The following is a 241,088-nucleotide window of genomic DNA, read 5'->3' as shown; positions in this document are numbered from 1 at the left end:
AATGGATTTGCGTGATCATTGAAAATTAGAACATCAGCAATGTATACAAGCCCCTATCCTCACGCCTGAACTTATCACCCAGTATCTACGCTGGCGACTTCAACTGCTGGTACACCGATTGGGGTTAAAATAACACCAGAAGAGGCGGACAATGCCTGGGTGCTTGGGCTGCGAATAATAACCTTGCCTTCTTTACAACTCAATAAATCCAGCCAGCTTTTGGTCCTGACGCTGGGAAACGGATACAAACCCCGATCTGATCTTTGCAAGCATGAACACAGACAGTTCTCTTCCTGACAGACGTTTGCTGGAGAAGTACCTCTCCTATCTTCCTGCCTCACCAGGTGCTGCCTCTAACTCAGCCGCAACATAGACTGCTCAATTGGATGGATCCACGGAGGCTAAAGCGATGGAAAGACACTGTCAACATTATCGACATCACACACTCTAGTTGGATATCATGAAATACCGTCAACAATTTTACAGGCAATTCAGCATGCTTTTCCAGCCAATGCCCGGTTAATCCCAATAGCAACGCATCACAACTAGGCGACTGCAAGTTCTCCAAACTTGTAAAGAGGAAAACGTCTGATCTCTGAAAAATTCTAACATGAGACGAGGAAAGCATCGATGAATTCACATTGGATGAGTTAACCGCTGCCCTCCACTCAACCAACCCCAGTAAGGCCCGTGGCCCCGATAACATCTGCTCCGAACTTGTAGCCTACTCCATTCTGGCACCGCCATGAAGCCTTGGCAAATTCCTGTCTTTTTGCTTGTGCCTACCTAAAATCCCCAAAATCTGAAGACGAGTCAAAGTAGTCTCAATCTCTAAGCATCATAAACCACAAGAGGACCCGAAGAGTTATCGACCTATATATCTTCTCTGCATTCATTTTAAAATCTTCGAACGTTTCGAACGAATCTTCGAAAGTCATCTACACTTGAGTAGAACCAATTGTAAGTCCACTTTTGCCCCGGGAGCAAGCTGGTTTCTGACGTGGAAGATCTACTGTGGACCAAGTCACTCTCATGACTCAAGACATCAAATACTGCTTTGAGGCAAAGAAGAAGGTCAGTGCTGTGTTTCTTGACCTCACAGCCGCCTACGACACTGTATGGCACCAAGGCCTCACCTGTAATTTGCTCCACCTGCTCCCGGACAGGCATATGGTCCGCATGATCATGGAGCTCGTTTGCAACAGAAGCTTTATCCTCATTACAGGAAGTGGTAAACTAAGCAGGTTGTGATGCCTTAAAAATGGCGTCCCTCAGGGGTCTGACCTGGCTCCCTTTCTGTTTAACATCTACACTAGGGTGGGCCGTTTTTGACTTTTTTTTTTAATTCAAAAACGGCTAGTCATAAAAAGTGGCACATGCATGAAAAAATTACGTGTGCAAAACTTCATCAGTTTGGGGGTGCATCTTCTGCCCCCGCAGGGGGGTCAAAATTTCAATTTTTAGAAAAAAAATGAGAAATTTTACTTTCTCTTTTAACATAATTTTTTTTATAATTTTTCTACTGGCTAGTTATAAATTGTAAGTGGGATGTACACAAAACTTTCCTATGTAAAGACATGTTCGAAGCTTAAGGTTTACTGCCCCCGCATCGACGACCAAAATGCTGAATTTTTACTCATTTGAAATGCTATTTTGTCATTGCTCAATAAACAAACTTGTCGCAAATGGGCGAGATGGTGTTAACGCTGTGCGCTCATTTATGTTCTGTCGACTAACTTTGCAGGATGATACGAACTGACAAACTATAAGACGTAGTCTTGCTTAAATTAAAAGCAATAGTAGCCTACGTTTGATCAGTTGCAGCTATAAAACGCAACCTATAATTTACTTCAGAATAAAAGCAATATGATCTGCAGGTTCCGTAAATGGAATGCACTGTACAGTTCCACGTGAATTGTTATCATGATTTTGTTTACACAAATTTGTCATTTACAAACCATTAAACGTTCACTTGATAGGCTACTAGAGAACCACATACAAGAGTAAACTTTGTTTGACAGCAATGTAACGATAAAAAAAAACTTGTGTTAACAAAACAAAAACGAAATTGTGTCAAAAATACAACAAACAACAAGGTCTTTTAGCCAGTTCCCCAGATTATTGCTCAAATTTAGTTCTGGCTGAAGTCTAATGAATCATAAAATCTTGTTTCGACTGGAACCTAGAAATTTTTTTTCCTTGATTGTAATATTACTTTAATGTAGGCTACCCATCTCTTTCAACGCTGTCCACCCCATGTGATGAGCATCTGTTGTGTATGGCAGAGAAAACGTAGAAAACAACTGTTGTGAAGGCACCTTTGTTTTGATGTGCTCTTTTATCACATTGCTGTCAACACCACGCATCGCTGGGGGTTCCGTAACTGGAATATTTTGCCAGTCTATCATCTCAAAGTAACGTTCGGAACTGAACTGCAATATTGACAGGGTGAATTTTTGCTGACGAGTGCTGTGAGATGATAACATTCTTGAATTGAAAATTCTTCTCCATCCTAGTTCCCTTACATACTCTTTGGTATAAAATATGATTGCAATCATAATGTTTTCAGGATAGGCATAAAACGCATTCCTCTATATTACTTTGTTGAGGATATTGCGAGCTTTATTCGATAGCTTCTGAACAGAGTGTAGAATTTTAAAAAAGTGTTTTTGGCCATTAGTGAAATTGCTTTCCTTTATAATGGCAAACCATACTGGAATATAAACATTCATAATATAGTCCACACGTTCCACCAATACAGCTGACGCGTTAGATGCAACATATCAACGAAGAATTCTAGAATTCTATTGGCTGTGTTCAACCATCTTGAGTGGTTCATCATACCTGGACTCCTATATGTGAAATGAATTGATATATCTCCACTTTTCACTGCTCTGTACATGTGTAGAAGATATTTTTGGTCAGTGCTGAGGTCATTTTCATCAATTTCCATCTCTGGTGCCGGAACTGCTTTATATTTTACAACATCTAGTTGTGTGACAGTGGCTAGCTGTTTTATAATTGGCCCAGTGAAGCTATCAGGCCTGCTAGTGTTGCCATATCTTTTATAAGATGCCTAAGAGGCAATTCATTACTATGGAGTAGGCATATTAACCATTGAAGTGGCTTTTGAAAATGATCTTCCAGGAGCTTTATCACGACGCCTTTTTGACCTGTGTTTATTGCGGTTCCATCGCATCCAATTGCCATTACATTATCGTAGCTAATTTTATTGGATCCAAGATATTCAAGAATCCCGGTAGCTATTGACACATTAGATCAGTTGGCTGCAGTAAAATGACCAATGAAATGATAACTTGGCTCCTCAAGTAAAGTAATGTGTTCTTCAACTGCGAAATGTTTTCGAAGTCGCCCAGCAATTTCATTTTGTTTGATGGTTTAATCTTTTCGGCCATCAAAATATATGCTTTGCAAGTTTATGCACATGATAGGCCTACTTTCCATTTGAGTTGTAAACCTCATTCCTTGCTCTTCTCACTTTGCTTTTATCTATGACTGATTGAGATTCGTTATCCGTTACAACTCCCGCATCTTGTAGAAATGATGAAGCAATAAGTGCTGCAGACCTATCTGAAATACCAGTACGATCGCATGATTCAGCAAATACTACTAAACTGGAAGTAACCTTCCTTTTTCTGGGGTTTTCCGAGGCAAAACTGAGTTGATAATCAAAATCTTCGCAGCGTTCTTTATTGGATGACAAAGTTTCTGATCTTAAATAAGAAGTTAAAGGTGTTTTAACCAAAGCGCTACTTGTGCCTGCTCCTGGGTCTTCACGTAAAGAACGGATTGTTCTGATCTTGCGAGTCTCCTCGGAAAACGTTTAAAATTAGATTTTGTGGCTGATTTATTATGTTTATCAATCACCATTATGCGAGTTGTTCTTTGATCAATAAGGAACTGTTGTGCTGTAACAGGGACACGATTTTCCTACGGGCAAGTACATGGCAGAAAATTGGAACACTTAGACTACAACAACCGATTTCAAATATTTTTGCTTTGCAGATTCTTTCATTTGGTCCAAATTTTTCTGAAATTTAGGCCTACCTCTAGAATTTGACTTCAAAAGGTTATTCATTTTTTTTTTGTAATTCTTTATCATGATTATGTATTGATATTTGTACCTCATTCGTATCATCCTGCAAAGTTAATGGACAGAACATAAATGAGCGTATACGCTACAGCGTTAACACCATCTCGCCCTTTTGCGACAAGTTTGTTTATTGAGCAATGACAAAATAGCATCTCGAATTGGTAAAAATTCAGCATTTTGGTCGTCGATGCGGGGGCAGTAAACCTAAAGCTTCGAACATGTCTTTACATAGGAAAGTTCTGTGTACATCCCACTTACAATTTATAACTAGCCAGTAGAAAAATTATAAAAAAAATTATGTTAAAACGGAAAGTGAAATTTCTCATTTTTTTTCAAAAAATTGAAAGTTTGACACCCCTGCGGGGGAAGAAGATGCACCCCCAAACTGATGAAATGTTGCACACGTAATTTTTTCATGCATGTGCCACTTTTTATGACTAGCCGTTTATGAATTTCGAAAAAAAGTCAAAAACGGCCCACCCTAATCTACACCCACGAACTGCCAAACACGGTGTCAGCAAAGTACGCCTATGCTGATGACTTAGCCATTCCACATCTGTCGAAAGATTGGGACACACTGGAAGGGATTCTAAACCAGGACATGTCGACACTTTTGGCATACCTCCAGAGATTAGACCGAGTCGCTGCCACTGCTCAAGGGTGGTAAAAGGCAGAGCCCCTATAGATCCTGGAGTGGCAAAGAAAGTTCACACGAAGAAGAAGACCGTTATTCTAAAACTATGCAAGATTTATGAAAATTCTTGAATTCATGCTAATTGAGTATCTACTGCATTATTGAAGGTTCAATGTTTCTATTGATGCTTTCAAGAATGGGTAAACAAAATAATGGTGTTTTTATTTTTGCTAATTGAAGGTAAACTTCGATTATAGATTTTTGGCGTATGTATTTAAGATAACACATGTTCAAAATCAACATATGTTTTAGTATTTCGTAATGTCATTGTCGCAGTGCAGATGTCATTGTCGCAGAGCAGATGTCATTGTCTGTTTCTGGTTGGGTAATTTCCAGCTGGGGAAATCATTAACTGAACAATAATTTGAAACAATAGAGCTACGAATACAGTTAATTAAACGTTTTTTTAATTTAAAATTTACTATAAAAAACAGGTTTTGCTATATATCTTTTCAGTTGTAATTAAAAAACACGGTATCAGCAGTAACTTGGCTACTGATGGCTTGGCTTAGTTTTCACGTATCATATCATTGAACTAAATGCTTAGTTAACTGCCTCATTCAGGTTTTAACTAATTACTGAGTCTTATAATTTCTAAATCGTGAACTTGAATATCGCAGGAATGTCTTCTGAGCAACAGAGCACGAGATTTACTCAAATTTATAAGCATAAGAAAATAGACGTCTAGACAATAGTAGGCTATATGTAATGGCCATATGCTGGCTATGCTATAACATACACAAACCTGTTTTTTAATCTTTCCTCTTTATTCTAAATGCAACAGAAGCTTGCAACAAGATCAAAGCGCAACGTTCACGATTCGTAAGTGTATTTTTCTAATGATGCATCAATTCTAGAAGATTCAATTATTTTTTAATGATTCATCAATTTTTGCAGTTTTAAAAAATAAACAATTAAAAATAATTTTATTGCACTGCTGAGTAAAATGAACACTGGAAACATACCAAAATTTGTGGGTTCGGCGTCAAAAATGACAGAACAATACAAAATCCTTGATGCATCTGAAAACTACCAGACAGACGTTCAAACAGCGTTTTTGCAGCCCAATACTTCTACGGAAACTAATTTCAAAGTTCATATTCCAACAGAGCAAGCACAACTGATGACGCTTAACCCAACATCAGCAGTCTTAGTCCATGGGATAGTGGTTACAGCACAACCCGAAGTTGTTTCCTTCACAAAGTTTTCAGCCAATCAAGTGTTTTGTTCCAAGTGTAACGATGTTGTTTCCACAGTGACAAAAAGTAGTTATAAACCAGATGCTTATTATTGGTGTTGTTTGTTGTGCTGTTTCAGCCTAATTTGTTGTTGGCTACCGTTTCTGTTTGACAGTATGAAAAAAATGGGGCACTATTGTCCACGCTGCAAGAAAAGGCTGGGAACATTTCGACCCAAAATTTTGTCACAAAGTTCTGGTGTCCTTAGTTTTTTTCTTATTATTTGGATGGTGTCAAGCGCTGTAGGTATATACTTTAAATTTATAAAGTATAATAGTAGATACCACTAAAATAAAGATTCAAAACACAGCTTGCTGACATGTGAATAATAAAAATTAATGCATATACTGCCGTTTGTTTGCAGCAATTTTACAACTACACTTTTCCGCATCTTGGCAATTGGTCAGTTTTTGGGACTTTTACATAGCTGAAAAGTTTAAGTTCTGCAGGGTAGGTGGTTTAGGGTCAGGAGTTGGCTTAGATTTCAGTTGTTGATCCATCACTGCCTGGTAAGATAGGAAAAAAATGCAGGAGAAGAATTGGCTTAAACCAAGTGATTTATATGAATCAAAAGTATGTGTTCTGAGTTGCCTATACCCTATTGATGTTTTACTGCCCTACTGGCCTGTTTCAACGTCTTGTTCATTTCTTGCTTTGCTATTCAAACGCCGGTTCGTACTTAGACATTCGGACAAAGTTCGATCAAGTTTTGTGGGCACTGCGTTTGCAGTGACTTTTAAAAATTTAAAACACCAAAGATAGAAGGAACAGCTTTAGGGTTGGGCAGGTGTTTGGGTTTAATACTCTGTAGCTCTGCTTGTAGATCACATTGGTAATCGCTGGCCAGAAAATAACCGTTGCACATACGGCAGTGCTTGTTAATAGGTGAGTCTTTGAATTTCATCGCCGAAATTCATTTCTTTAGCTTGTCTTCATTATTCAGAGATAAACCGTCAAACTATACCTCTTTGACGATTCTCTGGTTACTGCAACCGGAAGCCATACAAGAAATTACTATCTCAACCGCTTAAAAACTACTCAAGCAAAAAGTGGTTTTCTGTAAACGTAAGCTGCGCTACTTGTGTAGTGTGTTTGTATGCATAATAGTGGACCCAAATCCAGCGCTACCATCTAAATTAGCCATTGAAATCTTTGACCAATCAAAACCATTTGAATCAAAATATAAAAGCCCGTCACCTTAACAAGGGGCCCGAGCACTTGAAGATAATGCTATCGCGTATGCTTTGATTATAGTGTATTTTTCTTAGAAATGTCTAGATTTGAGGACCTGAAATATAATGAAATATAATTCAACGAGTAATGCAAACAAAAAAAATTATGAAAAAAACGAAATAAAATTTATATGATTTTTCTCGGTTTTGTGGCGTGCCCTCCCTGGATCCGCTATTGTGCGCAGGAATTATCACTCTTAGTAAATTATGTAAGCGTTAATGCACGCGTCTTCTTTTATTGAAATGCTTAAATTTGATTGATACTTCTCAAATTGAAGCATCTTTTGTGACATAGTTGTGCTGTATGCTGAAAGATCCCACTTGTTGTATTGACTAGTAGGCTAAGTTGAAGGCACACAAGAAAACAGTCCACTGTTTGGGGCTTGTTGCCACAAAAGCATGCAATTGAATCTGTCTTGTAACCCCACAACACCATTGCAAATTTGGTACGGCCAGCATTAGTTTGGAGTCGATTTAATGTTTTCCACTTTTTCCTTTTGCCAATACAAAGCACTTCTGAGCAGCGGAGATGAACTTAACTCGCGGCAAAGGTGATAAATTTGGATACACCGACCTCATTACCTCAAACATAGCAATCATATTCCACACTTGGCTGTCTCTAGGCAAAGAAAGTTTTTAAAGATATGGGTGAGTTCACACCACCTCAAACGGGTCTGGACACGTCAAGGAGAGCAATAATTTTGGTTTGTTTAGCTGTGAGTAGATGGAGCAATGAAATCTAAAAACGGTACGCTCATTTACGAAATGATATTTTTCTATATAAGTGAACTTAAGAACGATGACGAATTTTAAAATTGTTTACAAAAAACCTGATTGTTGTCGATTATATTTATTTCAGTTGATCAGCATTTGCTTCTACTGTTCGTTATAAAACATCGTAATATTTGTGACAGCCATATTCTATCACTGCGTATGCGTAGGGCCTACAGTACAGAGCAGTGGCCCTTAAAAGTTTTAAGTCTCATCCCCTAGAAACCAAAAAAGCAGTAATCACAAATCTACAGCGTGATAATCACCTGCAAAAGATTCGAAATGCAAACAATAGTAAGTTGGTCAATATTGCTAAACCTTTCTTTCCGTGATGGACTTTTATCATGTTTAATAACCCTAGAATTTCCATTAAAGTAGTGAAAACGTTTGCCTTTGCAGTAGTGTTCACACTCAGCATGGTATCTCCCTCAACTTCCGTGTTGTACCCTGTAATTCAGATAAGACTAATATCGGTAGGGAACAGCAAGTAAGTTAAAATAAAGCTTTTGTAGAGAGTTCGCTTTGTTGAACCATCGACAAACAAACAAAGTAACTTCAACGGGTTTAACATAATTTATTGTACAAAGGAATATGACAAAATTAAAATAAGTTAAATAAACTCAAACGTTTTTGGCATGTAACAAAAATGTTTAAATTTATTTTAATTATGTTATATTACTTTGTGTAATAAAAAAAATTAAACTTAAGTTACTTTGTTTTATCTATTTTAAGTCAAAATAGCAGAAGGAAATAAATAAGCAAATTGATTTCATGAGCTGATACAGAGACTTATTGTTGGAAAACAAATAATGTACAAATGCAACCTACTGTGAGCACTGTAGGTTACTAGTTTATAAATTCAACAACCAAAATAAGAAATATTTTAAAACTTCCCAACACTACAGTATAGGCAGATGTGATTTGCTGTCATAACATTATGCTTACAGGGCGCAGCTAATACATTGAACTTGTTAAATGCCAGTTGCGTTTGGACATGTTTTTTTTAAAGTTTTTTTAATCTTTTGATTACTTATTGTTGAATAACAAATCAGATAGAATTACTAGACAAAGTATCCGTTTCTAACGAATTACTAACTTTGTTTTGTTTTTGGTTCCGTCATACAGTATAACCAAAATATATATCTTCTAGAATAAAAGTTACCTAAGGCTAATTGTGTTCCGTTCGTTCTGCAATAGCAAAATAATTAAAAGATTTCTTTCGTTTCTACAACAAGCCTGAAAATAGACGATTAGATATTAATGCAATGGGAGAACCTCCAGCAAAGAAAAAAGTAAGACGGACTATTTGTCAGAGTGATAAGCAAAGATTTATCAGACTTGTTTTCATAGTTATTGGTTCGTGGTAGCTGTTAACTGTAATTACCACGCCAAACATGAACTTAAAGATATTGAATTATTTATCATCTAAATTACTTTGATATGAAGTATAATGTGAAATGTAATGTGATATGACATACATGAAAAAGAATGTTATTTTTGCTCCAGTGCTTCAACGACCCGATTCATAAACACATAGAGCTCCATCCTTTGTTGGTGCAGTTCATCAACACTCCTCAATTTCAAAGACTCAAAAACATCAAACAACTTGGAGGAAATTACTTTCTTTACCCAGGAGCCTCTCATAACAGATTTGAACATTCCATTGGGTAACTAGTTTACTGTGATATTATTTACTCTGTGGTATATTATATTTTTTTGCGATTACAAAAGTAGTTTTTGCAATCACACTTCTTGGAGTGTATATATAAGATACACCATTATGAGAGCCTTTGTCGGTTTTAAGTTTTATCGCTTACAATCAGTGATTCTCAACGTGGTCCAGGTGGACCACTGGTGGTCCACCTGGAATTTCTATTGGTCCACAGAGAGTTTTATAAATCCTTGATAAACTTTCTTCAAAATTGTATCATCTACTTCAGTAAATTATGTAAGGACTGCATACAGGTGTAAGAAAATTATGTAGCATATGATTGTATTTTTAATCGATTTTTCTGGAAGTGTTAGATAACTATAAGCATAAGCTCATCAGTTTTTGAACTTATTTTACTAGTTGACGAGTAGGTTATTGAACTGTTTAAGGCATAAGTAAAGTGCTGGCAGGCCTAATCAATTAATCATATGGTGCTGTAATTGTTGGGGTGTTGTCGGTGCACGAAGATTGCGCTTCTTTACGGTACAAAGTTTCTTTAGGGAGAGTAGAGCTATTTGATGTTTCACTGAATGTTAATTAAATTATTTTATGAATGTTACATGGTATATTTTTTCAGACGCTAAATTAATTCTGCAGTGCTTTCAAACTAACAAAATTTCAGAAGCTCCTGTTGCTAAGAGGGCAAAACTGAGACATTGCCATTCTATTGAAACAATATGTGCATAATGCTTTGTTAGAATAAAATTTGACATTAAATTTATATGTATTCAAGTAGTTAAGGTTGAGTGTGCAAATTAAGAGGGTTTGCTTAATTAGTTAATTACGTAATACTTTCTTAAAGACTAAGATTAAATACGCCCCCCTTGAGTTTTCTGACATGTGTGCAATTAGGTTTCGACTAGTGGCGTTCATGAGGAGTCAACCTAGCAAAGTGGTCCATCGGATATTTTAAAAAAAATATGGTCCATGGGCCAAAAAAGGTTGAGAATCACTGGGTTACATCAATACAGTGTTTTTCAGGATGCATTATCTTGAATCGTTACAATAAATTTGCATGAAGAGACTACATAGCTTATATTAGGAAGATTTTCATAATCCTGTACAGTAGTTTCAGCAAAATATTGGTCAACCTAAACTCTGCAAATTTGCTGCACTGGAACATCGTGTTCAAGTGATTTTCTTAACTTTAAACGGTAAAGTTAAGATGCTTCAAAATTGTTACAATTTTCTTTTAAAGGGTTTGTCATCTAGCTGGAGAGCTCGTTCGACACTTACAGTCCACACAGCCAGAGTTGAATATCGATGAAAAAGATGTTTTATGCGTTGAGTTAGCTGGACTGTGTCATGATTTAGGTTTGTTTGTACTTCAAGGGGATTTCCAACTATAGTTGTTATGACAACATCCAAAGACAGTAAGAAATGTCTTAGACTAGATAACTACAATAAATCAAATCAAAAACGTTGAAAGCAAAGTGTCTTTTGAGTTACCTTATGGACGTTTCCCAATTAATGTCAAAATTTTGTTTTCAGGACACGGACCTTTTTCTCACATGTTTGACCACCGTTTCTTGAGAGAGGTAGGAAATAAAAACAAGAAAAAATACTTGGAGGTAAGTATCCTACGCTGAATGCCTTTATATTGCTAGATTGACATTCAGTAGTTAATAGTTACTTTGCAACTCAAAAGTTTAGGCTATGTTTATTATTTTGCAAAGTTCCCAGCATTAATTTGAACAACCATTTGCCTCAAGCTAACAAATTGCGTTTGGATCTTTGTGTTCAGGTTCTAGGCTAGAATTGACCTGAACTTTAAAAAAACAAATCAAGGCCATGTTTGGGCTTTAATAGTAATGGGCTACTTTGTTTCTGTATACGTTTGCTAATATGATTTCCTCAGGAAATTTTGGCTTAACTCTTAGAAGGTTGGGCTCCTGGAGTCTTGCTCAGCTTGGGGGGGGGGGGGGGGCTGTCGATTCTTCTTATGCTTTAGGAGAGATATCTCTGTTATTTGTCAAGGCACGGTTTCAAAATTTGGGATTCACTTTGTAAAATCATTCACGCTGAGCATATCCGAAAATTAAAACCATGTGAATTTTAGAACTGCTCATATAGCCTACGTTGAAATGTTGAGGTGACTTATGACTTTGCGATTAAAGCAGCAATTGTAGCGTGAGTTTACACATTATTTTTTCGTAGAGTAATGAAGAACATGCATTGCAATGTTGTGATTAAATTTTTTTTTACATAATTTTACATACAGCCAATTCCCTTCACGCTGTGAAACAGTAGGATTAACGAGACATGGGCCAAATTAAGTACTTTCATCCAGCTGGTGGGAAAATTTTGAACAATAGAATATGAAATATTTCAGAGGATGTACTGAAAAATGCCTTATATCTCTCAATTCATAACCTATATTCGCTCAAAATTTCAGCTCAATAGAGGTGAATAAAAGTTAGAAAAAGTCAAGAAATCTCGTAGTCGCAGCCTCAGTGGTTTTAGAGATACAACTGTTGATACAAAAAAGTTGAATTGACAGCCCCCCCTCCAACCTTCAAAGGGTTGAAGTATATGTCATATGTGATAACACAACCGATTAAGGCTAAAATTGTGGAAAAAGCAGAAGCACTAATAAATACTTTTCTATATGTTTTCATTTCTATTCGGAATACGTACATACCCATCTATCTAGTAATATCCCCAAGAAGGGTTACACCAATGATAGGTTACAAAGGACTACGCAATGTAGCCTAGTTTGCTTAGATTATTTTTACATCAAAGCAATATAACCCACAACTAACTTTACACTACTGTAGTTTAAATTTACTTCTTTTATCAACCAATATCTTTTCATATGCTTAAAAATACGACTGTTCTTGTAATATTAACTTACTTTATGACAAGCTGCATTAGACAACACCCTCGTTTTGGGCATTTCAATGATTTGAATCTTTTTATATTAAATTGCGTTTCGTTTAGCATGAAGAGAGATCTTGTCTTATGTTTGATCGCCTTCTCCAAGACGAAAGAAACGATGATGTTAAAGACGAATTCGAGAAACGTTTGGGATGTGACGAAGACGGATCTTACGTCAGTAGGTGGCGCAATGTAATTTTCATAAAAGAAATGATCAATGGAAAGCAAAAACCGAGTCCTGAAGTAAGTCGTTTTTACTATTAGGGTTTAGCTTAGGAGAATCAGGTTTGCAAAATTGTTTTTTCAATTGACTGTACAGCAAACGAATATTTTCTTAAAGTTGGCTTATTAGTCAAAAACTTTATGTGATGAACTGAAATGACGGTATTTTATTTTTGCTTTTTGCCAAACAAAATAACATAAAATCGCTTATGACAAATTTAAAGTGTAGTTTCATGCTGATTGGAAACTGTGAAGTGGTACGGATAGAAATTGATTCTTCAAAACTCATACTGGTCATTTTTCTCTCGTTCTCTTGTTAAGTTTCTTTTTGATGGTTGATTAATAAAAATATTTTTTTTTTATACAGTATAGCTTCCATTTTGCGTGCCAATTTTTTTGGCATTTCAATCTTATTTTTACCGTTTAGTTATATCACAATACAATGGTTTCGTGTTCTGCAGTATTAGACAAGTGGTCATTCCTTGTTGTAGTCTCCTAAATAAGTCGGTTGTCGTAAGAATAAATGTGAGTTATCACTTGCAACATTATGTAATAGTTTAACTTCTTTTTTAACAAAAGCTTGCTATGTTTTTGAATTAAATGTACGGTGCACGTTGAGTTAGATGCATTACGTAAACTTTTTCAGTGTCAGTCAAAATACATCTTCGAAATCTAATACTGCTCAATTGTTAACAATTTTATGTCTAACCTTCTCTCACAACTGAGTTTATGTCTATTTAAAACTGATTTTCCTGTGAAGCTATTGCTATAAATATCATCCAGTTCGTCCTTCAAAGTCATTACAGTCTTCAGTTTTACCACTTCTATTTACTTTTACGCAGAGTTTGTTTACAACAATTTGAAATAGGCTACCCCCATAAACAACTTACAAACTTCATAGAGCTATGTTATTTTTAGAATTGGACGTACGAGGGAAGATCAAGAGATAAAAGTTTTTTATATGAGGTAATCCTAGTTGAAAGAAATCGAAAAATGTAGGCTAATGTAAAGTTATTTCGGCACATAGTTTTAATAGTTAGTTCACTGGTCATTCAAAATATAGTTAAAAGTTTTGCACATGCAATGCAAACTAGTTGGAAATTGTTCTTACATAAGCGAGTGTCTAAATTGGAACATTTGTGATCAAATTCTTAACATTTTCAACTATTTTATCAGCACTGTTGAATTATATGTCATTTAAATTTTTCAAACGTTTACCTTTAAACTATTTTATTTTGGATGTCCCAAATGCCTTTGTAATCATGGTCTTTCAAGCTTCTTAAATGTACAAACACGGCTTCAAAGACCATTATGAACCAACCTTTGTATCACACCAGGCACATGATGATGATTATTATTCTTAATGCTGTTTTAACTGGTGACAGGTTTTCAAACAACTTAACATTTATTCAATACATTGTTATGTAACAATAATACTGACTTTGGTGACCTTTTGGTCTTACGTTGCCATCCTTGCTGTACGAATTATTTGTGTTGATTGTGTTTATATATTTTTGTTTATTCGCCATCAACAAAAAAAAAATGAACTGAACTATAACAGATCGTTGCAAACAAACGGAATGAAGTGGATGTTGACAAGTGGGATTACTTTGCCCGCGACTGCCACCAACTGGGCATATCAAACAGCTTCGATCACATACGATTTATGAAGAACATGAAAGTGCTCAAAAGATGTACCCGACAACAGGAATGTGACAGCGGCAGTAATGAAAGCAATAACAACGATGCAGGTGATAAAAAGGACATAGACCTGCAGATTTGCGTGAGGGACAAGGTAAGACAAATTATTTTGTACTATTCTATCACCTACTTTATGTTTCTATATTCACAATTGGTGAAACCTGTGGCCGACCACGTAGCTTTTGCAGGGCGGAAAAGTTAACTCTTGTATCATTATTAAAAAGAAACTTTATGTAGCTATTATAGAAGGTATAGCAAGAATTATCAACTCAACTTGGGGCTTGCACAAGCCCTTTAATGACATGATCATTGATCATACGTAAACAAACAAGCTTTTTTTTTACGTTGCAAAGCGCAAACCTTCAAACGTTTTAATATTTATAAATTCAGAATTATGTCTCTATGTTTTCATATCAGAATTGAATTGATTGATTGAATTACACTAAGAGGTTAGATTGTTGTGCAAATGCCAGCATTTGATGAATGCGAAGTAGCAGTACCATCAGAATTGATAATAAGCTATATCTTTCCTAAAGCAGTTTCATTTTTGTTACGTTACACGATGTTGGACAGGAATGCAAAAACCTGTACGAGATGTTTCACACCAGAGATGCCTTGCACCGACGAGCATGCCAACATAGAATCAGTACTGCAGTAGAGGCCATGTAAGTATACACGCAAGAAATTATTTTAGCTATACAGAGAAAAATTTTACGCTAAAAGGAACTGCAAAAGCAAATCTTTAAAGTGACAATAAGTTTTGGTGTTGATAAATAAAACTTTCGTGTATAGCGGTTATGTAATTTTATATAACAATAACAATACATCATTAGACAAGTGGAGGGTGAGTATTGCTAGACACCTTTTAAATTTTTAGAAAAAATTAAAATTCATTTTCGTTATGCAGAAAAAATTTTACGCTAAAAGGAGCTGGAAAAGCAAATCTTTAAAGTGACGATAGGTTTTGGTGTTGATTAAACAGAAATTTCGTGAATAGCGGTTATGTATATTTTTATATCAATAACAATACGTTATTAGACAAGTGGAGGGTAAAGTATTGCTAGATATCTTTTAAATTTTTAGAAAAAATTAAAAAAATATTTCTTTAACATTTTTAAAGCAATGGTCACTCAAAGCTTGCCTGATTAAAACTAACCCGAAGTTTAAAGTTGCACAAAATAGGTGTATTTTAAGTTTATAGAGTCTTTTTTAGTCTTTAAATGCTTTGTAATATATTTTATAAACCAGTAAGTTTTATTCAATTTAAGTTTTCTACGTTAATTCCATTTCTTAATGCAAGGCAACACAACTAAAAGTTGCTTTATCCTAATTGCGTGCAATTTTAATTTTCGGGTTAGTTTTAAACAAGCAAGCTTTGGGTGACCAGTGCTTTAAGTATCTCAATAAAACATTTTTTAATGTTTTTCTAAAAGTTTAAAAAATATCTGGCAGTACTTTACCCTCCACTTGTCAGATAACGTAGCCCAGTTGGTCATCCCGTTATCTTATGAATTTCCGGACAAAACAACAATTTCCCAACAATTGACATTTAAAATCTGCATTGCCGAGTGGTGAGAGCCCTCGTTCGACGTTTGATAGGACGATAGGACGCCTGTTCAACACCAATCAAGAGCATGTGATTGTGTATTTGGCAAAACACTTAAAGGCATGCGTCGATTGCGGAGTGGCGTCCCTTCGACCATCGGCCTTGATTTCTCTCAAAATTATGAATAGTACGCTGCTGTATAGAAAAATGCCTATGGCTCTTTTTGGGCTATGGATGATCGTCATGGTGCCAACATCTTTGTAGCCTAATAATTTCAAACAAGATTTTCTAGCGTTGAGGATTGACATTGGTCTTATAATCTGTAATCAAAACATTTGCCATAAAACACGTTTTCATGATTTAAAATCATGTTTATAGCTTAGTTTTAAGAATGTAATTTTGCACTTTTATTTCATAGCAAATTTTATGTGATTGATTTGATTGATAGTAAAACTCTAAAACAAAAGTAATGGACGTTGATGCTCTTATGCTCTTCAATCTTTGTCTGGTTGCTTCATATTATTGAAGATGCAAAGTTACACAAGGATCCTTAAAATATAATTTTCTTGTGCAGATTTGTTTTAAAAGAAACACCTTGTTATAATCTAACAATTTCAAAAACAGTAAAACGTCAACCAAAAAGCTGTTAAGCTTTCACGATTATTAGATTAATAATAATGATGATAATATTGGTTGCTTTTATTATAATTATCGTGACGTCACACGTGTTGCAAAGAGAATTTAGGTTTACAGCCTCCTCTGAAAGTCCTTTCTATAGTTTCATTTATTATCATCAAAAATATTTGATTGATTTCATTACAGGATATGCGATGCAATGGTGTTGGCAAACGACTACATCACATTTAAGGGAAGGGACGGACAAGACAAAACAATGGCTCAGTCTGTTGATGACATGGTGGCCTTTGAAAAGATCACTGACAATGTAATCTTAGAGACTTAGACTGATGTTTGTATGCGGTAGCCTGCCTGCGTGCTTATACAAATAATTTAGTAACAGCTGCTGTTTGTATAACAATTATTTTCCTATAATGCCAAGAATCCAACATGCGAAGTGAAAATGTTTATAATTTTGTATATAAAATGATGTTGATTTTAATTATTCTTGGAGAAGAAAAAATATACCTGTATGTCATACTGCTCATACTTTTGTTAAGGTTGCAGATCAAACGTAATATTGAATTTTGATTTTTACAATATATTGAAATCGGAAAAAAATAATATTGTACTGCAAAGTTTTTTTTTGCAAAGGCAAATGTAATAAAAAACAAGTTTCCTTTTGATAAGTGCTTACTGTGAAGCATATGTTTGTTACTTTACGCAAAGTATTACCTTGAGCAACTTTTTATGATGATTACACTGGTCTACAAAAAAAGAATTTTTTTTTGCTGCATCAACTTTGAAGACTGATTTAGAGTAATTTTGGGGCGCTGAATCCGAATCTGACCTCAAATTTATCCTATCACGTCAGGTTTGTGAGATATGTAAACAACAAATTGTTACTTTTGTCAAAAGTGGAAGATTTGGCGTTGCGTTTACCACCAACATATAGAGTGCTATAATGAAAGGTTAGTGTTAGACAGGCCAAAACAGCCTAAATAAGGTTACTGGACAAACATTGCCATAGGCCTGCATAAATTTTTGTGGTTTCATGCAAAAGAGTGACAGGGGAGGGGGTCAATTATACATTTATCCTCCCTTTCAGCTTGTTGTTACTGCCTTATTAATAATTTTTCTTAGAAAACAAATTGGTGTCAAAATTATAGTTGGTGAGTGTATTTCAGTTACGTATGCACCACATAGCCTGGATTTATGGATATAGCTCGATGTTTTTTACTTCTATCATATCTCACAAACCTGACGTGATAGAATAAATCTGAGGTCAGATTCAGATTCAGCACCCCAAAATTACTCTAAGTCAGTCTTCAAAGTTCGTACAGCAAAAATCGTGTAGACCAGTGTTATCAAATAACGTTTTTTGATTTTTGCCTTCAAACAAAAGGACGCGAAAAAAACAGAAGTTGGTTAAAATTATTTTTTGACTATTGAATTTGTTGGCGGAACCTGATAAACAATAGAAAGATAAAGTGAGGTTAGCTTTAAATCTGTTGCATTAGTAATTTATTTTATTATTAGTATTATTACTTATATGATTATTATCATGATTATCATCATTTCATTATTATTACAGATAATTGAACAGATTTGTAATTCAAATGACTCTGACAATGCGACTGAAAGAGAAAGGGGAAACATGAAAAAGGCTCGAGAAATCCTGCATCGAGTTTCCAAGCACGACTACTACATCTACCTTGGAAACAAAATTGTTCCACAAGACGTGGCTACTCTTCACAGATGTGTTGAAATTGAATACGCTGGCAAAAAAATTCCCAAAGCTAAAACTGTACAAGAAAAAATAAAAAAATGGAAAGTAAGTTTAAATTTTTTTCCTGTTATAAACCGGCTCGCTGACTTAGTGGTTATTGCATTCGCCTCTGAATCGGTAGGCATGGGATCGATACCCTGCGGGTCATACCAAAGTCTTTTTAAAAATGGTATTGAATCTAATTCCTGCTTGGCACTGAACAATGGAATAGATTCGGGTGATAATGTAGTCAGTTGCGCCTCCATAAGGCTGCATTGACACTGTCTGCTTTATAAAAACAAGCATTATTATTATAGTATAAACAACGGATTTACAATGTACAGTATGTAATTCAAGCGTTGTAAGTTGGTGAGTTGGGTTATTATGAAGTAACAGTACTGCTTACCTGGATTGAGCGATGCTATCAAAGCTCTTCTTACGTCCTCATCTATAAATGGCGATTGGCTGTCAAATGTGATTTTCTTATTGGGTGATTGTTGAACGGCGTTACTTGCTGGCAACATGCAAATTTACTCGTCTAACGCAGAGGTTCGCAAACACTTGTTGGCGCTACCCAAAAACAATCGTTCGAAATCTTCGCGACTCAAACGTTTCAGATGCATATAATTTTGTGAAAAATCCTGTGCAATTTAATATCAATTCCAATACGGTCGTCCCCGCTTATGAAGCCCACATCAAGACCGGACGATTTTGGACTGATTAAGCGGGGGACAATTTTCTATCATTCCTATACCTTCAGTAATTCCGGAATGGACCAAATTTTTCTTAATAAGTGGGTGAACCTATTAACCGTGCGCTTCCTCGTCGTGTAAGCCTCTGGGGCCGAAGGTCTATTATCTACCACCCCAGACTCACGATGTTCCCGGACTACACTGGAAGGCTACTAGATAGCAGCCTGTCTTTGATTTCATCATCCATGATGCGCAGACCTTCCCCTCCGTTAGGTAGCTTGAAGATGGTACAGTCATTAATGATGTGGTCTGCGGTCTGTTCCTCGGAACCACATTTACAGGAGGAGGAAGAGGACATTCCCCATAGGTGCATGGTTGAAAGCGGAAAAGCCAAACGGCTGTAGGAAGACGGTTAAGGCGCACCAATGCCTGTTTTTGTAGTGTCAAGCTGATGGGGTATGTGTCGGCGTCGGAGATGGATGAATGGAGTCTGGTGGTACTTGACTTCCATTCAGAATTGAATTTATGGTCCGCCAAAGTAACCGCAAAGATGTCTTGTACATCAGCTTCGTTGATCAGAAGCTGGCTGGCACGAATGGGTGTCTTGATTTCAGTCGGGGTGCTCGTTTGGGGCAGCAGAGATCTTGTGGTGGAGAAGATGATTAAGCTCCAGTGCCCGTCGACTGAGGGACAGAGTGGCTTCTTCGCGACGAAGCTCAGCAGGTTGGATGCCAGCTAGAATGGGAAAATTGCCCAACGGTGTGGGACGCAGGCATCCGGTCACTGTGCGCAGGGTGCTGTTTATGGCAGTGTTGATGTTGTGGCAGTGAGCACTGCAGCACCAAACAGATGTACAGTACTCTGCTGAAGAGTAGACACGGGCTAAGTCTGCTATACGCAGTGTCAGCTCTCGCCCCCAGCTGGAGCCTGCTGCAGTCGCTTGAGTAGCGCAGCGCGGGATGTGAGTTTCTTGCGCAGTGACACCAAATGGTGGCAGTATATGAGCAATCTGTCTGGTGTCACCACAAGATATTTTGGTTCGGGACAGAAGGACAGAGGTTTTCCATTATTCTGAAGTAGCTCACGCTCAGCTTCTCGATTGTGCAGTTGGAAAGCTGCTGCCACAGTTTTGGTTTTGCTGAGTTTCAGCCGCCAGTTCTGGAGATAAGCTGAGATAGTTTTCATGTCCTGGATCATGAAAACTCTCTCAGTAAGTTTAAACCGTTTTGAGACCCACTGTGGATGGTCTCGCGACCCAAATTCCCAAATTTGCGTCGCGACCCACTATTTGCAGATACCTGGTCTAACGTAACGAACGAGCAATTTTGAATTAATTTCTTCACATCTACAGCGCGCTACCAGTTAGGCTACATATCAACTCTTACAACCATCTAGTTGTCAACAATAATTCCAACTACGTTGCTCGATTTTATATTTTTCTATGATAATATTTCGAAAAAAAGCAGATTTTTTTTGTCAACTTTTAAGTTATATGGCGCGTTGATTGAGATTTTTACAAATGAATTGTTACAAATGAAAAGATAATAACAAACACTCTAATTAGTAAACATATCGATTTTCGATTGGGTGTTGAAGTTCAGGTTTTCAATTAATTTCGATTAAAAAGATATTGAAACAATAACCACAATTAGTTTTAAAAATGTTTTGCTGAAATGTATTTAGTTTGTATGCTACAATAAATTTGAAATTATATTTGTATGTGTACTGTAGGTAGGCAGTGGCGTAGCCAGAAAAAATTTTTGGGTGGGGCCAAATATTTGATGAATTGAAGAGAACGACGAAATGTTTGATTTAAGACATCGCCATCTGATGTGCAGTGGCGCATCCTGGTTGGTTAAGCAAGGAAAGCAAAAGGCACGCGTATTCTAGGGGGGTCCGGGGGCATGCTCCCCCGGAAAATTTTTGCAAAATTACACTTAAATAATGGATTATAACGCTTTCTGGAAACACTTTCAGGGTAATATTTGTATGAAACTTATTAGCAGATAAACAGCTATTAACTTATTAAAGGTAGCTCTTATCTACACACAAACGGGCAAAAACTGCGGCTAAAATTACAGAACACAAAAAACTCAGCTACACAAAAACTCTACAGAGTAAGCGATTCTGAAATTGCTTCCACAGATTAGTTAAAAGAAGCGTAAATCGCGTAAACTTTGCGCGATGTACGATTTGCAAAATTTATTGGTGTCTTTCTGTGTGTCTAAAACAAGTCCTGGGGGGTGTTAATAGCCAAATGTCTTGAAAAACAATATAAATTTATACAAATTATATTATATTTTCAACAAAGGGTTCAACTTTGGAATCCAAACTTTGAAAATTTGGGGGGGGCCATGGCCCCGTTCGCCCCCCCCTGGCTACGCCTATGTAGGTAGGCTACACTAACTGTACAATATAACACCGTTTTTGAAAAACTTTATTCAATCTAAAAAGCCTTATAGCTAAGTCTAAGCCGATGATCATATCGTTGAAGACCGTATCGAAATCAAAAGGTTATGTTTAAAGCAACTATTTTAGTTTGTAAATATTTGCTGATGATGAACATGTATTGCATTTTTAGACCAAATAAGAATATTATTACATATATGGAAATCTCAACTTTTCTGAATCATTAAAATTATAGCTTGACTTTATGCATATAATCTGCATGCGGTTCTTTAAAGTAAAATTAAGTAGCGAAGGCAGGATAAGTGACTGAAATAAGTTAAAAATAGGTTTATATACAGTATGTAAGTTGTTGCTATCTAGGCTAACCAGAAAGTAATGTGAATTTTTCTTCGATGTCTTTAATTGCTTTAATGCTAATCGTTGTTATTTGGATATACTTAGGATGAAGAAAGAAAGAGCTTTGAAGAGATTTTTGGACAATTGGCTCAAGACAATTGCATTTTGCGAGTGAGTAATTTAAAAAGTAGCACAAACTAACTTAACGGCTACATAGCCAAGTGGTGAGAGCCTTGTGTCGACGTTCAACAGAGCACAGGTTCGACACCGCTCAAGAGCATGTGGGTGAGTCTTTCGCAAGGCACTGAAAGTCGTGGAGTGGCACCCCTTTGACTATTGTCCTTGATTTCTCTTTTGATTATGAACAGCAGGCTACCCTGCTCTAAAGAGAAACACTTACGGCCCTTCTTAGGACTATGGCCTGTTAGATTAAACTTTTAAAAAGTCGGTTGACCTGCAGTTCTAACATTGAATTAAACAAAATTGTGAATTACGATAATGCGTTTGTTAGTGATGAACGATTTTTATGAAAACAACCAGCACATGAGAGTAGTCATTGTCATAAAATAAGTTTCATTTGTCAAACCGACGATTTATTTTATACAAAACCACATAAGGCTTACATATCAATATTTTGGTTGAAATTGAAATATGTGTTTCAGCTAGGGATGTAGGCATTGGAGGAGTGTGGGAAGGAAATCTCCTCTTCAAAAAACAAGTTTTAATATTTTTTAATCCCATTGTAATTCATGTTGAATGATGTTTGTCTCCAAAAGTTGCTTTTGCTCTCATCAAATTTTCTTTTTAGATACGTCACTGGTCTTAACTTGTATGTTGTTGCAAGATTAGATAACCAAGCATTCTTAAGCTGGAAGACATTGATCATTGAACAATTTTTAATACGTTTCAACGGCAGAGATTCCTAAAATTATGTTACTTCTAAAAATTCATGGTTACCGATTAGCTACACAAACCATGCTATACTTCTACTGAATTGTGTTTAGTTAGGCCTACTGCTATATCTCTATGAAGTAATAAGCTTGCCGATTCATTGATCTTTGTATTATATTTGACCGTTCGTTACTGAGGTACATCCAGTGGGGTAGGCTATCTTGTGATCAGAGGAGATTAGGCCTCCAGTCCGGCAAAAACATAAAAAAATTACTTTATTTAACCCATATCCTCCTACCGTCAGTTTAAACTGACAGCACATTTAGATGGTTTGTAGATTACAAACCGTTTTTTCGAAACCCAGTTAGTATGTTATGAGGTTCGTAAGGTCTGTACCTAACACTATAGTACATTTAGTGAAATTCCGTTTATTCTTCGACTGGATATAACGGATCAAATTTCCAAAATGGATATTTTTTGTTGTTCGTAATTATAGCGGTGTCAACTTTTACTGGATTGCGTTATAATGACATAAACCACGAAATTAGTTAGAACTAACATTGTTGTATCCATATTTTGCATACTTACAAGAAATTAATTTTTTGTTTAAGTTTTGTACCATTTCCGCTTCCGTCAGTTTAAACTGACGCTAGGGGCAGAAGGGAGCATGTAAATTGTAAATGATTTTACAAATTACGTGCAGAATAGTTGAGTTTAGGGGTTATTTTGCAAATATTTTGATTCTCAAGCAAAACGTTGATATATTAGCAAACGAAAACTTAATCTAGGTCAATTGGTGAACATAATATGGTATAACTGTTTCATTTTGAAGTTAAAAGTAGTGATATATCATACATCTTTTGATTTCATACAGCATAGCAATGGCAAAACATATGCATGATAGCAACAAATGGACAGTTTTTGAAGCATTGGAAGCTCTTGAAAGGTTAGAAACTGATGAAGAATCAATATCAGAAGTCGTGTCTAAAGCAAATTTAGTTATATTTCCTCCTGAAGATGATGGCATGGATACAGATGAAGATGATGGTGGTGAAATGGATTGTATTCCAGACAATCTATGTGGTAGACAGTTGTTGGCTAATGCTAAATTTGGATATCGTTGGGAATGGGGGCATTCCCAACAATCTTTCTGACAACCAGCAATTAGACAAAAGTGACAAATTTTCCAAACTCCGGCCACACTTTGCTGCAGTGAACAAACAATGCCTTGCAAACTACAAACCTGAACAACATGTGAGTGTGGATGAAAGCATAGTACCATACTTTGGAAAACATGGCGCAAAACAATACATTCATGGGAAGCCTATAAAGTTTGGCTATAAGCTGTGGGTGCTAGCGAAGCCGTCAGGCTACTGCGTACAATTCCGCCCTTATGCATGAAAAGACTCACAGCTGGAAGAGTACGAGGATATTGGGCTTGGGATGGGTGCTGCAGTAGTAGCTCATTTGATGCAATGCAACATCTACCTCCACAAAGCGAGTCCAGTTCCAACTATCATGTGGTTATGGACAACTTTTTCACAAGTCCGGGACTTCTGCGATACCTTCGTGAAAAGTCTATTGCAGCTACAGGAACAGCCAGAGTTAACCACATGGAAAATCCTCCCCTCAAACGAGTTAATAAAGTTGACAAGTTACACAGAGGTGCCTCGGATGTTGCTGTGGAGACATCACATAACATTGCTGCTATCCGATGGAAAGACAGAAAAGTAGTAAATGTTCTATCAACCTTTGCAGGAAAAGACCCACTGCAAAAAGCGAAGCGATGTAGTAAGCAAGAGAGAAAAAAGATTGATATTCAGCAGCCAAATGTAATACACGTTTACAACCAACACATGGGTGGTGTTGACTGTTTGGATGAAAATGTTTCAAAGTATATGATCAACTTGAGAAGCAAAAAATGGTGGTGGCCATTATTTCGTTTTTGTATTGATATGGCAGTCAACAATGCTTTTCAAATATATCGCCATCGCAAGACCGATGCTGGTGAAATTCGTTTAGATGCTCTGGGCTTCAGAAGAGCAGTTGTTGAAAGTTACCACCAGCTTTATCGAAAAGATGTTCCGGATATACTGTTTCCGGGACCCAGGGCATCTCCGCAACCCCATATAAAATACAGCACTGCCCAACACTGGATCATAAAAGAGAAACAACGCCGCTGCGCCAAACCAGGATGTTCTGGATCATCCCTTTATTTTTGTGAAACCTGCAATGTTGGCCTACATCTTCAGTGTTTTAAGGAGTACCACATGAAATAGATGATGTCAGAATTGGGCTCTTTCAGCTGAACTCAAGCCGGGTGAACATGTGAGACGAAATGGTTTCAAGCCAATATAAAGTACATTTTTACGATAAACCAATATCGCCAGACGTTGAATCAACCAAGAACATTCCTATCTTTTGATACTGTGACATTTATTTGATTCGTTAACATGTAGTGATTTCTTGACTTTTTTGTCCTTTTCCATTATTGCTTTGGTTGAATACGTATTTAGACTAAACACTGACCGAGACAACTTTTTCGTATTTATTTTACATGCCCCCTCCTGCTCCTAACGTCAGTTTAAACTGACAGGCCAAAAATAGTTGATAATTGTCCCCACCAAATTTTTTTTTCAAAAATATTGTTTAATTTGGTTAAGATACCTTAAAAATAATATACATACAAAAAATTGCAAAAAAATTTTGATTCAGGAGGATATGGGTTAATGCTGTCATATCTAGTTGCGTGATGTGGCCTGATGTAATGTATAAGATGGTTATAGTTGTCTTTGCTACATTACTTTTGCTTCATTACACTCTCCGCCCTGATGTTGCTGATCTTATCTCGCTATAAACATATCCCAACAAATAAATAAACTCATAAAACACATCGCTAAGTCTAAACCGTATGGAAGTAGGCTTAATAGCCCATTCAATAGTTTTTTTTCCATTATACAATTCATTCCAAAAACTAGTCAATGCAATAGCAATCAGTCAAATTTTGATGGTAACGCTTGGTAATATTGGTAATGATAACGGTGACGAAAAACACAACTGAAAAACTCAGAACAGTTGTATTTCCAAAAATTTGATAGGGCCATTAGTTGATAAAGGCGGTCAACTTTGTATTTACTTCAGACAGTTTTTATGTATATACGTTTGTAGAAAAATACTTTCGACTACGGAAGAAAAGACGAGGATCCAGTTGACAAGTTCTTGTTTTATTCCAAAGAACAACCAGATTGTGCTCGGCCGATGAATAAGGAGGAAAGATTTCATATGCTCCCTAGGCTGTTTATGGTATGTAAATGTATCTAATAAAATTATTTTAACATCATGAAAGTATGAAATGAAAGTATTTCATTATCGTTTAACGATTTTATTCAAGTCGGTTTGGGCTACTTATGCAACGAGGATTAGATGAAACTTGTGGTGTGTTATACAAAGCAAAAATTTTGTATGCCATTTTTATTGCTTCCCGTTACTTTTTTTATTTTAAGACTAAATGATGTAATTTATGATCACAGGATGTAGTGTTGGAGATTTACTGCAAGAAAAAGGAGTTAAAAGATGATTGTAAGGCGAAGTTCGATGAGTGGAAGAAACTAAAGCATTGATCAATATCGACTTTCGAAAATATGTCTATTATCCTATTAATTAATAACATAAATCAATACTAGTAGTAACATTCTATTAATAATTGCAATTTTACAAACACTTGTACTATACTATTTGTAATCAGTTACACAATTTAGTAGCCTATAGACTTTTAGTTTGGTGTTGTTCTAGGGGGGAAGGGAAGGAAATTTGATACGGAAGGTAATTTGATACACCCCACTTACAGAAATGTACAAAAAATATTAGTCAAAATCACTTCCATCAAGTGGAAGATCTTTGAAAATAATGCCTACAAAAATGACGCCATGCAGCTAACTCGTGCTTTTGTGGCATAAAATTGGAAAAGTGTGTTTTCAGAGTATTTTCGTAAAGTTTTTAAGTCTTGATTATTTTCGTCTGAAAAATTGAAGAAAAGTTCCAGAAAGATGAAACCAAGCTCATTTGACAGTTGATTGATAAGGCTTCAAGGGCATGTCATATTTTTTTGCAATGTGCATCCAAGCATACAAAAATCAGAATTTTATAATTTTTTTGAAAAAGGTAAATTGATACATGTGCAGAAGGTAAATTGATACAGTATATTAAATTCTCTTCTATGACTGTAATAAATGTTGTAATTGCAACAGAAGCTTTGCCGCACACATGGGCCTCAACAGTAATCCTTGCACCCAAGCACGCCAACCACATATAAAATTTTCATTTATTGCTTTGTTGTCAAAGGGGATTTCTGTATTAGTTTTACTGTATCAAATTCCCTTCCATTTAAGTGATATTTTTAAAATTTCCATTAAAAAACAGTAGCAAAAATAAAAATGTAAAAATGTTTCTAAAAACTGTGTAAGGGATCAGACTTTCATTTCAGACTAAAATCAATAGTTTGTGTCACGTAATTTTCAGTTAACAGCCAAAAATGTTAAAAATGTATCAAATAACCTTCCCCGAACTGTCATTATTTTGTTGCGTTTAGTTAGACAATAAAGTATGAACTGCATTAATGATTCTCATCGTAAAACTTAAAAAAAAATTGAAATAGATTGGTTTTATGCTTGTGGAAATCAAAAGCGTGAGTAAAATCAGCACTTTAATTTAAGGTATTAAATATATTTGCCTGTGGATGAGTACATTTGTATAACCTTGCTTTGCTTGATTCTTTTTAAGTTTTAATATATGTTATTATTACACTTTTACCAATATGTAAAATCTATGTACTTAGTTTTTGTGTACTTTAATTGTGTATGAATAGGTTTTTAATTCTGTGTAAAATATAAAAGCTAGTATAATCTTACGCGAAATGTCTTACTATGTATTGTACTCACTCCTGAATTGTCATGGAGATTTATTTCAGTATTAAGGAAAAGATGTTGGTGCTCATTGCACTATAAGGACCAAAAACCCTTAAAATTCTTTAAACAATTTTTGTGGTAATGTAAGTTTCATTTTGTTTGACTGCTAAATTATAGAATCTATGTGAGGGATGTTTTATTAATTTCTTTTTTTTATTGACCAACATTAGCATTTTTCTATGATATTTATTATTGTCATATAGACAAATAAAACCTAACAAACAGACGGCATTTAACATACTGTAATATAATAACATGAAAATAAGCTAAAATTACAAACGTTTTCGGCCATAATCATGTTATCCCTTCAATTATTGTCATGGTTGTAGTTATGATTTATAAAGCTTTGGTAGAGAGTTTGCTTTATTGAACCATAGACAAACAAAACAAAGTAACCTTAGCGAGTTTAACATGTTTTGTTACACAGAGATATAGGCCTAGCATAAATCAAAAAAAACATCAACTCAAACGTTTGCGACACGTAGGCTACTTATGTCCTCATCAGGAATTACTTAAAACTGTAATATACATAAAATGAAAATTATAAGATAAATCTGACTATATGCACTATAACTGTAACGACACTCCGGGCGGACTGAAAAGCACAAACTGAACAAGTGATACAAGAATGATTACGAGTAAAGTATACGGCGGGAAACAGATTAGATGAGGTGTAAAGTACAAGCATGTGTTAAACAATTATAATACACTAAAGGAACGATGAACCACAGGCGAATAACTGCCGGTTCACAGACGGATTATTACGTTTGATTCTTGAGGCTTCCATGATCTTAGTCTGTAATTCAAATCTGCCTGGAGAGAAGATTTTAAATTGGTCGATCAAGACGTTGTCAGTGCACGTTTCACAAGAAGACGACGATGACGACGACAAGAGGCGATGTGCTCTTTAATTGCACTTTTGGTTGTTAAGTTTGGGTTTAAGTGCTCCCCGGCCCTTGTCAACAAACGTCTGATTGACATACCAATGTATGTCTGGTTTGCGTCACGCAAACAACTAAATTTATACACAACATTCGAAGAAAGAGCAAAGGGGGTAGGCGACTTCAGTTGAAAGTTGAGTTGATTTTTTTTTATTTATGTTATACTGTATATCTGTGTAATAAAACATGTTAAACCCGCTAAAGTTACTTTGTTTTGTTTGTCTATAGTTATGATTTATTGACTATTAAAAAGTGTAATCCAATAAAATTCACAAATGATTTGATAATAAAATGTTCACAGACATTGTGTTGACTATAGTTCACTTTATAGATTTGTTTCTTGCCTCGCGAAGAAAGCTGCTGGCCTATATTGCGCAATTAATATTTGCAACTCGCGTTACTGTGCGCATTTGACAATTCTCGATATTTTTCCTTTTTTTCCTCGCATTATTACTTCGTAGAGTGTTGTGGAGTCCGCAGGGCAACCAGCTTTTCTTGTAATCCTGCTTGCTTCCTTTGTGGTCTTGACTGTTTCTGATAATTCAATATTGGACTATTCTTTACTTACAGTGAAAGCGATTGGGTCGAAAACCAATGGCCGTAATACGCACTTAACAGGTTAAAACGAAAAATAGACGGTTGCAATGATGTGGTTTGGCCTCGGTAAATCCAAAGGGAAATTGTATTTTGCCTTTGTGCATGTTATGTTGGACTTCTATTATTTCATTTATAGGAGTAGGGAGAGTTTAGTTTTTTGGGGTGCAAAAAATCCTTGCCCAAATAGCCTATAGCCTAATTAATTGCTCCCAAATATTTTAGCAACAAAGCATAGACCACCGGATTAAAAATTCTAAACTGCTACGGATAGTCTGATAATACTGCAAATGTAATTAATCAACTACCAGTATCGCCCAAACAATGAAAACACCATAACAAGACTAACAACTCAATCAAGGAAAACATTTCACATCAATAAGATAATAATAAGCTTACATCTACTTCAAAATACAAATTGTCGTAATGAACTAAAATCTTAACAAGTTAAAAAGTTTCTTCTAAAATGTTATGAACTAAACTTGTAGACTACATTTTCAGTTGAGTATTTTGATATTGCAAGTTATGTGTTCAAAGCATCACTTTTAATTTCAATATTGGGGCACATTTGGATGAAGAAAAATTTTTCATAAAATTTGCAAGCATCTGGATATTTTTAGAAGGTGAAAATAAGTTGAAAAGTTGTTTCAAATCTTAAGAACTAAACTTGCAGGCTACAATTTCAGCGGAGCATGGCGTTATTGTAAGTTATGCGTTTGAAACATCACTTTCAAATTCAATATTAGGGCACACTTCGATTAAGATATACTTTTCATATAATTTGTAAACATTTGGATATTTTTTGCCCAAATTTTTCAAGTTTTCAACAAATTACACACGATGTCATGCATAACTTTGACTTTCTACTTGACCTAGCGGATGTAGTGATAATAAAAAACATAAAAACGTAAAGTCAATTACAGTCACACTCAATACTTTTGTGTGTATCGTAATGCCATACATAGAGCTAGCATTTGTTGCAAATAAATTTTATCTAAAAGCGCCTGCTAGCGTGTGTGTTTGCAAAGCCTTCTGGAAACAATTATGGCAAAAGCAAAAAGACTATAATGTTGTTTGTCCATGCAAATCACCTGCAACCAAAGCTGATAAAAACCAAAACAATGTATATTCTTTTGGTTTTCAAAGATGAAGAATATACGCATCATTCCTGCTTCAACCAATTTTTGAACGTTTTATCAACTTCATTGTACAGTTCCGTCGTTTCGGAACGTTCATCAATCATGAAAACCTTTCCTTTGAAGTAAACCTCCAACTCATATTCCTGTATCAAGCAATCAGGAAATTAAATGTACGATTCAGTTGTTGTACAACAGAATATTTTTTTTATTCATTACCACAATCTATACAGCGTATTCGTTGCTATATAACAGAAAGTCGTAAAAAGGTAGCAATAACATAAGTCAACAATTTTTTTTATGCAAATCCCTTCGGTCGTAGTGAGTCTCTCGCCTCCCTGGTAGGTATCCTCCATGTAAGTATGGTGTGCCTGCTGAGTGTTTGGGTGTGTGGACGGCTCCCGGAGCGGACGCACTAATGATGAAACAGGAAACAAATCCATTCCATATGGACAATTTGTAAACCTGCAAGATGTAGTGGTATCCATCTTGAACTCTGAGCGTTGCGCGAAAGAAAAGAAAGAGCAAAAAAAATATGCATAATGAAAAAAAAAAATGCATAATAAAGATGTCATATCTCATTGTGGGTCGCACAATAAAACTTGCATTAAAAGTGGGTCACGAACTGAAAAAAGGTTGGGAAGCACTACTATAGATCATAGTCAGGAAATTTCTTGACGTAATCCAATATTAAAATATTGCTGTTTATTTTAACTTTCAGGATGTTGAATTGGAAGTATATTGCAAGGCAAAAGAAAAGGCGAAAGAATTCAAGATGAGAGCGCCTGAAACAACAATACTCTGACCTGACCAACAAAGACATGAAAATAACAAAGGACATGATCCTCTACAATCAACTCCCTGGAGGACAAAAGAACAACCTGATTCCTTTGACCAAGGTGAATGTCGCCAAGCACACCATCATCCAAAAGAAGATATCTCTGGACATAGGCGACACATACATACAGGACACAAAACGGTCCACCATTCAAGCCCTGTGGGTGATCATGACAAAAACAAAAGACATAACACAAAAGCACAACATACCTTTGTCATCTGACATTTCTCCTCCTTCCAAACCTCCTCCTACGGTCAGAAGAACCAGTCGAGATTCTCTCTTCAACCGCCCTCTCAGCCGTCCTTGGTGGTAGGGACGACTGATTGCAGCGGTGAGTCTCACTAGCACAGTACGGTCGTAGAACATCTTTGAAGACACTCATCCGAAACGGCCCGATGCCGGAAGGACGATTGCAGCGGGAGATCTTTAACCGTCCCTTTCCGTTGTCCCACTCGCCCTGGGAAGACAGGATTGCAGCGGCCCATTCCAAGATGACTCTGGGGTCAGCGAAAGCTACCCTTCCTCTGGCCGCCCTTCTCTGGCATCTCCGCCAAATGAGATGTCAGACTGCAGTGGCCCGTTTCCCACAAGCAGGTGCCCTTCTTCAAGCGGGCAACAAGAAGAAACACACACACACAAACAAACTCAAATAAAATTAAAATCAACTTTCTACCAAAACGCCTTAGTTCTCGAGCTTGACCCGCCATCTCCTAGACTGCTCCAAGATCAGCAAGAGGAAAGTCGAGACAGGCAGATCAGCTCGAGGCAGCCAATAAAAAAAAAAAAAAAAAGATATGCATAATAAAGATGTCATATCTCATTGTGGGTCGCACAATAAAACTTGCATTAAAAGTGGGTCACGAACTGAAAAAAGGTTGGGAAGCACTACTATAGATCATAGTCAGGAAATTTCTTGGCGTATTCCAATATTAAAATATTGTTGTTTATTTTAACGTTCAGGATGTTAAATTGGAAGTATATTGCAAGTCAAAAGAAAAGGCGAAAGAATTCAAGATGAGATTCAGTGAATGGAAAAAGAAGTAACGATACATGTTACTATGTGTCACAATGGTCTTCTCGGTGGATGATTGAAACAATGAACAAACAATATTCAAACGCTGTAATATTTCCAAGGAAAGATACCTTTTTTCTTTTCTGTTTATTACGACTTGATGAAAAAATAAAACTGTATTAAGCCTAGTTGTTGCAGCTGCTCCTTCAGAGTTTCCTTTTTTTGTTACGCGTACTATCGAATAGAATAGATTCATATTCTATATTATACCTTTGATATAGCACCTTTATAGCATCGAAAATAAAAATAATTTAATCTTCGAAACGTTTGCTGAACTTGAGTTTAATATCTAAACTTTGGGCTCTTTATTTTTTGATTAGATTAACCAGGCGTTCCAACCATTTTGCTCCTTAATTTTTTACTCATTTTCACAATCTATATAGTAGATTTGTTGTTATTAGTAAAATTAGTAAAAACGTAAATACGTAACAATAATATTTGTCGATCAACATGAAGAACACCACAACAAATTAAAAATTTATATTTTAAAATCTCATTGCTAGTTAGAGTTGCCCTCTTGAATGCGGAAACTGATAAGCCTCCAACATTCACCCTGCTAATAGCCATAGAGATTAATGTATCAAACAACCATTGATGCCAATTTTGTAAACTCCTAAACGGCCTGTTTTTAAAATTAAAATAAACAAACAAAAATGTTAAACAAATGTTAAAATAATCAAAACAACAGCAACAGGCAATCCTTTCCAGGAACTGAATTGTTCCGCTAACTTGACAGGTATTGAGTTTTGTCTCACTTGGTGATATATACAGTAGAGCACACAAACGAGCAAATGTAATAGAACAGCACAACTGCTTTGTTTGTAATTGGTAGCGCTCTTCTTTGACTCATTTGTATGTAGGTAGGCTACTTCACCGGATATCCTCTTTGCAGACAGAGTTGTTGTTTTCTATCGCCTACGCTTTGTTTTGCTATCTTTGAATGCGTAGGTTTGAACGTGAAGATGCAACTTAGTCTTCTGTAATGTAACCATACCGTGGTGTTATGAATACACTGTAATACAGGACATGACAAACCAACTCAAGTTTTGAAACTAAACTGATTCTTAATTCTTGATAGCAGAAAACCAACTTTAGTTTGGTATCTTCTTCGCTTTACCATTTTTTCTTTGCCACCTCAAGGGTAGAGAGGCTCAGCTTTTCTACGACCTTTGAGTTTGAGCAGTGGTGGTGATTTGACCTAGATGCTTAGGGGAAGGTGTTGAGCAGACATTGAATTGATTCGTCATCCAGTTTGCGTAGACCACGCACACTCTTTAGTGCATGATAGATAGCATCGTCGAAGATAATGGTGTAATCTGCAATATGTTCTTCATTGTTGCACACACAGATTGCCGATGGTGCCACCTTTTTGTGAACGCTGGAACGGAGTAATCAGAAGCCAGCACGGAAGCAATTGAGCAGCGCCCATTCCATTGGCAAAATTATTTCGATGGGGTATAGGGTCTTTGGGGTGATTGTCTGACGTTGTTGAACAGAAGAGGTTTTTCACGTTGTAATTGTTTTTCAACGACAACCTTCTAGCTCGATCCTATTTTCAAAAAAACATATCTTTCGAATAAAAAATCATCCGAAAAATGGTAAAGCTTTGTTTGAAAAACTGGCGTTGTAAAAAAAGATTCAAATCAATTTAAAATCAGAGTGGAAGAACAGTCACCTTCACGCGGCATCCTATGTAAGTAGCATGAAAATGCGAAACGAAGACTGTCAAAACCGAACCTCGACCCGGAACGTTCACAAGACTTTACGGGAAACGCTCTTTTCAGAGCGCGGCTGTTCCACTGACGACAAGTAACGTCGTCCCACCCTCCTACAGCTAAACGCCGAGGTCATCACATTGAGCAAGATCGATGGGATTGAGCAGCTCGTTCAAAAAAACTGAGTTCTTGTCATCTTCTTCCAGGAAACCCACTGCACTTCTGCAGAAAAGCTAGTAACTCCACACTCTTCACTAGTTGGGTCTACTCAAAGCAGAAAGCATGGCCTTTCCACGTTTGTCCATGAGAGTTTGAATTGGACGCTTGCAAACTCCTCCACCAATGAGGGAAAAGTGGATTTGCGTGAGCATTGAAAATTATAACATCAGCAATGTAGGCTATACAAGCCCCCTTCCTCATGCCTGAACTTATTTCCCAGTATCTACACTGGCGACTTCAACTGCCAGTACACCGACTGGGGTTACAATAACACCAGAAGAGGCGGCCTGGGTGCTTGGGTTGCGAATAACAACCTCGCCTTCTTTGCAACTCAATAGATCCAGCCAGCTTCTGGTCCGGACGTTGGGAAATGAGTACAAACCCCGATCTGATCTTTGCAAACATTGACACAGACAGCTCCCTTCCGAACGTCTTCAAACGAATCTTCGAACGTCATCTACACTTGAATCGAACCCAATTGTAGATCCACTTTAGCTGGTCTCCGACGTGGAAGATCTACTGTGGACTAAGTCACTCTCATGACTCAAGACATCAAAGACGTCTTTGAGGCAAAGAAGAAGGCTGGTGCTGTGTTTCTTGACCTCACACCCGCATACGACACCGTATGGCATCAAGACCACACCTGCAAACTCCTCCGCCTGCTCCCGGACGCGAAATTTTTTCCCCACGAGATTTTTGTCTCATTTGCATATTTTGGTAAAAGTTTGTATTAAAACCGTGTGAATGCAGCATTTTCTCGTTGGCACGGTTGGTTCAGTGGTTTCATCCTCTGCCTAGTGTTCGTGAGAACGAGGGTTCGACGTCCGTCGCAGTCAAACTTTTTTCTTTCTTTAAATTAATTTTTGCGGTGCACAAGAGCCATAGCCGTACGAGCCAGGGGGCAGGGGGGGCAGCCGCTCCCCCTGTTGTTTCAAAACGTCGCGAATTCGGGCAAAATCTTGAAATTATTAGGGCAAAAATTGCTATATGAAAAGCTACAAAATTGCATGAATTAAGAAAAACTATAAATTAATATCTTTTACCTATCAAACTAAGTACAGCCTCTTATTTGCACAAGAAATGTGTTGCAAAATTTTCATTTGGCACACCCGTATTGATGTATTGTATTGCATGGTGATCAAACTGTAGTACGAAATACATTTAACCAACTGCATCATTCCAATTTGGGCAGCCACCAAAATATGTCTCTAATACTTTTGTGAAACTGCCCAAATCAAAACGCAAAATTTGCTATATAGCTAATTTTATTAATTTTCACAAGTGCATCTTGTTGATTTGGGCAGCTGAAAACATGAAATTATCTGATGAAACTGATTAGTCTGTTTATGCAACTGCCCAAATTAGCGTGAGGTAGTTTCCCCAAAATGAACAAATTCATTAATTTTTCCCATTTACATAACTGTATCGTTTAGATTTGGGCAACAAAAAATATGAATTATCTGATCATAGTCTATTTATAAAACTGCCCAAATTGGCATGATGCAGTTGCCTCGGCATCAAAATTTACAAAGTCTTTAATTTCTTTCATAATATCCATACATGCATCATCTTGATTTGGGCAACTACTAAATATGAATTTATATAAATCTGGTGAATACTTTTATAAAACAATTCGGGTGGAGAGGTTACAGTACTTTTTCAACCATAAACGGACATAGCTAAGCAACACTACAACATTTAACAAAAAAATGTTATACCTGTTAAATGTAATGTTAATGTTGTGGTGTTGCTTAGCTTTGTTTAGTTACTTTCATAAAACTACCCAAATTAAAATGATGCAGTTGAACCCAAAAAAAAATATATATATATATTTAGTTTGTTTATGCAACTGTGTCATGTTAATTTCACCAACATTTAAAATGCTACTGCTGAAATATATAATCTCAAACCAATCATAATATATTCATTTATTTCAAAGCTTTCCAACTCAAAACCTGCCATGCAAGCTGGTAAAATATTTGCTTTGCAAGATCTTGTGTGAAACATGGCAGCTCCACTTTTTTCATTAAATATCTTCACTTCTGTTCTGTGGAGGCAGATCCGAAGTGAAGATATTAGGTGCTTAGATAAACTATTGTGCAGTACAGATGTAGCCACAGCACATACTCCAAGTGTGTACTAGGTTCACAACTGCTGACTTGTAGGAGACTCATGTAGGAATGGCCAGGCAATGAGGTTAAGCATTACTTGATGATCCACTGTATTTTGAAGTGTTTATGCTACTTTCAGTTTTTTTACATTATCCATAGACACCTTAAATAGAAGGACTAGTATCTGCTATGCTCGGTATTTGGAACTTGGGTGTTAAATCCAAACTTGGGTGTATCCAAAATGTGGTATAAATTATTCATAAAACTTTGTTTTCGGTGTCTGTTATAGGGTTTTGAGGGGCAAGGATTCCATTTTTCACACTTGTTTTTCTCTAAAATGTCAATGAAAGGTCTTTTGAAGCTTATTTGTTGCAAAAATATCACAATTTTGGCAAAAATGGGTGTTTTTTTTACTTAAGTCAATGGAACAAGAAATAAATTAAATTAAATTTTACACGCCTATTTACTATCTTATATGATGAACACCTGCAAAATTTGAGTGAAATTTATTGAGAAACACGAGAGTTATAAAACATTTAGTTTGGGGGGGTCTGTCGAGGGGGCACAATTTTTTTACTTTTGGCCATGTTTGAGGTCCTATTACTGCTTAAGTAAATAAGGTAAGAACCTAATTTTTTTACAGGTGATAGTACTTCTGCCAAATATTGAAAAAATAACATCGTTCATATTGTCACTCTAAAAGGTCAAAGGTCATAGACATCTAAATGTGGCCATTTCCAGCTCTCGGTTAAAATTTTCCAAACTCAACCTTGCCAAGACCCTATTTTTGATTGGTTTTGGCTGACATTTAGTAGAAATGTTGTTTACAGGATTCTCTATGAACTGAGAAAATTTCAGGATCTCAAACATGGCCAAAAGTAAAAAAAAATGTGCCCCCTCGACAGACCCCCCCAAACTTAATGCTTTATAACTCTCGTGTTTCTCAATAAATTGCACTCAAATTTTGCAGGTGTTCATCATATAAGATAGTGAAAAGGTGTGTAAAATTTAATTTAATTTAATTCTTGTTCCATTGACTTAAGTAAAAAAAAACACCCATTTTGGCCAAAATTGTAATATTTTTGCGACTAATAAGCTTCAAAAGACCTTTCATTGATATTTTAGAACAAAACAAGTGTGAAAAATGGAATCCTTGCCTCCCAAAACCCTGTAAAAGACATCAAAAGCAAAGTTTTATGAATAATTTATACCACATTTTAGATGGACCCAAGTTTGGATTTGGGACCCAAGTTTAAAAACCCGAGATTGCGAGTTACGAGTCCTTCTATTTAAGGTGTCTATGACATTATCAATACAAAGATAATTACATATACTTTTAAACTAACGATGTAGTTCTTAAAACCGAGCTGGAGATTTGCATTATTTTTCTGTACAGTACAGTAAAGTGGTAAATTTCAGTGCATAATTCTTTTGATCAATGTTTAATAATTTCATGGCCACACCTTATGTTCTTGCATTGCTGTCTGAGGTCCATCACACCAGTTGGAGGATTATTTATGTGTGTACTGTGTAGCGGTCTATAAAATATATTCAAAAGTTGTATAATTAATCATCAGCAAGATAGTCAGTCTCTTTGTGTGTCTCAAGGCCGTTGCCTTAAGTATCACGCAAGGGTTGCTCTGTTGTTGAACTTGGCCAAGTCTCAAGCCGAGCACTCTGCTTTCACACCTGCTTAATTAGCGTGAGACATCCTACAATCTAAAGTAAAATGTGCAAACTTGGGTTTTATTATATTATCATTAGTGGATTTATATTGTCCAATTACAAATATACTCAATTTCAAAATTTCCTTTCAGAGAATACTGGGTGTAATATTAGAAAAGTAGGTGGGTATATTTTCTTGCCTGTAATTCTCATTAAAGGATTCTTGTATGTATTCCTGCAGTAAATACAAACAACAATACAGTACATTTTGGTAAGTACTAATATATTTCCTGTTGCTGATTTTCCTGATATGATTTGTGCAATCATATAACTGCAGACAGGCTCCATTGTTTCAACTTCAAGGTCTATTAATCAGTGCACTTGGTCTAGTATATAGGTCTAATTTTAACCAGTAGCCTACCTTATACTTTTTATACAGAATATTTAAGTGGGGTTGTTTTTTATTTGTGGTGTCTAAAACAATATTTGTTACTTCTACCTACCATACCAAAGTGCAGAAGCATCGAGCAATGCACAAGCACGGTATCTTCAAAGATGAATTCAGTTGTTCTATCTTGATTACTTTGGTAAGAAATTCTAGCTAGCTGGTGATCTTGTTATGTTAGTTCTTCACTGTTATCATGCACCGCATACATCAGGCCCGTAGTTAAGGGGGGGGCAGAGGGGGCAGGTGCCCCGGGACCCCGACTTTTGAAGGCCCCCCTACGTGGAAAAAATGTGATTTTGTGTTATTTTTTCTTCCTTTCAGCCTTTGAAGTTTCTGCAAAATGCTGTGCAGTGCTGGACTGATGCTACTGTAGACGCAGAGGTGGTTTTTCGCGCCGTAGGCTTGAAAAAATTTTTTGCAGGGAGGCCCCCCGATCTAAAAGTGCCCGGGCCCCCCATCAGCTAAATCCGGCCCTGGCATACATTATATTTGGGCAATTTCTATAAAAGCGTGCAGATTTGGGCAAATTTATGTTCTGCCCCCCCGAAATGGTTTGGTCTCGCGTACGGCTATGACAAGAGCTTTTCAAAAAAAGTAGGGTTAGGGAAAGCTTATATTTTATTATCATTGCAGAATTTCATTGGCAAATAGTTATTTCGCAATCTGAATCAACCAATCTCTCAAAACACTTTCGGAAAATCTTACTTTTAGAGTGACTAGAATCAATGAGACAGAAGTCTCGTGGGAAAAAAAATTTCGCCTCCGGACAGGCACATGATGGATTGGTCAGCATAAGCATGGAGCTCGTTTGCAACAGAAGCTTTATCCTCACTACCGGAAGTGGTAAACTAAGCAAGTCATGACGTCTTAAAAATGGCGTCCCCCAGGGATCTGTCCTGGCTCCCTTTCTGTTTAACATCTACACCCACAAACTGCCAAACACGGTGTCAGCAAAGTACGCCTATGCTGATGACTTGGCCATTCTACATCTGTCGAATGATTGGGACACACTAGAAGGGATTCTAAAACAGGACATGTCGACACTTTTGGCATACCTCCAGAGATTAGACCGAGTCGCTTCCACTGCTCAAGGGTGGTGAAAGGCAGAGCCCCTAGCCTAGACCCTTAGAGTGGCGAAGAATGTTCACACAAAGAAGAAGACCGTTATGTTTAAAACTACGAGTAAAATTTATGCAAATTCTTGAATTCATGCTAATTGAGTATATACTGCATAATTGAAGGTTCAATGTTTCCATTGATGCTTTCAAGAATGGGTAAACACAATAATGGTGTTTTTATTTTTGCTAATTGAAGGTAAACTTCGATTATAGATTTTTGGCGTATGTATTTAAGATAAGGCATGTTCAAAATCAACATATGTTTTAGTATTTCGTAATGTCATTGTCGCAGTGCAGATGTCCGTTTCGGGTTGGGTTATTTCCAGCTGGGTAATCATTAACTGAACAATAATTTGAGACTATTGAGCTACGAATACAATTAAATAAACGTTTTTTTAATTTAAAATTTACTATAAAAAACAAGTTTTGCTATATATCTTTTCAGTTGTAATTAAAAAAACACGGTATCAGCAATAATTTGGCTACTGATGGCTTAGCTTAGTTTTCACGTATCATTTTATTGAACTAAATGCTTAGTTAACTGCCTCATTCAAGTTTTAACTGATTAATGAGTCTCATATTTTCTAAATCGTGAACTTGAATATCGTAGGAATGTACTCTAAGCAACAGAGCAAGAGATTTACTCAAATTTATAAGCATAAGAAAATAGACCTCTAGACATGCCACAGTAGGCTATCTGTAATGATATAGGGCTAGGCTATGCTATAACATACACAAACCTGTTTTTTAATCTTTCCTCTTTATTCTAAATGCAACAGAAGCTTGCAACAAGATTAAAGCGCAACGTTTACGATTTGTAAGTGTATTTTTTTTTAATGATGCATCAATTCTAGAAGCGTTTTTTGCAGTTTCAAAAAATAAACAATCAAAAATAATTTTATTGCACTGCTGAGTAAAATGAACACTGGAAACATACCAAAACTTGTGGATTCGGCGTCAAAAATGACAGAACAATACAAAATCCATGATGCATCCAAAAACTACCAGACAGACGTTCAAACAGCGTTTTTGCAGCGCAAAACTTCTACGGAAACTAATTTCAAAGTTCATATTCCAACAGAGCAAGCACAACTGATGACGCTTAACCCAACATCAGCAGTCTTAGTTCATGGTGTCGTGGTTACAGCACAACCCGAAGTTGTCCCCTTCACAAACTTTTCAGCCAATCGAGTGTTTTGTTTCAAGTGTAACGATGTTGTTTCCACAGTGACAAAAAGTAGTTATAAACCAGATGCTTATTATTGATGTTGCTTGTTGTGTTGTTTCAGCCTAATTTGTTTTTGGCTACCGTTTCTGTTTGACAGCATGAAAGAAGTGGGGCACTATTGTCCACGCTGCAAGAAAACGCTGGGAACATTTCGACCCAAAACTTCGTCACAAAGTTCAGGTGTCCTTATTTTTTGTCTTATTATTTGGATGGTGTCAAGTGCTGTAGGTATATACTTTAAATTTATAAAGTATAATAGTAGATACCGGTACCACTAAAATAAAGATTGAAACCACAGCTTACTGACATGTAAATAATAGAAATTAATGCATATACTGCCGTTTGTTTGCAGCAATTTTACAACTATACTTTTCCGCATCTTTGCAATTTATTTTTTCTTTTTATGGAACTGGTAAATAAAACTTGTAAGGTTTTAATTTTTCAAATGCTCCGTTTCATGTCTAACTGTTTTGTAGCTCCGTCTCATCTGATCTTGGCACAGTAGCTTTGTTGGTTGATTGGTTTTGAATCTTTATCCTCGGACTGACAAAGCCTTGATAGGTTATTTCTGGTAGTTTCGCATACTTGTAGAGGCTCTTTTGACTCAGGGCCGGTTAGTGCGTTTGTCTTAGAATTGTCTTGATTTTGAACCTGGGGCTCTCATGAGTAACCGGCCAAAATTATTATTTCAAAAGTCCCTGATATGGCATATAACATTTCAGTCAAATCACACACAACTGTTCATTACTACGCGTGACTGCCCAACCATTATAGACCTTAATCACTTTTCATCCTCCACCAGATCCCGTAACCTGTTTTGACATGGTCAGCTTTACAAAATGACATTGTTTCATTCCATGCCATTGTCAGATGATTCTGCTTTCCAAGCGAATACGCAGAACTTCATTGCAGGGAAGTAGCCACGGTGGGTCTTGAGGGCCATCGTCCACCAAGTTTTTATCTTGCCCCCAAAAAATTTTTAATACTATTATACGTTTTAATATCATCACAATACAACTCATGTTGAATGACGTCTGATGCCTCAATAGTTGCTTTTCCCCCTACAAAATTTTCTTTCTAGCTACGTCACTGCTTTATTGTATCTCTTATTGGATCGAATGTTGTATATATTGTCTGAATGTTAATAATAAACTTTCAACCTTTTATTGTCACACCGAATAGTTTTCTAGCTCAGCTTTACTTCGAAACTAATTATGAACTAGTTGTACGTTGCTAAATTAAAGATGTAAACAGACGACCAGATTAATTGTAGCAAGTTGTTTTTTGAGTTCAAATTACATATTCCTGACATGCGAGGTGTTTCAAAGAGTTTTTCATACAGTAAAATATGTCAAAATATCATGATCACGAAGGTTAAAATGGTTTATATAATTTAATTTTGGTAGAGAGGTGATTATTTTTAACCATAAACAAATAAAATCTAACAACCAGACGGCATTTAACATAATACATGAAAATAAACTAAAAATTACGAACGTTTTTGGCCATACTCATGTTAGCCCTTTTCAAGTAACCAACTGACTGATGTTTTTCATAAATTGAAATAACAGATCTGATCTACATACACAAAAATCGAAAAAAGGGCAGAGGAAAGGCAAAATCACTTGACGCTTAATTGCCTAGGCTAGTACCTTAATTCCGTATTACACAAGATTATCTAAACGTATGTTTCTGCAATTTTTTTGCTGTTTTTTGCAAAATCAGAAAAAGATTGATTGAGTTCATCTAACTTGTAATTAGCCTAATAGGTAGCCTGAAACAGAAGATAAGTATATGCATAGATTTGTCTTGGAAGTCATATCGCTCTTTAGACGGCATTGACGATTGTGAAACAAAGTAACTGCGTTCAAATTACAAAAGCTATTTTCTTCATTAGCTCACTGGTCAATATCGCTGACGTAGCTTAAAAATAGCAGTTTACTTTTATTTTCGTCCTGGGTACGTATGTGACGGAATCGCATGATCGTACGGTGTGAAAGTGCAGTGTTTTGTTGAATGTGTTCACACAGTAGGCGCCTGTGTTTTTGTTTGCCGATGTTAGACTTTAGCTAAAACGTATTTATTTGAAATGTGATTCCTAAAAAAAGCAACATATAAATTAGCATTGATTGATATGCTGGATAGCGAAGTTCGAATGCGCATTTCAGACTGGGCAGTTTACAGAACAAAAAGCAAAAGCTAAAAAATCACTTGTGCCACTTCAGGTAGGCTATTTTGCATGACGTTTTACATTTCATATCCTTATGAACAACCCAACTTTAAACTCAACTTTATTCAATAATTGACAGCAAGTTCATTAAAAACAGCATGTCATCCAACAAAGCCTACTTTGTTACTGGAGCCCGCTGAAATGTGTAAAATTAAATATTTATTAAATAGACCTTTATATGTTTTACTCTCGAATAAAATATATCTTGCTTGATAGGCCGCAGAATTGCTGAGCGTCTAGTTTTGTTGGAAAAGTTTCCGCGTTTCATTGCTTTCTCCAACAATGAAGTCTGGGTAGAGATTTTTGTTCTATATATCCAGACCTATTACTATTAATTGGTTGTTCTGGTTTATAAGGCAGTAAATTTGTGACTCCTCTTTTCGATTCTTTTTACGAAATTGCTACTTTGCTACTTTATTGCTGCGTCGCGAATTATTTGTGTTTATTGTGTTTTGTAGCTTTTTGTATATTTGCCAACTGAATCAAAATAAACAGAACTGAACTTCATCACTGGAGTCTGCAAGATTTGCATTTCCGGTATGCAGTACCTGATCTAAAACCAAATAATTGAGAGATGTCATCAAAGTTTCAACAAAGCAAAATTTCTAACAAAAACTGGACATTCAGACAATGTTAAATTTGAAGACCAAAGAAGCAAATAGTATGGCAGAAGGTTTATGGAGCTTGCTCCGGAGAGCAATTTTACAAGTTTAATTAAATTTTAGTCGTTTTATTTAGTCTTTATAGGGTCAATGGTAGTTTGATGTACTTTTTGTATTTGACCAAACGCATCAATTTAAATGTAGATTTTTTGTTGAGGTTGACAAGACAAGGTATCTTTGAAATTGAATTTAAGCTTCAAATCCATTTTTTATGGCTATAAAAAGATTTCTATAAAAAGTTTTTGACAAAGTGTGTTATAATCTTGTATAGTGTTACATAGTCTTTCACTACAAGATTGAAAATTCGTCTTAGGTATATCCACCTTCTCCTACATCGTGACGAGGCATTTTATGCATTTCGTTTTTCAATTCAGTGTTTAGATCAGTTATTCATTTTCATTGTAGATATGATAAGCAGTTATTTTTTTGTTACTTGATAAGGGCTAACGTGTGTATGGCCGAAAACGTTTGTAGCTTATAGTTTATGTTCAATTTTAATGGATTATGTTAAATGCCGTGTGGTTGCTTGGTTGTATATGTCTGTGGTAACAATGTCAATACAACTTTTCTTTTTGGTACTTTTCAGTTTCTGCAACATTACAACCAAAACTGCTTTATAAACTGCAAAACCTTCAATCATATTAACAATCATGTTTTATTTTGAGCCCATTGCGACAACATATAGTAGACTGCCATCACAGATACACATAGCCGTACGAGACCAAACCATTTTTTGGGAGGGGGGGGGCAGAACGTAAATTTGCCCAAATCTGCACGCTTTTATAGAAATTGCCCAAATATAATGTATGCGGTGCATGATAACAGTGAAAAACTAACATAACAAGATCACCAGCTAGCTAGAATTTCTTACCAAAGTAATCAAGATAGTTGATAAAACTACCATTCAACGTTTTATAGGCAGAGAAAACTTTTTCTCAAACCGTTGAAAATTTCATGATCAGATCACCGCTACAATGCGTGATGGAAATCTACAGGAAAATCTGCATCAGGCATTGCAGAGTGCAAAAAACAGTGTTGCAGAACGCGTTTTCGAATATTAAATTCTCATTAGTGCAACTACGTTTATGAACGCAATAACAACGGTTAAATTTAAACTCAATACAATACATTACAAACATTATAAGGACATATTCTCAGTGTTCAATTGAATATGAATAAATTAGTATACTTCGGTAGATGCTCACTGTGATGGCTATTTTTTGCTTTGCAATGCCTGATGCAGATTTTCCTGTAGATTTCCATCACGCATTGTAGCGGTGATCTGATCATGAAATTTTCAACGGTTTGAGAAAAAGTTTTCTCTGCCTATAAAACGTTGAATGGTAGTTTTATCCAATATTTCTGGAAACTTCCTTGGTTTCGTATTATCTGAATAATCAAGATAGGCTAGAACAACTGAATTCATCTTTGAAGATACCTTGTTTGTGCATTGCTCGATGCTTCTGCACTTTGGCATGGTAGGTAGGACTGTAAGAGTAACATTTAGGAGAATTAGGCCTATATATTTCAGCAGTAACATTTTAAATGTTGGTGAAATTAACATGACACAGTTGCATAAACAAACTAAATATTTTATTTTTATTTTGGGGCGCAACTGCATCATTTTAATTTGGGTAGTTTTATAAAAGTAACAAACAAAGCTAAGCAACACCACAACATTAACAATACATTTAACAGGTATAACATTTTTTTGTTAAATGTTGTGGTGTTGCTTAGCTATGTCCGTTTATGGTTGAAAAAGTACTGTAACCTCTCCACCCGAATTGTTTTATAGAAGTATTCACCAGATTTATATAAATTCATATTTTGTAGTTGCCCAAATCAAGATATGGATATTATGAAAAAAATTGAAGACTTTGTAAATTTTGATGCCGAGGCAACTGCATCATGCCAATTTGGGCAGTTTTATAAATAGACTATGATTAGATAATTTCATATTTTTTGTTGCCAAATCTAAACGATACAGTTATGTAAATGGGAAAAATTAATGAATTTGTTCATTTTGGAGAAACTGCCTCACGCTAATTTGGGCAGTTGCATAAACAGACTAATCAGTTTCATCAGATAATTTCATGTTTTCAGCTGCCCAAATCAACACGATGCACTTGTGAAAATTAATAAAATTAGCTATAAGCTTATAGCAAATTTTGCGTTTTGATTTGGGCAGTTTCACAAAAGTATTAGAGACATACTTTGGTGGCTGCCCAAATTGGCATGATGCAGTTGGTTAAATGCATTTCGTACTATAGTTTGATCACCATGCAATACAATACATCAATACGGGTGTGCCAAATGAAAATTTTGCAGCACATTTCTTGTGCAAATAAGAGGCTGTACTTAGTTTGATAGGTAAAAGGTATTAATTTATAGTTTTTCTTAATTCATGCAATTTTGTAGCTTTTCATATAGCAATTTTTGCCCTAATAATTTCAAGATTTTTCCCGAATTCGCGACGTTTTGAAACAACAGAGGGGGCGGCTGCCCCCCTGCCCCCCTGGCTCGTACGGCTATGCAGATACAATACAACAGGAAACAGCGAAGTGACTATTAGTCTACTCAGCTGCTCCTCTTGTTTTAACATGCCATTAAGTCTTTGCCAAGACACAGCCGCATGCTCTGGAGTGGTTTCGAACCTACGTCCTTTAGAATCCACGTCCTATAGAACTTTGAAACGTTGCGCAGACGTTCTCACCACTCGGCCACGCAGCCGACAAGCAACTACTGTGGAAAAATCATTGGATGAAAAAATGGCTTTAGTTTTGATTGATTGATTGATTGAATCTTTATCCTCGGACTGGGAAAGCTTCTTGCAGAGCTTAATCCTGGCAGTTTCGCATACTTGTAGAGGCTTTGAATCACTGACGTAGGCCCGGTCACCGAGATTGACAGAGTGAAGTTTCCGATTGTTGAAGTCTTGTTGCCGGGGAACTATTCCATCTATTAGATGCCGCTGAATGGAGAGCAGTCCTTAACGTGCGTTGCTCAAGCGCACACCCCGAGAGTCGAACCAGCGCCGCTTGATCTTGAAGTTTCTTCGTTCCAGAAGTGACGCGCTAACCAATTGAGCTATCTTGGCAACAATCTGCAACAACATTTGGTGGTAGGCACTTTAACGTAGTACACTCTTCGAAAATACGTAGCCTACAGCGAAACAGAAAATACGTACATGTGACAACAAGTGATATTCTGATCGTCTTTATCGAAAGATTTTGATACAAGGAAGTTTAACTGAATGCATCACCACAACCAGCGTTTCCTAATGGGTTAGGGCAAAGTAGTAGTAATTTCGATTGCGTAGGTTCGATTCCCACCCTCTGCAAATACTATTTTTTCTTCTGCAACTGAACTGAGTGCAAGAAGGATCGTAGTGACTGCAATCAATGGAGTTTATGAGAACAATTGTGACTAAAACACCAGTAATGTCATATACGTTACACATGGATTGCGTTATGAATTCGAAGAGTGTAGTACGTTAAAGTGCCTACCACATTTGGCTTGTTGTTTGGCAATTAGGCCTATATGTAAAGCATTTAAAGTTTAAATAAGCGTATGCTTGCAAATAGAATCAGCAGTTTTGTGTTGAACTTTCGTCTTGTTTAACTAAGCACAGAATTCCCCTAACAGCAGCAACTGCTTAAATAAGAAAATTCACAATCATTGGTGTGCAGTCTTTTGCATAAACATTTAAGCAGCGATGTGAATTAGAGCTGACAAGTTGAAATATTGTGCAGATCACACTGTGCTATTTCCCATGCTGATATCAGAGCAATCTGGAGACTGTTATTTTTTCTTTCAGTGACGATAATTCACTATTTTGTTTCCTCTGTAATTCGGGTTACGCAATATAGATCTAGAAAAGAATTGCCCCTCAAGCGTACATACACACGTTTATTTATACATATACAATTTTATTATACGTGCAGTAGTTATCAAGTAGGCTACTGTACAGTATGAACATTGGGCACATACAGCAAGTACAGTATACCCACGTATCAAAAAGTATTGTAGCCTATATGTAGACTAGTGTTTTCAAACCATTAAAAATTATCTTAAAGGGAACCTGAAGTGTTAAATTTAATTTTTTTTTATTGATTATTTAGTAATAAAGAGGACCACAGCTTTGAGATTTTTTGCTCAGTTTTTGGAACTTTTACATGGTTGAAAAGTTTAGGTTCTGCAGGGGTAGGTGGTTTAGAATGAGAAGTTGGCTTAGATTTCAGTTGTTGAGCCACTGCCTGGTGAAATAGGAAAAAAATGCAGGAAAAGAATTGGCTTGAACCAAGTGGTTTATATAAATCAAAAGTATGTGTTCTGAATTGCCTATACCCTACCGATGTTTTACTGTCCTACTGGCCTGTTTCAACGTCTCGTTCATTTCTTGCTTTGCTATTCAAACGCCCGTTCGTACTTAGAAATACGGACCAAGGTCGATCATGTTTTGTGGGCACTGCGTTCGCAGTGGCTTTTACAAATTTAAAAAACCAAAGGTAGAAGGAACAGCTTCAAGGCTGGGCAGGTGTTTGGGTTTGGTATCTGTAGATCTGCTTGTACATAGATCACATTAGTAATCGCTGACCAGAAAATAATCGTTGCACACAGTGGCGGCTGATGCTGTTTGTGAGCAGTGTGGCTGCAATTAATAATACGGGAGACGAAGCCCGTCTCTGAGTTCGGCAAAGGCAAACGATTTCGCGGGGAGGTCTGGGGGCCACCAAATCACATTAAATTTGGTGCGTTCTGAGCCTGTTTTTACCCCAAATTTTGAAAAAAAATGCATTCAAACTTTGTTGAAAACTTGATGTATTTCAGCTTAGTCTTGACTAGCCTAGCCGTTGCATACAAGGCTCAAGTGATTTTGAGATGCCCTAGGCTGGACTAGCACTTCCTATAACCTGTTGAATACCCTAACTCTACAGCTAACACTTCTACATTCATGGCTAACCGCTACTCTGCAAAATAAAAACTAACTATAAAACGTCTGTAAAGTTATTCGGTCAGGGGGCTGTTTTCCATGCAGCCCCAAAAGATTCAAAAATTGCTGTTCTGTGTGCTGTAAAATACCAAAAGAGGTGGAGCTTCAAGGATATTTTTTAGCCAATCAGTGCGCTTGAAATCCAGAATCTTGGGCTGCAAAGAAGTTTGCCCAAAATCCGTGTTGCCAAACGAAACTTTTAATATTTCAATTTTCGATCCGCAATCCTTAAGTAAAAAAAGTAACCGGGTCGGACAAACACAGCGGAAAACATATTTTCCCTCTTCTCTTTCTTTCAGGTGGGGCTGCAGCCCTGCAGCCCCATGGCACGAGCCGGTACTGGTTGCACACACGGCAGTGCTTGTTAATAGGTGAGTCTTTGAATTTCATTGCCGAAATCCATTTCTTCAGCTTGTCTTCATTATTCAGAGATAATAATCAAACTATACCTCTTTGACGATTCTCTGGTTACTACAACCGGAAGTCATACAAGAAATTACTATCTCAGTGGCTTAAAAACTACTCAAGCAAACAGTGGTTTTCTGTAAACGTAAGCTGCGCTACTTGTGTAGTGTGTTTGTACGCATAATAGTGAACCCAAATCCAGCGCTACCACCTAAACTATCCATTGAAATCTTTGACCAATCAAAACCATTTGAATCAAAATGTAAAAGCCCGTATCTCAAGGGGCCCAAGCACTTAAACATAATGCTATCGCGTATGCTTTGAATATTGTGTATTTTTCTTAGTAATGTCTAGATTTGGGGACCGAACATCATGAAATATAATTCAACGAAGAATGCAAACAAAAAAATTATGAAAAATTTACATGATTTTTCTCGGTTTTGTGGCGTGCCCTCCCTGGATCCGCTCTTGTGTGCAAGTTAGAAAGCATTTCAATGATAGATACTTTATTCAGTTGTTTCAAATTTCCCATATATGCTGACTGATAAGTCACACAAACCTTCGTGAAATATGTTGTTTTTAAAAAAACTAATACCGGTTAGCCACGAAGACACGTCAGAGTCACTGTTGCTTGTAATTGCGGATGTTGAAATTTTTGACAAAAAATTTGTTGCTGAATTATCACTCTTGGTAAATTGTGTAAGCGTATAAGCAGGCGTCTTCTTTTATTGAAATGTTTAAATTTGATTGATACTTCTCAAATTGAAGCATCTTTTGTGACATAGTTGTGCTGTATGCTGAAAGGTCCCACTTGATGTATTGACTAGTAGGCTAAGTTGAAGGCACACAAGAAGATAGTCTACTGTGTGGGGCTTGTTGCCACAAAAGCATGCAATTGAATCTGTCTTGTAACCCCACAACACCATTGCAAATTTGGTACGACCAACATTAGTTTGGAGTCGATTTAATGTTTTCCACTTTTTCTTTTTGCCAATACAAAGCACTTCTGAGCAGCGGAGATGAACTTAACTCGCTGCAACGATGATAAATTTGGATACACCGACCTCGTTACGTCATACATAGCAACCATATTCCACACTTGGCTGTCTCTAAGCAAAGAAAGTTTTTAAAGATATGGGTGAGTTCACACCACCTCAAACGTTAAGGTCTGGACACGTCAAGGAGAGCAATAATTTTGGTTTGTTTAGCTGTGAGTAGATGGAGCAGTGAAATCTAAAAACAGAACGTTCATTTACGAAATGTTATTTTTCTAAATAAATAAACTTAAGAACGATGACTAAATCTTAAAATTGTTTACAAAAACCTGATTGTTGTCGCTTATATTTATTTCACTTGATCAGCCTTTGCTTCTACTTTTCGTTATAAAACAGCGTAATATTTGTGACAGCCATATTCCATCACTGCGTATGCGTACATACTGCCCTTGCGTACGGCCCTTAAAAGTTTTAAGTTACATTACTTATGTTACGGCCAATCTCTGTACAAATCAAACGTCATATAAAACCGTTCAAGTCTACTGAATATTACGTCATGGAAGTTGCTAGAAAATGTGCCAAAATTGCACCATCGTTCATAGACTTGTGTCAAACTTGTTTGGACTTGCTTGGGCCTGTTTAAACAGGAAATATTACATCAGCTTGAACACCTGTTGGAATGACTTCATAATTGTCTTTCATTTATTGCGTCACAGTTACTTTCTACGTGAATTTGAGATATTGATATCTATTCTGGTCATTCGTAAAATGATTGTTTGAAAGTTGGCCGCACATTTAACTGTTGGCTTAGTGCTTGCTAGCTGGACAAAGGTTCCGTCTTTTATCCAAGTAATCTGTTGTGTAGTGACAGTTTAAGTGGTGTAGGCGTTGCACCCCCTCGTTTTCGGTAGCCGTGGGCTAATTTTTACAGAAATACACTTTTTGAAAAGAAGTTCAAGTGTGTGTTTCTTCGGTCATTATATGCAGACGAAAGGATCCGGGAACTTTAAGTTACAATTTTCCCACGAAGAAATTATGGTTTACCGCTGTGACCATAAAAAATAAAAGACGATTCTCTGTCTAGTGTTTGGCACAGAAGCACTTAGAAGCAAAAAATAAAAGACGAAGTTGGTTAGTTGGTAGGCTAAGAAGCACTTAGAAGCAAAGAAATAATAAAAGAAGATCTTATTGGTTGGTAGTCTAAAGAAGTAAAGAAAAGTAAAGACATTTCTTCTCGGTTTGGTACAGAAGAAAAATAACTTTGACATTTATTGGCAAGAAAGAAGATTAAAGGCAATCCATCTGTGCTTGAAGATTCAAGTGGAAGAATCCAAGCAAGTTTTGTGGACGTTTGGACTTCACATACTCGTACAGCTACGGTATCGTGCATTTAAATTCTTTTTTGTATTTTTACGGTCTTTGCAGTTAAGTTTTTTATAACTACTGTAATTTTGTGTGTTTGTGTAACTTAATTTTTTAATTGTTAAATTTAGCCCTAACATTTAATATGTCTACACTCGGTGGTGACAGGGACTCGACCGCCGTCGACTCGACTGAGTTTAAGCCTGATGATGTTCTTTGCGGTCGGGCAGGCCATTCTGGGGAGGGACCCATTAACGATGAGGCTAAGTCAGTTCGAGAGGCCCGGCATCTTAGACGGGATATTTTGACTCAAATTGGGAAACTTTCTGTGGCCCTAGGTTCTTTGAGTGATAAGCAGGAACTGTTAATTTTTAGATCTAAGTTATCTACTTTAGAAGAGGAATTACGGCATTTCCATGCTCTTTTGAGTAAAATTGTTAACTCTGCAATCTTGGCAGAACTTCGTGATAGGGTAGATCCCGAATTTAACTCGTTAAAAAATAACTTCGAACAAAAAGAAAGTGAGTTGTCAGATAGGTTGGATGCTGACATACATCCTGAGGATAGCGCCTCAAATGTAAGCACTAGGATGTCTGAGAGCTCGTCACGGATAGTTGCACAAATTAACCTACAGTTAAGACGAGAGGAGCTCCAGATCCAAGCTGAGGCCGAAGCAAGAGCTGCTGAGGCCATCGCAAGAGCTGAAGCCATACGAGCTGAGGCTGCCGCACGAGCAGAGGCTGCCGCAAGAGCTGAGGCCATACGAGCTGAGGCCATACGAGCTGAGGCTGCCGCGAGAGCTGAGGCCGACGCGAGAGCTGCTGAGGCCGAAGCGAGAGCTGCTGAGGCCGCCGCGAGAGCCGAAGCTAGAGCTGCTGAGTTCGAACTAGGATGTCTGAGAGCTCGTCACGGATAGTTGCACAAATTAACCTACAGTTAAGACGAGAGGAGCTCCAGATCCAAGCTGAGGCCGAAGCAAGAGCTGCTGAGGCCATCGCAAGAGCTGAAGCCATACGAGCTGAGGCTGCCGCACGAGCAGAGGCTGCCGCAAGAGCTGAGGCCATACGAGCTGAGGCCATACGAGCTGAGGCTGCCGCGAGAGCTGAGGCCGACGCGAGAGCTGCTGAGGCCGAAGCGAGAGCTGCTGAGGCCGCCGCGAGAGCCGAAGCTAGAGCTGCTGAGTTCGCACTCAAAGACGCTCAGTTGAGGGCCGAACAACGTAAAGAGGTAGTTTTAGCTGAATATCGTTCTGAGTTGGGCTCCCGGCGTAGCTCTAGGAAGGGCTCTTCTAGGCATTCCAGAAGTGAACATCAATCACAGTTTAATTTACCTAACCTTTTCCACACGCCTGTTCAATCCGTAAGTGGACCTGTACAATCCACATGTTTTCCAGCTGTTTCAGGAGGTCTCGGGGCCGCGGCTAAGGGTCTTCCGAAGGCTGTAGAGCCAAGGTCTGCAAATTACAACCGAACTCCTCCCCCAGAGCGTACAGGTCACGGGGCCGCCATTAGCAGTAATGCTTTGCCCCCTTCAAAGTTTTCTGCGCCGCTAGTTGCTGATCGCCCAGCTACACGTAATTTGGGTGGTTGTGAGAGGCGTATCGTGTCTCCTGATTTTAACGTGTTTGAGGATCGTGATCGGGCTGTGCATGTGACTGAGCCCACTCAGCCCCTTAAGGGATATAGCTTGTCTTCTCCCGCTAAATCGAGTTCTCAACAGCAGGATTGCTTTTTTGAATACCAAAATAGTAGGACGTTCTTCGATAAGGCGGCCTTGATTGGTTACGATGGTAATAATATGCCATTTGTCTTCTTTAAAAATCGTGTTATGGCCTTGATGGCAGCTTCGCCCTTTAAGGGAACTCGTTTGACTTTGTTGCAAGCAGCTTGTGTTAGAACAGCTGCACAAACGATTGCTAATTTGGTTTCTGACACTCCTGGCTTGTCAGAGGAAGACAGGATAGAAATGTCGTTAGCTCGCTTGTCCCAACGTTTTGGGGTTCGTGGAGGTCTTTTCGCAGAACCAGAAATTAGAAAGTATCGCTATGGTAGCAAATTGACTTCTATCTCTTCCAGTGATTTGAAAGAGTTTAAAGATGAATTGTCGCAGTGTTTGCTTTACGCGAAAGCTTATGGTCAGCGTGATAAATTAGAAGGACGTTTTGTTTTGGATTTGGCTAAGCGACTCCCGTTTGACGCTAAGCAGCGTTATCTTGACTTTTTAGGTGATCAGTATGGTAGCACTGAGGAACCTACCTTTCAGAGTTTGTTTGATTTTGTAGTACGGGAGGAAACGCGCAAGTCGACTGATTTTAGCATTATGCTAATGGGCGATTCTGGTGAGTCGCAGCATTTTAAAAAGTTTGGCAAAGGAAAATTGCCTTCATGTCCGGTTAGGCAGACGTCGGTAAAACCCCATGATAATGTGATTTCAGGGAGTTCGCAGTACTCGACTGCTGTTGGCACACCGCGCGGCGGTGTGGCCAGACGTAGTGACATACCGGCGTGTTTTTGTTGTTCGTCACGTGGTCAAGTTGAATATCATTTTTTGTCTAATTGTAAAGAATTTTTGCGCTTGACACCTAAAGATCGGAGAGATGTCATTGTGAAAGCTGGCAAATGCTTGAATTGTTTGCGCCAGCATATGGTTAGAGACTGTAATCATGCAAATAACTGTCGTAAGTGTGGACCTACCAACGATAGGAAACACTATTTTCTTCTGCATGATTTTTATGTGACGTCACGTGATTCTCTGGATTTGGTCGGTAAAGATGAGGCTGGTGCCAGAGTTCCTGTGCGTAATGTTAAGATTGGAAATGTTAAAGCAGCCTTTAACCGCGTTACTGCTGCTCGTGTTTTGAATCCAATGACTGGCAAATCGAAATTGGTGTATTGTCAGCATGATCCTGGTTCGCAGTTGACTTTTGTTTCGAGTGACTTGGTGTGCGAACTTGGTCTTAAACCGTATGATAAAGCGTCGTTTAAAATGGATACTCTGGCTGGTCAGAAACCTACTTGTGCTGACCTTGTTAAACTCAACATCCAGTCGTTAGAGACTGATGAACTGTTTTGTGATATAACCTCGGTGGTTAACCCAGCTTGGGCTGACGATGTTAAAACTTTACCCCATAAACAAGATTTAAGTGGTTTCCGTCATTTTCATGACGTGAATATGTTTCATTTGAATGATTGTAGTACTGTAGATGTACTGATTGGCAACGACAACGCTTATTTGATGTGTGCAAAAGAAGAGCGTGTTGGTGACAATCGTAGTGAACCGCATGCTTTGCTCACTCCTCTCGGTTGGTTGGCTTGTGGTGGTAAGTCATCCTTAGTTGAAAGCGTTGCTAAAGTGTGCAGAGTGCAGACGTCTTCAGAGTCGGATGTCATCTCTGGCTTTCAGCGTAAAATTGAGTCTCGCGATATGGAAATAGCAGACCTGAATAAAGTCATTCAGGATTTGACTTTGCAAAATGAAACCTGTGAATTGTCTCGCAATGATATTTTGGCTAGAGAACTTGTCGAACCGAATATTGAGTTGAAAGATGGTCGATTTGAGATACCTGTTCCGTTGAAGGAAGATATTGATTTACCTAACAATTTTGTTTTGGCGTCAGATAGAGCTGCTGCTTTAAGGAAGAAGGCTTTAAAACAATCTGAGTTTCGAGGAACTTGTGTTAATGATTTAATGTCTTCTTGTCTTGACTTGTCTGACTTGTTAAACCCTCTGGCAGATGTCTTGGCTAGATTTCGGCTTGGCAGATTTGGTTTCGTGGCCGATATGACCAAGTACTTTTTTCACATTTTGGACTCTTCAATACGTAAGCCCAATTTCATTGAACTGCTTACGTACACAAGCAGTGCTGTTCGGATCGTGAACGAACGCCCTTTGGTACCTTTGAGTGACGACCCTAGGGATTTTACTGTCATCACCCCTGCCTCACTTTTGACCCCATACTTAGACCCATACTGTGCTGTTGGGCAACCACATGATCGTGACCAATTAAGAAGGGATTATCGGTTCAATTTGTCACTTTCTCAGCAGTTTTGGAATAAATGGATCGATTTTTACTTGCCAGGTCTTCAGGGCCGGAAAAAATGGCTAAAAATGGCCGAGAATTTGGAGCCTGGTCAACTTGTAGTGGTAGGTTCTCTCCAAGACATTGGTAAACGTGGGAAGTATCAACTTGGGAGGGTGCATGAGGTAGTTCCACAAATTAGGAAAGGGAAGCCTGTGGTTCGTAGAGCCAAAGTTGCCGTCTGCAACTATGATGAGAGTACGGGGAAAGTGAAAGTAGACTACTTGTTGAGGGATATTTCGTGCCTCGCCCCCGTAAAGAACACCTAAGTGTTAGGGTTTGAGCCTGGTTTTGTCTGCGGTGGCCGACACTTGTCTGAGCCCAGAACAGTCGGTTATTATCGCAACAATTGTATATAGCGTCATTTAGCGTGTACCTATGGTACCAATTTCATGTATCATCGTGTTTATTCTTATTGCTGTTCATTCTTTGCATGCCCTTTGTATTTGCGTATTAACTTAAACGTGAGTGATTCAAAAAATTTGTGTATCGTGTGTTTTATTCATTGGCTCACGATTGTCCTTCAATTCTTTTTTAGTTATGCCATGTTAGACTGTCATAACTAGGGGCCGCTATGTTACGGCCAATCTCTGTACAAATCAAACGTCATATAAAACCGTTCAAGTCTACTGAATATTACGTCATGGAAGTTGCTAGAAAATGTGCCAAAATTGCACCATCGTTCATAGACTTGTGTCAAACTTGTTTGGACTTGTTTGGGCCTGTTTAAACAGGAAATATTACATCAGCTTGAACACCTGTTGGAATGACTTCATAATTGTCTTTCATTTATTGCGTCACAGTTACTTTCTACGTGAATTTGAGATATTGATATCTATTCTGGTCATTCGTAAAATGATTGTTTGAAAGTTGGCCGCACATTTAACTGTTGGCTTAGTGCTTGCTAGCTGGACAAAGGTTCCGTCTTTTATCCAAGTAATCTGTTGTGTAGTGACAGTTTAAGTGGTGTAGGCGTTGCACCCCCTCGTTTTCGGTAGCCGTGGGCTAATTTTTACAGAAATACACTGTTTGAAAAGAAGTTCAAGTGTGTGTTTCTTCGGTCATTATATGCAGACGAAAGGATCCGGGAACTTTAAGTTACAATTTTCCCACGAAGAAATTATGGTTTACCGCTGTGACCAACTTAGAAACCAAACTAGCACAAATCACAAATCTACCTCGTGATAATCACCTGCAAAGGATTCAAAATGCAAACAATAGCAAGTTAGTCAATAATGCTAAACCTTTTTTCCGTGATGGACTTTTATCATATTTAATAACCTTAGATTTTCCATTAAAGTAGTGAAAACGTTTGCCTTTGCAGCAATGTTCACACTCAGCATGGTGTCTCGCTCAACTTCCGTGTAGTATCCTGTAATTTAGATAAGACTTATGTCGGTATAGGGAACAGCAAGCAAGTTATAATAAAGCTTTGGTAGAGGTTTCGCTCTGTTGAACCGTAGACAGACAAACAAAGTAACTTCAACGGGTTTAACATATTTTATCACACAAAGGAATATAATATAATTAAACTAAATTAAATAAACTCGAACCCTTTCGGCATGTAGCAAAAATGTTTAAATTTATTTTAATTATGTTATATTCCTTTGTGTAATAAAATAAGACTTTAAAAGTTACTTTGTTTTATCTATTGTACAGTAAATAAAAATAGCAGAAGGAAATAAATAAGCAAATTGATTTCACAGGCTGATACAGAGACTTATTGTTGGATGACAAATATATGTATGAACGCAACCTACTGTGAGCACTGTAGTTTACTAGTTTCTAAATCCAATAACCAAAATTGGAAATATTTAAAAACTGCCCAACACTACAGGAAAGGCAGATATGATTTACTGTCATAACATTACACTTGCAAGGCGAAACTAATAGCTTGAACTAGTTACTGCCACTAGTTGCAACGTTCATCTGATGAAAGTGAAAGTAAAAACAACAATAAACAGGATGGTTTATTGCTTGACGTTTCGCGCACCATGACAATGCGCATCCTCAGAGCGAATAACATACAAAACAATTTTACACACAATACAAATTTTGTATGTTATTGGCTCTGAGGATGCGCATTGTCAAGGTGCGCGAAACGTCAGTGAAGCAATAAACCATCCTGTTTATTGTTGTTTTTATTTTCAATTTCATCAGATGAACGTTGCAACTAGTGTTAGAAACGATAATTGTCCTGATAAACACCCAAACTTTTCAGTATTTATTTAATGCCAGTTGCGTTTGGACATATTTTTTTTAAGTAATAAAGAGTTAAATTTGGTTGAAGCAAAGTTTTTTCATCGACATTTTGTTTCAAATATACAGTAGGTTCACGCAATCAGTAGGTTCACGCGATCAGGTTCACGCAATCAAGTTAGATTCACGCAATCAGTGACGTAAAAACGTCAATATTTTCTAATTTAAAACACTGAGTATGTTCTGAATGCAGACGTGGAGGGTTGCAAGAAAAAATGTGGGATGTGTAAAACAGAGATTGCTTGTATTTAGTTTTTTCATTCAGGCTACTAAAGACTGTTGCAAAACAGAAGAAAGTTTGTTTCATGATATAGAATTCACATTTTTTTCATTTCGGCACAGTAAAAACAAACAAAAAAACCGGTATGAATAAAGAACTCTCAATAAATGCTTCATTCTAAATGTCTAGACGCGTTAATTTATCATTCAATAAAGCAACAAGCAGATATTCGGCTGTGGCTCATCGTGCTTTTGTGTGTGTTCTAATTGTTTGTCACATGCCTGTATCCTACACCTCATGTGGTCTGTTTCCGCCATATAAGTTACTCGTCATCATTCTTGTATCACTTATTCAGGTTGTACTTTTCATCCGAAGTGTCGTTACAGTGATAGTGCATAGTCTGATTTATCTTATAATTTTCATGTTTTGTATATTGCAAATTTAAGTAATTCCTGATGAGGACACATGTACGTGTCGAAAGCGTTTGAGTTGATTTTATAATTATGTTATTTTTGCAATAAAACGTGTTAAACCCGCTAAAGTTACTATGTTTTGTCTGTCTATCTTTCAATAATCTTTGCAATTTTAGACCAAGGTCAATCAAGAATCAATTTGATCCAAAAATATTTCAAAATATCACAAATGTATTTTTACTAAAAAAGATTAGAAGCCCATCTGATTACAAATCATTGATGCAACTACCAACACAAACATGAAATGAAAATTACGAAGTTGTTACTATCGCAGCGGAGTCGCAGTGCGATGAAAATGAAAGAAACCATAATATTGTATTTGGTTTGAAGATTTTTATCCTCGGACTGACAAAAGCTTCTTTGAGAGCCTGATCCTGGCAGTTTCACATACTTGTAGAGGCTTTGAACCACTGACGCACATCCGATCACTGCGATTGACAGAGTGAAGTTTCCGATTGTTGAGGTGTTATTGTCAACTGTTCTGAACTGTGAACTTTTCTTATCACTGGGTGCAGCGGAATATACAGTAGAGCAGTCCTTGATATGCGTTGCCCAAGCGCATTGCACAAGAGTCGAACCGTCGCCGCTTGATCTTGCCCTTTCTTTGTTTACAAATTAGACGTTTCATGACCTGAACTATATTGGAGCGGGTATGATGAACTATAACTGGTATGATTAATAAACACGAATATGATAAATAAAATGTGAACATAGGAACAGCCAAGATAGGAAGTGAAGCGCGGCAAGAAGTGGACGGATTTTTAATCTTTTGATTACTTGTTGATCAGATAGAATTACCAAACAAAAGTTTCCTTTTCTAACGCATTACTAGCGTGGTTTTGTTTTTGATTCGGAAGGCCGAAACGGTGTGCCACTGTCTGCAGTTATGGACGCTATTGGCTTATTGAGCAAATTGACGATTGAGATTGAGCACTTTACTGGAGGCACCTTGCTGTGCATTGAGCAAAGCTCACTGCTTGCAATTTGAGCACTTTAGCAAGGTTGATGGTAGTACTATTTTTGGAACTTAGGTTCCGAAATGGGAAATCGTCACACGGAAGTATAAATCTCGGTGGCCAATGTACCCAATGTACCTATTGCACTGAGGAGGCCAAAAAGCCGTAAAACCAAAAAGCCGAAAAGGTGTGATCACACATGCAGGTATAACCAAAATATATATTTTCCAGAAGGAAAAAAAGGTTAACTGTTTTCCGTTCGTTCTGCAATTGCAAAATAATTAAAAAGATTTTTTTCGTTTTTACCACAAGCCTGAAAACAAACGATTGGAAATTGATGCAATGGGAGAACCTCTAGCAAAGAAAAAAGTAAGACGGATTATTTGTCAGTGAGATAAGCAAACTTTATCACACTTGTTTTCATACATATTGGTTCATTGTAGCTGTTGACTATAATTACCACATCAAACTTGAACTTAACGACATTGAATTATTTATCATCTAAATTACTTTGATATGACGTATAATGTGAAATATAATGTGATATGACATACATGAAAAATAATGTTACTTTTGCTTCAGTGCTTCAACGACCCGATTCATAAACACATAGAGCTCCATCCTTTGTTGTCGAAGTTCATCAACACTCCTCAATTTCAAAGACTTAAAAACATCAAACAACTTGGAGGGAATTACTTTCTTTACCCAGGAGCCTCTCATAACAGATTTGAACATTCCATTGGGTAGCTAGTTTAAATTATTTATTTACTCTGTGGTATATTGTTTTTTGCCATTAAAAAAGTAGTTTTTGCAATCACACATCTCAGAGTGGATATATAGTTTACACCATGATGAATTGATGATAGCCATCGTCGGTTTTAAGTTTTGTCGGTTACATCAATGCAGTGTTTTTTTTATTAAGGATGCATTACCTTGAATCGTTACAATAAATTTGCATAAAAAGCCTATATAGCCTATACCAGGAAGATTTTCATAATCCTGTACACTGTACAGTAGTTTCAGCAAAATATTGGTCAATCTAAACTCTGCAAATTAGGTTGTAAAACATCGTGTTTTTTTTACCTTTAAACGTTCAAAGCTGAGATGTTTCGAAATTGTTCCAATTGTCTTTTAAAGGGCTAGTCATCTAGCTGGAGAGCTCGTTCGACACTTACAGTCCACACAGCCAGAGTTGAATATCGATGAAAAAGATGTTTTATGCGTTGAGTTAGCTGGACTGTGTCATGATTTAGGTTTGTTGTAACATGATTTAGGTTTGCTTTTATTTAAGGAAATTTTCAACTATAGTTGTTGTGACAAAATCCAAAGTCAGTAAGAAATGTCTTAAACTAGATAGCTACAATGGATCAAATCAAAAACGGTGAAAGCAAAGTGGCTTTTGAGTTACCTTATGGACTTTACCACATTTTAATGTCAAAATTTTGTTTTCAGGACACGGACCTTTTTCTCACATGTTTGACCATCATTTCTTGAAAGAGGTAGGAAATACAAGCATGAAAAAATACTGGGAGGTAAGTACGATGAATGCCTTTATATTGATAGATTGACATTCAGCAGTTAACAGTTACTTTGCAACTCAAAAGTTCAGGCTATGTTTATTATTTTGCAAAGTTGCCAGCATTAACTTGAACAGCCATTTGCCTCATGTCAATAAATTAATTGCGTTTGGACCTTTGTGTTCAGGGTCTAGGCCAGAATTGACCCTAATGTTTAAAATAAAACGGGCCATGTTTAAGCCTTAATAGTAATAGGCTATTTTGTTTCTGTATACGTTTGCTATACTGTACTATGATTTCCTCAGAAAATTTTCGCTTACGATGTATAGGTTTATTGATTTAAAATGTAAGCTATACAATATAAATATTAATCTATCCAGAAAATAATGCAGTGAGTATAAATCATGGTAAGGCAAAGAATAAAATTAAGTGACGATATATATTTGATAACATAACCGCTTAAAGCTATAATTTTGGAAAAAGCAGCGGCACTAATAAATACTTTTCTATATGTTTTCATTTCTATTCGGAATAGGCACACACCCATCAATTTAGTAGTATAGCCTATCCCCAAGCAGTTTTACACTCATGGTAGGTTACAAAGGACTAAGCAAAGTAGCCTACTTTGCGTAGATTATTTTTACATCAAAACAATATAACCCACAACCAGTGCCGGTCTTTGGGGTGTGCAAACCGTGCGATCGCACAGGGACCACAAATTAGGGGGCCCGCAATTTACTCAGGAAATGCAGTAATTTTTGTCATTTCCAATGGAAAAAATTCAATTCGATTCACAAGCAAGTACCGTTATCCTTGAAGTCAGTTGCGGCTTTAGGAATTAGCAACAAGAAAACATGGAGACTCAGCTTTATTTCCGAAAAATGCCAGAGAAAACATGATCTTATCCTTTTGCTATGCAACCGGACAGCACCATTTTACAGTTAATATTCATACTCAAATTTTTGTTGAACATGCGCTCAGAATGCACCAAATTCAAAGTAATTTTTCAAAATTTTCTGGGGGAGGGCCCCCAGACCCCACACCGCTGGGTGTCGCCTTCGGCAAACACGCCGGCCGTCAAAACCCCCCTCCCCTTTCAAAATACTTAGCTACGCTGCTGAATTGGATCATTGTCATTGGGGCCCGCAAAGCACATTCCGCACAGGGCCCGAAATACCCTAAGACCACTGCCCACAACTAACTTTCCACTACTGTAATTTGAATTTACATCTCTTTTCAACCATTGTCTTTTCATAAGCTTAAAAATACGACTATCCTTGAGATATTCACTTACTTTGATGACAAGCTGCATAAGACAACACCTCATTTTGGGCATTTCGATGATTTGATTCTTTTTATATTAAATTGTGTTTCTTTTAGCATGAAGAGAGATCTTGTCTTATGTTTGATCGCATTTTCCAAGACGATAGAAACGATAATGTTAAAGTGGAATTCAAGAAACGTTTGGGATGTGATGAAGACGGATCTGACGTCACTGAGTGGCGCAATGTAGTTTTCATAAAAGAAATGATCAATGGAAAGCAAAAACCGAGTCCTGAAGTAAGTCGTTGTTATTAATATGGTTTAGCTTGGGATAATCAGGTTTGCAAAATTATTTTTTCAATTAACTACAGCAAACGAATATTTTCTTAGATTAATCAAAAACTTTATGTGAAGAACTGAAATGGTGGTATTTTATTTTGGTCTTTGCCAAACAAAATAACATAAAATCGCTTATGACAAATTTAAAGTATAGTTTCATGCTGATTGTAAACTGTGAAGTGGTAGGCTACGGATAGAATTTGATTCTTCGAACTCATACTGGTCATTTTTCTGACGCTTTCTTATTAAGTTTTTTTTTTTGATGTTTGATTGATAAAATTTAATTTTTTTTATAGGCTACAGTAGCTTCCACTTTGCGTGCCAAGTTTTTTTGGCACTTAAATTTAATTTTCACCGTTTAGTTATATCACAACACGATGGTTTCGCATTCTGCAAAATTAGACAGGTCGTCATTGATTGTTGTACTCTCCTAAATAAGTCGGTGGTCATCAGAATAAATGTGGGTTATCGCTTGCAACATTATGTAATAGTTTAACTTATTTTTACAACAAAAGCTTGCTATGTTTTTGAATTAGATGCACAGTGGACAGTGAGTTAAATGCATTAAACTTTTTAAATGTATTGAACTTTTTCCAGTGTCAGCCAAAATACATCCTTGAAACCTAATACTGCTCAATTGTTAACAATTCTATGTCTAACCTTCTCTCACAACTAAGTCTATTTAAAACTGATTTTCCTGTGAAGCTATAACTGTAAATTTCATCCAGTTCGTCCTTCAAAGCCTTTACAGTTTTCAGTTCTACTGCTTTTATTTACTTTTATTTGTCAGCAGAGTTTGTTTACAACAAATTGAAATAGGCTGCTCCCATAAACAACTTACAAACTTCATAAAGCTATGTTATTTCTAGATGTGGAAGTACAAGGGAAGATCAAGAGATAAAAGTTTTTTATATGAGGTAATCCTAGTTGAAAGAAATCGAAAAATGTAGGCTAATGTAAGCTTATTTCAGTGCATAGTTTAATAGTTAGTTTAGTGGTCACTCAAAACATAGTCAAACGTTTTGCACATGCAATCTAAACTAGACGGAAATTGTTCTTGCATAATCATATATTCAAACGTTTACCTTTAAACTGTTTTATTTTGAATGCCTCAAATGCCTTTGCAATCATGGTCTTCCAAACTTCTAAAATGTCCAACACGGCTTCAAAGACCATTATGAACCAACCTTTGTACCACACCAGGCACATGATCATGATTATTCTTATCGCTTTTTTAACTGGTACCAGGTTTTCAAACAACTTTATTCAACACGTCAATCAATTTGTTATGTAACAGTAATAGTGACTTTGGTGACTTTTTGGTCTCATCCTTGCTGTGCGAAGTATTTGTGTTGATTGTGTTTTGTATATTTTTGTTCATTTGCCAGCAGAAAAAATAAATAAACTAAACTAACAGATCGTTGCAAACAAACGCAATGAAGTGGATGTCGACAAGTGGGATTACTTTGCCCGCGACTGCCACCAGCTGGGCATATCAAACAGCTTCGATCACATTCGGTTCATGAAGAACATGAAAGTGCTCAAAAGATGTACCCGACAACAGGAAAGTGACAGCGGCAGTAATGAAAGCAATAACAACGATGCAGGTGATAAAAAGGACATAGACCTGCAGATTTGCGTGAGGGACAAGGTAAGACAAATTATTTTGTACTATTGTATCACCTACTTTATGTTTCTATATTCAAAATTGATGAAACCTGTGGCCCACTACGTAGCTTTTGCAGGCGGAAAGATTAACTCTTGTATCATTATTAAAAGAAACTTTATTTAGCTATTATAGAAGGTATAGTAAGAACTATCAACTCAACTTGTTGCATGCACATATCCTTTAATGACATGACCATACGTAAACAAAACAAGCATTTCGTTTACGTTGCAAAGCGCAAACCTTCAAACGTTTTAATCTTTACAAATTCAGAATTATGTCTCTATGTTTTTATGTCAGAATTGAATTGATTGATTGAATTAAAACTAAGAGGTTAGATCGGTGTGCAATTGCCAGCATTTGATGAATGCAAAATAGCAGTAGGCTACCATCAGAATTGATAATATCTCTTTCCTAAAGCAGGTTCATTGTTGTTTCGTTAAACGATGTTGTACAGGAATGCAAAAACCTGTACGAGATGTTTCACACCAGAGATGCCTTGCACCGGCGAGCATACCAACATAAAATCAGTACTGCCGTAGAGGCCATGTAAGTATACACGCAAGAAATTATTTTACTTACACAGAGAAAAATTTTACGCTGAAAGGAGCTGCAAAAGCAAATCTTTAAAGTGACGATAAGTTTTGGTGTTGATAAATAAAAGTTTCGTATATAGCGGTTATGTAATTTTATATAACAACACATCATTAGACAAGTGGAGGGTAAAGTATTGCTAGATACCTTTTAAATTTTTAGAAAAAATTAAAAAAAACTTTTTTGACATTTTTAAAGCAATGGTCAGCCAAAGCTTGCCTGATTAAAACTAACCCGACGTTTAAAGTTGCACAAAATAGGTGTATTTAAGTTTATAAAGTCATTTTTGTCTTTAAATGCTTAGTAATATATTTCTTAAACGTCTAAGTTTTATTCAATTTCAGTTTTGTACGTAAATTCCATTTTAATGAAACAAAAATTGTTAGTTTTAAACAAGAAAGCTTTGGGTAACCAGTACTTTAAATATGTCAATAAAACATTTTTTAATTTTTTTCTAAAAGTTTATAAAATATCTGGCAGTACTTTACCCTCCACCTGTCAGATAACGTAGCCCAGTTGGTCATCCCGTTATTTTATGAATCTCCGGTCAAAACAACAATTTACCAACATTTGACATTTTAAAGCTGCGTAGCCGAGTGGTGAGAGCCCTCGTTCGACGTTTAATAGGACGATAGGACGCCGGTTTTACACCGCTCAAGAGCATGTGATTGTGTATTTGGCAAGACACTTAAAGGCATGCGTCGATTGCGGAGTGGCGCCCCTTCGACTATCGGCCTTGATTTCTCTCAAAATTATTAATAGTACGCTGCTGTATAAAAAAATGCCTATGGCTCATTTTGGGCTATGGATGATCGTCATGGTGCCAACATGTTTGTGATAATTTTAAACAGGATTTTCTAGCGCCGCGCGTTGACATTGGTGTTATAAATATAATCTGTAATCAAAATATTTGCCATAAAATACATTTTCATGAATTGAAATTATGTTGATAGCTTAGTTTTAAGAATGTAATTTTGCACTTTTAATTCATGGCAAATTTTATGTCGGATATATACACTCATTAGTTGGTATTAAGACTAATAGTTGGTATTAAGACTAGGTGGTATTAAGACAACTACTAGAAGGAAAAATGAACGGCTAACGAAATAGGGGAAGACCACCAAGAATTTGGACTAATGATATTTAAGGCTGGTCAGGACTTAATTACAAAACAGCAGTAGAAAAATCTCACAACAGAGAAACTTGGCGCCTCATTGCCTCCAACCCTCGACGAGAGGAAGGAACTTAATGATGATGATGAGTTGGTATTAAAACGCTAAAACAAAAGTAATGGACGTTGGTGCTTTTCAACCTTTGTCTGGTTGCTTCATATTATTGAAGATGCAAAGTTACACAAGGATCCTTAAAATATAATTTTCTTGTGCAGATTTGTTTTAAAAGAAACACCTTGTTATAATCTAACAATTTCAAAAACACTAAAATCGCACCCAAAAAGCTGCTGAGCTTTCACGATTATTAGATCAATAATAATGATGATAATATTGGCGGTTTTATTATAATTATTGTAATTATCTTGAGGTCACACGTGTTGCAAAGAGAATTTAAGTTTTCAGCCTCCTCTGAAAGTCCTTTCTATAGTTTCATTTATTATCATCAAAAATATTTGATTGATTTCATTACAGGATATGTGATGCAATGGTGTTGGCAAACGACTACATCACATTGAAGGGAAGGGACGGACAAGACAAAACAATGGCTCAGTCTGTTGATGACATGGTGGCCTTTGAAAAGATCACTGACAATGTAATCTTAGAGACTTAGACTAACGTTTGTATGCGATAGCCTGCGTGCGAGCTTATACAAACTAACCAAATGCATTGCTTGAATCTATAAAATAATTTAGTAATAGCAGATGTTTGTATAACAATCATTTTTCTTTAATGCCAAAAATCAAACATGCAAAGTGAAAATGTTTATAATTTTGTAAAAGAAATGATGTTAATTTTAATCATCCCTAGAGAAGAAATAATATACCTGTATGCCATAGCCTACTGCTTATGCTTTTATTAATATTGTAAATCAAGCGTGATATTGAATTTTGACTTTGACAATATATTGAAATCGGAAAAAATCATATTGTACTGCAAAGTTTTTTCAAAAAGACAAATGTGATAAAAAACAAGTTTTCTTTTCAAAAGTGCTTACTGTGAAGCAAATGTTCGTTACTTTACGCAAAGTATTACCTTGAGCAACTTTTATGATGAATTTCAAATAACGTTTTTGTTTTCTAACTTCAAACAAAAGAACGAGAAAAAAACAGAAGTTGTTTAAAATTATTTTTTGATTATTGAGTTTGATGGCGGAATCTGATAAACAATGGAAAGATAAAGTGAGGTTAGCTTTAAATCTGTTGTATTAGTAATTTATTTTATTATTAGTATTATTACTTCTATGATTATTATCATGATTATCATCATTTTATTATTATTATAGATAATTGAACAGATTTGTCATTCAAATGACTCTGACAATGCGACTGAAACAGAAATGGGAAACATGAAAAAGGCTCGAGAAATCCTGAATCGAGTTTCCAAGCACGACTACTACATCTGGCTTGGAAACAAAATTGTTCCACAAGACGTGGCTACTCTTCACAGATGTGTTGAAATTAAATACGCTGGCAAAAATATTCCCAAAGCTAAAACTGTACAAGAAAAAATAAAAAAATGGAAAGTAAGTTTAAATTTTCTTGCTTTTCTAAACCGGCTCAGTGGCTTAATGGTTAGTGCCTCCGCCTCTGAATCAGTAGGCATGGATTCGATACCCTGTCGGTTTATACTAAAGACTTTTTAAAAATGGTACTGAATCTAATCCTGCTTAACACTGAACAATGGAATGGATTCGGGTGATAATGTACTCAGTTGCGCTTCCATACGGCTGCATTGACACTGTCTGCTTTTCCAAGAGCTGAGGAGCAACACATTCTGCGATAGATTAAGCGCTATATAAAAACAAACATTATTTTTATTATATTACAGTATAGCCTAAACAACGGGTTTATAATGTACCGTATGTAATTTAAGCTTTGTAAGTTGGTGACTTGGACTGTCATGAAGTAACAGTACTGTTTACCTGGATTGAGCGATGCCATCAGAAGTCTTCTTGCGTTCTCAACTGTAAATGGCGGTTGGCTGTCAAATATGATTTTCTTATTCGGTGATTGTTGAACGGCGTTACTTGCTGGAAACATGCAAAATTAGTCGTCTAACGTAACGAGCAATTTTTGAATTAATTTCTTCACATCTACAGCGCGCTACCAGTTAGGGCAGTGATTCTCAACCTTTTTTGCCCCATGGACCATATTTTAAAAAAAATATCCGATGGACCACTTTGCTATGTTGACGCCTCATGAACGCCACTAGTCGAAACTGTACTGCACGTAGGTCAGAAAACTCAAGGGCGTGTTCAATCTTAGTCCTTAATAAAATAATACGTAATTAATTAAGAAAACCTCTTTCATAATTGATTTTAATTTTAGCTTTGCATTGTTGCCATCTCTTATAACTGCTCTCCAAACACCAGGATTGTGATGGTGTGGGAACATTGATTCCATCGTCAGCTAGACTAGTACAGACAACTGCTGCTTTGTTGGTTGAAAGAGAATTCCGTATAACCAATTTTGATGTATGCGATGTAGAAAAATGCAACATTGGTTTTGACTGGGTAATACTGTCACTGTATTCTGCCATAGTACTGTCTGCATCACTTGTACAACTCTCGACATCACTTGATGTCGTCTTATCTTCTTCATTTGGTGCGACATGATGTGAAGCCACATTGGTACTGGTATGTGAAGCACTTGATGTTCGCACTCTCTTTGAAGGGTGGATTGACGATTTTGGAGTAGTTTTGTTGGTTGTATAGCCAATTTTTTCTTTAGATTCAATTTGTAGGTTATATAGTTTTTTTGTTTTCTTGGCACAGCCACTCTCCTTCTATCTTGGTAATGTCAAACAGGTTTTCTGTTTCATCTTTAAATGAATCCATTTTTCTTTTTCTATGTTTCTCCTGTTTCTCCATCAATTTTCGTAGCTTTGACATTATTGTTTGCTTTGTCACCGCTGGAAAGTTCAATTTTGCCCAGAGAATAATTAATTCATCAGCTATTAGAATCGTTCTTGTAGTCTTGTCCTTAGCTTGGTCTAAAAGTGAGTGGTATCGCCCTATAATGTCTTTCTTTTTGGGAATACGAACATAATTACTCTGGGTTTCAATCATTGGCATGTTTCTTCTTCTTGTTGGCTTTACAGCAAGATTTTTTGTCCAGGATACCACATTCTTCTCAACAGATTCACTTAACTTGTGGTAATTCATGATATGAATAATTTAATCTGTGCAATCACAATTTATCAAAATAAAATTTCCAATCTTCGCAATTGAAATTGTGTCAGTCAAATTCAAATTAGTCGATATATATATTATATATAGTCTATAAATATCGACAAAAGAAAGCCCATCCTTCATAAATTGAAAACTGGAAAAATTTGGTGCGGGAGATTTTTGTTTAAACAGTCTTAACTTTTGTGAGTTTTCAAATCAGGACGTAAAAGTTCATCATTTGTGACTACAGGACACACAAAATTTTGAATTTTTTGTTCAAGTCATAACCCTAGTATGCAGTCCTTACGTAATTTACTGTAGTAATTGATACAATTTTGAAGAACGTTTTATCAAGGATTTGTAGAACTCTCTGTGGACCAACATAAATTCTAGGTGGACCACGTTGAGAATCATTGAGTTAGGCTACACATCTACTCTCATAACGATCTAGTTGTCAACAATAATCCCAACTACACTACTCGAATTTATATTTTTCTACGATAATATTTTGAAAAACACAATTTTTTTGTCAACTCTTAAGTTGTTTGTCGCGTTGATTGAAAGAATTGTTACAAATGAAAAAATACAAGCACTCTAATTAGCAAACAGATCGATTTTCGATTGGGCGTAAAAGTTCAGATTTTCAATTAATTTCAGTTAAAAAGATGTTGAAACAATAACCACAGTTAGTTTTAAAAATGCTTTTGCTGAAATGTATTTAGATTGTATGCTACAATATATTTGAAAAGTATATTTGTAGGTAGGCTACTGTACAATATAACACCGTTTGTGAAAAACTTTATTCAATCTAAAAAGCCTAGCTAAGTCTAAAACCAAAGCCGATGATCATATCGTTGAATACCGTATCGAAATCAAAAGGTTATGTTTAAGGCAACTATTTTAGTTTGTACATATTCGCTGATGATGAACGTGCATCGCATTTTTAGACCAAATAAGAATATTATTACATTATATGACAATCTCAACTTTTCTGAATCATTAAAATTATAGCTTGAGTTTATGCATATTATCTGCATGCGGTTCTTTACAGTAAAACTAAGTAGCAAACGCGAGATAAGTGACTGAAAAAAAGCTAAAAATGGGTTTAGATACGATATGTAAGTTGTTGCTATCTAGGCTAATCACAAAACAATGCTAATCTTTCTTCGATGTCTTTAATTGCTTTAATGTTAATCGTTGTTACTTGGATATACTTAGGATGAAGAAAGAAAGAGCTTTGAAGAGATTTTTGGACAATTGGCTCAAGACAATTGCATTTTGCGAGTACGTAATTTAAAAAGTAGCACAACCTAACTTAACGGCTACATAGCCTAGTGGTGAGAGCCCTGGGTCGACACTCAACAGAGCGCAGGTTCGACACCGCTATAGAGCATGTGGGTGAGTAGCACAACCTAACTTAACGGCTACATAGCCTAGTGGTGAGAGCCCTGGGTCGACGAACAGAGCGCAGGTTACAATTGCATTTTGCGAGTACGTAATTTAAAAAGTAGCACAACCTAACTTAACGGCTACATAGCCTAGTGGTGAGAGCCCTGGGTCGACGCTCAACAGAGCGCAGGTTCGACACCGCTATAGAGCATGTGGGTGAGTCTTTCGCAAGGCACTGAAAGGCGTGGAGTGGAGCCCCTTTGACTAAATTGTCCTTGTTTTCTCTTTTGATTATGAACAAGCTACCCTGCTCTAAAGAGAAACATTTACGATCCTTCTTAGGACTATGGCCTGTTGGATTAAACTTTTAAAAAGTCGGTTGATCTGCAGTTCTAACATTGAATTAAACAAAATTGTGATTACGATAATGCGTTTGTTAGCGATGAACAACCAGCACATGAGAGTACGCATTGTCATAAAAAAAACTTTCATTTGTCAAACCGACGGTTTATATTTTACCACATAAGGCTTACATATCAATGTTCTGGTTGGAATTGAAATATGTCTTTCAGCTGGGGATGTAGCCATTGGAGGAGTGTGGGAAGGAAATCTCCTCTTCAAAAAATAAATTTTAATATTTTTTAATCCCATTGCAATTCAAGTTGAATGACATTTGACCCACAAAAGTTTCTTTTGTTTTCCTCAAATTTTCTTTCTAGATACGTCACTGGTTTCAACTTGTATGTTGTTGCAAGATTAGATAACCAAGCATTCTTAAGCTGGAAGACATTGATCATTGAACAATTTTTAATACTTTTCAACGGCAGAGATTCCTAAAATTATGTTACTTCTAAAAATTCATGGTTACCGATTGGCTACACAAACTATGTTATACTTCTACTGAATTGTTTTTAGTTACCGCTATATCTCTATGAAGTAATAAGCCTGCCGATTCATTGATCTTTTGATTATATTTGACCGTTTGTTACTGAGGTACATCCAATGGGGTATAGGCAGTGATGTACGCGCATACAAAAAATATTGACGCCATCAGAGTAAACGCAAACGTTCGAAAAAACATACGCCGTATGCGTCAACGCAACTTGTAAAAAAAGTTGGCGGCGTCAACGTCAGCGCATACACTAGTGTAAACTAATTTTGTTTGCTAGGTGCCAAACATTCACACGGTATAAACCACTCGAAACAAACAAGTTTTATTTTGAATTTCCACAAAGAAACACAAGCATCTGAAAGTGTTCATCTGACATTTTGCTGTGTTTTGGTTCCAATATGTCTTTGCCCATTGAAAATATTCTTTCAACTGCAGCGCTGGAAGGTATTGGAGTGTTGCAGAGAAAAAAAGACATTAAAAAGTATGCGTTGACGCTATGCGCTAAAAAAACGCGAAAACTTTACGGCGCAGCCTCAAGCGCAAACTATCCAAAAAAATGTGGCCGCAAGCGTTAGCGCAAACAAAAAGTCCACGCCGCAAGTATGCGGCGTAGAGTTTGCGGCCACAGTCCGGCAAAAACATAAAAAAATCACTTTATTTAATGCTGTCATATTTAGTTGTGTGATGTGACCTGATGTGATGGATAAGATGGTTAAAGTTGTCTTTGCTACATTACTTTTGCTTCATTACACTCTCCGCCCTGATGTTGCTGATAGGATTCGACCCTGGCTTTATCAAATCTATCTTCTCGCTATAGACATTTCCTAACAAATAAATAAAACACATCGCTAAGTTTAAACCGGATTGAAGTAGGTTAAATAGCCCATTCAATAGGTTTTTTTCCGTGACTCAATTCATTCAAAAAGACTAGTCAATGCGATCAGTCAAATTTTGAAGGTAATATTAGTAATGATGGTAAATATTAGTAATAATGACGGTGACGAAAAACACAACTGATAACTCTGAACAGTTGTATTTCCAAATACTTGATAAGGCCATTAGTTGATAAAAGCAGTCAACTTTGTATTTACTTCAGACAATTGTAATGTATTTACGTTCATAGGAAAAGAAATTCGACTACGGAAGAAAAGACGAGGATCCAGTTGACAAGTTCTTATTTTATTCCAAAGAACAACCAAGTTGTGCTAGGCCGATGAATAAAGAGGAAAGATTTCATATGCTCCCTAGGCTGTTTATAGTGTTTATGGTATGTAAATCGTCGCTAATAAGCTGAACTATCGTAACTCTATAGTTCATCGTTCTGTATCATCAAAACTAAAATAGATTGAGTTATGATTCTTTAACAAAATAAACTGTTGTCTATAAAGATTCCAAATCAATCAAAAACGCAATTTTGAAAAATTTGGACTTACGATAGTTCAGCTTATTAACGACGATATGTATCTAATCAAATTATTTCATCATCATGAAAGTAGGAAATGAAAGTATTTCATTACCGTTTAACGATCTTATTCAAGTCAGATAGGGCTACTTTAATAATAATAATCATGCTTTTATTTGCGCCCATTGCGATAACACACAGTACACTGCGATCACAGATGCGATACAACAGATTACAGGAAGCAGCGAAGTGACATACAGTCTTCGAGTCAGCTGCTCTTATTTCAGCTTGCCATTAAGTGCCTTTGCCGAGACACAGCCGCGTGCTCTGGAGCGGTGTCGAACCCACGTCCTTTCGAACATCGCGCAGACGTTATCACACACAAACACATACTTATGCAACGTAGATTGGACGAAAGTTGTGGTGTGTTATACAAAGCAAAATTTGTTTATTCCATTTTTATTGCTTTCTGTCACTTTTTTATTTTAGGACTAAATTATGTAATTTATGATCACAGGATGTAGTGTTGGAGGTTTACTGCAAAAAAAAGGAGTTGAAAGATGACTGTGAGGCGAAGTTCAAAGAGTGGAAGGAACTAATACATTGACCAATATCAACTTTCTAAAATATATCTATTATTCTCCACTATCTATATTATCCTACATTCCAACTATATCTATTATCCTATTAATTAATAACATAAATCAATACTAGAAGTAAAATTCCATTAATAATTGCTATTATACAAACACTTAATTATACTAAATTAGTTGTAATCAGTTACACACTGACAGCATAGTAGCCTAGACTTTTAGTTTGTTGTTATTCTAAGTAACTGTTATTATTTTGTTGTGTTTAGTTAGACCATGGCCACCTAAAGATACGGCCTGATTTGTCACATTTTGAAGAAATTTCCAGGTTTTTCTAACTTTGGGCGAACGTTTAAATAATTTTTTCTAAAATTTACATTTTTACGCTTTCTTTAATCTTTTCCCCAGATGACACAATAGGTTTTAACATCCTCACATGTTGAAAAACAAAGAAAATTTGATTTCGAAGATTTTAGTCAGACTGTTAATTTTCAATAACAGTCTGATTTTGTGTTTTTCAACTTACTTTTTCGCGTTTGCTACTGCTTCCCCAAGGCAACAAAAAAGTTTTATGTCATGAGGAAACCGCAAAAAGTAAAAACATCTCAAAAAATGTCAGTCAAGCACTAGCAGTAGCTGTAACCAAAATCTGCAAAATGTGACAAATCAGGCCGCATCTCCAGGTGGCCATGGTTAGACAATAAAGTAGCAACTGCTTTAATGATTTTCATCGTAAAAATTAAAAAAATTTGAATCTTTTTGGTTTTATGCTGATGGAAATCAAAAGCGTGAATAAAATCAACCATCTAATTTAATTGATTGAATCTATTTTTCTGTGGGTCAATAGATTTGTGCAACATTGCTATTGCTTGACGCTTTTTAAGTTTCCATAAGTTATGTGTTATTACTACACTTTTACTAATATGTAAAAATTTTGTATTTAGTTTTTGTCTACTTTAATTGCATATGAATAAATTTTTAATTCTGTGTAAAATATAAAAGCCAGCATATTCTTACGCGAAATGTCTTACTATGTATTGTACTCACTTCTGAATTTTCATCAAGATTTATTTCAGTATTAACGAAAAAGATGTAGATGCTCATTGCACTATAAGAACCAAACACCCTTAAATTTCTTTAAACAATTTTTGTGGTAATGCAATTTTCATTTTGTTTGACTGTTAAGTTATAGAATCGATATGTGAAGGATGTTTCAATAAACTTGTTTTTTTTATTTACCAACATTAGCACTTATTTATGATAATTGTTGTCATCGTTGTAGTTATGTTTGATTGACTATTAAAAACTATAATCCAATAAAATTCACAAATGATTTGAAAATAACATGTTTATAGACATTGTCTTGATTATTATAGTTCACTTTATAGATTTGTTTCTTGCTGCGCACGAAGAAGAACGCTGCTGGCCTATATACAGCTTTAAAGTGCAACTGAACTGCACGATCGAATTAACATTGGCTAGAATCCATTGCCAAGACATCCGGTACCTGTTGAAAAACTCACTTCCTTACAATTGAGGCCCACAGCCGAGAAACCGACCCTTTTCTCACGCTCTCTAGCGTTTCTCTCTCACGCTACCTGGAAGTGACAAACTCGTCAACGCCACCTAGTGATATGACGTCAGTTGGAGTCGAGTTTAATGGAGACCAAACTACTGAAACTAGCCAAGATAGGCTTGGTTGCTAGTGAATGCGCAAATTTATAAGGCATGCATAATGAAGACGCATCTTTCAGCCAGCATTATAGGCTACAAATTTAGTTGTTCATGGTTGTGTGCCAGGAGTGGTTTGCGAAGCCCATCGCCGAAGGCTAGTTTCGTAGATTACAACAGCCAAACTTGGTTATATCGAAAACATTTTGTATTGTATTGTAGGACATAGTACAGTCGACTATCATGCGATAACGCTTTAGCATTCATTGGGACTGTCTTCGGCAGTGTTGACATCTAGGTTATTTTAAAATAATGCAGATAAGGCTAAAAAAAGACCAGAATAAACCAAATTGAAGCAGAAATAAACTAAAAAATAAACCAACATACAATACTGATGACAAATCGCATTACGACACACAAATCGAAAACAAACCAAAAAAAAACACTCCAAATCGAAAAAAAATAAACCAAACAGTTGCAAATAAACCAGATTTGGTTTTAAAAAGACTAAAATGGTAACACTGGTCTTCGGAACCCAGCATAATCTCCATCGTCGCTGGGGTACTTTCTGCGGATGAAAGAGACAATGCAGGATGCCAGCACGACTCTGTTCGACTAGCCCAGAACTTCTCCATCCAACAGCCACTCCAGCACGTGCCTATAAGCGACCAGCCTGAATTGCCTGAGAGATATAACAGCTTCGTTTAAATATGAATGGAACAATTAAGCAACCAGCTCTTGAAAGGGATGCAACCTAATTCGTACCATGAACAATACGTACCGTCAGATCGTACCTTGAAAAGATCGAGAGAAACAATTAAAAAAAGCCGAAGTCGCTGATCGGAGTTTCCGCAAACAAACAAAAAGACATTTTATCAGTATGTTTTTGTGTTGTGCCATCGTTGCTGAACAGGTTGTGTTAACCTGTCTTAGCCACCTTGAAAAAGTCAGTCGTGCTGATTGACGAAACGTCGGAAATAAAAAAGCTAGTTATCATCTTTAACATCAGGAGGTAACCTAGTAAATATTCACCAGAAGAACGCAAATTAATTTTATTAAACAAAAACTCTTAGGATCATTACCGGAAATTTTAAAATGTTTGCGAAAACTCCGATTAACCCTAACCCTTTTAAAATGTTTGCGGAAACTGCGATCAGCAACTTCGGCAAACTCTTAGTCTTAGAATCATTACCAGAAATTTTAAAATATTTGCGGAAAAACGGAAACTGCGATCAGCGACTTCAGCAAACTCTTAGGATCATTCAAAAATCTTTGGATCATTACTGGAAATTTTAAAATGTTTGCGGAAACTGCGAAAAAACGGAAACTGCGATCAGCGACTTCGCTTCGTTCTATTTTTTTCTCTCGATCTTTTTCAGTTTGTTTGTTTGAAGAAACTCTGATCACAACCTAACCTAATCCTATCTAACCCTAACCCCGATCTAACCCTAACCCTTTTAAAATGTTTGCGGAAACTGCCATCAGCGACTTCGGCAAACTCTTAGGATCATTACCGGAAAAAATGTTTGCGGAAACTGCGATCAGCGACTTCGGCAAACTCTTAGGATCATTACCGGAAATTCCAAACTGTTTGAGGAAACTGCAGAAAAACGGAATCCCCGTTTCAATTTTCAGTTTGTTTGTTTGCGAAAGCTGCGATCAGCGACTTCGCCTTTTTAGTAGCTTAATTTTTTCTCTTGATCTTTTCAAGGTAGCCTACGAACTGACGGTACGAATTGTTCAATGTTCATGGTACGAATTAGGTTGCACCCTCTTGAAAGGCTGTTGAACAGTAAACAAGCTCAAGTAAACTCACTCATTTGACAACTTTCCCTCGCGTCCTCTGGGCTTGCCATCTTCTTCCCAATTCTTTCTATCAACCCTGAAGAAGGTTTGTAGGACTGCTGGATTGACCAATTCATGGAAGTCGTCCAACACAGTGATGCAAGAGGTGCTCTCCGCCATGCCGTTAAGCACCCTTACAGCTTACACACCGCTCGATTTCGTGGTTTGAATGTCACATAACATTAGTTAAGACGTACCGTACCTTACCTCGCATGGGCCTATGACAGCTTTGGTCTGTCCCTTAACCAACAATTTCAATGGATAAATCAGCAGACCTGGCTTATTTTTTTCAAACTCGAGATTGCAAATAGCCTATAGGCTACCACCTGCCTTCACATAAAAAGCACGTGCAACAAGATCGAAGCAGTGAAAAGAAAACCTCCTTCCTCTGGGACAGTAGACGGCAACCTGCGGCTCCGGAGCCGCATGCGGCTCTTTAGCTCCTCTGAAGCGGCTCCCTCTAGATTTGACATGATTTGGTATAGCCTATGCGTTCGACTGTGATAATGAAACAAAAAAACGGCATCAAAACGTTGTTTACTAGTTGTGCAAGATGATGCAGCAATGAGCTAACTCTGATCGAGTGATAGGCTACTCTATCAGAAAATAATAGACTTTTTTTACAAGTTTTGTTATTCAAGTTTTGACTTTATCAGGTCAGTTTACAGCTTTTGGCGTGAACACTGAACAGCATACCCTTTTTATCAGTAGCCATGCACAAATAAAAATAGAAAAGTTTTAGGCGAAAACAGAGATGTTACTCAGCATGGACAATTGGACATAAACATGAACTTTGCATTCAATGCAAATGATGTTGGCATTTCTGCATGCTTAATAGCCAATGTGGGGAAAAATCCCAAAATAAATGACTTCAAAAGGCACTGTCAGAACAGCTATAGAGCATTAATTTTGCTGCACATTATCCCCTTTTGGAGATTAGATAAATTAGGCAGTAGGCTATTGGAAGTTATGCAAAGATCGGAGCAGAGTAAGGAAGCTTTCAATAAATGAAAAACAGCCCCATGCCACACCAATGCTGCTGGCTGTGTGGCAGTTCAATGGATTGTAAGCGAGGAAAGCCGTAGGCTACACAAATAGAGATGACGGCATAAAAAAGAATTGTTCGGTAGCAAAGAAACTGTGGTCTGATCTACTTGAAACACATATATTACGTTTTGTGGCTCTCAGCTGGTCATTTCTGCCAAAATATGTAACAGAATCGCTCTTTTGTTAAAAAAAGGTTGCTGACCACTGCTCTAGAACAAATACAACTAAAGGACTTGCAAAAGCGATTATCGCTTCTGTCTGACTCCAACTGACGTCATAATCCGTGTGTTGTGCAATGCAATCCGCCATTGTAGGAACGTGGCCAAAAATACAAGCGCGTGGAAAACCATAGTTTTGATAATTTTTATTGAGATAAATATAGCCTTAAAATGTAAGGGCGAGGTTGGTATTTATAGATTGAAACATGCTCTTTCAAATAAAGTGTGGTCAAAGTCATCTTGCAGTTGCACTTTAAACCCACCGCGTTTAGTCAAAGTGATCTAAAGTTGTTTAGAAGGAACGATCTTTCTGGTGTGAGAACACCTCAACAAATATTGATTGTTGGGCCAACGTTGAGGCAAAATATCGCTCGCCATTGACAGCACATACGTGTGGAGCACAAAAAGGCCCACAACTCAAGCCTTATGGGTAATAATGACGAAAACTAAAGACATGGTACAAGACATATTCCTCTATAATCAGACATTTCCTTCCCTCTAAACCAGTGGTTCCCAACCTGGGTTTCGCGGACCCCTTGGGGGTCCGTGAGAAAGCATTTGGGGTCCGTGATTAGCTTGATGAATTTTGGAGAAAAAAAGAAAAGCGATCTTTTTACTTTCATATCTTTCTTTAAATGCAAATTTGTCAAGCTTTAGTAAAAAACGAAGCTCCTCTCGTGGTTGTTACCCATTGCTTCTTGCACAGGTACGCCTAAGCAGTAAAAACTTTAGCAGCAAGTCTCAAAGAAATTCTGACGAATTGCGTAAAAGTCGTTAATTTCATCAAAAGCAGAGCTGTACACCACCGTACTTTTAAAGCGCTCTGTCAAGAAGTAGGGTCAGATTATATGAAGTACTTTTGTGTCATTCTGAGGTTTGTTGGTTATCTAGAGGAGAAGTTTTAAAACGACTGCAGCAGCTAAAAAAATGAGGTATCAACTCTTTTGAAAGCAAAAGGAAGTCCCCTCTCAAAATTGTTTGAAAGTAAAAGTTTCTATACGGCATGGCCTACTTAGCCGATATTTTCGGTCATATTAACAATGTTAATCCGTGGCATTCAAGGACCAGGTGTGACCATAATTGATGCAGCTGAAAAACTGAAAGCGTTTTTAGCCAAGTTGCCGGTTTGGAAGCGCAGAATGGAAGCAGGTAATTACGCTAACTTTTCAATGTTAGAAGATCATATCTTGATGGATGAAGCTCCAAGAGAATGTATTCTTTTGATCTTATGAGAGAAAAATTTTGGACACACTTGGAAACCCTGCAAATGTCATTTCAACGCTATTTTTATTTAGAATACCTGCCGAACGAAGTTGAAACATGGATTCGAAATCTTTTTCTTTATGACTTGAACAACATTGGCAATGACGATCTCAGTAAAGATGATTTAGTTGATTTCAGATCAAAAGAGTTATTACGCGTTGAATGTCATTCAAAAACTATGGAAGAATTTTGGTGCTCACAACTACAAACCTACCCATTCTTGGCAAAGCAAGCGATTATTGGTTTGTTACCATTCATAAGCCCTTACCTTTTCGAGGCAGGATTCTCAGCTCTTGTTACAATAAAAACTAAGCATCGAAATCGCCTGGACGTTGAAGATGACAGCGTGTTGGATTGTCAAAAACTCAACCACAGTTCAGTCGTTTAGTTCAGGAAAGGCAACAACAGCCCTTTCATTAAATCCGCTCACGTTAAAAAAATTTCGGCGTGGCGCTTTGGGTCACCTTAATATTCAAATACTGCTGACATTTCTTGAACAATTCATTCATTTTCTTATTTGAGCAATTGTTTAATCTGATATTTGCCGCAGGAGTATGCAATGCAATGCAATATGACACAGTACAGTAGTTGAGTAGCATTATTACAATAGTCAATAGTATGTTAATTGAGTTTCAGACAAAATTTAGATAGGGGTCCGCAGAATTAATAATTTTTCTAAAGGGGTCCGTGGCAACAAAAAGGTTGGGAACCACTGCTCTAAACCCTTTTCTATGGCCAGAAGAAAAAAGATCCAGCCGAGTCCCTCTCTCACCGTTCTAACCGTTCATCTCAACCACCCTAGTGGTTGGGGCAACTGATTGCAGCGGTGGGTCTCATTAGCTTAACAACTTAACCGAATCAAGTAAATGCATTATCAAAATCTTCAATGAAAACGCAAACCGGGTTCAAACCGCCAAATTTAAACAAGATGAAGCTTCATTGTATAGTTTTGAGGAGGTGCAATGATTATATTACTGCAAGCATTCGTTTCTTAGCATTTATTGCACTTAACTTTGTTTTCAAATCGATTTAATTAAGAACACCAAACAGTTAGATGCGAACAAAAGAGACAGATCTGGGTTCTGGATAAACTATGGCGTCATAGCAACACATGAAACATCACTAACCAAATCAAACGCTACTAGTTGTAACAAGTCTTATACAAAGAATAGAAACAATAGCCTACATCCCAGAGATGGAATCTCAACCATTGTTTTCCCTTGACAATAACTTAACTAAAGCCAAAGGTAATCACCTTCAAAGCATTCAAAGTACACATAAGAATGTGTTGGCAGGGTATGGGATGGAATGGAAGACGTTTTTTCCATCTCCCATCCTGAGATTTTCTTCCATTCCATTTTAGAAATCTTCCATTCCATTCCAAATACTCGTCAGGCAACAGTCCCTTTGGTTTAATACGAACCGAAAATCGAATTATTTCAGCAAGCAACGTAATATTTTGCATGTCTTGATAATGCGTTAGAAAGTTAATGATGGAATTGGGATGGAATGATGGAAGATTGTCTTCCACCCCATCATCAAGATCCTTCCATTCCTTTCCATCCTTGACATTTTCCATCTTCCATCCCAAAATCTGTCTTCCACTCCATCTTCCATTCCATTCCATCCCATCCCATTTCCTGTAGTGTTGGTACGTAGTGCCAGATTTAAACATTCAGGGCTAACTTTTCATCATATTTAGAGTAGTTAGAGTTAGAACTATTTTTATTTCAGCAACAATGATAAAGTTTGCACTCTACATGGTGCAGTTTGGTGTTTTATTCAATTTCCGTGTGGTAATTTACGTTGGCTTAACATTGGCAGGAAATAATTACTGAGTTAACACATTGGCGTAGCAACGCATTATAGCGCCCTTGGATTTTTGCACGATATACCACCTCCTTTATCACCGTCGTGAAAGCTAATTAACATTCCACACAACAGAAGAATTAAAGCAGTGTTTGTTTAATTATATTGAAAGTTCAAAATTCATTATGTTACTGCAAGCATTCATTTCTTTACATTTATTGCACTTAACTTTGTTTTCAAGTCGATTTAATGAAGGACACCAAACAGTTAGATGCGAACAAAAATAGACAGATCTGGGTTCTGGATAAACTATGGCGCCATAGCAACACATGAAACATCACTAACTAAAGCAAATGCTACTAGTTGTAACAAGTCTTATACAAAGAATAGAAACAATACAATCTCAACCATTGTTTTCACTTCGCAATAAAGCAACTAAAGCCAAAGATAATATTTACCTTCAAAGCATTCAAAGTACAAATAAGAATGTGTAGTGCCAATTTTAATCATTCAGGGCTAAATTTTCATCATATTTAGTTAGGGTTAGAACTATTTTTATTGCAGCAACAGTGGTAAAGCTTGCACTCTGCATGGTGCAGTTTGGTGCTTTATTCAATTTCCGTGTGGGAATTTACGTTGGCTTAATATTGGCAGGAAAGAATTAGTGAGTTAGCATAGCAGACCGAAATGAAAAAGCGATTTTATTTCACTAGCTGATAACCGAGGCTTGTGGGTGGATATATAAAATAAAATGACACAGTAACTTATTGTACACCCTTGTGCATATTTATTGACTCAGGACAGTTTTTTCACGTTTTTCAAGATTTTGTTTTATCATTCAATCCTAAACCGATTTCTATTATGGTATTCCTGTTGTTTGATAATGTTAGTTCATAGGCTTTAACAAGAGCATTTTAAGGAGATTACACATTATTGCGTCACATTACACGTCACATTAGGCGATTCCAGATGGTTCAAGGGTGTATTAATAGGACCTTGCTCCTGGCTATGCGTCGAAAATGTGACCAATTTTTTTTCAAATGAAGCAACATAAAAGTGATGGACTGACCTGGAAACCCACCAGATTTAAATTCTATCAAAAATTTGTGGTCAATCGTAGAGACTCGTCTTCACAAAAACGATTGTACAACCAAAACCAAGCTGATAGAGGCAACAATTCAGGTCTGGTACCACGACGAACAAATGCAGGAAAACTGTGAAAATTTAATCGAATCCATGCCTAAGCGAGTTTTACAGGTGATAGATAATAAAAGTGGTCACGCTTCGCATTCAAATGTGAAAAGATAATGAAAGTTATGCGAATAAATGATTATGTCGATGTAAATGAAATTCTTTCATCGAATTCCTGTTAGAAAATTTAAATATAGACATAGACAATACATACAAAACAATGATACAAAACGCATGATAGATAAGTGCGTCTTGACACCCTGGTGTGTCATTCAAAATGTCTAGAAGCATTTAGGGCGGAATTCAGAAACCAGACTTAAGGCGGCTTAAGTCTGTCTGGACAAAAGTCGGCGTTAAGCGTCGATTTTGCGATTCAATATTTTGACAATGTTCAACAAAAATTATGTGATGTAAAAAAAGCTTAAGAACACCGCATAGGAGTATTTTTTATTCATTGAACTAATGAAAATTTAAAAAAAGTTTTTCTGATTACTAATTGTTGATGGGATTGCAAACATAAACCTGAAAGGGAAAATGTTAAGTCGTTTACCATCGCAATATCTCTGAACTGCTTTGCGGTGAAAATCGTAGCAACTATTACATGATTAGTAATTTGTATATGGGAAGTCAAGTGGTGAATAACTTTTCATGGTTTTATTATTTGTTGATGAGATTTTTTCGCTGCATCCTGTCTGTTGTGGTATCCAGATTGTTTTGGTGCTTTTCTATTCGCATTGTTTATAATAGTACCGCATAGCCTACTATTCTCCCAACAGACGAAATAAAAGGTTTTTATTTCTCTCTTTTAGATAGAACTGCCAAATAAAAGTCTTCCTTACTAACGTATTAGGCATACTAACGTTCTTTTCCTTTCAGTTGCTTTATCTTCTTTTCTTCTTTAAACAACCAAAATATATTTTCCAGAAGAAAGGAAGTGGTCATTTAAGACTTATGGCTTTTCCTTCGTCCTGCCATAGCAAAATAATTAGTTCATTTTTTTGTTTTGTTTTTCTGACTATCACAGCGAAAACAACACGTCAACATAGTAAAGGTCTAGAGAAAGGTAAAAGCGACAAAACGCAAAAGTTAAAACTTGCTTGAGACCGAAATAAGTTGAAAAATTTGGGTTGATTATTGTTCACTTTATAGATTTGTTTCTTGCTGCGCACGAAGAAGAACGCTGCTGGCCTATATACAGCTTTAAACCCTCCGCGTTTATTCAAAGTGATCTAAAGTTGGTTAGAAAGAACGATCTTTCTGGTGTCACAACAACTCTACAAACATTGATTGTTGGACCAACGTTGAGTCAAAATATCGCTCGACATTGACAGCACATACATGTGGAGCACAAAAAGGCTCACAACTCAAGCCTTATGGGTAATAATGACGAAAACTAAAGACATGGTACAAGACATAACATTCCTCTGTAATCTGACATTTTCCTTCCCTCTAAACCCTTGCCTATGGCCAGAAGAAAAAAGATTCAGTCGAGTCCCTCTCTAACCATTTCTCTCAGCCACCCTGGGGGTTGGGACGACTGATTGCAGCGGTCGGTCTTACTAGCTTAATACGGTTGTACATCATCTTAATGACCAGCTAGCTTAGAAAGAGTACATCCTTCATGATTGTCCACCCAGAGTCCCAACAAAGAGCATTGAATTTTCTCTTAATTAGATTTCATCAAACTTGCAATGAATAGGTAGGCAGTAAGAGGGACCTGAAGTACTTTTATAGTTTTATCTAGGCGGCCATGGCGCTCTTTAGATGGCAGCTGGAGAGCGAGGACTAACACTTGTGGCACAGCAGCCCTAGTCCCTTGTTTATTCTCAGATGGAATGCCATACACTTGTTTCGTGCGACAGTGCTCACTGCCACAAGAAGAATATGTACAATAATATGGCTTAACCGAATCAAGTAAATACATTATTAATATCTTTAATGAAAACGCAAACCTGGTTCAAACCCCCAAATTTAAACAAGATTAAGCTTCATTGTATAATTATGAAGAGGTGCAATGATTATGTTACAGCAACTATTTATTTCTTTACATTTATTGCAGTTAACTTTGTTTTCAAATCGATTTGATTAAGAACACCAAACAGTTTGATGGGAACAAAATAAGACAGATCTGGGTTTTGATTAACTATGGCGCCATAGCAACACACGAAACATCACTAACCAAAACAAACGCTACTAGTTGTAACAAGTCTTATATAAAGAATAAAAGCAATACATTCAATAGAGGGAATCTCAACCATTGTTTTCCCTTGGCAATAACGCAACTAAAGCCAAAGATAATCACCTTCAAAGCAGCCGTAGCCGAGTGGTTAGCGCGTTGGGCTCGCACTCGAGAGCCTGCATGTTCGACTCCAGCCACCCGCACTTGCTGTTGTTTCTCTGGGCAAGAAACTTAACGATAATTGCATCTACCTAGTGATCGATTTCGAGTAATGGGTAGTACCAAATTTAAGTCATAAGTAAAGTAGACAACCGGAAAACAGACATTGCCGTCGGCTGCAGCGTGGGTCAGGTGTATGTCGGAAGGCGTACACCGATGCATAGCGCTCAAGTCCGCATTCCCGCAATGCAGGATAAAGATAAACAAACAAAACAAAACAAATCCTAGAGAGGGAATCTCAACCATTGTTTTCCCTTGCCAATAACTTAACTAAAGTCAAAGATAATCACCTTCAAAGCATTCAAAGTACACATAAGAATGTGTTGGCAGGGTATGGGATGGAATGGAAGACGTTTTTTCCATCTTCCATCCTGAGATTTTCTTTCATTCCATCTCCAGTCCATTTTAGAAATCTTCCATTCTATCTTCCATTCCATTTCAAAAATCTCTTCCTTCTTCACATTTTGTGATCTCCGCATTGAATATGCCACAAATAAACCTAAACACCATAGGCTAAATTTAAGCTAAAAATTTAACAGCAGTATTTTCCTAATGATTACGTACCGTTTAGTGCTAGGCGTTGGTTTAATACGAACCGAAAATCGAATTATTTCAGCAAGCAACGTAATATTTTGCATGTAATGATAATGCGTCAGAAAGTTAATGATAGAATTGGAATGGAATGATGGAAGATTGTCTTCCATCCCATCATCAAGATCTTCCATTCCTTTCTATCCTTGACATTTTCCATCTTCCATCCCAAAATCTGTCTTCCATTCCATTCCATTCCATCCCATTCCCTGTAGTGTTGGTACGTAGTGCCAGTTTTAACATAGCAGACGGAAATGAAAAAGCGATTTTATTTCAACAGCTGATAACCGAGGCTTATGGGTGGATATAAAATAAAATGACACAGTAACTTATTGTACACCCTTATGCATATTTATTGACTCAAGAGAGTTTTTTCACGTTTTTCCAAGATAATGTTTTATCATTCAATCCTAAACCGATTTCTATTATGGTATTCCTGTTGTTTGATAATGTTAGTTCACAGGCTTTCACAATTAAGAGCATTTTAAGGGGATTACACATTATTGCGTCACATTACTCGTCACATTAAGCGATTCCAGATGGTTCAGGGGTGTTTCAGCAGGACATTGCTCCTTGCCATACGTCAAAAATTGTGACCAACTATAGTGTTGGACTGGCCTGGAAACTCACCAGATTTAAATTGTATCGAAAATTTGTGGTCAATCGTAAATACCCGCTCCGCAAAAACGATTGTACTATCAAAACCAAGCTGATAAAAGCCATAATTTAGACCTGGTGCCACGACGAACAAATCCAGGAAAACTGTGAAAATTTAATCGACTCCATGCCTAAGCGACTTTTACAGGTGATAGACAATAAAGGTGGTCACGCTTCGTATTAAAATGTGAAAAGATAATGAAAGTTATGCGAATAAATGATTATTTCAATGTAAATGAAATTCTTTCATCGATTTCCTGTTAAAAAATTTAAATATAGACATACCGTAGACCAGGGGTTCTTAAACTGGGGTCCGTGGACCCCCAAGGGGTCCGCGGACTAGTTTTAGGGGGTCCATGAAGGCCCAATGGAAATCTTAGTGTACAATTCTAAAAATGGGATGAATTTTTCTAAAGAAAAGAGATTAAGTTCAAACAACGCTGATGATTTTCCTCAGGTTATCGTTACTCATTGCTTTTACATCGCCATGCATTAGTATCAAAAACTCTCCCAACAAAGTTGAAATAAATTTTGTCTGGTAGTGTGAAAAGTTATGTCAAGAAATGGGAGCGGAACATGAAGTTCTCCTCTATCATAAAGAAGTTTGCTGGCTGTCAAAGAGACAAGTTTTGAAGCGCTTTTTCTTTTTTTCTAAGAGACAAAAGTATTGAACTCTGAAAGCAGTTAAACAGTGAAGAGTTTATTCAAGTGTTAGCTTACTTGGCGGATGTTTTTACTCATATGAAGGTGACATATAGAACGATTCACCTCATATGAGGTAAATCGTTCTACTCAAGGCCCTGCCGTTATCTCTGTGGAAAAAGAAATTGGAGACACACAGACATGTGCATACATTTGGATGCATTGCAAAACTCTTTCAGAGGTTATTGCTTAGCCCAGAGGATATTAAAAATACAGCATGGATACGTTACCCTTTCCTCGTTGAACTGGAATATATCAGTGATGAGGACCTTGCAAAAGATGAGTTGATTGAACTAAGGGCAATGAAACCATTAAGAATGTCCTTTAATTCGAAAAGCATTGGCGATTTGTGAAGTTCGTTGATATGAAGTTTAAGCATAGCCTATATGGCTGCTTTAATGCCCTTTGCTATTACATAGCCTATTTATGTGAGTCAGGATTTTCATCATTGGTAACTATCAAAACAAAGAGTCGAAACCGGTGGGATGCAAATAATGACATGCGTGTTGCTCTATCAAATACGAAGCCACAATTTCATGTTCTTGTTGAAAACAAACAGCAGCATCCTTCACATTAATGAAATTAAATCGAAGATATTGAAAAACAATCTGCATTTGCTATTTTTTAAATTTAATAAAACATAAATTTTGTTACCAATTCATATTAATTTTATTGCGTTATGTCCAATTCATGCTGATCAAAAAAGTTTTTCGGATTAGGCCACAAAGGGGGTCCACGCAAATCAAAATTGTTTTTAAGGGGTTCGCGTTAAAAAAAAGTTTAAGAACCCCTGCCGTAGACAATATACAATACAAAACAATGATACAAAACGCATGATAGATAAGTGTGTCTTGACACACTGATGTGTCATTCAAAATGTCTAGAAGCATTTAATTTGCAATATTTTGACAATGTTCATCAAAAATTATGTGATGCAAAAAAAGCTTAAGAACACCGCATGAGCATTTTTTATTCTTTGAACTAACGAAAATTAAAAAAGTTTTTCTGATTACTAATTGTTGATGGGATTACAAACATAAATCTGAAAGGGAAAATGTTAAGTCGTTTACCATCGCAACATCTCAGAACTGCTCTGCTGTGAAAATCAAAGCAACTATTTCATGATTAGAAATTTGTATATTGATTGAATTATTGAAATTAAAATTATTGATTCTATTTGAATAAGGACCTTCTGATGATCCTCCTTTAAGTGAAACAGGCTATCAAGGGTTTAGATAGTAATGACTATATTTGATTTGTTTAGTAATTTGTATATAGAAAGTCAAGCGTGGTTAGAGGTGAATAACTTTTCATGGTTTTATTATTTGTTGCAGTAGCGTAGCCAGGAATTTTGAAAGGAGGGTTTTGACGACCCAACGGCGGGAGGTCTGGGAGCCCTCTCAGAAACTTTTGAAAAATTGTTTTGAATTTGGTGCACTCTGAGAGCATTTTCAACAAAAATGTGGGTATGAATATTCCTGTAAAATGGTGCTGTCCGGTGGCATAGCAAAAGGATAAGATCATGTTTTCTTCGGCATTTTTCGGAAATAAAGCTCAGTCTCTATGTTTTCTTGTTGCTAATTCCTGGCTGAGATGTTTGAATGTTTGGTATTGACAAAACTCGCTCTTTTCATGCAGTTTTGTATAAAATTAGGCAATTTTTTTTTAGAGTGAAAGCATCATTCTCAATATCATAACGTCACACGCGTGCCAAAGGGGTGTGGGGGAGTTGCAACCCCCAACCCCCCCCCCCCCCCCTTGGCTACGCCACTGATTTGTTGATCAGATTTTTTCGCTGTTTCCTGTCTGTTGTGGAATCTAGATTGTTATGGTTCTATTCTATTCGCATTGTTTATAATTGTACCGTAAACTGTATTCTCGCAACAGACGAAATAAAAGGTTTTGAGTCATGGACAAACAATTTTTACAAGTTTTAGTGTGCTAAAACCACATTCTCCACTAATTGTTGGCAACAACTAGGTTATTTAGCCTACAATAGGGTAAGTTAAAATATATCATATTCATGTACAGCTACTGTATATTAGGAGAAAATGAAAGAGCACTTGCTTCATTTATTTATATTATTATAAAGTTGGTACATTTTTATTTTAGTATTAAAAATGGGCCCCCCTCAAAAGTGAAAACAAAAAACTACTCGTTTTTCGTTTACAATGCTATGCTAGGGAGGAAGTTGCCCGACTCCCCCCCCTCTCGGAGCCCCTGCAGCTAGGTATTGTGATAATAAAGGGCTGGATTATAAATTATATTCTACTGCATGACGCATTTATTTCCGTTTGGTGATACGATGAAATAAAATCTCAGATGATAAAATTTGTAAAGGGTTGTGACCGTTTTGAAGGATCGTGGCTGTTTTGAGGCTTTCAAACGAGGTTCGCCAAAACAAATAGTTTGAGAAGTACTGATTTAGACCACTGTCAGCTTAACAAGAAAAACTACAGAAGTGCATTTCAAGACGAAACAATTTTTTGTCTTAACTTTATAAAAACATAAAAATATTCTTACAGTTTTCGCCATTGAAATGTCTAACATTTTGGCATTTACGAGAATGGATATTTAAGCTTTTTCGTTACCACCGACAACAGATCACTATGACAACTCCCTTGTGAGTCGACGACGCTTACATTACAAAAACAAACTCGTTGTTGTCAATTCGATAGAATAGCTTGGTTTCTCTGGGTCTTTGGTTATTCGAACTTTCCTCATTGTGTTTAAAATGATGGAACTTCGTGAAACAACATTGTTTAAGAAAAGCTACCCTTGTAAAGTTGGAACAGAAAGCTTTGCTTTGACTCAATTTAATCCTGACATGTTGGCTTCAAGTCTATGGGAATTATGGATTCCTAATAGTTAGAGCAAAGGGCGCGGGAAGTAGAGGTGCTCAAGGGGCTTCAGCCTCCCTAGAGCTAATTCAGCTCCCCTGGAATTTTCTAAAATTGCCTCAGCCCACCCTAGAAAATTCTGAAAGTTTGAGGTACCGGTACATAACATATTTTCAGAAAATTATTCGAGCAATAATTGCTACGATGAATCGAGTTCCTGTTACGTGTGGTCGCGCTCATTATTCGCAATACGAGTCGTCAATCACAGGGAGCTATATTACCTTGCAGTAGCGGTACCAGCCACCTTCCTTACTAACACGGTGGTCCATCGCTTATTGGACATCATTCTGCAATATCCACTTTGCAGCATAAAACAGCAAGAAATCTGGTTGTTATAACGGAGTGGGGGCCAAACTTAAAGCATTCTGCCCTGGATCGTTATACACATTCACTGCAGTAAGCATGCTCTCGATTTGATTTTACAGTACAAGACGTTGTTAAGGAGGTGAGGCTTCTTGCAGATGCCTTAAACTTCGTTCACGGTGTTGCAGTTGTAATTCGTGAATCGATCGTCTAAACGTAAATGTTTATTCATGCCGCTTTTTGGTTCCGATGAAGTTGCCCACAATTTGCTGGGTTTGTTTCCTACTCGTTGGTGCGTTCGTGCTTCTGCCTTCGCTCATGTTGTGCTACCCTACCATGTTTGGCTGCTGCAATATCTGACCCATATGACAGAAGATAGTGCAATGAAAGGAAACGCATGTGCAAAGATAGGCCTATTCAGCTTGGTAAAATAAGCACGCGTGATGTGGCTTTATTTTGCGATTACCTGCAGCGGTGAAGTTTTTCAGTTTGCAGAAGCCGTCGCAAGACAGCTCCAAAACAAGAAGATCTCTGCTTCTTCATCTTTGGATCATCACCATTTTCCGCAAACGGATCAAAAATCTCAGAAAAGATTAATCCGTTTCCATGCTTGTGGAAGCAGCAAACGTCTTTACGTCTGTCAATAATCTAAAGACGCCAAAGAATCCCCAAGTGAGCAAAACGCTAGCAAGATTTCGAAGCACAGAGGAATCGGATGCTTTGTCGTCTGCGGGAGAAGGAGTGTGGAAACGGCAATACATCGAAACTCTTGATTTTGTTCAAGCTGAGCTTGATCGAAGATTCAACCAAGTAGATCTGCTTACAGCAGCCAACAGAGAGAAGGCCGTTCTGAGCTGTGCAAACGGTGAGGAAGGATCTGATATTGAGATCAGCTTACCCGATGCCATCAGAAAAGATCGCCATAAAACGGAACTTACCTTGCTCAGCGATGTTGCAAGTGAAAAAACCGCAAACTCCGTTAAAAAGGTTGCTGAGATACTATCGCAAGATATGCACTAGATCTTTTTAAAGAAACGCGAAAATTGGTAGAGCTCTGCCTTTGCCTCCCGGTTTCAGCTGCATCATCAGAACGTTCTTTTTCTGCTCTATGGCGCCTGAAAACGTAGTTGAGAAGCTCAATGACACAAAAAAGACTTACTCGTCTTGCGTTGATGCATGTCCACCAAAACATTTTGAACACTGTCGATGTCAAAAAACTCATGACACAATTCATACAGAGAAAAACCTGAGCAAAAAGCAATCTTCGGAAGCTTGTGAGAACTCATTTCCACAAACTGTCGTTTTCATATCACTTTCTAATTTGTTCGTTTTCATTTTAATTTCCTGAACAGCTGCTTTTGTTGTTGCCGTTCTTCGTTTCTTACAACTTACAATGTGTGTGCTTTTGGCGTCTTATTACACACAGGAGGGGACCGATAATACCTACTACCAGTTTTAAATGTTCTCCTACATGAGGGGGTCTGGGGGGCGAGGCTTCCCAGATGCTTACAACACTACGGCAGCTTCAGTCCCCCCCCCCCCTCCTTGAGAACAATAGTTCCCGCGCCACTGATTAGAGCTGATATTTAAATGTTTGTTTCTCACTAACTTAATATTGTTGTAAAATGTTGGATGGTTTACAACATCACAGACAGTGTAATATGGAATCTGGTTTTGACAATCAAACTTTTTATTTGCATTTTGTTGTTGGCTTCACATGAATGATATTTGAGCTCCTTTCATTTAACCATCAAGTTGAAGAGTTGTGTGTGATCATAAATCATCATACGTCACAAAACAAACTAATCAAGTAACATTTGAACTTTAAATTTCATGAATGTGATAACTTACTTTTGTTTACATTAATAAGTTGACAAAGATTTATGGATTTATTGTAGGTTATGTAGGTAATATAAAGTTCAGCAGGCCATCAGCCCTAAGAAGGGCCGTAGGCGTTTCTCTCTAGACCAGTCTATAATCATGAGAGAAATCAAGGGCTATTGTCGAAGAGGCGCTACTTCACAATCGACGGCATGCGTTCAAGTGTCTAGCCAAATACATAGCCACATGCGCTTAAGCGGTGTCGAACCGCATCCTATTGAACGCCGAACCAAGACTCTTACCACTCGACTATGCAGTCGACTAAGTAAGGTGGCCTACAGTTTTGGTAGGATGGCGCAGCGGATAAGGCCTTTGCGTTCCAACCATGCAATCCTGGTTCGACTCCCAGCTTAAGCCGGTTGTTGAAAAACAACTCTCACTTAATCTACCCAAGGTGTAATAGCCTAAATTGGGTGCTTTGGGCGTAGTTGCTGAAGAAAAGGAGGCCAAAAGAAAGGAACTGACCACTCTACTCTTGTTAGTGCCGAGGGGTTAGTATAATGGGATTTACCTTTACTTTTTACAGTTTTAGGTGAAACGGTTTATTCCTTGCAGAAATAGCCAGTCAGATGTCTACTTATATTGCGACTAAACTGATCTGGCAAAAATGATAGAAGTGTGTTATTGATTAAGTAGGCAATTTTAAACTTGTGTGTTTTCCTTTTTGTCTTTTAAATAAAGTTTTCAATGAAAATTTAGTTGAAGTTCAGTGTGAGTTACTTATGATGATTGGCATCTTAAGTTCGTAATTGTCCCTCGCCCACTCCGTAAGTTTTTTTTGCAAAAGAAAAACGAAATTTAGCAAAACTTAAAGTAGAATCGTGAAATATTGGATCAGACGGCAATTGCACCATGGCCACATCGGAAACAAAGAAGAAAGTAAGGAATATGTTTCTTGTAGGCCTATATAAGCTTATTTTCAATGTTTGTAGGCCTACAAGTGATTTTTACGCGATTGGTAGTTTGCGTTGTATGTTACAAATCACTCTACCAAGCAATCTAAAATGTTGTGACCTGCATTTAAAACAGACAAAAATTTGCATGGTCTTCTACAGTTTACAGATATTCTGTTGATCACTGAATATGCTGCTTTGCTAATCAAGCGCTGGGTCTTGGGGCGAAAATTGCTCTTGAGCGCTGTCGGTCTACATAGCATCAAGCAGGCTATTGTCGAATGAAGGCAAGAGCACGAGAATCACGAAGATAGTATACTGCGAATCACAGATGTAACACAACCTACGGCTACAGGAAGTGGTGAAGGGATATGTAATCGTTTAGTCCAGTGGTTCTTAACCTTTTTTTCCCCAGCGCCCCTTTTCAGAGATTTCCATAGTCTGGCGCCCACCATAATATAAGGGCTGTAGCCTACTAATGACATTTTCTTCCAAGACTATAAGGCTAGCCTACAGCCAGTAGTAATTAGTTATTAGTTAGTAAGAAAAAACTAGTTTAAGCCGATGTTAGTTTTAATACTAAAAAATCAGCACAGATGTGCCTTAAGGCTCTTAACTTAAAAGTCTTAAGGCACATCTCTGCTGATTTTTTAGTAGTTAGTAAGAGTTACACTAATAACCATTATTGACTGACTATTATTATGACCAGTCCTTATGGTTTGCTTGCACTGCCTGCCCGCTGTCCCTGCCAAAAGCTGACCACAAAATGCCATTTACTTACTACAAGGAAAGGGAAACAATGCCCATTATCAACAACAAAGGCCATGCACAACACCATCCGACGTCCACGCTTGTCGGATGGTGTTGTGCATTGTGCTGTATAGGCCAACATAGAATGCTCTGAGAGAGAATCACTACTTCCCTTGTTAAACACAATCTCTATACTGTATATAGCTCCTCATCCTCGGTGGATTCTCGTACCCCCAGCAGAACTACTAAAGCAAATTTGCAGTGAGGAAAATATCGTTACACCTTCTGAATGTAGCGCCCCCTATAACGCCCCCTGAATATTTCCGCCCCTCTAAAAGTTAACAGCGCCCACTAGGGGGCGGTAGCGCCCAGGTTAAGAACCACTGGACTTTAGTCAGACGCTTCCACTACTTTGCTATAAAGTATCTTATCGAGACACAATCCCGTGCTCTGGAGCGGTGTCGAAACAAAGTCCTGTTAAGCACTGCGCAGACGTTCTCACCAGTCGGTTAATTTTGTTTTCGAAAGCATAAAAGTATAGAGAAAAATTTTATTTAATAGACTTGAATGCCACCTAAAAATAAAATTGCATTTGTTCCTTTCCTGTAAAAATGACCTTTATTGAGTATCAGCTTCACTTTCAATCAATGTAACTGAATAACAAAAAAGGTCCTAAGAAATTGTCAAGCTGAGAATATTCGGGAAACAAAAGCAGTCGATGGATGCTTTGTTCTTTAATTCAATTTCAACTGTATTTGATTCTGAGCGGTTTCATTTGAAAAATTAATGGAAGTTTAGTGCATTTGAAAAAAACAACTAGTTACGTTGTTTACAATAATTTTACATTTTCATTCTTTTTTCAACGTGATAACCGATTAGGACTTTGATATCAAACGCTGTTGAAAGTAAAGTGCTTGTCGATTTTGACTTGGTAGTTCAACGCATTTCTAGAGAAATCAAAACAATTCTGAATGCTTTTGTTGCAGTGTTTTAATGATCCTATCCACAAACACATTGAACTCCAATCTCTACTGGTGAAAGTCATTAACACTCCTCAATTTCAAAGACTCAGAAACATTAAACAACTTGGGGGGAACTACTTTCTTTATCCTGGAGCCTCCCACAACAGATTCGAGCATTCAATTGGGTAAAAAGCTTTTTTCTTCTTCTATAAAACAGCACAGAGCTTTTTTGCCTACAATAAACTTACTTCTTTAACTAAGCATTTATATAAATTGCAAAGATGTTAGCATGGTCATTGGTCAAGCTATTTTTGTCATGTAAGACTTAAATCGAAAGTTGACATAAAATTTAAGTTATTCATTACTTGAGTGTGTTGTGAAAACTTTGGGAAAAAACACTCTGGGAAGAAAACTTTGACATGGGCATAGGAGCTTACCAATAGCCTGCTTAGGAATTAAGATTTCCAAAGAGACAAAACATGAACAAATGTTTTAAAGTACCGTCGGCCTACTTTCCTGATTTCCTGTTCTGAGATACAAACCCTGATTAAATCTAATAAATCCAACAAGCTCCAGACCCTTAAAAAAAGTTTATATGCTTTAGAAATGCTGCAGATAAAATTATAGCGATAATTTTTCTCTAGCCTATTAGCAGATCTTTTCCCAACGTCTATATCTTGTGCATTATTAATTACTGTATTAATTATCACCATTGTCATGTACAGCGCCCAGGAGTATAGTTTGACTGTGGATGTGGCGCTATATAAATATTGTTATTATTATTATTATTACATTGTCACAGAATCGTGGGATATTTGACATAGTTTTACGCTACTTCATGTGTTTGATAAGATTGTTACTTAACGGAAAATTTAATCCACGTATCATTTATTATTTCAAAGCACCTGTCATTTAGCTGGGGAGCTCATCCGCCACTTACAATTGAACCAACCAAAGTTAGACATTGACGACAAGGACGTTTTGTGTGTGGAGTTGGCTGGGCTTTGCCATGATCTCGGTATGTTATTGAGCAGTGATCTATATTTCAATATCCAAATCGTAGTTACTTTGTTGTTCAGTTGCTAAATCATGTAAAGTGGACGCTTTCATCTTATAATTAATATAAGACGCATTACAAAGAAGCCACTCTCATTTAGAACTGACACCGGTGTAGATTAAGCATTCAATTCAAAATCCTCGGACCGTAAGGTGCGTCTACACGAGAAAGCGTTCTTGCTTAAGCTGGTTTACAAAGGTTGGCAGTAACTAATTAAAAAAGTAACTAGTTACATAACTCGCTACTTTTTGAGTAACTGTAACTTCGTTACTTTAAAAAAAAATAACGATAGGCAGTAACTAGCTACTATCTTAGCGTTTTTCACCAGTTACTAGTTACAGTTACTTCATTTTCCAAACAAAAATTGGTCGATTGTTTTCAATTTATGACAGTTTTTTCGTAGTGGTCAAAGTATTTGTTTGGAAGAGATTATACGGGTTCGGCGACAAGAAGCAAGGTTATGTACAGAAAGAAACTGTGTAAACCACGCGGTAGGATTTTGCGGTGTACCAGCGACAGAAAGGAGCTGTGTAAACTGCGAGGTAGGATTTCGCAGTGTTCTACAATGATTGATGTCAGTGACGCCACAATCCTTTGTTTGTTCGCTTACTAAGCTGTCTGTTTTAAGAAATTTCACGTTCTCCTTTTTTGTAAAGGGATTCTTTTTTGTAGATTGTGGTTACATAGCTTTGAACACAGGTAGACGAGGTAGTCAGTACTCAGTAGTCGAAAATTTGAAAGTCGAAGTGGATAAGTTTCTGTCTAAAGCAGTGTTTCCCAAACTTTTTTTTAATAGCGCCCCCCTAGACAACGAACAGAGTATCAAACCCCCCTCGACAAAAAAATTAAAACCAAAGTTATTTTTCATTCATTCCCACTTAAAGTCCAACTCTAATGAGACAGATGAGGTTGATGCAATGTCATCAGCCTCTTGATATCGTGTTCCAGTTTGGATAGGAACATTCTTGTCTCCGTCTAACTAAGCTTATGTCAAGACAGTTTCTTTTATTATCCAAAAGCGTTGCCACGGCACTGAGAGCACGCTCCACCAAGTATGAGCTGGGAAATGCTATAATAAAAACTTTGACCCGATTCCACACGTGAGGGTATTTCTCTTTGATTTGGTTCTGTAGCCAGAATGATTGATGCAAGATATTGAACTTCGGTTTGAGTGCAAATTTGCAATGTTATCAGTTCCTTCTCAAAGATTCCATGTTCGGAAATATCACAGAATGGGTCGATTATCCAATTAGGGATTTCTAACTGGAATACATCGTGGAATTAAATTTGGAAAATATAGACAAGTAGGCGATATCATTTCTCACAACCATGAGGTCATTCGCAAGGCCAGGGTCACAACTCTCTAGAAATTCCACCACAGTTTCAAATAGCAAATAAAATTGTGCGAGGCAATTTCCCTTGGAAAGCCATCGTACTTCGGTGTGGAGTAGTAAGCGCTCAAAAGATCGGATTTGCGTATTCGCAGTGCTTCAAAGGAAGTCATGCGTTACAACCTCAACAAACTTGTAAGGCACTGCGACGCGACGTTGCCAACATAATTGCATGACAAAAAATGCTTTGCAATCCTCTTCTTGTAACTGCCCCGATTTACTCTCAGCGCCCCCCAATCGCCCATTTTATAGCCAGCGCCCCCTTTATGGTCGCAAACGCCCCCAGGGGAGCGCTGGTGCCCACTGTGGGAACCACTGGTCTAAAGTATCTGAGACTGAAACAAACCCCACTGGTAATGCGACCAATATTCCAATCTCTGGACATTTTGCAATCAGAAGAGATAGCATACACAGGTATACTACTACCAACCTTGGGCATGACGCGGAAAAGACTGCAAGAACTTCGAACCGCAACAAGGTGGCTGTCTGCCTGCCATTACTTACCCTATTGTTGAAATCTTTGGAAAACAGATTTGGTCATGTTTTTGATGATAGTGACTGCCAGCTAGCTGGATGCATTTCACCCACAATTCAGAATTTCTGGGCTTTAGAAGGGGTGAAGAAATTAAGACGGCTCTATATCTCAAAATGGTTAACCTATCACAGAACCACAGCAATTTCAACATCGACGATGCAGCGAGAAGCAGCGACATTGATGTTGACAGGCATGAAACAGGTGGCTTTTTGCTCCGTTACTTGAAAACACAAAAAAAGGAAGCGAGTGCCGCACAATTTTTAAATAAATTTCTCGAACGTAACCCATCATAGACGGTTACGTCTGATGCATTCTCCAATGACGTCATGAGGCGTTTGTTCTTGCAATATATTACCCCTACCCCTCTAGTGCTGCTGTTGAAAGACTGTTCTCCCTTGGAAAGGACAATTTGAAGCCAAAGCGAGCTATACTAGGCAATCAACATTTTAAAACGCTGATATCTGAAATGAAATTGATGTTGTGTCTCTTCGCTCATTTTAGATATCCGTATAAAAAAAATTGATACGCCCCACTGCTTGTATAGTTATGCCCTGTGCAGTGTGCATGTCGTTTTTTTTATTTTTTATATTCGGTAGGCGAACGTTTTGGGCTTAGATTATATGGATTTTTAGAAGAATTATAGTATGTGGGCAATCGACAGCTAGCAGAGTGGTCGCTGTTTTGTAGTTAGGCAACAGCTACGAACAAAGTATAATCTTGCCCATTATCATGTATTTTTCAACTTGTACTTCATGCAAAGAAGAGTAGTAGTAGGTCAATACACATCCTTTTTCTTTGAAAAGTAACTGCAACTGTAACTAGTTACTTTAAAAAAAATGATAACTGTAACTGAAACTAGTTACTTTTTGAGCAAAGTATAGCCTAACTGTAACTCAGTTACTTTGGAAGTAACTAGTGTTCACCACTGCTGGTTTATCACGTACTCAGAGCGTGCTGGCATTTTGAGTTGTTGCAGTCATTCAATAATAATCGCTTCCAAACGTTGACGTGTATTATTTTTGTTGTGATGGTCAGGGGCGCCGGAACGATTTTTGACTGGGGGAGCAAGATTACGAAAAAAGGGCACTTTTGTTTACTAAAAGGCCAATTTTTTTCAAGTTTTAAGATAAGATATAGCGACATTGCTAATCTATCAGCTCACTATGTATTGAGTAATGATAGCCTACAAGTGTCCGGTATACAAAGAAGGGCATCATGCTATGTTATAATGATGTAACCTATTGTCAAGCCTCAAAGCAGCCTTCGGCCATGGCCGCTAAGTAGTGCTTGAATGACCGCCGGTGCTACCTCCTCAATCGGCCAAGTTTGGCCGCCGGTCTCTTCTGGCCAATTATTTAATTTCGCAATAGAATGATCGTGGATTAACTGTCGAAAATATGTAGTATCAAAGAGTGACGCAAAATTAGATCAGCGCGTCATAGTTGCCACTGTTGCATTGTGCGAGAATATTTGTTATTGATGGAATATATCCAGCTGCGATCACCAGCGCTGTAAGTCTTGTTTGTAATTTTCGACGTTTATTTTAACAAAGTGTTAATCCGAAGTGCTAATTTACATCGGCTGGCAATATTGTCGTTTTTATGTCGATTCGATGTTGTCGGACATTGAATCGTTGTTAAAAAGAAGAACTAGGTTAGTTGACATCCGAGGGGAAAACATTTTTTATCATATTTTGCAAAAATTATGTTTTTTTAGTAATGTCCTTCACATCATTGAAATACTTATTTTATTACCTTGCCGTCATTGTCAACACATGTCGAACGCTGTTTTTCGTTGCTAAACAGAATTCTAGGGGAGTGGCGAACTTCTTTAAAATCAGTCACATTGGAGACACTTGTGCGAGTGTCGTTAGATGGTCCCTCACTACTGGATTACAATCCCGATAAAGCAGTTACTGCGTGGTGCAACGATTCTATTGTAGGACGTCGCCCAGGCCCAGACTTCAACAACGCTAAGTGATCATTTTAGCATTGTTGCAAGTTTAATTTTATTCACTTGTGCTATCGTTATTTTTATTTTGTATTGGCCTCCAAGCACGCAGATTTGGCCGCCGAGAAAGAGCTCCCGGTAGGCCACGATGGCTGCCGAAAAAAAAAACGAGTTTTAAGGCCTGTACTGTGTTGCAAAATTTTGTGCCGTATATACTGTATTATTTTGAGGCAAAAATGAAAGATTATAGGCCTACTTAGGCTAAAAGCGAATATCAGAAATTGTTATATTGCAAAATGTGCAGTAGCTTACATGACTTTAAAAGGGCACCATTGCCCCCCTGCCCCTCCGTCTGCATAAAAATTGAGGGCAGGGGGGGCATCCACCCCCCCTGCCCCCCCCGCTTCCGGCGCCCCTGGTGATGGTCAAGGTCAGAAATAAAAATAACTGAACTAGTGTAAAAAATGCTGATAAAAGCTAAGGTTGCAAACAAGCAATTTACTTCTGAAAGAAGTAGTTTAGTTTCAGTTTGTTTTTTTATTTCTGACCATCACAACGAAAAAACAATATATGCCAAACACAGCAGAGGTCTAGAAAAGGTAGAAGCGACAAAACGCCGACGAGTATTCTGACACTTTAGTGAGCTTAAAAAGTTAGAAACAAGTGTGGTCAGAGAACACTGGCTGCATCAAATACAAAACAACGACTACAAGTTTTCTAGTTGCTTGCCCAGCAGCCAGACTACTGAGAGTAAACCTGAGATTTTGGCGCAAAAATATTTCCAAGCAAGAGAACTCGCTTGATTGTGTGTTCTGGAGGAGTTGTTTGCACTGGAGCGTATTTTTCCTCGCGGACTCACGCTTAAGTTTCAGTAAGCGGCACAAAGTGCGATTTTCTTAAACAAAAGGAGCTTGCTTGAGCAAAGACGCGCCTTTTAGTTTCCATGAATATTGTAAACTCAATTGATATTAATAGGAGTATTGCTTCAGGGACGTATCATGGAGGGGAGTTTGGTGAGCAATTGCCTCACCCTAATATAGTTTTAATACCAATACAACGTTTTTATGACATTGTATTATTTTTTGAATGAGTTTCATAAATGTTCCTCTGCATTTAGTAACTATATTTTTAAACAAACTCTTTATTTTAAATATTAAAATATTCCTCCCCTCAACACTTGCTTTTTCCCCCTAAAGTTTTCTTTATAGCTACTTCTTTGCTACGCAGGTCATGGTCCATTTTCACACATGTTCGATCATCTATTTCTGGAAAAAATTGGAAACGAAACTCAGAAACCTTGTTGGAAAGTTCGTTTTTACATATTATTTTTAATGCTTGGCAAGTTATGACTTATGTCCACATCATACAATCAACTAGTGCCCCTTTCCTAAATTATATTATAGTACACCGTTCTACCTTTTGCTGTTCTTGTCGATATATCATTAAGTTGTTTTTCAATGGCGTATAATCATTCTCTCCTCGGGCGTCTAGCTCCTTTCCGTTACTTCTTCATTCTACTGTAATCGCATAACCACTAACCATCAGGTCATGTATATATTTAGATGCTTTTGTTTTCATGGACACTTTTTTTCTCCAACCTCACATGTTAGATTTGTGTTTATTTCTCCTTTAATGTCAATTTTGTTTAATTTGGTATTTTGTTGCCAGTTGATTCATCAAATTTTGCCATTTTTTATCGATTGAAAATCAGTTCTTATTTCATTTCGTACTCTTTCGTTCCACGTAGATGATTATAGCCTATTATAACAACTACGTTGATATGGACGTAAAATTCGAAATTTGGACCGATGTTATGTGTTGGCTATCCAGATTGCCAGTGTTTTATGAAATTAGGTCTACTCTGTCTATCGCCATTTTTTCCTTCTTTTTATGTTTTGTTATTTTCTCTTGTTCAGCACGAAGAACGATCTTGCCGGATGTTTAATCAAATTCTAACGGATAACCCTGACATCGCCTCAGACTTTAAGGAGCTTCTGCAAACGGAAGATGATAAAAAAAAGAAAGCTGAAATCACCAAGTGTCAGAACGCAATTTTTATCAAAGAAATGATTAACGGACCAAGACCCGACGACAAACTTGTAGAGTACAAACCTCAACCCCCGGTAAATCGATTAAAACAATAGTCTATACTCTATACCGTATGTTTACATTGCGTGAGGTGGGATATATTTGTATAAATTTCTTGGAAAGTATTTTTGAATGATTTATGACGTTTTAGAGTTAGACTAATGATCAACAATGATGTTGTGTATTTTCTTGATCAAAATTTGTGATTTAAATGCATAAAAACTGTATTTAAATTGCGATCACCATTTCAGGGGTATAGAAAAGAACAGGTTAATCAAAAGTTCAAAGCACTTCGATTCATAAAGAATGAACTGTATTCTGGCACTTTTTAATTTTATTGACAAGTCTGAAGAGTCAGAAGTAAGAATGATTAATTGTAAAACCAAATTATTTTTCCAAAGCTGGAGAATAATTTTCTTTCGAAATAATTCTTCCGCATTAATTCAGAGCTGGATTCATAAAGCAATGTATCAGACAGTACATCTCCATTAAAACAGCTCATTTTCATGATGTTATTTATTTTATATAATTTTGTAAGTATTTTTACAAGTTGACAGTTTTCTTGCAAATTAGAATATCAGTAGATCTTACACACAAAAATTGCCATCATATTTTTAAAGGTTTTCTTTTACAATCCAATATTTTTAACATTTAACTCTTTAGGGTTTACCAAAGACTTAACATACTGACATCGCATTATTTCCATCTTTTCAGCTTGATCTCACGAGTTATTTTTACCTCCAGTAGACTTTTAGTGACCTATGATTGCTAGAAAGCAAAACATGTGCTTTTTGGATGACATACAATATATTGTCTACATTTCTCATGTTAATATTTCATTCAGGAGTGGCAGTACGAAGGCAGACCAAGAGAAAAAGGATTTCTGTATGAGGTACGGTTATGGCTAAAATAAATTATAGTGGGCGTTAGGCCTTATGAAATGTTCCCACATGTGCAACAACGAATCACCATAGGTTATATCTTATTTCAAACCTTCGTTCAAAAGGATTGCTTCTGAGGCGCCGAAGGTTCGGACCACCTTCCGTGCCGTGCTTTACAATAAATTAGTTGTAAGTTGTTTTGCAAGCTTCATACTTTGTTTACTTGCACTGCACAACCAAGAAAAGTTAAAGGAATAGATTGAAACTGTTGTAGATTGTAGCAAACAAACGGAATGGAGTGGATGTTGACAAGTGGGATTACTTTGCTCGCGACTGCCACCAGCTGGGCATAGCTAACAGCTTTGACCACATTCGATTCATGAAGAATACGAGAGTTCTCGACTACGCAAAAATAACCGCAGCCCAAGGTCAAGATGGGGGTAACGGCCAGGCTAAATCCACTTCTCTTCCTGATTTGGGGATTTGTGCAAGAGATAAGGTTTGGCATTATAGGTTACTTGAAAACTTGAAATCTCTGTGATGTAATTCAAGTTCGCCGCAGCCTCTTAAAATATATAGCATGGCACAAAAACGTTTATAAAACGTCTTAGGTTTTCATATAGGCTAATCTTAATTGTCATGAAAGTATCTTTCTTTTTTTGTAGAGTTGCTTAAAAGTTTTCACTGCAGCCTACTGTCGTGTTTTCAGCAAATTATTATGCCTCATAAGATCATCTCAATACTCATACAAAATAAAGCATAGGTAACACGCAGTAATAAAAATTGGGACGTTAAGTAGATAAATCCTAAATCAATCATAAATCTACATAGGATAAAAAATATTTGATAGCCTACTTGAAGTAATCTAAACAGAAAATCCTGTGAAAGCAATAAACCTGAAATAGCTCACTGAAGTTATAACATACGTACTGCACATTGTGTTGGGTTATATTTTAAACCACTAAAGTGGGTTATATATTGAAGATACTTTATGTTAGACTGGGCACAGTGATTCCAATTTGCTTTTAACTTCCATCGTCTCAGTGTAGGTAGCCTATATCAAGCAGGCACAAAGCAGAATGGTTTAAAAGTCAATATTGAGATGGTAATATTAAGTTAGAATATATCTTTAATAATCCGAATCAGGTATCCCTGATCCTAATATATCAACCTATTATAGCTTATTGGTTGTTGTGACAATGCTTCTTTTCATTCCTTTTTGGACAAGGTTGTTGCAATGTTAAGTCAATATCAAGCAGTAAACAAATTTATACTGTTTCTCAATTACAGGAGTGCAAAAATCTATATGAAATGTTCCACACTAGAGTTTCCCTGTATCATCGGGCATACCAACACAGAATAAGCACAGCTGTAGAAGCTATGTAAGTCGCGTAACGCTACTTGGTTATATGTTGTTTTACTAAAACTTTTTTTGCAGAAAAAGCATTTGAAAGCGAAGTCATCCTGCATTGTAGTAGTTAATTGTATGGATGCTTGTGAATATCGTAAGATCCCCTTAATTATGCAACACGTAGTCCTATAGTTCGCTTTGCGTAACTGATAGATAGGTTTCTCGGCAGCCGATTGTAGCAATGAATTGACAGCGATAGACACCGTGTTTCAAATATGAGGCTAGGTTCGTCAGTATCGCAACACTAATTGTTTAGCAACCGCTTTTGTAAGTTGCATGATGAGTTGCAGTATACTGTACAATGTTATTGACCTGCATCGTACTTGTATAACCTAATACTTGTTTTACGTCCTTCGTCGTGCCTTAGGGTTTCCCGCAGTAAAAGTATCTAATTGTCTAGATTAAATTTCAGAAGTCGTTATCTTAGTCTGTGGTTACAATAGATATTCCTATTACCATCAATTAAGCAAAAATGATTTATTGCAATTTGCAGATAACATTCAGCATGCACTGAATAACAAGAAGGTTATAATAGGTTTCTACCTATTTCTAGTCCTCTGCTATGTTTGACATAATTGTCTTTCATTGTGATGTTCAGAAAAAAAAAAACTGAATTGAACTATAATGCATTTTAAACCATAAACAGACATAGCTCAGCAACAACACTACATTTAACATTATAAAAACAAAAAACAAAAAGCGAACATTTTCGGCTAGTCATATAGGCTAGCCCTTTTCAAGCCTATAAGAAAAAATACATTATTAAAAGAAATGTTAAAGAATCATATAGTATCACAGAAAAAATATGGTCAAATCTAAACATTTGAGAAACTGCCTCGCTCACACAAAGTGATAACTGAAAATTACACAGCACAACGGGTCAAGCATTTCAGAGGTAAAATTAATTGATTGTTCAAACAAGGACTCAGGCAGATTACGCAAGAAAGACAGAAGCACAAGAGATAGTGGCACAAAACAAAGTAATGCGAAAAGCACAAGACGTGATAATTCAACCAGAAACTGTTAAAAGGTAAGAAGCTCCGCCAGCAAATAATTGCCTGTTGAGCCCTGGGTTTAAAGATTTGATGATCAATGCCTCGTGAATCTTGGTGTCGAACTCGGACAAACACTTACGAACAATTTTGAAGGACTGCAATGACGGTTTATTGTTTGAGCACGATTGGCAGTTTCTAATATGGTCTTTAATTGCACTGTTTTTATTAAAATTAGCTAAATTCAAATGCTCTCCCACTCTCGTCACCAAATGTCGCGTGGTCATACCAATGTATGACGATCTCGCATCATGCGAGCAAGTGAACTTATACACGACGTTAGAACATAAGCGGAAAGGAGTTTTGGACTTTAACTGAAAATAATAACCAGCTTTAAATGTTTTATAAACGGGAAAAATCTTAACGTTAAACTTCAATGCAATAAATCTGGACAAACTTGTGGCAAAACGTTTGGATTCCTTGCCAACAAACGGGATTGTTAGAAAGTTTTTGAAATCAGGCTCCTCAACTGGAGACGTAGTGGAAACCGAATTCAAAAACCCTCTAAGAACCTTATTTAAAAAAGGTTCTTAGATTGATTTCAAAAACTTTCTAACAATCCCGTTTGTTGGCAAGGAATCCAAACGTTTTGCCACAAGTTTGTCCAGATTTATTGCATTGAAGTTTAACGTTAAGATTTTTCCCGTTTATAAAACATTTAAAGCTGGTTATTATTTTCAGTTGAAGTCCAAAACTCCTTTCCGCTTATGTTCTAACGTCGTGTATAAGTTCACTTGCTCGCATGATGCGAGATCGTCATACATTGGTATGACCACGCGACATTTGGTGACGAGAGCGGGAGAGCATTTGAATTTAGCTAATTTTAATAAAAACAGTGCAATTAAAGACCATATTAGAAACTGCCAATCGTGCTCAAACAATAAACCGTCATTGCAGTCCTTCAAAATTGTTCGTAAGTGTTTGTCCGAGTTCGACACCAAGATTCACGAGGCATTGATCATCAAATCTTTAAACCCAGGGCTCAACAGGCAATTATTTGCTTGCGGAGCTTCTTACCTTTTAACAGTTTTTGGTTGAATTATCACGTCTTGTGCTTTTCGCATTACTTTGTTTTGTGCCACTATCTCTTGTGCTTCTGTCTTTCTTGCGTAATCTGCCTGAGTCCTTGTTTGAACAATCAATTAATTTTACCTCTGAAATACTTGACCCGTTGTGCTGTGTAATTTTCAGTTATCACTTTGTGTGAGCGAGGCAGTTTCTCAAATGTTTAGATTTGACCATATTTTTTCTGTGATACTATATGATTCTTTAACATTTCTTTTAATAATGTATTTTTTCCTATAGGCTTGAAAAGGTCTATATGACTAGCCGAAAACGTTCGCTTTTTGTTTTTTGTTTTTAAAATGTTAAATGTAGTGTTGTTGCTGAGCTATGTCTGTTTATGGTTTAAAAGAGTTACCTCTCTACCCAAATTGTATATTGTATTTGAACACAGTTATTTCATGTGTTTAGTTTTCCTGATCGTACTGTCCGCTATATCTTCATTTACTGTCTCAAAAATATTCAATTTACTTCATTGCAGGATATGTGATGCAATGGTGTTGGCAAACAACTGCATCAAATTTAAGGGAAATGAAGAAAACAAAAAGATGGCTCAGTCTGTAGATGACATGGTTGCCTTTGAACAAATCACTGACAATGTAATGCTGCCACAATGTTATGTGTCCAGTACTTATATAGATTCAAGCAGGCTACAGACGTAGCCCTCAAAATATGTTTCTATACTATTGCAACGTTTAAATATCATTGTAATAAGTGTTGAATTACGTTTACCCTCCTCTCCCAACAGCTATTTTTGCGCCTGAAAAGTTTCTTTCTAGCTACGTCACTGCTTTGATGCATTGTTTGAGAACGTGTTGGCCTACGTAGGCCACGTTGAGAGTAGCAAATAAAAAAATAAACAGGAAAAAAATAGCAGCCCTGTATAGGCTATTGCTAACGTTATGATAAATTTATATTTCTAGCAAGATAAAGAACACAGTAATCAAATTTAACAAAATTAGGATTGTTCGAAATAAGCTTATGAGAAATGCTGCTATTAATTTTTTCAAAACTTGCCTACCTTATTCAATTTAAATTGTTTTTTTGCATATTTCTTAAACAACTGTTTACCTGGAGATTATCTGTGTCAGTTTTTGTAAGCTTTTCAACACTTTGCAGTGTCTAATCCAGTGTGGTAATGTTTAGCTGATATTAAAATTTCACTGTTCTATGATTACTTACTGATGAGTGGTGATTGAATTAACTGTTTCGTTTTTACTGCACACAAATACCTATGCAACTGTAATATGAACGTATAAAAGAAAACAATTAATTTTGAACCGTAAAAATGTTAAGTTTTTCAAAATGTACTCTAGGTGATGCAACAAATCTATTATTCAAGTGATTCGTCTCTTGAAATGATACAAGCCCGACAGATATTGAAAAGAGTCTTCACACACGACTACTACCACTATTTGGGAATAAAAAAGGTTCCTAAAAGTATATATGGTGTTGTCCCAGCCGACCTTCAAAAAGAGATCGATGGTTGGAAGGTGAGACACAATTTTGCTTCTAATAAAATAAAATCTTATAAATAATTTCTTACTATCTTTTGCTTTCAAGTTGTCGTTTTGAAAGCCCCCAACTCCCATGTTTGTTGATTTGGATGCAGTTGCAGGAAGAGAACTTTTATAGAATGTTAAATGTTATTTCAAATTTGAAGCTGGAAAAAATTAACCAACAAGCCTTGCCACTATTCAGTACCATATATTTTACGACAACCTTAAATTCAGTTGTACTGTAAATTAAATCTTTGAAGTTTGTTTTTTCCAAAATTACCATTTTGTTGTTGAGGCACATTTAAGTTTGCACTCAACAATTACTTGTAGTTTACATGCTGTTGCAAAATGTCTGACTGGAATTGTTGAAACATAAGTTATCATTTTTTACTGTCTCTTCCATTTGATTCAATGGGATATAACTTCATCACACACTGATGATACACTGAAAATGCGTTTTTTTTTAACATTTAAAAAAAAATTAATCAGACGGTTAACAACAGTCGGCAAAGTCTGTAAATGTGACAAATCAAGTCGCATTTTCAACTCGACGTGGTAATTTGTGTAATTAGCTAGTTATACATGAAACATGGTTTTAAATTATTCAGGACAAGCAAAAAACAAGTTTTAAGGAGAAATTCAAAGGCTTGGAGAAACATGTAGTTTATCGTGTAAGTACAGTACAAAGCAATGAAAGCATATGAGTTACATTAATCCACAGTTGATGTTGTTGTCATTAGATTTCTACGACTTTTGGCGACGTTTATAAAAGAATCAAAGAAATTACATTTTTTCTGAATTAGACCTTCTTGACTGACCTAATCCTAAAGTATTTTTATTACTTAAGAACAAAAAATGCCTTGCTTAGAGTCCACTGGTTTTCAACCTTTATCCTTGTTGGCACTACATTGACATCGACAATCAGTATTTGCACATCTCCTAAGAATAGTTGAAATGTAATTATCCCTACAATTCAAAGTGCTGAGTCCCGGTAAATAAATGCAATATAACTTCTTACGGTATTTTATAACTACGCCAAACAATTCAGTATCCACGCATCCCTGGAGGAGGTAGGTCTCGCATCTCTTAGTGGTGCGTGCACCCATGGTTAAGAACCCCTGGCTTAGACTTAGCTATTTCCAACACTACAGCATGGAAAATGCCGCCAAAAGCGATGAATGATCGTACTTTTAAAATACAAAAATTATTAAACAATGACTTTAAGTTTTAAAAATTTTAAATTTATCTTAGACTTTTGAAAATATCCTTAAAATGTGTAGTATTCTAACTTTTTTCCATGATTGTATTGATTTGATTGGTTGAGTATTGATTTTATTTCATTTGTTTGAACAAGTGAGCCATGGTGTTACAAAAGGTTTTATATTTTCAAATGTTTATCCTTTTACATACGAATGCATTAAAACCTACGTTTTATAGATAAAAAAACATAAGTTTTTCTGTTTCAAACATCAACCACAAAATAAAATATTTTTTACCCGTTAGACTGTGCTAGCGATCAATATACAAATCGGGTGAAACAAAATATTCTAAAACAATTTTGTGCAGGAGAAAAAGTACGACTACGGAAGAAAGGCTCAGAACCCTGTTGATTTGTTTGGGTTTTATGCAAAGAATGAACCAGATATTCCTATAACCATGAAGAGGGAGGAAGTATCCCATTTGCTTCCACAGCAATTTCTGGTTTGTTGAACTGATTAATAATTAATTTATTTAAAATTTGTTCAGCCAGTAAACTTTATTTGTGACTCATCAGATAAGATTGCTTAATTTCTGTAAGTATTGATGAATATAATGGATAAAAGCGGTAAAACAATAGATAAAACCAAATCATTAATTTGCTTTTATTATTTCTTATGTTAAAGCTTTGGTAGAGAGTTTGCTTTGATGAATCATAGACAAGCCAAACAAAGTACCTTTAGCGGTTTAACATGTTTTATTACAAAGAGATATAACATAATTAAAAAATCAACTCAAACGTTTTCGACACGAACGTGTGTCCTCATCAGACATTATTTAAATCAGATAGATAGTCAAGATTCAGATTTATCTAATAATTTTTCATTTTATGTGTAATGCAGATTTAAGTAATTGCTGATAAGGACACACGTTCGACGTTCGTGTCGAAAACGTTTGAGTTGATGTTTTAATTACGTTATATCTCTTTGTAATAAAAAATGTTAAAACCGGTAAGGTTACTTTGTTTTGTTTGTTTATTTCTTATGTATTTCCTAATAATATTTTTGTCATGTAAACTTTATATCACTTTCCATAATTAAGAAAAGTAGCTTGAACTTTCAAAATATAGATGTTTGATTTGTTGCGGTCATATTTTTGCAGAGTGTCTTTCAAGTTAAACGGAAAATATCACAGGTTAACAAAGTTGTTGTTGTATTTCTACCAATGCTTGTTCTGACATAATTTGAGGGCGCTGATTCGGAATTTGACCTCAGCTCTTTTCTACAAGTTCTACATTGTTTGTACAGTAAATTAAAATGTAGGCTAGTATAGCCTATTTAATTTTACTATATGGGTCATTCCATACTAACTCATACACCCATATAAGTACCTAGAGGCTGTCAGATTTTGCTGAAAATTGTTATATTATTCCTTAGGCTTCTAAACTTCCGAATTCCAAGTTTTAGATCAATATCTTAAACGGTTTTCTCAAGACGACCATTTCCATATCCGGCTCTACCCTCGTTTTTGGCTTGTGGGGGTTTAGTATAGGAATGTTTGTCATTTACAAGCCTTAGCCTTTATAACCAGCCTTATAACTTCTATTGTAAATGTGACGGAGGACTAAAAATTTCTGTATGAGTTCATTACACACTGTACTACACAATTCAAGAAAAAAAAAACAACATCTCTAAATGCATAGTTGTTAGTTTGTCGTATCCAGGCTTACACCTGGTGATTGAAGATTTAGATTAAGTGGGCGGGAAGGCGAGGAAGCCAATCTTTGTTTCTACCTTCAGGCATGCCTTAAAGTGTCCTGCCAAAGACACAGCCGCATTGCTCTTGAGCGGTGTCGAACCAACGCCCTTTCGATTGCCGTTCCAAGGCTCTAACCAGTAACCACTCGGCTATGTATAGGTATAAGGTGTGTCATCAAAATCTTATGTTTTTTCAATTTTTAAATGCTTTTAACACTCAATCTAAACCAATCAAAATAATTGTTTACAACATAATATTTGTAATATTTCGAAGCTTGTATTCTACCGATTTGAATTTGACAGTTGTGGTGTCATTAAAAAAGATCTTATGGGGATCTGAAAACCCTATCAAGTAAAAACAGCCCATTTTTACCCCAATATTTAGAGCCCCAAATGACTGTATAGATATTTCATCGTCGTTATGGAATTAATACCAGACAAATACATACATTCAATCTTTCTTTTTATCTAATAAAATATTTGACAATGAAATTCTTTCAATGTAAATCTTATGTCCTTAGGCTTAGCCTACACTATGACGTTTCGGTCATTTTTGCCCAATAATTTCAAGTCCAAAATGTAGGTACTGCTATTTCGCATTCATCAAATGCTGGCATTTGCACAACAATCTAACCTATTAGTGTAATTTATAGTAACAGCATCTTCAGCTAGCTAGCACATGTAAAAAAGACAAATTGCGAAATACGTAAAACAAACAAATCAAGCAAATCCGATATTATCAACACCGATAAAAAATTCTATTTTAAATAGATGGTTACATAATATTAAAACCAAAAGCGGCAAGCCTAAGTCTTTAGTCAGAAAAAATTCAATAATGACAACAGGTAAATATTGAAAATAATTACTATTCTTAGTGATCATAGACAGCTCAATGCTGACACTGTTGGCTGCTAATATATGTTTAAATGATACTTTCACCCCTTCTCACCAGGGAAAAAGTCTCCATTGCAATCAAGAAGATATTATGCGAAGATAATATTGTATGAAAGTTATTAAACTGCTTTAAAAAAAGAAGTTGTTATCAGTTCTCACGAAAATTCTGCATTATGTAAACATTCCGCTTGACTTATAATTAGTGATGCACTTGAGGCAACAATTTGGGTCATGAAGCCTTGCACTTCGTATCTGCCCTAGTTTATCAAATCAAAACTGAATTTCCGTAGAAGGCTGAGTGACAAGTTTTGTTTTAAAACTGAAATTATGTTTTAAATATTTTTTATGACCACAAAAAGATTTCAATAATTTATCTTTTCAAGGTTTGTTTAGTGTTGTGTAGTTTTTTAGTAAAGTTTCGAAACATATTTCACCTCATATCTTTATAAACAGTGAAATGACTCCATTTAATTGTTAACTAGTTGAATGAGCAATAGTTTTATTTCGGAATAGCCTATTGCAATATTTTTATAGGTTTTGAGTTCAGAAATCATTTCTACCCTTAAATCAATTGCTCTTGAAACCCTGTGCGCACCTAATATCTCGGTTAAGTTAATTAAATGAGCTTGAGCGAGCGAAGCAAGCCACAATTTTTTGAGAAACGGGAGGAAAATTACACATGTTTTTTCTGTTTCTGTTTGGAAGGAGGGGATACAAAAACAACAGGGGCTCCACAGGATCCATTGATATACTCCACCACGTGCAAGTTAATCAGCCATGAGTAAGCTTATGTTCACAATAGCTGAAAATGATGCACACATAAGAAAAAAGCCGTATAAATAAATATTATTCAGTGCAAATTAGATTTAAACACTAAGTAAGGTAAAGGTGAGTCCCATGCTTGATCCAAGCATTCAGGGATAAGAAGATAAAGTTCTCATTATAATAATCCCTCGACACTAACGAGGGTAGGGTGGCCAGTTCCTTTCTTTCGGCCACTTTTCCTTCAGCAACTACGCCCACTTAATTCATTACACCCTTGGTAGAGGTGAGCAGTGTTTTTCAACAACCAGCTTAAGCCGGGAGTCGAACGAGTATTGCAGGATTGGAAAGTGAACGCCTTATCCGCTTCGCCATCCTACCGCTCAAGCACAACATACTGTATATGCCACAAACAGAAAACAATTCCAAACTCATACAAAATCCGTTAAAAAATCGTATGCAACGAACGTAATATTTTTTGCGCAATGCTCAGAGTTTAAGAAAGATACCACCAGTGGCGTAGGAGCATATGCTGCCGCCCCTGGCTTTCTTTGAAAATGCAGCCCTAAGTAGACTGCAGCAAATTTTGAAATAGTTTCATGTTCAAGCAATCTTTTCAATAAAGATAATTACAAATAATGTACCGCGTCTCAGAAGTTCTATATTGCTTGAGCAGTGCCGGTCTTAGGGTATTTCGGGCCCTGTGCGGAATGTGCTTTGCGGGCCCTAATGACAATGATCCAATTCAGTAGCGTAACTAAGTATTTTGAAAGGGGAGGGGGGTTTGACGGCCGGCGGGCAAAGCCTGACGGTGTGGGGTCAGGCGAGCCTCTCCCAGAAAGATTTGAAAAATTACTTTGAATTTGGTGCATTCTGAGCGCATGTTCAACAAAAATTTGAGTTTGAATATTAACTGTAAATGGTGCTGTCCGGTGGCATAGTAAAAGGATAAGATCATGTTTTCTCTGGCATTTTTCGGAAATAAAGCTGAGTCTCCATGTTTTCTTGTTGCTAATTCCTAAAGCCGCAACTGACTTCAAGGATAACGGTAGGCTACTTGCTTGTGAATCGAATTGAATTTTTTCCATTGGAAATGACAAAAATTACTGCATTTCTTGAGTAAATTGCGGGCCCCCTAATTTGCGGGCCCTGTGCAATCGCACGGTTTGCACACCCCAAAGACCGGCACTGGCTTGAGAAAGAAGCCTCACTGTCTCAGCTTTAAGGCCAAAAATAAAAGACAAAAAATAGACAACAAATGTATTAGGCAAATAAAAGATCAATAGTCGCTTCAAAATTGAACTTTTCGAGCTTTCGCCGAAGCAAAATCAGCGATAATATCTTCAAAATCAAGTTTCTGAACGTATAGTCTCTTTCTATAGAAAGAATCGATAGAGCTGATAGCCGATCATCATTCATGGTAGAACGTAAATACGACTTTATCATTTTGAGCTTGGAGAAACTCCTCTAGATTTATGACGTAATAAATGTTACTAAGAATTGAACAACAGACGGAGTACAGGCTACCAGCTATCCAACATCACGCAAGAAGCAACTCGAGCTTTTGAGCTGTTGTTCTATCCTTAAATTTTTTAAGGTGTGCTAGCTGTCTCTTTGTAAATCATTTTCTTGTTTCACTTTTTATTTATTTTTGTATTACTTCATTTCACGTGCTGTGTGCACTGTGCAGCCTCATTTTGCCGCCCCCTTGCAGCCTGCCGCCCCTGGCGCAGAACCAGAACCACCAGGTGGCTGCTACGCCACTGGATACCACTACACCTAGCAGGTTTACAATTTTCCATATAAGGCTATACAAAAAAAATGTTGACCTGTGTTATTGTTTCCTTTTTACGACTTTATGTTATCCAGCAACGAATTCGCTGTATGGATTGTGGTAATGAATAAAAAAACTGTTCTGTTGTATAACAACTGAATCATTCATCTAATTTCCTGATTGACACAGGAATACGAGTTGGAGGTTTACTACAAAGGAAAGGTCGATGACAAACACTACAATGACGTTGATGAAAAGTTCAGAAATTGGATGGAGCAGGAATGATGCGTATATTCTTCATCTTTGAAAACCAAAAGAATAGACATTGTTTTGGTTTTTATCAGCTTTGGTTGCAAAGGATATGTATGGATAAACAACGTTATATTCTTTTGCTTTTGTCATAATTGTTTCCAGAAGGATTTGCAAACACACACGCTCGCAGGCGCTTTAAGATAAAATTTTTCTGCAATACTGCTAGCTCTATGCATTGCATTACACTGCACACAAAAGTAATGAATGTGACTGAATTTACGTTTTTGTGTTTTTTATTACCACTACATCCGCTAAGTCAAGTAGAAAATCAAAGTTATGCATGACATCGTGTGGAATTTGTTGAAAACTTGAAAAAGTTGGGCAAAAAATATCCAGATGTTTATAGATTATATGACAGTATATTGTAATCGAAGTGTGCCCCAATATTGAATTTGAAAGTTATGTTTCCAACGCATAACTTACAATATTAACATGCTCCGCTGAAGTTGTAGCCTGCAAGTTTAGTTCTTAAAATTTGAAACAACTTTTCAACTTCTTTTCATCATCTAAAAATATCCAGATGGTTGTAAATTTTATGAATCGAAATGTTCCAAAATTTAATTTGAAAGTGATGCTTTGAACACATGACTTGCAATATCAAAATACTCAACTGAATATGTAGTCTACAAGTTTAGTTTATAGAATTTTAGAAAGAACTTTTTAGCTTGTTAAGATTTTAGATCATTATGACAATTTGTATTTAGAAGTAGACGTAAGCTTATTATTATCTTATTGATGTGAAATGTTTTCCTTGATTGAGTTATTATTAGCCTATTGGCTATTGTTATAATGATTTTCATTGTTTGGGCGATACTGGTAGTTGATTAATTACATTTAGGCTACAGTATTTACCAGACTATCGGTAGCAGTTTAGAATTTTTTAATCAGGTGGTCTATGCTTTGTTGCTGAAAATATTTGGGGCAATTAATTAGGTTATATTTGGGCAAGGATTTTTTGCACCCCCGGAAAACTAAACTTTCCCTACTCCTATAAATGAAATAATAGCAGTCCAACATAATATGCACAAAGGCATAATGCAATTTACTTTTGGATTTACCGAGGCCAAACCACATCATTGCAACTGTCTATTTGTCGTTTTAACCTGTTAAGTGCGTATTACGGCCAGTGGTGTTCGACGGAATCACTTTCACTGCAAGTAAAGAATAGTCCAATATTGAATTATCAGAAACAGTCAAAACCACAAAAGGAAGCAAACAGAATTAAAAGAAAAGCTTGTTGCGCTGCGGACTCCACAACACTCTACGAAGTAATAATGCGAGGAAAAATACTGAGAATTGTCAAATGCGCACAATAACTCGAGTTGCAAATATTGATTGCGCACTTAACGCGTTGTTACTCATATAAATAGTAAAAGTTTCACTTTATTACTCAATTTTTGTGTGTCTTTTTTTTGTGTTTTTTTTAACTTTTAAATGGTTATAAAGTATTAAAACTGGGGATCATAAAACGATTTACTTTAGTCTTTGTTTTTTTTAATGATTATTTTAACGTTCTTTTACGTTTTTTTGTTTTTACACTGTTTCTATATGTTTCATACATTTTTTCAATAAACAAAATTTGTTTATTGAAAAAATGCAATTCGTTGTTGAAAACTAAGACAAATATTTAATGTTTTCATTTATCACAACAAAGAATTGTAAAGAAACTGCAAAATTATAGCTGCTGACCAACTTATTATAAATTAGTTTACTCTATAGTTTTGACTATGTTCTATAAGGGACAAGTGTAGCCGCATGGTCAGCAAGTGGCACCAATGAGCCACCCAACTTCAAGTGCTGCAATGATGAGGATGAAGACTGTTCAGAATCCAGGGAAATGATCCCACTAGTGACTCTGTTTACAGTCAACCTCCTTTGTTGCTTGTCTTAACTTCTTTTATCAGATTGTTTATTTCTTTGATTGTGTATAGCCTATTTTGGTGAATAAACGCTTTTTAATCTAACTGGTGAATCTGCAATCTAGTCGACTGATGCAGGACTTATTATATCGATAAAAAATTGGAGATTACCACACTTAATTGGCAAATTCAAGTTCTTTTAATTCAAATTTATTAAACTTGAATTTGCCGATTAGGTGTGGTACTCTCTACTTTTTTGATTATTGCTGTCTGAGATGCTCCCACATCCCCACTAATTCATCGAGTGTGGTGCGGATGAACCTTGTGGACAAAATACGTGTCTATCGCTGTCAATTCTTGCAACACTCGGCTGCCGAGAAACATTGGTTTTTAGAAACGTTTTGATGCCTAACGTGGAGGCTACCGTATGGTTTGCAAAGCGTAGTGCGTGTTGTTCTATCATAAGCCTTGTTGTGACATCAGGAAGGTAACTTCATATTGTTGGCAATGTTGGACAAATTTGCCAGCCTTGTGCCAACACACACCGCAAATGGCCAATGTTGGCCCAACAATGAATGTTTGCTGAGTTGTTGTGACACCAGGAAGATCGTTCCTTCTACACGACTTTAGATCGCTTTGATTGAATGCGGAGGGTTTAAAGCTGTATATAGGCCAGCAGCGTTCTTCTTCGTGTGTAGCAAGAAACAAATCTATAAAGTGAACTATAATAATCAACACAATGTCTATGAACATGTTATTATCAAATCATTTGTGAATTGTTTTGAATTATAGTTTTAATAGTTGATCAATCATAACTACAACTATGACAACAATTATCTTAAATAAATGGCAATGTTGGTAAATAAAAAAAAAACTTTATTAAAATATCCTTCACATATCGATTCTATAATTTAACAGTCAAGCAAAATGAAAATTACATCATCACAAATATTGTTTAAAGAATTTTAAGGGTGTTTGGTCCTTATAGTGCAATGAGCATCAACATCTCTTTCAATAATACTGATATAAATTTTCATGACAATTCAGGAGTGAGTACAATACATAGTAAGATATTTCGCGTAAGAATATGCTAGCTTTGATATTTTACACAGAATTAAAAACCTATTCATACACAATTAAAGTACACAAAAACTAAATACAAAATTTTACATATTGTTAAAAGGGTAGTAGGCCTAATAACATATATTGAAACTTAAAAAGCGCCAAGCAATAGCAATGTTGCACAAATCTATTGATCCACAAGCAAATAAATTCAATCACTTTAATTAGATGGTTGATTTTATTCACGCTTTTGATTTCCATAAGCATAAAATAAAATGTTTGAAATTTTTTTTAAAGTTTACGATGAGAACCATTAATGCAGTTGATACTTTATTGTCTAACTAAACACATCAAAACAGTGACAGTTACTTATAGACACCTAACTAACACCAAACTAAAAGTCTAGGCTACTAAATTGTGTAACTGATTACAAATAATCTAGTATTAAGTGTTTGTAAAATTTGAATTATTAATGGAATTTTACTACTAGTGTTGATTTATGTTATTAACCAATAGGATAATAGATAAAAAACAATGAAAACTATTAATACTACAAAAAGTGCTCAATGCTAAGCAAAAAAAGCAAAGCAGAGCGAATTAAATCAAATATAGTTACTACTATCTGAATCCTTAACAGCCTGTTTCACCTAAAAGAGGATCATCAGAATGTCCTTATTCAAATAGCATCTAATATAATTCTATTTGAATAAAGACCTTCTGATGATCCTTTTTTGGGTCGTCGTCGTCGTCGTCGTCTGAGCTTCTGGGGCCGAGGGTCTATCCTTTTACCACCCCAGATTCACGATGTTCCCGGACTACACTGGAAGGCTGCTAGAGAGCAGCCAGTCTTTAGTTTCATCATCCATGACGCGCAGACCTTCCACTCCATTAGGTGGCTTGAAGATGGTACAGTAATTGATGATGTGGTCTGCGGTCTGTTCCTCGGCACCACATTCACAGGAGGAGGAAGAAGCCATTCCCCATTGGTGCATGGTTGAGCGGAAAAGCCCGACGCCCGTACGGAGACGGTTGAGGCGCACCCATGCCTGTCTCTGTAGTGTCAGGCCGATGGGGCGTGTGTCGGCGTCGGGGATGAATGAATGGAGTCTGGTGGTGCTTGACCTCCATTCAGAATTCCATTTATGGTCCGCCCAAGTAGCCGCAGAGATGTCTTGTTCATCAGCTTCGTTGATCAGAAGCCGAGCGGCTGGCACGAATGGGTGTCTTGATTTCAGTCGGCGGGGGTGCCCGTTTGGGAAGGCAGAGATCTTGTTGTAAAGAAGATGGTTAGGCTCCAGTGCCCGTCGACCGAGGGACAGAGTGGCTTCTTCGCGACGAAGCTCAGCAGGTTGGATGCCAGCGAGAATGGGGAGATTGTCCAATGGTGTGGGACGCAGGCATCCGGTCACTGTGCGCAGGGCGCTGTTCATGGCAGTGTCGATGTTGTGGCAGTGAGCACTGCGGCACCAGATAGGTGCACAGTACTCTGCAGAAGAGTAGACAAGGGCTAAGGCTGCTATTCGCAAAGTGTCAGCCCTCGCCCCCCAGCTAGAGCCTGCCAGGCGCTTCAGTAGTGCAGCTCGGGATCTCAGTTTCTTGCGCAGTGACACCAAATGGTGGCGGTATGTGAGCGATCTGTCTAGTGTCACCCCAAGATACCTTGGTTCGGGGCAGAAGGACAAAGGTTTTCCGTTGTTGTGGACGTGTAGCTCACGATCAGCTTCCCGATTGTGTAGGTGGAAAGCTGCCGCCACAGTTTTGGTTTCGCTGAGTTTCAGTCGCCAGTTCTGGAGATAAGCTGAGATGGTTTGCATGTCCTGGCTCAAGGTGTCTTCTAGATTTTCCCACGAGTTTGTGGAGTGGAGAATTGCCAGATCGTCCGCATAAGCGTATTTTGCGGAGACCGTGTTTGGGAGGTCGTGGGTGTAGATGTTGAAAAGAAGTGGAGCCAGGACCGATCCCTGTGGGACGCCGTTTTTCAGGCGTCTCAGTCTGCTTCGCGTGGATTGCCGGTGGTGAGGGTGAAGCTTCGATTCCTGACAAGTTCCATAATCATGTGGACCATATGTCAGTCAGGAAGCAGGCGAAGCAGCTTGTAAGTAAGGCCGCGATGCCATACAGTATCGTAGGCAGCTGTGAGATTTAGAAAGACAGCGCCGGCCTTCTTTTTTGCCTCAAATCAGTCCTCGATGTCTTGGGTCAACAGTGTGACCTGATCTACGGTGGATTTGCCGCGCCGAAACCCAGCTTGCTCTTTTGGAAGGAGCGGGTCGATGATTGGGTTGACGCGGGCATAGATCAGCCTTTCAAGAATTTTGAAAGGAACGCAGAGGAGGGATACCGGACGATAGCTCCTTGGGTCCTCTGGTGGCTTGTGAGGCTTAGGGATCGCAACTACTAGAGCTCTTCTCCATATTTTTGGAATTGTGAGGTGGTGCAGGCAGGAAGAGAGGAATCTACGTAACCAGGACTTGAGGGCAGGGCCAGCATGGAGCACAAGCTCAGGGCAGATCTTATCCGGCCCTGGAGACTTGTGTGGTTTCACTAGGCGGAGGGCGGTGGCGAATTCCTCTGGGGTGAAGTCTCCAGAGATTGTTTCTTCTTGTGGTGTTACCACTCGCCATAGGGCAGACACTTCCTTGGCGACAAGGCGGGATGTCTCGCGGTCCTTTGTCTTGTAGACCCCGTTCTGCACTAGCTGGGAAGCGATGGCATTTGCAGAAACGGGGCACTGGCGAGGGGAGTTTGCTGAGCACCCAGTGAGGTTGTTGATGATGCTCCATGCTTTGCGGCTTGAGTGTGAGAAGTCAATGGTTTGGACGGCTTCATTCCATCGCTCAAGCTTCTTTGCGTCCAGTCGCTCAAGTAATCTGGTGGCGGCGGTGTTAGAAGCAGTACCCGGGGTGGAGTTTAGGTAGGAGCGATAGAGAGCTTCACACTCAGAGTCCCAGCATGGTGTATAGCTGGTTCGATGGCCACGTGGTATTGTGGCCTTTGCCGCAATTATTATAGCATTGCAGAAGTCCTGATATGCCTCGTCTGCGTTGCATGTTTCAGGTGGTGGTAGCCTAACTTTGCAGCAGACTCATTGGTCAGGAGGCTGTATTGATTCCAGTCGGCTTTTTTGAAGTTCCATCGCTTCACCGGTGAACTCAGGACAGGAGCCACATGTTTTGGGGCGATGATGAGGGACGGCCGGTGTTGGGACCGCGGGAACTTCTCAAGCACACGTCTGTCTGGAAGAGAGCTGTCGACACTCGCGAAGGCCAAGTCAGGGTTTGTCCCTGTTCCCCAGCAGCCGGAGTGGAAACTGGCTGGTTCCTTTGGACTGAATAGGAGGGCAAGATGGTTTGTAGAGGCCCAGTCAGCCAGCAATTCTCCGTCGCTGCTTGTGTTGTTGTAGCCCCAGTCGATGTGCTGGCAGTTGAAGTCGCCAGCGTAGAGACTGGGGGAGGGGAACGTTGGAAGGGATGATGGCAACATTCGCGAGGGTGGGGGCTTGTAGATGTTGACGATGTTGTAGTCTGAGATACATATGCACACCCACTCAATCTCGGCATCAGTTGGAGATTGGTCGACAAACGTCCACTTCAGGCTCTCATGCACAAACGTGACAATGCCGTGCTTCCTGCTTAAGGTAGACCCGGCTGCGAAAAATTTTTTCCCACGAGATTTCTGTCTCATTTACATATTTTGGTAAAAGTTTGTATTAAAACCGTGTGAATGCAACATTTTCTCGTTGGCACGGTTGGTTCAGTGGTTTCATCCTCTGCCTAGTGATCGTGAGAACGAGGGTTCAACGCCCGTCGAAGTCAAACTTTTTTTTTCTTTAAATTAATTTTTGCGGTGCACAAGAGCTTTTCAAAAAAAGTAGGGTTAGGGAAAGCTTATATTTTATTATCATTGCACAATTTCATTAGCAAATATTTATTTCGCAATCTGAATCAACCAATCTCTCAAAACACTTTCGGAAAATCTTACTTTTAGAGTGACTAAAATCAATGAGACAGAAATCTCGTGGGAAAAAAAATTTCGCGACCCGGCTAGCGTGTAGTTGGGAATAGCTAGCCTATCTGCAGAAGTGCAGTGGGTCTCCTGGAGGAGGATGACGAGTGCCCGGTTGGTATGGGCAAGCTGCTCCACAAATTTGGTCTTGCTTGTTGTGTAGCCTTCTATGTTGAGCTGCAGAATAGTGGGGCGTCTGAACTTATCAATTGCCCCTTGCAGCTGTGCCGTTCGGGTGGAGGCTCCTTGTTGACAAATTTCGTTTCTCATCTGGTTGAAAGCAGATGGTACTCACAGGATGGGGCACGAGGAGCCATTTGTCGTCCATCCCGTCGTCCATTCTTTTGGGTAAAACACGCTGTTAAGGATTCAGATAGTAGTAACTATATTTGATTTAGGATAATAGATATATTTTCGAAAGTTGACATTGATCAATGTATTAGTTTCTTCCACTCTTTGAACTTCGCCTCACAATCATCTTTTAACTCCTTTTCTTGCAGTAAACCTCTAACACTACTTCCTGTGATCATAAAGTACATCCTTTAGTCTTAAAATGAAAAAGTAACAGGAAGCAATAAAAATGGCATAAAATTTTTGCTTTGTATAACACACCACAAGTTTCATCCAATCCTCGTTGCATAAGTTGCCCTATCCGACATGAATACAATAGTTAAAGGAAAAGGTTGATTAGCCTAATATGTAGCCTGAAACAGAAGATAAGTACCTCCATAATTTGTCTATAGGAATCCATATCGTTCTTTTGACAGCATTGACGATTGTGAAACAAAGTAACTGCGTTCAAAGTACAAAAGCTATTTTCTTCATTAGCTCACTGGCCAATATCGCTGACGTAGCAAATAGCAGTTTACTTTTGTTTTCGTCCTGAAAGTGCAATGTTTTATTGAATGTGTTCATTGAAGGCGCTCGCCTACAGTGCAGAGGAATACGCAGCTCCGGCATGGTGTCGCAGCAAGCATACCAAAAAATTAGACGCCTGCCTGAACGAGACAATGCGCATTATTACTGGATGCTTAAAGGCATACTAAATGAAATTTTCAAACGGGAATTAAGCATTAAAATGCGTAAACTGAACACTCAAGAATACATTTCATAAAAAATTACTGAAACAAAAGATTTGAAAAAAGAAAAATCATTGGTGGAAATTTGCTTAAAAATGTTTATGATAAGGTCAAGAAGGTCATCAGTTTTGGAAGTAAAATAATCAACAGAAATCTATCTGACTTAAAAAAAACTCACTGCTCCTTTGGCAATTTCCGAGATTAAAAAGTTTATTATTACACCCAGGAATCAAAAATCTGGTCAATTATAATAAAGGACAATGAAAATAGTAAACGACATACTTAAAATTTCAGAATAAAATCTGGAAGATGATTCAATTCAGGAATACGAATACATTGAATACCTTCCACGCGACGTTGATGTAAACAAAGACAATCATATGTTTGAAACTAAAGATAATTATGTGTTTTTATTACCTCACAAAGCTGTGTTGGAAATTTGTGGAAGACTCCAAACAAACGCTGATACTAATTACGCTGAAAACGATGTGGTGTCCATGGTTAATAACGGATGGTCTCTGTTTCAGTCTGCTCAATATCTTGTCAACAATCAAATCATTGACGAGGTTAATAATAATCTCCTGCAAGCAAGTACAAATTCTTAATACAATATGTTTTCAGATGATTCATCAGTCGTTATCTCCGCCTGCGGCAGATTGCGCATCAACATGGCTTATTTGCTTCCAAGAGGGGCGATTTTGGGCCAACTCGCCCAGTGTCGTCAAGTGGAGTCCGGTCCATGATTGAATGTTGTTTTGCCATCGTTTTGGTTGTCTGCCACGTTTTCTTTTTCCTTCTACTTTGCCTTCTGTGCAAACTTTGCTGATTCCGAATTGTGATCTTTTAGTGTGGCCGAACAGTTTTAAAACTTTTGATTTTATAATTGCTGCAATTGGATGTAGTTTTGTCATAGTTAGAAGATCTTCTATTTTTGTGTGATCAAGTAACCTTTTGTTGGTCATGCTTTTCATGATGTGATTTTGGAAGGTAGTGAGTTTTTTCATTGTTGATGAGGTCCAATTTACGCATTCAAGACCGTACAGCACGACTGGTAAAACGTAGGTGTTGAAAATTTTTGCTTTCAGTTTGTTGCGATACTATTGGTTGACATATTATTCCATGTGGGTGAAAACAAATGAAATCAACACAAAATTTTGCATTTTAAAACCTCGACGACACCGATTGTGATGAAAATCACATCATTAGTAAAAATGTATGAAAAAATCATTTTCCCAAAATTTTGTCTTTCTACATCGAGTACTTTTCGAGATAGAGTGATTTGAAATTTTAGTCATTTTCACCACTTGATGGCGCCATTTTTCACATTTTAACCCATATCTCGGCCAATTTTTATTGTAGAGACATGGTTGATAGCTCATTTGAAAGGTAATTTTAAGCTCTATCAATCTATCTAAAAATAATGAAACTTTATTTAATAATGAAAGAGGAATGTTGTGTTCTTGGTTGTAAACTTCCGACGAGCACAGCAAAAATATATATTTTCAAAATCAAATTTTTTTTTATTTTTTTAAAAATTTGATTCTTCTTCTACAGCCATGCAAAATATTGCGTTGTGTTTTGACCATTCTGTGTGTTTTTTAATAATTTTATTTTCCTTAGTCAATTTTTTTTGTTTTGTTTATCCTTACTAATTTTTTTATACGTATCTGCAGGATAACTTACATGGGAATTAGTAACAAGCTAAATGCTGAGATATCTTAATTATAAATAAGTACAACGTCGATGAAGAGGAGGTCTTCAACTCTTCATACAGTGTGTCTTTGATATAATTAAGCAAGAAGAGACTGGGAGTTATACAGAGGCAGATGATTTAAATTATTTCTATATTTTTGCAATGCTGCAACATTTTGAAAAATTCAAATTCAGCTTGAGGAATGAAGTTGGCTACTGTAGCAGTTTGTATTGCGTGTGTCAGGAAATCTTTAAATAATATTATACAACATAGCTTTTTGTAGGTTCTAAAGATGAAATCCAATAGCCAAGATATAATGATAAAAATTCATGATTAAGCAATGACATTGTCCACCGTTACCTTCAGAGGTTAACTATAAGCAAATATAAATAATTTTAGTGGACATAACTCGCTACTAGACTACTAAAAAAATATCCAAACAGTAAAAGCTGGTCACTTTATTTGAACAAGTCAAAAATGTGCAATATACATACATTACATCAGTGTTCCCTCCAAGGTTTTAATAATATTAATTTCTGTTACAGGGGAAATCCACTCAAAGCTAACTGTAGTTTATAAAATACCAAAAAATCCACACTTTACAAACATGCCAATGAAACTTATGCAACTTTATTTGATTGGAAGCAATCATCAAATCAATTTTGGCGATTAGGAGGTGTGCTTACGTCATTGGGTGGGCATGGCTCTATACTTTGCATGCAAAATTGTAACATTATCGCGAAAACAAAAGTTCTGGCACAAATTCCAAGCAGCAGCTATTTCATAGCAATGCATTAACTTTCATTTTAAACCACGAAAATCGAGTACCAGTATGCCAAAAGTACGAACACTGAATCTTTGTTATCGTGATCGTACTGTTAATTTGCATGCAAAGTAGAAAGTACCGGGACTGTATAGGGCTATGCCCACCAAATGACGTAGACACACCTCCTAATCAACAGAATTGATTTGGTGATTGATTTCAAATGAAAGTTCTAAGTTGCACAAAACCTTTAAAACTTTTAGATTTAGTCCTAGAATATTGCTTAAAATACATATTTTACCTAAATAACTGACTTTGGTGGGAACACTGCATTACACGTTAGTTCACTGTTCAAGTTGCAATTGAATTTTTAAAGCTAGCATCTGTTTGGCATGCAACAACTCGTTGTTGGTGAGGGAATATGTCCTTCCAGAGCTTGCAGTAGTTTAAGGATCCACTGATGAAAATAGAGAATTGCGTGGCACTATCAGAACACCATCTTTTCTTGGCAATGAATATGATGATACAGTACCATGTGGAATGTAGATGCAGAAATTTTAGTTCAAGCTCGTCATTACTCATGAACTTCTTCTAAACATATGCTAGCCACCAATTCTTCTCATACACACAATACCCATAGTAACATATATATGAGGTAATTTCTTCCCATTGTAAAATTTTTGAACTGTGTTTGTTGTTGATTGTTACGGTGGAAAAATTGGATGACGATGAATATTCTTTGACTATCAGCTTCTCAGTAGATTTCGTCAGTGGTTCAAAGAAATGTAATTTTTGTGTACCTGGAATCGGGTTTGCATAGGAAAACTTTTCTTCAAGGTCCGATGCATGTCGTTTAATTTCTTCATCTTCAACATACAAACATTTCACTTATTATAATTGTTAAGCTCTTTTCTGCCCAAACAAAAAGTTGCGTTGGTGTTTGAATGTGGTCATCAGATACTCTTTGTAGGCTGGCTTTGGCAGCCAAGTGTTTTATGGTACCTCCTACTCCATCACAGCGGCCTTTTCCATGTGATGGTAAAATAGATTGCCTGTTTTACAAGAAACTTAAAAGATTGCAAATATTTGAATAGATGACGTTGAAAGGTGTGAACAGTGCATTGTGTTGAAGAGTATCAGAAATTAGGGCCAAACAAATGTGTTTCAGAGAGGTACTGTAGATGGATCTTCAGCAGTAGGGAAATTGTGGTAAATTACAATGGGTGAACGGTAGCCTGCATATTTGTTCATGTCCAATGATAACTTTGAGCAGCATCTTGTACAAAAAAAGAGTAATTTTCAGCAAAAACATCCAAAATTATAACAGAGCCATCAATTTGTTGTTTCATTTGCTTCAAACTTGCAGATTGTTGCTTAGCTATAAAATCATGTCTTTGAAGGATCCATAGTTTTTCCAACAGGCTCTCTACAAATTTGTCTAGGGGTCTATTAAGGTTTCCAAATGTGTGCGGTCAACAGTTCAGTTGTTTTATTTATTTATTTCAACAGACAACCATGCTTTGTATGTGATTGAATCAACGAGCAGGTTTTCTTCAAATATTTCCGTGATCATACGTTTAAGGTCATTGATATGACTACATTTATCGCATAGGCTAGTCCAAGAAAACATTTTGGTTGAGCACTGAGCAGGGTTGCAAGCTAGGCGGGCAAGTAGGTGTTTGTAGCTAACTATTGTAAAGAAATGATTCAAATTAACTTTTGAAGCACTGTTTGCACGATGGAAAGAACACAACCGTATTTAATGCGTTGCCAAACATCATGGCTATCGATTTTATGCTGGCTTAACCAGCGCAAACTATGCAATAGCCAATAGGTAATATATTTTTACATCTGACTGATAGTTTTGTAGTAGAAAGCAAACATTGTTTCAGTAGATCAAGATTCTAGAATCTAGAAGGCACACTGCATTGTATATGACAACCTGAAATCCACATACCATGCATGCCCCTTGCCTAGTGTCCTTTCAAGATAGCTACAGTACAGACAAGATAGGCTATACAATGCATCCTAATAGGCTATATACAATGTCATGCAGAGCAAACTATGGTGAATTGTTAGAGCAAGGAAAATGAATTGATTGAAAAACACACAGAATGGTCAAAACACAACACAATATTTTGCATGGCTGTAGAAGAAGAATCAAATTTAAAAAAAAATAAAAAAAATTTTGATTTTGAAAATATATATTTTTGCTATGCTTGTCGGAAGTTTACAACCAAGAACACAACATTCCTCTTTCATTATTAAATAAAGTTTCATTATTTTTAGATAGATTGGTAGAGCTTAAAATTACCTTTTAAATGAGCTATCAACCATGTGTCTACAATGAAAATTGGCCGAGATATGGGTTAAAATGTGAAAAATGGCGCCATCAAGTGGTGAAAATGACTAAAATTTCAAATCACTCTATCTCGAAAAGTACTTGACGTAGAAAGACAAAATTTTGGGAAAATGATTTTTTGTTACAGGGCTTCAAATCATGTAATTTTCACTAAAATCTGAGAGATTCGGGTTTCGGTGCTGTGTTGATTTCATTTGTTTTTACCCATGTGATTTCACGAGCCGTACTGCTTCCATGCTGACTCATGGCAGGTTGGAAGAGAGTGGTTTGATTTTGTGACACCATCACTAGGAGATAGTCTTACTGGACTAGAGAGCTCTCCTGCCCTGGTCGAGGGACTACGTTTTGTCTGGCCTCTACCTTTCGACCAACCTGGCATGGGTGACCTTACCAGGAGCAGATGCTCCTGCTAGTACTGCTCTAGAGGTCATCGAGGCACTGAAACTCTCTCACCGCGTTAAGGTAGTAGTCCAAGAGAGAGATGATTACAGTAGATCAACAGCCTCAAATTTCTTTTGGTTTCGGGACACTGGAAACGCTGGAGCAAGTCCTATTGTTCAAATTTAGTTGGTGTTGTCGCAGACGATGCAAACCCAGCTGCTATAAGAGATGGTGTTAAAGCGATAATTGAAAGAATCAACAAGAATGCAGTTGCAAACCGATGATTTACAGCTAGACAAAAAATCACAACGGGAAACAAACAAGTCCAAGTACTCCACCCGCTGTCACAGATTTTCGGATTTTGCAGAGATATTGACAAAGTTTTTCGAGGGGTCAAACACACATTAAATTTAAGAAAAAATCTGGCTTCGAATGCAATCATGAAAGCAGTAGGAGTCACAGATGGGAAGTTTAACATCAGTCACATGAGTCTTTGGGTGCCAAAAGTGGTTCCAAATCTAGAAATGCAAACTGAACTCGACAAGGTCATCTAAAAAACTTATATTTTAAACAAATCAAAGTGTATCAAAAACAATTTCAAGCAACTCATGTAAACACAACATGGAGAATCACAACTCAGTCAGGGTCTGAACTTGCTCGACACATTTTTGTTGCCTTTCAATCAGCAGAACGAGATGAATCAAAACATGAACAATATGGTTTTCGACAAAGCAAACTTGTGAAGAATCAGTTGTATGATCAATTCTCAACAATATCCTGAACGTGAATTTGAGTGTAATTTCAATCCAGGGAACAGAAGCTACACAAGATCGTATATGAGTTTCATGGATGCTGCGAACAAATACCAGGACTCGGACACAGACTCGCAGTTAAAGTGCCCCTGACAGGTTGGATCCAAGTATAGTAACTTTTTAAAGCATTTCCTTGCGCAGAATCATATTTAGCGAACTTTTTAACCTTAACCTCGTAGCTCGACTGGTTAGGGCGTAATTTACATCAAACGACGGCTCCGCAGCGCCACCACAGGCGAAACTCCATATTTCACTGCTCTGGGATGACTTTGGTGGTATTACGTCATCCTAAGTCGGCGTTCTTAGCGACGGATGAAACATACGTTTCCTAGATGTAATTGCTGGATCACAGTTTAGTCGGAGTTGGTATCATACAAGCGGTTGCTTTTTTCAAAGATCTGTTGTTTTTTACAGTTTAATAAAACTGTACTGGATACGTTCCTACAAAACCTAAAATATACTTGAAGTGAAAAATGAAGAAATTGTACGAATCATCATTCATATTAAATTCATCATCACTATTCAAAAATAAATAAAAGTTCTCTCTCTCTCATGATGTGCCCTCAGTACGTACATAGCAGAGTCTATACATGTAAAAGCCTAGTTTACCTGTACAAGGGTACGTTTTTGTAAAAGTTGTTGTTTAGAAGTGCTGAAATCATCATCAGCAACAGGTTGCATCTTTGCTTTTATAGATGGTAGCCTATGGCAGATTTCTTCAAAATGTAAAGTTTGCTCAAGCCCATTTTTACTTTAGTGGTATTAACAAAATCATCTTTAGTGAAGTGAAGAGAACATATATGACTAGTTTTGTATGGCCCATCCTACTTTCGAACACTTGAAGAAAACTTCGACCATTTTCTTCTCAGCACCTTGTTTTGTGGGAAAGCGTGAAAAGAAAACACACGATCTTTGTCACTGACACTGTCACATATTTATTTATTTGCGTCAGACAAAGCTGTCCACATCGAAAACAAAACAACGAAATACTGTAATACACAAGCTGAAAATGCACAAAGATCACAGAGAGCCACCTTGGATGCCGTCGGTTTAAAAGCTCACTAAATAGGCTATCTACTGTTACAAATTTACATACAATGAGCGTTGGAAGAATTGAAAGCATTCAGAACGATAAAAACAATCAGATGACATCATGTCTGATATAAAGCGATTTGAGGAGTGTATGCAATCGGTTAATAAACGAAAACATGTTTTTTCCTCAATAAAGCATCAAACGTAGTTACATTATTCATTACTTGATATTCACGGGCACTGACCTAACGAGGCAAATTGTGCAATATTCTGAAAGAGTCATTGTAAGCAACACGTAATTGTTTTATACTAGAAGATCTAAACTTGTTCCACAACTTGGATAAGTAAAACAACATACAATAAGAACGAAATAAACTGTTTTTTACAGTGGGTGAGCATTTAGAAAAATTGAGATTTTGCATTATTTGCAGCACAATACTGAGAGCGTACTTGCCTTGAAACATAATTTTCATCTGAGAACTATCAATAAATACACCCAGGTATTTTATAGAGTCTGTGAACACAATTTCAGATTTACCTAGATGTAGCAGAGGAGCACGTAAAAGATAAACGTTTTTTGGGGAGAATAACATACCAAATGACTTTTTAGAATTGAAAGTAATTTCATGTTCAACGGCATACTTGTGGCAAACATCTAACAAATTTTTAAAGCCACACAAACTAGGCGAGATGCAGCAAATGTCATCAGGAAACATAATATGATTTAGACAAGAGTTGCCAACATAGCAACCAACTTTTGTTTTATTGACATAAGAAAGCTGATTAATATATACGGCAAAAGGATAGGGGCTGAACACCCCACCTTGTCAGACTCCGTTGGACACAGTAGCCTAAATGATTGGCACAGGTGACCTTCCCACCTCACTTGCATGGTTTTTTTATTATAAAGGCACAAAGGTCACCAGTATTCCAATAAGCGAACAAACCAGATAGGCAGTAGGCACGTTACGTGTGATAAGCGTTTTAAACAATAAATGATGATTGACTTTGTCGAAGGCTTTTGAAGCATCCAAAAAGACAGAATATACAGTGAGTGTCATGACTGATATAAGAGGACACTGGTTGTTTTAATAAAAAACACTCATGTCAGTACTATGACCAGACTTAAACCCAAATTGATTGTCACTGGTATTCAAGAAAGGCAATAGATGATTCAAATAAAACATTCAAACAGTTTTGAGATTACTGTGGCTAGAGCAATAAGTCTATAGTTACCTTAATCTTGAATGTCGCCATTCAAATTCTTTACAATTGGGACTAAGACAGTTATCAAGCAAGAATTTGGTACAGTGCCATGACTAAGACACATATTAAAAAGCAAGGTACACTAATATAAAAACGAATAATCAGCATAAACAATATGTTCAGCTGAAATTTTGTCAGCACCAGCAGCGCGGTTTAATGTCAGTTTGACAAGCAAGGAACCAATTGTGTCCATGTTGCAACAAAAGTTGTAATATTTATCCCTAGAAGAAATATATACATGAGTTAACAAATTCTTTTTCAGTGTTGGTTTTGCTAGAATTTAGCAAGGAGCTGTAATGATGTTTTCACATCTCAGTAATTGCTTCAGGACTTTTTGCTCCACCAACATTTACAGGAAGAGAACTCTTTTTGCAAGTAGACTTTTTTACTTTCTGCCAAAATGACTTATGTGAGCTGTCCAAGTTGAGTGCTGAGGCAAGCACATTTGCTCTATGTTGTTCAGAGGCATGATTACAAACAACGGTGAAAGGCTTTTTTAAACTCCTTTTGTTTGCTCTGCACCAACTTATATAGGTAACCATTTCACTGTTTCCCATTTTTTACCTACATGATGTAACTTTCTCTGGCAGTAGCATGAGCTTGCTTAACACGATTATTCCAACCAGGAACAGAAAATATGTTACATTTCTTCTTTACATCAACAAAGATTTTATCAGAAGCTGCTTTGAGACCATCAGTTATAATATATATTATAGAAAGAGTCTATTGAGGCAACATGAGAAGCATCTGAACAATGAGAATTATTGCATTTAATACTTTCAGTTGGCAAGGAAATTCTGGATAGATATTTTTAAATACAGCAATACACATGAACAACAATTTTTAGGCATTGCCTCAACCATAAATTAAAGGTAGCCTACTGTTTGTGAGATACTGTTGTTACACTGCAAATGGCTATAGCCAGATTAGAACAAATAAAAAAGTATCAAAATTGTAGCCCTATGAAACTGCAATTTCAATTGAATTGAGATGCTGTTACTTGATAAAAAAATAAACTCAACCTTTTTGATCAAAACCTGGTAGTAATAGTAAGCTCACTTTTCTATTTCGGTAATTCTTAATTTGCACATGCTTTAGACCAACAGAGCCCAACACATTCACGTTTTGCAGTAGCCGTACTATACCTAACCAAGTCACCAGTCACCACAGATGTATCCTTCCAGCTTACGGTGACGTCACAGAGATGTTGCCGTTTTTATTTTCGCAAAAAAATGAGTGTCAGAATCGCCGATGTCAACGAAAGTTTGCAAGCGTGTAACTTAGTAGCCTGTTGATATTTTTTACAATTTTCTGGTCAGGGAAGTTTTTTAGTGTCACCTTTTTGGTATCTTAGGTAAATTTCGCAAATTTATTTACCTGTCAGAGGCACTTTAACCCTTTGTCCTGTGGGGGGGGGGGGGTCGGGTGGGACTTGGCGCTTTTCAAAGCAATATCACTAAAGAACTACGCAATCCACACCTTTGAAATTTCTTGACTTTTCCTAAAAATTATTCAAGTATTTGTTCCGATTTAAATGACGTTGCTATTGTCTATAGTTTTAGAGATATGGCATGATTTTCATAACATACTCTGATATTTTAGCTAGCTACTAGCTAGCCCTTTTGTTTTCAAATTATACGGATTAATAGGATTACTGAGCGCCGCAGTGCGTGGTCTGCGACGCAGATATCTCATGAGTTGGCTTTGTTGTAAAGCACTCAACCGTAATGATTCCGCCTTTTGTTTGCAAACTCGAGTTTTGAGTTGCTTTGACTGATCTTTTAATTACATCTGAGTTTCTTTGAAATTATCAGAGCATAAGATTGGCCATGCTGAAAAAGATGTCATTTTACATTGTTTTCTATGGCTAATGCATTTTGTTTCTAACTTATAGAAAGAAGCCTTAGGAAAATTTCTTGACAAAACTCAGTTCATCTCATAAAACAAACCGACTGATGTAGCAAATTTCTGGTTGGTTTCTGTTCTATATATAGCCAACCCCTGCAACACTGCTTTATTATTTTATTACGGTTGAATGCCTTCCACGTGTATTCATTGAACTTGAGGTCACCTGACCAGCAGTTTGTCTCATGTAAGTGAATGACTGTGCGAACGGCTTGGTGCTAATAAAAGTGTTATATGCACAGATATTACAGTTTCTTTTCGGAAAGCAACGAGAAGTGAGTTCTTGATCCGCAAATAAACTTCCGTATGTACCGGTACACTTATATTCACATAAATATTTATAGATGTTGTTAAATTTTTTATAAAAACCAAAGATTGAAGAATACTTGATATCGGCTATCTAAACTGCTTGGCTTTTGTGAAAAAAACATGCGCAGCTACGTTATTGTGCTTTGACTAACATTTCACATATTGTATGAACATTGAATCTTTACCTAAATGGTAATTTTGCAGGTGCTTGAGACATTACACAATTATTTTTTGTCTACAAGGCTTCAAAAGTTTTGATATATCTTATCAGAAACACTATTAGGACCAACTCAATCATTTCAAACTTTTTGTTGGTCTTCAAAAGCTTATTTTCACCAATGCTTACTTCAAAACCGTATAAGCCTATACATTTTTCTCAATAAATTTGAACGTGTATGTCATTTAGAGCAAAGTTTTTTGTTGTGTTGAAAGAATCTGAAATCAATGCCTCGTTGTTGTAACGTAATCTATCAGTCAGTCGCTTTTGTGCCTTTTTGTTTTCGAATGCATTTCCATGACAAAAGATTGGCTTTTGTAATAACACCATCAATGGTAAAGTTGCATTCTATGACGGCATCTCAAACGCTATACCATACTCAGCAATTTTTCTAAAGCATTGTTACACAAAATGCATATCTGACAAAGTAAGGAAAATATGTTGAATTGAATTATTTTTTATACGGATTGTTTTCCTTGTCTTATGCAACTAATTACAAAAAAAATAAAAACGATTTTTATGGTTTGGCATAAAATATGTATATTGAGGTTCACCTTGGTTTGCATAATGAAAAATGAAAATCATAACAAACAACTGCTCGAAGTGATTTTCACAGCTATTTGATACTTCGCGATGATACCAATTATAGTTTTTATGCGCTTTTACTTTGAATTTTTCACAAGCAAGACTTTACACAAAACAACTTCAGTGTATAAGCTATTTGCCCGTGAGTCGATTGACCAGAGTAGCCTAAGTGGACCAGAAAGCTGTGGCCAAAACTTGATTACTTTTTATCAAAATGTTTGCACATAGGGAACAGCAATCACTTCGTTTCCAATTAGCAAATAACTTTTTTTCATTGATTCAACGTCTGCAGACGTCTGAACTAATATACAACAAAAATTGTTTTTCTGGGTCTTTGGTTCGGAAAAACATCGTTATGACGTATTGTGACGTGATCTATCAGCCAGCAGTCGTTTATGCGCCTTTTTGGGTGTGTATCAATATTACGGAAGAAGGCTTTTGCAGTAACTCCGTCAACCGCAAACTGCATCTAAAATGATATTTCAAAATTTGAAGAGAAAGAAATCTTCTAATGCGTAAGAAATAGCTTGACAGAAAATGCGTGTCCAATAATATAGAAAAAATGTAGAAAGCGATATCTTGCAAATCTAGTTGACAACATGAAAAAAGGTACTTCAATCGTTTAGACACAAACGTGCATTTTTAAAATATCAATAACCTTCAATTTTGCCGAAGAAAAAAGTCAAAACTTTAGAGATTTTTTGTTTTTGTACGACAATGGCAATCAGCCTAAAAAAGATTTTTTTGCAAGATTTGATATCTTGCTAAATGTTTCTTTTTCGTATCGTTATGCCACGACTTTGAGTTTGTCACGCAGTAGATAAGGGCGGCTTGGTTGCTGTCATTGTTTTTATGGCACCTGAAATAATTGTTGAAACAATCCTTGAAATGTAGGACAATCGACTTGAAATAGAATTCTCACACAAAAAATCACTAATATCTCATTCAATTTGTCTTTCAAAGTAGGTCAAACATTTAATCATCCTAAAAGACAAATAATGAAATTTTTTAACCTATTTGAATTAAAAACAAAAACTAGTTTATTTTCAATTAATTTTGGTCTACAATCCTGTATGACAAAGGTTTCTTACTGTGAATTTTGCTATAATTTATTCTTTCATGACAATAGGCTGCTAATTAACCTAACAAACGTACAATGGTTTTTGAAGCTTCGGTTCTTCTCAGTTTAGCTGAAATTTTAATTGATTGGGAAACAAGTCGTAAGAGTACCGTAATCGCTTTCCAGCTGTGATTTCCATACATAAAAAGATGTAATCCATTTACTATAAAACCTACCCAAATTTGTGAGAAGCAAAAAATTGAACCAGCAAGCTGTTCAATCTTTTTGGCTAATTTATTTTGAAACAAGCAAATAAAGTGCATTTGCTCTGCATGCTCTGATAAAACGTGTACGTAGATACTAGAGTTGAGAGTAACTACGTTTCGTTGTTATAACCTATAGTATTAGGAATTTTTTGCCTCGTTCTGCAAAATGAATGTCATACATATTTCAGAAATATGTTGCTTAGATATATTATGCATTGATCAATTGAGTATATATTTTAATCGATTGAGAATATATAAACCGATAGAAAGTTTGTATTTCAATGTAAGTCTATAGAAAGTTGTTTCACAATAATGTAACCTTACAGTAGTTATTAGAAAAAATGTTATAAGATATATTTACAGCTAAACTAGCCTCTCATCCTTCTCTGAGGCATTTTTTCAAAGAATATTGTAAGCTTCAATTTAGTCAGGACATGTTATCATTCTAAGGATTTTCAGGTAGAATTTAGAAAAAGAAAAAATCGGTCACAGCCTAAAAAATGCAGCCTATTAGTAAATTTGTTTTTAATTATTTGTTGTTTAGAACAATACCATAAGTAGGCTACATGAATAATTTCATTGTTGCTTTTTGTCAGATCTATAGTATTGTCATCTACCCGCAACCCTATTTTAGCACGAAATTAAATTGTTATTGTCATGGCAACGCACTATTACAATATTGACGAAGCCTTGAATCAAATTTTGGATGAGGATTTGGGAGATATCGGCAACTTGGAAAACGACAGTGGTGAAGACAACGAGGATGAAACCGCTGCTCATGATTCCACAGCAATTTTCCAAGATGATGAAGAAACTGCAAATGAAAATAGTGAACCAACTTCGACCAACAAAAAACCTATTTATGACATTGAATCAGCCCTTGACATGAACAACTACGATCCGCATTCGACGACACAGCACGAATCGTGTGTCGGAGTGCTTGAAAAGGGTTCTCGTAAAAATGGTCCACAAAAAGAAATCGTATGGTCAACTGTACCACCTAGGAATATTGGTCGTCAGCCAAGATCTGCCGTTATTACTGATACGCCAGGTGTTCGGGACAGTGCCAAGTCAGCTAACAACATCAAGACAGCGTGGGAGCTTTTCTTTAGTTTGTCTATGCTGAAAATGATTATCGAACGTACCAATGAAAGAATTCAGGCAGTACGGAGAGCATTGCCTCCTTCTGTTTTACAGGACTGCAGGTACACTCATTTTCACAATACCGACGAAACTGAAATGTTAAGTTTTATAGGCTTAGTCTATATGCGTGGCCTCCTGGGACTCAACCATCACGACACAAGAATTTTGTTTTCCTCGATTACAGGCCATCCGGTTTTTGGCGCTACAATGGGCCAAAAACGTTTTGATTTTCTGCATGCCTGCGTAACATTTGACGACGCATCTAAAAGACGAGAAAAATGGATAAAAGACAGATTTGCTGCCTTTCGTGACTTTTTTGAAATTTTTAACGAAAACTGTGGTAAACATGTGATACCAGATGAATGGTTGTCAATAGACGAAACTTTATATCCAATGCGAAATCAAATTGGTTTCAAACAATACAATCCGAACAAGCCGGCTAAATACGGGTTGCTATTCAAATCAGTCAACGCGGTACGGTATAGTTTCACATTCGCTTCACTGCCATATTGTGGAAAACCAGAAGACGACTCAAGCGAATTTTATATATATGGAACAGAAAACGTCACAAAGCATTTGGTAACAAAACTTCAACATCAAGTGGACCTGCAAGGAAGGAACATATCGTTTGATCGCCTCTACACAAGCATTCCACTAGCCCAATGGCTTCTATCACACAATGTTACTTGTGTTGGAACACTCCAAGCTAATAGAAAAGGTATTCCATCACAAGTAAAACAAACCGCTGGACGTGCCATTTATTCGTATAAATGCTTTTGGGAAGCAGAAAAAAAGAAATTAGTTCTGCACTCATACGTCGTAAAAACAAAAAGCACGGGTTTACGAAATGTGTTGATGTTATCTACTCTTCAACCACTTGTAGGTACCGTCAAAGGTGACATCAAAAAAAAACCAGCAATATACAAACTTTATGATTTCACAAAAGGTGGAACTGATATTGTAGATCAACGAATGGCCAAATACTCCACAAAAACCAAATCAAAACGTTGGACAATCCCAGCATTCTCCTATGTACTTGATACATGCCGCGTAAATGCAAGCAGTTTGCTTTGCTTGAACACCCACAGCGATCCGAGAAAAGTTAATTCGTTCGACTGTGGATGGGATTTAGCCATGCAATTGATATTGCCTCAAGTGCAGCGCAGACCAACGATAGGTTTGCGCACTGTAATTGCAAGTAAAATGCGCATTGTTTTGGGGGAAACTGATCGTTCTGTGACTGCAACAACCTCGGCAACGGAGCGAAAACTTTTTCCAAACAAATCACAAACTCGCAGACGTTGCGGGTTTTGCTGTAGTGAAGCTTCTGGACCGGGCCAAAAGAGTCGAAAGGATAACGCAAACAAACCCAAAAATCAATGTGAAACTTGTGGCAAGGCTGTGTGTTCCGAACATGCTCTGCAACAGTGTCCAAACTGTCAAAACTAAAAACAAGCTACAAGTACAGTATATACAAACAATTTAGCAATTTCTTTTTTAGCTTTTGCTTTGAATGTGTCTTTGTTGAATACAAGAACAACTATATTTTGCATACTCTTATTGTACTGTCATGTAGAAGGTAACAACAAAAATTTATGAAGATAGCATCTACTGCGAAAGTTATTTAGGCTATATAATACGCAAATGAAAATGTTTACTAAAATATTTTATATTGGAAATACTTTATCATCGATGAAAGAAGTGCTGCATTCCTACAATAAAAAAAGGTTTTTATTGCCGCAATAATTTTATTATTCAAACAAAGATGAAAAGAAAGGTAATTTTCAAAATTAGGAATAGCCTGCAAAAAGTTTTCACCATAATGTTGACAAAAACCTAAAACAAGAATGTTTTTCGATGGCACTGGCGTTTTTCAACACTACATGCAGTAGCCCACATTTCATTCAAAATTTCAAATAGCCATATAACGAAGCTATAAGATTATCAAAAACAAAGTATCAGTTACTTTGTTTTATTTCTCTATGGTTCTACAAAGTATCAACTAGACAAAAGAAATTGCAACGCCTCAGGCAAATCAACAAGCAAACGATACTACGCAAGTAGCACGCAAAGAGCGTCATAATTATTGCGGAGGATTAGTCCCAATACAAAAGATCGAGCCTGTCACACTTAATTAAGCGGTGATTAAGACACTATTTCAAAAGTCAAAATATAAAATATGATCAACCTTCAAATAAATACCTATTGGTAACAACCTATCAGCATTAAGCAAAAAATGTTAATGGTTATGTATTCCTAGATAATTTTTCTGTATTGTGTGAAAGTTTGATTGAATTATGTCAAGCCGTTTATGAGTTATTTGCGTTTAAAGTGCCTGTGTCGGACCGACCCCCCCCTCCGCAAGTCAGTTTGCGAAAAAGGGTCACAGGAAATAGGGTTAAGTGTGGAAGACTGGGCAGGTTTGTATCCAATTCATCATTTTGACGTCTCCAAACGCAATGATCGGTTGAAGAACTCCCCAGCAGACATTGAGTTAAAATTCACTCTCGGTGGTAATTTCAGAAACCAAGCAAACAACGCTGATTCTCCTTATCAACGTCTACTCTGTAAAAACACAGGTAAAACAGATAAACACCGCGAAAAAGAAAAGAACCGCAGTAACAATTAAATTATTCAAATATAGCTTCTAAAATAAGGAGGATTTCTTGGGACTCTTTTGGCAAGTCTCGCTGGAGCAATTTTACCAAATCTTCTATGGAACGGATTGAAACTACACGGAACCAGGTCTGGGACTCCACATTACTTTCCACAACCAATTCATGGATCAGGTTTCTCTTAGGGAAAACTCTCCATTCAAGAACATACCGATTCTTGGTTTGATTTTATGATGATGATTAATAATTTTCTCGTGTGTAATAGATGTGTAATTTAAAATTTGATTTGAATTTGTCAGAAAATCAGAAAATAAAAATTGTCTCTGCTGGGCAAAAGAAACAAGGAGTATACAATTCATTTGTCTTCTACAAGACTGCGTGGAATAAGAAATGCATCACTTTTGCTAACAGAGAGGCAGATCATAAAAATTGAGAAAGCAAGAATACAAAACCAAGGTGTGGACTTGAAGATGTCGAAAACTCAGATGGAAAAGCTTGGAGATGGGATTTTCAGTGCTCTGTTTAAAAAAAGTCTTACCAACTTTGGGTTTGGCTGCTGCAACGGGTGCAATTCATGGAGCAACCAGCAAAGCTGTTCAAAAAATTGAAAATGATGATGAAACCACTTTCCAATATTGATATTGAAAGAATGATAAAAAAGCAACTACAGTAGAATTCGCTTATAACGGCACCTCTAGGGGATTTGCAAAAACTGACATTATAGCCGAATTGACGTTATAGACGAACTACCACAAACTATTCCACAACTGTCTTTTGATTAAAGAAAGAGGTGTATAATCCAATCAGGGTTACTGTGTACCACCAAACTGACAAAAGGCACGCAGAAAATATAATAAACAAAGAAATTGCTAAAAAAAAATAACCTACAGTAACAGGTACAGGAAATTTGCGCAATACAGCTCGTTACAATTACATACAGTAGTAGAAAAGTTCTTTGTTTATTAGCAAAAAAGGCATTGATCTTGAGCTGTTTCGGTTTTGACACGGATTTGACACAGCTGTAGAGCTGCTTTTTACACGTGATAGTTTTTCACGCGGGAAAAAGAAGTTAATTAGTTTATACAGTACCGGTACTGCACGTACATTGTACAACTGTTGCTTTGAGTTGTTTAAAGGTCAGCTGTAGAGCTGCTTTTTACACGTGATAGTTTTTCACGCGGGAAAGAACTTAATTTAGTTAAAGTCCCTGCTGAGAACGACGTAGCGAAATAAAGGGAAGACATTTTGCAAGCAGCAGCGCCAACTGGATTAAAAGACTGACCGTTCGTGGTGAAGGTGATGGCTTAAAGTGACGTTATAAACGAACAAAAGACGTCTAGGGACCAATAAAGGGTGCTGTTACATGCGAATTGACGCTATAGGCGATGCTGTTGTAGCCGAACTACAATGTATGTAAAAGATAGGAATTCTGCCGGGACCGAGCGAAATGTGACGTAATAGGCGAATTGACGTTATAAACGAAGCCGTTATAGGCGAATTCTACTGTATATTTTAGAGGTGTGTTTTCTAAAGACATGCTTCCAGAAAAAACATAAAAATGACGAATCGATGATTATTAAATCGCAAGATTACTTTGCAGGACCATAGGAACTCATTGGGTTTCTGTATTTAACGATCCGGGGTCAGATTGTGTTGAATACTTTGATTCATTTGAACTTGTTCCCGCGATTGAAATTCCGATTTTCAATGACTCACAAATTCAAAACATGAGTTCAATTGTGTGTGGGTATTGTTGTATCTATCTTCTTCTTCTCTCGTGTTGTCGCTATATGTCAGGGCATCCGTTGGTTAGCCACTGCCTGGTGTCGTCATCGATGGAAATTAGGCCTTCCATACCATGGGGTGGTCTGTATAGCCGGCAATCCTTGATAATGTGGGCTGCCGTCTGCATTTCGTCCCACTCACAAGCAGCACTCTCTGCCAAGCCCCAGCGCAACATGTCTGCACCATAGCGTCCAACACCAGTGAGCAAACGGTTACGCCTTGATGAGGCAAGTCTAGAGAGGCCATGTCCCAGCTGGTTTTCGGACGGACATATTGTATCTATTATATATCAGAACGGAATAAAGGAAGAATTCTGGCCGGGTGAAATGTTAAAAGATTTTCATGACAACCCAAGTGAAGTTAATGAAATGTTTATTCAATATTTTAAGGAAGAAGAGCTGATGTGATAGAAAATGTTTTTTTTTTCATTTTATTATTAAACAAACTGATATGGAACTTATTGCGTTAAAGGACGAAAGAAGACTAAATGTGTTACAGGAAGTGAGCGTATTCAAAAAAAAAAATATAGCCTAATTTCAAAATGTGTTTGTGCTAACTGTGGAACTACGAAAACAAGTTTTGTTTCTGTTGGTGAAAATATTGATATTCATTCACCAATCGGAAAATTATCAAGACCAAAAGGTGGTTTCACTCTACCAAGTCACAAATACACAGGTCCGTTCAATCCTTTAGATCAACAACTAGATGCAAACGACAATCCAATGCCAGGTCAAGAACCCTACGATCAAGTTGATGCTATCGCTTTAAAACATGACATATGCTATCGGGATAATAACAACAAAGCAAGAAAATTAAAATGTGATAAATCCATGTTAGATAGCTTGTCCAAGACGAAAACAAAAAGAATCAGAGAGTCATTCGACAAGAAACTAGTTCAAGGAGCAATTGAAACAAAATACAAATTAGGTTTGAGGACAATAAAAAAGGAGGGTTTAACTGAAGAGTTGCATAAACTAATAAGGAGAAAATTTAATAGACGTCAAGTATTTTCAAAACAAGTTGATGAAAAATGGGCTGCAGATTTAGTTGAAATGCAAAAATTTTCCAAGTGGAATAATGGTGTGAGGCACTTGTTGATGGTAATTGATGTGTTTTCTAAATTTTATTTTATTGGAATGATAAAGGACAAAAAAAGTGAAACAGTCGCAAAAGCTTTTCAGAATATTTCTAAACAATCTGGAAGAATACCAAAAATGCTTTGGGTTGCTAAAGGGAAAGAATTTTTTAATCAACATGCAAAAGCAAAGATCGATTTGTACACAACAGAAAATGAAGAAAAATCAAGTTTGGTTGAAAGATGGAATCGAACAATAAAGGAAAAAATATGGAAACGATTTATGGAAACAAGCTCAACACGATTTGTAGATTGGCTTCCTGAATTGTAAGAAAAATACAACACAAAGCATTCTTCCATAAAAATGACACCGGCAGAAGCAAGTTTGAAAACGAACTCTGGTCGTGTTGCTTACAATTGATACAGGGACCAACCACCACTTGGAAAATCAAAATTAAACGTAGGTGACTTTGTTCGAATTAGCAAATACAAAAGAAAGGTTTTCGACAAAGGTTATAGCCTACACCTAATTGGACTGAAGAAATTTAAAAATTTGTTGAAATTAAAAATACACGTTTGTGATTGAAGACTTGAGTGGAGAGTTAATTCCAGGATCGTTTTATGAACAAGAATGATTAAAAACTAATCAAACCCTTGATGACACTTTCAGAATAGAAAGAATCATTCGTAAGAATAAAAAGAAACTTGCCTTAGTAAAGTGGAAAGGATATCCAGAAATAATTAACAGTTGGATTCCACTGACAAATTAAAATAGAAAAAGGTTTTATTCCGAAAAAAAAGAGTAAAAAATGGACATCGTTTTTTGTTTTATTAACATAGGTCTTTAAAAAAAGGAGATTAAACTTTAAAGGAGATCAAACTTTAAAGGAGATCAAACGTATAAATAAAAAGAAATGACTAGCGTTCGACCAATCAAATATACAATGTATGATAATAAAAGAGAACGATTCAATGCTGCAATACAAACATACAATACGGGAAAATCGTTTGCTTGTGAAATCTGTGATAGCCTAATAATAGATCTTATTTGAATATAAATATTAACATTTGGTTTCGAAAAAAACATATGAGAAACAAATCAGTGCTCTGAAGAAATGTAGGCCTAAACAAATCGTTGTCTGACACGGTTTTGGAAATCCCCGTGAAACGCGTCACAATATACTTCCTGTTTTGGTGTCTCGGGGGTCACGTGATTTTTTTGAAAGGGCTAGAATCAACAAAATTATACGTGCAGTACCTAGTATGGACATTGGACACATACAGCAAGTATACGCACCATGTACGCACGTTTAAAAGACTGTATGATGTAGGCTAGTGTTTTCAAACCATTAAAAAAATACCTTAAAAGGGACCTGAAGTGCAATTTTTTTAGTGATTATTTAGTAATAAAGTGGACAACAGCTTTATGTTTTTTGGAACTTTTACACCGCTGGAAAGTGTAGGTTCTGCTGGGGTAGGTGGTTTATAGAATGAGGAGTTGGCTTAGATTTCAGTTGTTGATCCACTGCCTGGTGAAATAGGAAAAAAATGCAGGAAAAGAATTGGCTTGAACCAAGTGGTTTATATATATCAAAATTATGTGTTCCGAGTTGCCTATACCCTATCGATGTTTTACTGACCTGTTTCAACGTCTTATTCATTTCTTGCTTTGCTATTCAAACGCCCGTTCGTACTTAGCCTACACATGCAGACTAAGGTCGATCAAGTTTTGTGGGCACTGCGTTCGCAGTGGCTTTTACAAAGTTAAAAAATGAAAGATAGAAGGTACAGCTTCAGGGGTGGGAAAGTGTTTGGGTTTGGTAGCCAACTTTGTAGCTTTGCTCTTAGATCACATTTGTAATCGCTGGACAGAAAATGATCGCTGCACACACGGCAGTGCTTGTTAATAAGTGAGTCTTTGAATTTTTTGTATCAAAGACAGGCATAAGACACAACAATACCACAGGGTTAAGCATTACAACAATATATTTTACATATTTACAAATAGTTTAACAGTCAAACATTTTCGGCTTAACTTAAGCCCTCATCAGGAATCTGAAAATATTCATAAAAATGCAGTAAATTTCAACTTCTTGAACTTGAGTGCAAGCAAGAAGTCAGTCGTGTCTGATTGACGAAACGTCGGAATAAAAGCAGATTGTCACTGTATACATCTTGTGATAGTTGTACTTGTTGATGATAACTGACTTGTTGATGAATCTGACTTGTTGATGAGTACTTGTTGATGAAACTGTTTCCCTGCGTATTGAAAAAATAAAATATAACCTAATTTCAAAATGTGTTTGTGCTAACTGTGGAACTACGAAAACAAGTTTTGTTTCTGTTGGTAAAAATATTGATATTCATTCACCAATCGGAAAATTATCAAGACCAAAAGGTGGTTTCACTCTACCAAGGCACAAATACACAGGTCCGTTCAATCCTTTAGATCAACAACTAGATGCAAACGACAATCCAATGCCAGGTCAAGAACCCTACGATCAAGTTGATGCTATCGCTTTAAAACATGACATATGCTATCGGGATAATAACAACAAAGCAAGAAAATTAAAATGTGATAAATCCATGTTAGATAGCTTGTCCAAGACGAAAACAAAAAGAATCAGAGAGTCATTCGACAAGAAACTAGTTCAAGGAGCAATTGAAACAAAATACAAATTAGGTTTGAGGACAATAAAAAAGGAGGGTTTAACTGAAGAGTTGCATAAACTAATAAGGAGAAAATTTAATAGACGTCAAGTATTTTCAAAACAAGTTGATGAAAAATGGGCTGCAGATTTAGTTGAAATGCAAAAATTTTTCAAGTGGAATAATGGTGTGAGGTACTTGTTGATGGTAATTGATGTGTTTTCTAAATTTTATTTTATTGGAATGATAAAGGACAAAAAAAGTGAAACAGTCGCAAAAGCTTTTCAGAATATTTTTAAACAATCTGGGAGAATACCAAAAATGCTTTGGGTTGCTAAAGGGAAAGAATTTTTTAATCAACATGCAAAAGCAAAGATCGATTTGTACACAACAGAAAATGAAGAAAAATCAAGTTTGGTTGAAAGATGGAATCGAACAATAAAGGAAAAAATGTGGAAACGATTTATGGAAACAAGCTCAACACGATTTGTAGATTGGCTTCCTGAATTGTAAGAAAAATACAACACAAAGCATTCTTCCATAAAAATGACACCGGCAGAAGCAAGTTTGAAAACGAACTCTGGTCGTGTTGCTTACAATTGATACAGGGACCAATCACCACTTGGAAAATCAAAATTAAACGTAGGTGACTTTGTTCGAATTAGAAAATACAAAAGAAAGGTTTTCGACAAAGGTTATAGCCTACACCTAATTGGACTGAAGAAATTTAAAAATTTGTTGAAATTAAAAATACACGTTTGTGATTGAAGACTTGAGTGGAGAGTTAATTCCAGGATCGTTTTATGAACAAGAATGATTAAAAACTAATCAAACCCTTGATGACACTTTCAGAATAGAAAGAATCATTCGTAAGAATAAAAAGAAACTTGCCTTAGTAAAGTGGAAAGGATATCCAGAAAAAATTAACAGTTGGATTCCACTGACAAATTAAAATAGAAAAAGGTTTTATTCCGAAAAAAAAGAGTAAAAAATGGACATCGTTTTTTGTTTTATTAACATAGGTCTTTAAAAAAAGGAGATTAAACTTTAAAGGAGATCAAACTTTAAAGGAGATCAAACGTATAAATAAAAAGAAATGACTAGCGTTCGACCAATCAAATATACAATGTATGATAATAAAAGAGAACGATTCAATGCTGCAATACAAACATACAATACGGGAAAATCGTTTGCTTGTGAAATCTGTGATAGCCTAATAATAGATCTTATTTGAATATAAATATTAACATTTGGTTTCGAAAAAAACATATGAGAAACAAATCAGTGCTCTGAAGGAATGTAGGCCTAAACAAATCGTTGTCTGACACGATTTTGGAAATCCCCGTGAAACGCGTCACAATATACTTCCTGTTTTAGTGTCTCGGGGGTCACGTGATTTTTTTGAAAGGGCTAGAATCAACAAAATTATACGTGCAGTACCTAGTATGGACATTGGACACATACAGCAAGTATACGCACCATGTACGCACGTTTAAAAGACTGTATGATGTAGGCTAGTGTTTTCAAACCATTAAAAAAATACCTTAAAAGGGACCTGAAGTGCAATTTTTTTAGTGATTATTTAGTAATAAAGTGGACAACAGCTTTATGTTTTATGGAACTTTCACACCGCTGGAAAGTGTAGGTTCTGCTGGGGTAGGTGGTTTATAGAATGAGGAGTTGGCTTAGATTTCAGTTGTTGATCCACTGCCTGGTAAAATAGGAAAAAAATGCAGGAAAAGAATTGGCTTGAACCAAGTGGTTTATATATATCAAAAGTATGTGTTCCGAGTTGCTTATACCCTATCGATGTTTCACTGACCTGTTTCAACGTCTTATTCATTTCTTGCTTTGCTATTCAAACGCCCGTTCGTACTTACACATGCAGACTAAGGTCGGTCAAGTTTTGTGGGCACTGCGTTCGCAGTGGCTTTTACAAAGTTAAAAAATGAAAGATAGAAGGTACAGCTTCAGGGGTGGGAAAGTGTTTGGGTTTGGTAGCCAACTTTGTAGCTTTGCTCTTAGATCACATTTGTAATCGCTTGACAGAAAATGATCGCTGCACACACGGCAGTGCTTGTTAATAAGTGAGTCTTTGAATTTTTTGTACCAAACACAGGCAAGACACAACAATACCACAGGGTTAAGCATTACAACAGTATATTTTACATATTCACAAATAGTTTAACAGTCAAACATTTTCGGCTTAACTTAAGCCCTCATCAGGAATCTGAAAACATTTATAAAAATGCAGTAAATTTCAACTTCTTGAAGGTAACTAACTAACTGACTATACCTCTTTGACGATTCTCTGCTTACTACAACCCGAAGCCATACAAGAAATTATTATCTAAACCGCTTATTTTTTTAAACCGTGGTTACAAGAGTTGGGGCTCAATGCTTTCCTACTATCCCTCCTCTTCCTGCCTCAACCATGCTTGCAATCATTTCTTGTATTTTTATTTATTGCGTATGACTTGATTTAGTGAGTTGAGATAAAAGCTGAGTTTTTGTACACAGGTGTAATTCTTAACGATTTAACTTAAATCTGAAATCACACATTCCTCCAGCTTGGTTTACCGATGCTGAATCCCAACACAAAGGCAAATGGTGTGCAGAAACAACGGCTCCGGCACGCGACAAGCGACAATCAGATGTGGAATGTCTTGGTGGTCAGACAAGCCACGTCACGTAGAACACAGGAACAACGCCAATTCAACGTTTATAAATTAATCACAATTATAATCTAGAGGGCAATTGACCCGCCGAAACAAACCGCTTAAAAACTTTTCAAGGAAAAAACGTTTTTTTTTTGTATACGTAGGCTGCGCTACTTGCGTAGTGTGTTTGTACGCATAATAGCAGACCCAAATCTAGCGCTACCACCTAAATTAACCATTGAAATCTTTGACCTATCAAAACCATTTGAATCAAAATGAAAAAGCCAGTAACCTGAACAAGGAGTCCGACACTTAAAGATAATGCTATCGCGTATGCTTTGAATAATATAGTGCATTTTTTTTAGAAATGTCTAGATTTAGGGACCGAACATCATGAAATATAATTCAACGAGGGATGCAAACAAAAAAAATTATGAAACAAACGAAATAAAATTTACATGATGTTTTTCGGTTTTGTGGCGTACCCTCTTTGGAACCGCTATTGTGTGCAGGTTAGAAAACATTGCAATGATAGATACTTTACTCTGTCGTTTCAAATTTCCCATATATGCTGACTGATAAGCAGTGTTGGGCGCGATAACTCATTTTTCAGTTAAGCGATAACGATAATCGATAAACGAAAAATGCCTAAAGCGATAACGATAAACGATAAATCAAAAAAAAGTTAAGCGATAACGATAAACGATAAATTATCGCCGATAATGTCCGATAACGATAATTTTTTTGTCTTGATTAGCGCTGCCCCATCCCATGCAGCACGAACTGTTTTCATCAAAATGACGAAAAATCGAACATAATATACTGTAAAGGGACAAAACTTTTTGTAAGTTTTGCATGAATAGAATCGCAACAGCGACAGTAGGTATCGAATCTTCAACCTCTTGATCCAGAATCAAACCACTGAGGTAACCGCCGTGCTTATAACTATACCTTCAGATACCAGTTGGATGCTTTTATCAATTGAGTTACACTGCCGCTGGTAGGCAAAATAATTAAATCAAATGAAAATACCATAAAAAATTCCAAACTTTGTATTTTGCTTTCTACTTAAAGGGCTGTTTACAGCAAAGTCAGCAATAATTAAAAAAATTCTAAAAAACGCAAAATGCTTGAAAATTTATCAGTAATCTTAAGCGTTATTGGTAGTAAAAATGTGCATACTGTGAAATACATCAAGCTTGTCAAATTAGTCGTGTTTGTTCAAGAAAAATAACATAATTATCGTAATTTACTGATAATTTCAGATAAATTTTTCTGTTTTCTTTGTGAACACCATCATTAAAGCAATGGCAGAACGCTGAGTTGTTGGGATAAAAATTACAATATAGGCACCGTATTATTATAGTGGGAATAAAAATGTTTGATTGAGCATTGGCTATGTCGCATAGGTAAATCGTCGTCGTATCCAGGCTTACGCCTGATGGTTGAAGATTTAGATTAAGTGGACGGGAAGGCAAGGAAGCCAATCTTCATGTCCACCTTCAGCCATGCCTTTAAGTGTCCTGCCCTTTCGATTGCCGTTCCAGAGCTCTCACCACTCGGCTATGCATCATAGATAAATGAGAAAAGTTATACTGTATTTAGCATAATTTTACCACGCAACTCGATGCGCAACTGTATGCTCATGAGCGGTGTCGAACCGGCGCCCTTTCGATTGCCGTTCCAGCGCTCTCATCACTCGGCTATGCAGCATAGGTAAATGAGAAAGGTTATACTGTATTTAGCATAATTTTACCACGCAACTCGATGCGCCTATTGTCATGCAAAAACTACTACAAGATGCAAAAAGTGTGATATCGGTCTGCATGTCAAATGCTTCAAGCAATATCATATTCTGCAATGACTTGTTTCAGTGATGGTGGCGCGAAAGACCATGTTTCCGATGTAAAAACGGCCTCGTATTGCGACACTTTCATAAACCACTTGCCAATTTCTTTCGCTTCGCTTCAAAGGAATTTGTACCGCCTGTGCGCTTACATTTTAATTGTAAAATTCACTCGCGATTGACGATTGCAGCAAAACAACAAGAGACTTGTTGCATTGCAATTTGCAACTCTAAGATTTATTGTGCTGTCAGGGCCGTCGCTGCAGGGGGCGTGCCCCTACCATGACAACGACCTGTGCACACACACTTCAGGCACTGAAGAAAAACTGGTTTTAATTTTAGTTTCATGAACTAGGTGGCTAGTAAAAATATTACTTTTCATGGTCCTTCCACTTGTGTGTTGATCCGAAATAACATTTATCGGCGATTAATTATCGGCGATAATCAAATATTGCCTTTGGCGATAACGATAAACGATAACTGAAAAAATAATTAAGCGATAACGATAAGCGATAAAAATTTATCGCCGATAATTATCGCCGATAAATTATCGCCGATAATGCCCATCACTGCTGATAAGTCAGACAAACCATCATGACATATGTTGTTTTTAAAAAACGAAAATCGGTTAGCTACGAAGACGCGTTGGAGTCACTGTTGCTTGTAATTGCGGGTGTTAAAATTTTGGACAAGAAAATTTGTTGCTGAATTATCACTCCTGGTAAATTATGTAAGCGTTAATGCACGCGCCTTCTTTTATTGAAATGTTGAAATTTTGTTGATACTTCTCAAATTGAAGCATCTTTTGTGGCATAGTTGTGCTGTATGCTGAAAGATCCCACTTGTTGCATAAGAAGATAGTATACTGTTTGGGGCTTGTTGCCACAAAAGCATGCAATTGAATCTGCCTTGTAACCTCACAACACCATTGGCAATTTGGTAATGTTTTTAATAACTTTAGAATTTCCATTAAAGTAGTGAAAACGTTTGCCTTTGCAGTAGTGTTCACACTCAGCATGGTGTCTCTCTTAAGTTCCGTGTAGTATCCTGTAATTCAGATAAGGTTAATAACAGTAAGCAAGTTATAATAAAGCTTTGGAAGAGAGTTGGCTTTGTTGAACCATAATAGACAAACAAAGTAACTTCAAAGGGTTTAACATATTTTATCACTCAAAGGAATGTAACATAATTAAAATAAATTAAATAAACTCAAACCTTTCGGCATGTAGCAAAAATGTTTAAATTTATTTTAATTATGTTATATTCCTTTGTGTAATAACATAAGTTAAACTTAAGTTACCTTTTTTTTTTATCTAATTAAGTTAAAATAGCAGAAGGAAATAAATAAGCAAATTGATTTCATGAGCTGACACAGAGACTTATTGTTGGATGACAAATAATGTATGCAGGCGACCTATTGTGAGCACTGTAGGTTACTAGTGTCTAAACCCAATAAGCTAAATTTGGAAATATTTTAAAACTGTCCAACACTACAGTATAGGCAGATATGATTTGCTGTCATAACATTATAGGCTACTTGCAGGCAGTGCCGGTCTTAGGGTATTTCGGGCCCTGTGCAGAATATGCTTTGCGGGCCCCAATGACAATGATCCAATTCAGTAGAGTAGCTAGGTATTTTCAAAGGGGAAAGGTTGGTGGTTTGACGGTCGGCGGGTGAAGCCTGGCGGTGTGTTTGCCGACGGCGACACCTAGCGGCGGAGGGTCTGGGGGGCCCCCCAGAAAAATTTGAAAAATTACTTTGAATTTGGGGTATTCTGAGAGCATGTTCAACAAAAATTTGGGTATGAATATTACTGTAAAATGGTGCTGTTCGGTAGCATAGCAAAAGGATAAGATCTTATTTTCTTTGGCATTTTTCGGAAATAAAGCTATTATATGTCTGTGTTGAGTCTGGATGCAACCTATTTCGTCCCCTGAACAATTCGCACCCCGATTTCTTACCCTCACCCTGGTACGAAATAGGTTGAATCCTTAAACATTTCTAACCCTGACGTGATTGCATAGCACGAACAATTGTTGAGAGAATATAATTTCTAGCACATTTTAGAGCGCATCTAGAAAATGTTAATACTGCATCCCTTAGCTTCCATTCAAGCAGAAAAGCTTTGGACTTTTAGGTTGCTTCAACGTTTGATGACATTGAATCAGCATTATAACGGCGAATTCTTTGCTAAGAATGGATGGGAGTAGCCTAACTAGCCTACCTACTTCTACACTAATCAGCGCAATTTAGTTCAAGTGTTACATCACACTGTCTTGCTTTGATCTCCGAGTAATATTGATAAGGCAAAGTTGGTTACAAAATTGAATTATACGAGTAGGCTAAGTTTTGGTATTACAGTAAGAAAGAAAAGGCCCAAGAAAAGTTCCATAAGTGAGAATGAATACGATGAACCTGCAGTACTTGCTCTCTATCACTTTCGCTCACATGATACGCAAAAATAAAGATAAGAATAAAAGCGTAGTGAAACTTTGCACAGCAGAAAATAGTAACGTTAGTGCAGAAGTTTTCCGACTCCTGCCCAGAGCATTGTGACGCAAGAAGCCACAGGACCTTGTTCGATGGAAGTTAATCAGTTATGTTGTGTAGGCTATTGGGCAGCTACATGGCGCTTTGACTCTTCAATGGTCTGGTCTGATGAAGGCCTTTCAGAGTTAAGAATTATATCAACATAAAGTGATTAAGCTAAAACCCCAATTGCTAAGGTAACAGGGATCAGTAGATGTAACAGAAAATATATTTCGCACTTGCTAGTGCATCGTCAGTTCTGATCAGAACAGATCAGGGAACATCAAATTTGACATATAATAAATTTACTGGGGTATGTCTGGGGTAAAATAAACATTAGGGTGGTCCTCAAATGTATGGTAAAATTTTAAAGTTGGAAAAGTTTGGTTCTTACCCTCTCATTTGGTTCCATTTCACTAAAAAACAGTTCACTAAAAGTTTGAAGTATTTTGATAAAGGTTTAGAGGTGCCACATGACCAGTGAAAAATGACAAAAATACGAAAATTTTATGTCTTAAAAACAAAACCTCAGCAATATACAATGCACTGCAGAGTGCAGACACAAATGAAGAAAAATAGGCAACAATCTTGCCAAATCCGGCAGTAGCAACTACTCCAGTCTGTAATGGGCTATAAAATATACTGTAATGATATGCTGAATATGTTTATAAGTTGTTTATAAGCGCACCCACCTAGAGTGGACACATTTACAGGTCTCATATATCAAATATGATTCAGTCTGTGGACTTTAAGTGGTTCTCAATATTCTTATTATTGCAATTTCGAAGATGACGCAGAATATACTGCATTTGATTTTCATCTTTTGTCAGCAAATTGTTAAAATTTTGCATCAATGCAACATCTCTTTCAGCAAAATCGGTGATCACATGAAGACTAACTAACAACGCTTTTTGTTCTCTTATTACTTTCATAAACTTTTCATTACTTTCATCCAAATCCCATGCTACAACTTCCAGCTTTAGAAAGTCAGATGGCAAATCCAGAATCTGGAACAATCGCATGGTGTTGGATGTGACAAAGTCTGATAGATCTTTTGAAAAGACATCATCTGGCAATGAAGAAATACGCTTCAATGGTGGACTACTCATACTTTTATGGGTCAAGGCAAAAACCATAGCTTCTTTTTCAATACTTGAAACACCATCATCAAAAAATACAAGGCCAATGAGTTCTTCACATAAAGTTAGGGTTAAGCGGAAACTCCAATCCATGTGCTATTTTGGCTTTTTTTAATTTTTTTCTCGATTTTTTTCAGGGTACCAAATGAGGATACGAATGGTTCAGGGTACGAATTAGGTTGCATCCTCACTTATGTACCATCAGTTCATTGAGAATGTTTTCATTGCTTCTTTGGCTACCGCTGAATCATGTTGCTGATATTCCTTTAGTGTTTTTATCTGGGGTTGCAGATCATTCCGTGGGTCGCACGTTGTTAGAGAAGCAGTAAACCAAGATTAGAAGTATAAGCAATGCGTCTGCACATTGCAATACAATAAAGAAGTATACTTTTAACACAAAAATGATAAATTTTTTGAAACTATATTGCTCCTTATTGGTCAAATCAAACTGCATTCTGAACAGCCAAATCTTCAATGCACATATACTAGCAGTGGCTATCCATCTTGTCTGGTGAAGGGCGCCGGAATAACAAAACCGAATGCCATGTGGTGGTGCTCGATTAAGAATTATGATAGATAATTCAAGGAACTCTTGGTCATCTCTTAATTGAGTTTTTTCCAACTGGTCTTTGCAAAAACTAATGATCTCATCAGCACAGCAGAAGTCATCATTTTCTAAGGTGACATAATGATCTTTGTCAAAACTAGGCTATCCCACTTTGCTTTAAATCACCTGAAAACAAGAATATCCTGTCCAGATGATGGCCCAATGTTGAGAACGCTCTTTGCAACACAAGTTCTAGAATATGGTGACAGCAAGCCAAATGGAGCAAGTCCTTGTTTAATTCTTTTGCGATCAAATACAGGCACCAGACCAAACACCAGTGTTGCTGGATGTCGTGTCAAAACACATTGCTCTTACATTGTCAACAACACCTAAATCTTTAACACATAGGCCTACCATTAGTCCAGTAGCTTGCGCACTTCCTGATGAAGACTGCAACTTTGGCACTCCAAGCAATTTGTTAGTAGTCATTCCAGTGACAATTAGTGGTAACCGTTCAACTTTTTTTGTTACCAGTTATATCTGGAAGGAGTTTTCCATTCCAGTGAACAATGGGCAGTAGAAATTAGAAAGGCTGTTTCAGCAATGATTTCCATTTCTGAAACACCCTTTCTAATTTCTACTGCCCATTGAACTCAACATATCTGCTTGGTAACAAAAACACCAACTTTCTTAGCCAAATAGTGAACAAGTGCCACTGCTATGTCTTGTATTGATACTAAATAAAGTCATGGAAAGCTGAGGAATAGAAGCCACATGGTTGTGTCATACTGTGATTGGAAGATTAACCCGTATATAGGAAACCACTTCTTTAATAGGTGCATTGGTGCAATTAAATAAATCAGTACAATTACAGCAACAGGCAGACACATCCAGGCTGCCTGCAGTAAAGCATAGATAATTCACTGAAGCAACATAGGGCGAAAAAGTTTGATTTTAACCCTATTTTCAGTTTATTTGCATTTTCTCAAAAATTAAAGCAGTTAGAGCATACTTTCCTCTTGAGCACAAATAGGAATATGGTTGCTTTGCATTTTTTGACACCAAGCACAGTTCTCTATCTCATCTGGTTCTGGAGCTATGTAAATTTGAGCAAAAATTCCCCGCGACCCCCCAGCTCGATTTTCAAGTTCATTGTGGCACCCCTAAACGTAGTCCAATGGGTCTCAATTTTTTATAGGTTTAGTTTTAAGTCATTTAGAGACTTTTCAGAGGGTAAGACATAGCAATTTCAAAAATTCGATTTTGGGGACCACCCTAATAAACATGCTCTAAGAGCTTTGCTTTAAAAAATTTAAAATGCTCTAAAATGACGATCGAAGTTAAATCTGGTGTGTCTACTGTGAGACTTAATTTGTCCGCCAAGATAGCTGCTTAGACCGGACACGTTTGTCCGCTGTCAACAAAATCGAATTTTGACCTATTTCGTCCCCCGAAAAGATCAAGAGAAATTTTGAAATGTTTGCGGCAACTCCGATCAGCGACTTCAGCTAAAAGTTATTTTTTTTCTTGATCTTTTCAGGGTACGAAATGTTCAATGGACGAAATAAGCTGTTTTTCTATGTTTTCTTGTTGCTAATTCCTTCGTTGAATTCACTTGTTGAATTTTTCCATTGGAAATGACAAAAATTACTGCATTTTCTGAGTAAATTGCGGGCCCCCTAAATTGCGGGCCCTGTGCGATCGCACGGTTCGCACACCTCAAAGACCGGCACTGCTTGCAGGGCGCAACTAATAGCTTGAACTAGCAAATGCCAGTTGCGTTTGGACATGTTTTTTTAAGTAGCGAAGATTTAAATTTGGTTGAAGCAAAGTTTTTTTCATCGACATTTTGTTTCAAATATACAGTAGGTTTACGCAATCAGTAAGGTTCACGCAATCAAGTTTGATTCAAGCAATCAATGACGTGAAAACGTCAATATTTTCTAAATTAAAACACTGAGTATGTTCTGAGTGCACACGTGGAGGGTTGCAAGAAAAAATGTGAGATGTGTAATACAGGGATTGCTGCTAGTGTTTAACTTTTTCATTCAGGCTACTAAAGACTGTAGCAAAACTGAAGAAAGTTTGCTCCATGATAAAAATGCACATTTTTTTCATTTCGTCACAGTAAAAACAAACAAAAAAACGGTATGAATAAAGAACTCTCAATAAATACTTCACTCCAAATGCCTTGACGCGTTGATTTGTCTTTCAATAAAGCAACAGGCAGGTATTCGGCTGTTTTGGCTCATCGTTCTTTTGTGTGTGTTCTAACTGTTTGTCACATGCCTGTAGCCTACACCTCATGTGGTCTGTTTCCGCCGTATAATTTACTCGTTATCATTCTTGTATCACTTGTTCAGTTTGTGCTTTTCAGTCCGGAGTGTCGTTACAGTTATAGTGCATAGTCAGATTTATCTAATAATTTTCATGTTTTGTATATTGCAAATTTAAGTAATTCCTGATGAGGACACATGTACGACGTACGTGTCCAAAACGTTTGAGTTGATTTTTTAATTATGTTATTTTTGCAATAAAACATGTTAAACTCGCTAAAGTTACTGTGTTTTGTATGTCCATCATTCAATAAAACTTTGCAACAATTAGACCAAGGTCAGTCAAAAATCAGTTTGATTCAAAAATACTTCAAAATATCACAGATGTATTTTTAACTAAGAAAGATTAAAAGCCCATCTGATTACTAAATCGTTGATGCAACTACCAACACAAACATGAAATAAAACTTGTAAAGTTGTCACTATCGCAACGAAGTCGCTGTGCGATGAAAGTTAAAAAAACCATAATATTGTATTTGGTTTGAGAATTTTTATCGTCGGACTGAGAAAAGCTTCTTTGAGAGCCTAATGCTGGTAGTTTCACATACTTGTAGAGGCTTTGAACCACTGACGCACACCCGATCATCGAGATTGACATAGTGAAGTTTCCCATTGTAGAAATTTTATTGTCTGTCAACTATTCTATCTTCTATTCATTAGGTGCTGCTGAATATAGAGCAGTCCTTGATATGCGTTGCTCAAGCGCATTATCCGAGAGTCGAACCATTGCCGATTGATCTTGCCGTTTCTTTGTTTACAAATTGTTTCACCAACTAAACTATATTGGAGCGAGTATGAATATTTATAATTGGTACGATTAATAAACATGAATATGATAAATAATTTGTAAGTTACATAGGAACAGCCATGATAGAAAGTGAAGCGTGGTAAGAAGTGGATGGATTTTTAATCTTTTGATTACTTGCTGATCAGATACAATAACTAAACAAAAGTCTCCCTTTCTAACGCATTACTAGCGTTGTTTTGTTTTTGATTCCGTAATATAATAGGGGAAGGTCTAGTTAGTTGAGCCAGAAATCGATATTCTTGCAATAAAAATTTAACGACAAACTTTACCAAAAATCCGAAACCATCATGATAAATTTCAGACTTCTACGGTTCTTGTGAGCATGTTTGTGTTTGCGACTGACACCGATTCATAACATTTATCGGCATTTTGAAATTGATATTCACCCGGCTCAAATGATACCCTAAACTTCACGGTTGAACCACCATTATTTCACTTCCAAAAGATATCCCAAAAGACAGCTCAATCTGCATCAAACACAATAAACTCTCTTGAACATATTGCAACTAAAAAATAAAAAATGTCTAAACTGTGTATTGTGACTTAAAGTGAAATAACAGTGAACACTGAACGAACAGAAATTTATACTACTGAAAACAGTGAGAATCATTGAATAGGAAACTTTGCACGAAGGTGCTTTTACTTTTCAGAAACGCTTTCGCAAGGTTTAAAAAAATCACCCTCAAATTGGTTTATTACGGAAATAATTATTCTGATGGAAGTTTAAGGGGGGCAGTGAACCGCCCCGGTTACGCCACTAGCTGTATGCATCAATTACCATACGGTACAATAAAATTAGGACAGTACGTAAGGACTATCGGCTCATAAACTAGAAGTCCTTGTGATAAACACATTGAAACATTTTGTCATGTCACACTATAACCAAAATATATATTTTCCAGAAGAAAAAAGTTATCTAGGGCTAATTGTTTTCTGTTCGTTCTGCAATTGCAAATTTTTTCGTTTCTACAACAAGCCTGAAAACAGACGATTGGAAATTAATGCAATGGGAGAACCTCCAGCAAAGAAAAAAGTAAGACGGATTATTTGTTAGTGAGATAAGCAAACTTTATCAGACTTGTTTTCATAGACATTGGTTCATGGTAGCTGTTAACTATAATTACTACACCAAACTTGAACTTAAAAACATTGAATTATTATCTAAATTACTTTGATATGAAGCATAATGTGAAATATAATGTGACATGAAATACATGAAAAATAATGTTACTTTTGCTCCAGTGCTTCAACGATCCGATTCATAAACACATAGATCTCCATACTTTGTTGGTGCAGTTCATTAACACTCCTCAATTTCAAAGACTCAAAAACATCAAACAACTTGGGGGGAATTACTATCTTTACCCAGGAGCCTCTCATAACAGATTTGAACATTCCATTGGGTAACTAGTTTACTGTGAAATTTTTGCTCTGTGGTATAGGCCAATTGTTTTTTGCCATTAAAAAAGTAGTTTTTGCAATCACACATCTTAGAGTGGATATCACACCATGATGAGAGCCTTCGTCGGTTTTAAGTTTTATTGGTTACATCAATGCAGTGTTTTTTTTATATTATTAAGGATGCATTACCTTGAATCGTTACAATAAATTTTCATGTAAAGCCTATATAGCCTATACTAGGAAGATTTTCATAATCCTGTACACTGTACAGTAGTTTCAGCAAAAATATTGGTCAATCTAAACTCTGCAACTTAGGTTGTAAAGCATCGTGTTTTTGTACCTTTAAACGTTAAAAGCTAAAATGCTTCGAAATTGTTCTAATTTTCTTTTAAAGGGTTTGTCATCTAGCTGGAGAGCTCGTTCGACACTTGCAGTCCACACAGCCAGAGTTGAATATCGATGAAAAAGATGTTTTATGCGTTGAGTTAGCTGGACTGTGTCATGATTTAGGTTTGTTGTAACATGATTTAGGTTTGTTGTAACAAGATTTAGGTTTGTTGTAACATGATTTAGGTTTGCTTGTATTTCAAGGGAATTTTCAACTATAGTTGTTTTGACAACATCCAAAAACAGTAAGAAATGTCTTAGACTAGATAACTACAAAAGATCAAATTGAAAACGTTGAGAGCAAAGTGACTTTTGAATTACCTTATAAACTTTACTAAATTTTAATGTCAAAATTTGTTTTCAGGACACGGACCTTTTTCTCACATGTTTGACCACCATTTCTTGAAAGAGATAGAAGAAACAAACCAGGACGAATACTGGGAGGTAAGTACGATGAATGGCTTTATATTGATAGATTGACATTCAGTAGTTAACAATTACTTTGCAACTCAAAAGTTCAGGCTATGTTTACAATTTTGCAAAGTTCCCAGCATTAACTTGAACAGCCATTTGCCTCATGTCAACAAATTACGTTTGGACCGTTGTGTTCAGGTTCTAGGCCAGAATTGACCTTAACTTTAAAAATAAATCGGGTCATGTTTAGGCCTTAGTAGTAATAGACTACTTTGTTTCTGTATACGTTTGCTATTATAATTTCTTCAAAAAAATTTCGTTTACAATGTATAGATAAATAATCATGAGGAAAGATCTTATCTTATGTTTGAACGCATTCTCCAAGACGAAAGAAACGATGATGTTAAAAAGGAATTCAGGAGACGTTTGGGGTGCGATCAAGACGGATCTTACTTCAGAGAATGGCGCAATGTAGTTTTCATAAAAGAAATGATCAATGCAAACCAAGAACCGAGTCCTGAAGTGAGTCGTTTTTATTAATAGGGTTTAGCTTTGGAGAATCAGGTTTGCAAAACTATTCAATTGACTATACAGCAAACGAATATTTTCTGAAAGTTGACTTATTAATCAAAAACTTCATGTGATGAACTGAAATAATGGTATTTTATTTTTGGTCTTGGCCAGACATTATAACATAAAATCGCTTATGACAAATTCAAAGTATAGCTTCATGCTGATTGTAAACTGTGAAGTGGTACGGATAAAATTTGATTCATCAAAACTCATACTGGTCATTTTTCTCTTGCTTTCTTGTGAAGTGTCTTTGTGATAATTGATTGATAAAAAAAAATTTTATACAGTAGCTTCCACTTTGTTGCCAAGTTTTTTTGGCATTTAAATTTCATTTTCACCGTTTAGTTATATCACAACGCAATGGTTTCGTGTTCTGCAATATTAGACAGGTTGTCATTGATTGTTGCAGTCTGCTGAATAAGTCGGTTGTCGTCAGAATAAATGTGGGTTTTCACTTGCATCATTTTGTAATACTTTAACTTATTTTTACAACAAAAGCTTGCTATGTTTTTAAATTTAATGCGTGGTGGACAGTGAGTTGAATTCATTAAACTTTTTCCAGTGTCAGCCAAAATACATCTTCCAAACCTATTACTGCTCAATTGTTAACAATTTTATGTCTAACCTTCTCTCACAACTGACTTTTTGTCTATTTAAAACTGGTTTTCCTGTGAAGCTATAAGTATAAATTTCATCCAGTTTGTCCTTCAAAGTCATTACAGTTTTCAGTTCTACTACTTTTATTTACTTTTATTGGTCAGCAGAGTTTGTTTACAACAAATTGAAATAGGCTACTCCCATAAACAACTTACAAACTTCATAGAGCTATGTTATTTCTAGATTTGGAAGTACAAGGGAAGATCAAGAGATAAAAGTTTTTTATATGAGGTATAATACTAGTTGATAGAAATCGAAAAATGTAGGCTAATGTAAGCTTATTCTGACACATAGTTTAGTCACTTTTATGATTAGTTTAGTGGTCATTGAAAATATAGTAAAAAGTTTTGCACATGCAATGTAAACTAGATGGAAATTGTTCTTACATACGCAAGTGTCTAAATTCGAACAATTGTGATCAAATTGTTAATACTGTCAATTATTTTAATAGCACTGTTGAATTTTATGTCATATAAATTTTTCAAAAGTTGGCCTTTAAACTGTTTCATTTTGAATGTCTCAAATGCCTTTGCAATCATGGTCTTTCAAGATCCTAAATGACCAAACACGGCTTCAAAGACCATTATGAACCAACCTTTGTACCACACCAGGCACATGATCATGATTATTCTTAATGTTATTTTAACTGGTACCAGGTTTTCAAACAACTTAACATTTATTCAACACGTCAATCAATGTGTCATGCAACAATAATAGTGACTTTGGTGACTTTTGGTCTTACACTGCCATCCTTGTTGTGCGAATTATTTGTGTTGATTGTGTTTTGTATATTTTTGTTTATTTGTCAACAGAAAAAAAAAACTAAACTGAACTATAACAGATCGTTGCAAACAAACGGAATGGAGTGGATGTTGACAAGTGGGATTACTTTGCCCGTGACTGCCACCAGCTGGGCATATCAAACAGCTTCGATCATGTTCGATTCATGAAGAACATGAAAGTGCTCAAAAGATGTACACGACAACAGCAATGTGACAGCGGCAGTAATGAAAGCAATAACAACGATGCAGGTGATGAAAATGACATAGACCTGCAGATTTGCGCGAGGGACAAGGTAAGACAAATTATTTTGTACTATTCTATCACCTACTTTATGTTTCTATATTCACAATTGATGAAACCTGTGGCGACTACGTTGCCTTTGCAGGGCGGAAAAGTTAACTCTTGTATCATTATTAAAAAGAAACTTTATTTTTATTGTTAAAAAGAAACAAACAAGCATTTCTCTTACATTGCAAAGCGCAAACCTACATACGTTTTAATATGTATTAATTCAGAATTAATTATGTCTCTATGTTTTTACGCATGTCAGAATTGATAACACTGTGCTGCGTTAATTTTGAGGTTACTAAAGTATCGACGGTTTCTAGTGTGCTTTTTGATGCTGAATCCAAAACTGTCATCCGTTTTTTTCTATCAGGTCTAGTTTTTTGGCAAATTGCATTTGAAATTTCGACTACTTCAGCTTTCAGCGTCTTGCGATTGAGATTTGTGATGTCATAAACATGATTTAGCAATTGAATTAAGTTTTGATGAAACTTCAGTGACATCACAATGAGAAGAACATAACGAATGCACCTGATGCTTGAAAAGTTAAACATCTGAACTGGTTTTTACAGGCTAGGTTATTATATTGTATTTTATTTGGAAATTAGCTATGTAAAGACTTAGCCTATGTGCACTCAATACTTTACCACATCAGTATATTTGACACGTTTGTGTGATAATGATAAGTTTTGTTTTTACAGTACAATGAGAAAGTGCAAAAATGATCCAGACAGGTTCTGTTAGTGTTATATAATGTGGCAAGGTCACCCTGCACACTCGCCCAGCAAAAATTACGCAGTTTGTCAAGAAAGCATATTATGCGTATTTTGGAGTCGTTGATGGGCCACAGATCCGTGAGCTGATCAAAGACGAAGGTTTTACTGCACACATGAGTGCAGTAGAAAAAAGAGCATGGACAGTTTTTCGAGTAGTAATTGCAAACATCCTTGGAAAGCATAGAAGCCCTAATTGCGAAGCACAGATGTTAAAGAGCTGGTTGAAAGCTTTCAATCCCTTGAAGCCCGGATGTCTGTAAAAATGCACTTTCTGAGTTCGCATTTGGATTACTTTCCTGACAACTGTGGTGACTACAGCGAAGAACAGGGAGAGAGATTCCACCAAGACCTTCGCTAGATGGAAGAAAGGTACCAAGGATACTGGGACGTAAACATGCTTGCAGATTACTGTTGGTGCTTAAAAAGAGATCTTCCCAATTCCACACATAGAAGAAAATATTTGAAGCGACACTTTTTGTCAGCATTAATCATTTGTATTTATAAGCTTTCTTGGTTAGTTGTAAGCAGTGCCGGTCTTAGGGAATTTCGGGCCCTGTGCGGAATATGATTTGCGGGCCCCAATGACAATGATCCAATTCAGTAGCGTAGCTAGGGATTTTGAAAGGGGAGGGGGAGTGGTTTCACGGTCGGCGGCGAAGCCTGACGGCGATATCGCCGAAGACGGCACCCAGCGGCGGGGGGTCTGGGGGGCCTCTCCCAGAAAATTTTGAAAAATTACTTTGAATTTGGGGCATTCTGAGAGCATGTTCAAAATTTGGGTATGAATATTACTGTAAAATGGTGCTGTCCGGTGGCATGGCAAAAGGATAAGATCATGCATTCTTGGGCATTTTTCGGAAATAAAGCTATGTTGAGTCTAGATGCAACCTATTTCGTCCCCTGCAAAATTCGTACCTCGATTTCGTACCCTGAAATCTGAGTAACAAAATCAAATTTCGTCCCCTGAAAGGATCGAAAGAAATTTGAAATGTTTGCGGCAACTCCGATCAGCAACATCGGCTATGTTGTTTTTTTTTCTCGATCTTTTTAGGGAACGAAATAGGTTGCACCCGTTGAGTCTTTCTTTGTTGCTAATTCCTTTGTTGAATTCACTTGTTGAATTTTTCCATTGGAAATGACAAAATTACTGCATTTTCTGAGTAAATTGCGGGCCCCCTAATTTGCGGGCCCTGTGCGATCGCACGGTTTGCACACCCCAAAGACCGGCACTGCTCCAGACCACTGTGTATAGGCTTTTCCGATAGGTATTACGATAACTATCTCTAGGTATTACGATAACTAAGTAGGCTAAGCGAGAGGGAGGTTATGGTCTGGATGAAACATTTTGTGAATGCATTCTGGAAAGTTTTTAGTAATGGTCCGGAGGCTTGACAGTCGGTCAAAAGCGGTCTGTGACTAAAAAGTTTGTAAACCATTGTTTTGAAGTTACCTTCTTGCAGCTGCTACCTTTTTTTAGACCAGTAGGCCTATTATATTTGGCATGGATGATTTTGCAATTGTGAGAAAAACGAGTGGACTGAGCCTTGCTTGTTCATAAATGCATTTATGATGTCACAAACAAGCAATTGGTACTTATATATAGCCCACGCTGACAGTATCATTTAGTTCAACACACTTGTAAGTTGTTATGTCACAAAAAAGTTCAAGAGCAGATTTAAGTCATAAGTTAAGGCCTTAACAAGAGTGTAGAAAATTTTGAAAAACTGAAGAAGTTTACCTGATGAAAGAAACTAGATTGCAGCTAGAAACAAGGGACTCGTATTTATTCCAAATCAGCCCTAAAAGCTAAAGAACCATAATTTGCGCCTGTTAGAAGAAAGAAGCACTCAGTTAGCAGACAAGCATAGCATCAACTATCACACCTTTGAAAGCAGTTGTTAAAGTAAGTAGCCCCATTCATGGAGATAACAAATTGCTGTGCTTTGTTCATGCGCTTATAATTTGCAGATGCTGAGGTTTCAATGTATCTAAATGTTCTTTAAACAAAGCGAACTACTACTTGATAAAGTAAACAAAAAAATGAAATCAAAACGAATAAATTTTGCATTAAAAAATAATAATATTGTCGTGGGCGCACAGAAGCCTTCATAAAAAGTAAAACTTTTATGAACATAGGGTAACTAGGACCATGTAGCCACTAGCAGGGAGTGATAATAACCAATGGCGGCTGGTGCTATTTGTGAGTAGTGGGGCTGCAAACGATTTCGCGGGGGGTCCTGGGGTTTCCCCCCAGAAAAATCGCATTGAATTAGGTGCGTTATGAGCATGTTTTTGCCCCAAATTTTGAAAAAATGCATTCAAACTTTGTTGAAAAGTTGATGTATTCCTAAGCTGTATTTAAAAAAAAATAACATCATTGCTTATGGAGACAAACTTTACTAGTATTGAGCTTAGTCTTGACTAGCCTAGCCGTTGCACACAAGGTTCAAGTGATTTTGAGATGCCCTCGCACTTCCTATAACCTGTTGACAGAGATGTACGTATACGCCGCAAATTCTACGCTGCAAACTTGCGGCGTAGACTTTTTGTTTACGCTAACGCTTGCGGCCACATTTTTTTTTGGATAGTTTGCGCTTGAGGCTACGCCGTAAAGTTTTTCGCGGTTTTTTAGCGCATAGCGTCAATGCATACTTTTTAATGTATTTTTTTCGCTACAACATGCCAATACCTTCCAGCTCTGCAGTTGAAAGAATGTTTCAATGGGCAAAGACATATTGGAACAAAAACACAGCAAAATATCAGATGAACACTTTCAGATGCTTGTGTTTCTTCGTGGAAATTCAAAATAAAACTTGTTTGTTTCGAGTGGTTTATACCGTGTGAATGTTTGGCATCTAGCAAACAAAATGAGTTTACGCTAGCAGTGCCGGTCTTAGGATATTTCGGGCCCTGTGCAGAAAATGCTTTGCGGGCCCGAATGACAATGATCCAATTCAGTAGCGTAGCTAGGTATTTAGAAAGGAAAAAGGGCGGTGGTTTGATGGTCGGTGGGCGAAGCCTGGCGGTGTGTTTGCCGAAGGCGACACCTAGCAGCAGAGTATCTGGGGGCCTCCTCCAGAAAATTTTGAAAAATTACTTTGAATTTGGGGCATTCTGAGAGCATGTTTAACAAAAATTTGGGTATGAAATTACTGTTAAATGGTGCTGTCCGGTGGCATAGCAAAAGGATCAGATCATTTTTTTTTTGGCATTTTTCGGAAATAAAGCTATGTTGAGTTTGGATGCAACCTATTTCGTCCCCTGAACAATTCGCACCCCGATTTCGTACCCTAACCCTGGTACGAAATAGGTTGAATCCTTAAACATTTCTAACCCTGACGTGATTGCATAGCACGAACAATTGTTGAGAGAATATAGTTTCCAGCACATTCTAGGGCGCATCTAGAAAATATTAATACTGTATCCCTTAGCTTCAATTTAAGCAGAATAGCTTTGGATTTTTAGGTTGCTTCAACGTTTGATGACATTGGATCAGCATAATAATGGTGAATTCTTTGCTAAGAATGGATGGGAGTAGGCTACCTACTTCTACACTAATCAGCGCAATTTAGTTCATGTGTTACATCACAATGTCTGGCTTTGATGTCAGAGTAATATTGATAAGGCAAGGTTGGTTACAAAATTAAATCATATGACTAGGCTAAGTTTTGGTATTACAGTAAGAAAGAAAAGGCCCAGGAAAAATTTTATAAGTGAGAATAAATACGATGAACCTACAGTACTTGCTCTCCATCACTTTCGCTCACATGACAAGCAAAAATAAACCTAAGGATAAAAGCCTAGTGAAACTTTGCACAGCAGAAAACAGTAACCTTAGTGCAGAAGTTTTCCGACTCCTGCCCAGAGCATTGTGACGCAAGAAACCACACGACCTCATTCGGTGTAAGTTAATCAGTTATGTTGTGCATTGGGCAGTTACAGGGTGGTTTGACTCTTCAATGGTCTGGTCTGATGAAGGCCTTTCAGAGTGAAGAATTATCAACATAAAGTGATTAAGCATGACGATCAAAGTTAAATCTCGTGTGTCCGCCGAGATAGCTGCTCAGACTGGACACGTTTGTCCGCTGTCAACAAAATCGAATTTCGACCTATTTCATCCCCTGAAAAGATCGAAAGAATTTTTGAAATGTTTGCGGCAACTTCGGCAAAAAGTTGTTTTTTTCTCGATCTTTTCAGGGTACGAAATGTTCAGGTGACGAAATAGGTTGTTTTTCTGTATTTTCTTGTTTGCTAATTCCTTCGTTGAATTTTTTCATAGGAAATGACAAAAATTACTGCATTTTCTGAGTAAATTGCGGGCCCCCTAATTTGCGGGCCCTGTGCGATCGCACGGTTCGCACACCCCAAAGACCGGCACTGGTTGTAAGTGCCTTTATTTCAACTGTGTCATTATATTTTTGTAGTATTTATAATGGCTGTCATAGCAAAAACCTTGCATTCAAATAAAAATACCATCTTGCGAAAATTGACAACATGCATGACCAATTAAGCTACCACAGAAATTAGTTTCTTTGTGCACAATAATGACCAAAGCTAGCATAATTAAATATGTGATGAAAAAAAAACTTGACCTGATTGAAAAAAACTGGTTGCATTTTTAAATTCAGCGCAAAAAATTGATTCAGAAACAGTTAAAACATCTTTGACCTTTGCGAAATAATTTTCAAACGCAGCACAGTGTAATCTTTCCTAAAGCAGTTTCATTGTTGTTACGTTAAACGATGTTGTACAGGAATGTAAAAACCTGTACGAGATGTTTCACACCAGAGATGCGTTGCACCGACGAGCATACCAACATACAATCAGCACTGCAGTAGAGGCTATGTAAGTATACACACAAAAAATCATTTTAGTTATGCAGAGAAAAACTTTACAACAAAAAGAGCTGCAAAAACAAATCTTTAAGTGACAATAAGTTTTGGTGTTGATGAATAAAAGTTTTGTGTATAGCGGTTATGTAATTTTTATAACAACAACAATACGTTATCAAACAAGTGGAGGATAAAGTATTGCTAGATATCTTTTAAGTTTTAGAAAGAATTAAAAAAACATTTTTTTGACATTTTTAAAGCATTGGTAGAAAGTTTTTTTAGTTGAACTATAGAAACAGTAGCGTAGCCAGGAATTTTGGAAGGGGGGGTTTTGACGACCCAGCGGCGGGGGGCTGGGAGGCCTACCCCAAAAAAATTTGAAAAATTACTTTGAATTTGGTGCATTCTGAGAGCATTTTCAACAAAAATGTGGGTATGAATATTCCTGTGAAATGATGCTGTCCGGTGGCATAGAAAAAGGATAAGAGCATGTTTTCTTCGGCATTTTTCGGAAATAAAGCTAAGTCTCTAGGTTTTCTTGTTGCTAATTCCTGGCTGAGATGTTTGAATGCTTGGTATTGGCAAAACTCACTCTTTTAATGCAGTTTTCTTTAAAATTGGGCAATTTTGTTTAGGCTGAAAGCATAATTCTCAATATTGTGACGTCACACGCGTGCCAAAGGGGAGGGTTGTAACCCCCAACCCCCCCCCCCCCCCCCTTGGCGACGCCACTGCATATAGAGAAATAAAATATAAACGTGCACTGACAATGTCTCAATCGACCAATTTAAAATCATCTCTCGTGGCAGATCTGAATTTCAGACTGAGATCATGGAAGTGTGAAGAATCAAACGTAATAATCCGCTCTCAACCGGCAGTTATTCGCCTGTGGCTCATCATTTCTTATGTGTGTGTTCTAATTGTTTGTCAAATGCCTGTAGTTTACACCTCATGTGATCTTTTTCCCACCGTATAATTTACTTGTAATTATTCTTGTATAACTTGTTCACTTTGTGCTTGTCAGTCTAGACTCTGGTTACTCGTTAGTATACAGTTACAGTTGTAGTGCAAAGTCAAATTTACCTTACAATTTTCATTTTATGTATATTGCAGATATGTAATTCCTGATGAGGACACACCTACGTGTCGAAAACCTCAGAGTTTACTTTTAATTATGTTATATTTGTGTATGTAATACATCCTGTTAAACCCGCTAAAGTTACTTTGTTTTATTTTTCTATTTTTAAAGCAATGGTCACCCAAAGCTTGCCTGATTAAAACTAACCCGAAGTATTTGCACAACATAGATGTATTTTAAGTTTATTTAGTGTTTTTGTCTTTAAATGCTTCGTAATATATTTTATAAACGTGCAAATTTTATTTGATTTAAGTTTTGCACGAAATGCAAGGCAACACAACTAAAAAATACTTTATCCCAATTTTGTGCAATTTTAATTTTCTTTTCGGGTTTGTTTGACACAAGCAAGCTTTGTGTGACCACTGCTTTAAATATGTCAAAAAAACAACATTTTTTAAACTTTTCCAAAAAGTTTAAAAAATATCTGGCAGTACTTTACCCTCCACCTGTCAGATAATGTAGCCCAGTTGGTCATCTCGTAATTTTATGAATCTCCAGTCAAAACAACAATTTACCAACATTTGACATTTAAAAGCTGCATGGCCGCGTGGTGAGAGCCCTCGTTCGACGTTTGATAGGGTGCCGGTTCAACACCGCTCAAGAGCATGTGATTGTCTATTTGGCAAGACACTTAAGGGCACGCGTCGATTGCGGAGTGGCGTCTCTTCGACAATCGGCCTTGATTTCTGTCAAAATTATGATTAGTACGCTGCTGTATAGAAACATGCCTATGGCTCTTTTTTGGCTATGGATGATCGTCATGGTGCCAACATCTTTGTGATAATTTTCAGCAGCATTTTTTAGCGTTGCGCGTTGACATTGGTGTTATAATCTGTAATCAAAATATTTGCCATAAAATACATTTTCATGAATTGAAATTATGTTTATAGCTTAGTTTTAAGAATGTAATTTTGCACTTTTATTTGTCGGATATATTCACTCATTAGTTGGTATTAAGACTAGTTGGTAAGACAACTACAAGAAGGAAAAATGAACGGCAAACGAAATAAGAGAAGACCACCAAGAATTTGGACTAATGATATTGAAGACTGGTCAGGACTTAATTACGAAACTGCAGTAGAAAAATCTTACAACAGAGAAACTTGGCGCCTCATTGCCTCCAACCCTCGACGAGAGTAATGAACTTAATGATGATGATGAGTTGGTATTAAAACTCTAAAACAAAAGTAATGGACCTTGTTGCTCTTCAATCTTTGTCTGGTTGCTTCATATTATTGAAGATGCAAAGTTACACAAGGATCCTTAAAAAAGAATTTTCTTGTGCAGACTTGTTTTTAAAACAAACAACTTGTTATAATCTAACAATTTCAGCAAAACTAAAATGGCAACCCAAAAGCTGCTGAGCTTTCACGATTATTAGGTCAATAATAGTGATGATAATATTGGCTGCTTTTGTTATAATTATTGTAATTATCTTGAGGTCACACGTGTTGCAAAAAGAATTTAAGTTTTCAGCCAACTCTGAAAGTCCTTTCTATAGTTTCGTTTATTATCATCAAAAATATTTGATTTATTCCATTACAGGATATGTGATGCAATGGTGTTGGCAAACGACTACATCACATTTAAGGGAAGGGATGGACAAGACAAAACAATGGCTAAGTCTATTGATCACATGGAGGCCTTTGAAAAGATCACTGACAATGTAATCTTAGAGACTTAGACTAACGTTTGTATGCGATAGCCTGCGTGCGAGCTTATACAAACTAACCGGATGCATTGCTTGAATCTATAAATTAAATTAGTAATAGCAGATGTTTGTATAACAATCATTTTTCTTTAATGCCAAGAATCAAACATGCAAAGTGAAAATGTTTATTATTTTGTCTATGAAATGATGTTAATTTTAATCATCCTTAGAGAAGAAATAATACACCTGTATGTCATAGCCTACTGCTTATGCTTTTTCGTTAATATTGTAAATCAAGCGTGGTATTGAATTTTGATTTTTACAATATATTGAAATCGGAAAAAATCACATTGTACTGCAAAGTGTTTTTCACAAAGACAAATGTGATAAAAAACAAGTTTCCTTTTCAAAAGTGCTTTCTGTGAAGCAAATTTTTGTAACTTTACGCAAAGTATTACCTTGAGCAACTTTTTCTGATGATTATCAATTAACGTTTTTTGATTTTTGCCTAAAAACAAAAGACGCGAAAAAAACAGAAGTTGTTTAAAATTATTTTTTGGTTATTATTGAATTTGATGGCGGAATCTGATAAACAATGGAAAGATAAAGTGAGGTTAGCTTTAAATCTCTTGTATCAGTAATTTATTTTATTATTAGTATTATTACTTCTATGATTATTATCATGATTATCATCATTTTATTATTATTATAGATAATTGAACAGATTCGTCATTCAAATGACTCTGACAATGCGAGTGAAAGAGAAAGGGGAAACATGAAAAAGGCTCGAGAAATCTTGAATCGAGTTTCCAAGCACGACTACTACATCTACCTTGGAAACAAAATTGTTCCACAAGACGTGGCTACTTTGCACAGAAGTGTTGAAATTAAATACGCCGGCAAAAAAATTCCCAAAGCTAAAACTGTAAAAGAAAAAATAAAAAAATGGAAAGTAAGTTTAAATTTTCTTGCTTTTCTAAGCCGGCTCAGTGGCTTAATGGTTAGTGCCTTCGCCTCTGAATCGGTAGGCATGGATTCGATACCCTGTCGGTTCATACTAATAACTTTTTAAAAATGGTACTGAATCTAATTCCTGTTTGGCTCTGAGCAACGGAATGGATTCGGGTAATAATGTACTCAGTTGCGCTTCCATACGGCTGCATTGACACTGTCTGCTTTTCTAAGAGCTGAGGGGCAACACATTCTGCGATGGATACAGCGCTACATAAACACAAACATTATTTTTATTATATTATAGCCTAAAACAACGGGTTTATAATGTACAGTGTGTAATTCAAGCATTGTAAGTTAGTGGCTTCGACTATTATGAAGTAACAGGACTGTTTACCTGGATTGAGCAATGCCATCAAAACTCTTCTTGCGTTCTCAACTGTAAATGGCGATTGGCTGTCAAAGATGATTATCTTATTCGGAGATTGTTGAACGGCATTAGTTGCTGACAACATGCAAAATTAGTCGTCTAACGCAACGAGCAATTTTTGAATTAATTTCTTCACATCTACAGCGCGCTACAGTTAGGCTACACATCTACTCTCATAACGATCTAGTTGTCAACAATAATCCCAACTACGTTACTCGATTTTATATTTTTCTATGATAATATTTTGAAAAATACAATTTTTTTTGTCAACTCGTTGTTTGTCGCGTTGATTAAAGGAGTTGTTACAAATGAAAAAATACGAGCACTCTAATTAGCAAACAGATCGATTTTCGATTGGGCGTAAAAGTTCAGATTTTCAATTAATTTCAGTTAAAAAGATGGTGAAACAATAATCACAGTTAGTTTTAAAAATGCTTTTGCTGAAATGAATTTAGATTGTATGCTACAATATATTTGAAAAGTATATTTGTAGGTAGGCTACTGTACAATATAACACCGTTTGTGAAAAACTTTATTCAATCTAAAAAGCCTAGCCAAGTCTAAAACCAAAGCCGATTATCATATCGTTGAATACCGTATCGAAATCAAAAAGTTATGTTTAAGGCAACTATTTTAGTTTGTAAATATTCGCTGATGATGAACGCACATCGCATTTTTAGACCAAATAAGAATATTATTACATTACATGGCAATCTCAACTTTTCTGAATCATTAAAATAATAGCTTGAGTTTATGCATATTATCTGCATGCGGTTCATTACAGTAAAACTAAGTAGCTAATGCGAGATAAGTGACTGAAAAAAACTAAAAATGGGTTTAAATACGATATGTAAGTTATTGCTATCTAGGCTAATCACAAAACAATGCTAATCTTTCTTCGATGTCTTTAATTGCTTTAATGTTAATCGTTGTTACTTGGATATACTTAGGATGAAGAAAGAAAGAGCTTTGAAGAGATTTTTGGACAATTGGCTCAAGACAATTGCATTTTGCGAGTACGTAATTTAAAAAGTAGCACAAACTAACTTAACGGCTACATAGCCAAGTGGTGAGAGCCCTGGGTCGACGTTCAACAGAGCGCAGGTTCGACACCGCTATAGAGCATGTGGGTGAGTCTTTCGCGAGGCACTGAAAGGCGTGGAGTGGAGCCCCTTTGACTAAATTGTCCTTGTTTTCTCTTTTGATTATAAACAGGCTAACCCTGCTCTAAAGAGAAACATTTACGATCCTTCTTAGGACTATGGCCTGTTGGATTAAACTTTTAAAAAGTCGGTTGATCTGCAGTTCTAACATTGGATTAAACAAAATTGTGATTACGATAATGCGTTTGTTAGCGATGAACAACCAGCACATGAGAGTACGCATTGTCATAAAAAAAACTTTCATTTGTCAAACCAACGATTTATGTTTTGCCACATAAGGCTTACATATCGATGTTCTGGTTGGAATTGAAATATGTCTTTCAGCTGGGGATGTAGCCATTGGAGGAGTGTGGGAAAGAAATCTCCTCTTCAAAAAATAAATTTTAATATTTTTTAATCCCATTGCAATTCATGTTGAATGACATTTGACCCACAAAAGTTTCTTTTGCCCATTGAAAACATTCTTTCAACTGCAGCGCTGGAAGGTATTGGCGTGTTGTAGAGAAAAAAAGACATTAAAAAGTATGCGTTGACGCTATGCGCTAAAAAACCGCGAAAACTTTACGGCGTAGCCTCAAGCGCAAACTATCCAAAAAAATATGGCCGCAAGCGTTAGCGCAAACAAAAAGTCCACGCCGCAAGTATGCGGCGTAGAGTTTGCGGCGTGTACGTACATCTCTGGGTATAGGCTATCTCGTGATTAGAGGAGATTGGGCCTCCATCCGGCAAAAACATAAAAAAATCACTTTATTTAATGCTGTCATATTTAGTTGTGTGATGTGGCCTGATGTGATGTATAAGATGGTTAAAGTTGTCTTTGCTACATTACTTTTGCTTCTCTACACTCTCCGCCCTGATGTTGCTGATAGGATTCGACCCTGGCTGTATCAAATCTATCTTCTCGCTATAGACATTTCCTAACAAATAAATAAACTCATAAAACACATCGCTAAGTTTAAATCGGATTGAAGTAGGTTCAATAGCCCATTCAATAGGTTTTTTTCCGTGACTCAATTCATTCAAAAAGACTAGTCAATGCGATCAGTCAAATTTTGAAGGTAATATTAGTAATGATGGTAAATATTAGTAATGATGACGGTGACGAAAAACACAACTGATAACTCTGAACAGTTGTATTTCCAAATACTTGATAAGGCCATTAGTTGATAAAAGCAGTCAACTTTGTATTTACTTCAGACAATTGTAATGTATTTACGTTCATAGGAAAAGAAATTCGACTACGGAAAAAAAGACGAGGATCCAGTTGACAAGTTCTTATTTTATTCCAAAGAACAACCAAGTTGTGCTAGGCCGATGAATCAAGAGGAAAGATTTCATATGCTCCCTAGGCTGTTTATGGTATGTAAATCGTCGCTAATAAGCTGGACTATCGTAACTCTATAGTTCATCGTTCTGTATCATCAAAACTAAAATAGATTGAGTTATGATTCTTTAACAAAATAAACTGTTGTCTATAAGATTCCAAATCAATCAAAAACGCAATTTTGAAAAATTTGGACTTACGATAGTTCAGCTTATTAACGACGATATGTATCTAATCAAATTATTTCATCATCATGAATGTAGGAAATGAAAGTATTTCATTATCGTATTAACGATCTTATTCAAGTCAGATTGGGCTACTTTAATAATAATAATAATCATGCTTTTATTTGCGCCCATTGCGATAACACACAGTACACTGCGATCACAGATGCGATACAACAGACGACAGGAAGCAGCGAACAGACGACAGGAAGCAGCGAAGTGACATATAGTCTTCGAGTCAGCTGCTCCCCTTAGTTTGGCTTGCCATCAAGTGTCTTTGCCGAGACACAGTCGCGTGCTCTTGAGCGGTGTCGAACCCACGTCCTTTCGAACATCGCGCAGACGTTATCACACACACACACACACACACACACACACACACACACATACTTATGCAACGTAGTTTGGACGAAAGTTGTGGTGTGTTATGCAAAGCAAAATTTGTTTATTCCATTGTTATTGCTTTCTGTTACTTTTTTATTTTAAGACTAAATTATGTAATTTATGATCACAGGATGTAGTGCTGGAGGTTTACTGCAAGAAAAAGGAGTTAAAAGTTGAGTGCGAGGCGAAGTTCAAAGAGTGGAAGGAACTAATACATTGACCAATATCAACTTTCTAAAATATATCTATTATTCTACACTATCTATATTATCCTACTATATCTATTATCCTATTAATTAATAACATAAATTAATACTAGAAGTAAAATTCCATTAATAATTGCTATTATACCAACACTTAATTATACTAAATTATTTGTAATCAGTTACACACTGACAGCATAGTAGCCTAGACTTTTAGTTTGTTGTTATTCTAAGTAACTGTTATTATTTTGTTGTGTTTAGTTAGACAATAAAGTAGCAACTGCTTTAATGATTTTCATCGTAAAAATTAAAAAAATTTGAATCTTTTTGGTTTTATGCTGATGGAAATCAAAAGCGTGAATAAAATCAACCATCTAATTTAAGTGATTGAATCTATTTTTCTGTGGGTCAATAGATTTGTGCAACATTGCTATTGCTTGACGCTTTTTAAGTTTCAATATGTGTTATTAGTTTATTATTACACTTTTACTAATATGTAAAATTTTTGTATTTAGTTTTTGTGTACTTTAATTGCATATGAATAAATTTTTAATTCTGTGTCAAATATAAAAGCTAGCATATTCTTACGCGAAAACTCTTACTTTATATTGTACTCACTTCTGAATTTTCATCAAGATTTATTTCAGTATTAACGAAAAAGATATAGATGCTCATTGCACTATAAGGACCAAACACACTTAAATTTCTTTAAACAATTTTTGTAGTAATGTAATTTTCATTTTGTTTGACTGTTGAGTTATAGAATCGATATGTAAAGGATGTTGTTTTGTTGAACTTGTTTTTTTATTTACCAACATTAGCATTTATTTATGATAATTATTGTCATGGTTGTAGGGGTAGGCTAGTTATGATTGATTGACTATTAAAAACTCTAATCTAATAAAATTCACAAATGATTTGATGATAACATGTTCATAGACATTGTGTTGATTATTATAGTTCACTTTATAGATTTGTTTCTTGCTACTCACGAAGAAGAACGCTGCTGGCCTATATACAGCTTTAAACCCACCGCGTTTAGTCAAAGTGATTTAAAGTTGTTGAGAAGAAACGGCCTTCCTGGTGTCACAACAACTCAGCAAACATTGATTATTGGGCCAACATTAGCCATTTGCGGTGTGTGTCGGCACAAGGTTGGCAAATTTGTCCAACATTTTGCCAACAGTATGAAATTGCACTCCTGATGTCACAACAAGGCTTATGATAGAACAGCCCGCACTGCGCTTTGCAAACCATGCGGTGTAGTCTCCACGTTAGGCATCAAAACTTTTTCAAAAACAAATGTTTCTCGGCAGCCGAGTTTTGCAAGAATTGACAGCGATTGACACGCATTTTGTCCACAAGGTTCATCCGCATCACATCCGATGAATTAGTAGGGATGTGGGAGCATCTCAGACAAGAATAATAAAAAAAGTAGAGAGTACCACACTTAATCGGCAAATTTAAGTTTAATAAATTTGAATTGAAGTAACTTGAATTTTCCAATTAAGTGTGGTAATCTCCACTTCTATATCGATATAATAAGTCCTATATCAGTCGACTAGACTGCAGATTCACCAATTAGATTAAAGAGCGTTTATTCATCAAAATAAGCTATACACAATGAAAGAAATAAACAAGCTAATAAGAGAAGTTAAGACAAGTAACAAAGGAGGTTGACTGTTAACAGGGTCACTATTGGGATCGTTTCCCTTGGATTTACCGTCTAAACAGTCTTCATCCTCATCATTGCAGCACTTGAAGTTGGGTGGCTCATTGGTGCCACTTGTTGAGCATGCGGCTACACTTGTCACTAATAGAGCTTAGTCAAAACTATCGAGTAAACCAATTTATAATAAGTTCTTCAGCAGCTCCATTTTGCAGTTTCTTTGCAATTCTTTGTTGTGATAAATGAAAACATTTGTTTATTGAAAAAATGTATGAAACGAATAGAAACAGTATAAAAACCAATAAAAAAGGAAACGTAAAAGAACGTTAAAATAACGATTAAAAAATCAAAGACAAAAAAATCGTTTTTCATGATACACAGTCTTAACACTTTATGAACATTTAAAAATTAAAGAAAAACAACAACAAAAAACCCAAGAAAAATAGAGTAATAAAGTGAAACTTTTAACGTTTATATGAGTAATAGCCCGTTAAGTGCGCAATTAATATTTGCAACTCGCGTTACTGTGCTCATTTGACAATTCTCAGTATTTTTCCTCGCATTATTACTTTGTAGAGTGTTGTGGAGTCCGCAGCGCAACAAGCTTTTCTTTTAATTCTGTTTGCTTCCTTTTGTGTTTTTGACTGTTTCTGATAATTCAATATTGGACTATTCTTTGCTTACAGTGAAAGCGATTGAGTCAAGCACATCGAACACCAATGACCGCAATGCGCACTTAACAGGTTAAAACGAAAAATAGAGGGCTGCAATGATGTGGTTTGGCCTCGGTAAATCCAAAGGGAAATTGCATTATGCCTTTGTGCATGTTATGTTGGACTGCTATTATTTCATTTATAGGAGTAGGGAAAGTTTAGTTTTTTGGGGTGCAAAAAAATCCTTGCCCAAATACAGCCTAATTAATTGCCCCCAAATATTTTAGCAACAAAGCATAGACCACCTGATTAAAAATTCTAAACTGCTACCGATAGTCTGGTAAATACTGTAAATGTAATTAGTGAACTACCAGTATCGCCCAAACAATGAAAATCAGTATAACAATACTAATAACTCAATCAAGGAAAACATTTCACATCTATAAGATAATAATAAGCTTACATCTACTTCAAAATACAAATTGTCATAATGATCTAAAATCTTAACAAGCTAAAAAGTTATTTCTAAAATTTTATAAACTAAACTTGTAGACTATATTTTCAGTTGAGTATTTTGATATTGCAAGTTATGTGTTCAAAGCATCACTTTCAAATTCAATATTGGGGCACATTTCGATTAAGAAATATTTTTCCTAAAATTTGCAAGCATCTGGATATTTTTAGATGTTGAAAATAACTTGAAAAGTTGTTTCAAATCTTAAGAGCTAAACTTGCAGGATACAATTTCAGTAGAGCATGTTGATATTGTAAGTTATACGTTTGAATCATCCATTTCAAATTCAATATTGGGAACACTTCGATTAGGATATACTTTTCATATAATTTGTAAGGTAGGCGCTTTAACATTACCCACTCGTCGAAAAGGTACGCAATCATGCGTGACATGTTCATTCGCGATTCAGCTGATTTCAGTCATGTGACTCGACACGTGATATTCTGATCGAAAAATTTTGATACAAAGAAATTTAACTGAATGCTTCACCACAACCACCGTTGCCTAATGGTTAGGGCAGAGGAGTAGTAATTTCGATTTCGTGGGTTCGATTCCCACACTCTGCTAATACTATTTTTTCTTCTGCAACTGAACTAACAAGTCGAAATTGTGACTAAAACACAAAGCAATTTCACATTGAAAAGCAGGCACTCTTCGACGAGTGGGTGATGTAAAAGTGCCTACCAATTTGTAAACATCTGGATATTTTTTGCCCAAATTTCTCAAGTTTTCAACAAATTACACATGATGCCATGCATTACTTTGACTTTCTGCTTGACTTAGCGGATGTAGTTATAATAACAAACATAAAAAAATAAAGTCAGTTACAGTCACAGTCATTACTTTTGTGTGCAGCGTATAATGTCATACATAGAGCTAGCTTTTGTTGCAGAAAAATTTTATCTAAAAAAGCCTGCGAGCGTGTGTGTTAGCAAAGCCTTCTAGAACAATTATGGTAAAAGCAAAAGACTATAACGTTGTTTGTCCATACATATCCCCTGCAACCAAAGCTGATAAAAACCAAAACAATGTCTATTCTTTTGGTTTTCAAAGATGAAGAATATACGCATCATTCCTGCTTCATCCAATTTTTGAACTTTTTATCAATTTCATTGTACAGTTCCGTCGTTTCGGAGCGTTCATCGTTCTTGAAAACCTTTCCTTTGTAGTAAACCTCCAACTCATATTCCTGTGTCAAACAATCAGGAAATTGAATGAATGATTCAGTTGTTATAAGTTACAACAGAATAGTTTATTTTTTATCCATTACCACAATCCATACAGCGAATTCGTTGCTGTATAACAGAAAGTCTTAAAAAGGTAACAATAACATGTCAACAAATTTAAATTTATGCAGGAATGCTGATTTCAACTCTGCATTCAGTTTCCTTTTGCATGTTCTTGTTTTCATGCAATCAACAATGCAATTGTTTTCTATTTGTGGCATATTATATTTGGTGCTTGAGCGGTGGGATGGCGCAGCGGATAAGACGTTCGCTTTCCAATCATGTAATCCTGGTTCGACTCCCGCCTTATTCTGGTTGTTGAAATACACCGCTCACCTCTACCATGGTGTAATAAACGTAATTGCTGAAGGAAAGGCGGCCGAAAGAAAAGAACTGGCAACCCTACTCGTTAGTGTCGAAAGTTTAGTATAATGAGAGTCTTATCTTCTCATTCCAGTATGCTTGGATCAAGCACGGGATTCACCTTTACCCTATTTATTGTTTAAATTTGATTTGCACCGAATAATTTGTATTTTTCCGGGCCTTTTTTGTGTGCTTCATTTCCAGCTATTGTGAACATTAGCTACTCATGGATCATTAACTTGCACATGGTGGAGTTTGATACTGGATCCAGGGTTGCACTTGTTTATGTGCCTCCCTCCTTCCAAATAGAAAAAATAAATAAACATTTGCAAATTTTCTCCTGCTTTTCCAAAAAAATTGTCGCTTTCTTTGCTCGATCAAGCTCATTTTAACTTAACCGAGGCATTAGGTGCGCAGGGTTTCAGGAGTAATGGACTTAAGGGTAGAAATGATTTCTGAACTCAAAACCTATAAAAATATTGCAATAGGCTATTCCGAAATAAAACCATTGCTCATTCAACTAGTTAACAATCAATTATTAAATTGAGTCATTTCACTGTTTGTAAAAATATGAGGTGAAATGCGTTTTGAAATTTTACTAAAAGACTACACAACACTAAACAAACCTTGAAAAGATAAATTATTGAAATCTTTCTGTGGTCATAAAAAAATATTCAAAACATAACTTCAATTTTAGCTAAAACTTATCACTCAGCTTTCTACGGAAATCCAGTTTTGATTTAATAAACTTGGCCAGTTATGAAGTGCAAGGCTTCATGACCCAAATTGTTGCCTCAAGTGCATCACTAATTAAAAGTCAAGCAGAACTTTTACATAATGCAGAATTTTCGTGAAAACGGATATTATGTTTTATTGATTTTGAAAGCAGTTTAATGATTTTCATACAATAGCCTATTATCTTCGCATAATAGCTTCTTGATTGCAGTGGGTAGTTTTTCATGGTGGAGAAGGGATGAAATTATCATTTTAAACATATATTAACAGCCAACAGTGTCAGCATTGAAGTGTCTATGATCACTAAGCACAACACTTATTTTCACTATTTTTCGGATACGACATTATTGAATTTTTTCTGACTTAAGACTTAGGCTTGCCGCTTTTCATTTTAATATTATGTAACCATCTATTTAAAATAGAATTTTTATCGGTGTTGATAATACCGGAGTTTGCTTGATTTGTTTGTTTTACGTATTTTTTAAATTTTCTTTTTTACGTGTGCTAGCTGAAGATGCTATTACTATAGCAAATCGATTCTTAATAAATTACACTAAGAGGTTAGAATATTATTTGCAAATGCCTGCATTTGATGAATGCAAAATAGCAATATTTACATTTTGGACTTGAAATTATTCGGCAAAAATGACAGAAACGTCACAGTGTAAAGACAACAAATTTACACTGAAAGAATTTCAAAGTCTAACATTTTATTTGATGAAACACCTACCTACACAGTCATTTGGGACTCTAAACATCTGGGTAAAAATGGGCTATTTTTGCCTGATAGGGTTTTCAGACCCTCATAAGATCTTTTTTAATGACACCACAACTGTCAAATTTAAATCGGTAGAAAACAAGCTAAACAAATATTACAAATAACTATGTTGTAAACAATTATTTTGATTGGTTTAGGTTAGGTGTGGGAAGTATTTAAAAATTGAAAAAACATAGGATTTTGATGGCACACCTTACACCTACTCATTAAGAGATGTTTTTTGTTGTTGAATTATGTAGTAGAGTGTATAATGAACTCGTGCAGAAATATTTTTAGCCCTTTACCACAATAATAGAAGTTATAAGGCTCTGTAAATGGCAACAATTGCTATACTCTAACCCCATAAGCCAATAACGAATCAGCGCCCTCAAATTATGTATGAACACGTGTTGGTGGAAATGCAACAAAAATTTAGTTAACCTGTGATGTTTAACTTGAAAGACACTCTGCAGAAATATCACCGCAACAAATCAAACATTTATATTTTGAAAGTTCACAGTCAATTAAAGCTACTTTTCTTAATTATGGAAACTGATATAAAGTTTACATGACAAAAATATTTTTAGAAAATACGTAAGAAATAGACAAACAAAATAAAGTAACTCTAGCGAGTTTAACATGTTTTATTACAAAGAGATATAATATAATTAAAAAATCAACTCCGACGTTTTCGACACATACGTGAGTCCTCATCAGGAATTACATAAATCTGCAATATACATAATATGAAAAATCATAAGCTAACTTTGAATCTGACGATCTGAGTTTTAATTATATTATATCTCTTTGTAATAAAACATGTTAAACCCGCTAAAGTTACTTTGTTTTGCTTGTCTATGGTTAACAAAGGTCACTTCGCAGCCACCCGTTGCAGTATCCACACATAATACATTCTACGTTATCGTTTGTTTTATCCGACTTTGTTGAATATGTGTGTTTATACTCGCAACAAATAAAATGTCAACCAATCAATCTCTCTACCAAAGTTTTAACATAAGAAATAATAAAAGAAAAATTATTAATTGGTTTTATTTCTATTGTTTTACCGCTTTTATCCATTATATTCATCAATACTTACAGAAACTAAGCAATCTTATCTGATGAGTCACAGATAAAGTATGTCGGTTGAACAAAATTTGAATTAAATTATTATTTAGTTCAACAAACCAGAAATTGCTGTGGGAGTAAATGAGATGCTTCCTCCCTATTCATGCTTATAGGAATATCCGGTTCATTCTTTGAATAAAATCCAAACAAATCAACAGGATTCTGAGCCTTTCTTCCGTAGTCGTACTTTTTCTCCTGCACAAAATTTTTTTAGAATATTTTGTTTCACCCGATTTGTATATTGATCGCTAGCGCAATCTAACGGGTGAAAGTTATTTTTTTAATGGTTGATATGCAAACAGAAAAAATATGTTTTTTTATCCATAAAACGTTTACAGTTTTGATGCATTTATATGCAAAAGGATAAACATTTGAAAACATAAAACCTTTTGTAACACCATGGTTCACTTGTTTAAGCAAATGAAATAAAATCAATACTCAACCAATCAAATCAATACAATCATGGAAAAAAGTCAGAATACTACACATTTCAAGGACATTTTCAGAAGTCGAAGATCAGTTTTAGAGTCTAAGATCAGTTTCAAAATCTTAAAACTTAAAGTTATTGTTTAATAATTTTTGTATTTTAAAAGTCGGATCATTTGTAGCTTTTGACGGTATTTTCCATGTTGTAGTGTCGCAAATAGCTAGGTCTAGGCCAGGGGTTCTTAACCATGGGTGCACGCACCACTTAGAGGTGCGAGACCTGCTCCAGGGGTGCGTGGATAATGAATTGTTTGGCGTAGTTCTAAAATAGCGTAAGAAGCTTTATGGAACTTATTTACCGGGACTCAGCACTTTGAATTGTAGGGATAATTACTTTTCAACTATTCTTAGGAGATGTGCAAACACTGATTGTTGATGGCAATGTAGTGCCAACAAGGATAAAAGTTGAAAACCACTGGACTCTGAGCAAGGCATTTTTTGTTCTTAAGTAATAAAGATACTTTAGGTTCATCAATAAAGTATAATTCTTACAGAAAAGAAGTAATTTCATTTATTTTTTTTACATACGTTGCCAAAAGTCGTAGAACTCCAATGACAACAACATCAACTGTGGATTAATGTAACTCATATGCTTTCATTGCTTTGTACTGTACTTACACGATAAACTACATGTTTCTCCAAGCCTTTGAATTCCTCGTCAAAATTTCTCTTTTGCTCTTCCTGAATAATTTAAAACCATATTTTATGTGCAAGTAGCCAACTACACAAATTACCACGACGAGTTGTAAATGCGACTTGATTTGTCACATTTACAGACTTTGCCGAATGTTGTTAATCGTCTGATTACATTTTTTTTTAAATGTTAAAAAAAACGCATTTTCAGTGTATCATCGGTGCGTGATGAAGTTATATCCCATTGAATCACCTGGAAAAGGCAGTGAAGAATGAAAACTTATGTTTCAACAATTCCAGTCAGACATTTTGCAACAGCATTATAGAACTACATAAGTACTTGTTGAGTGCAAACTTAAATGTAACTCAAAATGTTATTATTAATCTATCGTTTTCATATCTTTATCCTGCATTGCTGGAAAGCGGACTTGAGCGCTATGCATCGGTGTACGCCTTCCGACGTACACCTGACCCACGCTGCAGCCGACTGCAACGTCTGTTTCCGGTTGTCTACTCTACTTATGACTTAAATTTGGTACTACCCATTATTCGAAATCGATCACTGGGTAGAGGCAATTATCGTAAAGTTTCTTGCCCTAAATCCCTAAATCCTAGTTTCTTGCCCTAAATCCTAAAATCTAAAAGTGGTGATTTTGGAAAAAAACTTCAAAGATTTTGTTTACAACCGAATTTAAGGTTGTCATAAAACATATGGTAGTGAAAAGTGACAAGGCTTATGGGTTAATTTTTCCTAGCTTAAAATTTGAAATCACATTTAGCATTCCATAAAAGTTTTCTTCCTGCCGCTATATCCAAATCAACAAACGTGTGAATTGAAGGTTTTAGTTTGAGTTGAGGTTGAGGGCCTTTAAAACGGCAACTTGAAAGCAAAAAATAGTAAGAAATTATTTATAAGATTTTATTTTTTGTGAAGAAGGGACGTTCTTCCCAGCCATCAGCACAAGGCTGATCACTCACTAGTACAGCGAGCAGCATTTTATTTTATTAGAAGCAATATTCGATCTCACCTTCCAATCATCGATCCTGTTTTGAAGTTCAGCTGGGTCAACATCATATATGATTTTAGGAACCTTTTTTATTCCCAAATAGTGGTAGTAGTCATGTGTGAAGACTCTTTTCAATATCTGTCGGGCTTGTTCCATTGCAAACGACGAATCACTTGAATAATAGATTTGTTGCATCACCTAGAGTACATTTTCAAAAGCTTAACATTGTTACGATTCAAAATTAATTGTTTTCTTCTATACTTTTATATTACAGTTGCATAGGTATTTGTGTGCAGTAAAAACAAAAATAGCTAATTCAATCATCACTCATCAGTAAGTAATCATAGAACAGTGAAATTTTAATATCATTTCACTGCAAAGTGTTGAAAAGCTTACAAAAACTGACACAGATAACCTCCTGGTAAACTTTTTTTTTAACCCTATATGGACAAGATTATCGTTTAGTTGAAAAAAAAAATTTTTTTCTATTTTTTCAAAATATTTTAGTTTAGTCAACATATGTTTTATGTTTAAAAATTTTTTTTTCGAGTATTTTAATTTTTTTTCAAACGTAGCAAATCTGTTACGTCAGGCACATTCGCACTACCTACAGAATTTTGAAACGTAGCAGATCTGTAACGCTAGGCGCTTTAGCAACAAAAGCACACAATAAGCAGTAACAAGCAACTAGTTTATTTTCACTCAAAATAGCACAAAATTGTTCATTCTTTGTGGAATTTCAAGACAGTGTTTCGTTTTGTCTAGATGCAAGGGTGTTCTTCACACTTCTTACAAAAGTATAGGCAGCTTGTGCAGCCAGACATTTTGCATAACCCCCTTTCTTTGTAAATATATATATATGCAAACTTCTTAGGTGTTTTGCCAAGACGTTTGGAAGGGTCCAACTGGACCAAATACAAATAGGACTGCTCCACAATAGCTTCATCATATAACAGTTTGAAGTAATGGGCTGGTGATGAAATGTGGGTCAGCTTGTTTACGCACAGTGGTCATCGAAGGAGTGTTTCTCATGGAAGGACTTTTTCTTACACAGCTCTAAATTGAACAGGGTGGCTTGGTTGGCCTTGTTGGTGGATTGATAGATTTCATTATGCCTTCATCTAAAAACAACGAGTTGTAAAAGAGTAAGGAAAAATACTACAAAGCTGTAGTATAAAAGTAAATAAGAATCACCATTATTTTCATTTATGATTTTGGCATACATATTATGCATAGTACAAACATTACCTATTGTGGGATTGAGAAATAAGTGAGACATTCTCCAACAAATACAAAACTCAATGTGGCTCAAGAGAGCATGGTGGAGAGTCCTTTTTACCATCAGAGTATATACCGCACACATCTATAAGACAAATAATGTTTGATAGTAGAGAGGTGTGATTTAGATTTTTAGTTGCCGTTGCCATGTGAGCCTCTGGTTATCATTATAACATGGAATGGATGTTTTTGCAGTACATATAAGTTTCTTTTGTGACAAAATCCACTCAAGCTGAGTCAATGCTTGGTTATATGAAAAGTCAGCCGTTATACGTGTTCACTGATAGTGTTTATTGGCATAAAACTTACTTGAATCACTAAAGCTGTCATCTGGCACATCAACAAAGGTAGAAGGGTACTCTACTGCAACATACTTAGCGTCAGACTCCAATGTATCAAAACATTCACCTTCTCTTTTTCCACCAAATGGTCTTGTACACCAACTTTTTCCATAAAAACATCATGCATTCATTTTGCACCTATGAAAATAAAACTTTACTGTTGACAAATCTAACAAAACAAAAGTTTTGAGATCAAAAAAACAGTTGCATGATGGACGAAGTCAACAGATTTGTTACGTTTGAACTTATGATGACTGTAGCATATATAAACATTATTTATGAAATATTTTGTTATCAACTACTCCAACAGTCTTATTTTCAAATACAACAAAAAATTCAACGCACCTGGGTGTTCTGAAAATCCAAAACTTTACGAGAGAACATCTAGGCTAAGCTGCTGTTGCCATGAACCTGACTCAAAAACTTTGTGTTCAAAAAAATTAGTGAAGCGAGACCGTAGTGTTTCCAAAATGAAATAGCACTATTGTCAGATGACACAGAATCAAATTCTTCAAAATTGAAACTGATGACTGCTTTTACAGTAAAATAAATAGCGATAATTTGAAACGTAACAGATCTGTCACAAATGTCCATATAGGGTTTTAAATAAATATGCTAAAAATTGTTTTAAATTGAATGAGGTAGTTTTGAAAAAATGAATAGCAGCATTCTCATATTTCGAACAATCCTAGTTTTGTTAAGTTTGATTACTGTGTTCTTTATCAATAGCCTAAAAGGCTGCTATTTTTCCCTGCTTTTTATTTTTTGCCACTCTCCACGTGGCTTACGTAGGCCAGCACGCTGTCAAACAATTCATCAAAGTAGTGACGCAGCTAGAAAGAAACTTTTAGGGGGCAAACGTAGCTGTTTGAGGGGGGAAGGTAACATAACTCAACACTTATCACAATGATATTGAAACGTTGTAATAGGATAGAAACATATTTTTTGAGGGCTACGTCTGTGTATTAAAGCCTGTTTGAATCTATATAAGTACTGGACACATAACATTGTGGCAGCATTACATTGTCAGTGATTTGTTCAAAGGCAACCATGTCAACAACAGACTGAGCCATTGTTGTGTCTTCTCCTTCGCTTCCCTTAAATTTGATGTAGTCGTTTGCCAACACCATGGCATCACATATCCTGCAATGAAGCAAATTGAATAGTTTTTTGTGACAGTAAATGAAGATATAGCGGACAATGATGATCAGGCAAACTAAACACATCAAATAACTTTGATCAAATACATTATAGTTTATTTTTATTTTTGAACATCACAATGAAAGACAATACATTCCATACATGGCAGAGTACTAGAAATAGGTAGAAACCTACTATCACCTATTTGTAATTCAGAGCATGCTGAATGTTATCTGCAAATTGCAATAAATCATTTCTGCTCAATTGATGGTAATAGGAATATCTAACCACGGACTGAGATAACGACTTCTGAAATTCAATCCAGTCAATTAAATACTTTTACTGCGGAAAACCATAAGGCACGACGAAGAACGTAAAACAAGTATTAGGCTATACGACGCAGGTCAATAACATTATGTATATTATATACTGCAACTCATCACATAGCTTACAAAATCGGTTGCTAAACAATTAGCGTTGCGATACTGACGAGCCCAGCATCATGGACGAAACACGGTGTCTATCGCGGTCAATTCATTGCTACAATCGGCTGCCGAGAAACTTATGCATCAGTTACGCAAAGAGAACTATAAGACTACGTGTTGCATAATTAAGGGGATCTTACGACATTCACAAGCACCATTAATACAAAAAAATACTGCAATGCCGGATGACTCCGATTTCAGATGCTTTTTCTGTAAAACAATTGTTAAGTTTAAGTAGAACAACCTAATCAAGTAGCGTTACATAACTTACATAGCTTCTACAGCTGTACTTATTCTGTGTTGGTATGCCCGATGATACAAGGAAACTCTAGTGTGGAACATTTCATATAGATTTTTGCACTCCTGCAATTGAGAAACAGCATAAATCCGTTTATTGTTTTATATTTATCTAACACAAGGATATCTTATCTCTGATCTAACATTGCAACAACCTAGCTTGTACAAAAAGGAATGAAAAGAAGCATTATCACAACAACCAATAAGCTATAATCGGTTGATATATATTAGGATTATTAAAAATATTTGGTAATATTACTATCTCAATATTGACTTTTACACCTTTATGCTCTGTACTTGCTTAGTAGGCTATAAGCTACCTACATTGAGACAATGGAACCGTGAAAAGCAAATTGGATTCACTAGAACCCAATCTAAAATAAACTATTTCAATATATAACCTACTTTAGTGGTTTAAAATATAACCCAACACAATGTACAGTACGTATGTTATAACTTCAGTGAACCTTTTAAGGTTTATTGCTTCCACAGGATTTTCTGTTTAGATTATTCCAAGTAGGTTATCAAATATTTTTTTATCCTATCTAAATTTATGATTGATTTAGGATTCATCCACTTACTGTCGCTATTTTTATTACTGCAGGTTACCTTTGCTGCATTTTGTATGAGGATTAAGATGATCGTTTTACAAACGTTTTTGTGCTATGCTACTATGTTTTAAGAGGCTGCGACAAACTTGAATTACATCCCAGAGATTTCAAGTTTTCAAATAACCTATAACGCCAAACCTTATCTCTTGCACAAATCCCGAAATCAGGAAAAGAAGACGAATCAGCCTGACCGATACCACCATCTTGACCTTGGGCTGCGTTTTTCTTTATTTTTGCGTAGTCGAGAACTCTCATATTCTTCATGAATCGAATGTGATCAAAGCTGTTAGCTACGCCCAGCTGGTGGCAGTCGCGAGCAAAGTAATCCCACTTGTCAACATCCACACCATTGCGTTGATTTGCGACGATCTAGAACAGTTTAAATCTCTTCCTTTAACTTTTTAGGGTTGCACACAGCAAGCAAACAAAGTATGAAGCTTGCAAAACAACTTACAATTAGGCTAACTTATTGTAAAGCACGAAACGGAAGGTGGCCCGAACTTTCGCCTCAGAACCAATCCTTTTAACAAAGGTTTGAAATAAGATATAACCTATTGTGATTCGTTGTTGCACATGTGGGAACATTTCAATAGGCCTAATGCCCACTATAATTTATTTTAAACATAACCGTACCTCATACAGAAATCGTTTTTTTCTTGGTCTGCCTTCATACTGCCAATTCTGAATGAAATATTAACATGAGAAATATAGACAATATACCGCATGTCATTTAAGAAACACATGTTTTGCTTTCTTACAATCATAGGTCACTAAAAGTCTACTGGAGGTAAAAATAACTCGTGAGATCAAGCAAGATGGAAATAATGCCATGTCAGTATGTTAAGTCTTTGGTAAACCTTGAAGAGTTAAAGGTTAAAAATATTGGATTGTAAAAGAAAACCTTTGAAAAATATGATGGGAATTTTTGTGTGTAAGATCTGCATAATGATAATAATAATCATTCGCTATCTCCGCTTGCAGCAGATTGCGCATCAACATGGGTTACTTGACAGGGTTTCATGTGATTTACTGTAAGATCTACTGACATACAAATTTATAAAGAAAAACTGTCAACTTGTAGAAATTCTTACAAGATTATATAAAACAATTAACATTATTAAAATGAGCTTTTTTAATGGAGATGCTGTACTGTCTGATTTTTTTTTGTGAATCTAGCTCCGAATTGATGCGGAAGAATACTGTAATTTCGAAAGAATATTATTTACCAGCTTTTGAAAATAATTTAGCTTTACAACTAATCCTTTTTAATTCTGAATCTTGAGACCTGTCAATAAAATTTAAAACTTCCAAAATACAGTTTATTCTTTATGAATCGAAGTGAAGCACAATCGAAGTGAAGCACATCCTCACCAACTGCCCCCTTAGCCCTTCATGTGATGACAACGACTTCAAAAACATCACAAACTATGCTCTTACCTGGCTCCGACACTGGCGTAACAAGCTATGAATGAATGAATTAACCTGTTCTTTTCTATAACCGTGAAATGGTGTTCGCAATTTAAACGCATGTTTTATGCATTTAAATCACAAATTTTGATCAAAAAAATACACAGCATCATTCTTGATCATGTCTAAAACGTCATAAATCCTTCAAAAATACTTTCGAAAAAATTTATGCAAATATATCCCACGTCACACAATGTAAACATACGGTAGTCTAACTGTTTTAATCGATTTACCGCGTCTTGAGGTTTGTGCATTGCAACTTTGGCGTTGGGTCTTGGTCCGTTAATCATTTCTTTGATAAAAATAGCATTCTGAAACTCGGTGATGTAAGATTTCTTTTCCTCTTCTTGACGCCCTTCTTGTTCTTTTATTTTCTCTCTTTTTTCTTTGTCATCTTCCGTTTGCAAAAGCTCCTCAAAATCCGAGGCGATGCCGGCGTTATCCGTTAGAATTCGATCAAACATCAGGCAAGATCGTTCTTCGTGCTTCCAGAAAATAAAACATAAAATGAACGAAAAAAAATGGCGATAGACAGAGTAAACCTAATTTCATAAAACACTAGCAATCTGGATAGCTAACACTTAATATCGGTTCAAATTTCGAATTTTACGTTCATATCAACGTAGTTGTTATAATAGGCTATAGTCACCTTGTGGAATGGAAAAGTACGAAATGAAATAAGAATTGATTTTCAATCGACAAAAAATAACAAAGTTGATGAATCAATTGGTAAGAAAATGCCAAATCAAACTAAATCGACATTAAAGGAGAAATAAACAAAAAAGCTAACATGTGAGGTTGGAGAAAAAAAGGCGTCGATGTAAACATTAAAACATCTAAATACATCATAGTAGAAGCGTTCACGTCGCGATCCCTGTCAGCACACTACACAGTAGTAGCTGCGAATTCTACAAAAATTTTTAAAGAGAGATTATACTATCTACTGATATGAAGACCCCTAGATGCAAGAGGAGAGGCCAACGTCACGACGATCGGCTTTTATCAAAGCCGGCGTTGACCATAATATCTCTCAACGCTGAAGGGGTATCCGCACCCAAGCAAGCTCTGATTTCCATGTTGGGCAGATACCACCACTGTGATGTTCTCTGCCTTCAAGAAACTCACCGAGAGGAAAACGATCCAAGACCTCAGGTGGAAGGCATGAAAAATGTTATTGAAAGGCCGCATGAAAAACATGGCAGCGCCATGTTTGTCAGAGAAGGACTGGTTGTGCAATCAACATCAAAGCTCAACCTGAAGGACATCGAAGCGCTGTCTGTCGAGCTCACTCATGTCAACATCACCTCCATTTCGCCACCTACTCAATTTGAACTTCCTCCTTTCTTAACTACAGAGAAACCACAAGTTGTGATTGGTGATTTTAACAGCCAAAGCACCCAGTGGGGATACAGTGAAATAAACCTTGATGGTGAAGCTGTTGAATTATGGGCTGAAAATTACCAACTCAGCCCAATACATGACGCTAAACAGCCCCACTCCTTCAATAGCAGAAGATGGAAATCTGGTTACAACCCCGATATTGCATTTTCAAGTCATAGAATTACAGAAATGTGTAAGAAAACAATCTTGAATGCTATCCCAAGAACACAACACCGTCCAATCAGCATAAGCATCTCCGCCGCAATTTCATCATCAAGTGTTCCTTTTCAACGACGTTTCAACTTTCAAAAGGCAAACTGGGCATGCTTCACAGAAGAGCTTGAAAACAAAATAAAATCAGTTGACCCAGTACCAGGAAATTATGAATCTTTTGCCAATCTTGTGCACCAGATAGCCAAGAGAAACATCCCACGCGGATGCAGCTCAAAATATATTCCCGGTCTAAACTGTGAAAGTGCCAAGCTGTTGCAAAAGTACCAACAACTGTTTGAAGAAGACCCTTTTGCGGAAGCTACCATCCTTACCGGCGAACTCCTGATGATCTTCATCTCTGAAGAACGGCAACGAAAATGGCAAAACACCATCGAAGCAACGGATATGTCGGGGGGCATGGAGTCTTGTGCGAGGATTGAGTGATGGCCCATCGGGGCCGGGGCAGCGACACTGTCCTGTCACGGCTGGTGGAGTTGCCCGCCGGCTGCTGGAAGGTGGTGGGTCAGCGGAGAGGGTTCCCAGGCCGAGGGTCGGGAATGTGGAGTGTACTGACGGTGCTGGTTTGGAGGCACCCTTCTTACCGGACGAACTTGGGGCGGGTGTTGGTGCTCTCGGGAATGGCGGGGCTGTTGGACTGGAAGGCATTTTCACTGAAGAAATGGAACATTTTGGTCCTTTGGCTGGGGGGTGGCTTCTGGAACTGTTCGATTGTTGCGTGGCGGAGAGGCACATCCCGGGGATCTGGTTGGGAGCGCGGATCATTGCTCTTCTGGGGCCTGAAGGGGATCCATCTCTGGCGAAGGGCTTCAGACCAATTTCTTTACTGTGTCACCTTTGCAGGTTGTTCGGGGGGTTGATTCTTGGCCGACTGTCGCCTTCTGTTGGGCCACGCCTGGTTCCTCGGCAAGCTGGCTTTCGACCTGGGGGGTCAGCGGCGGGTCAGTTGCTGTGTCTGGCGCAACGTGTTGGGGACGGATTCCAGAGGGGTGTGATTGCTGGTGCTGCACTTGTTGGCCTGTCTTCGGCTTCTGACGCGGTTGGCCATCGTCTCCTGCTGGGAGGGATCTTGCGAATGTCCGGGGATGCTGAAGTGGCGAAGCTTGTGGCAGCGTTTCTCCACGGTGGACGATTCCGGGTTGTTCTGAATTCAGGGACGGGCCGCTGGCATCATCGGCGGAGTGGACTTCCTCAAGGGGGTGTTCTGGCACCGTTGTTGTGTGGTATGTACACCAGCGATCAGCCGATGGATCAACACACTGAGCGGTTTGTGTACGCCGATGATCTTTGCATGGCATCACATGAGAAGACCTTTGTTGCTATAGAGCAGGGCCTCACGGGGTCGCTCGAGGAGTTGGTGAGGTATCGCACCAACGGTCACCTCAAAGCTGGCCCTTCGGGGACACGGGTATGTTTTTTCCACCTGAAGGGCGGAGAGGCTGCGGGACCTTTGGGGTCTCCTGGTCGGGGGCGGAGCTGGGGCATTGCCCTGGCCCTGTCTGCCTTGGGGTAGCGCTGGACCGTGATCTCAGCTGCGGAAAGCACATTGAAGGCACAGGGGCTGGGGTTGACACCGGAGGCAATATCCTGGGAAGCTTGCCAACTCTGGGTGGGGCACTGATCTACGGACCCTCGGAGTGGCCGCATTGGCTTTGTGCTGCTCCACAGCGGAGTGTGCATGCCCTGTTTGGAGCGGGTCCTGTCGCTCGTCGAAGCTTGACTCGGTGCTCAATCATTCTTGTCGTATTGTTGCTGGATGTCTGGGGCCCACGGATACCAACGGGCTTTGTCTGCTTGCTGGTGTTGCGCCGCCACACATGGGGGGAGACGTTGGCGGTCAAGCTGAAGGGCTGAGGCGGGCATGTGGTGAAAGACATCCTCTATATGGACAAACTGCTGCACAAACCCGGTTGAAATCAAGAAAAACCTTCCTAACACACGTTCAGCCACTGGCCTCAACGGAAGAGGAAACAGGACTTGGGCAATGGGGGCGGCGGTTCGAGGGTGGCCCATCGTACACTGAAATGAAGGTCCCGCCATCGGAGTCCCTCCCCCCAGGGGCAAACGCTCCTTAGGCAGGGTGGAGAACATTGAACCGACTCCGAGCCAGTGTTGGGCGCACTGAGTCTACGGTGGTGGGATGGGGCTGCGGCGCGGGCCCGGTTGCATGTGTCTGTGGCGCCGGGCCCCGGGCAGCGGACCGCCTTCTTGTTTGCCCTCGGCTTGCCACCCGGTGCAGTAGGTGGGACCTGGCAGTGTGTGGCTCAGTTGCGGAGGAGTGTGTCAATCTGTGGTGTATCAACGAACTTTAGAAGACTCGATAGAAGAAGATCTAAATATATGAGCTGGTTATGCAATTGCAGCAGAATCAAGAAGCAACCAATGGACCACAAGAACCACGTGATTGGCTTCAAGAGACGGGAAAGGAGTTAGACGCCCAAGGAGAGAATGATTATAAATTACATCATTGTAAAACAAGTTAATGATATTTTGACAAGAATAGCAAAAGACAAAACGGTGTAATATAGGCTATAATATAATTTAGAAAAGGGGCACCAGCTAATTGTATGGTGTTTGGACATAACTTGCCAAGCAGTAAAAATAAAATGTAAAAACGAACTTTCCAATAAGTTTTCTGCTTTTCGTTTCCAACTTTGTCCAGAAATAGATGATCAAACATGTGTGAAAATGGACCATGACCTGCGTAGCAAAGAAGTAGTTAGAAAGAATATTTTACGTGGGCAAAAGCAAGTGTTCAGGGAAGGAATATATTAATATTTGAAATACGGTAAAGAGTTTGTTTATAAATATGGTAACTAAATGCAGCCATACATTTATGAAACTCATTCAAAAAATAATACAATGTCATTAAAACGTTGCAATGGTATTAAAAACATGTTTCAGAGTGAAGCAATTACTCCCGCAACCCCGTCCATGATACGTCCCCACTGCTCAACAATAAATGTTTGAAAATCGTAATAACAAACCGAGATCATGGCAAAGCCCAGCCAACTCCACACACAAAACGTCCTTTTCGTCAATTTCCAAGTTTGGTTGGTTCAATTGTAAGTGGCGGATGAGCTCCCCAGCTAAATGACAGGTGCTTTGAAATAATAAATGATACATGGGTTAAATTTTCCGTTAAATAAAAATCTTGTCAAATACATGAAGTAGTGTAAAATTATGTCAAATTTCCCATGATTCTGTGACAACGTACAAGATACAGACGTTAGGAAAAAGGTCTGGTAATGGAAAAAAATGATCTCTATCATTTTATCTTCAGCATTTCTAAAACATATTACTTTACTTTGAGGCTCTGGGGCTTTTTGGATTTATTAGGTTAAATCAGGGTTTGTATTTCAAAACAGGAAATCAGGAAAGTAGGGATACGGTACTTTAAAACATTTGTTTATTTTTTGTCTTTTTGGAAATATTAATTCCTATTTCCTAAGCAGGCTATTGGTAAGCTCCTATGCACATGTGAAAGTTTTCTTCACAGAGTGTGTTTTCCTAAAGTTTTCACAACACACTCAAGTTATGCATAACTTAAATTTTATGTCAACTTTCGATTTAAGTCTTAGATGACAAAAATAGCCTGACCAAAGTGACCATGCAGGCATCTTTGCAATTTATATAAATGTTTAGCTGAAGAAGTAAGTTTATTGTCGATAGAAAAGCTCTGTGCTGTTTTATAGAAGATAAAAAAGCTATGTACCCAATTGAATGCTCAAATCTGTTGTGAGAGGCTCCAGGATAAAGAAAGTAGTTCCCCCCAAGTTGTTTAATGTTCTTAAGTCTTTGAAATTGAGGAGTGTTGATGACTTTTACCAGCAGAGGATGGAGTTCAATGTATTTGTGAATAGGATCATTAAAACACTGAAACAAAAGCATTCAGAATTGTTTTGATTTCTCTAGAAATGCGTTAAACTACCAAGTCAAAATCAATAAACACTTTACTTTCAACAGCGCTTGATATCAAAGTCCTGATCGGTTATCATGTTGAAAAAAGAATAAAAATGTAAAATTATTGCAAACAACGTAACTAGTTGTTTTTTTCAAAAGCACCAAACTTCCATTATTTTTTCAAATAAAACCGTTCGGAATCAAATACAGTTGAAATTAAATTAAAGAACAAAGCATCCATCGACTGCTCTTGTTTCCTGAATATTCTCAGCTTGACAATTTCTTAGGACATTTTTATTCAGTTTAGCCTACGTTGATTGAAAGTGAAGCTGATACTCAAAACAGGTCATTTTTGCAGGAAATGAACAAATGCAATTTTATTTTCAGGTGGCATTCAAGTCCATTAAATAAAATTTTGTCTATAGGCCTACTGTTATGCTTTCGAAAACAAAATTAACCGACTGGCGAGAACGTCTGCGCCGCGCTTAAAACAGGACTTTGTTTCGACACCGCTCCAGAGCACGGGATTGTGCCTCGATAAGAGACACGTACTTTATAGCAACGTAGTGGAAAGGTCTCACTTTATGATTACATGTCCCTTTGCTACTTCCTGTGGGTTGTGTTACATCTGTGCTATGGAGATCTACAGCGCCCAAGAGCATTTTTCGCTGCAGGACCCAGCGCTTGATCAGCAAAGCAGCATATTCTGTGATCAACAGAATATCTGCAAATTGCAGTAGCCCAAGCAAATTTATGCCTGCTTTAAATGCAGGTTACAACACTTTGAATTGCTTGATAATGTGATTTGTAACATAGTCTACAATGCAAACTATCAATCGCGTGAAAATCACTTGTAGGCCTACAAACTTTGAAAATAAGCTTAAATAGGCCTACAAGAAACATATTCCTTACTTTTTTCTTTGTTGCCCATTTGGCCATGGTGCAATTTCCGTCTGACCCAATATTTCACGATTCTACTTTAAGTTTTGCTAAAATTCGTTTTTCATTTGCAAAAGAAACGTACGGAGTGGGCGAGGGATAATTACGCACCGAAGGCGCCAATCATCATAACTAACTCACACTGAACTTCAACTAAATTTTCATTGAAAACGTCATTCACTAAAAAAAATGAAAACACACAAGTTTAAAATTGCTTACTTAATCAATAACACACTTCTATCATTTTTGCCAGATCAGTTTAGTCGCAATATAAGTAGACATCTGACTGAGCGTTGACTTTCGTGGGTAAAAAACTATAAACCTCGTCTCTCATCTGTGATAGGCTATTTCTACAAGGAATAAAACCGTTTCGTCTAAAACTGTAAAAGGTAAAGATGTATCCCATACTTGAATCCAAGCAAGAGGAGATGAGAAGATAAGATTCTCGTTATACTAAGGCTCGGCACTAACAAGAGTAGAGTGGTCAGTTTGTTTGTTTGTTTGTTTATCTTTATCCTGCATTGCGGGAAAGCGGACTTGAGCGCTATGCATCGGTGTACGCCTTCCGACCTACACCTGACCCACGCTGCAGCCGACGGCAATGTCTGTTTCCGGTTGTCTACTCTACTTATGACTTAAATTTGGTACTACCCATTACTCGAAATCGATCACTGGGTAGAGGCAATTATCGTAAAGTTTCTTGCCCAGAGAAACAACAGCAAGTGCGGGTGGCTGGAGTCGAACATGCAGGCTCTCGACTGCGAGCCCAACGCGCTAACCACTCGGCCACTGCTGCCGACTCGGTTCCTTTCTTTCGGCCGCCTTTCCTTCAGCAACTGCGCCCATCCAACTTATTACACCCTGGGTAGAAGTGAGCAGTGTTTTTCAACAACAGGCTTATGCGGGAGTCGAACCAGGATTGCAAGATTGGAAAGCGAAGGCCTTATCCGCTGCGCCATTTTACCGAAAACTGTAGGCTGCCGTATTTATGGTCGACTACATCGCCGAGTGGTAAGAGCCTTGGTTCGGCGTTCAATAGGATACGGTTTGACACCGCTCAAGAGCATGTGGGTGGTAGGCTATGTATTTGGCTAGACACTTGAAGGCATGCCGTCAATTACGTAGTAGCGCCTCTTCTACATTAGCCCTTGATTTCTCTCATGATTATAAACTGGTCTAGAGAGAAACGCTTACGGCCCTTCTTAGGGCTGATCGCCTACTGAACTGAACTTTATATTACATTGCATAGCCTATAATAAATCCATAAATCTTTGTCAACTTATTAATGTAAACAAAAGTAAGTTATCACACTCATGAAATTTAAAGTTCAAATTTTACTTGATTAGTTTGTTTTGTGACGTATGATGATTTATGATCACACACAACTTTTATACTTGATGGTTAAATTAAACGAACTCAAATATCATTCATGTGAAGCCAACAACAAAATGCAAATAAAAAGTTTGATTGTCAAAACCAGATTCGACATGACGCTGTCTGTGATGTTGTAAATCATCCAACATTTTGGAACAATATTAAATAAGTAAAAATGAACGACCTTAAAAAAGTAGAATATCTCTGAAAATTGAAAGTTTGTAAGAAAAGGGAAAGAAGTGCTTGTGTATCGCTCGCACCACATCAACCTCTCTCGTTGCACTTGATTAAATGATTGTGAATCTTCAAGCTTGGACAAAGAAAGCCTCTTCAGAAGCCTCATCTTGCAATCTACTTTTAGATAATGGAGATGTGAAACTACATCCGCAGAAGAGTTACGTTTATTTCTGATTTACAAAATATTGTACTTTTTATGAGTTATTTAAGAAAATAAGTTAGTTTGCATAGCATACTTTTCTGCATTATATAGCGTCTTCTCGGTTAAAGTTTTGTTGAAAGCAAGCTTGTATAGCAAGGCATAAAAATATTGCCAAATTGAACTTTCTAATATAGCCGAAAAAGCGCTGCGCGTCGCCTAATGTCCCTAACCAGAATGTTTGGATCTATCTTTTTCAAAGTCCTCTCTTGATCCGACGCGTAGGCTGCAAGTCCTGATTCGATGGTTTTGGAAATTTAAAAGATCCTGTCAGTTTTCAATGATTCCGTGAATATGTCTGCTTCCAGGCAACCCTAATACATTACACAGCCCTTTAATTCTTTGAAAAACGTGACTGCATTTCTAAATGACATGTCAATGTCCATACCATGTCATTTTGAAGTCAGGTGCACTAACCTACAACTACAGGATAACTTTTTTTGAAAAGGAAAAAAAATGTGGTAAGTTTTCGCACAATTGTATCTGTTTTCAGCCTTTGATCTGTTGCAAAAACTTTATAACCTTACCCTAATTTTCCGCAGTAACCAAGATTTTGCACAATCAGTAGGCTATCTGGATCCTGTGGACCCTAATAGAGTTTACGCTCGCCACGTTTAGCAGGAGTAGCGGGAGCGTCGCTCTTATTGACATATTGTAGCAGTAGAGAGAGCGCGCTACTTTCAAAGTAACAGCATCTCCGAGAGTCCGGCCAAAGACAAATGTCAAGCGCTCTTGCTGGGCGTCGAACCGACGTCCTTCCGTTTCGAACAAAATTTTCAGGAATTGGTGGTGTGAAACATCTTTGTTCGCAGCTGGTTTTTATTTGAAACTTCATGATTGAATTAATACAAACCGTACCCAGACAGAAAAATCCATCATTTCTGCATTGATTCAACGTCTGCAGACGTTAAATCAATGTAAGAAGGACGGATTTTCTGTGGGTAGAAGCAAGTGAATAAAGTTTGCAAACATTTCAAAAATCTAAAGTGATGTGAGCAACAAATACATAAAATCTACAAGAAAAGGATATATGAAGTTATACTAATATTGCAAGCGTTGTCAAATGTCAATATATGCCTTGCTTTCCAATGGTTGATAAACGAACATAACGCGGCATATAGCATTGTTAGAAATCACTTTTTACCAAAATTTGAGAAATCCATTTTAAGCTTGATGCTAGGCTGCGCGTTTGTCTTCTGTAGAGCTGACAAATGGGCAGCTCTTTGCTGAGCAGTGCGCTCAACCTGGGCTTGATTTTGACGAAGGGCTTTTTCTAAGGTCGCCTTGTACCTTGGGTTACTTGCCACAGCAGCCTATGCAAATAAAACTAATGTTAACGAAAATGCAAAAACGTTTCTCATATTGAATTCAGTAGGAAGAGTTTAATTACACTGTTCTTGTAACACAAATACGAAAATTGAATGAGGCTGTTCACCAGGCATTTAGTTAAATAACATGATGTGCGTTCTTCTGGTGCAAATTAAGCTAAACTATCACACGATGTATAAAGTGACAGTCTGCTTTTATTGTCTTGGTCTAGCTCCCTGAAAAAGTCAGTCGTGTCTGATTGACGAAACGTCAGAATAATGGCAGATTGTCACTTTATACATCGTGTGATAGTTTAGCTTAATTTGCACCAGTAGAACGCATCATGTTATTTAAAAAGTACGAAAAATTGACACATCAACCTAAACCGGCGATTTTGTAATATTCAACTGCAACTAATCAACAAAAACTGATATCCCCTTTTTTTCATGTGCAATGATTAACCACACAAGAACCTGAAACTACCAGGGATAAGGTAATACCTCTTACTGTTATTGTTGGTATGTCAAAAATAAAATAACCTTTCTTGCTTTATTTTTGACAAACTTTTGCAAAACGAAGTCGCGGAGCTAAAGTCACTTTATAAATGAAGCTAACCACTAAAGAAACCACGAGTTACCTTGAAACCAACCGGGTATTTTGGACCGATTTGCATCAGCCGTTGTAGCGCGTCGTTGTGGAGTAGAAGTTCAGCAGAAGATGAGTTTCCGTTCAAATCGACTTTCTCAGGGTGTTCACTCAACCGTGACATGAGAATAGGAACTAACATTTGTATCATGTCGTCTCCTGAAGGAACAAAAAGAATGGGATGAGGTAGTGTCGTCGTTGTGCGAGGAATGGCACTCAAACAATTTATAAATACTTTTCAACTAATGCAAGGTTCACTTGGTATAAGGTAGTGATGGGGGAACTAAGGAAAGACAGAAGAAAACAAAGGAAGACTCCGTGAAGGATGACCTGCCCAAAAGGAACTTAAAAATTGAAGGTGCCAACGATAGAGAAAAGTGGTAAAGTCGTTTCAAATAACTGTCCGACCTCTGATGTTGAAAGACCAGGCTTCTTTGAAGTAAAATGGAGAGAGGAGAGAAGGTATACTAGTATGTTTTGCTGTCGGAAAATTAGACTTCGTGCCAAAAAAGTGTCCGACATTGCATCTATAAACGTTCATGAGTTTTGACGCTCATGACTATCCATCACCACCAGTTGTTGGTGATATCTTTAGCAGGTGAGAACCAGTATTTGTCCCCGCTAGAAAGGGTTTGCCAGTTCTAGCAGCCTTTTCTCCACGCAACCGAGTTGTTGGGGTTAAAATAATATTTGTCACAACTATTTAACAAACACGGACTATATTGCAATCTTTAAAACAACTAAAATGAAACATTGTCTTAGCAAGAGCTATTTCAACAAGCCTCTCATTGAAAAAAAATGCAATGTTGACTGGGATGGTGTAAGGCAAACGAACTAAAGGGCGACAAAAAATAAAATATTTTGACAATATCAAGCAAATTATGGGAACGAAAAGCATGCCGGAATTACTACTAAAAACAAAAGACAGAACAAAATGGAGGGAGTTCATATGGGAGGCTACAGCTGATCAAACATGATTAATCTGTTGAAGAAGATTTCACCATTTATACTTTGACTGAACAAGTGGTATGCCTATATCTGACATCAGTCAAGTAAGTTTTTGAGAAGTTAACAACAAACCAACTGACTGTGCTCATTCTCCGTTAAAGTGACAAGCAGTTCAAGTAGATTGAAACACTCCGTGGCGACAGAGACTTCGTCTGTCGTGCAGTCCCTTTTGATTTCCGCCAGTCGTTGAACGATCAGTGGCGCCATCCGATGGATAAATGAAAAGGATAATAAACGTTCCGAGTGACGAAACACAGGAGAGAGAAATGCCAAGCACTTTACTTGCGTCTGAAAGAGTTAAATAAAAACAATTTAATTTTAACTTGTACCAAATAAATAACGCTCGACTCGACAAGGATTTGTACTTTATTAAAAGTAGTTGGTAAAAAGTTAATTAAAAGTTGATTTAGTTGATTAAAAGAAGTTGATAAAAAGTTAATTAAAAGTTGATTTAGTTGATAAACAGTAGTTGATAAAAATAGTAAACCATTTAAACCACCGGTTGGTTGAAGAGTACAGTACATCAAGTGTCCTAAAACAGTGTGTAGCCTACAATTCAGTAACTTTAGTCCACCGGTGTTTAACTGTTTATGGTAAAACAATGTAAATTTAGCAAACTAGTCAATTGTTACAGAATAAAAAATGAAAAACTACTTCAAGATATTGGTAGAAAAAAGCCACGAAACAAACATGTGACCACGTTGACGAACCTTGCTGTCGCCAGTTGTGAGGCATTTTTCGAAATAATCTAATATTTGCACGAGCAGCTTCGGACTTGCGCAGACGCCAGTGGGAGCTTGCAGGAGGAAGAGAGAGATGCAAGTGAGAAGGGATGTGCAGTCGAAAGTCGATACTTCTAAAATTGAAAAGTGAGCTCCATTGAGCAATGACCAAGTTAATATCTATCGAAAGAAATACGTAACATGAACAAAGTAGGCTACTATTGTCGCTAAATGTCGTCTACCCATATCTCTCCAGACGGACTAATAGACAAAGAAACACTTCTTCCTCTTGACCTGACGTGCTACCAAAAATATACTAATTTGCGTAAGCATCAATTCTTTTACTCTAGAAAGAACACTGCGGCCAAGGTCGAGGAAAAAACAGTGGGGAAAAATCGTGGCGGATTTACTTGTAGCGGATAGATCTCTTAACCCGCACCACATTACCGACGTTGGAAGTTCAACGGTTGGAATGTTGTTTATCTATAGTGCCAGAAGTAAAAGTTACTTCCACATCTCTTTTATTAGTGTTTTTTTCTCTCGATAGTGTTACACAAGACGTACACATCACAGTGTGTACTTCAAGTGAAACCGCGACCCCTGCTTCCAGCTCGACTTGCCTTTTCAGAGGAGGTTGCCTTTGTTGTTGGGAAAATTTTAGCACGCAAAAAAAATATAAACGTTGGTTTGGGGGATAAGTTACTCGAGTCAAACACCAACAATTGGATAGCGTACAGTTACAGACGATTGACAATTGCAAAGAAAACGTCTACCTTCTTTTGTGAATTCCAGCACGGAGGCAAGACCACTTTGTAGAAGCTGGATCCATTCCTTCCGGTAGGTGTTCTCCTTGACAAAGGGGGAGGTGAGAACAGCTCGAAGAGACTGGGAAGGAAATATAAAAAGTTATATTCTGGAGTCGTTTTTTCTTCTCTACACAGAGTGGTGGTATGATCTTAACCCTTAGGTTGGGTTCCTGGAGTCTTTCTCAGTTTGGGGGGGGGGCTGTCGATTCTTCTTATACTTTAGGAGTGATATCTCTGTTATTTTTTAAGGCTTTGAGAGTTTACACATTATTTTTTGGTAGCGTAATGAAGAACATGCATTGCAATGTTGTGATTAAAAATTTTTTACATAATTTTGCATAAACAGTTAGGATTAACGAGACATGGGCCAAATTAATTACTTTCATCCAGCTGGTGGGAAAATTTTGAACAATAGAATATGAAATATTTCAGAGGATGTGCTGAGAAATGCCTTATATCTCTCAATTTATAACCTTTATTCGCTCAAAATTTCAGCTAGATAGAGGTGAATAAAAGTTAGGAAAAGTCAAGAAATCTCGTAGTCGCAGTCTCAGTGGTTTTAGAGATACAACTGTGGATACAAAAAAGTTGAATTGACAGCCCCCCTCCCCAACCTTCAAAGGGTTAACATACAAGTACTTTGAATTAAGAAAACTCGTAATCTGAATGACAAAAATAACAAAATTACAAGTTTTTAAAACTACGTTAACCTCAGCGCTCACTATTTAAGTGACTTGTCCAAGTGTTTGATGACTATTTTAGAGAAATTTAGAATAACCTCGAGCAAATAAACTTCTTCCGAATAAAACGAACAACCAAAAACAGGGGATCTTGCTGGAAACCACTTAAGCTTAAAATTCACTTATCAATAAGCACCTGCAGTGCGGTGGTTGTCACGACAACGGATGACGTTTTGAGATCACCGGAGCGTGACATCCCTTCACGCAGAATGCCAACAAGAAGGAAGAGGACAGTAGGAAGAATGGTTAGGCTTCCTATAAGCAATGACAAGATGAAATAATCCGCTTGACAACCGAGTATTGCAAGAATTGACAGTGACAGATACGTGTTTCAGCCTCGTCAGTATCACCGATTTAAGTCACAAACCCAGATACCAAATCAGCCGTTTTTAGATTGATTCAACGTCTGCAGACGTAAAAAAATGTTGATTTGTTGTCTGGGAAGGTGCTGCTCTCCACTGACATATATTTAAGATTATAACAAGCAACAACAGCAGCTGCAGATGATTTACAGTATATTAGGTTGCATGGTGTTCACCGTCCTTCCCCAGACAGAAAATCGTTCGTTTTCTACATTGATTAACATTCGCAGACGTTGAATCAATTTAAAAACGACTGAATTAGTGTCTGGGCTAAGATGACCTTGTAAAATGACGTGATTGTGAGGATCATGTGATGCGACCAAAAGCAATGAAGGAACAAAAATACGGCGCTAATCTCTAGCAATATAAATGGAAAATTTATTTATTTTTGATCATATTTACCTCGCGCGGAGCAGAGGCATAAGACGTCGCTTAACAAATTGATGGCGATCACGACTAACTCCGCCCCTTCCGGGGATAGCTTCTTATTGGTTACCACCTGCTCTTGATTGACAGATCTGTGACGAAACAGATCATTAGTGTAAAGTCATACACACTACACAGTTGACAGCAACAATAATATTAACGTCCCTTGTAGTAAACAATGAGGTCGGACGTTTGATCTGACCGGTCGACAGTTGTCGGTTCGATACTCGCTGACAGCACGCTTACGATGTTTTGGCATAAAACAGAAGCAATGAGGTGAAGAAAAAAAAAGTACCAGCAAACATTAAAAATGCTTTCATGGAGTATTCTATACAACTTTACAACAAACAAGTTTTAACTCCAAGAAAACCATTTTATACTATTTTACGACATCAAACAACCTTAAATTAATGTGATGTCAACGTAACATCCCAGGCAGCAAAATCCGTTATTTTTACATCGATTCAACGTCTGCAGACGTTGAATCGATGTAAAAATGACGGATTTTGTTGTTAGGGATGCAATTACGTACCTGAAGGTAGGATTGATGGAAGGGATGTGCCTGACCAGTACACACATGCATACTTCCAACACTGCAAACACGGTTGATTGGCCAGTCACAAACTCGCCAGACTCCCCACCCTCTCCACTGTCTTGTACCTCGGTGAATTCTATCAAGATTGTGAAGTTTAAGACTCAGAAAGTGGGTAACAAATACAAAGTTAATTATCAGTGAATTTATGATATAAACACAAACGGTCTTTGAAAGTAAAGCACCTCGTAAACCTCTACCACATGCAACACAACAGGCAGAACCAAATGCGCAGTGTTAAAATTTGAATAGAAAGAGAAAAATTCCAATACACGGGACCAGTGTTGAGGCTAGTTTATAAAACTATGTCGATACCGGGCGGGTATAGAACTTAGATCCATTGCCTCACAACCAGACACTTCAACCTCCAAGGTTAAAAACTCAAGACACTTGTTGATATTTTTTCACTGCGTAACTTGTAACAGCTTGTAAAGCTGTAAAGCTTTTCCTAACAGCACTAAGAAAATCAAGTCGCAACAACAGAAGGTTAAAGATATGCGGCGCAATTTTAAACTCCATTTCATTTCCAATATGGGTTGACAATGAATTCTTTAATTCTAATTTCTAATTCTTTATAGAATCAATAGATAGGCAACAGTGCAACAATTGAAGTACATGCTGGCCCATCCACTTCGTTTAAAAAATAATAATAAAAATAACACTGTTCACTAGGCTTTTGATTGAATGACATGATGCTGAACCGTCACAATGAGTAAAAGTGATGGTTCGCGTCATTCCGACGTTTTGTCAATCAGCCACTACCTAGAAAGCAAATCCGTCATTTTTACATTGATTCAACGTCTGCAGAATCACCGTCTGAAGACGTTGAATCAATATAAAAATGACAGATTTTGCTGTCTGCGTACGGACCCCCGTCAATCCAAAGTCGAAATAAATGCGGACTATCACCTGGAACATCTTGTGATGGTTTGGTTTATTTGAGACCAGAAAAGCGTATCATGTTATCGCAAGTAAGAAAAAAAATGCTTGAACATTGCGTAGCCTACCTCCTCCTCCTCCAAATAGATGTTCTTTGGCCGCTCGCAGCACTTTCTTGACAACACTGAGCACAATCTTCTGACTTGAATAAGAATCCCTCGTCAACAAAAGACGATGAAGAACGTTCAGTATTTCAATGCCAAGCACCTGAGAAACACATTCATTCACAACCAATGGTTTTTACTTCCTTCTTTTCTCTCACGCGAAAAATATATAGATAAATAAACAAGGAAAAGAATTTGGAAACATTCAAAGATGTGGTCAAAAAATAAAATAGTTACATCTTGCTTCAAAGCTGTGAAATCTTTTAGCTACAAATCATCTCACCTGGTCATTGCCCAGTTTTGTCCTGGCCCATCTTGAAGACAACAACGCATCGAGGGACGACAGACACGATACAGTGACACCTATTGATTCAGATGTTCTTGGAGAACACAACGCCTCGACACAGACACCTGTGAAGATAAGTCATGTTTGAACATTGAGTACTGAGCGTTTTATCTTCACTGATCACTCAGACAGTGAATACACGAGAAGGATGAAAAAGACTGAAGAACTAATGGATGCGCTAGAGATGAAGAAGACTACAGACCAACTTTCAAGGGAAAATGGAGTAAGATGGTATGAGCAATGAGCATGTACTAAGGAGGGAGGAAGTTTTCTGCGAAAGGCATTGACTTGAAAGATGAATAAAACGAAACGGAGACGACTAGGTCGGTTGGTTGGTTTTGAATCTTTATCCTCGGACTGACAAAGCCTTGATAGGTTATTCCTGGTAGTTTCGCATACTTGTAGAGGCTTTTGACGCCGGGCCGGTTACCTAGATTGACAGAGTGAAGTTTCCGATTGTTAAAGTGTTGTTGCCGGGGAATTATTCCATTCATTAGATGCCGCTGAATGGAGAGCAGTCCTTAGAATGCGTTGTTCAAGCGCATACCCCGAGACTCGAATCAGCGCCGTTTGAACTAGAAGACTAAAAATAACAGGTAAAGAATGAGGCAGACAAAGTCGGACTGAAAGAAGAAGCAGTGGATAAAATTAGATAGAGAATAGGGGTTAAGGCAATTGCTACAAGGAAAGAATCGACCACCCTTACCAGTGGGGATAAAACCCAATTTGGATGATGATGATACTTCGAGTTCAAAAATCACTCTCACCCATGACAAGATGAAGATTGTTCTCTCGTTGTTTCTCTTTTAATTCTCTCTCTTTCTCTTCGATGCTTTCCTCACTGAAACCAACCAAGGAGAGCCAAAGAGAAAGCGCATGCACAATCTTAGGCCAGGCATAGTCGTAATGAGGACGTACTGACGTCACAGATTCTGCAGTAAAGAATGCGCCGCCTGTTTGAAAGAACATCAGATTTAAGATCAGCAACGAAAAAACTCATGTTCATAAAATAAACCTTGATCTTGAATTTTAAAAAGGTAAATATTAAAGTTACGGTAAACGATAAGTATGACGATAGCCTCGGATTAACTAATGAAAATAAAATAAAAAGTTTACACAGATAAACCCAAGCCATGGATAAACTAATATTGAAATATTTTACGGAAAACGCTCTGTAAACAAGATAGGTTAAAATATGATCAGCAGGAAACTTATGCAAACAGCAACCACAAAGTCTTTTAAAAACAAAAGACAGCAGCAGATTCAAGTAAGAACAATCGCAGTCAACTTTAACCAGCAAAACAAGCACACAAGGGGAAAGATTTTTCTAATTTAACGACGTTAACTTGAACCTCAAATCACTTTCAACCACTGTTTGTCAATAGACACAATCCATATAGGCTACCGTACAAGGGGCAACATACAGCCTTCACACCGACCCTTGAATTATTTCAATGCATACTTTGTGATTGTAGATGACTTGCAACTTCAGGCGGCAGTTTGAGAATAGCTTGATCTTTGAGCGCCTTCAACCAGAAGTCGGCCAGAACTTTCAACTGGGGCTCCACGAGGCTCAATAAACTCCCTTCCAGTGATCCTTTGCTTTTCTTGTCTTCGCCTTTCTCCACCGAGCTAATATAGACCTGACCAAACAGAAAACTACAATTTAAACACGTTTTTTGTGCCATCAGAGTGGTTGGATGACCTGACAAAAAAGGGAACTTGAAAATTGAAGATGCTAACAGTTGAGAGAAACGGAGGCTTCGCTGCAGACAACTGGTCGACCCTGACGCTTCGGGATGAAGACCAGGTTTCTTTGAAGTAAAATGGAGAGATAGTGGTTGGACACAATTAAAACGTGACTAATACAAAAGCAGCATACCAACAAAGCGGTGAAACCCAGCGATGTTCAAATCAAGCCAAGCTTGTTTTAGGTTCAACAAACGTAACATCATCACCATGTAGACAGGATTACCTTTAACCTCAACGATATATGATATTTTTAAACAGCAATTCATCGGGTACGAATCTGCACCACAACTGATGATCAAAAAGAAGCCAAAAAACAAATACACGAATACTAGTACAAAACTAGAACAAGTAATTGTTACGTTATAACAAGTAATATTATAACGTTATAACAAGTAATTATTACGATTGGTACCTCCGCCCAGGCTTTGAGAATGGCCAACTTTTCCATAGTGGCAGCACTTTCACTATACACGTGTTTCGAATTTCGACTGTCTTGGCTGTTCGCCTAAATACAAAAAGTCATTGACGAAATTCTATCTTCTTGAAAGGCAAGAAGTCGTAGACTGTTGGATTATAATCACAACTGTACACAATCACTCAATCAGACTTACAATATCAATTTTAAAACTGGGAACAAAATTTCAACAATAATCTTAAGGAACATACAAAAACATTATTGAGACTACGAGTGTACAACTGACCTGCAAAACTTGTACGTTAAAAAACAAAACTCGAAGATGATGGTTATTATTATTGTAATTATTTATAAAAATATATCTTGGGATTTAAAAGCAGATGATTTTTATTCTGATAACTTTAAACACACAGCTTTAATAAAGCTCGCTTTGCCACGCAGTTCGATAATGCGTCATGTTAATAGGTCATGCTAACCATATTACGTCAATGTATCTTTCAAACTGTTACGCTTGTAGGTACTCCAGAATAGCTAAAAAAAAAACACAAACGTAACTCCTCACTCCTCAGGCAGTGTGGCCACGGTTGGGGCGGAGAATGGACGCAAACTCGCGTCACAAACACTGTACAAATTGTTTTACAATTCGATTGTTTTCTTCTATATGCGTGACCCAAGCACAAGCATGTGATTTGCAATTGAGAAAATAAAATCAACTGACAGGTAACTCTTATCAGGTAACTTACCAAGGCAGGTAACTCTTACCTCTGTAACCTTTCCCAAACTTGACACTAGAAGTGCGTGCACCCTCTTTAAATCGGACAGATCGCTGACGACCCCGCTACCTATCCAAGCGCTGCAGACCTCGCACGCCCGCACTGTGACCTCATGAGAGGCATCCACCGCAGAAAAGGCGGGTCGCAATGCGGCTCCAACCTGCGGAAGAGAAAGCGTCACTAAAAAAAAAAGAAGAGACATCTCTCATTCTCTCAAGATAAAGAAAAATTGGCGTTTAAAACGTTTCCAAGTACATGTCAAATAACACTGTGTTACACATGTAACTAAAAACAGTTTCGAAAAATACTTCGGGTGATATGAAACTAGTAAGAATATCTTTAAAATTCCAATTTCATCATATTCGATAAGAGGAAGTCGAATTTCCAATACCACAAGACCATCAATAAAGTTTAAATTTGTAAAATGTACAAATTAGGTTGTAGTGAGAATAGAACTCGCCTTCTCTCTCAGTCCCTTTATATGTAGAAAAGCACTATGGGTATGACAATTTATTGGACAACCCAAGGTCTTAAGAAGTATTGCAAGACCGTCCAAACCTAAAGAATGTCATGCGGTACTCACATTGGCTTGGTATTGTTCAAGGATGACTGAGCCGCAAAATTCCGGTTCCGGTACATCTTTAAAGTACCTGATCACGTCCTGTGGAACAAAATGATAATCAGGCGGCACCGATAGATGACGTTTTGTTGAAGATTTAAACTTCACAATAAAAGTACGCCTCTACCACCTTGTTTCGTGTACAAACGTAACCACGTGTTGAACAAACATAACTTTTGTCTGAATGTGCGTGGGACGTAGGTCTATAGATGCCCAGCTCACGACCACTCAGCATGCACTGCGGACAGGAATCGAAACAAGAACATTTGATTGTCTTCTAAACAGTACGATCGCTGAGATCTCAGGCATCAAACTACGACATTGGGCAAAATGATGGCTCTATATCACCACCAACCTGTAAAGCTTCCAGTCCGGCCATCCGTAATGGGACGCTGTTGTCCGTCGATGCCATGAAGGCCATTTTCACGAGGTCGCTCAAATGAAGCACAAGAAACTCACCTGGACAGCACAAACGAGAGTGAAAATCAAACAACTTTAAACAGAACTAATCTAGGCAGGATGCAAAACAAGAAAACTACACGTGAAGATTGTACTGGCTACAAGAGCTACACGAAAGTTATGATAATGTAGCTAACGTGGTACATCTATTTGCAAACATGTCAAGTTGTTCATCGTTGCTCGGTACCCAATTTTAAAAAAGTAATTAGGTGTGGATTTCTGGAACGTAAAAACACAATAACAAAAAACGGGTAAACGACACCTTTCTTTCCGCTCCTGACGATATTTCTCGCTGCAGCGAGATCAAAGTGGGCGGGATTACTTCCACTTTGTCGGCACATGGATATGATTCGTCGGATCAATTCAATGGCAAAGACCCGGGTTGGCCAACGGGGTGGGATGAGGTTCTGCAAGACACAACTGAAAGTAAGTAAAGAGAATGTCGTAACTTTGAAGAGACCACAACGATGTATCCTTGAAAGAATACACACTTCAAAGAGTTTGTCAACACAACGCCATATCATGCTAGTGTCACTCCCTAGAGGTCTGTTGTTGTAAATAAACTGCAATGTTCCACCAGTTAAAACAAGCTTCTTATTCTTCCGCCACAGAAGAGCAAAATCAAAAATTTAAAGTGGTTAGTCTGGCAACCTTATATTTCACGTACTTTCTTTTCAGCTTTTTTGCCGGTGCCAATTTTAAAAGTGTCGTCATCATTGGTTTCGTCACCTGCCTCCTGTTGCTCCGTATCCACTCCTTTGATAGAAGCTGTGTCTGAAAGATGCAAGTTACTCGGTTAAGCATTTATAATAATAATAATGTTTGTTTTTATATAGCGCTGTATCCATCGCAGAATGCGTTGCTCCTCAGCGCTTTACAAAGCAGACAGTGTCAATGCAGCCGTATAAAGGCGCAACAGAGTACATTGTTACCCGAATCTATTCGATTGCTCAATGCCAAGCAGGAATTAAATCCAGTACCATTTTTACAAAGTCGTTGCTATGACCCGACAGAGTATCGAAACCATGCCTACCGATTCAGAGGCGGACGCACTAATCACTAAGCCACCGAGCCGGTCTCCTTTCATTTTCTTTCCATAAGCATCCCAGTCAGCAAATCTGATATGCTAGCTGGGATAGCTGACTGAGGAACTTGTTGGAAGGTTTGCAGTTTGGTACTGAATTGAAATTGTAGCTGATTGAGCAAAACTCGGCATATTGATCAGCGAAGTAGAATGTGCTAAATAATAATATGCTAAACTCTGTCGAGTACGTCCTGTTGACATCATTTCAACAAATAACGAAGATAAAAACCGTCAACTTTTGCTGAATGAGTTGTGAAACAATGTCAGTAAGTTAGCAAGCAGTACTGTACGGCATTTAATTAATTACCAAAAAATACTTCAAAGAAACAAAACTTTAACATCTTCCCGGTATCATAATGTCGCCCACACAGAAGCACGATTTCAAACGAATTGATTGAGCTCACCAGTAGAAGCTGCCAGCACAGACTTGCACAGAGGGATCCAGAAGCCGAGCTTTTCAAGCGCAACTGCCTGCAAGATGTGGCTCAGAGTGTCACGAGCATCAGAGATCAACTTCCTGTTCACCTCTCTGTCCAGGAGACTGAAAATGGCTCCTTCCAATCCTGTGGATAAAAAGATGAAACAAACATTAAGAATTCATCATTATCATCGAATTTGTTTTTTCAACGTGCAGGATTTGCGGGGCAGTTCACTCGTAGGTCTCGCTCCGGAGAACTGGCTAGCTGGGTGTCAGACGTTTTCTTCGTAAACAGTTTTTCGTAAAACAATTGTTCGTAAAGCAATTCTTCGGGCATGCAATTGACCGTAATACTAATTGTTCGTAAACAAATGTTCATAAAAGTTAGGCTACAGCTTTTTTTTTTAAAAACAGTTACAATTGTTTACGAACAATCAATTAGGGTAGCCTATATGCTAGAGATGTGCTAATTGTGCTTAAACACATAATTGTGCCACTGAAAGAAATCTGCAGCTCCTTGCCCGTTCAAAGCACTGGTATGCTGACGGCACCTTCAAGACAGTGCCTTCACTGTTTGAACAGCTTTACACAATACACGGACTGACGGAAAACACTTCAGTGCCTCTGGTGTATGCCCTGCTGGGGGACAAAAGGAGATGGACATACATTCATGGAGTTGTTACCTGCTGTTGCTGTTCCAGAGACAATCATGACTGACTTTGAGATGGCCATGGTCAATGCAGTAAGCAGAGAGTACCCACTTTCAACTCACCGTGGCTGGTTCTTCCATTTGTGCCAGTGCATTTGGAGAAAAACGATGGGAATGTATTACCAGATGTTGCTCAGCCAGTAATTGACTACTTTGAAGACACTTGGGTTGGGCGCCCAGATCGTCGTCAAGGGCGCCGTCCTCCAATGTTTGCAATTCAAATGTGGAACTGCTATGATGGCGTCCTCAGTGGCCTTCCCAAAACTAATAATAGCATTGAAGGATGGCACAGAGGGTTCATGTTCCAGGTATCTGCAAACCATCCAGATATTTGGAAGTTCATATCTGCAATCAAGCGAGAGCAAAACCTAAATGAGGTTCGCATTGAACAGTATGTCAGTGGCCAGGCAGGACCCCCTCCAAAGAAGAAGTACAAGGACAGTGCAGAAAGACTAACTAGAGTCGTCCGAACCTGGCGTCAAGACTTTCAAGATGATGAAATTTGTGATTAGCCTACTTGCGTGGAATTGCACACAATACTTCATACTAAACTTGGCTTGTGGACAATTTGTACGAAGTTACTTAAAGTAGTATTGGTAGTGTAAGCAAAGAATTGCTAAACACAGACAATTGTTGTATTCCAATAAATAACAAAAAATGCGCTTTTTCATTGTGCTTATTTGTTTATGTCTCGTAACTTGGTTATTCAGGAAAACTTGCATTATGCACCTTCATCGGAAATTGCAAGACAAACCTTGCTGTTGCGAAAAATTGTTCACGAACAATTGACCTATCACCTGTTTACGAACAATTCACCTATACGAAGAATTGATGTATACGAAGAATTGCTTTACGAAGAATTGCTTTGACGAACAATTGTTTACGAACAATTGTTTTACGAAAAACTGTTTACGAACAATTCACCTATAACCGGCTAGCTGCATGAATGGTAGATTCACATAGGAGATCTCTACTTCTCATGGTCAGAAGGGCCGGGTGATCCGACTCGGATCCCAATAAATTCCACTCTTACACTTCAATTTATTCAAAACATTTAACAGTCTTAAGAATTGATATCAAAAGTCTTGTGAATTGGAAACGTTTGTATTTTTTGTCACCAGACGCATCGTAAGTTTGAATATTAACCAATCAAGAAATGGCACAACACAGCAATGACTATTGCAACATGAACTAATTTTGAAAACTACCACGATTTGAAACATATCCAAAACCCTTTCACCTGTTTCCCCGATCTCAACACCCCGTTTGACATTGGAAGATGGTTGTACATTCTTTCCGGCAATGGTACACACTTCCGCCGCTTCCTTCTGAGCCAGTTGCCGCAGACATGAGACAGCAGATTGGCGCAAGATCAGGTGCCAACTCGAGAGGTACCGCTGAAATGACAATCAAATAATGTGCAAGGATGGCGAGATAACGTTGAAATTCCGTTCATTATTTTTCATCTTAAACTTTTCTGAAGGTGTTGCAAACGTGTCAGCTTTTTTAACTTAATGACTCTTATTTCGAGTGGGATGGCGAGTGGGATAGCATAGCGCGTCGGATAAGGCGCTCGTTTTCCAATCATGCAATCCTGGTTCGACTCCCCGCTTATGCTGGTTGTTGACAAAACACCGCTCACCTCTACCCAGGGTGTAATAAATTGGGTGAGCGTATAGTTGCTGAAGAAAAGGCCCTCGAGAGAGGAACTGGCCCCCCTACTCTCGTTAGTGCCGAAGGCTTAGTATAATGAGAACATTATCTTCTCATTCCCGATGCTTGGATTCAAGTATGGGATCCACCTTTACTTAATCTTATTTCGGCCTCAAGCACGTCTTAGCATTTGAGTTTTGACGCTTCTACCTTTTCCTAGACTTTTGCTTTGTTGACATTGTATTGTTTTCGCTGTGGTGGTCAGAAAAAAAGACAACTGTGAACTTCTGTACCGTGACGTCTTGCTACGTCGTTGCGTGAGTGACGTGACGTCTGTCCGTAACGTCTGTCATGTGAGTGATACTTGAAGAGAAGTAAAAATATACTAAGCCTAGTTTTGCTGGGAAGACAAAGGCAAAAAATCCTATTGAGTGTGGCGAGGGATGTCGTGTTCTGGTAAGTAACGGCAAGAACTTAATACGTTCTCACAATCGAGCTGTATTTACTTGAGTGGCCGTGAGGGTAAAGAGTTGAATGTTAAACTTGCAGCAATTTCCATTCAATCTAATCAGAAATAAAGAACCCACAAATGTAGATGCTTATCGGAAGTCCACCACACGTTCTAAACTGTTTCATCTTTTCATTCAATAATACTGAGGATGAACAGTTCAGTTTTCAAAACGTTTGCTGAACATGAATTTAGTATCAAGGCTACTGTCTGGGCTCTTTATTTTTTGTATTCAAAGGGCTCCTACATAATGTTTCAAAGAGACTAGAATGAACGTTCATCTTTGAAATATGAACAGGATATCACTACAATACTTACGCAAAGCCTCGGTATCAGACTGATCAGCTCGACGTGGCGCGGGGCGAACATGTGGAGTTGTTGAAGACACGATACAGACTCGGAACGGACCTGGATAGAAACGAAACGTCCATCTCAGATTGTGACGTAATAAAGTGAATTGCCCATGCAAGTGTTTCATTCCAAGGCTTAGTGATAACAAAATTGATAACAGTAATAACAGTGAGAGATAACAAAATTCCATTTATTAATCATAAGAAGGTGGTAGAGTAAAGACAATAACAAGAAAGAAATTGAAAATCTCCCCAAATGGGGACAAAAATATAGTTTGGACGATGATGATAATGTTAAGGTAACACATGTGAAGCAGAAAATTTCAACTAATGAATAATAAGAAACTTGTGTGGGAGAGAGAAAAAAGTCTTGGAGAGAAGGCTGTGTGGTAGAGTTAGAAGTCTTGGGGAGAGCTAAAGAATGAAACAAGAAACAATTCTTCTCCCCTTCAAATACAAGACAGCTCTTTTTACCGACACGTCACAGTGGTGAGATGGTAAATTGGATATGAACTCATAAAATCATCACTTGAACTTGGTCCTTCTTCCCAAACAGCAAAACCTGTCGTTTTTACATTGATTTAACGTCTTCAGACGTTAAATCAATGTAAAAATGACAGATTTTGCAGTCTGGGTTGGTGATGATACGAACCTACATCATTGGTGTTTGCTAAAATAAGCGCAAAGTACACATCGACCTTGCAATACCTGGGCATCGATATGATGAGACATGACTGCACATGACGTCAGACACGAAGACCGGGCTGTGGAAATGGTAGTGGCGTTGCCTGAGAAAACATCAAGCTCTTCCACATTTATTTATATTTAAATTATTATAAAATAATACTTTCTGAAAAAGGAAGTCACTGCAGTATATTTGTTTTTAGTTATATTTCAGTTCATCAAATATCCAGCACATTTGCCACTGTAGTCTGCACTCTGCATGCTACGGCCTATAGGATTCTGGTGTATCAATGAAGTATGTCACAAATGAAGACTCCATAAACATTTCAAAACAAAGAACAAAATTTCTTAAATGTATATTCATAGATCCAAAATTTTTTTGTTAATAAAACGAAGCACAATAAACGTTAAAAATACGTTGTATAACATTAATAATACGTTGCAACACCACCTTGCAGCTCTGGACCGAGCGTGGTGATGAGGGCGGACAAGCATCTTCCCAAGCAGCGGTGGACCTGGACATGATGAGGAGCCACTTGGAGAAAGAGGGTCAGGACGACGTGAAGGGCGGAGTCGACGTAGGATCGAAAAGTGGGGCCGAACGCGTCCACGAGTAGCGATAGGGCGTGTAGAGCCCAAACCTGGTGTGGGGCGTCAATAAGGGTGAGAAAATATAACACGCTTCGTTTGATTCCTTTTATTTTTATTGAAGTATTTGATTGCAGCAAAATGACGCCTGCTGTTTCCTTGCTGGAGAAATTAGTCCTTCTAACAATGATTCAACGTCAGCAAATGCTGAATCAACGTGAAACGGACTGAGCAAAAAAATTGTTGATTGGATACCATGACTAAAAAACAAAAATGGAGCTTTTCATTTCATTTACTCTTTTCCATGCCAAAGCTTTTTGAGACTAGTAAATAAAATAAATTTTCACGCACAACAGCGCATACAGACCTCTTGTGTTTTCACTACTAACATTAAAAATATAAATCACCAATTTTTAGATGTGAAACATGTGGGAACACAGTGCGCTTACTTGGACTTCGGGAGAGTTGCTGTCTTGCGAAAGAGCAAGCAATATGCCAACACTCATCCTCAAGTGCTGTCCCGACCCCATCCCCCCTACGTACCGATGCAGGCAACCCAACGCTAAGGAGTGGCCGGTACGGGAAATTACGTCACGAGCAGTTTTCAACCTAAAGTATGACGTCAATAAGCAAGTGTTCTCAAACAGAGAAAAAGGTAGAATCTGACGTTAAAAAGTCAGCTCAACAATAAAGTTCCATTGTGTCAAGAACACTCGCGAGGCGTTGCCTTGCGCATTACAGTAGCTGTAGGTGACTTCACTGGTCCATTCAACAGCGATTCCATTTTTTAGCTAATATCAGTTAGAATCATTCAAAACGAATTATATGAATTCCGTTCAATTACAGGTTTGTTAGAGATTTCATCAACACTCTGCTACTGAGCTTGACTGATAGGTCAAAACTGGCAGATTAAATCGATGTTAGTAGCGGATTCAGAATGTTTCAAATTTTTTGAACTTGCGGCTGAATTAAAACTTCTTCTTCGTCGTATGAGCTGTTCTTCTGGACTATATGTTTGGGCATGATGTCATCAGCCACTCGACAGTTTCGTCATCCAGGGCCTTCAGTCCAAGCGCTCCATGTGGTGGTTGATGGATTGGGCAGTCATGGACGACATGATCTACTGTCTGGTCTGTGGCGCCACACTCGCATCCCGGTGAGGGAGCCAGGCCCCATTTGCACATGTCTGAACGAAAGCGACCGACGCCGGTTCGTAGGCGGTTAAGCCGGACCCACGCAAGTCTTGCGAGGGACATTCCCGGAGGGTGGGGATCGACGTCGGGTAGGAAATCACGGAGTCGGGAGGTGTTGTTTTGCCACTCCATGTTCCATGTGTAGTTCGTCCAGTGTGCCGCACTTATTCCAAGATCTTCAACGTTGTTCAGAAGCTGTCGTGCGGCGGGCACAAATGGGCGTCTTGATTTCAGTCGCTGCTGTCCTCCAGGTAGGCGCTGGAATGTACTGTGGAGGAGGTGGTCGGGGTCCAGTGCGCGACGAGCAAGGGAAATTATGGCTCCTTTACGGCGAAGCTCAGCAGGTTGGATGCCTGCAAGGATGGGAAGGCAGTCCGTTGGAGTGGGACGCAGGCATCCAGTCACAGTGCGTAGTGCGTCATTGATGGCGGTGTCAATGTGGCGGGTGTGAGAGCTGCGGCACCACACTGGTGCGCAGTACTCAGCGGTAGAATGGACAAGGGCCAAGGTAGCTGTGCGAAGGGTTTTCGCATCAGCTCCCCAGCCGGAACCCGCCAGCCGCCTCAAAAGTGCAACGCGCGCAGATAGTTTTTTGCGCAGTGACTCCAGGTGTCGTCGGTACGTGAGTGACCTGTCCAGGGTTACGCCGAGGTAGGTGGGTTCGGCGCAGTAGGGGAGGTGTTCGTCATCGGTGGTAATGTTGATCTCACGTTTTGCTTCCTTGTTGTTTAGGTGGAAGGCCGCCGACACTGTCTTTGCCTTGCTGAGCTGTAGCTTCCATTTCTGGAGATATGTTGATATAGTTGACATGTCCTGGCTTAGGTTCCTCTCCATTGACTGCCAATCTCCGGCTGGATGCAGGAGAGCCAGATCGTCTGCATAAGCATACTTCCTGGAGATGGTGTCAGGCAGGTCATAGATGTAAGTGTTAAAGAGGAGGGGAGCCAGGACAGAGCCCTGTGGGACGCCGTTCCTGAGTCGACGTAGTCTACTTCGTCGGCCGCTACCGGTGGAAAGGGTAAAGCTGCGGTTTTGCACAAGTTCCATAATCATATGGACCATGTGCCTGTCAGGAAGGAGACGGAGTAGTTTGCAGGTAAGGCCGCTGTGCCATACAGTGTCGTAGGCAGCCGTGAGATCGACAAACACGGCGCCAGCCTTCTTTTTTGCCGAGAAGCTGTCCTCGATGTCTTGGGTCATCAGGGTGACCTGGTCTACAGTTGATCTTCCGTGGCGAAAGCCGGCTTGTTCCCGAGGGAGCTGAGGGTCTATTATCGGTTCGACACGGGCGTAGATAAGTCTTTCGAGTATCTTGAAGGGGATACAGAGCAGAGAGATGGGGCGGTAGCTCTTCGGATCCCCTGGGGGCTTCTTCGGCTTTGGGACTGCAACCACTAGGGCTCTTCTCCAGATTCTTGGGATGCGCAGGTGACGCAAGCAGCAGGAAAGGAATTCTTTTAACCAGGACCTCATAGAGGGGGCAGCTTGGAGTATTAGTTCCGGGCATAGGTGGTCAAGGCCCGGGGATTTGCCTGGCTTTAGGTGCTGGAGGGCGGAGGCAAATTCTTCTGGGGTAAACTCACCAGAGATGTTGCCCTCGACAGGTGTTGGGACCTTCCAGAGGTCCGTCATTTCCTTGAGGACGGACTTGTCTGATTCACGGTCTCTCGTTCTGTGCACTCCATTTTTCACAAGTTGTGAGGCGATGGCATTTGCTGAAATGGGGCATTGGCGACGAGAGGCACGTGATCTGCCAGTGAGGTTGTTGAGTGTACTCCAAGCTGTGCGGCTGGAGTGCGTGAAGTCGATTGAGTCTATGGCTTCTGTCCAGCGCTTCTTCCTCTTTGAATCCAATCTTGCCAGCAGGGCTGTTGCTGAGTTGGTGGTGGCGGTACCCTGGGGGGAACGGAGGAAGTCGCGGTAAAGCCTGTCGCACTCCACATCCCAGCAAGGTATGTAGTTTTTCCGTCGACCTCGCGGGATGGAGTCTTTTGCCGCAGATATGATTGCATCACAGAAGTCCTGGTAGGCTTCATCCACTTTGATGGTGTGTGGGGATGGGAGGTACTGCGTAGCTTCGTTTGTGAGGAAGCTGTAGTATTCCCAGTCGGCCTTTCTGAAGTTCCATCGCTTGACAGGCTTGCTCGGAATAGGTGTGGCAAGCAAGGGGGCCGTGATTAGCGAGGGTCGGTGTTGAGACCTTGGGAACTTCTCTAACACACGTCTGTCCGGCTGGCGATCATCGGGGTCATCACTTGCGAAAGCCAGGTCTGGGTTCGTGCCAGTGTTCCAACGACCGGAGTGGAAGCTCGGTGCGCCCTTAGGATCGTGTAAGAGGGCGAGGTTGTTGTTGGTTGCCCAAGCGGCCAGACTATCTCCGTCGTTGTTGATGGAGTTGTATCCCCAGTCAGTGTGGTGGCAGTTAAAATCGCCAGCATAGAGGCTGGGGTGGGGGAACACTGGGATGGCTGTTGATGTTATCCGCGAAGGTGGGGGCTTGTAGACATTGACGATGTTGTAGCCTGCTACATCTACACAAAGCCACTCGATCTCCGATTGAGCTTGGGATTGGTCAACCAAGGACCAGCTCAGCCGGTCATGGACAAACGTGGCGAGGCCGTGTTTCCTGCTGCAGGTTGCGCCTGCGAGTGTGAAGTTGGTTATTACCAACTTATCCACAGATGTACAGTGAGTCTCCTGGAGGAGGATGATGAGGGCTTGATGCTTGGTGGCCAGGTGCTCGATGATGTTGAGCTTGCTGGCCGTGATGCCCTCGGTGTTCAGCTGCAGTACGGTGGGTCGTCGGTACTTTTCGACAGTGCGAGCACTGCCGTGCCCTGAAAAGGGCATTTTCCTACCCACCCTGCGCTGAACAGTCTCATTAGCTCTTGTTTGACAAGCTTCGTTTCGCATACGTATTTTGTATTATTAATTAATACGTATTAATTAAAACTAAACCTTACTTTTCGAAGCAGAGTTGAGCCGTTTTAGCTACAAAAGTCGGGTCGTTACCAACTTGAGCCATTCTACCAATCGCCTCCCCAGCAGCACAACGCAAAGCAGGATCGGTGGATGTGAGAGCCCCCATGATCAGCTCTGTAGCGGCACCACGGACGTCAGCTCCTCCAAGATGTCGTTTGCTTTCTCCAAGACCTACACAGACAACAAAATCCGTCATTTTTACATTGATTCAACGTCTGCAATGTTTTCGAGCAAATTACAAAACGATAAGCACAACTTGACCATAGTTGATTATGAGAATCTTGCAACTCAGACGCAAAATCTATTTTGAAACTGGATTGTGGAACAATTGCTAGACTTCTGCGTGTATCATCACTGTCTTCAATGTTGACAGTTGAATGACTGTGTTGTAATTCCTTCCATAGGGATCTGCTAAATGGAGAAATATTCTTGAAGGGCTTTGCCTGTCGTTGCTGTAGGTCTTGTATGCTTTTCCTTTTGTTCCGTTGACAAAGCAACAAACAACTTTAAAACTTGGGATCTAACAAAATATTTGAAGCACAAAAAGTTTGGTAAAGCAAAGCTCACATTACATTGATTATGCGAATAGAGACTTACCTTTCAAAGCGCATATGAGCGCAGTAAAGACATTGGTTTGAATGGCCCGTTGCCGCTGGACGTTCTTGGAAGCTTGCTTGGCGCAGTCATCGAAATGCTTGAGCATTTGCAGCCGGTGTTTCATGGCGACGTGAGGGAAGGCCAGACCGAACAAAGCAATGGCAGCATCTATGACGCTTACACCAAGAGGAAGGGGTCCAGGAGCAACGTTCTCCTAAAGATGATAACAAAAGATGCAAAAGAAACGTTAAGTTATAAAAAGTTAAAACTTTAATTAAAAAAAATGTAAGTTTTGAGACTCAAGCAAATGATTTCATCAATGAGAAAAATTCTTGATCAAACCTGCGGGGATTGTAGATAAACAGAAGTAGGGTCATGCTCCAGTGAACCGGAACCGCTGCTGTCTTGCAGTTGATCTTCAATGAGACTTTGGTCTGTTTCCTGCAACATTGTACGTACGACGCAATATTACGTGCAGGACTGCAGGTGCGTACCAAGTGTTACGCAACACGCAGGAGCGCATAACGTAACAACCGGTACGTTACGCAACACTACACAAAGTGCGTTTTGATATAAGCGGTAGCCACTTTAACAAGTCGAAATTCTGCCACTGAAATTGATTAGAATGAAACCGCCAACCAATCAGAAGCTACGGTTTAAGTGACGTAAAAAATGGCGAAAGGAAGATGCTAGAAAGCAAATTAAGTGATGGATTTTTTGTCAGCTGGTTGGCTTAAGGGTTAGGGTTAAGGCTAGAAAGTAGTCATTTCATTGACGCGGGTTCGATTCCCACTACTGCTATTGCTCTTTTTCTTCTTTAATTACCAAATAAAGTTCAAAACAAGCATTAACTCTCTGGATGAGTGCAAGAAGGATCACAATTGGACGGCAGCCTCTTATAACATGTTCTGATTGGTTGGCGGTTGCATTCTAGTCAATTTCAGTGGCAGAATTTCGACTTGTTAAAGTGGCTACCGATATAAGCTGTCACTTAGTTGGTAATGATAATTTGTTATTGGTAGCGTTTGAGATATTTTGTAGCAACAAAGGCATCTTTCTCAGTCACATTCGATCGACCATTGACGTTGAGCCAGTTATCAAGCATCTACTGCAGTGTTTGGACTTGCGTTCGTCATTGATGTGATAATTTTTCTGTTGTTATAGCTACTGGCGGTAATGAATCTTATTCTTGTTTGGAATGGATCCCGGATAAATGGATGCTCATTTGCGCTTCCATGCGGTTTCTCAAAAGCTGACTCTTTTGTAAAGCGCTGAGAGCAAATCACGACCCAATTGAGCACTGTGAGCAACAATTACTCATTATGACTCACAGACAAAAAAACAACACTCTGCGCCGTGGTAGGATCACACCACACGAAGTTACCGTTAAAAACAAACTTGTTACCTTTATCCAGGATTCGAGCAGCACACTGTCATCGTGGTGACAAAGCGAATGCAACAATGAGGTGGTGGTGTGGGCCGGATTGTCTGTCAATGTGAACTCGGCCACAAGCTCGCGAAGCAAAGCGTTGAAACTACCTGAAGAACAAAAAAGTGATGTTTTTATAGGTTACTTTCATGATGTAGATTATTGCAAAACTATAAACGTTAAGATTGAAGTTATAATTTCATAGAAAACAATATATATTCAATCGCCACCTCGGCTTGAAGCAGATTGCACATCAACATGAGTTATCTGTATCCACTAGAAAACAATATTCACTTTCAAATAACGTTTTTTCAAGAAAAATAGCATTGCGGAGCTACAAAAGTGACAGAAATAAAGTTTCTTGCTGCATGACAGCAATATAAAAACACTTCACCAACTGCGCTATCTCACTCAATCTCAACACACCTTCGTAAGTTCCAGGAGGGAGCAGGGCGAGTATGTCGTACAGACGGAGCCTCACCATGGCACCGCTTGCCTTCAAGTGGGCGCCGTGGGTGGCTATGACGTCAGGAAGTCTGATGTCACAATGTTGCAATAATCACAAATGTTGTCTCAATGGTTTAGCATTTTACTTTAGTACCGGTAACACAAAGAGCTTGACAGATTATAATGTTCAATGGTCATGCTAAATTATGTTTCATTTTCGTGCAAACACTCCGCTTGTTGCGGGAGTTCATTTGGTTCTTTAAACAAAACTTGTTTGCGTCGCATCATGCATTAAAGATTTATAAAAACATCAAATTTTCGAGCATTTCTTGATACAAAGATGCATGCCAGAATAAACTAGAATCAAAGTTTTTGCAAGTTAGAAATACCGGTAGCTATATGTTTCTCGGCAGCCGATTGTAGCAAGAATTGACAGCGATAGACACCGTGTTTTGCCCATTAAAAATAGCTATTTTCTTTACATCACCACTATTTTTTCAATGCTGTACGTGAATGTTCCCGAAAACCGACAGACTGGCTTATACAGCAAGCTTATCAGTCTTGATGACTCATAAAAACGTTTTCATGACTCATCAAAAGACAAAAACGTGGAAGCTCAAATTCAAAAACGATGCAACTCACATCCCCATCATCGCCATAGCGCTTTCTAGCGGCACCATGATCTTACGAGTTGTTTCTTCAGTTAGAAGTTCAGAGCAGTGAGCGACGAAACTTCGCATCGCTGAAATACAAGAGATCGGAAAATCATCAGAATGAAGTGTGCTTACAAGCCAGAAAGAAGAACCTAACTTGGCAATTCAAGAAGTCTAGCAACAAAATCATCACATATTGGCAGGCACAATGAAAAATGCAATAAAGTGCATCAATTCAGTTGAACCACATGGAAGATCTACCACTAACCACAGAGAGCTCCAGAGCGGGCTTCCAATGTTAGTTGCCAAGTGAAAGCATCTCCTCGTTGCTTCTCTTGTTCCAGCTCCCTCATCGACCTTGGAAAGGAGGTCTTCCACATCTGGAGGAGCTTAGGAAGAAGATGGCTTGCCAAAGACGGACCTGATAGAAGATTTTGGTTAAAACGTAAAAGTTTGGCAATGAAAACGGATTTGTGTGGAAGGTAGCAAAACCCTAGAGCAGAATAACGGTCAATTACGGAAAGTATTCTAAAACACTGTTTAAGAAAAGAATTATTTGTGTCAATTTGTTCCAGACTTTAGTACTGAGCACTGTGACATTATCACAATAGTGATATGACGTCACTACAAAAAATGACGTGATATGACGTAACCATAATAATGACGTACTATGACATCACATCATTCGGTGCTGAAACTTTGTATATCGGTGCATGCACATCTCAGCAGACTCATGCAATGCTTATGCAACAGGCAGGGGGGTAAATGTTAAAAAAGTTTCCGATTCAATAACGATTGATAAACTTTTTAAGTTTCAAATATTTATTATTTAAAAAAAGGGGGCGATTACTTTAAACCCGTATCAACGTAAAGTCAATCGGGGATCCGCGTAAAGCAGATACAAAAGCATCAAATATTTATGATGTAAAAAGATTTCTTTATCAATGACGATAATTTGTGTAATTGTAGCATTTACACACATCTTCGCACAAAACACGCATCCTAACTCTACTGTTAAATTGTAATGCTTTAAACTTATGTCAGGTAACCATTCAGACACGCTTACCTACAGTACAAACGGTGAAAAACTGTCACAATATCGATAGCGCAGTTTCCACTGAACTGAGTCGGTACCGCTTGGACATAACATGTCAATCAAAAACTTTCGCAAGTTCAAAGTTTGTAAAGACTGCGACAGAAACTCAAAAATCATCTTGAAAATATTAACCACTAGTCTGTTACTCCACCTGAATCAGTCATTTTTACGTTGATTTAACGTGTGCAGACGTTGAATCGATGTAAAAATGAAATATTTTGCTGTCTGGGAAGTCACCAACATACCCATGGTCATGAGGGCCCCCACTAGCAGCCATCCTCCCTGGGTGCGACAGATTGCCAGCTTACTGTTCTGCCCCACCGACCGAAGAAGTCCTTCAGCGATGCCGAAGACCATCTGTGGAATTTATAAATGAAGCGAGTTTGGAATAAGGTGGTGGCGAAAAAAATGAGAGAAAAGACCAAAGAAAACACAAGATACCGTAAAAGAATGACCTGACAAAAATAAACTTGAAAATTGACGATGCAAGAGTCACTGCAGACAACTGGTCGACGTTGATGTTTCGAAGATTCAAAATGGAGAGAAAAGCAACGTCTTTGAATCAAAATGAAGAGGCAACGTAAGAACACACGTTAGGCTACAATCCCCAAAATAAAGACAACAAACCGAATTGTAATCTTCCATCTGGCAAATGCAATCGATTTTAATTCATATAAGGTAATTGGAATTCGTTACTTAAGACATCTGGAAACAAAATTCGTTTGGTTTGCTGCTATAAGAAGCCAATTGTTTGAAAGAACTTTTGATTGACTTAAAACCGTAACCGCTATCATCTCCTCTTACTGAAGTACTTCCATTCTAAGAGATGATTTACCAAACATTAAGTTTTTAAAATGAAAACGTGTTTCTTTTAAGTCAAGTCGGAAACTGACATTGATTTTTCTAAAACTGTTTCGCCAACCTTACCTTTCCTTTCAAGTGGGGTATACCCATCGGACATTCCTTAACAGCCCCTAACAACGCAGACAAAGCAGCACTGTATCCTAGCAACGCTTCGCTGGATGATTTGAAGCTTTGCATCCTGTACGAAAAGATAGGAACTTAACAAAACATGGAGTCAATGAAATAGACCATTTTTGTATGAAGTGTATTGATATCGTAACTAGGTGAAACAGAATAGCGTAAACAATATTGATAAGGCCTTGCATAAAAAAGTATGTGTTAGCGGTGAATGAACATCAAATATCAAAAAAAATATCACTCTCAAACTAATAAGTATTTATTTGTAGTAAGTTAATAGCAATGGCACTAACAAACGGTACTACGACAGTTTATCGAACGACTATTGATCGAACGACAGTTAATCGAAACGACAGTTTATCTAACGACAATTAATCGAACGACGGTTAATCGAAACAACTGTTTATCGAAACGACTGTTCATCGAACGACTAACCCTAACTCTAGATAAAATTTGTTTCGGGAGATTCGTCGTCCGATAAACTGTCGTTTCGATAAACAGTGGGTCGATGAACTGAAGTTTCGATAAACAGTCGGTTCGATTAACTGTCGTTCGATTAACTGTCGTTCGATAAACTGTCGTTCGATAAATTGTCTTTCGATAAATTGTTGCGTCATGCTAACAAGTAACAAATGGCCACGCCTACAAGTTTTATCGATACATCCACAAGGTATCGACTAGTTTTACAGATTAATAGCTATTTATTTAAATTCCGAAACATTTTGAGCAATAAGTTCTGACATTATAATCTAAGACAGGCTTGATTGATGTGAAAATATTTAGCAAAAGTCGGAGTTGGTTATGACGTTGCAATTTGATTTTTACGGCAACTCTGACATCCTAGTAAATGAACGCAACATAAAAATCGGCAAACAGCTGAACTTTGCGTCACACAGGCCAAAGCGTCAGCCACACGAAAGGAACTTTCCAAACCTCACCTCTCAGCACATCGGTCGATGAGTGGTGTCAGTTGCGAGGGAAGAGCCACCGCGATGCATCGGAGACACCAAGCAGCGGACAAACGAGCTGACTGGGATGGAAATAGAAGCACTCCGATTACTGGATCAATGATGCCTGGAAGGTCAATAAAAGACGATTATTTTCTTACTTAGGGCTTTAAGACAAAATCTCGTTTTCTCAACGTTAAATTAATATTTCTTAGTGATAAACAATGTCTCAAAGTACAGCACAATATTTTGATGGAGAAAATGCTTTCCAAAATCACGTGCAGCGGAGAAATCAAGCAACAGCACTGTATCTATCATAACACAAAAAAAACAATCAAGTTGTTTATTACCGCTTTAAAGCAGTTAGCAGAAAAGGACTAGCTAGCTTAAAGGGTGCATAACCAGGGATGTACGCACCACTGAGAGGTACAAGACCTCTTCATACGAGGTGCGTAGATGCTGAATCATTAGGATGAATCATACAGTGATGCAAGAAGCCATGTTTGTTTACTGGACTTTTAACCCAAATTCTCAATTGTGGCTGTGGCTAACTGGCTATTGTTTATGAGTCGTTTTAAGGGGGTGTGAGAACTGGTTGGTGATTTTAAGGTGGTGCTAACAAGGAAAAAGAAGCACTGAGCTAAATGGAAAGCAAAAAAAATGTTGACATGTTTGTGTTTTATTCTGTATCCCCATTAAGATGAATGCCGCATTGTTGCTTGGTTTCGTTTGCAAATGTTTGAACAAATTGCTTCTTTATTTAGCCATGACATGTTATTGAACTAGTACCAATTTAGTCGAAATGATGAGGTTACTTTGTATGAGAAAGGTTACAGAAATATAGATCTCCCTTTAAATTAATAAATAAATGTGATTTTACTTTGAATGCTTAGTAGTAAGCCACAGTTGATTGCACTGCATCCTACGTCAACATGAAAAGCACCTCAGAAATCATTATAACCTCCATGCTTTATTTTCAATATAAACAAAAAGTAGAGAGTTACGTAGGTGGTCTAACTTCCGTCGTGAACTGATCAGAAGCACTAGAGACTCAGCAAAGTTTATGAAGCAACAAATCGTGACACTACTCACTGCTCTGCTTTTCAGCAACCAAAGGTGTTGCTGAGGTGCCAAGAGATCTCATGAGGCTGCCGATTTCCTGAGTGGCACATACCAAAACATGCTGACTCATTGCCACATCCAATGACGTGGCACTATTACTGGAGTTGTTGCCTTCCAATATGGCGGTGTCTGCAACAATGAACAGTTCAGGAATGTAAAAATCTTTTTCCATTTTTATCTCCAATTGGCAAAATTGCTCGCCTTTACATTGACCCTTCATAAGAAAACGTTGAATCAAAGCAAAAGGAACAAACTTTGCAAGTTGAAGCAAGAAGCACAATGTGCAAATAGATAAAACCAAACATGAAATTCCATTAAACAAACCTTAGCAAAAAAGCTGTTTTCAAGGTGGCAAAAGCTATGCAGATCAATAATTTGACTTACAGTTTAAGTAACTAAACCTTACATATAAATATAAAATATTTAAATGGCTCAATACCCTTTCCATGCATGGATCCGTGCTTATACAGTTGGTTGTTCTAAACACAATTGAGAAACCACAACAAAAATTAGGAAAAGTCAGGAGACATCGTAGGTTAGGTTAGTGGTCGGCAAACTGTGGGCCGAGACCCAAATGTGGGCCTTTTAGCAATTTTTAGTGGGTCAAGAGCCATTTACTATTATTTCAGTTTTATCATGTAGCTGTGGGTTGCGTGATGGCCGTACATTCATTTTAATGTATTTTAAAAGTTATGTAGCTAAGAGTTTGTTTTTCGGCTCATTATTGAATAGCAGCTTCATTGTTAAGTCTAGTATTCCTATCATTTGGGCTACTTTTAAGACGGCCATCTTTATTTAATGGAGTTTCAATGCGAGTTGTTTTAGAGCCTGAGAAAGGATAAGGCGAGCCACTGCAGTTTGACTTTGCAAAACGTTGCGATTAGTAGACGCACTCGGTTAACCGATTAACTTGGTGTTTGATGTTTGTTAATTGATGTTTTTGTTTAACAATTATTCGTTTTGTTGAAGTGGTTTAACGAAGTGCGTCTTCAATAGCTCTTGAAACAGTATTTTGGGCAGCGACAAAATAATTTTGCCGACCACTGCCTTAGATAGTCAGGCGACCTCAGTTTCTACGCACTTACTGGAAGAAGCGATGGCGATGGAAACCACCCTCGATGTCGTATTTGTTAAAAAGATATGAAAAGTCCGCTCAATTCATGCTTTCAATTACAGCTTTCATTTACAGTATATGCGAACGGCAACACAGAATATCCAAGCAATAAAGTCTGGTGCAAAAACCAAGCCATTTTCATCGTTTGCTTAATCGGTTCTTCATTATGTTAAAAAATAAAAATTCACAAGAATTGTTTCATACCAGTACAAATAAGCAGTCATGCGTATGCGACTAGCACGGTTTTGAATTCAAACCTTACCAGCAACAGCTGTGTGCTTGGTGATGACGCGGCAAAGTTCACGAACAGCCGCTTGTTGTTGGGATTCCCCTAAAGTGACACCAACAGTGGATCGGAGTATGAACGAAACGCACCTTCTAGAATAGACTGCTTCCACGTGATTGGGAGAGGCCTGCGAAATAATGAAAATACAAATGTTGATGGATTGTCAAACAAATTGCATGGATCATAACTTCATAATGCAATCGATCTTCAGTCCTAGAACAAATATGTTCCAATGTGTAATCTTCTCTTTCAAGGTGCTAGCCTGATAGTTTTTCATGCGACATGAAAGATAACTTAACCAGTGGACAAAGCATTGTATTAAAATGTTAGTAAAATCATGGTTCTTGACAAAAGATAACTACAGTCTACAACAGTATTGAATATTCGTATCTGTTACTGCATTTATCGTGCTTTAAAAATAGTTGTGTTACAAATTGAATAGAACAACATTGGCAAGATGGCAATTGGCAATGCGTCCCAACACCATCAATAATTCAATACACCAAGTCATTTAATTTCAATACTACATTTAATTTATTTTCAATTACGACGTAAGAAAAATGGTAAATATCGGTACCTAATACAATACCACTTGTAAAGATAGCACACTCAGGTTGTTTTTCAAACATGAAATGGGGTTGCCAAATTTAATGTTTACAGTTGCTTGCAGCTTAGCTTGGCAATGAGCAGAACCACATGAACAACTACGGATCAACCCTTTTACAAAATTCAAACTGTGAGCTGCTGTGACCATGTCTTGCATTCATGACTAAAGACTTTTCTCGGTTTTAAAATGTCAACATTTAACTTTCAGTGGCAACCTTACAATTAAACTGTATCATACACCTTCAATGAGGTAAACTCCCCCAGACAACCAATTAACCGTTTTTGACATTGATCAACGTCTTCAGACGTTAAAACAATGTCAAAAGCGGTTAATTTGTTGTGTGGGTCAAGTCTGGTCACCTTCGGTTGCGCGACAATATCTAAGACTTTGTTGAGGAACATGAAAAGATTCTTTTCAAGCCATTCTGTGCCGAGCTCGCGCACAATCTCTACATAAGCTTCGGTGATACCAATCCGAATGTTGCGAATAGAACTACCTGCAAAGCATAATAATTGCTCAATTTGTACAACGCGTGACCTTCGTCTATTCAATAGAAAAACAAATTTTGAAAGATGAGTGCTAAAAAAACGAAAACACCGGCAAAAACTTGAAGAATTATCTCAAAGCTTTCAACTTGCAGCACTGCCTAGTGCCTACACTACAGCCCTACATGAGCCTTGGACAGTGACAACCGAGAAGCGACCCAACTTAATATATTTTCTACACTCAGAAGTGCACATTGATTAAGAGAAAAAGCAACAACATTTTTGAAAAAATGACGATGAGCATTTACGCAACTTAGCCCAGATACAATAACTGTTCAACTTGAAAATGTACTTGATTTTGCATAGTTTTCTTTATTATGGTAATAACGGAACTTTTTCCAGTTCTATAAATTAAATATTTTGACAGGGAAAAACTTCAGAAACATGATAAAAATCTGAAAGAACCTCAACAAGAAACACTTTTAATGAGCAAAGTTGCATTTCTTCTTACCACCGGAATTTCCTTTCAACAAATCTCTAGCTCCACCAGTGGAACCAGCTTGTAGAAAACCATTAGCTAGCAGTGTCATCGCATCATCAATTGTTGGCTTCTTTCCTTTCGTCGCTAAAAATATGTGAAAATGATATGTAAATTAAAGTATATCACGTTCACCTAACGTATTTTTAACTACTCTGAAAGCGATGTGTAGAAATCAATTTTTTCTTAAAATATATCAGCAAAAAGATTCATCATTATTATTTGTGCAATAACAGGTACGACGCAAGCTTAAGAGCATGTTGCCGTGGTAAGACACTTAATGCCATGGACAAATACAGGTGAACACAAAGGTTGGCTTCTTAGCATTCCCCGTTCACTCAATCTAAATCTTTCAGTTTATTCACAATATTAAACAAATATAAATAAAAAAATGTTTAATTTCAATGAAATGGTACAACACAAATACCTGATGACTTTAAACGTGGTATACCCGCCACTAGACAACCAATCATCCTGGCTACAGCACAACGAACTTCATATGTACTTCCATCCAATGCTCGAATGGCTTGTTGAATGAGTGGTTCAAATTCATTCATAAAAACGAAGTTTGATTCCTTTATCAGTTCTTCAAGACACTGCAGATAAATGAATTATATATATTATATATATAATGTTTATTCAATCAAATGTAGTTATTACTATCTGAAGCCTTTACAAATTGTTTCACCTAACGGATCATCAGAAGGTCTGAAAAAACATGTAAACAGTAAAGAATCGATAATTCTGAAAAGATATTAAATATTACAACTGTAATTTAATCTGCCAAAAAAAATCTCTAAACCTGTACTTCCTGAGAAGATATTAAATATTACAACTGTAATTTAATCTGCAAAAAAAACCTCTAAACCTGAATTCCTGAAAAGATATTAAATATTATAACCGTAATCCAATCTGCAGAAAAAAAACTCCAGAATTACTAAGGACAGCCTCCATCCGCCACGATAAAGTTTCAATCAATTTGTCCCAATGGAAACCAAGCAACATTGATGGCAACATCTATGACATCACAAAGAAGCAAAATGCTTGTTATGATCGGCGCAACCTGTAGTAATCTGAACAGAATGAATAAAAATTGTTTTTGAACCTGTAGAAATTAAATGAGATTTATAACCTGTAAAAATCAAATGAAATTTAATTTTTTTCAAAATTATAACCTGTAAAAAACCAAGGAATTGTGATGATGTAACCTGTAGTGTCCTGAACAAATGAAATAAAATCTGTTTATAAACCTGTAAAAATTAAATGAGATTTATAGCCTGTAAAAATCAAATGAAATTTTAAAAACCTGTGAAAATGAAAAGGAATTTATTTTATTTTGAAGTACTTGAGTTTAAATTTGTTTCTATGACGACATTTGCCGACCAGTTCCGAACGCTTGTTCAAAAGGTGGCCACTATCAGCTTTCAGAATGGCCAGCTTTTCAGCCAAACATAGGCCACAATTGTTACGACCACCACCACTATAAGGCCAAGCACAGCTGTGGATGGACCAAGTTATTTTAGGATCAACACCCTTATCCTTAAGGTACCAAACTGCCTTAGATAGTTCGGTGCTGTTTCGTTTAGACCTATCCATGAAGGTACATTTATGGTTGGAAAAACGTTTTTTAAAAGTAGTTTCGCAACAACCAATGTAATTAAGAACCTTCGGGCTGTTATCAATGGTAGCTTTGTAAACAATGGCCTTCTGCAAGCATCGCCCATTCAAAGGACAATCTGGCCTCACCCTACAATTGCAACCAGGCTGCGATGGTATATTATCAGCCTGCAATATTGCTTTATTGTGGGAGGATATGACGCTTGCAACATTCGGAGTACAACTGTAGCTCAGCTTAATAGTATTACGGATGAATATTTTGTGCAATCTATGATGGGGTGGAAAGTGTATGGAAACAAGTTTGAAAAATTCCTTACCAATATTGCCATCAACCTGCAAGCTGAAAGGAGGGTTAAACCATAAAATTTTCCGGCTCCTTTTCCTAGATGTTCGTAAGTTATTAGCAGGGTTGTAGCAAACTCTCTCCGCAAAACCACTTTTCAAAAGGGCATCGTTATAAACAGATGCTTTCAGCTTGCAGGTTGATAGCAATATTGGTAAGGAATTTTTCAAACTTGTTTCCATACACTTTCCACCCCATCATAGATAGTGCCAACCTCGTTTTCATTCTGTAAATACTATTAAGCTGATTCCGTAATTATTATTAACTTGATTCCTTATTAACTTATTCTATTATTTATTTATTCAATTATAATTATTTATAATTATTTATTTCATTATTATTATTTATTTATTTTATTATTATTTTATTATTATTTTTTTTTATTTTTTTTTATTTATTTAATTATTATTTATTTTATTTATTATTTATAATTATATTATTTCTAATTATTTATTTATTATTTATTTAATTATTATTTATTTATTATATTATTTATTCGTATTAACTTGATTCCGTAATACTATTAAGCTGAGCTACAGTTGTACTCCGAATGTTGCAAGCGTCATATCCTCCCACAATAAAGCAATATTGCAGGCTGATAATATACCATCGCAGCCTGGTTGCAATTGTAGGGTGAGGCCAGATTGTCCTTTGAATGGGCAATGCTTGCAGAAGGCCATTGTTTACAAAGCTACCATTGATAACAGCCCGAAGGTTCTTAATTACATTGGTTGTTGCGAAACTACTTTTAAAAAACGTTTTTCCAACCATAAATGTACCTTCATGGATAGGTCTAAACGAAACAGCACCGAACTATCTAATGCAGTTTGGTACCTTAAGGACAAGGGTGTTGATCCTAAAATAACTTGGTCCATCCACAGCTGTGCTCGGCCTTATAGTGGTGGTGGTCGTAACAATTGTGGCCTATGTTTGGCTGAAAAGCTGGCCATTGTGAAGGCTGATAGTGGCCACCTTTTGAACAAGCGTTCGGAACTGGTCGGCAAATGTCGTCATAAAAACAAATTTAAACTCAAGTACTTCAAAATAAAATAAATTCCTTTTCATTTTCACAGGTTTTTAAAATTTCATTTGATTTTTACAGGCTATAAATCTCATTTAATTTTTACAGGTTTATAAACAGATTTTATTTCATTTGTTCAGGACACTACAGGTTACATCATCACAATTCCTTGGTTTTTTACAGGTTATAATTTTGAAAAAAATTAAATTTCATTTGATTTTTACAGGTTATAAATCTCATTTAATTTTTACAGGTTCAAAAACAATTTTTATTCATTCTGTTCAGATTACTACAGGTTGCGCCGATCATAACAAGCATTTTGCTTCTTTGTGATGTCATAGATGTTGCCATCATGTTGCTTGGTTTCCATTGGGACAAATTGATTGAAACTTTATCGTGGCGGATGGAGGCTGTCCTTAGTAATTCTGGAGTTTTTTTTCTGCAGATTGGATTACGGTTATAATATTTAATATCTTTTCAGGAATTCAGGTTTAGAGGTTTTTTTTGCAGATTAAATTACAGTTGTAATATTTAATATCTTCTCAGGAAGTACAGGTTTAGAGATTTTTTTTGGCAGATTAAATTACAGTTGTAATATTTAATATCTTTTCAGAATTATCGATTCTTTACTGTTTACATGTTTTTTCAGACCTTCTGATGATCCGTTAGGTGAAACAATTTGTAAAGGCTTCAGATAGTAATAACTACATTTGATTTAATTCGCTCTGCTTTGCCTTTTTGCTTGGCATTGAGCACTTTTTGTAGTATTAATAGTTTTCATTGTTTTAATGTTTATTCAGGTATTTTCTGTCAAATTTGTATTGCATTGTCGACACTAGCTGTACTTTGTTTAGCAGTAAAGTACTACTCAAACTAAAGCCTCTTGTATGTCTTCATTCTCTGCACCAGTTATGTCCTCAACTGCTGCAGCTGTTCTAAGCAGAGGGTTTAAATACAACAGTTCAAAATTTACATTGACAATAGGTCAAAATGCACGAAAAGATCGACTACACAAAGCATTGGCGAGATATTCTTGAACCAGCAAACAAATCTAAAACTACAATAATTTACTTGTGCAGCAGATGTTCGTACAAACATGGAACGATCAAGAAGAAAAGCTTTTGCAGATTTGTAAATGTCCCGATGGCACATTGTTGCAGAAGTTCCCAAGCCCACCAAAACACAGCGCAAAGCATTCATTGTTTCCGATCGAGTCTGTGACTCGGCATTCTTCAGGCCTTTCACAAGCACCTGGACAGTTTCAGGAAAAAGTCCGCCAAGCTGTGCAACAACAACTGGTGTAATAAGAGTTGATAATCTTTTCAAAATTAATGTATAAAATACCTTGTATTTTAATGAACAAATTGATGTCGCCGGTCGAGCGGTCGGCCTCCGACGCATCGAGCCCCGTTCCGGGGCACTCGAGCCGTAAAACTTGTCATACATTATTACATATATGAGCTTGTCAAAACATGTTTTGAGTTTTGACATATGTTTGTTTTCAAAACAACTAGCAGTGACAAATGTAATTCAAATCACAAAGCAGCAGTTGCATTAAACCCAGTAAGTATATAAGTGTTAGTATGTTTCGTTAGAGCACAAAAGAGTAGATTTTATGTAACAGCTGCGGTCAAAAACAATATCATGCTAAAGTCAGCATAAAAAATAAGTATAAAACAACTTTATTAGTTACAGACAGCAAATAGTTTCTACACAGAAACCATCAAATTGGGGTACATACATAGTTATAAATTTTTTTAACAAAAGTCTACAGGCACATTTACACCAGTGGTAACACAACATACCATCCTCCCATTGTTTTCATATAAAATTCCAATTGCAACTATTGCAGCTCTAAACACAAAAAAATTATGTTACAATTACTAGGCTATGCTTTTTAATCTTTTGTGCCAAGTTGTATTTCAGTTTTGGCAAACAATGCTTAACATGAAACTTTAGGTGGCAGATGACTTTTTAAGTCAATTTTTCCTGTTAATTACCTTATGGCATAATAGGCTATTGTGTGAAATACTAATTTTATAAATACCAATTTATATTAAATAGTAAGATAAAAAATAGACTTTGACATAAATGTTCATACACTTAAACTTTGTCAGAGGCATACATGTTCTTGTACTGTAGCAATGTAGCATATTTTTGCATATTTCTTTTTGGTTTGAATATATATGTACAATCTTGTCTTATGGGACGACATTGACAAACAATGCAATACAACCAATTGGTACCAACTAGCACATGATCATGTAAATTGGCATGAAAAGGGGAAGGCTTACGCTCTGCAGTGGGCTCTCACAGGCTGAAAATGATGATGATGATGATGTCTTATGCAAATAAATAATTATACATACATACACAGACCACACTGCGTCGCAAAAAAATAAACCACTACATAACATTACCACGTTAACATAATTACATTATATGTACGCAATGCAAATGTAAAATTTAATGTATTTTGGAATTACCCATGCAATTTCACATTTTTGTTATAAACAATTAAACATTGTCTTGCATTGTATTTTTCAAGTAACATTTCGGTGTAATGTACGATTATGATGTGCTAAACAAAAACCAATTAACTTATTGTCTTGCCTTCCTTAGTAGGCTATGTATAATTATATATATATATATATATATATACAAAAAACAATGAAAACTATTAATACTACAAAAAGTGCTCAATGCCAAGCAAAAAGGCAAAGCAGAGCGAATTATTTGAATAAGACCTTCTGATGATCCGTTAGGTGAAACAATTTGTAAAGGCTTCAGATAGTAATAACTACATTTGATTTATATATATATATATATATACTGTTTTAAATATCAAGAATGCAACACAAGGTCTGAAAAACATGAGAACTGAGAAACAATTTGTAAAGGCTTCAGATAGTAATAACTATATTTGATTTAATTCGCTCTGCTTTGCCTTTTTGCTTAGCATTGAGCACTTTTTTGTAGTACTAATAGTTTTCATTGTTTTTAAGAATGCAACACATGTGCTTACAGTCTAATGGAGAGGTAACTCGGTGAATCATCTTTATTCTTAACAATCTCATTACATTTTCCCACAATTTCATAAATGGTATAGCTGTCTCCAACTTGGTAGAGTGTAGACAAGCAATGACCAATCAGTGATCTTGTAGGTGGTCCAGGACCAGCCAGAATTTGGGCGCTTAGTTGTTCCACCAGTTGTTTTTGTTTTTCTTTGATATCAGACTAGAAAACAAAGATTGATAACAACTACAACGTGCAGTCGTGCATGAGTAGATACAATAAATATATACTGGCCAATGTAGTCCAGTTTAACACTTAAACTAAAAAATAAATCATTGCTACAAAGCACTTGAAAACAATTGACGTATCTATTCAGCTTTACCATTAAAGTTTTACACTGATACAGAAGTACTCATGAAATTTTAGGAACCATGAAGTTAAACACAAAAATGTGTTAAGCTTGGAATAACGGTAATTTTTACTACAAAACAAGATGCAATCATAGATGTAGGTTGGTTTATTACCATCAATTCTAAACTAGTTTAACAAATCTTTTGTGTGTTAAAGATATGGGTATGGGCCCTCGAAGCAAAACTTCCAGTGCTGAAGTCGCCTGTAATTAACATTGAAAAGTTGTGCATAAAGAAAACAGGTTTTCAAGCACATAAAATCGATATTGGAACAATTCTAAAACAGCAACAACAAACCACCGCTGTTATTAAGTCTAAAAGAATAATGAAATAATAAGCACAAAAGTAATGTATACATACCTTTTGAGATGCTTTTAAAACTTTATGTAAAAATCTTAACCACTCATAAACAAATATGTCCTTTTTGTTTGGCGGAATTGTTTTCAGAGCTTCTTCATTGAGAAGTAGCCCATGAGCCAGCTCCATGTCCAACTCGAAAAAATATGTATTTTGCAACAAATTTAATGTGTTATTGTAATTTTTTGCTGTGACAAAATGTTTCCTTGATGAAATGCATGGAATGTTGTTAATAAGCTCTATCAGTTATACAAAATATACACTTAAATCTAGCATAGACCTAAAATAACCCGGTTTTTGTTAAAAGAGTTGGGCCTATTAGTCAGCCGAGTTGTGAGAACATCTGCATGACAATCGAAAAAACATCAGTTCAGCATCTCTCAAGAACATGTGGCTGTGTCTTGGCATGACATTCAATCGCATGCCAAACTAAAGGGAGCAGTAGGATCAATGATTGCAGTACAGTACAAACATTTTAAACTGATTGTATTGCTTTGGTATCATACATATACTGTACAACGTACCGTATGTCATAACATCTGCATACTGTTGTTTCTACTTTTTTCTAGACCTTTGCCATGTTTAGCATATATATATATATATTGTTTTTCATTGTGATGGTCAGCAATAAAAACAAACTGAACTGAATGTCCCGTCGCTGATTCCATCTATCTGTTGTGTTACATCTGTCATCGCAACAACTGTATGTTGTCATAGTAGGCGCAAAATATAATATTATGTATATATTCTTTATATAGGCATGGATTCGATGCCCTGTTAGAAAATACCACTTTTAAAAGTGGTACCGGTACCGTACTGAATCTTGTTTCTGCTTGATGCTCAGCAAAAGGAATAGAATCAAGATAATATCATAATAGGTTGGTTGGGTTTGGTTTTAAACTTTTATCCTTGGACTGACAAAGCTTTGATAGGGTATTCCTGGTAGTTTCGCTTACTTGTAGACTGTAGAGGCTCTTGACCCAGAGTTGGTTACCGGATTGGTAGCTCTAGTGAAGTTTTCCGATTGTTGAAATGTTGTTGCAGGGGAATTATTCCATCCATTAGGTGCTGCTGAATGGAGAGCAGTCCTGAAATACGTTGCTCAAGGGCACACCTCGAGAGTCGAACCAGTGCCGCGTGATCTTGAGCCGGGCGAGTAACCACTGCGCTAATGGGCCGGACAGGATTTGTCTTTTTCTAGAAATAGCCTATACTAAGCTGTCACATGTCAATACATGTGCAAACCTATGATGCTATGCCAAATCCTTCATACTTGATATATCGCCTTAGTCCAAAATATGCTTTAATGTTCATTTTTTCCCAAATTTTACTAAAAATAGACAGAACTTGCTTTGTACATTGCCAACATCCCAGCTTTGCCAACAAAAATACACGTTTTGTTGTTTTCAAAACACACGTTTACAGTGGTGCTTTTGACACTGCTGACATGGCTTCAAAAAATGATTTTACCCTCCTTAACGCCGGTGTTTCTATACTTCCAAAGTGGACTTCTAATATCTCAGCTGGACAGTGGACACTAAAGCAGACAGAATCAATCACAGAAAGTCTTATTTGGCAACACTGTTGTTAACTTCTACCAGAGTTGCCACATCCACTTTGGATGTTTAGCACAAGAAAGAGAAACCTTTTATTTTGTCTGCTGCGAAAAATAGTATACGGTACAAATATAAACCGGTACATATATATTCAACAACATACAGGAAGCAGCAAAAGACTATATTAGTCATCGAGTCAGCTGCTTTCCGAGGGCAAAGAGAGAAAAGAGAAACTTTTATTTGTCTGTTGTGAAAGTAGTGACCTACGGCAGGCAGGGATGGAGGAACCACGTGGGCCTCGTGGGTCTGGGCCCACCTACTTTATTTTCTGGGTGGGCCTGGCCCAGTGGCGTAGCCAGGAAAAAAATTTGGGGGGGGCCAAATATTTGATGAATTGAAGAGAACGACAAAGTGTTTGATTTATGTGCAGTGGCGTATGCACGTATGTGCACCTGATGTGCAGTAGCGTATCCTGGTGGCTTGAGCAAGGGGAAGCAATGAAACTGGTGGGAGTTAAAGCGTGCCGAAGGCACGCGTTTTATAGGGGGGTCCGGGGGCATGCCCCCCCGGAAAATTTTTTGCAAAATTACACTTGAATATTGGATTATAGCGCTTTCTGGAAACACTTTTAGGGTAATATTTGTATGAAATTTATTAGCAGATAAACAGCTATTAACTTATTAAAGGTAGCTCTTACACACGAACGGGCAACATCTGCGGCTAAAATTAGAGAACACCAAAAACTCAGCTACAGAAAAACCTAACAGAGTAAGCCATTCTGAAATTGCTTCCACAAATTAGTTAAAAGAAACGTAAATCCAGTAAATTTTGCGCGATTTACGATTTGCAAAATTTATTGGTGTCTTTCTGTGTGTCTAAAACAAGTCCTTGGGGTGTTAATAGCCAGATGTCTTGGAAAACGTTATAAATTTCTACAAATTTGATTATATTTTCAACAAAGGGCTCAACTTCGGAATCCAAACTTCGAAAATTTGGGGGGGGCCATGGCCCCTTTCGCCCCCCCCCCTGGCTACGCCTATGGCCTGGCCCACCCACTTTTGAAAGCCATTTTTTTTTTGAAAAGGTAGCGAAAACGGCAAATTAGAGAAGGAGTTCCAAAAAACGCTCTTCACTCATTTTATACACACTAGTTTGATTACACAGGCCAACAAAAACATTTTGGCACAAAAGGTGAGAGTCAATTTAAAGTGTTTTAGGGCCCCTGATTCCGAACATGCGCTTAGTTTTTTCGAATTTTCGAAACTACCAGGAATTGAATTTCGAATCAAGATTACGTTCTTCCGTAACAAGGATAAAATTTTAAGCAGCTACTTTATTGAAGAACACAACTTTGTATTCTGTAATTATATAAATGGCCTTATCGTACCTTGATGGGTGTTGCTCGGGATAGTAGGCCTACCATAATAAAGAATTGCGTTTGTTCATCGATGGCTTTGTTTTGCTTATTCGTCTAGTTTGTTAAGCAAAACAATGTAGGCTATGTATTTTGTTGTTTGTACTTAGGGGAGACTGAGGTAAAGTGTGCAATGGGGTAAGATGAGCAACCCCTGTTTTTGGAAAAACGAGTCGGCAGAATTTTTTTATTTTTATTCTGGATGTATCACTCATAATGCCACTTCATTCAATGTATTTGTTATGTCCACTGAGAATTGCATTTTACAATGGCACGCAATTATATCAGATTATATTGCTTACGGTATGTCGAAAATTCGAAATTTTTATTTTTTTGCCAAAAACTGAATAACTTTATTGTTACACTATGGCAAAAGGCAAAAGTACACTATGGCAAAAGGCAAAAGGCAAAAGGCATTGTTACACGCAGGCAAAAGTAAAATGTAGTACTTCTGGAAAACTTTCAATATTATGTTCAAGTGTTTATTATAGCAAATGCTAAGTTTTTCATGTACTAGGTAGGAAGGTATTTTACAAGATTGGTAGGCTTTATGAGAAATAATAAGTCGAGTTTTGTGAAACCATCGTTTAATTCAAAGTTTTTGAGATGGGGGAGCTTTGAGACACTGTTAATTGAGACCATGTCTCAAAGGTCCCTGTCTGAATTTGAAAGTATTTTTTGCAGAAAATGCCTATGTTGAAGCCATCCGAAGGCTTAAAAAGGAATTTTTCAAATGAAGCTTCAAATAATGCTTTGCATGACATTGTTTAATATAACTTATCTGTGAGAAAAGCTGCCAAAAAACATAAATTTGATCATACCACTCTTGGCAGATTCTTGAAGGATGGATGAAAAATGAGCCATTTTCTGAAGTGTTGTCACACTTCATTAAATTTATGAATTTCTCCAAATCAATCTAGGTATTTCTGGAAACGTAGCCTACAATGTGAGAATTCTGTAACTTCTGATGAGCATCACCAAACAGGAGAAACTGAGCCTTGTACCTCAGCTTCCTTACAAAAAAATGATTCGATTTTGTTATCTTCAATACGGCCATATCCAAAAGCAGTTGCAAAGGGAAGAAAGAGAAAATCACGAAAACGTAAATCAGTTGTGAAAATCTTCAGAATCTAACACAAGCAGTGTTGTGGAAGTTCATCTAGAAACTGACGTTGAGAGTGTTTGCACCGATACCAGTGATGTTTCATGTGAAGAAAATGCATTGCAAAACATAATTCCTGATTGTCTTTCTACTGGAACCTATGTAGTGGCCAAAGTTCATGCAAATGCAGATGTTAAATTTAAACATTTTATCGGCCAGCTTGCACATGGACCTGATCAAGATAATGTCTATGAAATGGAGTTTTTAAAACTAAATTGAGAAAACATCGGACAAAATGAAGGACTGTTTTGTGTTCCCAGGAAATGAAAATGTGGCTTATGTGTCTCATTGTGATATTGTATGTCTTCTGCCAGACCCAACCTCGGTTGCCAAAACGAAACGCTTGTCTGGTGTTTTGAAATTTGCAATAAACTTGTCACAATATCACATTGCTGTCTGTGACGACCCCTCCCCAGCCAACTGTTACTGTTTAAACAATTTTGTATTGAATCAGCTTGTTCTTTCTTCCATCTGTCCATGTTCGTTCTAGAAACTTCTTGTTCTTTGCTTTTACACGAAATGCAATCTTTCTTCAGAAAAAGTACAGTTTTCGTGTAAGTAGTAAACCTGTCTCATTGGTCCCATTGGTGTGTTGCAAAGGTCCCACCCAGGTGGGACCAATGATACAAAAAAGTGAACTTTTAAAAAGTGAAATAATTTTTTAATCTGTGGTCCAATCCAAAGCCTTAGCTATGCATAAATACAGTAAGAAGATGTGCTTCCCTCAAACGCTTAAGTAGCCCTGTACTGCGAAAATCACGCGCGACAACGGAAAAAATACCCATTTTGTTTCATTGGTCCCACATCTCCCCTACTGTATGTTGGAGCAGTTGCTCAACTTACCCCAAAAGAAATAGCCTTACCTTATTTAATGTTTGAACTGTTGAATTTGTGTCTTTTTAGGTTCGTATTGGATAAAAAAAACAGTGTTGTGTTGTGAAGCATAATGCCTCGCAATTATACAAACAAACTGACAGGGGAATGCTTCAACTTAATCGAATTGCTCAACTTACCCCAGGTCATTGCTCAATTTACCCCATACAATTCATGCCGGGGTAAGTTGAGCAACACGCGAATAAGTATCAATATAAAA

The 241,088-nt window shown here is 37.3% G+C and overlaps 5 protein-coding genes across 9 annotated transcripts; 2 read left to right on the top strand and 3 right to left on the bottom strand.

Moving 5' to 3' along the window:
- Positions 1-9,314: 9,314 nt before the first annotated feature.
- Positions 9,315-174,496, top strand: LOC145767450 (uncharacterized). Its single transcript, XM_082579275.1, has 22 exons — positions 9,315-9,341; positions 9,556-9,716; positions 10,959-11,074; positions 11,252-11,331; positions 12,701-12,880; positions 13,778-13,825; positions 14,421-14,571; positions 14,629-14,654; positions 15,134-15,225; positions 16,929-17,049; positions 18,316-18,555; positions 22,032-22,097; positions 64,742-64,833; positions 66,522-66,642; positions 67,333-67,572; positions 70,438-70,503; positions 166,014-166,105; positions 168,776-168,896; positions 169,594-169,833; positions 171,213-171,278; positions 172,650-172,784; positions 173,488-174,496. The coding sequence occupies exons 1-22, from the start codon at positions 9,315-9,317 to the stop codon at positions 173,575-173,577; spliced, it is 2,571 nt and encodes an 856-aa protein (XP_082435401.1). The 3' UTR covers positions 173,578-174,496.
- On the top strand, positions 92,656-116,159 carry LOC145783443 (deoxynucleoside triphosphate triphosphohydrolase SAMHD1-like). Of its 2 annotated transcripts, XM_082595323.1 has the most exons (13): positions 92,656-92,847; positions 94,598-94,758; positions 95,476-95,591; positions 100,734-100,813; positions 101,423-101,629; positions 102,439-102,486; positions 102,750-102,974; positions 103,766-103,857; positions 106,482-106,599; positions 107,317-107,493; positions 108,108-108,170; positions 109,066-109,200; positions 114,073-116,159. In XM_082595323.1, exons 1-13 carry the CDS (start codon positions 92,821-92,823, stop codon positions 114,166-114,168), a joined length of 1,545 nt encoding a protein of 514 aa, XP_082451449.1. In that variant the 5' UTR covers positions 92,656-92,820; the 3' UTR covers positions 114,169-116,159. The 2 variants fall into 2 exon arrangements, with proteins under 2 accessions (XP_082451449.1, XP_082451457.1); XM_082595331.1 differs by lacking the exons at positions 92,656-92,847; positions 94,598-94,758; positions 95,476-95,591 and adding an exon at positions 96,086-96,172.
- A 645-nt stretch (positions 174,497-175,141) lies between the features above and the next one.
- On the bottom strand, positions 175,142-184,761 carry LOC145783476 (deoxynucleoside triphosphate triphosphohydrolase SAMHD1-like). 4 transcript variants are annotated; one of them, XM_082595372.1, is made up of 7 exons: positions 184,696-184,761; positions 184,319-184,488; positions 183,980-184,094; positions 182,753-183,852; positions 181,710-181,772; positions 180,666-180,800; positions 175,142-177,585 (listed from the first exon to the last, which is right to left on the bottom strand). In XM_082595372.1, exons 4-7 carry the CDS (start codon positions 182,924-182,926, stop codon positions 177,466-177,468), a joined length of 492 nt encoding a protein of 163 aa, XP_082451498.1. In that variant the 5' UTR covers positions 182,927-183,852; positions 183,980-184,094; positions 184,319-184,488; positions 184,696-184,761; the 3' UTR covers positions 175,142-177,465. The 4 variants fall into 4 exon arrangements, with proteins under 4 accessions (XP_082451498.1, XP_082451489.1, XP_082451513.1 ...); XM_082595363.1 differs by having other exon boundaries at positions 182,753-184,094; XM_082595387.1 differs by lacking the exon at positions 183,980-184,094.
- Positions 184,414-194,526, bottom strand: LOC145767442 (deoxynucleoside triphosphate triphosphohydrolase SAMHD1-like). Its single transcript, XM_082579263.1, has 10 exons — positions 194,446-194,526; positions 193,677-193,837; positions 192,949-193,064; positions 192,582-192,661; positions 188,584-188,835; positions 187,517-187,564; positions 187,022-187,252; positions 186,247-186,338; positions 185,373-185,493; positions 184,414-184,488 (listed from the first exon to the last, which is right to left on the bottom strand). Exons 1-10 carry the CDS (start codon positions 194,524-194,526, stop codon positions 184,414-184,416), a joined length of 1,257 nt encoding a protein of 418 aa, XP_082435389.1.
- A 2,896-nt stretch (positions 194,527-197,422) lies between these two features.
- Positions 197,423-235,992, bottom strand: LOC145772187 (HEAT repeat-containing protein 5B-like). Its single transcript, XM_082584038.1, has 43 exons — positions 235,867-235,992; positions 235,107-235,318; positions 233,887-233,935; positions 233,153-233,362; positions 229,528-229,696; positions 229,074-229,187; positions 228,437-228,573; positions 227,447-227,597; positions 226,041-226,199; positions 224,940-225,075; positions 223,948-224,062; positions 223,266-223,377; positions 222,193-222,345; positions 221,914-222,013; positions 221,251-221,360; positions 220,801-220,934; positions 219,738-219,836; positions 219,396-219,609; positions 218,780-218,969; positions 215,073-215,232; positions 214,487-214,676; positions 214,060-214,139; positions 213,320-213,409; positions 212,081-212,237; positions 210,118-210,276; positions 209,297-209,403; positions 208,892-209,036; positions 208,526-208,629; positions 208,135-208,212; positions 207,541-207,711; positions 206,776-206,868; positions 206,074-206,254; positions 205,379-205,564; positions 204,549-204,676; positions 204,230-204,368; positions 203,163-203,301; positions 202,607-202,722; positions 201,979-202,097; positions 201,070-201,181; positions 200,285-200,430; positions 199,655-199,862; positions 198,559-198,725; positions 197,423-197,926 (listed from the first exon to the last, which is right to left on the bottom strand). The coding sequence occupies exons 1-43, from the start codon at positions 235,990-235,992 to the stop codon at positions 197,747-197,749; spliced, it is 6,045 nt and encodes a 2,014-aa protein (XP_082440164.1). The 3' UTR covers positions 197,423-197,746.
- Between the last annotated feature and the right edge of the window lie 5,096 nt (positions 235,993-241,088).

This window comes from Aplidium turbinatum, chromosome 1, assembly GCF_918807975.1.
Source record: "Aplidium turbinatum chromosome 1, kaAplTurb1.1, whole genome shotgun sequence".
NCBI classification, from domain to species: Eukaryota; Metazoa; Chordata; class Ascidiacea; order Aplousobranchia; family Polyclinidae; genus Aplidium; species Aplidium turbinatum.
The sequence above is the reverse complement of the archived record's forward strand: the minus strand, read 5'-3'. Positions and strand labels throughout refer to the sequence as shown.

Excerpts from the sequence above, each read along its gene's own strand:
- LOC145767450 (XM_082579275.1), top strand. The coding sequence starts at position 9,315 with ATGGGAGAACCTCCAGCAAAGAAAAAA. Across the intron at positions 64,834-66,521 it reads AGTACTGCCGTAGAGGCCAT|GATATGTGATGCAATGGTGT; the intron begins GTAAGTATACAC and ends ATTTCATTACAG. Across the intron at positions 169,834-171,212 it reads AAAAAATAAAAAAATGGAAA|GATGAAGAAAGAAAGAGCTT; the intron begins GTAAGTTTAAAT and ends GGATATACTTAG.
- LOC145783443 (XM_082595323.1), top strand. The coding sequence starts at position 92,821 with ATGGCCACATCGGAAACAAAGAAGAAA. Across the intron at positions 94,759-95,475 it reads AGATTCGAGCATTCAATTGG|CACCTGTCATTTAGCTGGGG; the intron begins GTAAAAAGCTTT and ends ATTATTTCAAAG. Across the intron at positions 108,171-109,065 it reads AGAAACATGTAGTTTATCGT|GAGAAAAAGTACGACTACGG; the intron begins GTAAGTACAGTA and ends AATTTTGTGCAG.
- LOC145783476 (XM_082595363.1), bottom strand. The coding sequence starts at position 182,926 with ATGCAACAAATCTATTATTCAAGTGATTCGTCGTTTGCAATGGAACAA. Across the intron at positions 181,773-182,752 it reads ACAGGATCGATGATTGGAAG|GAAGAGCAAAAGAGAAATTT; the intron begins GTGAGATCGAAT and ends TAAATTATTCAG. Across the intron at positions 180,801-181,709 it reads AGAAACATGTAGTTTATCGT|GAGAAAAAGTACGACTACGG; the intron begins GTAAGTACAGTA and ends AATTTTGTGCAG.
- LOC145767442 (XM_082579263.1), bottom strand. The coding sequence starts at position 194,526 with ATGCTCTTGGGCGCTGTAGATCTCCATAGCACAGATGTAACACAACCC. Across the intron at positions 193,065-193,676 it reads AGATTTGAGCATTCAATTGG|CACCTGTCATTTAGCTGGGG; the intron begins GTACATAGCTTT and ends ATTATTTCAAAG. Across the intron at positions 184,489-185,372 it reads TTGAACAAATCACTGACAAT|GTGCAAAATGAATGCATGAT; the intron begins GTAATGCTGCCA and ends TTATTTTCATAG.
- LOC145772187 (XM_082584038.1), bottom strand. The coding sequence starts at position 235,992 with ATGGAGCTGGCTCATGGGCTACTTCTCAATGAAGAAGCTCTGAAAACA. Across the intron at positions 224,063-224,939 it reads ATCGACCGATGTGCTGAGAG|GATGCAAAGCTTCAAATCAT; the intron begins GTGAGGTTTGGA and ends CTTTTCGTACAG. Across the intron at positions 204,677-205,378 it reads CAATCTTCATCTTGTCATGG|GTGTCTGTGTCGAGGCGTTG; the intron begins GTGAGAGTGATT and ends TTATCTTCACAG.